At 50.8% G+C, this 283,612-nt stretch overlaps 5 protein-coding genes across 9 annotated transcripts; all 5 read left to right on the top strand.

The window, feature by feature from the left end:
- The first annotated feature begins 28,444 nt into the window (after nucleotides 1-28,444).
- Nucleotides 28,445-32,114, top strand: PRELP (proline and arginine rich end leucine rich repeat protein). Its single transcript, XM_047076420.1, has 2 exons — nucleotides 28,445-29,408; nucleotides 31,939-32,114. Exons 1-2 carry the CDS (start codon nucleotides 28,445-28,447, stop codon nucleotides 32,112-32,114), a joined length of 1,140 nt encoding a protein of 379 aa, XP_046932376.1.
- Nucleotides 32,115-37,435: 5,321 nt separating this feature from the next.
- On the top strand, nucleotides 37,436-45,074 carry OPTC (opticin). The gene is made up of 7 exons (XM_047076435.1): nucleotides 37,436-37,629; nucleotides 39,302-39,533; nucleotides 40,259-40,397; nucleotides 41,934-42,101; nucleotides 42,988-43,190; nucleotides 44,366-44,461; nucleotides 44,904-45,074. The coding sequence occupies exons 1-7, from the start codon at nucleotides 37,436-37,438 to the stop codon at nucleotides 45,072-45,074; spliced, it is 1,203 nt and encodes a 400-aa protein (XP_046932391.1).
- A 93,837-nt stretch (nucleotides 45,075-138,911) lies between these two features.
- On the top strand, nucleotides 138,912-237,941 carry ATP2B4 (ATPase plasma membrane Ca2+ transporting 4). 4 transcript variants are annotated; one of them, XM_047076656.1, is made up of 22 exons: nucleotides 138,912-139,322; nucleotides 185,425-186,085; nucleotides 197,699-197,896; nucleotides 198,511-198,768; nucleotides 199,471-199,596; nucleotides 200,289-200,414; nucleotides 201,531-201,566; nucleotides 203,146-203,307; nucleotides 206,572-206,786; nucleotides 207,119-207,361; nucleotides 207,895-208,136; nucleotides 211,788-212,019; nucleotides 212,954-213,133; nucleotides 213,974-214,061; nucleotides 215,826-215,932; nucleotides 219,715-219,906; nucleotides 220,360-220,573; nucleotides 221,398-221,609; nucleotides 222,612-222,719; nucleotides 224,878-225,054; nucleotides 228,319-228,426; nucleotides 233,253-237,941. In XM_047076656.1, exons 2-22 carry the CDS (start codon nucleotides 185,893-185,895, stop codon nucleotides 233,565-233,567), a joined length of 3,732 nt encoding a protein of 1,243 aa, XP_046932612.1. In that variant the 5' UTR covers nucleotides 138,912-139,322; nucleotides 185,425-185,892; the 3' UTR covers nucleotides 233,568-237,941. The 4 variants fall into 4 exon arrangements, with proteins under 4 accessions (XP_046932612.1, XP_046932609.1, XP_046932610.1 ...); XM_047076653.1 differs by lacking the exon at nucleotides 228,319-228,426; XM_047076654.1 differs by lacking the exon at nucleotides 228,319-228,426 and having other exon boundaries at nucleotides 138,912-140,224.
- Nucleotides 237,942-247,644: 9,703 nt separating this feature from the next.
- LAX1 (lymphocyte transmembrane adaptor 1) lies at nucleotides 247,645-256,467 on the top strand. Of its 2 annotated transcripts, none has more exons than XM_047076652.1 (6): nucleotides 247,645-247,847; nucleotides 248,082-248,253; nucleotides 250,908-251,017; nucleotides 251,436-251,546; nucleotides 252,118-252,203; nucleotides 254,490-256,467. In XM_047076652.1, the coding sequence occupies exons 2-6, from the start codon at nucleotides 248,159-248,161 to the stop codon at nucleotides 255,279-255,281; spliced, it is 1,194 nt and encodes a 397-aa protein (XP_046932608.1). In that variant the 5' UTR covers nucleotides 247,645-247,847; nucleotides 248,082-248,158; the 3' UTR covers nucleotides 255,282-256,467. The 2 variants fall into 2 exon arrangements, with proteins under 2 accessions (XP_046932608.1, XP_046932607.1); XM_047076651.1 differs by having other exon boundaries at nucleotides 248,076-248,253.
- Nucleotides 256,468-274,701: 18,234 nt separating this feature from the next.
- Nucleotides 274,702-281,266, top strand: ZBED6 (zinc finger BED-type containing 6). Its single transcript, XM_047076649.1, has 2 exons — nucleotides 274,702-279,805; nucleotides 281,219-281,266. Exon 1 carries the CDS (start codon nucleotides 275,627-275,629, stop codon nucleotides 278,567-278,569), a length of 2,943 nt encoding a protein of 980 aa, XP_046932605.1. The 5' UTR covers nucleotides 274,702-275,626; the 3' UTR covers nucleotides 278,570-279,805; nucleotides 281,219-281,266.
- The last annotated feature ends 2,346 nt before the right edge of the window (nucleotides 281,267-283,612 follow it).

The following is a 283,612-nucleotide window of genomic DNA, read 5'->3' as shown; positions in this document are numbered from 1 at the left end:
CATAGATTCCTTGTAATTCCTGGTAATTCCCCTTCTCTGGGACTCAGCCTGGACACTGAGTGAAGAAATGGGTGTAGGGCCAGCGTCTCCAAAGCTCATCAATGTCTGTGTTCTGTCCCCCTCCTCGAATGCCATACTTCTGAATTTTAGCAAGTGTCACTCTGGACAAGGAGAGGAGGAGAGTCCTCTCCCAAATCTTTTATCTTATTCCTATCATCTAGTCCAGGAGACAAAGCCAGGCGGAGAGTGATTTTGTTCGGCTGATACAACCCTGTCCTGAGGCGATGAACAGAGAAAGGCCTGACTTTGGAGGGGAAGGGCAGAAGAGAAGGAAACAATGTGAGAACATGAGTTACTATTTCCAAAAATTTTCCTGCCCAGCCTAAAGGCTTTTAATATGGTGCCCACATGTTCGCTATTTTCTGTGCTTGCCCCCAGTTTGGTTAATTTTATTCTTTAAAAGGAGACCCTCTGTTGAATCTGTAGCTAAACTTGCTTAAAGTTGCCTCCTTTGTCAGGACTTTTCCTGTAGCTATATTCACGGGTGCAAGTGGGGGGAGGGTGGGAGGACCCTGAGGTCAGCCTCGGTTCCCTCGTGTGTGGGATGCTTTACGGCAAAGCGGGTGCCACCAGTCAGCAAGTCCCTTTGTGCTAACCGGAATGGAATAAGGCATTTCTCAGAAACCCCTCCAGAAAAAAAAAGGGGGGGTGTCCCTGAATACTTACAGCTCTTGAGGGACCATGAGTGTGATCCCTGGTTCCCCAGCCTGCCAGGGCAGCTACCCCCTCATCCAGAGAACTGGGGCATCCCATCTGCAAGGACCCTACCAACATGACCTCACAAGCTGGTCCCACCTGAACTTGGAGTAGTGACAATGACATCTTTCACTCCCCACTCATTTTGCCCTTGCTCTTGTCCCTTATCTCCAAGGGGAGCATCCCTGGCTTTCCTAGTATGTTAGCAGTTGACCATCAGGGTTGCCTTTGCAGAGCGTGGTGTTCCGTAAAGGCGAGTCTCTCGTGTGTAGAAGTGACACCTGAGCCCAATTCTTCCCGCATTACTCCCCCCAACCCCCACTCACTGCCTCTGGGTCATCCGAGCTACTCCCAGGACTTCAGCCAGCACCAGGCTGCAAATGACTCTTGGAGTTTCCAGGAAATGCCGTCAATGTGATGTAGCTGGTCCTTCTACCCGAGGGGAGTTGCCCGCCCTCTTTGCCGGCAACCTTCAGGCAATACCTGCCTGCCCTGGGAAGCCTCCCCTGCCTGTCCCCGGCAGACCTGATCCGCCCGTGCTCAGCGGCCTTCTCCACTTCTACGTGACACCCATCACGCTGTAGGGCAGCCTCTTATACCTGTGCACCTTTAATCAAATACAGATGCTCCGGTTCTGCCTCCTCTCTGGTAAATCGGGGGGTTCTGAGCCTCACCCTGCATGGGGAACCACAATTGCAGGGCCTTTCTTTGTGTTCCTATTGCTTGGATGCACCAGACTATGAACTCCTTGAGAGCAGGACAGGGCACGCAGAGCAGTGCCCGTACCCAATAGCGTGAGCAAACACTGACGACATCCTAGAGGCTTTCCATGCACTAGCCCATTCAGTACCTCATAGTTTCCCCGTGAGATACTTTATTAATCCCGTTTATAGATGAGGACATAGTTAATGAATGAATGAATGAGTGAATCATACTTTCTAGAGAGCTGATTGGTTTAGAGAAATCTAAAGCAATGATTCATTGGTTTATTTATAAACCGTATTCATTTTATAAACATGACTTTTTCGGGGACGAGAAGTGTCTCACTCCGTTCTGATCATGTCTAGGGAGGGGAGGAGAGGATCCAGGAACAGATGTGATTATTTTCTGGAAAAGAGAACTACTCATGTGGTGGCAGACGAGGGCTTCCAGAAACCCACCCGTGAAGCCCCAGGACAGTCCAGCCTGAGCCAGCCTCCCCCCAAAGATGAGAGGGCTCGGCACAGGACAGACCCCGAGAGTGACAGCGTCGGAGTGAAGATGGCATTCTTGTTTCCCACCTCCTTCTTCTCACGGCCACTAGCCCCGAGACGCAGCCTCTAGATGGCACTTGCTCTCTTGGGCGGAAAGTGACCAGAGGACTAGTTTATATCATCAAGTTATTACAAAGAGGCAGGCCACTCACTATGCCCATTCATAGTTCCTGGCAAGCTGAACAAGGTCGTTGAGACTCCAGAATCCTGCCCCTTACCACAGAATGAATCGTGGGACACTCCCCGCCGGAGGTTTGTTAGGAAGGGCAAGAAGGATTCAGAAAACAGTGCAGAAAAGCCAGTGAGCAGGTCCCCAAGTCACGGCACAACCATGACACCTGCGTGGCCCCCATTGTCACCGGCTTCCCATTTTTCAATGTCCCTATCCTTCAGGGACCACGTCTTCCAGAAGCCTTCCTGGAAATGGCATATGGCTGTCCTCTTGCGCGTTCACGCACAACTCCACAGCAGGGATGTTTCTCGTGCCGATCCTTCTTTCTCCCCAGTTGGAGGCTATGGGCCTCCGCGTGCAAACCTCTCCCCGGGGGACCTCCGGGCATGCAAACTTCCCTGCAAGTGCTGCTACCCCACGATGCTCAAGAGACTCGGACAGCCTGTCTGATCCACTTCCAGACAGACTGAACAACTTGCCTTGCACTTCAATGTCGATTTTAGGGTCGTCTCAGCGCTATTTTCTAGAAAAAAAAGTACAGCAAGAGCTTAAGAGGGTCCTGAACGCTAGACCCCCGACTTCTTGGTTTCCAATCCCACTCTGCCACTCACTCAACGTAAATTCACAGGCAAGTTCCGTAACCTTGCTGTGCCTCAGGTTCCTCATCCGTGACGTGGCGACAACGGCACCTACGTCGTGGGGCTCGTGAGTGAGCGTGTGCAAAGTGCTTGCAACGGGGTCTTCCACACAGCAGGAGCTCATAATGTGATCGTCTCGTCAGTTAAACGGATGTGATTCCCCCCGAGTTTCGTGTGATTCTCACGACTGGAAAGCAGGTAATGATGCGTCCTCTTCGCAGAGGAGGAAACCAGGCACGAAGAAGTTCAATGACTGGCCTCAGGCAGCACAGCTGGTAAGTGACCACACGGTTCCTCAGAGCCAGGATTCTGAGCCCCACAGACGTGGTAGTTGGGAGCCGTGAACTCTGGCAGCGTCCCTACCGTTCCTGCCACCCCCCTCCTCTGGCATTCCTGTGGCTTCCCGGCATGTTCCTGAAGCCTCCCAGTTAACGGCCTTCCCACCCCAAACCCACCGTAGGCCCGGGGAATGGTGTCCCCCTCGCCACATTCCTGCCTTTCTGGTCACGGGCAGGGAGCCCTGCAGGAACCACACTGGGCTCCAGAGACAGTGCTGGTGGGCGCTGTGGGGCAGGCAGCCTCTCCCAGGACCCGGGCTGCGCAGGGTCCTATAGATGATCTCCTGGCAGCCACCTGTCAGGCGTGGCCAGCCCAGCTGCCCAGGACCTGGTACGGTGGAGCCTTGGGTGGCGGGGACGCCACAGACCCTACGACTCTGCCACCGAGACAGCCTGGCAGAGCAGATGTGCCGGGAAGGGGGCTGAGTAAGGGTCCTGGGACAGGCTGGGGACCTGCTCTGTCGGGAGCCAGATGTCATCGCAGTGGCAGATGATGTTGCGTAGAATATGCGGGTGGGACCCTCGGACGGGACCGGCCTGGACAGCGGCGTGCTGGAAGCCCCTTATGAAGTGCTTACGTGAATTGCTGTGAGGGGGCATGCGGGTCCCTTCGGAATGTTCTAGGCTTTGCAACCCCCACAGCCCATTCACAGATGCCGTCTCATAACCGCCTTCTGAGTGGGTATTGACACTATCTCCATTTACAGGTGAGGAACTAACACTCAGGGCCTCTGCCTCCAGTTCAGAGGTCTTATCACGAACCTCACCTTTGGACAGTCGTAAACCTAAGCCGGAGACCAGGCAGGTCCTGGACTCGTGAGTAAAGCAGGCAGGGAGCAGGGTGGGGACAGGATAGCGGGCGCTGCCCGCTGCCTGCTGATTATTGCCAGGTGGGAATGCAGCCTCAGGATTGCGAGATCTTTGGATTTTTCCAGAGAAGCTGAAAATCTGGATTTTTTAAATGTGAAATTTCCCCAGTTTTTCACGTCGGAAACTGATTTAATTTATCTTAGAATGTCTAGTGGGCTAAACAAAACACATTCTTGGGCTGGACTTGACTCAAGGCTGCCAGTTTGCCGACTTGGGCCCACACATTCGCCTCCAAGATGCCAGCGAAGCTGGGATTAGCCCCCACCCTCCCCATCTGAATTCAAACATTCAAGTGCCCCGGCGGCAGGGGGGGAGGGGGTCGTCACACATGAACATCAGATTTCATTTTGGAGGTTATGGATATAACTCGACAAAAACACTCATGTGAAGCTTATATTATTCTAATTTTTTTAACGTTTGTTTATTTTTGAGAGACAGAGAGAGACAAAGCAAGAGCGGGGGAGGGGCAGAGAGAGAGGGAGAGACACAGAATCCGAAGCAGGTTCCAGGCTCCGAGCTGTCACCACAGAGCCCAACGTGGGGCTTGAACCTCGCTCACGGACCTCGAGGTCATGACCCGAGCCAAAGCTGGGCACTTAACCGACCGGGCCACCCTGGTGCCCCGAAGCTTATACTATTCTAAGTGGAGAGACATAACGTGAAGATAAATTTGTAAAAAGTTGTAATGTGTTAATAATAACCGCTAAGGAGAAAGTTAGCAGGAAAGTTTTGTGCAGGAATTTCAGTTACAGATAGGGTGGCCAGAGATAGCCTCACTGAGGAGAGGAAAAGTGATAAAGACCTGAATGAGAGGAGAAGGGGGAATAGTGCACTCATCTGCAGGAGGAACATCCAGAAAGAAGAAACAGCAAGTACAAAGGTCCTGAGGCCCAAGGAGAGTACTGGAGTGGCAAAAAGGAAGGGGCAAGAGGGGCGGGAAAGGGGGTATATGGTAGAATTAGAGGTCAGAGAGGTAAGAAGGTAAGGGAGGAGGAAGCCAAAGTATGTGGGGTCTTGGGTTTTACTCTGAAGGAGATTGGAAACCATTGGGGGAACGGGATCATTCTTGCGGCTGTGTTGAGACTAGAATGAAAAGAAGCAAAGAATGAAGCCAAAAGAGCCTTCACGAGGCCATTGCGATAATCCGGGGGGAGGAAATGATGGTGGCTGGGGCCAGGGTGGCGACTGTGAAGGTTGGCAAGGAGTGACCCAATTCTGGACATACCTGATAGACAAATGCAATGGTGTGGCGGTAAAGGCTTACCAACCAGGTCTTTGGGGACGCGGCTAGTTCCCGTGGTGTAAATATTCCTGACACGGCTGGTTTTGAGCTACCCACAGGATGTCAACTGGCTCACAGGATTCCTAACAATTTTGCAATTGGCTCTTGCAAGCCGGTACAGGCCAGGGTCCACACACCACTGGGCAGAACTAACAGCACTTGCTGGTGGATTGGGCGGGAGGGGTAAGAGAAAGAGACACAGAGAACTCTAAAATTCAGGCAGTTGATAAAATGGAGTTGCCACTTGTTTAGATGGGGAGGAATCTGATGGGATCAGGCTTGGGGGAAACGTCAGAGGTCTCAGTAAGGACATTACAAGTCTGAGAAACCCATTATATCTTCTCGTTTGAAACCTCACAAGACATTATTGTTACCGTTTCATATAGTGAACGTTCATTTAGATTTACCCACATATTTGCCACTTTATTTGCCTTCATTTTTTCTCGCCTCTCAGACCTTCCATTCGGGCTCATTTTCCTTCTGTCCAAAGATCGGGATTTCCCATAGTGAGAATCAGCTCGGAGCAAATGCCCTGTTTTGTTTTTTACTTTATCATCTGAAAGCATCTGTATTTCACCCTCATTCTTGAAATGTATTTGAAATGAAATTCTTGAAAAAAAAGAATTTTAGTGGGGCAGCTATTTTATTTCAGGATACCGAAACAATTTTTTTTTCAAATGGGTATTAATTTTTGAAGGAGAGAGAGTGTGAGTGGGGGAGGGACAGAGAGAGAGAGGGAGACACAGAATCAGAAGCAGGCTCCAGGCTCCGAGCTGTCAGCACAGAGCCCAATGCAGGGCTCGAACTCATGAGCCGTGAGATTATGACCTGAGCTGAAGTCAGAAGCTTAACCAACTGAGCCACCCAGGCACCCCTGAAGCAAATTTTTAAGATAATATGTGTTTCATGTTTTTCTTGTGTTTTGATCTACTAAAGTTCCACGATGATATATGTCTGGTTGTGGATGTCTGTTGATCATGCTGGAGATTCATTTGCTTTCTTGAATTTGTGATTTGTTGTTGTGTTTCACCAATTCTGGAGCGTTGTCCGCTCTTATTCATTTACTTTACTGTCTTTTTTTTTTTTTTTTTTTAATTTTTTTTTTTTTTTAATTTTTTTTTCAACGTTTATTTATTTTTGGGACAGAGAGAGAGACAGAGCATGAACGGGGGAGGGGCAGAGAGAGAGGGAGACACAGAATCGGAAACAGGCTCCAGGCTCTGAGCCATCAGCCCAGAGCCCGACGCGGGGCTCGAACTCACGGACCGCGAGATCGTGACCTGGCTGAAGTCGGACGCTTAACCGACTGCGCCACCCAGGCGCCCCTACTTTACTGTCTTTGAGACAACTTCTCTCTCTTTTGTTTCTGGGACTCCGATTACACGTATGTTGGTTCCTCTCCCTCCGTCCCTCTACAGATGTTAACTTTTCCTGAATAGTCTCCATCTTTTTATTCCTCTGGGCTAAATTTTGTTTAATTTTTCTATCTTCTAGTTTATTAGTTCTCTCCAATTGCATCCTTTGGGCTTTCATTCATAATAATGAATAATAATAAATTCATTATTTATATAAATTCATTTTATTTAAATTCATTATATTTATATTCGTTATAATATTCATTATATGTATATATTTATATTCATATAAATTCACTATAAATTCATTATTGTGAATTTATTATTTCTGGAAGTTTGATCTGGTCTTTTCCCAGATAGAAGTTTTGTAGTTTCTTATTAACTACAAGTACACTCAAGCACATCTTTTATTTATCTAAACATTGTAATCATACTTGTTCTATAATCTGTGTCTGATAAATATAAAAACTGACATTTTTGCCGTTTGGTTTCTCTTGTCTGTTGTATCTGTCCTTTCTTCCTTATGGTGCCCATTCTCTGGTATATTTGATTATTTTGTGTTTGCTGTTCATAATACTTGAAAAATGATTTGTTGAGATAGATGGAGGGGATAAGAGTGCCTTCCTCCAGAAAAGCGTTATTGTTTCGTTTTGGTTTTTTGCTTTGGGCAGGCACTTGTGGGTGTTTTTGAGGTTCTCTGAACCAGACATTGATAGGAACTCAGTGAAATTTTTGCCAAGCTAGTTTAACCTTGGTTTATCTTCCCCCTCAGGGTGTGGTCCTTTGGGGTCCTTGCTTATGGAGGAGAATATCTTCCTGGCTTCTTCAAGACCCACACTGTGATTTGCATCCCCCTGGCCCTTGCAGGTATCAAGACAAAAGTTCAAATGTACTGGGATCAGCAACACCCTCGGGCCAAACCTTTACTTTCTGTCTCTGGCTTTTCCATTTTTCCTCTTCAGTTTGGCCTGGTTGTGCATTCTCCATTACTTACTTTCTTGTACGCTCTTGTTTTTTAAGGGGAAAAATTTAATATCTGGCTTATCAGTTTTGCTTTTTTTCAGTGGTAGGGTTGCTTCAAATAATTTAGCCTACCATCACTGGAGATTGGAAATCCCACTGGATGGTTGGGGCGTAGTGGTGACACGATGGAGTTTTTCAGGGTAATGGAAACATTTTACATCTGTTGGGGTGAAAGTTACCCCAATGAGTATGTACATTTGCCAAAGGTCATCCAACTGCACGCTTAACCTGGGTACATTTTACTCTATGCAAACTGTAACTTAAAAAAGAAAGTTGGTTTAAAAGTAAGAAAAAATACCTCTTGTTCTTGATGAAGAATGGATTATAGAGTAGCAAGAGGCCCTGTACAGGACCCTTAAGAGAAAGTCTAGGCACCGTTCACCATCCCAGCCATCTGTGAGTCTAGAGTCTGATTATAGGTGGAGAGTGAAATTCCCCCATTTATAAATGCAGTGCTAATGAGCGTGTATGGCTGTTAAGATGGGTCAGTAGGTAGCACATGGGGTTGGGTTATTTACCAAAATAAATCCAGAGCTGAGTGGGAATGGGTCTGGAGGAACTGAGGAGCTTGAGATGGGCGGGATGAACCCAGAGATGCCTCTTGGAGAAGGCAGCCTTGTCTTACAAGAAGAGAAGGGCCCAGAACGCCTTATCCCTACCTCCCTTATGGGCAGACCTTCGCGGAAGGGAGGGTAGGTAGAGAGACACAGAAGCGAAGATGGTGGAGTGTTCTGGGACGTGAGCGTCAAGGCCTGGAGAACACGGTGGGCCTTCCTGTGCTTCTGACAGTGCTTCCTCAGGTGCAGAGAGGTGTGTGAAGGCACCGAGGCAGGAGACCTCCAAGTAGTAGACCCAGCAGGAGCCTGGGACAGAGCTATCCTTCCAGGTCTGTCCGTCCCCATCTGCTTGGTTTCCCAGCAAGTTTTGGGGAATCCTGGGGGCCCCTGCCCATGGGGTGATGAAGAAATGTAAGACACAGATCTACCGGTGCTAGCTGTGTGGCTTTTGACAAGTTATTTAATCCGAGCCTTGGTTTGCCTATGTTTGAAATGGGGATAAAAATTTAAATGAGGCAATATATCAAGGTTCTCAACATTCGCCTGGCACAGAGTAGCCATTTAACACATGAAAATTATGATGATTATGATTAATGAGACGAGACTAACACAAGGCAAACAAATGAGAGACTAATTTAGGATGCGATATAATTAAGGATATTTTTAAGTGGTATAGACCAGACAGCCTTCAGGCTTGGAAGCAAGTAGGGGCAAGAAATAGGTTTAAAGAAATTGTAGTTAATTCATCATTCATGCCTATGTATTGGGCAGCTCCTATGTATCCTTTCTCTCCAAAGCACTACCTATGACATGGTGATTTGAGATATTTTTACGTTTATTTTTTCGTTCTGTCGACATAGGACTGAAAATAATTGTACAGATTTAGGTTTTACACTGTGATCCTTTTTTTTTTTTTTTTTAAGTAGGCTCCACACCCAACATGGGGCTTGAACTCGTGGCCCAGAGGTCAAGACTGGCATGCTCTGTAGGCCATGCCAGCCAGGCGCCCCTATGCTGTGATCGTTTTAAAGGTGTTTTATTTTCTGTTTCTCCCACTAGACTAGCCCTGCAGGAGGGCAGGGGCCAAGTCTGCTTTGGCATCTTCAGAGCCTAACATGGTGCCAGGCACCCGGTAGGTGCCCAGTAAGCCTCCGTGAACGGATGCCAGGCCCGTGCAGGGCGCTGGGACACACTGTGAGCCTCACACAGCTGTGAGTCGAAAGGGGAAGCCTGACTGATTTCACTTAAATAATCCCTCTGAAGGCAGCGTCAAGATCTTTCTGAGAGCAGAAGGTATCAGGCGAGAGGCCTCAGGTGGTGAGATGACAGGGCTGGCACCGGAGCCCTGACAGGGAGGCAGCAGGGGGACCAGATGATGGGCTTGGGACTCACGGCAATGGCGGGCTAGGTGGCCAGAGAAAGGGCCCAGCGCTGGGCTTAGATAGAGGACAGCGTGGCACCCGAAGGGTGGGGGAAGACCCCAGGAGGGACGCTGAGAAGTGAGCAGCTAAGCTTGGAGACCCTGGCCTTCACTGGAGCCCCCTGGCCCTCATTGCTGGGGGCGGGGGAAGGGACCTCGCTCTGGCGCGGCCCAGGGCCTGGGGGGCAGTGGGCACCGGAGCTGAGCTGAAGCCGGGCAGTCCTGGCGGGCCTGCAGGGTGCGGAGGCTGTTGGGCCCGATGGGAGGGGAGGAGAGCACTGCCGGAGAGCCGCGGCCCATGACTTAATCCCGCGGCAATGTGGCCACTAATGAATTTCATACCCCTCCCGAGCTCTCCCCGAGTGGGAAGAGAGAGGAGGAGGCCAGGAGCAAAGCAGCAGCAGCAGCGGAGGAGGAGAGGAGACCGGAAGCACAGGTGAAGGGGGCCAACGGGGCAGAGAAGGCAGGAGACACGGTCGGGAGGAAAAGGGTCTCCAGGCCACGGAGTCAGAGTGTGACAGCCTCATGGGCCAGCTCGCCCACATCACACCCGCCCCGCCTCAGCCCTGCCACGAGCGAGATCCTGGAGGCCCCGTCTCCAGGACAGACAGGAGGGAGCAGTGGCCGCCTGCCGGAGAGCTACTGAGTTCAGAAGGGCCTAAGGACGAGTAACGCTAATGCTAGAGCGGGGCCAATGACAACGCCGCCGGTTACCCGGCACCTGTCTCCAAGGAGCCCAAAGCTCCGCAAATCCAAGTTCCGCTTTAGGCAGGAGGGGGCCTCCCTGTTTCCCAATAAGGTTCTACATACAAGAAAGGAGCCTGAAATCAGGCAAGGTCGGCGAAAGGAAGAATTTCCCAAGAACATTTCAGGCTGAAGTGCCAGGCCACCGAAGACTGGGGGAAGGGAAGCGCGGTGGGGCGAACGGCCTTCCTTCCTGGGGGTCTCTGGGGAAAGCGGAGCCACCACTGTCCTGCTGTCTTCCCCAGCCCCCACAGCACTTTGCCAAGCCCACAGCCTCTCGTTGAGCCCTGGCCCACGGAGCAGACAGATGGGGCTGCCAACCACCTTCCAAAACATGTTTTGCCTTTTTGCCTTCGTTCTGTGGCTTGGCTCAGCTGGGCCCGAAAATTCCCCACACCTGAGGTGGGCCAAGATGGGCCGCTCCATGGCTAACATCACTGTTTCCAGCCCGAAAGCCCTGCTCTGTCCTCAGAACCGCCTTATGGGATGGGACAGCGGGTCTGGGGCCTTCAGATTAGCAAAGAGCAACTTCCAGGGCCGCGTGGCGGGGGGCGAGGTGCGGGGGTGGGGGGGCATCACAGGAGGCCACGACTCGGAGCCTGGGTTGGGGGTGGGGGTTCTTGCTGCACAATCCCTTGTCCCATTCCCAGAATGCCTCCCAGAAAAGGGCATCCAGGACGGTTGTCTAAGACCTGGCCGGGGTGGCCACATGAGCTCACTGCAGAGGTGACTGGATCGATGGGGCAACAGCTGTGCCCAGTAAATGACTTCCCAGCTCCCAGCCTTCAGGCTGGAGCTCCCTTGGCTCAATCCTCTGTTGATGGATGCCAAGGCCAGCGTAAACACACGAAGGAAACACAGTGTCTCTTGGCGAAGACACTTCATAACAATGCTCTGGATCCTTCCATAATACTGTTTTCTGAGCCACGGCCATAAAAAAGTATCCTTTACTGTGTATCTTTGGGGTCAGACAGCCGTTATGGGTCTTGATGTACCTTGGTATCCTGTCTGTCTATGTGTGTATTGCCCGTTTTAGACTGTGAGTCAGCTGTCAGAGTAGAAGAGAGCAAGTCTCCTCGCTTGCCCCATGGAGCCCTTTGAATGGACCCCAAGGCCCCCTGCCACCCTCGCAGGGCACCGACTGCGGGGAGGGAGAACAAAGAGGTAGCCAAGCATAGCTGCTCTTAGCTCTTTCCCACGCCATCACCCGAGAAAATCCCTTCTCACACTGCTTTCGGAAGTGCCAGTCTGATGGGGGAGACGCGGCCTCTGTCTGGGGACGCGGTCAAGCTGATAGCCTAAGGGCCGAGCAACGCCACAGGAAGAGTGGACATAGGAGACCCAAGAACAAACCACAGGCAGATGAATGTGGGTGGAAGGCAGGGTGAGTGTAGGAGCGGAGGGCCTGCTCAGGGGGCCCCTTTCCTTGGCGAAGGGATGCTTACTTGCACACAAGCTGGGTGGCGGCTTCACTCTCTGGAGAATCAAGCCAGGGCACAGGCAAGACAGCTACACAGGGGCAGGGCTCCCCCTCCTTTCTGCTTCAGCCTACTGCTATGTGTCACCAGCCCCAGGAGGCTACAGAAACCCGGGGCAGTGGGTGGGATTTCATTTGCACATGGCTTGAGACATCCTCCGGGAGCACTTCTGACCCAGCAGGCTGAGAAAGCAGGAAGCTGGGGGCCGGAGAACATTCTGGCCTCCATCTTTGCCTCTGGCTGGGTCCTTTCCCTTCACAGGGCCCGGAGTCAGGAGGCTCAGGGACTCAGAAGGGAGCCGGGGTTGGGCAGCCTTGTGGCTCAGCCCCTGAATAAGGCTGTGATTTGCCTCTGAATAAGGCCAGGGCTGTGCATCAAAGGTGGAAGGAGGGGGCCCAGGGGGCCAGGAGGGAGATGGGACACGCTCCTCGAGCCGCAGGCCAACCAGTCATTTTTCTCAGACTTTGCAAAACAGAATAAAGGAGACATAAGAAGAAAGAAGGCTGAGGCTTGTGCGGCAATGGAAGAGGTGGGCGAGCGTCCGTGTCACCTGCTAGAGAAGAGATGGGAGTTCTGTTATTTCAGTAAAAACCACAGACCAGGCCTCCAGAGACCAGGGTTCTTGACACCAGGAATGGTGTGGGCAGAAACTGAGTCATATCATGTTTTATTAACTAATACCCCCCCCCACACACACACACACATACACACACACACACTGCGGATTACCATTCATTCTGTGAGTACTGTCAGTATAGTGTAGACAGCAAGGACCTTGGAGCCAGGCTGCCTGGGTTCAAATCCTGGCTTCAACATTTAGTGACTGTATAATATTCTGTAAAGGGATGATAGTACCCATTCCTGGGGTGGTTATGTGGATTTCACAAGCCAATGCAAAGTGCATGCCTGGTGCATAGTAAGTTCTTGGTAAACGTTAGCTGTTCTGATCCTTATATATCTGTCAGATCCTTTGCCAGGATCTGGTTTTCTTTTCTTTTTTTTTTTTTTAATTTTTTTTAATGTTTATTTTTGACAGAGACAGACAGAATGCAGGTGGGTTAGAGGCAGAGAGAGGGAGACACAGACTCCGAAGCGGGCTCCAGGCTCCGAGCCGTCAGCACAGAGCCCGACGCGGGGCTCCAACTCACGAGCCGTGAGATCACGACCTGAGCCGAAGTCGGATGCTCAACCGACTGAGCCACCCAGGCGCCCCATCAGGATCTAGTTTTCTGCCTTGGAGACCCTCAGTCCCACAGAGGGGGTAGACAGGGAAGTGAGCGGTAACTGCAGGAACAGAGTAAGCACAGTACCAGAGCTGTGGCCTGGGGGAGCACTGGTGGGAGCATTCTGCCTGTAGGGATCAGGGAGAGTGCCATATAGAAGGCAGTATATGATTTGGGCCTTGCAGGGTGAATAGGAGTTCCCCAAATGGAGACTAAGGGAAGAAGGACATCTGAAGCCAGGCTGAGCAAAGGCCTAGAGATGCAAAAACCAGGAAAACCTGATCTCACCAATCTGGTTCTCAGGTGCTAGAAGAACTATGGAAGGAAATGAAAATGGCAAGAAAGCGGGATCAGACGACGGGGGCCCCAAGTGTCATGCTAAAACGTTCGAATTCCATCCTGTAAACAGGCGACAGACACTGCAGACGCCTAAGCAAGGGAATTGCATGATCAGGTCTGTGTTTTGGGAAATAACACGCCTCGTGGGTCCCGGAAAATAGATTAGGAAGTCAGAAGGCTGCAGAAACACGCAGGAGGGGTTTGCAATGACTCAGCAAACACAGAGGAGGAGAAAGTATTCTTAGTGCTTCCAGGCGCACTGCCGGATCACACTGGGGCCGGGGCACAGGACACTGGAGACCAGCCGCGTGTCAGAACGCTACCAGGTCCTGGGGCTCCAAGAAGGGATCCGGTCAGGCACAGGTGCCTGGGGAGCTGGTAAACCAGGCAGAGAGGAGAAGAGAGGAGGGCGGGGAAGTGGTGCAGGTCCTGGGAAGGACACATATTAGGGGACAGCTGCAGCACATGGACAGAGTGGTCATCCCTACACACGGTGGGAGAGGAAAGCACTGTCAGGAGAGGATTCTAGAAGGTGGAACACCTGGGGAAAGGGGTGGTTTCTAGACAGAAGGAGAGGTGAGCAAGGAGGTGTAGATATGCAATAGCTTGGCGTATTCCGGGCGCTGTGACACAGCCTCAGAGTTTGAGAAATGGGGCTGGGGAAGTAAGCAGAGGTCAGAGCATGGAGACGGGGCTGCATCCTGTGTGCCTGTAACTGTCGGCCAAGGGCGTGGGCCTCGATCACTCATGGTGACAGCCTTTAAAAATACAGATCGGCCTGAATCAGAGGCTGGGGCCTTTAGGCATTTTTAAGAGTCCTCAGGTGACTCTGACATGCACTATGGGGGTCCGAACCGTGGCTGTGGAGACAGGGAGCCACTGACGGGTGAGCTGGTGAGCTCTGTGCTTAGCAGGAGCCAGGAGGGAGGGGCAAGGCAGGGAGACCCGGAAGGAGACTCCAGTAGTGGTCCAGGCACATGGCAGGAAAAGTGGGGGGTGGGCGTAAAAGCTATTAAAGAGGGGCACCTGCGGGGCTCAGTCGGTTAAGCATTTGACTCTTGATTTCAAGAGGTCTCATGGTTGGTGGGATTGAGCCCCCCGTCGGGCTCTGCTCTGAGAACGTGGAGCCTGCATGGGATTCTCTCTCTCTCTCCCTCTCTCTCTCTCTCTTTCTCTGCCTCTCCCCTGCTTGTACACACTCTCTCCCTCTCAAAATAAATAAACTTTAAAAACAAAAGCCATTAAGGAAATAGACTTGATCTTGGGGAGCCCATATGGAGGGTAAGAAAGACAGGAATTGAGACTGTTTCAGAAAGGAGAAACTGAGTCCTAGATCAGTGGCTCTCAACAGTTTCAAGTGTGAGGATTTCTTTTCGACATCAAAAACAAAAACAAAAATATCTGAGGATAGTTAAACTTCTATGAATAGAAAACACTTAATGACACCAAGCTGCATAGATCTGGAGATGATTTGTTTAATATTTATTTATTTTTGAGAGACAGACAGAGCACAAGTGGGGGAGGGTCAGAGAGAAAGGGAGACACAGAATCCAAAGCAGGCTCCAGGCTCTGAGCTGTCAGCGCAGAGCCTGACGCGGGGCTCGAACTCATGAACCGTGAGATCATGACCTGAGCCGAAGTCAGACATTTAACTGACTGAGCCACCCAGGTGCCCCGGATCTGGGGATGATTTGAAAGGATTTGCATTTTTATCTTTCACAACAGCACAAATGTACACACACAAGAATGTTGGAGGCAGAGCAACCTGGGTTCAAATCCTTCCTCTGCCATTACTAGACGTGTGACCTTGGGCACTGTAGCACCTCAGTCTCTCACCTGTAAAATGGGCATGACAGCAGTACCTGACTCATGGAGCCGAATGCGGACCAGAGTTGTACGTATAAAAGAACGCCCGGCACCTGTAAGCCTCCACAAGCTTTAGATATTACTTTCACTATTATTCAGTTTATTTTTTAAGGCTTATTTATTTTTGAGAGAGAGAGCGCCAGCAGGGGAGGGGCAGAAAGAGAGGGAGAGAGAGGATCCAAAGCAGGCTCCGTGCCATTTCAGAGAGCCCGATGTGGGGCTAGAACCCACAAACCACAAGATCAAGCTGGTCGCTTAACCAACTGAGCCACCCAGGTGCCCTGCTGTTATTCAGTTTAAGGATGATGCTTGGTGCCCACGTGGATGTGAGGACCCCCGAGGTCATATATGGTGGCTGCCTTGCTCCTGCCCTCCTAGATCTCGTGACACGAGGCATAACTGACCATGCAGGTCCGTAGGCTGGTCATTGTCACATGGCTGCAGCACGGCCGTGCCCACGTGAGGCAGTGTCATTAACAGTCTGTGACATGGAGCAGGGTTGCACTAGCGACTTCTCAGATTATACCCGGGAGCTGAAAGTCAGATCCAGGTGCTGAGACTTGTGAAAAGCAATGTTTACAACATAAAATTAAGTTGGACCAGAGTTCCAGGATGGTGCGATCGCAGGACAAAAGAGGCATCCCGGAATCTGGGCGACGTCACCTTGGAAGGCAGAACGCGGTCACCACTCCCTTGAGCCTGGCTCCTCCAGCACCCGAGGAGCTCCAGAAGCAACGCTGACCGAGCGTCCCCAGGTCAGCGTGTGCTGTCACACCAGCTGACTGTGTACCGGGACTGCTCAGCTGGCCCACAAGCCGACAACCATGGACAGGATCGTGGACATCGAGTGGAAAGGGATTTCAGGGTCCACCTGTCTCAGTACGCTCACCACGTGGCCGACAGACAATCCGTTTCTTCCTTCCCTGTCTTTGCACCCCACCCCCCCTTCCCTCTGGTTAAAACAAGGAGACCAGCTCTGTGCTCCCTGCCTCAGGGCACCCAGGAGACGGAAGCAGCCTACAAGGGTCACTGGCTTCATTTTCCACAAGCCTGCGCCCTTGGGGTCTTCTGAGCATAGATATAGTGTCTTGCCTAGAAGTAAGGGGGGCAAGGAAGCTTCCTCCCCCAGAGAAGAAATGGCCCCCGGTCGGGGCCAGGTGGGGGGAGAATGTGGGGCTCTGTGGAGTGTAAGGCCCTGGTAGAGAGCCAGGCACCAGCACGTCTCCAGGAGGAGATGGCAGTCCCGGAGAAGCTTTGCGTCCTCTCCGTACACAGCCTCAGAAGGTGGCAGAGGGCTGCCCGCCCGGGGGGCCTCGGTGATGAAGAACGTGCATCCCGGGTGGAACGTCGGCAGGGAACCGTGGGCACGCCCCACCCGGACACCCTCCCACCCAGGCCCTGGCGCCCCACAAGCTCACCCCAGCTGCTGTATATTCCCAGGGGGAGGGCTACGACAAAGGACCGAGAGTTTTCCACCGGGCCACTGAAATGAGCGCCCAGATTCAGAAGTAAGGTCCCAGTGTAGAAGGAAGTTAAATCACAGGATCGTTTCGCCGCTGAGTCGATGTACTGCCATGGATACCTGTCCCAGAGAAGCCGAGAACACAGAGGCTCGGAGAGGACCAACGAGTAGCTCCAGGCCACCCAGGCCACACGGAGAGGAGGCAGAGCCAGGAGGGGACCCAAGCTTGTAAGGCTCCAGGCTCAGCACTGCCTACCTTACACATGGGGCAGGAGGACCCAACAGCTATCAGGAAGGACTGGTCAGAAAGATACGGGCCAGAGAGAAAGAGAGAGAGAGCCGTGTGCCCCACTATGGAGTGATCATCAAAATACACCACTAAGGAAAAATAAAATGCACGCTTGCTTGTACTTTCTGCCTGTGTGCGCGTTAAATAAACCCGGCAAGACCCAAGAAACTGGTACGCTGATTGTCTCTTGGAGGAGACTGGACGACGGGGAGACAGGCAGGGGAAGAAGCCTGGTCCTTGTTCACCCTCGTGTATCTTTTGGATTTCGAATCAAGAGACTGTATTACCCATTCATGTTCAAAAACAAACATTTTTTTTTTTTTTTTAAAGCGAGTGACAGAGAATCTCCTTGTTCAACCCTCTTAAATGTGATGAGACAGACTCCTACTGAGCACCCGGCGTGGGCCAAGCCCCTGGTGGGGGCTGTGGGTTTATGCCGTGATACACGGGATGCTGCCTCCAACCGCCAGGAGCCCACTTACCCCAGGCAACCCCGGCCCCCCAGGCTGGGTTGGGGGGGGCGGGGTAAGTGGCCACAGGACGCCCACAGCTTCTCCCTGTGGCGCACTTGCCCAGACCCCCAGCCACCCTACGCCGTGAGCCGCGGTTGGCGAGGCGTGAGGGTCCGTCCCAGGGCCAGCCTCTGTGCGCCCGGTGACCACGGGGCGGTCTGAGCCAAAGCTCCTCCAGGCCACACTGCTCCTTCCTGGCAGGGGTTGGGGCAGGGCAGTGGGAAGGTGGGGAGCCTGAGCGGCCTCCCTTCTGTATTTCTATGGAAAGGATCATACACAGTCATGCCCTTTCTCCCTGGGCTGCGAGCGTTCCCTGTGCGGGTCAAATAAGCAGTGAGCCTCCGAGATAGAGTTTCAACCCGGGTGGGAAGAGTGAGAGGGACCTGGTGTAGTCCACCACATGGGAGAGCTGCCTCCCTCCCCTGCCTCTCCCCCTGCATTTTCTGCCCCACATCATCCCCCAGCCCCATCCTAGGAGGAAGCAAGCAGGAGCCAGTGTCTCCGGACTTTCCACCGCTCTCCCCAGCATTGACCTCACGTTGTCCTTAACACACCGGGGGGAAGCTGCACCAACCGGGGTCCCCCAGGACTCCGGGACAGGAAGCTCTTTCTGGAGGAGCCACATCTTTCTAGAGGCGTCTCAGGGTCTGGCCATACAAAGCCAGTGAACCACAACATGCTCTCCCAGCTGATGTTTCCAATGAGCCCCGAGTTATCCTGGGTGTGGCCTGGGCAGGACGTGGGTTATTGCCTTAGACGAAGATATGTTCAAGACCTGCTCTCCAAGGAGCTAGAGTAGCGGAACTGAGATGTTAGCCCAGGGTCCTGACCCCAGATCTCAGGCTCTCTTCACACTCGCTGGAGGAGAACGCTCAGTACAACCTTAGTACAACCTCACATTTCCAAAGGATGAACTGAGGCCAGAGAGGGAGAGAGACATCTCTGAGGTCACACAGCGAATGAGAGGCAAAGCCTGTTCTCGAGAACCTAGCCCCCTGTCTGCCGCTGTGGAGGCGGATATGTCCTCCGTCAAGGGGAGGAGAAAGGCAGGTTGGTTGAGGTGACCCTTCTCCCTTATAGCATCCCTGATTTGTCCCAACTCACCTCATTTCTCAGTCGCTGCCCCTAGACCACTGCTTGTGGACGCAAAGGTCTTGGAGAGCAGGCACGTAAGTAACTGAACGGGGCCATCGAGCCCGTCCACTCTAAGACGAGATAGCACAAAGCGTGCTGATTATGTTGCACGGGGAAGTGCTTTCTCTCCCTAAAAGCTTCAAATCCAGTTTTAAAAAAATATTACTGCTTAAAAGCCTTCCAGTGAGGGGGGCACGTGGGTGGTTCAGTCAGCTCAGTATCGGACTGCAGCTCAGGTCACGATCTCTCAGTTTATGGGTTCGGGCCCCACGTCGGGCTCTGTGCTGACAGCTCAGAGCCTGGAGCCTGCTTCCGATTCTGTGTCTCACTTTCTCTCTCTGCCCGTCCCCTGCTCACACTCTGTCTGTCTGTCTCGCAAAAATAAACTTTTTTTAAAAATTAAAAAAATCATTTTCCAGTGGGGTTTGGGGGAGGGGGGAACACGGAGGGAACAAGGTGGGCCGCGAGTTGGTGAGTGTTGAAGCTGGGTGCTGGGCCTATCGGGTTATTAATACTATTCTGCGTAAATGTGTATAGGTTGTAACTTTGCCACAAGAAACAGGTTTTTGCCAAGAGAAATGCAAGAAACACGTTGGGTCCTCAAGCCACGTTAGATCCACAGGCCACCCGTGAGCAAACTCTAGGCACTCCTGAATATCCTCCTGGCCGTCTGTATGCTTCACCCCAATTCTCTCTGCTGAGCCCAGGATAAGGCAGACGAAGAAGGGAGTGGGGGAGACGCACGGGCTTGTCACGGCTTGGGGTTGCTCACCATCAGGGAGCAAAGACTCTGGGATTGGATGGACCCCCATGAAAAATGGATACAAGTCACAACCCTGCCTCATATCCTGTCTAAGCCCTCCTCCCACCCCCCTGCCCATCCTTCCTGTGCCTCATGTGTCTTGCTCATCTTTCTGGAACTCGACGTACCACCCGCCACAAGCAAGGGAAACGAGCAAGTCTAGGGTCTGCGGCGCTCAGCCTGCAGGAGGGGACATACGCCACCTGGGTGAAAAATAAAAAGGCACACGTGGCCTGGCACGTCCAGGGTTAAGGTGAACCTAGAGTTCTGCTGGCTTCCGGCAACACCTCCCCAGCAGGGCATGGAAGGCACAAGGTTTAGGGTGGAAAGGGGGTGGGGAAAGAAGGAGTGGGTTTCGTTTCCCTCCTCCACGGCTTAGGCTGACCACCAGGCACCGTAATCTCGCTCCTAAACGCGAACATCTTCCCAGTTTATCAAGTGCCCTCACATCCGTGATTTCATTTAATCCTCCCAACCCCGTGAGGCAGGTATTATCCCCACTGCACAGATGAGGAAACTGAGGCTCCACGTGAAACTGAGGGACTTGCCTGCCATAGCACAGCTCGCGAGTGGCAAGTGCCCAGGGCTGCTGATCCTAATGTCAGCGTTCCTCCCTCTACCCCCCCGATGGGAGGTGGGTGGAGGGAGTTCCTTGTCACTAGGCACCACGGCTGTCTCTACTGTGATAGAAAAAGTAAACCAGGAGCAAGGGACCGTGACTTTAGGTCTTACGTCAAATCTTACTTCTGCCCGCCTTTACTGTGTGACCCCAGGCCGGACTTCGCCCTCTCTGGTCCTCAGAGCATCCCTCCAGCAGCCAAACCGAGGCCATCTTCCTGCCAGCTCACTGTACGGCAAGACCCCACTCCCTTCGCAACCCTCCTAGAGAAGGTGGGAAAGGGCAGGATGACCGCTGCTCGGGAAACACCCCACGCCCCTCACTGGTTCGGGAATTTAACACCGGGGGAGCAACGGGCAGCAGAGGCAGGGCGATTGTTCGGAGGAGGCATGAAACAGGCTGGGGCTGGACCCAGCTATGCAGCTGTGGCCTGTACAGAGGTTGCTTTTCATGCCTGTTTCCTCTGTTCATTTGGCTTGTTTTCCAAACATGGGTCAAACAATCTCCCCCCCAGAAGCAGCAGCAACAGAAGGAAATGTTATTAAAAACGAGTCCGTTAGTGGGCATGGTGTGTGGATGAAGTCTTTGGGAGTTTTGGCTGCCAAATAAAGACTTTATTGTTGTCATTCCTCCTTTCCCAAGCTCCCTCCCTCCCTCCCTCCTTCCTCCTCCCTCCCTCCCCTCCCTCCTCCTTCTCCTCCCTCCCTGCAATCTGCCCATCCCTCCCCCTAACCTAACCTCCCCACCCCACTAGGATCTGGTAGAAGCAAAGTCAGGCAAACACAAGCGGGCAGGCACCACCGGGAGATCAGAACTTCTAGCTGGCTCTCTGCTGCCACAGCTCCACCGAAGGGTGGGGGAGGAAGAGGGGGAGCCTTGCCTGGGGAATAAACCCACAGCTCAGAGGAGAGGCAGGTGTGTGCAGGTAAGCCCAGTGGGGAGATGCGGGGGGGAAAGACCCCTTCCTCCAGCAGGGTTCCTCCTGCTCTGTCCAGCTGATGTTACTGATCTGGTCTCTACGTCCTCCTTGCCTCCTTCCTTCCTCCCACCTTTTTGCCTTTCAAATGAGCTCCAGTTAGCCTTCCCCATTTCTTCTGCGCCCTCCTCCACTACCTTCTCTCCCTCATTCCGTGCCTACGTATTTGCCTGATGCAAAAGTCACACCTTCTGGGCGCCGATGTTTGCCGTCGCACAGGGAGTTAGGCTGCACACAGTGTTCCTACACCTCAGGTGTTTCTATGGAAACCCAACTCTAGAACCCATTTCTTTGCACCTTTCGCATACTGTCACGGGCCATCACGGGCGCACACACGTCCCAGGGAGAACGCGCTTTCCCTGCACACTCACGTCAATACACACACAATATGAAGGTGTCCTGTCCGTCCCCTCTCTGACTGCATCCGACGTGCAGGGCTAAACCACATAGTGACTGGGTGCCAGCACACACACACACACACACACACACACACACACACACTGTCTCTGTCTCTCTCGGTCTCTCTGTCTTGTCTCTCACCCTCTCACATGCCTCCCCCGCTGTAAGAGCAAAGAGAAAGTGGGTCTCCCACTGAGATAGCAGAGCCAAAAGAAAATCATGTGTCCTGAGTGAGGCCGAGCAGGGAGGAGATGAACCAGGGCAGGCGCTGGAAGGGTTGCTTCGTTCTTTAGAAATTAATTGGGTAGGAGGGAGAAAAAAAAGTGCCTTTCCAACTTGCACAGTGTCTTCCCAGTAGCTCTGAATTTCCCTCTCTGGTCCAAACCACTTGGCTTTTGGAAAGAAAGGGAAGAGAGCAGCCCAGCTTCTAAGCCTTGGAGGTCCTACTTCCCAGCTCTGGGGACAGTTCATTGATTTTTTTTTTCCCCCTGTGGGCAGCCAGAGAAGATTTCTCTTTAAAGCAATTTCAAAATCATCCCAGGTTGGCGAGGGGTCCTTGTGGCAGAGGGCAAAAAGACGGTAATTCCTCCATCAGTCAGGGAGGGGGAGGTTGAAGTGGATAATTGAATGGGTCTCATTTCCTAGTAGGTTGGACCCCCTCCTCCACAACTCCCCCCACCTTATGCCTCTACAAAAGCAGAGAGAGTGCTGTCCCAGGACAGGTAGCGGTGGGCAGATCAGGGTTGCCAAATGTGGTCGATCTTCAAAATTACCTGTGGGGGAGGGGGAGCCTACTAAAAATATAGACCTATGGGATGGAACCCAGGAATCTACTGTTGTTTAATACTCGAGGGGATCCTGATGGTCAGGTAGGGTTTGAGCACCTGAATGAGGGGCCTGAGAGAGACCCATGCCTGGGCAGTGTTAGCTGGGCAGAAGGGCTGTGCGGTTTCCTGGACAAGGACCGCCGGTGGAGGACCTCCAGGGTGTCCTGAATGGGCCACCCTCTTCCGAGGAGTGGGAACATGCACCTGAAGGGACAGGGAAGATCTGCTGTGGGCCTCTTCCTTGCAAGCAGCGGCAACCATATCATAGGGAACCTTCCAGAAAGAGAGTTCCCCCCAAAATAGCTCCAAAGAGCTTATGTGTCCTCTCACTTGCTAATCTGCTTGAGCACTGCACTGGGCCCTTCCCCATCCCTTCTAGATCCCCTCTCCTCCTGCCCAACAGCTGTCTGTTCCGACGTGCTCAGAGGATGGGCTGAACACCAAGCTCTGCACTCCCCCTTCACCTCCCCGGTGGGCAGCCCCACTTATGGGGCATGTGAAGGAAGCACATCAAGGCTGGAAGAGGCCAAAAAAAGCCAGGTGCAAGAGGTTGGGAGGGGAAGTCATGGATCATAGGGGGCTCCAGGGCCTGCTGAAGAAGTGAGTCTGTGCCTAACCTGGCCAGCATCCCTTCACCTGCTCTGGAAAGACTTCAGGTGGGGTTAGTGAATTGGAAAGACAAAGTGGACCTTCCCCCGGGCGGCTGGGGAGCTTCTACGGTCTCCAAATAGTTGGTTCTAAGGCCCAAGTGTGGTCTCACAGACCCCAAGGGAGGAGGTTGCTGGGTGTCTAAGAGCTGGGGGAAAGCCACCAGCCAGTACCCACCTGGGAGAATCCCTACCTTTGGGTAGAGGGCAGGGTTGCCCTCTGGCCAAGTTAAAGAGACCCCATTGCTTTGAAAACATGTCAACAACAGCTTAACATTCACTGAGCACTCACTTTAAACACATTTACTTATTTAACCCTCAAAGCAATCTGCTAAGAAGGGGTTAATGTGCCCACGTTACAGATGAGGACACTGGAGGTTGGTTGAGGTGGGAGGTTTGCCCACGGTACCCAGCTGAGCGACCGAAGAGTTGCAGGGTCGAGACCCAGATCTAGATAGAAGTGCTGAAGGCGTCAGACAGATTCTTCTAGGCTTTCTTCCGGGGGTGGAGATACCGGGAGAGGGAGGCAGAACGAAGGATACGGGGAGGCGACAGGCTGTCCGAGGAGGACTGCCATCCCGTCCCATTTTGTCCTTAGTCCCTTGGAATGGAAAACTTGCTCTTCTGGACTAGTGGCCTCAGACCAAAAAAACTTCATTCTGTTTACACTTTGCCTTGTGGTAGACGCTGGGGAGACAGATGGTCTCTCCATAATAGTGTTATATTTATTTTTAGTATTTGTTGATCTGTGGTTCATTTTAAAGTCGCTTATCACACTTGTTTCTGACAACAGCTGAGTGAGGAATAGAGGGATAGGGAAGATTTGTTATCCCCATTTCACAGGTAAGGAAACTGAGGCTGAGGACAGGGCCGCGTAACTAAGTAGCAGAAGATGGGCTGAGAATTCACAAATCTCCCTCCCCAGCGCCCCAGTCAGGCTCCCCTGTATTCTGATTCACCCCCAGCTGCATCAATAGTGTATTGAATTCATCATGCCTCCTTTCCTTACCTGACGACCGCACAAGTCCACACAGCCCTACTTGGAGGCCTTAAAAGGGGTACAGGCAGCCTGAGGCTGTCTCACTCTTCTGTTGACAAATGATCACCTGATTCTCTTGACTTCGTCCTTCTGGGCTTCGGAAAGAGAAAAGGGGAGCAGGATAGCTTTCAAATGTCTGAGTTTAGAACGGAAAGAAGGAAGCGAAGAAAGAGGGTCATCCCAATGGGCACAGCCCTGGGGCAGGGGGCACCCCATTCTCCACGGCAGGGATGCTGGCTGGGTTAAGCCATGGAGGCTTAGGGGTGACCAGCTAGGCAGGAAATCTGACAAGAAAAAAAACTACCAATGAGTACAGTTGACCCTTAGAAAAACTCAAGGTTAGGGGTGCCAGTCTCTCCCCCGCCGCTGCACAGTTGAAAATAGGCATATAACTTTTGATTCCCCCAAAACTTAACTACTGATAGCCTACTGTTGACCAGGAGCTTCACCGATAACATCAACCAACAGTGGATACACACATGCTTTGTATGCTGTATGTATTATATGCTGCATTCCGACGATGAAGTAAGCTAGAGAAAAGACCATGTTGTTTTAAAACATCAGAAGGAAGAGAAAATACATTTACAGGGCTGTACATATATATATTGAAAAACATCTGCGCATCAGCAGACCCGCGCAATCCAAACCCGTGTTGCTCAAGGGTCGACCGTAGCGTGGAGTAAACCTTCTTCTGTCAGGCCAACCTGACTTCCAGGCCGACCCCAATCCCACACTCTCCATGCAAAGCCAACTACCCTTAAACTTGCTCTTACTGACTTGGCAAACTCAACGCGAACCTCAACCCAGCCCTGCCCTGCATCTCAACATTAGTCCTGGGTTTCAAGCCTTAAATGAATGAATTCAGGAGCTAGGTAGGGATGGGGGCTATCTCACTTTAAAAATCAGAGTTTCCCTAGAGAACCTGCTCTTTTATAAACAAACAGATGAATACGTGAAACCCCTGCCACTTGTAGAGATTTTAGTGTTCTACGACATGCCTGTGTGTGTGTGATTTCATTTCATCCCCACACACATGAGGGGCCTTGGGGCCTGGGGAGGAGGGTCCGAGCCAGGAGTCAAGCCCAGATCTCCAATACTTGGAACTGAAATTCCAAATGAGAACTCTCGTAGGAAATGTTCTTAACTGGAGAGAGTGAATGTTGGGCTGGGCTTTGCCCCCGTGAAGCAGCAGGTCTCTGAGAGCCCGTGCCCAGAACAGCGAGAGGTTAGTGCTTGTAGCTGGTTAACAGGCGCCCATTGACTAAGCAGTGAACACAGCCCAGCAGAACGCTGCGAAACGCCCAGAATGCTGGGGCGGTGTGCTTGCAAAAGCATACGAAATTTAAAAATCACACACACTTATGACCCACCCTAAGGGAGTTTTTGATTGGACAGAAGGCTCTGGAAGGCAGGAACATAAGAAAGTGTGACTTCGGGCTTTGTTGGGGGTTGGGGGGGCGGGTTATGACTCCCTTGGAGTCTAGGGACCTCCACCCTGTCACACAGATTCTGCTTTGGGGGACGTAGGACATCACTGTGTATTGCTGGGGCAATGGCTGAGCCGTCGGGACCTCCCCCTCTGGACAGTTAGGCTCCAGCAGGAAGAGGCGTTGCCTAAAGAGAAAAGCCTTAGAAATGAGCTCTGTTTTCTCAAGAAAGAAGCATGGGCGCGCGCACACACACACACACACACACACACACACACACACAGAGTGGTTGAGCCGTGAGGCTAAGAGAAGGGTTGCTGAACAGATCCATCCAGTGTTTCTCCACGGAACAGGCACAGAGAACTTTTCCTCTAAAACCTCCTAATGGCTCTGAGAAGAGCGATCTTTGCTGGAAGCTCTGGACCAGCTTTATTTGCGTGACTCGGGGCCCAGTACCTGGCAGACGCTTTGGGTGACAAGGGCAAGGAGGGGAAATAGGGAGCCCCACGCAGCCAGTGCTGGGAAGCCTTTTGCTCATTTCCAGCTTCCAGGTAATTGGAAAATGAAGACGTGTCAAAACAAAAAGGGTCACGAAATTGGGGGCTTTAAAAAATGTTTGTTTTTAGCATACGGACCCTTGAACCACCCCCTTGAAATGCATATGACTGTGCTATTTTCAAGAAAAGCACAGGGCTAGTAAACTGTTAATTCATAAATCATCAGTCAGTAAGGGGTACGGGTCCCGGCAGCAAGACTCAAGTTCAGTTTACAATGAATGTCTTCTCTTTCCAGTCCTTTGGGGACTGTTGGACCCTCAGCTGGAGCTAACGTCAAGAATCTAACTGTGGGGTTCTCTGTGGTAAGAGGCCCGGGGAAATGGCCCCCGTGGACCCCCTTGGAGGAGCCTGCCTGGGGGGAGACCCCTCTGGACGGAGGTGGAGGGCGACAGAGGCTGCAGGGCAATCTCTTGCCTCCTTCCTGCTCATCTGTCTTCCCTCCCTCCCTCATTCCCTTCCTGTCCTCCTTCCTTCCCCCTCCCTTTACCCCCCTCCCATTCTCAGTGTACTATGTAAGGACACGCACGCACGCACATGGCATGTGGACCATACACATAGGTGTATGGTGCAGAGAGGGGAGCGTGTGTGTGTGTGTGTGTGCGTGTGTGCATGAGAGAGAGAGCAGACTAGGTGTGTCCTGTGTGTGTGTGTGTGTGTGTGTGTGTGTGAAAGGTGAAGGGAGACACCCTCCACCCCTCAGGGTTGAACTCTGCCCTCTCTCCCTCTCTCCTATTTCTTGTCACCCTCGGTGCCTCCTGAGCACCTGGCCCAGGACGAAGCAGCTGGTGCCAGGCTTCTATCATCTTCCTTTGAGCAAAGCCAGCAAGACGCATGCAAGGGAGGAGTCTAAGCTGATGTGGGCTCAGAGGAAAGACAGCCAGAGGCCTGGAACAGATGCAGGGATCCCAGGGTCCAGATGCAGCTGGGGACACTTGCGGCCCGCTCTAGCTCAGAGGACCCCAGCCAGCCTGTCCCCCGTGCCCCAGACCCCAGGAGGGGAGGGACAGACCACCGCGTCGTGAGGAATCAGCAAGGAGGGCCTGGGGAAGCAGTGTGGGAACCGGGACCCTGGCTGCAGACCAGAGGGGAGTGTCCTACGGCTGATGGCCCTGTGGAGGGGAGGGAACAGGAAACCCCTCCCTGCCCCCTTCGCAGCCAGGGGAGGGGAGGAAGCCCGTGGGAGCTGCCACTTTCTGTCTGCAGCCCGGGTCTATTGCTTTTTCTCCAGCTTAATTCAACGCAAACCACGTGACTCCCTCTGAAGGGTCATCAGAGCCACTGGGAGCACAACCCCCAAATACCCTTCAGTGACCTACTCCGCTATGTCACAGAGGCTAGCGGGAAGTTCTTCTTCATATCCTGTCTCAAAACCACCAACTCCAGTGGATATGGGGGCAGCAGTATCACGTCCGAAGAAATGAAAGTGATTTCCCCACAGCTTTTGATCCCTTCCCTGTTTATTTTCATAGGAGCCTCCACATCTGGGGAGAAATTCTTGGTATGCCTCCTGCTGGCAAAGACCAGCGCTGAGCACAGGGGTAAGGAGCGAGCAGGGGCAGACACAAGATACAAGCGTGTCCACAGCACTTTCCTTCCTTTCCAGGACCTCCACGAGCCCTGCTCTGGAAGGCAGGAGACCTGGGTCTTTGTCCTGGGCTTGCTGTTAAACGGCTTCCTGCCCTTGCTTGGCAAGCCGCTTCTTCCCTCCAGTGCTTAATTTTTGTCAACAGTGGCGTCTGGGCTTGACTGGTGGATTTCAAACCATTTTTAGCAACGCAACTCTTCTTTCAAATACGCGCTTTGGCCAGTCCTCTATACATAACAGATTTGAAAACAAAGGGACTGCTCGGGTTGGCACGGGGGTGAGGTGGGGTGCCTCAGATCCGCCCACTCGGTCTCCCTCCCTTGGGGGTGCTCCACAGAAACAGAGGCACAGTTGGAACACCACTGGATTACGGGATCTCTAAGGACCCTTCCAGATGGAACACTTAGGACTCTATGTTTCCTAACATCCCTCTTACAGGAACGAGGATGATTTTCTCCTGCTGCAGATAGGGAGACCAAGTGCTAGAGAGGTTAGGGTTAGGGTTAAGGTTAGGGGTTAGGGGTAGGTTAGGGTTAAGGGCTTCTCCAGCAAGCCCCAGAGCTCCCGATTCACAGCCAACGTGCTTTCTGTAAGGATGGCTCACCCTTGCCAGAGCAGGTTTAACATACTGAGCAGCTAGGCCTCTGGGCCAGGGGTCTGGACCCTCAAGCCCTTGTTATTCTCCCATCTGCTGGATTCGGGCAAATGAAGAGTGCTTCTACAGGTCCCTCCCACACAGCCCCCCTGGCACCCACCCTGGCCAACTCTAGCCACCAACACAGGGCCCCTGTCTCTGGAGGCCCAGATGGCTAATGATCTCGTGTGTCTCCTCCCTGCAGGTACATCACCTGGATCATGAGGTCATCCCTCTGCTGGATCCTCCCACTTCTCCTCATCTTGGCCTCCGTGGCCCAAGGCCAGCTGACAAGACGCCCAAGACCTAGGCCCAGGCCCAGGCCCAGACCCAGGCCCACACCCGGCTTTGTTCAGCCCCATGAGCCATCAGAGCCTACAGACCTGCCCCCTCCCCTCCCACCAGGCCCTCCATCTATCTTCCCTGACTGCCCCCGGGAATGCTACTGCCCCTCTGACTTCCCTTCTGCCCTCTACTGTGACAGCCGCAACCTTCGGAAGGTCCCCGTCATCCCACCCCGCATCCATTACCTCTATCTCCAGAACAACTTCATAACTGAGCTCCCAGTGGAGTCCTTCCAGAACGCCACGGGCCTGAGGTGGATCAACCTGGATAACAACCGAATTCGCAAGATAGACCAGAAGGTACTGGAGAAACTACCCAGTCTGGTTTTCCTCTACATGGAGAAGAACCAGCTCGAAGAGGTGCCGTCAGCCCTGCCCCGGAACCTGGAACAGCTGAGGTTGAGCCAGAACCAGATCTCCAGAATCCCACCCGGCGTCTTCAGCAAGCTAGAGAGCCTGCTGCTCCTGGATCTCCAACACAACAAGCTGAGTGATGGCGTCTTCAAGCCCGACACCTTCCAGGGCCTCAAGAACCTCATGCAGCTCAACCTGGCCCACAACATCCTGAGAAAGATGCCACCCAAGGTCCCCGCGGCCATCCACCAGCTCTACCTGGACAGCAACAGGATCGAGACCATCCCTAATGGATACTTCAAGGGCTTCCCCAACCTCGCCTTCATTCGCCTGAACTACAACCGGCTGTCAGACAGAGGGCTGCCCAAGAACTCCTTCAACATCTCCAATCTGCTCGTGCTCCACCTGTCCCACAACAAGATCAGCAGCGTGCCCGCCATCAGCAACAATCTGGAGCACCTGTACCTCAACAACAACAGCATAGAGAGTGAGTGGGGGTGGGGCAGGGCCGCGGCCACGGCCACAGCCAGGGAAGGGGAGGTTCTTATTGCCTCAACCCTTTCTTGGGAGCACTGGGGGGAGGAGGTGGAGCCAAAAAGCACCCGACTTGGCACTGGACTTCAAATCTTGACCGTGTCACTTACTATCTGTATGACCTTGAAGACAGAGGTCAGCTCTACAGAAGTTTTCTCGTCTGTAAAGTGAGAATGGGAATAGTACCTTCTGTCACAAAGTCGATATGAGGATTTGGTAGGTTAACATCACGTGCCTAGAGTACCACGCTTGGAGGGTAACAGCTTGTCTTCCTCTGTCCCTTCTCGTTAGCCCCAGCTCCTCTGCCCTCCGGATCTACAGGTGGTAGGGTTGACACGGAATAGAGTCATGGACATTCTCGTGAAAGCGGAACGGTGACATTTAAATGCCTGCCCTGAAATGTCCTGGGCCTGTCTGCCGCAGAAGCTGGGATAGCAAGACTGACACGAGGTTTAGAAGAATCTCTTGAAGATGTACACAGACTGGCAGCCGCATACTCAGGATAGGCAGCTGGCAAAAAAAAAAAAAAAAAAAAGTGACAGCCAGAGAAACATGTCAGTGTGAAGGCTCTTTCTGAATCTATCCGGAAGGCTGGACTATTTAGTCATATAAGATAGTACATTTCAGGCAGAATTTGCCTCAGCTGCACTTCTAGGATCCTGGGCTTTGGATAAAAATCACAGCCCAGAAGAAGAGGCTGGAAGTCCCAGTTTTGCTTCGATCAAAAATGTCAGGTCTGAGTAGAGCCATCAACAGAAAGCTTTAAGAACAAGGGAGAATCCCATCTGGTCCTTGAATAAAACCAGGATACATCCATACCAGGAACGCAGCAGCTATAGGATGAAGGGGACCGAGGGAAAAAGGACGTAGCCCCGAAATCATATCAGCAATCCTTAGTTTCCGAGCCAAAGAATGAGAGGGAGATCGTTGAATTTCGACAATCTTGAAACAAATGAATGGGAGACCAGTCTCATCCACTCATCTGGAATAATTACAGAAAGTGGGGGAGGGCTTTCTTTTTTAAGTTTATTTATTTTGAGAGAGAAAGAGACTGAACACAAGTGGGGGAGAGGCAGAGCGAGGGGGAGAGAGAGAATCCCAGGCAGGCTCATGAACCACGAGGTCACGGCCTGAGTCGAAGTCTGCCGCTCACCCGACTGAGCCACCCAGGTACCGCTAGGGGAGGGCTTTTTCAAAGGTTGCAAAAAAACAAATTCAGGAAAGGGGGAAACTCTAATTTTATCCTGCAGGTAGTAAGCTGATGGCATGCATTACCCCCAGAAAGCTAGATGGGTCGGGAAAACAGGCAGAAAGAATACTTCAATAAAGGGCTCATAGGTTTCGATCGGGTTATGGAAGAGCAGGTGGCTAGCAGATAACCAGCCTTTTGAGGCTGAAGTCCGAAAAATCACACCCCCTCCACAGGTACCCCTTACCCCCAGCCTGTCTCCCGTGTCGCTGACAGACAGAATGGGTGGAGTGAGCCCTGGGTCAGTGTGATAACCACGTTCTCAACAATGATCTTAATGCTGCCACCTGCCCCGTCCTTTCCAGTGTGCAAAATGCCTTCACCGGCATCCTCTCATCGGAGGTGAGGGGCAGGTACCACTGTCCCCATTTTGCGGATTTGAACGAAATGTCAGGGTGGTAAGGTGACAGGCCAAAGTCACAGCGGTCATAGGAAGAAAACCCACCTCTGTCGGGGCTCTTTCTGCTACTCTGATGAGGAATTGAGAGGAAGAAGGAAACCAACATCAGCAACAATGGTGCTGACCCCACAGATGATGATGAAAGAGGCAAGGTTTAGGGAGATTAAGAAATTCATTTGGAAGGTGACATATCTGATGTCATCTGAGCAGAGGTGGAATCTCGTTTTCCACTGGAAAGCCGACCACAGCGTGGCCACTGCTTACCTGCCCAGCTTATCGCCCTGGCGCATCTCATCGTGCTATTTACTACTCCCGGATGTCGGATGTCGCTGTGAGCTTTGCGGCCTCTGCAACTCTATCAGAATAGGTCACTCTATCAGAACACCATCCCCCAGGTCTCCACCTGCTGTGGTCCCACCCACGTGTGAAGGTCCAGCTCGCAGTTTACTTCCTCCAGGACTCTGCAGAGTGAATTTCCACTAACGGTGGTTGATCGATTCTGACTTAGTTCGTTCTGCAAATGAATAGAGTAAACCCATGCACCCAAGGTCACGGCTCCCCAAGGTCAGCCAATCCCAGAGAAGAGAACTCAATTTCTTTTTTATGTATTTTATTTTATTCTTTTTATTTTTGAGAGTGGGGGGAGAGGGTGGAGAGGGAGGGGCGGGGAGAGATGGACAGATCTGAAGCAGACTCCCCACGCTGACAGTGGCCAGCCCGGGTTCTTATCCTCAGCTGTCCTTCCCCTCTTCCTTGCTCGTGTTTGCCTCCAGCCCCGTGTGTCCCGACCCCCCACCCACCTCGCTGGCTGACCTCTCCCTTCTTCCTCCACAGAGATCAATGGGACCCAGATTTGCCCCAACAATCTAGTCGCCTTCCATGACTTCTCCTCGGATCTGGAGAACGTGCCACACCTGCGCTACCTGAGGCTGGACGGGAACCACCTGAAGCCACCCATCCCACTGGACCTCATGATGTGCTTCCGCCTGCTGCAATCCGTGGTCATTTAGGCCTTACGCTGCCCCTGGGTCTCCTCTGAGCGCACTTGAATGCTAGTGGCCCACGTGCCGGTGCCCACCATTCGTTTTCTCTTTGTTTCTTGCTCCCAGCTTTGCCTTTCTCGTCCCACCTTCCTGAGGCAGGGCCTAGCCAACACACGCCGCTGCACCCGCGGCTTCTAGAGCAAGACGTCTAAGGGCTAGATGGGGTTCACCCCGCTCACAGACACCCACAGCACACCCAAACCTCTAGCCCCAGGAGCTAAAGACTTCACATCCTCTTCTGTCCTCCTCCTCCCTGTCACTGCTGGGTAAGTCCGGGCCACGGACTGACGTCGGAACTTGGTCCTGGCCAAAGCAAGCCGAAGACGGTCGGGAGGAGCCCAGAGGTGAGGTTCGGCAAGTCCTGCTGGAGACGCCGCCATGATGGACAGCTCCGGCCCCAGAAGGCCCCTTAGCCAAGGATCCCGCCTTCTAACACTGCCACCCCACCTCCCTGCCCACTGGCACCACACACATCGTGCTGGCTCTTTACCGCCTGTGTTCTCCAGCAAGGACATGCAAGGGAATGGCCGAAGGAGGGCAGAGGGTCGGGGTTCCTGCAAGGATCCACATCTAGCAGTCTCTTCACAGGGATAGCTGGGGCTCTCCTCAGCACACACCCTTCTGGCCGGGCCTCGCTCTTTCCAGAGGAAGGACAGGGAGGAACAGCCCAGGAAAGTAGCTTTAAGAACTAGGTATCGGCCAGCGGGCGAGGGGAGGGAGTCAAGAGCCCTGGGGTTGGGCCCTTGTGGGTGCAGATGGTCCCACAGCCCCTTGCCCGTCTAGACAAGAGGCTAGGCCTCGGGCAACACAGTGTCCACAGGGAAGGGTGCAGAGCCACTAGCCCTGCCCCGCCATCTGTTCTCGATCAGTGTGGACGGCCCAAGCCTCTCCAAAGCCCGGAAGCAGTTCACGAGAAAGTGTTCTGGGAGAGGCGGAGCACCTGGAAATCTCCCAGAAGCCTCCTCCACAAGTTCAAATTGGCTTCCCCCTCTAAGGCAGACGCATCAGTGACACCTGGTGGCTGGTACAGGTCACAGCTGGCTCCCGTCTTCCCCCTCGCCTCTCTCTGGGGTGGTTTCACCAAGTCAAGGAGCCGGCCTCAGGTTCCAACTTGAAGAGCCAGGGGGGAAGTGCACAGTCTCCCTCTCCTCTGGGATGCAAAGGGCGCGAAGGTACAGAGGCCTTGAGGCCAGGGGCTGATTCCTATCGTGGGTGAGCACAAGTGGGAACCTTCAGGAACGCAGGTGAGGATATGACCCGTTCCTGTTTGCTGTCTGACCTTGCCGGCCCCTTCTGCCCTCAGTCCCCACATCTGCGCGCCGAGGCCTCTCCAGCATTCATGCTCTAGTCTGCAGCTCCACTCTTTAAACCATGCTCTAATTATCTAATATTATCCCTTTCCCTTGCAGTAATTTATTCCCTACCTGGACTGTCTCTCCCCTCACAGTTCCCCACCCTCCCTGCCCGGGCCAAGTGAGGGGCTTGACAGGCCTCCAAGCAGAGCCTGGGCCCCATAGGACCTGCTCCCATCCCCTGTCCCTTCCGCCCTCCAGGGGACGCGGCCCCTCTACAGCTCCCTAGTGTATATGTTGGTGGAGGTGAATGTTCTAGAAATAAATAAGACACCGTGCCCACCCTCGTCAGGTGGAGAAAAGTTCCAGAGATGTTTCAGAAATTGGATCAAGCCGGGTCCTTAACTTCAAGAAATTCCCATTGTACTTGATCTCGTCTTTCTCTCTTGCTCATTTACGGAAAACGGGGCCCATTTCATCATAGCCTCCCCCCGCCGTGCCCCCCACCCCTGCTGTGCTCCCATGTAACTGCCTCATTCTTCCTAGCTGCAGCTGGTTTCTCCGAGGCTCCTGCTTAAAGTCAGTATATCACCGTGGCTATAAGCAAGCTCGTGCTAAGCCTGGATAAGCCCCCCTTCTGCACCTTCACACCTTGCAAACCTCAGCCCCTCACATGGGGCCCTCAGGGGGAGCACAGCTCCTGTGGTTCCCCTGAGGGCAGGGGTCCTTTCTGGTCCTGCAAACCTAAACTGTTTGGCTCCAGCAGCAACACAATCAGCATCATCCCATCGGCCCGTCTAGATTGTCTGCTTCCTCCGTTGCTCCCTGCGGCTGTAAGCCAGAAGGGATTTCCCTAGGATTTGAGGAAGCCCCTCCTCCACACACAAGTTCATTCTTTCAGTGCCATTGACATCTACGCGTCCAGGTGTGTAAGTAGGTGTGTAGGTTACTCTACATAGATCTGTTCTTTCTTCAAAACCATGTTAACTTTGTGAAACAACTTCTACATCCCAACACGCTTCACAGCAGAGGAAATAAAGTGATATGAAAAATATCCTGCTTGAACTTGACAGTGTGAACAAGTCAAGAGCGCCTTGGAGCTATCTTGCCACCCTTCTCCTCCCACCGCCCACCTCTTACCTGCTCTAAGGAGATGATGGGTGGAGAAAGGATCTGATTCCTAAGAAACTCTGAGAAAACCATTCCAACGCCTTTTCTCGGCAAATTTCTCCCAAACTCACAACGGTCAGAAAAAACTATTCCTAAAGTCAGATCGGCAGTCTGAGAGTTACATTTGAAGCCCAAAGGCTTGGATTCTTTCAACCCGCAGATATCAAATTGTTGGGGGTCTCCCACAGGCTCATTACTGAGCCAGATACCGAAAGACACAAAACAGTCACCGTTCCTGACCAAGGAAAACTTCCCGTTTAGTTGCGGAGATGTAGTTAACAAACACGGAAGAGTGGCAAAGCTATATCAAGGGCCGAGAAGAGAGATTCTACAGGCCACGCAGAAGGGCAAGAACCGGGTGCCCAGAAATCTGCCTTCAGATAGAAGGTCGATTTCAGAAGTGGGTTCGGGATCCTCCCGGCCTACACCATTTTCTTTAGGCCGAAAACTGCCAGATACTGCCTCACCCCTTAATACCTGCTTTAGTTCAATGGACATCGACTATGTGCAAGGTTCCCAGCTCAGAATTAAGGGTAGGCCATATCCTTGTCCATGCCCTTGAGGAATTCTTAGCTTGGTAAAGGGGGAAATCCTTGGAGTAATTCCATGTCCTAAGTGTTCGTAGCAAGGCAGAGTACAAAGAGCATGGTGGGGAGGGCCTCTACCCCTGTGGAGGGACGCCAGAAGGACTCCTATCTTTTGAGCTGGATCTTAAGGGATGAATCAGATTTTGCGTGGTGGGGGAAAGGGCGGGGGGGGGGGGGAATCACATAACCAGGAGAGAAAGGCCAAAAGGTAGGAAGGCATGGAGTATATAAAACCTGCAGTGTGTGTGCGTGTGTGTGTGTGCACGCCCGAGAAAGGAAGAGGAATGTGTTTAGGGTCACAGAGTGGCCTGCCTCAGTAGGGAATATATACACGTTGTCCAAAAAAGCAGGAGGGTTCCTGAAATTTCCACCCCCGCCCATGCAAGGGGCAGCAACGGGGTCAACTGGCCAGACTCCTGTCCCCACTGCCTGCCACCTCCTTTCCATCAGCATGCCTTGTGCTTCTCCTAATGAGACATGGGGATTAGAAGGGCCTCTGCACCGCCCTCCCCGTGTGCCACAACCGCATGATGGTGAGCGGGCTCCCACAGATCACACACATGCACGGAAACTAGAGCGTGTGGAGGGAGAGCTTGTAAAAGCGGGAGGAGAAGCTGGGACGGGGTCTAGGATGGGACTCCTGAGTCCGAAGGGGGCTCTTTGCCGGGATGTGGGGGAGCCTGCGCATGCGCCCTAGGAGACTGGCTCAGGCTGCGGGCCTCGTCGCCTCCTCCTCCAGGTTGGCAGAGCGTGTGGGAGGAACAGTCGCGGGCCAGAGCCGTCACGGAGAAAGTGGGGAGGGAGAGTGGGAGCAGGCGGCAAGGGGAATGAATGAACATTCGCATTTGCCTTGCTTGCAGGGAATTAATGGCGTGGGATGGGGGGGGGGTGGGGGCAGAGCCCAGCCTGACTGGGGTCTGGGGTGGGGGAGGGTTAGTCTCCGCCTGCAAAGCTGTGGAGAGAGAGTGGGGGAGGACAGCATGCCAAATGTGCCATCTGCTTCCTGGGCACCCTGCTGGCTCCAGGGCTATCTCTCCCTCCACCAGCAGAGCCCCCGTTGGTGACTCTCTCCAGATGGTGGGCTACCAGGGCCACAGGAACATGCGTATCTTCGGTGACCGGGTCCTCGGGCTGGGGGATGCCTCCTCCACACCAGCTGGTGCCCGGGAACATTGCAGGCCAAGCACTGGCCCTTGGGCCAGGCTCTTCGATCTGCCCCTTCACCTGGTATGCCAGGGCAGAGATGCGTCCTGCCAAGGCCATCTGTTCTGAGGGCATCGAGGCACATGATCTCAGAACTGGGGTGGGGGATGGGGGATGAGGTGAAAAGAGGCAGGGTCATATGAACAAACGACAACTCTCTGGCCCGAGAGTCAGAAATCTAAGCCCTGGTCCTGGCTCGGTGTGACCTTGGGTAAGTCACTGCACCCAGCTGGACCTCGGTTTCTTATCTGTTGGGTAAGTGGTTTGGACTAGATGATCGTCGGGGAGCTTCACAGCCAGGAGTCAGTATGTGGTCGGTGGGAGGGAGTAGGGAGCAAGGGGCAGCAGGCAAGCAGCTTGCCCGCCCCCAGGCAAGCACGCAGGCTGGCAGAATACGGGGGAACCCTTTAGCCTGAGGCACCAAGGAAAAGAGCATCTCTCCTGATACATACATCTTTGGTGGGGGGTGGGGGGTGGGGGGAGAGGATTCTTCTCGGCCCCCTGAGGACCCCACACAATGCCTCCTGGTGTTCAGGATCAGGAATTCCTTTCTAGGGTCCACCCTCAGTGGACTGAGAGAATTCCTTGTGTCCTCCTTGCCGTCATCATCGTCATCATCACTGGAGAACTTGAAGCCGGGTCTTCAAATCCTGCCCCAACCCCGTTCACCTTCTCTTTGAACTGCCTCCCTCTGGTGACTTTTGGGCAGTTATGGCCCCATGTTGGGGCCCCAGGTGGTGGGTGGTGGTGGGGTCAGAGTGCCTTAACTCAGCCTCTTTGAATCTTCGGGTTCCATCTGGAAAAAAGCAAGAAAGTCAAGCCCCATCCCTCTGAATGCTCCCCCCACCTGCTGTTTGTTCCCTTAGGGAGTCGGAACTGCCAGCCCCCTCAGAGCGGCCTGGAAAGGAGAAAAGCAGCAGACAGAGAAAGAGGAGAGAAGAGAGTGGGAGGTGGGGGGGGGCGGTACATGTGGAGGTGGCAGTGGAGGAGGTAGAGGGAGAGAGAGAAATTCCCAGCCACCGAGCAAAGGAATAGGATGGGGGACCCGCTGAGCAAAGAGAAGGGGGAACAGCTGGACACCAGCAAGAAGAGAAGTCTGATTGGCCACACGCTGGCCTCAGCCAGCGCCCCGCTGTCTACCCTGGCCCACTGCAGACGACCTTTCCAGCAGAGTCCCTACTTCTCCGGAGGCTGTGAGGCTCTGTTCCTTCGGAAACAGCATTGTGTGGGGTAAGGTTCAAGGTCTGAGGTGAGATTGGTATGCAAATGAGGGGCTGTGGTGCAGGCTGGGAGGGACTGGGTGGGGGGGGCACGGGGATGGAGGGAGTCGCAGCCTCTGGGCAAGAGAAGCTGGAAGGGGCTGCTGGGCGCTGGGGTTCGGGGGGCAAAAGCTCTGATGAAAAAATCATTCTTGCCACTGCAGAGGGCTTACCCTGGGCCCAGCTGAAATGCACAAAGGAGACGAACGTGCTAGACATTTCTGCAGCTGCACTATCAGAAACACGCCGGCTCCCTCACACCCGCACCACACACATTCCTTGACCCGTCTGTGCCTCTGTGCAGGAACTCGCGCAGACGTTTCTGCTTACGTGCTCATCACGCACGCACGTGATCACTGGTGCACACACGCAGACATCTAGGGAACTCTCTAGATGTGTACATGCTCCCCCAGCTACGTGCAAAGAACACTTTCTGTTCCTGTGATCATTTGTTTCTAAAAAGCTGTATTGAGGGGTGCCCCCGGGGAGGCTCAGTCAGTTGAGCTTCCGACTTCGACTTCGGCTCAGGTCATGATCTCACAGTTCTTGAGGTCGAGCTCACTGCTGTCAGCGGGGAGCCTGCTTCGGGTCCCCTGGCCCCCTTTCTCTCTGCTCCGCCACCACTTATGTTCTCTCTCTTTCTCTCCAAACAAGTAAACGTTTTTTTTTTTTTTAAAGCTGCATTAAAAAAAAAAAAAGCTGCATTTAGGAAGTATATTTTATAACTAACGTTCTTCTTACATTATATGTCAGTTTTTATTTATTTATTTATTTTTAATTTTTTTTTTTAACGCTTTATTTATTTTTGAGACAGAGAGAGACAGAGCATGAACGGGGGAGGGTCAGAGAGAGAGGGAGACACAGAATCTGAAACAGGCTCCAGGCTCTGAGCTGTCAGCACAGAGCCTGACGCGGGGCTCGAACTCACGGACTGCGAGATCATGACCTGAGCCGAAGTCGGCTGCTTAACCGACTGAGCCACCCAGGCGCCCCTATATGTCAGTTTTTAAAAGCATGAACTCTGAGCGTGCTAGGTGTGCCTTAGTTATTTCTGCACCTCCAGAGAGGAGTCCAGTGCCCGGAACGTAACAGACACCCCATAAATGTTTGTTGAGCAAATGTGTGATGGATGCATAATCTTTTAAAAAGCCGCAAGGCTCCTTGATGATGAGATTTCTCTAAACCTAGCTTGGTGACTAATGATGGTACTCTGTGCGTGTGGCCGTTAGGAGATTTGTATAAATGCACGAGTGTATGCCTAATTAGTAGGGAGGTGTGCAGACAGGGAGCCTTGCATGAGATGAGTAAACGAGCCTGTGCCAGGCGTCTACACGTGCCTGTGTGAGCGAAACTCAGCGTGTGTGAGAGCCCCCTGGCACTGAAGTTGGGTGGCGATGGGAGGGGCTGGCAGGAGAAGCCCCCTAGACAGAGCCCCAGCCGTTAGGGGGCTTGCACACGCAATAGATGCACTGAGTGTATAACGACATGGAGTCGGCAAGTGTGGGGGTGGGAAGTGAGTCGTTCCCACAAAGCCCGAGAGAACCCTGCCTCTTCGACGGCTGCCCCTCCTCCTGCCCGTCCCCCAGGACTGGGCTCCGACGTGATTTAACCTCCTCCTCATTTCTGCTGCCACTTCCTCCCAGGGTCCCCATGAAGCTCCTGGCTTTCCTGAGCCTGCTGGCCCTGGTGCTGCTAGAAGCAGGGACAGCTTCTCCCCCAAAGGGGAGGAAGAGGAGAGACCCGACGAATGAGGAAGGAGATGCTTACGCGGTCCTGAATCTGGGGAACTACGTCCCTGACCTGGACAACTACGATGAGGTCATTGACCTGAGCGACTATGAAGGGCTCATGGACTATGGGGACCAGCTCCCTGAGGTAAGGAGCACACAGCAGACCAACTGTGTTCCCTGTAGGAACTGGGTGTCAGGGGCCTGGCCCCTCTCCAGGTGCCCACAGTGCAGGCATCTCAAGCCTCCACGTCTTTCTCCAGGAGGTGGAAATTCTTGTCCCTCCATAGGAACTTATCACGTAGATAATGCTAAGAAAGAGGACAGCAAAAGTTCAATTTCCTTGTCGGCTTCTAGTAAACTTGACGGGATCCCCCATAGAAGTCACACATCTGTAGCCTGCCGTCACATAAGACCATAAGCCGTGTCTCACTGGGTGGGAGTCAGCGATGTCTTCATATTCTCGCTAGAAAAAGAAGCTCCAAACCCCATCTGCTCTGTCTTCTAGTCTGAAGTTCTTTCTCAGCACTTCCTGGCCTTTGCAGGGGCTGATCTGCAGCCCGCACCCGTTGGCTGCATGAGCTCAGTGCTGAGCAAGAGGAAGCATGGCGGCCTGGGCGATCCAGAGACATGGATTCCAGCTCTGGACAGCTTGGCCACCAGCCGCCTCCTTGATCCCTGGTGCTCTCCTCTCTGGGCCCATTTCCTCCTCCATGTGAGGAAGATACTGGACCAGATGCTCTTTAAGAAGTTCCCTTCCTCCCTCCCCCTTTTCTCCACAGTGACTCTTTGTAAGTTTCAAATTGGTCACTGAGGTCCCCAGAGTCCAAAGCCAATAACTGGCCTACTGTGGTCTACGTGCTATGTCTCCAGGTCAAAGCAGGATCCAGCCTGTATCCTCCAACCAGGATCGGTTCCACTCAGAGCACGGTGAATCCAAGGACACTCTCGTCCAAGCCCACCATGACCAAGCCTACTATGCTGGGCCTCCCAGGCTCCCCAAGCAGCCACGGTGAGTTCACGGTCACAGGTCTCAGTACGCATAGGTCATGGGCCATGTAGCCATGACCCAGCCCTGGGGCTACTACAGTAAAGTGCGGTTGGGGTAGGGAGGGAAGTGTCGGGAGCTAACCTTTACTTGTAAGGGAGAGTTAAAAGCTAACCTTTACTGTAACCTTTACTGTAAGCTGTCCCTACTGCTTTTTTGCTGGGTAGGAGGCCAAAAAGAAAAAAAAAAAAAAAAAAGCAAAAGAAAAAGAAAAAGAAAAAAGAAAAGCAAGAACTCCACTCTTCCTAGCAAAGCCACCCTACCTTAATTAACAGCATCACTAGGGGAGCGGGTTGAGTGGTAATTAGATTAGAGACAATTAAAAGCCTGTAGAGGAGAATAAATAACTTTGTGGCTGTCACTTGGCATGGGGGCAGATGAAGCAGTCATACTGCTTTTCGGCTCTAAATTCCCCCTTAGCAGCTCTCTTCCCCTCCCTGATGCCCTCCTGGAGACTGGGACACCGGCACGTCTGACAATAAGGGGTTGGCACTCTTTGGGGATCAAACTGACGCAGAGGAGGGATGCAGTTAATTCCTGACTTGCTTGTCCCTGGTTCCTGTTCTCCTGAGATATTTGCCTTGGATGGATCTAGCGTATCCGGGCATCCGTAGGAACCCATGACCTCTCGGAGCTGTAGAACCCCGGGCTTAAAAAGACCATAAAAGGCCTCGGCTTGATCTGCCATTCAAGGCCTTGGGCTAAGGAGGGCCCTGAGGTCCTCTCTGCTCCACCCATAGTGGTCACTGCCTGCAAAGAAAAGCTGCCTCTTAATCTTGGGGCTGTGTCCCTGCTAACAGATTTCGCCCTTGAGTTGGATGAGCGGTGGTCTCCCGTAATCTCTTGTAGTGGCAAGTAACAGAAACTACCTGCACCAGTCAGTTGTATGAGCCAGCAAAGCCGTCCCAACTTTTCAAAGCCAGTTTGGGCTTGAAGGCCTGACTTATGTCCAATGACCACCGGTCATGGCATGAGAACAGGAGAGAGCTATTTCCTGGGATGCTGACACCATAAGAACGGGAAATGAATCCTAGGCAAGCACTGTCCACTCCGTCGTGGCTTCATTCTGCTTCTCGGAGCCAGACGGAACGTGTCTAACTCCTCGCCCACAAGGCAGATGGCAGGACCAGCAACCATTAGCCATTTCGCCTAGTTCTGCCTTTAGTTTATCTTCATTGTGCCTTTGGGGACCAGAGAGGAGCCCCTATGGAAAAAAGACCAATGGATGTCCTAGAAACCCCCACACAGGCCCGGGAAAACCTGCATCGGATTGGGGCCTGATAAGAGGACCAGTGGGCCGAGACTGGGTGACAACTGGGTGAGGATCTGCTCCTCTTGGGTTGGGGGCTGAGGGCCGGGTCGGGGGCAGCCCACGGCACTGCCTCAGCGCATTGCGACATTGAGTTCTAGCCGTGGCTCAGACACTCCCTGGGGCAAGGGCCACTGGTCCCGGAAGCTGAAGGCAGTCCGAGAAGGGTCTCCCTGTGTTCTGCCTTGCAGCTGAACCAGGCCTGCCTACCTGTCTGGTATGCGTGTGCCTTGGTTCCTCCGTGTACTGTGACGATGCTGACCTGGAGAGCATCCCGCCTCTCCCCAAGACAACCACTTACCTGTACGCCCGCTTCAACCGCATCAGCCGGATCCGAGCTGGAGACTTCAAAGGGCTGAGTATGTAATGCTCTGGCACAAGAGGAGGGCAGGACTGGCGGAGGGAAGCCCACAGGCCCTCCGCCTGGGCACCAGCCACACGAGCTGTCACACAGTGTCCCACCTGTGTTAGCCTTTCCCTGTTAGTTTTCAGTCTCCCCAGCTACCAAATGGAAATAGCCCCAAGTCTCCCTGATTCCTTTCCTTGAAGATGTTGGATAACAGAAGTGACCCGCCCACCTTTGTTCCCTCCAAAGCTCTGGAAAGCGGGGAAGGGGAAGATAGGATCAGGCCTCCATTTTCAGGATTCCCAGCCACTACAGCTCTGTGCCCTCCTGGCCTCTGGACAAGACCAGGCTTACATCGACTCTCCACAGCACTGACGCCATTTATCCATTTTTTGTTTGTCGTGTTTTCCTTATGCCTTATACCTATTCCTATTCCTATTCCTATTCCTAACATTCCCAAGGCATGTTATTCCTATGCCTTATACCCTGCCTCAGATAGGAAACCTGGGCTCAAATCCAGATGCTACCACTAAATCCCATAGCCTTCCGGGCCATGGCGTCCTTTTGCGTCAACTAATGGTGAAGAGTGGGGGTGGGATGGGTCTAAGGATTGGTGGGCCTATTGGGTCTTGCCCTACAAAGGTTTCTACCAAACCCATATCCATGGGCAGCCACCACACAGGACAGAACTCCATGAGAAAGTATGGCCGAATCTGAGGGCTTTCCCAGGGGGCCCTGGTTTATCATGTCATTTCTTCTGGCTTGGACCTCACACGGGTGGAGAACTGGCCGGCATTGCCTATCTTTAAAAGGATGGGGCAGGGTACAGGTAGGTCCAGCAAGGGCCAGGAAGGATAGCGCGTCTCGTGACTTTCTGTATTCTCCCCCATACCCCATAGCAAAACTGAAGAAGATCGACCTTTCCAGCAATTCCATCTCCTCCATTGATGATGATGCCCTCCGCCTGCTGCCTGCCCTGCGGGACCTGATCCTCCCAGAGAACCAGCTGGCGGCTCTGCCCGTGCTGCCCGCTGGCATCGAGGTCCTGGACGTCCGCCTGAACCGGCTCCAGAGCTCCGGAATACAGCCCGAAGCCTTCAGGGTGAGCCAGGGCCTAAAGTCCTCCATTTACCACTTGCCACGCATGCCCACAACCACACACACACACACACACACACACACACACACCCTTGCCCTCATGGGATGTCCCTTCTCCAACACTATCCTGGGTATGAAAATCAAACCCCATTTTCTTCATCTGTTCCCATTTATTAAACTTTTTTTTTTTTTTTTTTTGGTTTCAAGAAACTGATTCTGACTCCAGAGGAGGGTGTCTTACGACACGCCATCCCAAGAACTTCCAGGAAAAGGAAATGCAGGCCTCATGGGCTTGTTACTGGAAATGGGGGAGGGGGGTTGGCACCAGCAATGAGAGTCAGCAGCTCTCCCTCCGCCTCTTCCGGCACATGGCCTCTCGGCACGTCTGTCCCATTCACCTCTCGGCACCCGCAGCACCTACGCCCCTAAAACCTAGGCTGTGCTGTGACTTGCGATCGTGCTGGCTCCAACCCTAACCCTACCTAAAATTTGGAAAAAAGTGGGCTTTGGAAAAAAGCCCACTACTAACTGATTTTCTCTGACCAAGTGCTTGCGAGAGCATCCATCCATCTGATGGATCTCTGGCTGGCCACTCGTGCTGGAAAGGGCTAAACCCGAGGCACAAACGTGGCCCCTGCGACTGCTCCCTCAACAGGGCTCTGAGAGCTCCAGGAGTGGTGCCAGGGAGGCCGCGAGGAGGGGCTCACGCCCAGCTCTGCCACACGCACCCGCTCAGCCTGCCTCACGTGTGCTTGCGGCTCTCACTCTGCCGCGCCAGACGTTTCCAGAACATTCTCTTCACAGCCACTCCAGGACCAGATTTGGAGACTTCTCATTTGGGAAAAGTTGAGGCTGAACTGGGATGGCCCCTTGTCCTCCCTCCCACCCCGTCCGCGCCCCCTCTCCCCCGCCTACCCCTCGCTGCTCCTCATTACCAGCTCCGGCAGGCTCCCCCAGCTGCCAGACCTCAATGACAGCAGCTCTCCTGCTGCCCCTCGTGAGAGTTAGTGCCTGTGAGCTCCCGAGAGACTGGGCATCCCGTGCAGCACCCAGGCCCGAGCCTGACACGTGGCTGAGGCTGAGGAGGCCCTCAGTGAACACTAGGGCCCCGCTGGGCGCCTGTCACTGCCAGGTCCCACGACCCCTGCCAGCCTCCCATGCCCTCTGCCTCCTCCCCAGGGGCTAGAGAAGCTGCAGTTCCTCTACCTGGCTGACAACTTGCTGGACTCCATCCCCGGGCCCCTGCCCCCCAGCCTGCGCTCACTGCACCTGCAGGTAAGCAGCCTCCCCAAGATCAAGAGCATTGCAGAGAGCCCAGGGGCATCCTGAGAATGCGGTGGGGTCTCCTTCCCAGGGAGCTTACTGGAGGCTTGGAGCCGAGGTCTCGCCCAGGCCATCGCCCACAGCCTCGGCGCGACTGCCTTCCTTTCCTTCCAAAGATGCTTCCTGTCCCTCAGCATCCTTCACCCCACTTCACCGGCGGCTGGTTCCTTCCTCTGTCTCCTCCTCCTCCTCCTCCCTCTCTGCTCTCCATATCCATCCTCCACGGGCCTTCTCTCCTCACCCCTTGCTGCGTGGCCTCGGCCTCATGTGCCTCGGTTTCTCCACTCCCAAGAGGGGAGCTGGTGGGGAGAGCGGATTGATCCGTGCCTTCGGCGCTGCCTGGGGGCAGACTCTCCAGGGGGAGGTTTGGCAGCTGTCAATGTGTTCTTTCCAGAATAACATGATAGAGACCATGCAGAAAGACGCCTTCTGTGACACTGAGGAGCACAAACACAGCCGGAGGAGGCTGGAAGACATCCGCCTAGACGGCAATCCCATCAACCTGGGCTTCTTCCCCAGCGCCTACTTCTGCCTGCCTCGCCTCCCCACCGGCCGCTGCTGCTGACTCACCGCTCCCCGTGCGGCGGGAAGGGTGCGGGCCTCGCCTCCACGCGGTGGTCTGTCATCCAGGCCGGAATCGGCCCCCTGATCCGGTTGCAAAACTCACCCCCCCGCCCCCTGCCCCCACGGGCTGCACATGCGCACGCACACACACACACACATGCACGCACACATAGATACACAGACACACATACAACAGATACACAGACACACACACATACACACAGACATGTAGACGTGCACGCGGAAACACAGACATACACACAGACACACGTGCACACACGCGGGCACAGGCACACAGACACGCACACAGACACACACGCGAAAGCGTCCCGCAGTAGCCAAATTTGCATTTTCTCATTCTCTTTCCTTGGCACCTTATGGCTCCTGACTCAGAAAATAGCAGCGTCTGGAGCAAAGCTCACTCCCATATTCGCCATCCGTCCTACCCACACAGAATGCCGGGAAGTCATGTACGAGGAAGAGGAGGAGGAGGAGAAAAAGAAGGGGGAAGTGGGAGAAGCAATGGCATGCGGGAGCCAGCTCTTACTACGAGGCTTACAGAACCAATTATTACACTTCCCAGACTTTTGTAAGCCAGTGGCTGAACAGGGCTTTTATTCAGGATTACATTATAAGCTCGCATTTAGATATATGATGTTGAAAGCACATGTAATAAATACTCAAACTCATGACTTCCCAATTATTTTACTAGTAACCAATAAGTTCTTGAACTTACTCGCATCCGTGATGTAGTATACAGTGACGGGCCCCTCAGTGCTTGTTTCTCCCGACAACACTTTCAAGTGACATCACATTGGTAGTTTGAAATCGGCCATGGTGAGAGAAGTTCTACCATGGAAATCAGTAAATGCTACACATCGGGATTCTCTGAGAGAGAGAGAGAGAGAGAGAGAGAGATGGTTGTTAAACATTTGCCAGCTCACCACTGAGGACAGAATAGCTATTTCGCCCACCAGAGTAGGGTGGGGTTTCTATGAGGCTTTCTTTATTTTCTTGCTCTTCCTAGGCCAAGGGCTTCCTGTTAGATTTGGAGGGAGACATTCATAAGGATGGAGACTAGGGGCGCCTGGGTGGCTCAGTCAGTGGAGCGTCCGACGTCGGCTCGGGTCATGATCTCGCGGTTCGTGAGTTCGAGCCCCGCGTCGGGCTCTGTGCTGGCGGCTCAGAACCTGGAGCCTCTTTGGATTCTGTGTCTCCCTCTCTCTCTCTGCCCCTCCCCTCCTCATGCTCTGTCTCTCTTTGTCTCAAAAATAAATAAAACATTAAAAAATTTTTTAATAAAAAAAAAATACGGATGGAGACTGACAAGAATCTTCACCCGGATGCCCTCCTTGTAACACTTACCTGTTCCTGGCACACTGGGGACCCTCTGAGCCAGGCTCAGCCGGGGCGGTTCAATCCTTCCCGTGCTCGCTTCCGTGTTTAACCACCAGAGGGCAGCCTTGCGCAAGGATAAATAAATAAATAACTAGCAATTACTCACCTGCAGCCTTGGGTTCTGGGCAAGGTCTGCTGTGATGGGAGATGGGAAGAAGGCCAACTATGATCTAGCTGACTTGTTCCTTGAATTATGAAGACAGGAGAGATGTCGCCCTTCTCCTTATAAGGAGGTGTTGGGCAAGAGGGACGTAATAGATGGGCGCTTGGCAGCAGGGGTTGACTGAAGGATAAAAGGGGGTCGAGGCAGGCAATTGACTCCTTCATCCAGCAAGGATTTTATCGAGCACCTACCTGCCCGGTGCCAGGCACTGTGTTACATGCTGGTGATCTGATGATGTGCAACACACGTACTCCTTTTCCTCCTGAAGCTTAGAGTCTGGCACCGAAGATACATGCTAAACGGTCACACAGCCACACTGTGCAACTCCTGACACACGTGATAAGAGGATTCTGCAGAATGCTATGAGAGCTTACAGGAGGGAGACCCAGTCTGAGGCCCGAAGACCTTTAAGAAACAACATCTAAGCTGAAACTAGACCAAGGAGCGGGAGTTAGCCGGGCACTCAGTTGCCACGGCAATCACTCGAGGTGGCGGTGGGGGGACGGTCCCCGAGTCCGGCTGGGCAGGTATGTGTCTGTGGCCTACGTGGAAGGGAACCCGCTCAAAGTTCTCCAAGTTCTTTGGGTCCTCAGGACAGTCCCGTACACAGACAAGTCAGGGGTTATTAGTCACATTCTTCAGACGAAGAAATCAAGAACTCCAGAAGATAAAGTGCTTACTGGAGCTCACGTGGCTAGTTGAGGCCTGAACCGAGACTCGATACATTTCACGGGCTGCAAATGGAGCGGGAAGTGGTTGTTTTTTTTTTAAACGTATATTTTTTATTGTATTTTTGACAGAGAGAGAGAGAGAGCAAGAGTGGGGGAAGGGGCAGAGAGAGAGAGAGGGAGACACAGAGTCCAAAGCAGTCTCCAGGCTCAGAGCTGTCAGCCCAGAGCCCGACGCGGGGCTCGAACTCGTGAACCACAAGATCACGGCCCGAGCCGAAGTCGGAGGCTTAACGGGCAGAGCCACCCAGGCGCCCCTTGGAGTGGGAAGTCTTAAAGGCGAGAGGGTGCCCTCGTGCTTCCTGTGCTGCCGGCTCCCACTCTCCTAGAGATCCAGGGATTCTGGCACAACTGAGGCTGGGAAAACAGCCAATCGCTCCCTGCCTTTCAAAACGGTAGAGAACAGCGGAATTTCAGAACAGTGAAGTCTGGCTCTTCCTCTTCCGTCTTCTCAGGAGCTCGTTACAGTGGGAGGCCTCTCTCTCTCTCATCCATCAGTTCTATCCTCTTCCATGTCCTTCTCTGTTTGGTTACAACAAGGCCTAGGTATACCACACCTGAAAGCTTCAAGACCCCAACTGCAAGAAACCCTGTGTGGAAAAAAAAACACCAAAAAAAAAAAAAAAAAAACCAAACCAAAGAGAACTTTCCAGAACTGGGGCCCCTCTGTGCTAGAAGCCACATCATACCCACATGCCCCAAGGTTAATCTGTGCTGAGTACAGAAAGTCATCTGACCCCCGCTCTGTGGCAGAGAAGGGGCCCAGTAGTCCCCGCACTCTGGAATTGGCCAGATGCTGTAATAGAAGCTATTAGGCACATCACTGAACCCCAGCAACAACCCTAGAGAGTAGGGATGTTTATCTCCACACTGGGGACAGGGCAACAGGCGGTGGCCCAAATGAACAGAGCAGCACGTGGCAGGGCCGGGATTCAAAACCGCGTCCCTCCCGACACGGGGTCCCAAGTCCCGCTCTTGTACCTCCCTTCGGTGCAGGCACCTCTCTCCAGGCCAAAGGAGGCGGCGGCTCCCGAGGGTTTCTTTCCTGAGGCCGTGTTACTACCCTGGGCAGGAAGGATCTCCCCAGGGACCTGCTGCCTGTGCAGCTGTCCCCCAGCTCATCTCCCATTTTGGGCAAGGGAAGCCCAAGGAATAGGAAGAATGCCCTTGTTGGCCGCCCCCCTGAAGAAATTCTAAACGGTGCATCTGTCCCCAGGCCTCTCTGGAATCCGGAGAGGGGATGGGCAGGGAGAGAAATCCAAGCCGGCTCCCAGCAGCTGTTACATCTTAACAAGAAGGAGCTGGGGCTCTGGCTTCTCAGGGACCCACAGGCGTTAGGGTCAGGCTCCCGGCAGGGGGGCAGAGAGCACCTCTTTATGCAGAGTGAGGCCGAGGCACGTTGACTGCCGGACCCACTGCTGATGAGCAGTCCGAGGTTGGCTTCCAATCCACGTCTTCCAAGAGCAGGACTTTCCAAGCCTCAACTCATCCGGGTCGTTAGTGGCCGTCGGCACCGGTGCTCAACCTTGGCCACCTTGGTGAGGGCCCTTGCTCTCGGGTGGCTCCTCGGTGGCCATCCAGCCAGCACTGTAGGAAGAAGCCCCGCCCCCCCCCCCACAGTCTTCAGACTTCTGTCCTGCCCTGTCCTGTGAGGAGGCGGGGGGTGGGGGGGGGCAGGCAGGGAACCCCAGCAGTGGGAGTTTGCCGTGACCGCCCCTCCCCTTGCCCGCCCTCAGATCCACGGCAAGGTCAGGGCCAGAGGGGACTGGTGGGGACCGGAGGGCGCCAGGAAGGGCTTCCTCCCCTGACCCCGCCTGGACTTGCTTCCTCCTGCCTTTTCCTTTAGTCCCCTCTGGGAATCATAATCTCTTATGCTTCCGCTGTGAATTTGCACTCTACGGAGCTCTTTCATATATGGGATCTCATTTACAGTCCCACCAACTCTGTGAGGAAGGTATTATTATCCCTGGTTTCCAGATAGAATATGGGAGGCTGAGTGATTTAAGAGAAAGATGACTCAACATATAGAAAAAACAAGACCAGGGGCGCCTGGCTGGCTCAGACCAAAGAGCACGCGACTGTTAATCTCGGGGTCGCGAGTTCGAGCGCCACGGAGGGTGCAGAGATTACTTAACTACATAAGACTTGAAAAAAGAAAAGGAAAAGGAAAAGCAAGACTGAGGGTGAGGAGGAAGGATCGCCATCATTTCTTGGGAATCCCGGTAGGAGAAACGCGAAATCTCATCCCCAGTTGCAGGAGCAAAGGATTGGTCCCCTCGCTCAGCAGCCCCCAAGGGCTCCTTGAAAAGCAGGAACCGGGAGAGCATCGCCCAGGCTGAAAACATGGGAGTCGCTCACAGAGCCTGAGTCCTGAGCCCGCCTCAAGGCAGTCCGGCCGGAATCCTGATGCAGCACATGAGGTAAGGGGGTGGCGGTGGCTTCTGAGGATCTGAGCTCAGGGAAGCCCTAAGGCTCAAGGACACACTGCCCCCCATCTCTGCCCCCACCCCGCAGGCGCGTGGGCGGCCCAGCACCCACATGCCCGTGTCTGCGTGTCTGCGCCCTTGTTGCTTCTGGCCAGAAGGAGGGAGGCAGACAGACGGGAGGTGGACCGGGCTGTGCCCCGCCCCCTCTGCCGTCTGGAACTCTCTCATCCCCTCCTTCCTCCCTCCGCCCCTCCCCTCTCCCCACGCTCCACGCCAGCTCAGGTTTGCCCCTCCTCTCTCTCAAGGTTGTCTCTCCAGCTGGCCCGGCTGCACCTTCTCCAGCAGCCACTGTCTCTCTCCCTCCCTCCGTTGCTGCCAGCCTGAACCAGGGTCTCCCTATGGAGGGAGGACGTGGCTTTTCCCCCCACCCCTCCCGTGTCTCCCTCCTCTTCCAGGGGTGACACAGCCGCCAAGGGACCACCTTCTTCCTGCTGCACTAAAATAAACTCTCCAAACTCAGGCCTCCTTGTCTTTAGACCACCCTGTGCACCCCTCCCCGACTTGGCCAACCCTGCGGCCCTGGTCACCCATGAACACCTCCCGCCCGCCCCCCCCGCCCCCGCAAACACCCCCCCCAAGCATGCACCCAGAACACTCTCCCCCTCCTCTCCTCCCCCTGCAAGCCCTCTGTCTCCTTTCCCTTTGTCCCCTTCTGTGTCCCAGGCACCAGAGCAAATAGCTTCTAGTGTTCTCCTGGCCTGGCGGTCCCAGCCCTGCCTTCCAGAATCCTTGCCTTTGCTGTATGTCTAACACACAGTTCATACACAGGAGGAAGGGCAGTGTTTCCCGCTGCAGCCACCTGCAAAGGGACCGTGGTACAAGGGAGTGAGCACTAGAATGAGAGTCCACAGCCCCAGGCCCTGACTAGCTGTGTGACGTGTGGTGGGTCACACCAGCACCCCACTCTGTCCCTGGGTGCTCCCTGGGAAATCCCTGGGCCCCAGCCCCCTTGCTCAAAGCATAGCCAAGCCCGAGGGGTTTCATATGTACCCGCAGCCCCATCCCCTTCCTAGTCCAAGAACAAAGACCAGACCCTTCCCTGCTGTTGGCTGCAGCACTGACCAGCACCGACGAGGAGATACCAATGGTGAATGAGAAGAAAGGGAAGCAAGGACAGAAAACAGGCAGCACAGGACATGTCCCGTCTCCCAAGTTCTGATCCGAAGTCAATTGCACTCTGACCCTAAAAGCTGACTTAGCTGTAAGCCCTCCCGAGCCCCTCCTCTGGTCCCTGCAGACGAGGGAACAATCCAGACTCTCCCGCTCGGGCCCAGGAACCTTTGACAGGGACACCTGTCCTGACCCATCTTGACACAAGATGCTACGGGCCTTGAGCCACACGTTGTATGTAATCAGCATCCCCCCACCAAAGGATCGCCAACATGCCTGCTCAGGAGGGGCACTGTCTCCCCCAGAAGGGCCCCTGCATCCCAGGACAGGCTCCTGGGGCCTGGCACCTCTTTGGGGGAATCTAAGGAGTCCCCAGGAGACTGTGTCCTGGGAGACAGGTGGGAAGGTACGTTTGAACCTTAGAAACAAGCAATGGCAGGCGACTCTTTGGCCTTTGGAGGAGTGCTATAGGGTGGGGTGGGGGCAGTGAGGAGTGGGGTGGGCAGAGGAGAGGTGGGACTCCTGGCAGTGGCTCTGGGTAGTCCTGAAAAATACCAGGCCAGAAAGACGCAAACAGCCCCCAAGCTGGGAATATTCTGCAGAGTAGGAAGGTATTAAGCAGTTACTCAGATGTTTCAAGCTAAGGCACCCTGCAGAGGAAGAAAAAAACAATGTAGTCTTCTGGGATTCAAGTCTTTCAGAGCATCCCTGTACTTGGTTAAAATCAGCTTGGCGACGTAGATGCTGCTCCTTTCGAACAAGGTGGTCTGAAAATCAGGTCTTTCTTAAAGTCAGTGTATCAAGCATCATCCCTGCAGAGATTCTGGAAGGTAGAGAAAGAGGAGAAAGTGAGAAAAATCCAATATTCCACAGGCCCCGAGATTCCCCAGCATCCTTTGGTCCAAGCCCCTGTGTCCAGGCAGGACTTTACCTGGTGCAGAAGGCCATCTCCTCTGGTTTTAAGGAACGGCCAGAGGTCCGGGAAAAGCAAGCTAGCCCGCCCCCGTCAGCAGGAAACTGTGCGAGCCCTCTGCCTTACCACATCCAGTCCCCATAGTGCGGCCATGAGGTGGGCCCTGCCCATTTTATAGAAGAGCTCAGAGGCGTTAAGTTCCTTGTTCAAGGTCACACAAGTAGGGCAGAATGGAAATGACTGCAAAGCCCTCGGCCCTCCTGGATCGGTGCTGGGGGTCTAGCACAGCTGCTAAAACACCATCACCTCACACTTCCTCCGGGAGCCTTGCACATACAACACACGTAATAAACACATGCTGGGCGCGCTCCGGGGCCGCAGGGGAGGCAGACCTGCTATAGAAATAAGGCTGTAAATGGCTCATTTTCTGCCCCTTCCCTCTCCTAGCCCACCCCCCCCCCCAGATGGGGGCCCAGGCACACCTGGATTTCTCCTCCGAGCCTTTCCAATGCAGATCTTCTCACACCCCCTCCCTTCCTATCTATTGTCTCAGAGCCCGGCTTCTTGGCTCCGGAGCTCCTGTTCACTGATTTCTTTCCGCTCCTTCCACCCCGAGTACAATAGGCTCCTTCCCTTATTGGTAAACAGAATCCCAACTAGCCCCAGGGGGGGTGTGTCCAGGGGGGGCGCTGAGCTCCCCTTGAGCTTTGGTCTCATCCCAGTGCAGATAGGAACCCCGGGAGAGGCGGCCTGCCCCTCTCTTCCTCTCTGCCCAACCCCCCCCCCCCCCACATTCTTGCACACCGCAGCTTTGGAAGACTAGGGCGACTGCCTCTGCCCTTTCTGGAGCTCAGGAACCATTCATTCATCGTGTGCCTGGAATCCCGGAAGAGGGAAAGCGTTTGTTTGTTTGTTTGTTTGTTTGTTTTGAGCCACTGTCAAGCCAATTCCCACCACTCCATTCCCAGGGCGAGGTCTGGTGGGTGGGTGTCTGTTGCTTCCTGAGTACCGTCTAGGACCGTCTAGGACAGCCTGCGAAGAAGCAGTAATAAATACGGCAGAGACGCCACGCTGGAGAAAGGGGACACGCCCCACTGGGGAAGCCAGCAGCCGCGACTCCTCCATCACCCAGGCTGATGCAGATCCCCTAGCTCTCCATCGGGTCTCACATGGAGCCCGAGACTCAGTCTTCTGGGCAGGGTGGCGGAGGAACCCCGGAGGCCCACCAGCGATATTTACATAGATCCAGGCCCTGCCTCAGTGTTGGCCGTCTCCCGTGCCCTCCGTTGACTCTTGGAACAACAACCCTTTATTAAACGCCAAGCACCAGGGACATTATGATAAAGACAGACAAGGTCCCTGTTCTCAGTGGGGGAGACAGGCAGTAATGGAATAAACATACAGGAACAGATAAACAATATAATTCAGACAAAGACAGATGCTAGAAGGCAACAGAATGAAGGTGATGTGGCAGAGACTAATGGTAGAGACCAGGGACATTAGAAAAGGTAGTCAAGGGGCGCCTGGGTGGCTCAGTGAAGCATCAGACTTTGGCCCAGGTCATGATCTCACAGTTCATGGGTTCGAGCCCCACATTGGGCTCTGCGCTGACGGTGGGGAGCCTGCTTAGGATTCTCTCTCTCCCCCAACTCTCTCTCTGCCCCTCCCTCACTTGCTCTCTCTCTCTCTCTCTCTCTCAAATAATAAATTTAAAAAAGAAAGAAAATGTAGTCAAGGAGGGCCTCTCAGAGGTGGTGACGGTTGAGCCCCGGCCTTCATGACCAGCAGGCAGCTGCAGCACAAGAAGCGAGGGAACCACCGGGCTCTGCACGGAAAGAAGCAAGCAGGGCAAATGGATCCACAGGGGAGGCCCGAGGGGAGCAGCCAGTACCGGGTGGTGGGAGGGGTGGGAGGTAGCGCCGTTCTGAGCATGAAGGTCCCGCGGGATTTCACCCGGGGTGCCATGGGTCCTTCTGCAAGGAGCTCAAACCCCCCTACCCCCCTTGTGTCCCTGTTCGAGATGCTAAAAGCACAGGGAAGGAAAGAAACAAAGTGTGATTCACCAGCTGGAAGGTGACAGTGATCAGAGCCAGTGTAACCTTTTAAGGGGGAAGAACCCGGTAGCTTGGAGAGGGTGATGAGTGGAAATGGGGAAGTGAAGGGGAGGAAGAAGGGAGACAGGAGCTGGGGGAGGAGTGACAGCAGGAAAGCCCTCAGGGCCGGGGCTTAAGGAGCAGGGACCGAGCAGCTCCCAGAGGGCAGCGGTAAGGTCAGGTCACCTAAGCGCTGGGAGCACCCAGGATACTGGAGCACAGGTGAGAAGGGTCCCCGCAGGAAGCTTCCCCTGCTGTGTGGCCTCAGGCAAGGCACTTCTCTGTTCCTCTTCTCTGGGCCATGACAGGGTTGGTTTAGATGATCCCCAAGGTACAGTCTGGGACTCTGAGATGCCGCGTGTCCTTTTGTTTTCTTGACAAAGACATGAGAAGATAGGGCTTAAAGATGAGGCCAGCTACTGAGTCTCAGGGCCCCCCCCCATGACACTCTGGGAACAGCTGCCCCCCACTGGGGGGGGGGTGCTGCTCTGCTCCCCTTGGTGCAGACGGGGCACAGTTCCGGGGGCAGGCCCACTCGCTCGCGACATCTGCACACTGCCCAGACCCACCACCTCCCAGGAATGGCCCCTCCCTCGGGGACAGGAACTCCCGGAAGCTTCTTGGCATCTTTTGATGCCAAGACTGGGTGGGATGCAGCCGCCCCGCCCCCTCCCTCCACGGCAAGGCAGAGAAAGGGCCCCAGTGACCATGTCAACGCCACCACCCACCCAAGGAAGGAGTCTGTGACTTGAGTGGGAGAAATGCCCCCTGGGGAGCAGAAGAGCCTTGTCCCCTTGTGAGAGGGCCTAGGGTGACCAGGGACCAGGGCAGAGCCAAGATTTCAGGCCCTCTGTCCTCCCCACCTTGGTGCTTCGGGGCCAGCCTCCAAAGCCTGGCCAGCCCTGTCCTTCCTGGCCCCTTCCCTCTAGCTGGCTGCAGCAGCCTGGGGACAGCTCCTTTAATACACTGCCTGCTTTCTCATGCACAATAAATGCTTCCCCACAGAACCTGCTGAGATTTCCACCACATTAGTAATCAGTGCACAGAACAAGAGCTTTCTCTTCCTCTCCTCCCCCGCTCCTGTCTCTCTCCTCCCTTCTCTGTTTCTCTCCCTTACCCTTTACTTTGCCTGCCTCCTCCCCACCCAGCACAGCCACTGCCGCCTCCTGGGAAGCTGAGAAGGTCTATCATCAAATCAGGCTTTGGCCTAAGGAAAACAGGTTTATTTTCCTCACTGTGAGAAGGTGCCTGCCGACGGGACAGCTAGGGAAAGGGTGCATTGTATATTCAAAGCATTATTACCTCCGTGGCTGAATCGGGCCCTATTTCCTCATTTCCCTCCAACGCTGCTCCTCTGCCCTGCCTGCACCGCCCCTCTCCCCACCCACCCCCTCCCCGCTCCATCTTCTTGCCCCTTACTGGTGAGCCTTTGCCCGCGGGGCCCGCCCACGCCCAATCAGTCCTCATTCTACTCCTTCAGTAATTCAGAGTCATTTCTTTCAGGTGCCGGGGGACCTCAGGCACCAGGAAGAGAAGGCCTGGTGCAGGGGTGCGTGGGTACCCAAACAAATCATCAAAATACAGAGTGGTAATGGCTGCAGAGGTGATGCACAGAGCCGAGGCAGGAGCCACTCACGGTGCCCCAGGGCGACAGAGAGCAAGGAAGGCGCTCTGAAGGCAGGGTGGTCCAGAAGGTGCTGGAGGCGAGACCTGTGGCTGAGTGGGGGTGCTCACGGGATGAAGGGCAGGCGGGCGACACGTCCTGCAGGCCCATGGCTGGCTCTAGCTCGGCACAACCGGTGGGCTGGGCATGTGGTGCTGGGCAAGGCTGGAGCGGGGAGGGGTGGGGCGTGCAGGGCCGAGCAGGGGCGGGGGATCTGAAGGGCTGGGGTCGGTATTTGGGAAGTCCTGTGCGAGGTGGTTTTGAAGGAGATGAGCCTGGGGTCTAGGACGGGGAGCCGGCCTGAGGGTGTGAATTCAGAGCCCTGCGATAGACTGCGGATGTGGGGCTCTGGGCAGAGGGGCGAACTGGACCCAGGAGTGGCTATGGGACAGACTCCCGATCACCCCTGGCCAGGGACCGGCCCGGGGACGGCCCGGTGGGCGCTCAAGCAGAAGAGACACCAGAGAGGCAGCAACAGCAGAGGCGAACCACCCAGAAGGGAAGGAGAGGGGTCAGGCCTCCCGTGGAGCCAGTGTGGGCACCGCACAGCCCAAGTGCTCTGCGAGCAGTCTGGGCTCGCACCGCCTCTCCCCTCATCCCCTGGGTCCTCCTTCCGCCACCCATCAGCAGTCACAGTGCCGCCTGCACGCTGAGCATCGCTTGGCAGTCCAGGCCTCTAGGCAGGCTCCGGCGGATGGAAAATGCACGACCCTACTGCTCAGAGAGCTAACGGGAGAGGTGGGCACAAAATCCCCATTCATTAAAAAAAGCAACCAAGTAATATGAACAAGGAATGCACCTACTTGTCAAATTAGTTCACGCTAAAGGGACGCCAGAGAGAAGGGGCCGACTCGGGGAAGAAAGGCAGGGACCCCCTCTCTGGCTGTAGAGCCCTGGGACTGAGTGGGATGTGCCATCCATAATTCATAATGGATCAATCCCGCAGGGCCCGGCGCGCTGACCCCTCGGAAACCCCTCTCTTCTCTGACAGCTAATTCCATCTCCTTGGAGGCCTAGGGCAGGAAGGTTTCTCTGCGAGATGCACTCGGGGCCCTGCAGCCGGGATGAGAGATGAGCAGGCAAGGGCCGCTCAGGGCATCCAGGGCAGTGGGGCCGAGCAGAGAGAAATACGACAGCAGAGCAACTCAGACACAAGAGAGGTTCCCCCAGGGGCTGGATGGGGGCAGTGGGGAACTGGCTCCTTCTCTCAGCCATCTCCCCTGGCCTGTCTCTCCAACCAGGTCCTAAGTTCTGTGACACAGGTGACACAGACTGGGGACAGCTGAGAGGGCAAGGTGAGCCATCAAGGGTCCAAAAGATCATCGCTTCCCTCTTTTCCAGGACATCGATTTGGAAAGCCTTGGGGTGCTTTGAGGAGTGGCTTACCCAGCGGCTGAGCCCTGTTCCCTGTGCCAGTGCCCCAGAAACGGGCCCAACCCCCAGCTCTCCTGGCATGGATTCAGGCTCCGTTCCACCTCACTCCTTTAGGCGTAAAAGACACCGGGGCCAGCAGCTAGCAGAGGGAGAGACGCATCTCCTGGAAGTCGATCCGATCAGAACTCCATTCTATGGTCCCAGGTAGAGTAGAGCTGCAGTGATCTCTCTGGAAGTTGAGCTGCCAGGCAGGCTGGGTGGTCCATAGGGGTGATGGGTAAGGCCTCCCCAACTCTTCCCCCAGGCCTCGCATGCCATTTGTTCAGGCCTCCGGGCTGCAAGGTATCCCATCCATGCACGCACAGGCCAGCAAGGATGCCAGCGGGTTACCACTGCCCCCCCCCAACCCCACCACTCGGCATCAGCTCTGCTGGGGGGGAGGGGGAACAAAGAAACAGTCATGGGAGCCACCCTTGCCGGCAGCAGGTAGATGCGGGGCCCTGGGGGAGGAGGGCCTGGGGCTGGAGGCAGCTGGTCCTGTTGGGATCGCCTGGCCAGCAGACGGAAGAGGCCTACCTTACTGGCTGGGTAGCGGAGCTCTCTTTTCTGAAGGTGAAGGGGAGGGTCACAGAACATCTCTCAACCCCCTGTGGCTCCCTTACTCCCAGGCGTGAGGGTTATGTTGACGAACCAAACACGTACCCCCTTCTAGAGAGTTTGCAGCCTGAAGTGGCTAGTTAGTAACGTTAACTAGTAACGTTAGTAATGTTAGCAATGCTAACTGCGTGAGCACAGACGCTCAGGAGGGCTCGGGCAGTGGTCAGCCAGCGGAAGACTCCCTGGAAGAGGCAGCGCCTCCTCCTCGCTCACGCAGGAAGCCGGCTCTCGTGGGCCTGGCAGGGACGGCCTTGCTGTCAGAGTGCGGGGCACATTTGTAGAAAGAGTGTGTTGACAGTGTTTCTGAAGTTGTGCAAAGCAGGAAGCCCTCCTCCTGGGTGGGCTTGCCTTGGCTGTTCCCTCTCTCCCTTCCTTCTCCCTCCCCTCATCTTCTCTCCGACTCCTCCCCTCTCTGCGGGCTCCCCTCTCTATTCAGGCAGGCCTCTGTTCTTCCCCTCCGGGACCCTCCCCGAGGACTCTCGTACCCGGGACATCAGGTGAAACCTGCTGGCCAACCAGCACCATCTGCTTTCCCGGCCCACCCCTTTCTTGGCGTCCTGGAACATCAAGCAGCATGCATTTCTCAGAAAGTTCCAGAAGCTCCCCGTGCCCAACAGTCTCCATCGCTCCCTCCACCGCATCCCCCTGCTCTGTGCCCTGTGCCCGGAAGACTGGCTGCTGAGGCACCACCAGCCAGGCTCCCTGGACCTCCAGCCCCCCTGCGGGGTCAGCTGCTGGACACCTGCTGTGGGGGGACAAGGCTGAGGGTCCTAATCCCTCCGCTTTCCACACTCCCCGCCAGGCCCGAGGATCATCGTGGCTCTTCTCCGCGTCCCTTCAGGGGATTTTGATCCACACACCCCCTCGCCCTGCCTGGTTATAGACACCAGCTCCTTCCCACCACACCCCAACTCATACACAGTAGGCCCCGCTCTCCTCACCAGCAGGAGGAAAGAGGGAGAAAAGTTACGCCTAGACCACATATAGTCCCCGGGACAAGGCTCCGTCTGGGTAACTCGTGGAGGGGAACCTGGGCTCGAATCGTTGCTCTGCCCCAAGGTAAGCTACCCTTCTCGTGTTTCCTTTCTTTCGTCTGTAAAATGGGGACACCGCTCCCTCTCAGGGTTCTTAACGAGGATTAAGTTAATATACGCACACACCGTGCTTGCCGTTATCTGGCGCGCGGGACTCAACGAACAGAAGCCATTGTTCATTGTGCCGTAAGAGAAATATGACGTGCTCTAACCTCTCCCTCTGGGACCCCCCCCTCTAGAACCCAGCCAGCAGTCGTGGTGCCCAAGGGGCTGCTCTGGGGCCTCTGCGAGACCACAGGACAGTTCTTGAACGGGGTGGGGGGGCCAGATCCCCCTCCCCTGAAAGGCTGCTTTTGCAGGACGCCCCAACCTCCCCCCTGGTGCCACTAGAATAGCCTAGGAGCAGCAGGTGTGTGGAAGGGGAGGGAAAATTCACAAAGGCCCTTTGTGCTGGAATCCCAAGCATCCAGCGCAGGGACCGAGAGCAGCCTGCCTCTCTGATGCGTTTCCAAGTTCCACGGGAGAAGCTCATAAAATGCTCATTATCACAGCAAGATCACAGGGCTGGCTCCTTTCATTTCTGTGGTATCAGCTTGCTCCGACTCACGCGCCAAGTCTCAGGGCGCATCAGGAGCCACCGGGGCTGGGTGGCTCCAGAAACGTCGTTTCTTAGGAGCAGGAACTGAGGCCTGCTCAGGTAACGCAGGTGAGGCCGAGGTGACGGCACTCCGGCCACTATCAGCCCCCCACCCCTCGCCCCGGCTGCTGAGTGACTCCCAGGCCTGGCACGTCCCCGTCCCGACCGGATGCCAGAAGGACATAAATTAACTCGGAAGAGGAAAGGGGACTGGAGAGGTAGGACGGACTCAGGCACCGTGTACCAGATGCCAGGCGAGGGGCTTATTTGATCCATACCCTTGACCAGATCTAAGGCGCAGAAGGCTGATGTGCTTTGCCGCATGACCCACAGCTGATCCGCGGGATTCCAGCCCTGCCCCTCTGCTCGCCCAGCTGCGTCCTCCTCGGGAAGAATGCACCGTCACCACGAGCATAGAGGGGGTTCGGGCAGGGGAACGATGGAGGTCGCCGGACAAGAGCAGCGCGAAGCTCGGTGGGCCGGTCCGGCTGGTGGCGTTTGGGCCTGCACGGCAGAGGCCTGGAGCCGCACCCTGCGGGGAAAGGAGGGTGTCGGGGCCAACCAGCACCCCAGGCCCCTCGAGTGGGGAGCTGGGTCTAGGGTGCGTGTGCAGTGTTCTGAGAGATGGGGCGGGGGGTGGGCAGAGAAAGAGGCACAGACCAATCAAAACAGTAATAACAAGAATAACAGGGCGGGCCCCAGCGCCGAAGAGACCCAGCCTCGGCGGCTGCAAGGCCACAGCCGCCCCCAGTGGAGCAGGGGCCCTGGACGTGGGCCATCCTGTCCGAGGCACAGAAGTCACCTGCAGCGGGAGGTCAGAGATAGCAGCGTGGGCCTGCCAGTGCACCAGGCTCTGAGGCAACTCTCAGAGGAGACGAGGGGGGCGGGGGCAGGGAGACAAGGAGGAAAGCAGGAGCTCAGAGAGGGACCCCTCTGGTGGGGTGGAGGGGCACGGCTTGGAGACATTTATGTTCCCTCCTCCATCCCGCCTTCTCAGAAAGTAGGGAGGCCCCCGTGTCAAAAGAGCACCAAAGCATAGCCGTGTGCCAGGACAAATCCCCGCTACGGGGTTTCTGTGACATTTCCAGTTCCAGCATTCAGCAACACTGTGCCTGGGACATGGCCTAGTCCTGGCCCCTCAGGCACAAGCCAGCGGTTGGGCAGGCCCCCAGAAGGACCCAGAATTCGCCAGCGCCAGCCACAAAGGCCTGCAATCATTTTTAACCGTTAACACCTAATTCACTTAACATTTTCACTTGAACTGAAAAATGGTCACATTATACATTCATTTGTTTGTCGGTGTATGAAATCCGTTTTCATATTGTTTAATATTTTTGACTTATCGAATTGTCACTTGACATTTATTGGCCCCTCTCCCCTTCTGCATTTGCTTCAAGAGCTTCACGTGGCCGTGGTTTGCACAGAGGCAGCCGGGAGACAGGATGGCATCCTGAGCGGTGGGGGAGCGATAGGTGTCAGCCAGCAGCAGGACCCTGGGACCGTGAGAGGCCCCCAGGCGGTAAGGGACAAGGGCTTCAGCCACAGGACACCAGTGCAGAAGGGGGCTTGGAGGGCACACCAGGAGCCAGAGCTGAAGCCCAGGGTGGGGGGGCCCACGAGCTCTTTTCGGCAACCCAGGGCTGTTGCCCAACCCCAGAGCCCAGGCCAGCGGCCCGCACACAGGACAGGTTCCGTTCCCCTGGGCTCAAGTGTGTGGTGAGTCTGAAGCTCGTCAAAGATCTTCGGTGCCTGCCCAGATCAGGGTGGGGATGAGCAGAACTGACATCCACCAAGATCTAGAAGATTCTACGACCACCAATCTGTGAAAGAATGTTTTTTTTTTTTCCACCTACAAAGTTGAAGACCTGAGGCCAAGCCCAGCTTTGCCCCTTCTAGCAGAGTGACCTTGGGCAAGTCACTTTGACACTCTGAGCTTCAGTTTCCTCTGTACAATGGGTTTAGTAACGTGCCATTGGGAAGGGTGATGTGAAGATTAAAGAAAATAACAGGGGCAAAGCTCCTAATACCATGCCTAACGCATAGTAGGACTTCAACCAATGTGCGTTCTCTCACCCTCACCCCTAACCCCAGACACCGGGCCAGGGTGTCATGACCACTCCCACCTCTCCACGATCACTGCTCCTTACTGGCTCTGCAGTCGCCCGAGCTCCATTCAGCCCACCCCTCTGCACCTGCTGGGAGGGATGCGAATGAGCAAGTTGGATGGTCAAGAAGGGATGCAGGGAAGAGAAGGCCCATGCGTCAGGGGAGGAGACCGTCCATCCGGCAGAGCCAGCGCCAGCCACGCCCCAGCTGGCAAACACTGCCGATCGGCCTCTGCGGAGAGAAGCCCAGGGTGGGGCCGCTGCCCTTTCCAACCCCCCGTTTCGCTGCCACCAGGCTGAAGCTGGATGTTTCTGAGTTAAGTGCTCTGCATGACTCTGGAACCCTAGGGACCTCGCCTGCCTTGGCTGAAAAGGTCCCGGTGCCTAGTTCCACACCTGTCCTGGGGTCCTCGGAGACTTGTGTTGCCAGCAATAGCTGCACATCTCCGATTAAAATGCTGCAGCGGGGGGAATCAGTAACCATTGGCAGCTGAGCCTCTAATAAGTATAATCATCACCATTAAGGGAAAGAGTGGGGGAGTGAGCGGGGCTGGTAATATAGTGATTATATTAATCTCGATCCGCGTCCATCTGCTCTTGGCATGCCCTCCCCTGGAGCCCGCCACGAGGGGCAGGGACTGCCAGCCAAAACGGGCAGCCTGGCTTCACTCTGCTCCCGGCCTCTGCAGGCTCCGCAGCCCCCAGCACCCCCTTCTTCCACTGATCTGGATGAAAGTTTCCTGCCCGGCTGGGAGGAAGCCAAGGGAATCTCTGGGGAGGCTGGGGGGGGGTGGGGGTGGGGGTGGATGGTGGCAGGGAGGAGGGTTGGGAAGAAGGAGAGGGAAAGACAAAGGATACAGGGAGAAGGGCGGGGCAACGGACAGGTCTGAGTCTGGGGCTTGGTGTTTGGGCTTTAAGAATTTCTTTCTCTGTGAGCTCTGTGGAGCCAGTAACTTACTGAACCTCATTTCATAGAAACACACGTAGTGCTTGCCACCTGCCGAGCATTGCTTTGAGCATTTGGCACATATAAATTCAGTTCATCCTCCTAATAAGCCACAAGGTAGATGTTATTCTTAGCCCCCTCTTGCAGATGCGGAAACTGAGTCACCGCTGGTTAAGGAATCGGCCCGAGCTGACCAAATGCTAAGTGGCAGATCAAGGACTCGAACTGGACCCCACGGTACTCTCTGCACTTAAACCCCTTTCCTGTGTGGCTTCTGCCGCCCCCTGTGCCTCGCACGCGTCATTGGCTGTCTGGAGCAGTAAGGTCCCCGGGATCCTATTTCCACGTGCTCTCCCCGTCCCTCCTAACTATGACCTTTAGCACTACCCACCCCCTCTTTTATCGTATCTCGCCCCCGACTCCAGAGTCTGGGGATGTTCTAAAATGTTTTTCTAGCAAGCATCGGTGAGCCGGAGGCCCTGGCCTGTGGGAGAGCACCCTCCCATCCCTCCTCCTGCATTCTGGCTAGGTCATGAATGCTGGCCACGCCCTCCTCATGGCTTTGGGTCCATGACACTAACCCTGAAGTCCCCCAGAGTGTTTCTCTTTGGATTTACGTGCCTAGCCAACCCATGTGTCTCACCTACTCTCAAAAGCCTAAACCTAAGTGAGCCGGAAGCTGCCATCTTCAACAAGAGGAGTTTTCTTGGGGATGGGACATCACAGAGAGGTTCACTGCAAATGGCCTGGCCCACCTTACCTACCTGAGACCTAGCTGCCTAGCTGGCAGAGAAACCCAGCCCCAACCTGCAAAATCAAAGCACGCAAGACAGAGTTGATATTCTATCTCGGCTTCACTAAATTCTAGGTTCCCTCGAACTGCAACTCCGCCAGTTCAGATCAATATTGAGGAGCACGTGGGGTCAGGTCCAGCTCTGTCGTGCCTCACTGTGCGCCCCGTACCCAGCACAGTGCCCGGTGCATATGTATTTATTCCACGATACAAATGAATGAACGAATGTTCTCCTTGGTCTCATTCATTGGCTCCTATTCCAGACTCCAGACAAGTTCTATTTGGGTCTTAGAAAAGAGAATTTTTGATGTCTTTTTAGTGTTCTTCAATGCATTTTTTTAGGGCTTTTTTTTCAACGTTTATTTTTCCCTTTGAGAGAGCGTGAGAGAGAGCTGGAGGGGGCAGAGAGAGAGGGGGACAGAGGATCCGAAGCGGACTCCGTGCTGACGACAGAGAGCTCGATGTGGGGCTTGAACTCACGAATCGTGAGATCCTGACCGGAGCCAAAGGTGGGCACTCAACTGACTGAGCCATCCCGGTGCCCCCAATGCATTTTTTCATTGTGAGAAATAACATAAAATTTACTGTTATAACCATTTTTAAGTGTACTGTTCAGTGGCCTGGAGCACATTCACCGTGATGTGCGGCCATCATTGCCATCCGTCTCCGGAACTTCTCATCCTCCCAAACTGAAAGCCTGTCCCCATTAGCCAGCGGCTCCCCATTCCCTCCTCCCCCACAGCCCCTGCAGCCACCGCTCCACTTCCGGTCTCTCTGAATTTGGTGACTCTAGGTAGCCCATAGTTGCATAAGTTTGGGTAGATGGTTCTACCATACTTCACTTAATTGTTCTCTCGGGATTGATCAAATAGGTTATTTCCAATTTTCTTCTTAGCATCCGTAATGCAACAACAAATATATTTGTGCAACAAGCTTTTTTTTTTTAATGTGTAGTTAGGATTATTACCTTGGATTTGATTGTCAAAATCAAGAATTACTGGGGAAAACATAACTCAGACGTAGTTAGCGTTTTGATACATATTGTCAGTTATCTAACTTAAAGGAGCTTAGCAGTTTGTATATTACATCTAGCACGTGACACCAGCAATGCGTAAATGTGCCCGTTGCTCTGTATTCTTACTACCACTGGATTTTTCTTTAAACGCATTGCTAATTTGTTGGGCAAAAATCCATACGTCACTGTTAGACTAAAAATATGTTGTGGCAACTTGGGTTTAGTGGAATCAGGGCTGAACTTGGAGGCAGATCTATTTTTGGAAGGTGAGTATAAACCATAATGTACCCTGAACTGAAAGGAAAACAAGTAGCCGCTACTGTTTTTCAAGTATTTCAGCCTCAAGTGGGGCTGAAAGAATGAAAGAGCAAGGGAAGGAAAAGAGACCGGCACTGGTATACCGCTCCAGGAGCCAGGGGGTCAAAGTCTGTAAGACAGGCCCTCGATCTGCTCGCGACCGGATAGACTCGTTTTAAAAATCCATTTTACAGATGAGAAAACTGAGGATAAGAGCCGTTCAATAACTTGCAAGGTCATACAATTCACCGGTACTAGCACCATAGACTGCCAGCTACATGCTAGGCACTGTGTTAAGCACTTCATAGAGATCATTTCATTTACTCACTACCTCCCCAAATGTCCTAAAGCCGGTCCCATTTGGCCCTGATTTATGGACTTTTCAAGATCACGGGACGTGGGTGCATATTCGGGCAGTCTGACTCCCAGGCCTACCTGCACACCTCCATCATCTCTCACGGCCCCAGGTACCCCAATCCAGACAGCACCCTGCCCCCCTTTTTTGCTCTATGCTATTTCCTCTTCACGGAACACCCTTCCTTATCCCCCCAGCCTTTCCTGGCTTGGCTCACCCATTTATAACAGTCAGCTCAAAATCGGCCCTGGCCCCCAGCACCCACCCCCTGACCCCACACTGGGTTTAGGTGTCCCTCTTATGCGCCTTCGTGATGGACCCTCCATAGCACTCCGCACACATTATTGGATTGCTTAGGTGTCTGTCTCCCCGACCAGGGTCTTTAAGATCACAGGCTGTGTTTTCTATCTCCATATCCCTTCATCTTAGTTAACGCTGCTGCACACAGTAGGTCTCAACAAGTGTTTCGTGGATGAAGGTTTTGTCTGCCTTTCAGACTGTGACTTGGCCCATTCCTGAGGCCGAGGGATTTCTAGCAAAATGAGCGAGGCAGGGCCGGAGGAGCACACGGCTGGATTCTCCCCCCTGGGGTGACTCTGAAATCTCCTGGGCCAGTCACCATCTTTCCATTCTCCACTCCTTCACCTTGAGGCCCACAGACCAGCTCATAAAGAACTTTGGGGTGCTCGGGAGGGAGGTGCTACAGAAACAGAGCCTTCAGCCTGGCGGCAGGCGGGTAATTAGATTTCTCTGCTAACAAGCTCGTCCTGGAACAGCCTCCCCTCCAGACGGGTCCTCCGGGAATAGGGACCTGGCTGTTTTCTTGCTAGGTTGACGGAGCCAGCCGCTGACTGGAAGCGCTGGAGGCCCCAGGAGCTGCTGGAACACAGCAGGCAAGATGGCGGGGTCTGGGCTGGGGGAAGCTCTCCATGTCCCCTGGAGCCCGGGACTGACAGTTTCTCCAGGGAGGTCAGAGGAGCCCCCAGGGCCAAAGGCCACCAGGCAACAGGCGCCTGGATTCCAGCCTCCCCTCAGATGTGGGCCTGTCCTGCTGCCACACCCAGCGCTCTGGACGCTTAAGGAATCCCAGCAGAGCAAGCGCGCCCAAATCATACCCAAGTGACTCCCTGCTTGACGTCCTCGTCGTCATTATGGGAAAATCAGAACTCTTCGGGAGTTCCTTGCTCTTCATTTATCTGATATTTCATTTTCTGTGACACGGGGATGCGGGGGATAAAGCGAGCAGCCCAGTGGATCCCAGCAAAGTCAAGCACCTGAGAGGCTTAGTCTGCATTTCTTCCCTGGCCTGGGCTGGAGCCTTGCCCTCCCTTCTGGGAAGAGACATCCACACCGAGGGCCGCTGGGGGTGGGGGCGGCTGCCCTTTGCCCAGCACAGCCTCGTGGGCTGATGGCACACACTCATACTTTATGAGCCGTATCTCCCACTTCCTGGCATTCCATCTTCGCAGAGGAAATTTACCAAGAGGAGAGGGGAGGAGGGTCGGGAGGAGGGTGGGGTGGGAGTGGGGAGGACTGAGCTCTGCCTTGCAGGATTATTAGTCTCTCAGCACTACAGTGTTTAAAGATCAGGATGAAAAATTAAATAGTAAGAAACAAAACCAGCAAGGCAATTACTCTAAAGAAGCTTCCGTGAAAGAAAAGGGGGGAAAATCAATATCTAATTCAGACTTCATTGATTTGCAATTTGGGTCCCACACTCTGGCACTTGATTTGGTTCAGGGTTCTCAGTGAGAGACAAAGTGGTGTTGGTGGCAGTGGGTACGAAGGGCCTCAGGGAGAGGCTGTGCCGGGAGGCCCAGAACCAGGGGCCTTTCCCTTGAGTCGGCTCCCCCATTTACTCCCCTCACCACCTCCTTGAGGGCGTGGGGACACCCTGGCCGGGCATGAGATGGCAGCCTCCGAAAGCCAGGAAGGATGCAAAGAGAACGTATGCGGTCCATTCTCCTGCCTCTGAGTAGAGCGGTATCCAAATCCTCCCCCAAAGAGCTGCCTGCGTTTACAAACACTCCGCCACCGCCACCGCCACCGACATCACCGTCATCAAAAATGCCCTAATTTTTTGCACGTGCAAACTGAAACATCGTAATATCTGTCTTCTACTCCAGGATGCTTAAGGGAAAAAAATCAAAAAGACCAAAAAAGTCTTCAATGAGAATCCTCAAAACTACCCATGGTCTCTCCCTTTTCGGTCATCACACCTTCTAGCTACCTTAATCTGTGTAAAGTCTAGCCTAAATCCATACCCTTGCAGAGGAAGCAGGTGCCATTCTGTTTTGACGATGGCTGGCATGGAAACTGACCGCTCACCGGCCACCCCACCCCACCAAGGCCTGGAAACACACAAGGAGGCAGGGACTGGATGCCTCGGCGTCCCTCCTGACAAACTATCAGTCGGCCACTCAGCAGCCACTGTGGCACAGCTGTCCTGCTGAGCTGCTGGGGCGGGGGCAGGGGTGGGACAGGGATGGGAGAAAAATGGAGAAGTATGACACTTGGTCTTCTCTGCCCGTGCGCATTCTGGATGGAGACACACACCTGGAGCACCGAGGATCAGCGAGATCCAAATCAGCAGTAAATGGCAGACACCCCACTGGTGGGTTAGACAGTGAGCAAAAAAAAACCTAATTAATTAAAATCTCGGATACACAAAATTCTCCCCTGGCACTTCGGCACTTGGGTGACCATTTTCGGTGTTCTTTTATACCCATCCCCTCCATCGGTTCTTGTTCAGCAGTACTATGGCATGGTTAGGGCTGGAAATATTTGTCCCCAATCTACAGATGGAGACACTGAGGCTGGAGAAGCTGTGTAAATGAGCAGCATAGATTAGTCAGTGGCAGTGGAGGCACCAGGACCCAGGAGGCTCCCGACGCCACTGTTCTTCCAAAGGTCTCGCAGCCAGATAGGCACCTGCCACTGGGCACCATGTGTCTGAGCTGCGAACTGCTGGGCCATCTTCTCTGAGCCATCATCTCTTCTCTTAGCCAGCAGAAGATCCAGCCAACACCCCACTTTTCCACTGAACGGGAGCAAACTATGCCATCCTGAAATGTGCCACTTGGGCCCGTGGATTACCTTGATCTAAAGCCGATCAAGGCCCCAAAGACCCTGGAAGAGCTTTGACCTCTCCCTTGACTGCCTGAAAGAATCCAGATAGGGGGCCTGGCCCAGAAAGAGAGCTATTAGCAGATATAACTTTTTCTTTATCTGAAGGACCTGTCTGTAAAGGCAAATATCTCATTACCAAGCACCTGCACTTCTTATCATCCTCTGAATGACCCTCCTCCCCTTGGAAGTCCCAGTCTCCTGTCCCATTCCCTGGCTTAGCCCGGCATATGAGCCTCAACTCTTCTGGACTCTCATAACTTTGGGGGTCCCGTACGAATGAAATCAGATTTCTTTTTCTCCTGTTAATCTGTCTTATATCAATTTAACTATTAGACCAGCCCAAGAACCTAGAAGGGAGGAAGGGAACATTCTTCAGCCCCTACGCCGCCCTTCCCAGAACTTTTCTGGAAACTCCCAGAGGTCTTCTGCTTCTGAGCCCTTCCCTCCTGTGGTGACGGCTGAGATGGAGCATTTGTATGGGGGCAGATGGTGTGATGACAAGTCTGGAATCTGAAGACCTCGGGGACGTCCAGGCAGCTGTTCCACTGTGTTGCCCCAGGACTCCTTTTGGCCCCACCTCTGGTGTTTTGCTCACCTCCCGTTCCCAGCCTCTGGAACAGAGGCTGCCTCCTTTTCCGCTGAAAAGCTGCCACCACCCACGCATCCCTGGGGGTTCCCCTTTTCCCATGGGGTAGGATGCTGTCTCCTTAGTTCTTGTTTCCTTGCTGCCCCCAAATTATGCAGAGAGTGATTTCTCTTATTAGGATTGTACTGCTCATCTCTTATGGGAATAGGATGGGGCTGAAATTATCAAGCAAGGGAAAGTGGCAACGCTTCCCAAAACCTGTGGGCATTCAGGTAGTCTGGCCTCTCCTGTCTGAGGCTCTTTTCTAAGATAGTAAGAAAAGAAAGGGGCCCCACTTGCTTCTGTCCTCTGCTTGTACTTCCCCAGGTGGGCTACGTGACCTCCGCCACCAGCCGACCATCCCTACGTTAGCCCAAACCACCCTGATCCCTGTCCCCTGTAAGTCTCTCCTCTTGGCACTTGGGCCTGAAAAGACGGCTCAGGCAGAACAGTTCCTATCCCTCTGCGTGACACCTGGTCCTTTAGTTTCTGTTGTCACTAAACATTATTCTTTCTTAGCATTTCTGCATTAGCTTTGGGGCCTTGACCAAGACACCTCACCTCTCTGAGCCCCAGATCCTTCCTTGGTGAAATGGGGCCCCAAATACCTCCTTCCCAGTGTTGAGGTGATGGATAAGCATTTCATACATTGCAAAGGGCAATTCTCTGGTGAGCTGTTTGTTGTAACTATGGGGGGGAAAAAGATCGATGCTTCTTATTAATAGCTATAATTTACTGAGTGCCAACAAGGTGCTGCTTACTATATTTAGTGCCTTAAATACATTACTTTCAATAATCACAAACACAGGAAGGCACCGACCCCCTTTTATAAATGAGCTGTCCAAAACATTTAACTAAGTGATGAAGCTGAAATTTGAAAATAGGTGTGCCTGCTTACACAGTCTAGGTTTTCTCTCTACGGTGAGTTACCTTATAAACAAACCTGTCTGCCACACACAGGCTTCTGTGGCTGTATTTGTCACATTGCACTTGCAATTTGCTTGTCTCTGGGTTTCCCTCCTGGGAGACCATGAACTTGCAAAGTACTGACACTATACGTCTTGGTCATTTTGGACTATGCATCTTGGTCCTATCTCTGTGACTGTCATACAGTAGGCATTCACTGGGTGTTTAGCGATTGATTATATCATATGGCCATTCACCTCCTCTTGTGTCCTCCTCGGCATCTTCAGAGGCCTAGTAAGTGAATGGAAGAGCGGAGAGTTGAAGGTTAAGCAGCCAAGCCCTCTGCCACTCTCTGTCTAGGGACGTTTAAATCCAGGAGCTGTCCCTAGAAGGCTGCCTCTTCCCTAAGTTCTAAGAGCTCATGCATATTTACAAGGGGAGAAAATGCTGGGAAGAGATATTTATTTTGTTTATTAAACTGGCATCTCCGCAAATTTATAGCCGAAAATGAGTAAGTCTGTTTCCTCCTGTGCTTTCCTAGTCTGAAAGTTGAATGAGCCTTGTTGCCTCCTAGCCTGGGAGGGTGGGACAGCAAGGTCTGGGCCACCAGGGAGGCCGAAAATTAACACCCCTGAGGAGAGATGGACCCAGGCTTTCCAAAGATGGGGAGCGCAAAACACTATTTTAACAAAATATTCACACATGCTTGTTACTATCCCCGCCCCCAGTACGGAAGTTATCCCTTGTCAAAAATTACCCTGGCTCATACAAAACTTGAAAATAATGCAAAACATGACTGCTTTGTCCTCCCAATGTTAGACTGGACAGTTGTCTAACAGCCCCACCAAGATTTATTGAATTCTCTAGGAGGAACGAGTCTTTGCTTGACTTCTGTTGACTACGTTTTAGGGCCCAGATTCATTAACAGTCACTAACAGTACATGTCAGTGTGCAGATCCTTGTCTAACAGAGATGCAAATGGTTTCCTTTGGAAGGAAAGATAACTGCAGGGGCCACAGTTTTTTCCTCCGTAGGATACTAGCCAGCTGTGCATCTAATTTAATAAACGTTCAGTCTTCCTTTCCAAGCTATGTAAATCTTTTCATCTTAAGAACCAGCTTTAATGTCTCCTCCTTAATGAGCTAAACAGATCTTTGACACATATTCGTTCTATAGTTGCATGCAAGTAATGGTCTTCACTTTTCTGAAAAGTGTACTTTGACCCACTTCCACCCCCAAGCAGCACGAGCCAGAACACGCTCTGCTAAATTCACCACAGAGGAGACAGCAACGCGGAGTGTGGATCTCGAGACAGAACCTAGGAGGGGCTCAGCACTCATGCGCGGCCCCTTCTTCAGGTGGGTCACACCCTTGCTCCTCAGGGTAAGAGAGGGCTGGGATGAGACATCAGGAACGTCTCGATAGGGATTCCTTGAGCATCATCACTACCTACACAACTCCTAATCCAGCCTTCCCCCCTGGTATTGCCTGGGTGACTTGAGGTCCTGGGAACTCTAAATATGATCTGGCATCCTGAGGAATCAACCCAGCCCCGTCTCAGTGGTCTTTCATTTAGACCAGGGAGAAGGTTGCATGTCAGCCTTAATCAGAGAAGGAGAAGAAAATAATGTTAATTCTGGTTTTTTCATGGACCAGGTACAGGGTAGATGCTTTTGTATATTTCATATGTTGCAATCCTCATGACAATTCTGTCAGTGAGAACTTATTATCTACTAGATAAAATAAGATTGAGAGGCCAAGTGACTCGTTCAAGGCCACAGAGCTAATTAACATAGAGATGGGGTAAGAATTTAGGTGCCTGGCCCCAAAGCCTACGCTCTTAACACCATGCTGTCTCATCTGAGCAACTAATGCAACTCTAGGGGTCAGAGGTCTGTAGGTCTGGTTCCTATCCCCTGTGAGACCTCAAACAAAGTCTGAACCTGTTTCTCTTCCACGAGTGTCACCACCTCTGACCTCTCCTACCACTTCCATGGAGAATGGAAAACCATATATAGTCCCAGAAGCCCAACCAATTTCCATCGCTGTTTCTGTTGGAGTGACTTTTCTTCTTGCCCTGAAAGGTTCTCAGAGAGCTAGCTACAGTCGTAAGATAATTAGTGATTGGAGCAGATTGAACTTATGGTGGCCATTTAAGAAACCACAGACCAGGCTGTGTCACCTCTTTAGAAGCCAAGAGACCTTGTGTGATGACCCCCTGCGCTTCCTGCTCTTGGCAGACTGGTCCATACCTGGTGAGACCCTCTTGTAGGACACTCTATCCTCCACAGCCCAGTAAGTGTTACCACTCCCCAAATGAGAGCCTGCGAATCTTCCTCTATCCATGGAGATGATGTGTGCACAGGAGTGGTCTATCCTTTATCTCTTCCCTCAACTCCAGGCTAGCAGGGCCCAGAAACAGAGGCAGAGAGGGAGGACGAGTAGAGGGAAAAGGTTAACATTACCAACCCCCACCCCATCCCAGATAGCCCACCGATAGCAGGCCCAGCCAGGGAGGGGGGAGCTGCAACTTAAGGGAGAAGCTTTGACTATTATATCAATTTCTAAATTGGGACAGAGTTCGATAACATAACATGACCCAAAAGACTTATTACCCCAAAGTGATCAGAAAGTCATAAGAGTTTTTGTGCAGGAGCAAAGCAGGAAATTTCCCAGCTGAATGAATGTGAAAGGGGAGACAAAATAAAGTCACTTTGTGATTATAGCCCTTGGGTCCTGTGTATACTACATCCAGGTCCCACTTCATAGAGGCCAAATGTGATCTGAGCTCTACTTCTGGACCTTTGCCTTAATTGTTCTTTGCTGACCCTTGCCTTGATGGAGTTCTATCCTTCCATTCAAGCCAGTCTTTTCCACAGATGTTTGGCAACCGGTGGCTAGGACTTTTTCCCATCAGTCCCCCAAACCCATAGCACAGTCCCAGACCCAGAATAAGCCTGTTATGAGCTGAATTATGCACTCCCCAAATTCCTAGGTTGAAGTCCTAATCTATCATGTTTCAGAATGCAACCGTATTTGGAGATAGGATCTTTAAATAGGTAATTAAGTTACAATGAAGCCATTAGTGAGGGTCCTAATCCAATAAAACTGGTGTTCTTGTTTTGTTTGTTTCATTTTTTTTTTTTTTTAAAGACTGGTGTTATTCTAAGAAGAAGAAATCAGGACACAAACACATACAGGAAGGAGACCATGTGAGGACACAGGGAGAAGACGGCCACCTGTAAGCCAAGGAGGGAGGTCTCCAAAGAAACCAGGCCTGCAAACACCTTGACCTCAGACTTCTAGACTCCAGAACTCTCTGTTGTTTAAACCACCCAGTCTGTGGTACTTTGTTACGGCAGCCTTAGCGGACCAATATGTACCCCCACCATCAACACTCGCTGAATTGTTTTCGAATAATACAAATTTAAAATATCGTTTTTAATGTCTTCCTTACACTTCATTATACGGACGGTTCATGTTTTATTTAACCAGCTCCCATTGTTGAACTTTTGATTGCTTTCAAATGTTCTCTACTGTAAAGAATGCCTCTAGGAACACTACTGTTCAAAGAGCTTTTGGTGTTCTGTTGAGTTATTTCCTTAAGCATTAAATTTCCGTGAGCAGGATTACTTGTCAAAGACATGAACATGTTTATGGCTCTTAAGGACTGCACCAATTTGGAACAATATCAGCATTGAATGAGTGCACCCGTTTCCTGAAAGCCTTACCAGACTGGAATTTATCAACTTCAAGTCGCTGAATTCTGATCCAGGGATGCTGCTTTTTTTCCACCTCTTCACTCTAGCTGCTATACTTCAAGGGCCCTCCCATCACCGTCGCCAACACAATCTACCTGCCCAAGTTCTGGTCCATTTCTAAATCCTGATGAAAGTTCTCTTTCTCCAGGAAACCTGTCTTGGTTTATGTTGCATGGCTCTGATCTTTCCTATACTTTGCTTTTTCTCACGCACTAATCTCTTTGGACTCTCTGCCAGGTTGTTAGGTAATTGTGTGCAGAGGAGTGGGGGAGGAGAAGCCCTAAGAGGAACATTCTGGAATTCCTGTTGATAAGGGCATCTTAGGCTGAAATGTTGAGATAAGTGAAAGAAATGTGATCGGATTGTACCCAAGCTGGTCAAGCAAGTCACCGTGGCTGAGGGGTTTTCCAGCATGCTGGGGGAGGGGCCAGGGAAGGTGATGGGAGCAGGTGGTTCCAAATGACCAGTGTGAAGGGTGCCAATGAGGAGCGATGACAACTGGAGTCCTGCCAGGCAGGCAGGGATCAGATGGCAAAGGGTTTGGTACCATGTAATGAATTCAGAATTCTCTAGAAAGAAAGGAAGCACTGAAGGATTCAAAGCAGGTGAGTGAATTGACCAGATTTGGCTTTTGTATACCTAGCAGCCATGTGGGGGATGAGTTAGCAAGGGGAGACGCTAGAAGCAAGGAGATCTGTTAGAAGATCGTTTGTTTTGTATTCCTCCAATGGAGAGAGGCCCAGGGCCTGAACAAAGGGTCCTCAGTGTTACCATGTCTACTGGTTTGGTGTCTTCAATGTGTCTGGTGCATGGGACTCCTGAGGGAGAGAAGACTCCTGAGCCGTAGCTGTTCTGTCTTCCTTAAGTCTCTTTCAAGATTATAGCACCACGCTCAGCTCACCCAAACATTTATCAATTGTCTGGGTATAGAGAGTATGGGGGTGGGTGGGGAGCCACAGTTCTTCTATCTTCAGGAGATCCCATTCTGTATGAGAGATCTAGAAACCATAGAATACCTTCATTCTAAAGGATCTGAGAGATCATCTAGTCGAACCCCCTCATTTTACAAATGGGAAAATTGAAGCTCAGAAGAAGTGACCCAAGACTGGAAGCGAAATCTCCTGGCTCCTGGTCAACGACATGAGCCACTTCACAGCATTTGTCGTGGAGGGTGCATGGTCCCTGCTCTTAGGAAACTTCCAGGCAGGTATAGAAGGCCTCACGGGTAGCCGGTTGTGAGGGTGGGATGCTGGGAGCAGGCAGAGTGCAGACCCCAACACTCCGTTATGGGCAAACACGGGACAACTGTAGAGAGCATGCGGGTGAGGGGCGAGCAGTGATGGAACACCTAATGGGAGCCAGGCGCTAAAACTGTGGCCTTCACCCAATGTACACACGTCCCTCCCCACGCCATGTATGAGCTGATAAGATTCTCCATTCCCATGCAGAAGATGAAAAACTGCCGCTCAGGCTGATAAGAGTCAGAGAACCCTGCCTCAATCCAGGCGTGGCCGCCTCCCAAGGTGTACTGTCACCAAGTGGCCTCCACTGAAGAGACGCAGGGTTTGGGTCAATGGGATCGGGTTGTGATGGCAGAACGATCATGGGACTGACAAGGGCAGGCCTGGCTTTGTATCTCAGCTATATCGCTGCCATTCAGTAGCCATGGGATTTCAGGAAATTATTAAACCCTCCTCAGGCTCAATCTTCGGTAAAATGAAGTTAAATTGGCCCCCCACCTACCTTACAGGCTGAGAGTCTTAACCAAGGTAACATGTAAACTGTAAAGAAAGCTTTGTGTCAGTGAGAGGGAGACCAAGACTCAGTATCTTCTGAGGACTGACAGCCATAGCATTGGAAGGACAGGGGTACCATCACATTGTGGGGAGCCGAGGCTGAGGGCTCTGACATGGAGCCAGGGCCTGTGTTTCTGGGCTCCATTTTCCATGCTGTTAAATACCCTATAGCTAAAGCTTTTGTCAAATGACCAAACTCCATGGGAACATTTGCTACTCATGGTGTGTAATAAGCTTCTGAAGCCAGAGCTGTCTTCTCCATTGTACAGAGACGTCACCACTGCCTGTGTCTGGCTCAGCAATCTCGGAGCTCTCAAGAGGAAAGAAAGCCACCACACGTCTAACAGTGGACGGTTGGGAGTCCGGAAGTGGATTCTTACTCTGCCACTTGCTAGCCATATGATCTGGGACTCTTGAACCCTACTTGCCTCATTTGTAAAACGGTAGAACACTAGAAGTCCTCTCATTAGATGGCATTGAGACTAGTGGTAATTAAGTTATCTTAAGTGGTCAGCATAAGCAAGAAATCATAAAAAAACAATACATAGTTACTTTAAATGTTTATTTTAAGGACCGGTATAGGTCAATCTTTTTTTTTTTTTTAAGTTTATTTATTTTGACAGAGAGAGAGAGAGAGTCAGGGAGGGGCAGAGAGAGAGGGAAAGAGAGAATCTCAAGCAGGCTCCATACCACCAGCACAGAGCCCAGTGTGGGGCTCGATCTCATAGATGGTGAAATCATGACCTGAGCTGAAATCAAGAGTCAGCCACTTAACTGACTAAGCCACCCATACACAACCCCCCCCCCCACTCTTTTTTTGTACAGGCCAATCTTTTGATGTAAGACCAGGCCTTTGGGGTTTGCTGATTGGATTCCAAGATAATTTTCTTGCATGAACCATGCTAGCAATGCATAATCAGTGTTTACTTCAAAATGGGGCAAGAACTCAAAGACTCCTGGAAAGAAATATGACTATAAAATTCTTTGAGATGCTTATGACTTTATTTCTAAGATTTTACCATTGTCTCCCTCACACCTAATTTAATGGCAAGTTTTGAGGGACTCACTTTTACAAGAATTTCCAAAGTCTTCAACCCAGTTGTATTAGTCAAGGAAACACTATTGGCTCTAACAATCAAACCCAGAAATGTATAATGGTTCAAGAACAACAGAAGTTTATTTCTTATTCACATAAAGACCAAACAGTTGTTCCTAATTGGTGAATGACTCTCCTCCAAGCATGATTCAGGAATGCAAGCTCCTTCATTTTTGGCTCTGCAATCTTCAGCACGTGGCTTGTTTTGGGGATGACTCAAGTGAGAAGCAGGGAAGGGGTGATGAAGGCACACCTACTCCTTAACTACCTCTGCCTAGAAGAGATGAGTATCACCTGGCTCACGTTCCATTGGTGAGAGGTAGAAATATGGCCCCATCCAACGCAAAGGCATCTGGGAAATGCAGTCCAGCTTTTACAGGAATCAGAGGAGACAGGTTGGTAAGGGCTAGGCAACCTCTGCCATATCCACTATCACAGAAACAACTCCTTCTATCTTTGCACCCATATTCTGATTTTTTTGTCAATGCCAAGACTGAGAAACTCTGATTTATGTAATATGTGACTAAATGACATAATTACAATGATATGAAAATTACGAGCATCAGTAACAAAAACAATTTGGTAAGCACAGCTCTATTGATAAAGCAGAAGTGTAGAGCATTGTAGACAGTGGCCGGCCTTGAGCATTTTATGTTCCATGCTCATCACTCATTATGTTTTATGGAGGAAACAGAGAACAACAGTTAATTGGGTTAGCGAATTAATTTAGTGCAAGTCTACTAAGAGACTTTCTACTGTTCCTATTTCATAGGGTTGTTGGGAATATTAATGAGATAATCCATGTAAGATGCTTTATATCACCTTATACCAATAGCAAACCTTGGGGTGACTGATATTCTGGGCTGGATAATCCTTTGTCGTGGGGACCCGTCCTGTGCATTGTAGGCTGTTGAGCAGTATCCCTGGCCTCTACTCACAGGATGCCAGTAACAGCTTCCTGGTTGTGACAACTAAAAATGTCCCCATACGTGGGGGACATGTCCCCAAATGTCTCTTGCGGAGTAAAATCACCCATGAGTGTGACTGTCTGCTTTTTATGGTGCCGGGCACTTAGCAGTAACTGAATATGGTTTGGTTCCCTTCTCTTCTGGATCCCCCACGTCCACACCTTCCACCCAGGATTCCTCTGCGTCAGCAACAAGACAATGAGTCTGTTAGAGCAACAGCCCTCTTGACTCAAAAATGCGAAAGGAGGGTTAATACTATGCTGAATTCATGGGGCATTTTACCCAATTTCTGATTGCTCTTACAAGGGTACTAGAAAATAAGATTGCCCTCTGACCGTGAAAATAGTAAAACTCATACACAGTGAATGTGGGAATAAACTGAGATGGCTTCTGGAAAGTGTGACTCAAGAGTTTACAAACACCCTGGACTCTAATCAGCATAAACCGGGCGTAATTTCAGAAAAATAAAATTGTAATTTGTTGAGGGTAAACTTAATCAATTGTACCCGGTTCAAAGAAAGACGGTGTGACAGAAACAGGGAATGACCTGGTTTTGTTTTGGTTCTTTATTCTTATAAACTGCCAAAGGAAACATCCTGTACCCATCTATTACTTAGGATTGTACATGGGTAAGTATTTCTATAGTGTAAATTCCTAGAAATGGAATTATAATGCAACAGATATTACGTATTGCCTTCCCAAAACTCGGTATTTATTTACCTTTCCATTCCCACCAATGATATATGTAATCACTCATTTTTCAAAAGTGTTAATTATAAATCATTTTGCTTTTTAACTTTAGTGAATGTGATGAATAGAAAATAGTAAATCAGTCTTAGTTTCGTTTGCTGGTGAGATGAGTTTCCAAGTTGTTTGTGTGCTCTCTTTTTTTCTTTTAAGTAGGATTCACACCCAGCACAGATCCCAGTGAGGGATTTGAACTCACCATCCTGAGAACAAGACCTGAGCTGAGATCAAGGGTCAGGTGCTTGGGGCGCCTGGGTGCCTTAGTTGGTTAAACATACAACTCTTGATTTCTGCTCAGGTCATGATCTCAAGGTTCATGAGATGGAGCCCCACATCCGGCTCAGTGCTGACAATGTGGAGGCTGCTTGGGATTCTCTCTCTATCCCTCTCTCGCTGCCCCTCCCACACATGCTGTCTCTCTCTCTGTCTCAAAATAAATAAATAAACTTAAAAAAAATAAAAAGAGTTGGATGCTTAACTGACTGAGCCACGCAGGTACTCCTAAGTTGTTTGTATTCTTTCATAAATTATCTTTAAAAAAAATTTTTTTTACATTTATTTATTTTTGAGACAGAGAGAGACAGAGCATGAACGGGGGAGGGTCAGAGAGAGAGGGAGACACAGAATCTGAAACAGGCTCCAGGCTCTGAGCAGTCAGCACAGAGCCCGACGCGGGGCTCGAACTCACATACCGCGAGATCGTGACCTGAGCTGAAGTCGGACACTTAACCGACTGAGCCACCCAGGCACCCCAAAATTATCTTTTTAAATAATTAGACTTTTTCTTATTCATTACAGAAACTTTTTACATAGAATGGATGGTAACCTATTCTCTGCTTTACATGCTACAAATATTTTTTTTTCCAGTTTGCTTCTTGTCTTTTGATTTTGTTTATGATGTCCCAATAGAAGAATGCATTTTACAATGGAATGCATCATAACATTTGTTTATAGGGTATACAGTGGAAAGCTCTCTGGAGGGGCCCAAGTCCCCTACTTTTCAATTATATGCATTTCTAGTTATCGGGATCCCTCTCTTTTTCTAATCAAGGCACTAACTGGAGGCCCAGAAGGGGCATGGCAGAGAAGTCAACTGTTGCAATTTGGCAAAGTAAATTAATAATTTCTTGATATGGCCCCTAACAGCTCAGAACTCTTGATACTGGCACAACAGAAAGGGCATCCCATAAAGGGGGTGAGTACATAATTGCCCCACGTGCTTTCAGCTGGACAACCTAGACTGGAGTTTGTCCCTTTCTTGCTACACTCTGTGCATGACTGCAAGAAAGACCCAGCACGATCCATTAGTCCAGTGTTTGCAGCTGTGAAGTCCTCCAAAGCTTTGACCTCAGGGATCCAAACCACATCTAGGTTCCAAAACAGTAACAGTGACAGTACTCAAGGCCATTGGTCACCTGTCCTGGAAGGAAGGGATGTTCACACCCCCACTGCACTTCAGCATGAACCCATATCCCCCTCAATTCCACAGCCATTCTGTGTTTTCTTTGTCAGTCCATTGATTACAAACCCTCTTCCTTATACTACCTGATGTCTTAGTAAAGCAAAGATCTCCAGATGTGGCGCCATGAATGATACAAGTGTGCTTGTACCGTGGTCTAAGAGTATGCCATATGGGTATTAGTGTTTTCTATCTGCAGTAAAGTTCTAGAAGCACTGTAAAAATTCATTTGATTGTAAGAAGTAAAATTCACTCAGACTTAGCAAAAAAAAAAAAAAGAGGAATTTATTGAAAGACTATGGAGGAGTTTCATAAAACCAAGGAAACAAAACAGGAAACACAAGTGGGCCTCAGAGAGGATGGGAACTGGCAACTTCTCTCTTTCTCCCAGTCCTACTCCCTAATAGACCTTTTCTATTCCACTTGCTTATTACACCAAACACAGCTACCTCAGACCTCAACTTACATAACTTCTCACTTCCAGAAAGTTTAGCATCTCTGAGCCCCCTGTTTCAAAATCCTGAGGGAAGCAATCTAATTGACCTAGCATGAGTCAGGTGGCCGCTCTAGCCATGCCTGGTCCAAAAGGCAACGACGAGGGTCAGGGAGGTTCGTACGTCACCAGCTCCGCTTAGAGTGTTAAAAGAAGACACAAATGGTTAGGACAGGTGTGGGCAGAGCAGACCAACTGACCCATCTTTCTGCCATGAAAGTTTAGGAATCTGCCACATTGAGGCTGCTTCCTAAGCAGTTTTTTAAACCTCAGCCATCTTTTTTTTTTTTTTTTTAAAGTAGGCTTCAGACCAAGCATGGAGTCTAACGTGGGGCTTAAACACACAACCCTGAGACCAAGACCTTGAGATCAAGACCTGAGTCAAGATCAAGAGTCAGACCCTTTACCCACCAAGCCACGAAGCCATCCCTAAACTCCAGCCACCTTAATTGTGTCCATGAAGGGTAGAAAGGGGACAATGACAGCCTGAGAAACTCTCTGCTGGAGGGAAAGATTAATATTGAGTAGGTAGTGTCTTGATGGCACCAGTCCTGGGGTGCCCAACAGTTTGAGTATTTCCATTAGGGAGAATTTGTTGAAATTCCTTTTGATTTGTCCTGACTCTCTGGACCTCTTTTATCTATGGACTACAACCCTGACATTCATGGACAGGGTCAAGCATTTTTTGTGGGAGGAGTGGGAAATGCCTGGATCCCTTTCAAAGCAATTACTAGAATAAAGTTGTGGGAGTAACTACAGGACCTAAGGTCACCAGGAAAACGAGTGGGTACCACAGAGTAACTCATCTCTGAGAAAAGGTACTTCTAAAATGTAGATTCCTGGGCTGTAGATTCCAGATCTACCAAATGCACCAAATATATTTGCACTTTGACAAGCTCCCAGCATGAGACTGCTGTTCACTGAAGTTTGGGAACCTCTGCCCTAGAACCTGAAGCTAGGGCTCCTTGGAATGAGCCGGCTCCCTCATGCACTCAGGGTCTCGTACTCATTTGGGAACGTGGTGTTTCTTCCCAGAAACATGCGCACAGACATCTACACAGAAGAGGTGTGTTCTGGGGCTCCTGGGTGGCTCAGTCGGTTGAGCATCCGACTTTGGCTCAGGTCATGATCTCGCGGTTGGTGAATTCGAGCCCCGTGTCGGGTTCCCTGCTGTCAGCCTGTCAGCACAGAGCCTGCTTCAGATCCTCTGTCCCCCTCTATCTGTCCCTCCCCCACTGGCGCTCTCCCCAAAACAAATAAATATTAAGAAAAAAAAAGGTGTGTGTACTTTCAGGGGCTTCATGGATTCCCTGAAGCTCTTCTTCAAGCCTAGACTAAGACCCCTCCATTGGAGAACACAGGGACCCTGGAATGTCTTGAGGAAAGAGGAAGAGGATAAGAGAAGCAGTGGAGGAAAGCGGATCAGGGAGGAGAGCCAGTTATATAAATTCATTAAGATTCTGGAGTCAGGGGGCACCTGGGCGGCTCAATGAGTAGTCCAACTCTTGATTTTGGCTCAGGTCATAATCCCGGGGGCATGGGATCAAGATGCACTCAGAGGAGCCTACTTGGGATTCTCTCTCTTTTCTTTCTTTCTTTTTTTTTTTTTTTAGTTTATTTACTTATTTTGAGAGAGACAGAGACAGTGCGAGTGGGGAAGGTGCAGAGAGAGAGAGAACCCTAAGAGACTCCATGCTGCCAGCTCAGAGCTGGATGCGGGGCTCGAACCCACGAAGACGCGAGATCAAGACCTGAGCCGAAAACCAAGAGTTGGATGCTTGGCCAACTGAGCCACCCACGCACCCCGGGATTCTCCTTCCCTCTGTGGCTGGTGAGTGCATGCACACATTCTTTCTCCCTCTAAAAAAAAAAAAAAAAAATTGGAAGTTAAAATTAAAAAAGATACAAAGATTCCAGAGTCAGGAAGGTTTTAGTCCCAACCCTGGCTTGGACACTCACAAGCTGTGTGACATCAGTCAAGACTCAGTTTCTTCATCTGTCACATGGGAATAATAATATGTCCTAACAGGATCGCAAAGAATTTTAAGTGAGATAATGTATCTCAAGCACTTGGCATGATAAGTGACCCGTAGTTGATGATGAAGAAGTGATAGCTATCGAATCTGTAGGTCGGTAGGTCAGTAAGTGACCAGGTTATCCTTCTGAGGAATAAAGACCAACAACTGAGAAGTTCACAGCAGGAATACAGTCCTGGAGACAAGACAGCTAAGAGGAAGGTTTCTGCACTAGCATTTCCACTGGGGAGAGGCTTTTCTCACTATTGTTACAAAAATCAGCATGCAAATGTGATGAGCAAGGAAGCAACAAAGACAGTGGATAAGGAAACGCGATGAGAGCACAAAACCAGAGAACGAATACAGGAAAGAATCTAAGCCTTTAGAACTTTAGCTCCGAAAGAGGCCTCAGGAATCAGCTGACAAGCCCATTATTAACAGAACCTTCTGATCAGCCTTTTTTCCCACATCTCTTTACATTTTGCCAAAGATAATATTCACTTTGACGCTGCAAAGCCTTAGTTTGCTTTTTGTGTTCCTTCTCTCCATAATTGAATGTTAGGCCATCCTTTTGTTATAGGCAAATTGGGCTGACAAAAAGAGCATTATAAATCACGAAAATACAAACAAATTCTCCCAGCTCTGAAATTCTCCTTCTGCTTGAATGGTTGACATAAATAATTCAAGGAGGGGGGGGGGGCGGAATTCCTCGAGTGCAGGAGGGGACAGAGTTCTTTCTTCCATTGTCAGAAAGAACTGTCTTCCCGCACAGTATGGGGAGGGGGTGGTCCACCACTGTCTAGGGAAGGTGACGCACTCGCTGGAGCCTCCTTCCAGAGAGCTGGCCACTGGGCTGAAAGCCAACCGCTCTTTCCTGAAAGCCTTGGGTAGGTGGGGGTGGAGGTTGTGCCCCAGGTGCCCCGCCTCTGGTGTAACTTGAGAACTTTGAAAGCCAGACAACTAAATTCAAGGGCTTTAGAGAGCCTGGGTAATGGGCCTCCAAGGGCCAGAGCCCAGGCGGGAAGCTCGGTGACAGCAGATGTGGTGCCTGAGCCCTTGAACTTGAGTTCCTTGCTGACGACACCTTAAGGGCAAGCCTTGCGGGAACTCTTCCCTCTGCTTCCTTGCTGACGGAGCCGTCCTGGAACCAGGACAAGCCAGGTGAGCCAGGGCCATCTTGCGAGGGCCTCTTTAGAAAAGTCCAACGGGACTTGCCCCTACACCATTCTCATCCATCTGGAAGGGAATCGAAACAACCGCGGAGTCAAGGAAGCCAGCTTTTGAAGTCAGGCTGTTTCAGCAGCCACACTCTCCATCACGATCAAGGCTTCATTACTCTCCTCCCCAGGCGAAAGCACGAAGCCAACCATACCTTCCCCCACGAAGGCCCACTTGGGGGGTGGGGGAGGGCGGGGGGAGTCAACACTCTCCCAAGGCTTACAGTGAGCTGCTGAGAACAGTACCTGGGGTCAGTGACTTTCCTTTAAGAAATGAAACCCATCAGGGGCGCCTGGGTGGCTCAGTCAGTTGAGCATCTGACTTCGGCTCAGGTCATGCATGACCTTGTGGTTCATGGGTTCGAGCCCCGTGTCAGGCTCCGTGCTGACAGCTCAGACACAGCCTGGAGCCTGCTGCGGATTCTATGCCTCCCCCTCTCTGCCCCTCCCCTGTTCACACTTTGTCTCTCTGTCAAAAATAAAATAAAAACATTTAAAAAAATTTTTTTAAATGAAACCTGTCAAGTGTACATTATGCTACTGATCTCCAAGTGCGTGGCGTCACTTATTCATTTATTTCAAATATAATTGAGCTCCTACTCCGTGCCAGGGGCTGGGTTAAAAGCTTGGGGAGGCTAGATGAGTAAGACATGGCTCCCACTCACATCTTGGCAAGATAGACGCTCCCAGCTTACTCCAATACAACCAAGTATGAATTTGGTTTCATCTCTGGGGCAAAAAAGAGCCCAATGGTTCATAGAATCTAAGAAAGGATCAAAAATGAAAACATGGCAAGGGCTAGGAGGCCTCAAGAACAGCCGGAACCCGGAATTTGAACACGGTCACAACTGCCTCCCTTTCTCCTCTCTGCTTGCGCCCCATCATCCAACTCGTTCTCCCAATAAACACCAAGTCCTGGCCACCGGCAAGAAACTGCCCTGTCCCTGGGCTTAGTGTTTTCCAAACTCCAACACCCGAAAACATGTCATTCTTTCTTACTTTCTGTTTGAAAATTCCTGGGGAGCCACCTTGACTGATCCATTTTGTATCAGATGGTTCGTCTTAGGTGAATCATCAGGGAAGATAACACGCCCCCACCTAAAGAAGCCATTTACATGTCGGGGTTCGGGGCAGCAAAATAAAGGGGGAGGGGAGTGTCTTCAAACCAACCCGAAAACGTGTGACATCATTTTCGTCCCCGGCGCCCAAACATTGCATCAGACATATTTATGCTAAAAATAGCGCATTTATATTTATATCTGTATTTACAACAATTTGTATCAACAACCCTACTCCTGAGGCACTTCAGGGAAAAGGGAAGCAGGTCCGGCTGCTGGAAGTTTTGACAACAGTGGCTGTGTACTCAGTGGCACAAGAACGGTTAACGTTCCGGGTTAGGTTCGTTGGCCCTCGCCCGCACAAATTGGCTTGGGCTAACGCAAGCAACAACAAAGAGCGTACTGGAAGGCTGGGGGCAAGGCCGCCTCTTTGCACGACTCCAGAGAGAGCATGTGAATGGTGCCCCTGAGGTCGTGCACTGTCACTGCTCTGATTGCAGGGGAGCTTCCAGAAGGAAGAGGGAGACTTGGGCAACTTCACCCGAGAAGAGGACCTGGGGCCATCCCCACCCAGCGGCACAGTTTCCTACCTGGTCACGCTGGTGCAATTCCTCTCTCACCTCGAGAATGTACATTCGACGTGAGAGAGAGTGACGGCCTTTAAGGATAACCTTGAATTTGTTCTGATTAGTCGCGTAAACCCTGCCCAATATTCAGATTAGGAAGAACGCATGACTCAAGACCAGCCAGTCCTAACCGCCATCCATCTTGTCGCCTGGGACGCGCCACTGGGTGCCCAGGAGAGACGCTCAGGTCGGGCTTGGGTCCAGTGCCTAATCGGTGGGGAGAACAGAACTTAATCACATGGGACAGCAGTAAGCAGGTACTTCCCTGGAGGCCAAGCGAGGTGCCAGGAGCAGAAAAGGGCAGAAGGGATGCTCAGGGAGGCAAAACAAGCAGATGCCTGTTCCCCTGGCGTCTGGGTGTCCTGTCCATCCCGAAGAGCTGGCACGCCACCGTCCTCGCCCTCTGGTGCTGCCGACCGCGGGTGGGAAGGCTGGCCAGCCGCAGACCTGACCGATCGCGAAGCAGCCTCTCGGCCGGTTCTCCACAGCACTTGTCAGGACAACCAGGTCCACGGCGGTCAGGTGTGAGGGCGAAGAAAGAGATCTGTTACTAACAGTGCCCGAAACACTTTTGGAGGAATTTACCTTTTGAAAAATAAATTCGAGCAAATTCAAGACTAAACCCTCCATCACATCACTCTGACCCCCTCCCCCTCTCCCCTGCGTGTTGCAACGCTCAGCAGGCGGTGGCAGTGCCGCGGAGGGGGGGATGGGGGGGGATGGGTTAGAACTAGAACACAGACCACTGCAAACAGCGTGCTGCCATCCAGAAGCAACTGCCACTCCTCCACGTGAAGGCGCGGGCCGTGTTGCCTCCCCGTGAAGTCGGGGCGGGCAGGGCCGGCTCTGCTGGAGTTGGTTCGTAGGTGTGGGTCCTTCGTGCGTGCACCATCCAACACCCGGTATGTGGCCGAGACGAGGGAGGGTCTGGAGGACGGGTACATGGACTTGTCCCCAGCACCCTGGCCTTGCCTGGGTCGAGGATGGCAAAGAGAGAGGAGACAGGTCGGGGTGTTTAGAGAGTCAGGACAGGACGCTGCTCACTAAATCATTGGCTTGTGGTGATCAGATTCAATGCCACACAGGAAACACTCGGAACAGTGAGCGGAGTATCTCCGTAACTGTGGGTGGTGTCATTTGTAGACTTAAGATACAAGTTCAGCCGCTGTAACAAAAGTTATACTCACAGTGGCTTAACCAAGAGAGAGGTGTTGGGGCGCCTGGGTGGCCCGGTCGGTTGGGCGTCCAGCTGCGCCTCGGGTCATGGTCTCGCGGTTTGTGGGTTCGAGCCCCACGGCAGGCTCTGTGCCGACATGACAGCTCAGAGCCCGGAGCCTGCTTCGGATTCTGTGTCTCCCCCTCTCTCTGCCCCTCCCATACTCATGCTCTGTCTCTCTCTGTCTCTCAATAATAAACATCAAAAATTTTTTTTTTTTTTAGCCAAGAGAGAGGTGTATTTCTCTCGCCTTTCCCGTGAAGGCACCACCCAGAAGTGGCAGGCATCCCTTCCGTTCCCATCCCACTGGCTAGAACTTCATCACAAGGCTGAAGCTCGCCGCAAGGGAAGCTGGGAGATCTAGCCTTGCTGCCCCACTGAAATTCTGGAAGGAGGAACACGTATGTCTCGGGGCCCTCATCACGCCCTGCTATGCTACTCTGCTGTCTCCCCGCACACAGAGCCAGAACTTCCCAGAGTCCAAACCCCCCAGATCTCTCGAAGTAACCCAGCAATATGGGGAAGCTTGGGGCACTTGAACAGGGGACAGTGCTGGGCTGGGGGACACCACACTCTTCTTTCCTCAGCCTTTGCCCACTGAGCTTTTACATGCACCTGCTTTCCCTCCCACCCCACCTTCTGTGGTCCCTCAAGTCAGGAGACTCCTAGCCAGTCTCTTTGTTTCCATTCTCAGCCCGGGTTCCCTTCCAGGCCCCCCCATACCGCTGGAGAATCCCCAACTCAGAATGGGAGCTCAGACTTTCCTGAGTGGCGGTATATCACAACAGCCCCTTGGAAAGAGGGTGTCTCCTGCAGTTACTGGGACACGAACACTGGACTCCCAAGCACCCGGGCCCCCTCTCGGATCCAGGGCCCTCTTCCTCACGGCTGCACACACTTCTTCCTCTTCCTCCCTCAACCCGGGAGGAGGGGGCAGTGGGCTTGGCCTCAGCATCTGCTAAGAGACAACTGGCCCGACCTAGGACAAGTCCCTTCCCTTCTGGTGGGGCCCGGAGGGGACAACGACCCTTTTACCAGCACACATTTCCCTTCCACGGCCACTGCCCCAACCTCCTTGGCTTCTCAGCATCCTCTAGCAAACTCCCCCTGCCCCTGGTGGGACTTCCCACCTGCTCAAACGTACCTCCACCTTTCTGGAAGGGCCGGCCAGGCCAGGCAACCTCCCTGCCCGAGCCAAGCCTTCCTAATGACCCTCTGAAAGAGGAAAGCCAGCTAACAACCCCTGTTCTGCTTTGATGAGCTGACCCTGCTTTTTCCAGTCACAAGGGCGGTCTGAGGCCGATTTTTCCATCGGGGAGCAGGGCGGGAGTAAGGGCAAGGCGGGGGCGGGAGCAGGGGCGCGGGCTGCACGGCCAGTCTGCCTCCCGCCTTCTTTGGTTGGAATTAATGGGTGCCTTGAGCTAGAGCAGATGCGGCTGGTTCTGAGAGCTCGGGGAGAGGGGGAGGGAGAACACATTTCTTTTTAATGGGAAACAGATTTGAGAGGGGGGAAGAAATGAGAATTATAGAGGAATGAAACCCCAGAAATCCCAACGGAGCAGCTGGACACCTGCCCAGCGTGGCCTCCCACGACAGGCCTGCCCCGCACCCCTCCCAGGTCCCCTCCTGCCAGCCACAGGGTCGCACCTCCGTGTGCACAGCCCCGTCACTGGCTGTTTTTCGTTCCGTCCTCCCACTGGCCCTGCGAGGCTGGCTGATGGGAATCACTAGCCCACTGGGTCAGGGAGCCTCCTAACACTCTGAGAGATCAGGGGATGGCTCAAGGTCAGCAGCAGAAAGGAGGGGGAGCTGGGGGGGCAGGGGCTGAGAGGTACCTGCAGGGAGGATCTCACCAGGCACCCCCTTCCCCAGTCTGCCAGGGATTTGCATGGATTTGCTTAAGTTATGCAGCGGTACAGACTCCACCTATATTTAGATGTCATGAAATAACGTTCTCCTTTTTAAAACTGAGACGGGGGCTATTTTAAGGCAGCCAAAGGTTACCTATTCGTGGACCATATACATGCAAAGCTGTATGGAGAATTACGCAGTTTCACAAACAATCCTACAACCACATGGGAGCCCAGAGAAGAATCTTTTTTGTTTGCCACCGCTAGTGGAGAGAGCACCCCTGCCCACTTTTGAAGGTAAGACACTGGCCTCTCTCCCCCAAGCAATTAAACCCTGGGGCTGTCGTATTTGCTGTTGAAAGAAACGCTGGCTCCAACCTAGGGATCAAGGAACTCAACCATGGGAACAAACGCCAGTCGGGATTTGTCTGCAAGAAATGTAATGGCTTCTCTAGTCCATTGGCATCGGCTTTCGTGACGTTTGCAGGTGAGGGCCTACTGGGTGCCAGGGTCACAAACCCCTTGGCCTCAAAGTTCTCAAAGCAGATGCAGAAAGGGATTGTATCCCTGTAAAATGAAACTCGGGAAGTCAGAATGATGTACAGGCACGGTGGGAATACCAAGGAGGAACACTCGGCCCAGGGAGTGAGGTGGAAGTTCAGGGAAGATTCCAGAAGGAAATAAATAAATAAATAAATAAATAATAAAACACTGATCAGGGTCTGAAAGGATGACGGAGCAGTTGAGGGAGGGGGCTCCGAGGAGGGAGGGTGTGGTGACAGGGGTGCCGCTGGAGGGAACAGCGTCAGGATGGTCTCCAGTCAGGAGACCCAGGGGGTGGGGTTCGGGTAGCCTCCAGCTGAAGAGGGCCTCCGTGTCTGCTAAGGGTTTGCCTGTTATCCTTTGGGCAATGGCGGTTTTCAGGCAAAGAGTAATTTGATCACCTTGAACAAGAGTGTTCCTGGCAGTGCCCTGGGGCCGGCAGGCTGCAGGGAGGGAGGCCAGGGAGAAGGTTGAAGCAAACATCCAGCAAGGTGATGAAGGTCTGAACGAGGGTCCTGTCCGTAGAGGTAAGGAGGAGAGAGCAGGTCTGAGAAAGATCTCGAAGGTTAATCAGAAGCACCTGGTAAATGGGTAGATAAGGAGGGACAATAAGAATGATAAGAACGAGGAGAAAGGGACATGGTGGGGGCCAGACGGACTTTGTTCTCCCGGTTGGTTGGAGAGATCTGGAAGCCAGAGAGGATGATGCCGTCAGGGCGATGGGAGAAGGGCAGATTTTTTTTTTTTTTCTTAATGGCCAAATGAAGCTGTTAGATGACCCCTCGGGCTGAGGAGCCTCCCCCCGATTGGAGACTCTGTAAATCCAGCTGCTTTCAAGCTCCGGCCACATCCTGCAGCCTCTTGAGGATTTAATTCAATTCAACAAATGTTTATTGAACAGCTAGTCCTCATAAGGGAAAGGGGAAGAGATGAGATCTAACAATTATCGAGTACTTAAACTGTGTTAGCAGAGTGTTAAGTGCATTTACGTGTAATCTCATCTCCAGTCACCGTCCCCTCAGCCCTGAGAGTCAGGGTCCTTTACCTGCAGGGCCCCGAGAGGTCAAGTAATTGGTCCAAGTTTAGGTGGCAAGGAAGGGGTGGGGCCTGGATGCAAAGCCCAAAGTCGTGCTCGAGCTCTGAGACCCATTGTTCCTCAGTAAGTCCAGGAGGTTGCAGTGACTGATGCGCAAACTATTTTAAGCAAAAAAGGGAATTCACTGGCTTCTTTAACTAAAAAAGCACATGAGTCAGCTGGCTGCAGGCACAGTTAGATCCCAGAGCTCAAATGATGCTGTCAGCTCTGTCTTATTCGTGCTTATAAGTGAATAAATTCATCTCTCTCTCATTTATGTTCATCCCGGCTCATATATAAGGCGGCGTGACGGTTTGGGGCTCCCACAGGCTGAGTTCAAGTCCTGGCTCCGCCACCTAACTAGCTGGGTGACTTTAAACAAATTGCTTACCTTCTCCGGGCCCTTGCTTCCTCATCCTGTAAAACAGACAAAACAATAGGGACTGCCTCATAGGTTCTTGCGAAGAGTTAATGCGATTATCTCCACAACGCACTTGGGGTAGGTTCTGGCACAAAGTCAGCTCCCAATGCGCCAGCCTTTATTGTTTCTGTCTCTGCTTCTTTTGAGAAGGCCTCATTCTCTCTCGTTGCAGATAGTTTCCTCCATGTGACCCAGAAAGACGGCCACGGAAACCCCAATTTACAGCATCCTCTCGGTTCCCAGTCTCAGAGGAAGAAGGCTTGCTCTGTGTATGCATGTAGCAAATCTCAAGGCGGACTCCGACTGGTTCTGCTCGGGTCATGTGCCATCTCGGAGGCTGGAGATGGAGTATTTTCATTGGCCAGACTGTGTCTGACTGACTTTGCACCATGGGAGACACCATGCTTAACAGCCCCACTTGGGTCATCCAGAAGTAGAGGGAGGAAGAGTTCTTAAAAAGGTGGATGCTGCGGGGCGCCTGGGTGGCTCAGTTGGTTGAGCATCCAACTCTTGATTTCGGCTCGGGTCATGATCCTGGCTCATGATCCCAGGGTTGTGGGATCGAGCCCTCCGTCAGGATCCACACTGGGAGTGGAGCCTGCTTGGGATTCTCTCTCTCCCACTACCCCTCCCCTGCTCATTCTCTCTCTTACACACAAAATTTTAAAAATATTTTTAAAAATTTTTTTTTAACGTTTATTTATTTTTGAGACAGAGAGAGACAGAGCATGAACGGGGAAGGGTCAGAAAGAGGAAGACACAGAATCTGAAACAGGCTCCAGGCTCTGAGCGGTCAGCACAGAGCCCGACGCAGGGCTCGAACTCATGGACCGTGAGATCATGACTTGAGCCGAAGTCGGACGCTCAACCGACTGAGCCACCCAGGCACCCCTAAAAATATTTTTTTAATAAAAATAAATTAAAAGCAAAAAGATGGATGCTGTGAAGAAAAAATAATGTACGTCCGGTGTTCTGCTCTAATAACGTATGTCCAGTGTTCTGCTCTGAGTGCTATTGAAAAGGCGTGATGAGAAGATGGGTGGGCACAGCCTCCTTTCCGTGAGAACATATGACAAAGCAGGGAAGATGAGGCAAAGACACATACAACCCCACCAGAAGGCCGATGTTAAGGATTGAGTGCCGGTGTCCCCCCAAACTCATGTGTTGGGATCTTTACCCCCAATAGGATGATACTAGAAGGCGGGCATTTGGGAGGTGGGGCTACTCCCCACCTGGGGACTACTCCCTTATAAAAGAGGCACAAGAATGCTCCCTTTGCCCTTTCCGCCATGTGAGGTTATGGGTGGAACCCACCATCTATGAACCAGGAAGCAAGATCTCACCAGACACCAAATCGGCTGGCACCTTGATTTTGCACTCCCCACTCTGCAGGCCCATGAGAAATAAGTGTTTGTTGTTTAAGCCACCCAGGGAATGGAATTTTTTGTTACAGCGGCCTGAACGGACAGAGACAGCAGAGGATGACAAGTACCGTAAGAGAAGGACAACTGAGATTCCCTACAATTTTCAGGAAAGAAGAGATCATATCTTGCTGGGTGAATCAGCGCAAGTCTTACGAAGAGGGTAGCGACGGAGCTGAACTGTGTGAAGTATGGGTGGGATGTTGGTTCAGGGGGATGGTGCCCATTCAATGTGAATAATTATGTTGGGGAAGAAGACCACCTAATCTGACAGTGGAGGGTGTAGTAAAAAGCGTTCTTGAGAGGTAAGTCTGGAAAGCTGAGCTAGCAGGAGCACACAAAAAAGTGGGCCAAGGTCAAGAATCATTAGATCAGGGGGCTAGAAAAGAAACAGCTATACATAGATATTGAATTACTGAGATTGAGGGCAGGGTATGCACTCACGGTGTGAGTCAGATGCTGAGGTCACTTAGAAAGTCCGGAGTTATGAGCACCATCAGCCAGGGTGGGGAAAAGCCAGGATAAGCAGATGGCCAGATGGCAAAGATTTTTAAAGAGAAATCTTAATTCTTGATCACCAATACCCTCCAGAGACTTGTACGTGGCTCTTGTAAATTCTTGTTAATCCAAGGGAAGTTGACTTTCTATGGGTAATCTTATATCCATGATAGGTACGCAATCATTCGTTCATTGACTCATTCACTCATGCACTTAACATTTGTTGGGCATTGTTCTGGGCTCCAAGGACACACATGAGTAAGACTTGGTCCCCGACCTCAAGGAACTCACCATCTGGTGCAAGCTACTACTTTCTCATACTTGCCAGTTGCACACTGTATCCTGATGATCTGTTATGTAGTTGGCTCCCCACTGGACTGGGCATTCCAGTCAATAAATGTTTATTGACTGATTAATTGTATCTACCTTCAGTCTCCACTTGCACTGAGAGACTTTAATGAAATAATCTAATTTCAATTATGTACTGTTGTGTGCAGAGTCTGGAAGTTGTAAGAGGAAGCGAGGAGGAAGCTGAGCCCTCTTCATGACAGAAGCAGCCACTGCCCTCAGAAAGTGCCAAGAAAGACCTGGTTCTATCAGAGGAAAAATTGAATTTCATTTGGGGAAAAGGAGGGGAAGGATCATCTGAGATGGAGTTAACAATAGAAGGGGGTCCAGATGGCCCTGTGAAAGGGGCCAGCAGAGGGACTGAGGTGGGGGACAGGGAAGGGGGGGGGTAGACATTGGAGGGTGGTAATGACCTTGCAGGGAGCTTGGACACCGAGATCAAAGGGAGGAGTTTGAGCTTCAGGCAGATGACTGCAAGTTAGGAACAGGTAATGGGCGGGGGGGGGGGGGAGCGGAGGGAAAGAGCTGAGTGGAGAATTTTATTGTAACACGAATGGGAGAATAAAGACAACCAGGAGTTCTTTGACACCCTACCCATGAGGAAGCCGTGACTACATTGGCCAATGGAATACAGCCAAAGTGATGTTATATCAGTTCCAGGCCCAGCCTTTAAGGAGACTGGGGACTTCCTCCTAGGTCTCCTGGAGCCCCGAGCAGGCCTATCTTCAATCCTGATCACCTGTAGCTTGCCACCACTGAGATCCCAGCATCTCTCAGTTGAGCCCAAATAGGCTACCATAGACCCCAGTACTGGTGTCCTCCGCCACCAGCCCCATTTCCCAGAGCTGCAGACCTTTTCTGCCAGGGTAGCCTTCACTTCCAAAACGCCCCCCCCCCCCAGGAGCAATTCTCTTGCATCCTCATTGGGAACCCATCCAATCCTGCACTAGCCACAGATGTCCCATTTGACTTCTCTTAGGGTAGCCTGAATCCGCATTGTTTCCGTCCCCTACCACCTTAACCCCTCCTTGAACACATATTTCGAGACAGACCGTGGCAGGATCCCCAGATCAGTCCCGGTGCCCACTTCCGAGGTGACAAGGAGCTACAGGTTGGCCCTGTTTCCTCTGTCTTCTAACCTGGTGGCACAGGAGTGGTGCACTGCGTGAATTCCAGTTGTTCCCCAGTTACTACTGTATGCCTTTAACCTTCCTTTGACCCCTCGCTTCTCTTTCTCTGTTGGTTCATATCCTGGTTCTTCCCCCAGAGAGCCCTGATCCCTCTGCGGGACCCTAGTCTTCAGTGATGAATATTCTTGAAATGGGTAAAGCCAAACCACATGATGGAAAGCCGAAAGGGGAAGAACGGTGCCCCCCAGCCATGTGCCTGGCCCGGTCTTCCCCTCAGCCCCCATCTCCTCCAGCAGTTTTTCTCAGACAGGAGATGGAGGTAACACTCATCATTAACAGCTCATCATTTCCCTGAATGCAGACTAGGGCCAGGAGGGCACTAAACACCTCCCCCACATCGTACACTTGGGAGAACTGAGACTCAGAGGAGAAATTCACCCCGTCCAAGGTCGGAAAGCTGGTCACCTCCTAACTCCCAATCTGGTTCACTCAGAGCTGTGCTGTCTTCCCATGTCTGACAAAGTCACGCATTATATCAAAGGAAGCCCCATGGCGATATTTAGGAGGAAGAGTTTACAGGGGGTCAGATTCTGAACTTGGTTGAGCTGAATAAAGCACAGCTATGCTTACTCTCCAGAAGTTAACGTCCCAGTGGGAAAGGACGGTAATTCAATGTATTAAAAAAAAGGTTTTCTTAAGCACCAACTATGTACAAGATATATATTCTGTGAAGAACGTGAAAATTGGTGAAACATGGTCTCTGACCTCAAGAGCTTATGATCTAGCAGGAGAAGTAAGACATGCACACACGAATCCGAGATGCTTTTTGAGGCCCTGCTTCCGAGATGCTTTTTGAGGTGCCTGGGAAAGCCCACTTAACAACTCCAATAACTGCCATGGAGTGAACAGCGTGCTGTAGAGCACAGAACCAATTAACACACACGCGCTCCTATCACAGATCTTTTTTCAAGAATACGTGGAGACCTACATCAGCGTAGGAAAGGCGGGCTCGAAAGATAAAGACTTAATGCACTGGGGTGAGCGTCTACAGTGAAGGGCTAACAGCAATGAGGGAAAATAATAAAATAGAAGACAACACAGGCCTTCCACAGACCAATGACTTAAGGAATATGATTAGCTCTGGGGTGCCTGGGTGACTCAGTCGGTTAAGCATCCGACATCGGTTCAGGACATGATTTCACAGTCCATGAGTTCGAGCCCCGCGTCAGGCTCTGGGCTGACAGCTCGGAGCCTGGAGCCTGCTTCGGATTGTGTCTCCCTCTCTCTTCCCTTCCCCTGCTCATGCTCTGTCTCTCTCTCTCTCTCAAAAATAAACATTTAAAACATTAAAAAAAAAAAGAATATGACTAGTTCTGTGTTATCTAAGAGAAGAAGGGGTCCCTCTGTGTGGGGAGAAAGTTGAGCTCCAGCAGGAGGTGGACTTTGAATCGGTCAATTAACAACTCCACATTTCCAATGTCCACAAGTTTCTGATGTCGGGGACTCAGCCAGATCCCCTCTCCTGCTGCATGGGTGCCCAGGACAAGTCACTGGAAGCTTCTTCTCCATCAGCGAACCTACCCACTGCCCTGACCCAGTGACTCCTGCTTCCCACCCCCCCTCTTTTCACCCTCCCTCCCTGTTTTCATCTCACAGTCCCAGACTTCCTCAGCTTGGCCCTTAAATAAGGAGAAAAGGAGGCTGGACTGGGCGTTGCCTGTGAGTGCTTGCTGACGTTGAGACGAGACAACCTTGAGTTCAAATCCAAACTCCAGCAACTGTGTGACCTTGGGCAAATAACCTCTCTGAGCTTCATTTCTCCAGCCAATAAAGTATGCCTAACTACACTTACGGTGGTGTTGTAAGGATTCAACTAGCTAGTGCGTCAAACACAAAACAATAGCAGTTGGTTGGTTGGTGAAATTCATGGCCCTGGCAGGGATTTACAGCAGCCAGGGCCTGAACCCTCATTCCAGTTTAGACACTGATCTGTGATAGAGACCGGGCCCCTCACTCTTCACTTCCTCTCCCCGGAGCCCTGCTCCAGTCTCCTCGGTTTTCACCCACTCTTGGGCTCTCCTGAGTACCAGCTGTTCTTACCATGGGACCCCCAAGCACTATAGCCTCGGCGATCCTATAAAGTAAGACCGCGCTGAGAGTTGCCCACGCTGAGATTACAGTATTTCCTTCCCCTTGACGGCTGGCCGCCCTCATTCTCTGAAGACGGAAGTACAGTACTGCAGGGCTGGCCCCTTTTCTCCTTAAAAATGCCAAAGGGAGACGAATGAGCTGGGGGCTGGTGTCTAAATCTGACTTTCTTCTGCGGCACTACTTGATCGGGACTCCAAAGCCATTTGTCACGGTAATGATTGCTGATTCTAGAGCATCATGGTGACTGATGGCCGTGCCACCTAGAGCTTTCTCTTTACTAGAGAGCAGTCGTGCAGAGTGGTGGCAGGTGGGGGTGGCTGAGGGCTTTGAGATGAGAAGAGAGTCACTGCGCGACTTGTTACCAACCCTGGGGCGTGAGGGCAGAGACGGGTGCAAAATAATAGTCAGCTGAGATGGCTGGCAGAGAAAATTCAAAATCTGTGCGTTTCGGTGGGTTGTTTCATCTGAATGCCTCTGGCACATCCTCTCCAGGCAAAAACATCCCCCGCCAAAACAGGGAAAGACATGATAATAAATGTGACCTGAGCATCAGCAGAGCAGTAGATCAGGACGGGGTTGTTCTACATCACCCTCAAGGACAGAGCAAGAGGAAATATGGCCGAGAGGCTGCAAGGTAGATTAAGAAAGGCTTAAAAAAGATAGCTGTCCAGCTACCGAGAAGCAGTGCAGGAGGGACGTTATTTTCCAAGGAAACATCTGGAAATCCGCCCCTCTTTTCGATGAAGGAGAAACACCCCTGTCCGAGATGGGGAGGCGGGTTGATAGGTTTTGCTTTGTCAGTTTCTAGGAAGTTCAGGATAACAAGGAGGCGGGGGAGGTTGGGGAGGTTGGGTTAAGTTCTGATGTGTCCCCCGATCACCCGACCCGTGACTCAATGAGTGGGGTGGTGAACAAACCTGTGGAGGTCTGCTCGCCTGTTCTCAAGCTCTGGCATAAGGTTGGAGTTAAGGGCTGCTGTGGGCTCACCCAGAACCCCCGGCTGTGACTTTATTTGGAAACAAGGTCTTTGTAATTAGTTAAAGATCTCCAGATGAAATCATCCTGGATTTTAGGGTGGGCCCTATATCCAATGACTGATGACCAGATGAGAAAAGAAGACACACAGAGGAGAAAGCCATGGGAAGGCGGAAGCAGAGATTGGGGTGACACATCTATAAACTCAGGAATGCCAAAGAGTGCCGGCAGCCACCAGAAGCTAGGAGAGAGGCATGGAGCATTCTCCCTCAGAGCCTCCAGAAAGAACCTTGATTTCTGACTCTTGTCCTCCAGAACTATGAGGGAATAAATTTCTGTTTTTAAGCTCCAAGTTTGTGGTAAATTATTTCTTCAGCCCCAGGAAACCAATACAAGGGAGTTGGACTGAAGAATTCCAGAGGTGCCCCATGTGACCCAGAGTACCACCTAGTTTAATGGCCCTAACTTTAGCGTCTGTGGGGCCTCTCAGTGGAGCATCTTCAGAACTAAGAGCTTCTACTCTGTACCCCCCGCCATTCCTGCTCCCTCATTCCCCACCCAGGCACATACAAGCTCCAACTTGAACTGCCCTCTGCACCCACTCAGTGTCAGCCTCAGGCCAAGCCTGGGGATCGCCTGCCCCCTTCTGCACCATCACGTCTGCTCGCGTCTTCTGGCCTCAGTTTGTCTGGTCCTTCCCAGACTCCCTCCCTCAGAGGCTCGGTGTGAGAGGTGACCGGCCACGACAGATCCCTTGCCTGTCTGACCTCCAGAGCTTGCTCTTCGTTCTCAACCAGGGATGGCCGGTCGCAGAAAACACCCAGTGACCTCTCTGGCCTGGGAGAAGCAGGAAACCCCTAGGCAGATGGTTAAGGGAGGTCAAAACCAGTAGAAACTAAGATCCCAGCACTCAAATTAGGGACCTCAGAGAACCCCCAAATTAGGGACCTCAGAGAACCGTCCATGTGGAGAAGGCACTATTTTATCCATTGTCCCAGTTCCTCCCATAAAGATACCCGGGAAAGATTCCTTCCTTTAAATGGGGTGTCTGTGCATAGGCAATGTTTGGAAAGAACATTCTTAGAGTAGACAAAGGGCCCGATGCTGGCAACCCGTATGACTACACTACCACCTAGGAATAAGTGGATCCCCTGAATCATTCTCTCTCCCTCTCCCGTATTCTATTCCTTCTTGAAGGACACTTTGCCCTCCTCGTAAGCAGTTCTCAGCCACCCATTGGAGCATCTCACATTTATCACAGTCTCAAAGCTGCTTTGCCCCGCTTCTCAGAGCTGTGGGAGATTGGCTGTCCCAAGACTCGGTCTTCCCTCTTCTCCCGGGTGGGCTTCCAGCTCTGTTGCCTGCTAGGGCAGCCCCGTCCTCCTCTCTTCCCCCACGCTTGAGTCAGGTTGGGGAGACGGTGGGGGGAGGGAGCTGAGAGTGAAGGGGCAGCCAGCGGGGAAGGGCAGCAGGACCGTGTCCTGGAACCTTTGATTCCCTGGAGGCAGAAGGCTAAGCGAATCTTGACAAACACATGCTGGGAGGTGTGGGCCCTGGCAGGCATGCAGGGAGAAGGGAAAGACCAGACTCAGCGAAAGGATCATGGTCATGGCAACCATCTGTTTCACTGCAAATCTGCTTCATTGTCCCTGCCCACCCCCAAGTGTTTGTCAGACTGTGTGTCCCAGTGCTCGGTTTGGGATCGTGGCTACCAGACGCATGGCTGTCTTCCTCCCACCCACAGCTGCTCGGAGCCTGTGCCAGACTAGAACCCTGGCCTCCGTCGCTCCCGGTCCAGGACCTTCCTCCACTCCAGCTCCAGACTGACTCATCAGGGGAGACTGGGAGCGCATGGGACCGTAGGGCCCCTCGGCTCTCCTCCTGCCCTCCACCTGCTCCGTGTGCACATCCAACATCTTGACCAGGAAAGGCTGCTCCCTGAGCACAGGAAGGTCCCCTTCCCTGGGGTCCGGGCCGTGCCAAGGGCAGCCTGGGTGGCCACCACTGAAGTTCAATTGCAGGGCTAGGGCTGCATCGGCGCCGTTTGGTTTTGGAAGTGCGTGCAAAAATGTCTTCGGCGCCCGCACAGTCCTCAAGTAAAAGAATTCTAGCCCCCAAAACAAGGGACCGGGGATCAGGGAAGGGGCTCATCAGATCCGGAGGCCGACACTTCAGGACAGGCCAGAGGGTTGTCAGGGGATTGCTGCGCGTGGGTCTCACGGAGCCCTGGGGGGCTGGTTCTAGGGCGGAGGCCGGGAGCACATTCCCGAAGGAAGACAGTTTTACTAATTACTAATAAACGTCTTTTGTTCTTAACGAACAGACTCCACCTTCCGCCTCCGACTCGGTTCAGTCTCCGGCTTTCTAGGAATGGAGCAGTCCCGAGGCTCCACAGGTGGGGGGCCGGGGAGGCACCCACTCCTCGCTTCCCTGCAGTGCAGGGGAGAACCTGGGAGTCCGGGGTTCTGGTCGGTTTGGGGGGGAGGCGGGGTGGGGGTCCTTGCAGCTGCCAGGAAAAGAAGGTGAGGGAAGGGAACGCCGGCGGGAGGTAAGTCCCCCGTGCAGAAAAGGAGAAGCAGGGGTGCCAGATTCCTCCAGAGGGCAAGTTTCTGGAGCCTGGCTCTTGCTTCCCTCCTCCGAGGGGCACCTCTGTTCCCTCACTGCTGCCTGTGCTCCCTCCCGCTTTCCCAGGAGAACGCTGGGACCAGCTCAACATTTTATCCTGAGCTATTTTGAGGGGAGAAGAGGGGGGCTGGCTGGAGTTGGCGGTGGAGCCGAACGAACGACTCCCTTCTCTCTGGTTCCCACCGTCCCCTCCCCCACCCGTGTTTCCAGGTTGCCACGGAAACCGCGCAGCCTATCTGCGGCTTCTGTTTTGTTCCCGTCAAACCCGGGAAACTTTCTAAGGTCTATTCGGTGGGAGCACTGCCAGAGCCCGCGTCGGCGGGCAAGGAGAGGCCGCTCTGCCTTGCTGCCTCCTGCACGGATGCCCTCCCACACGTCGCACACAAACACACACACTCGCAGGCTCCCGCCGCCCACACACGCCTCAGCTCCAACCGCCCGGCCAACCCCAACCGAACGGGAGGAGAGAAGATGAAACACAAAATCGGGGGGGGGGGGGGGGACAACCCACCCTGCCTGCCCCCCCAGGAGAACCACTTGTGTCGCCATGCTCTTCTCCTGTGTCTCTGTGTCGCTGCCCCACCCCCCTCCCAGGGGTGCAGCCGACCCAATGCAACAGCTCCCTGTCCCCTTGGGCTTGGTCAGTGCAGAAACAGCTGACAAGTCAGGCTACCTGAGGGCCAGAGGGGGAGGAGGCACCCCAAGGGGACAAAGGGGAATGCAGGAATGACCCGGAAGCTCCACAGCAGCGTCAGAGGGGTGTGTGCCCTTGCGAAGGTCATTCCCATACTCGCTCAAAGTCACCTTCTGTGAAAGAGGACACAGGCGTCCGCCACTCCAGACGTTCCAGACGTGAACTGGGATACGGAGAGGGCGGAGGCCAGCCAATAAAACTTAGTAAAGGGAGGGGCGCCTGGGTGGCGCAGTCGGTGAAGCGTCCGACTTCAGCTCAGGTCACGATCTCGCGGTCCGTGAGTTCGAGCCCCGCGTCGGGCTCTGGGCTGACGGCTCGGAGCCTGGAGCCTGCTTCCCATTCTGTGTCTCCCTCTCTCTCTGCCCCTCCCCCGTTCATGCTGTGTCTCTCTCTGTCTCAAAAATAAATAAACGTTAAAAAAATTAAAAAACAAAAAAGAAGAAAAAAAAAACTCAGTAAAGGGCCACTGGCTGTGACGCTGACCATTCAGTACTGCTCAAATCCCAGAACTAAGAGGAAGCTCACTGTAAGAGAAGGAACTTGCCAGTGACTTGAGCTGTCCAGCCAAGGCACAGGTTGCTACCCTGAGTAGTGAGTCCTCCATTGCTGGAGGTATTCAGGCAGAGGCTGGGTGCTCACTGACTGTTGTAAAGGAGGCTCCTGCTTTGAGGGAGAGCTTAGGCCAAAGGACCTCTGGGGCTCTATTGGCAGGAAGATTCCCAAATCCATGGTTCAGAGTCTATGCATGCAACAGGCCCTCTCAGTGCGTGATGGCCCAGGGGCTGAGGGCAGAGGGGCGGACCCTTCCTTCCACGCTCTGCATTCACTGATGCAGCCGGCCTTCACCTGATCAGCCAGGTGGCCTGGTCATGACTTTTCCTGGAGGGCTTGAGTAGACACCTAAGGAAAACCCCAATTGTTCTGGGAACAGGAAGAGGAATTACAGAGGCTAGGACAACCACTTAGGGTACTGGTTGAAATGAAGGGTTGTGTCTCTTGAGAACCAGCTAAGAAAGTGGCTTTGTTTTCTCCGAGATCCAGGGACGGAGAGAAGCCGTGTCTCTGGCCGGGAGAGAAGAGGGTCATTGTCAGGAGAAGAAAGCAAAGTAGAGGCAATACCGTAAGCCCCCTGGGATCAGGGATACTGAAGTGTCTCACAACCCAGGCTACTGAGAACGGTGTAGCACCTGTGCCCCGCACAAGGGTACCCCACGGAGCAAGCAAAGTGGGGCTGAAATCAGTCACACTCTGCAAGCCAAGCAGTACATCCCGTAGGATAGGTGCTGCCTGGAGGAGGTGCCATTTTGCCAAATCTCCCCAAGTAGTGGCCCTGCTCTACTCCCAGCCCCACATTGATCTCCTGGGATCTTCCTACAGTACAAGTCTCACCATGACCTTCCCGGCTTAAACTTTTCAATAGTGTTCTATGAGGGGAAAGGCAGATTTCTTTGCCTGGTTGACAAGACCATGAACCCCTGCCCCTCCTCCAGGTTTGGTTAACCTGTTTTCTTTACATCCTACTGCACTCCAGCTACATCATCCCACCTAGCTTTCCCCAAACCCCTCTCTTCCAGCTTCCTCGACACTTTTCCCAGCACAGGCGAGGCAGGGAACTTGGTTGCTAACAAGAGAAACCAGCTCGCACTAGCTTCAGCAGATAAGGAATATTCTGAAAGTGAAATCCTGGCTCAAGAATGGATGGGCAGGTTGAAACAGTAGCTCCCCCCAGAGAGGAACCGAGGGAGGCTGGATGGCAGAGAAGGTCGGTGACAGGGGGCATCTGGTTGAGACGCCTGCCAGTTCTGCCCCTTCCCTGCCTATATCCCTCTGCCCCCAGCCTAGATATTTGCTGCTAAAACTCCAGACCAAGCCACCATTGCTGTGACTGATTGCCAACTGTCCCTGCCCTCCCTGTCACTCTCCGGAGTTTCGAAGTCCCAAAGACCCCAAAGGGGGCATCAGATTGGTTGGGCTCAAGTTCCAGGGCCCACGCTCCCTCTGCCCTCCCTCTGCCCTCCCCCTGCCCGTGCCTGTGCTTCAGGGAACACCTGGAGACCAAAAATCTGCCTCCTCAGCATGTGGTGTCGAATATGGAGTCCCATCTCCACTGAGACCCATGTGATGGGGCATCCCTCTGAAACAGGAAGGAGGTTCAGATCCTGGGCAATCACATACATGACAAAGCCCCACCCCCTTGTCCCACCTCATCTGCCCCATCAATTCCCATTCATTCCTCAAATGTCTCTTCTGTAAGCCCTTCCTCCTACCGAGGCAAGCTCGGGCGCTCCCTCTGTGTTCCCACAGCACCTGGTACTTCTCTTACCGTATTAAGATTTGTTTGCAGGTATGTCTTCCTGTCCAGACTGTGAGTTCCTTTGGATCTCACAGCAGGGCGCCCTCATCCGTGACCTCTCGTCTGTATCCTCTGTCCCCACTCTAGTGGGTAGCGTTCGTGGGAGCTCAGTAAGTGTATGAGCACATGACTGAATGAATATGTGTGTCCCTGAGGCTCCTCGCATTGTAAGAAGTTCAGCTTACCACACCTTAGAGGCCTGGCTGAGTGTGATGAAAAAAGTGGGGTCCTTACTACAGAGATGGGGTGCCGAGGAGAGCCCAGGAGCAAAGCTAGGTCCTTGTTAGAGGAATCAGAGAAAAAAGCCTATCGGCAGGTGAAGGTACGCCCTCCAAAAGAAACTCCAAAGAGTGGCCTGATGGGATACGCGTTCCACTGTACCCAGGTCTTAGTTGCTGTAAATCCGGAATCAGGTGGGTTGAGATGAAAATGCTTTACTGTCATAAGGCCCCATTGTGAAGGTAATTATATCAAGTCCTGTTGCAGACACCTGGGCCAGGAGTGGGCCGGAACTGCCCTGAATGGCCCCCACAGGGGAGAAGAGTGGGAGAGAAGCATCTGGAAAGGCAGTGAGAACTGTTGAAAATAGAAGGGAAGAAGCAGAAGAGAAGAAGAAGGAGCAAAGCCCAGGGACAGGGACAGGGACAGGGACAGAGAGCGGGGGGGGGGGGGCAGGGGGCTCCAGCCACGGGCGGGAATGTACGTACTGACCGTGGAATTGGAGGTATGTGCTTGGGTTTGCCGCAGGAGGCAGAGAGACGCAGCTAAGTCAGCAGTGAGTGGTTCCCTCAGTTAAGCAACCACTGATTAGTGCCTACTCTGCCCCAGGCACTGTGGTAAGGCACTAAGGACATAAAGGTATATAACTGGGCATAAAAAATATGTAGGGGTGCCTGGGTGGCTCCGGTCAAGCGCCGGACTTCAACTCAGGTCATGATCTCACAGTTCGTGGGTTCGAGCCCCGCGTCAGGCTCTGTGCTAACAGCCTGGAGTCTGCTTCTGATTCTGTGTCTCCCTCTCTCTCTGCCCCTTCCCCGCTCATTCCTCTCTCTCTCTCTCTCTCTCTCTCTCAGAAATAAATAAACATTAAAAAAAATTTTTTTTCAATGTGTAAACCTCTTACCTTCCAAGGTTTACAGAACAGTTAAGGAGGCAGACACAAAAACCGAGATTTTAAAAACCGTTTGGTAGACGTATAGAGGCATGTATGAGAAAGAATACAAGAACACATTAATGGGGCGCTTCTCCTAGCCTGGGGGCTGGGGGTGCCCACTGAGCTGGCTGGTGAAGGACGGGTTTGCCAAGGCAAGAAGGGAGAAAGTGGGTTCCTGCCAGGGAAACAACCTGAGCAAACACACGGGGACATGGGCCAATGTGGCAGGCCAGGACATGGAATGAGCTGGAGAGACAGGAGCCACGTGTCCCCAGCTGAGGAGCGGGGAACTGCAGGTGACTGGGAGCCACTGACAGGTTTTCTCGGGGCATGACACGGTAGGATACGCCTTTTAAGGTCGTCAACTTGACTGTAGTGTGAGAGAAGGATTTATCTGGAGGAAGACAGCAGTCCGGGAGACCCATTAGGAGTTGATTGGGGTTGTCAAGGTGAAAGATGGCAGGGCCATTACCTGAGGCGGATCACACAGAAGGAGGAGAACAGTTAGTGGGAGGGCAGGGAGACGATGGCGTGTTTGAGACAAGTGCATTTCGAGTATTTGTGAACCGTTGAAAGGCATGTGTGTGACACAGGCATTTGAATGTGAGCCTCTGAAACTAAAGGAAGAGACGGTGGCTGGAGACATAATTTGAGCCTCATCCCCAGGGAGATAATATTTTAGTCAGTGAGAGTGGATGGGCTCTCACAGAAAGAAAACACACGAAGCCACGCAGCGGGCCCAGGCCAAGGACAGAATTGTTGGGGAAGGAAGGAGAGGACAGCAGGGAGGGTCCGAAGCAGGAGACAGTCCAGGAGGTAAAGACTGAACGGTGGCCACTGGGACTTGCAAAATGGAGGTCGTGGATGCTGGTTTTTAAAAAAGGGAGGGATGTGGGGCAAGAAGTCAGCCAGTGGTGAGTCTGGGTAAAGATTACAGGGGAGCCCCTTTACCATGCTTGCAACTCGTCTATGCACTTGAAATTGCATCAAAATAAAGAGTTAGCAAAAAACAAGTGTTTTGCTTGAAAAGAACACAGGTACATTGGAAAGCATCAAACAATTCTAAAAGGCACCAAACAGAAAATGAAAATTCTGCCCTTTCTCTATCTGCCTCCAAATCCCACCCTCGGGGGTAACTGTACCATTGTTAATAGTCGGTGGTTTCCTTCCAGATTCATTTTATTTCTTTATCTGCTGTGATTGTCACCAAAATGGAATTGTATTGTGCGGCCTGTTTTGCGACTTAAAAATCATACTGCAGGCATTTAGTCGCGACAGAGGACAGATTTTCCCTTCACTCTTCAACGGTGTGCGGTATGCCGTCATGTACGAACATCCAGGATGAACTTTGAAATCGAAAAACTCAAAGCAAAGCACGGAGAATAAAATAACGTACACCCGTGTGCCCACTGCCCTTTTAAGATAAATGCTAACCATTTGAGATACATATTTCCGATTCTTTTTTTTTTTTTTCAGACTAGAGTAGGTTTGTTTGAATGGGATATGATTGAAAAACCCAGGGTGCCCGGAAGTTGCCGACGAATGCCAACCTGACCTCATCACATCTTTGCCTCAATGCTTCCAACGGCTCCCCACCGCCTCTAGGGTCAGTCTGAACTCCATCCCACATGGCGTTCCCAGGCGCTTGAACCCCAGGCCCCTCTCAGCTTGCACTGCCTCCCCACCCCCAGCTCAGCCACGGTTGGCTGTTCCAGTCCTGGCACTTTCCAAACAGGCATTTCATCCGCCCTTTCCTCGGACTCCTCTCTTTGGCCACGTTAACTCCCCACTCCACCTGCTACCCCACCATCAATCCACCCGGAGGCATCCCTGATGCCCCAGTGCCTGGCACACCGGACAATTCTCTTCAAATAGCCTTGTGGACTCCTGAATCTCTGGTGGCAAGCAACAGTTTAGGTGGCCCCACCCTGTTTCCAGAGGCCTCCAGAAATAAGGGTGTCTGGGACCACTCTGGATCTCCCGGGTCACTGCCTGCGAGAGCCCTGCCCCACTTTTCCCTGTGTCCTAACTGAGCTGAGCAGCCTCAGGCCTCTCCTGCCCATTCCCTAGCTCACCCGCCCACACTACCGGCCAGATCCCCTCTCCACAGAGTCAGCAGGGAGCACTCAGCAAAGCTCATTACTTAACGGTCAATGGCCCAGACTCCCATCTCCCCCATGAGCCCACAGAGGCTGTTGGAGCCCAGCCCCGATTCCTGTAAATGGAAAGCGATTTGCACTCATTCCCAAGATGAATCATTTTGTTTTAATCGCCCGTCCTTTTGCTGGCACTCCCACTGCCACGGCTGCCTGCTCTGCCTTTTGGCCGTCTATTGGCAGGGTGCCCTTCCAGTCTCCGCTAATCACCAAGATGAGAGGTGCAAGGAGGAAGAAGGAGAGGAAGCCCCCGGAAGGAACGGGGTGATGGGTAGGAGTGAGCCAGAGCTAATGAAAATAACATGATTGTCCTCTGGAACCCAAGCAAAGATCCCAAATGGGCAGAAAACAGCTCCCAACCTGTGGCCTTCGTGAGGGGGTTGCCCCAGAGACCAGATGGCTAATATGATGGAAGCTTCCAGTGCCCCCCGCCCCTAGGGTAAGCTTCCCAGCCTGGAGTTCTGAGCTGGGTCAGCTGGGTGACCTGGAAGACCATGGGGGAAGGGGTCTAATAATGAACAGGGAAATTCCAGGACCCATAACCAGTTCCCTGAATTTTGGTATGAAATGGGTGCCATGTTAGGAGAAGTGAGTCAACATTGATTTTCCTTCTCGGGCAGCATTTCCAGAAGACCACGCAGAATGCAGGCATGTTTTCTTTCCGTCTACAAGAAGGTTCATTCTTGATCTGTCAGGGAAAATCCAGCCTGTCATCAGCAAACGGGAATGCTCCTGCCCAGACTCTGGCCTCTGACCATGGTACTGGCACCCAGCCCCACGGGCTGTTCCGTGCCAAAGCGTAGGGTCCAGACTTCAGGCGTTCCCTCTGAATAAAGAAGAACCCAAAGTCACCAGAAGTCCAGGAGCGTGCTAGCTTCTCCCGGTTAAAAGAATGGACCTTTAACCTCACTCAGGTCCTGACCTGGCTGGAAAGGGGAGATGGGGGAGCCAGGAGAGGAATTCCTTATAAGGAAAGCTCGGAGATTGAATGACCAGGGTGGACCCTGATCTCCCTCCCAGCTTGCCAATCTGGAGACACCCAGGGGGCCTGCAGCAGAGGGATGACCTAGATGACTTCGGGGGAACTCTTCCTGCCCAAGGGTCCTGGGACTTCTAAAGTTTTAAAGCACTTCACAGCATGACATGGGCAAGGGGAGGAGGGAACCATGGTCATTCCAGAAGAGACGTCCTATAAAGCCTTTGTGGAATTCAGGGGAAACACTTGTTTGCAATAACTTAAAACTCCCACCAGGAGCACCTGGCTGGCTCAGTTGGTAGAGAGTACAACTCTTGATCTTGGAGTTGTAAGGTCGAGCCCCACTTTGGGTGTAGAGATTACTTAAAATAAAATCTTTTTATCAATCAATCAATCAATCAATCGATCTCCCACTGAAGAGGGCAGGCTTTCCTCGGTCCCTTTCTGCCTTCTTTCTCAAACCCCTGCCCCTTCACCTTACGCAGCACAATGCCTGCCCCCCACATCCCCTTCCTCCTGTGACCGCATCCTCTGTGATGCCAAGCCTCAAGGGAGCGCCTGTGTTTGGAGTTTGCCAAGAAGAGCTCTCTCCCCGACCCTGCTCTGCTACGCCGGAGGAAAGGACAGGCTGGTATTTCCACAGCAGGTTACTGAGTCTGCTGAGAAGCCAGAACCCCAGGGAAGCTATATGAGAACAGCCAGGACCTCCACCCGCTCCCCACACTGCCGCTGGGAGCAAGTCCAAGGGCAGAGAGATGTGGGCTTCCTTGAAAACGATGTCTCTCCCAGGGAAGAAAGGATAGCGGGCTCGCTCAGCAAATATTTTCTGAGTGCCTACTGTGTGCCAGGCACTGTTCCAGGCACAGCTTCGTACAAAACAGGCCAAGTCCCTGCTCCCACGAAGCTGATTATAGAAGGTCAGAACTGGCCCAGGCCTGAGGAGACAGCTCCTGGGCTCCCACTGAGACGAAAATGAAGCCTCCAGAGGAAAAGTGAGTGAGGAGTGAGTGGGGACTAGACCCCAGACCCCCAGCCTCCCAGTCAGCACCCAGGAGAGGAAAGACTGGGCACAGGCTGTGACCCCAGCTCCGCATCCTTCCCAGAGGGCCTGTCAAGAGCCAGGGTCCCTGTGTCCATTGGGGAAAATGAGAAGTGCTGAGTGCCCTAGGCCCCTCTCCTTCCCCCTTCCCTCTTCCGTGCCTCCCCCCTCCCTTCTCCCTGCTCCCCTCCTCCTTCTCCCAGCCTGCCCCATAAGCCTCCAACTGGCTTTTCTGCTCCCTTCCTGGCTTAGAGTCTTAGTCAATGCTGACCAACAGGTCCTGACAACCTGTTCCCTCAATGCTGCCCTAGGGGACAGAAAGTCACAGGGGCTACAGACCTGAGTTCCAATAGTCCCAGACAGAGGAAAAGTAAACAAACAGGGAGAAGTTGGGAGGCAAGGACTGCAGATGTCTGGGTTAAGTGCAAAGGAGATAATGTGTGTGAAAGCTTTAAGCAGAGAGAGCCTGATGTATGTCACCACTCAATAAATATTAATCTTCCTTCTTTCCTTCCTTCCTTCCTTCCTTCCCTGTCTCCACTGGACAATACCTCCAATTCAGATGCCTTATTAATCATTTATAACATCACCGATCGTAACAAGATTCATAAAAATTCATAGTGTAGGAGCATCGCTCGAGCCTTCTGGCTTCAGATTCAGAGAGCTACTACACATCTCGCCCTCCGCTAGGGAAGGGGGCAAACTCTCACCCCCATTTAGGCTTTTAATTCAGATTGTCCCACCCCTGAGGGTGTCCTTGAGAAACCCAGGTATCAGTGCAAGCGTCTCATCTATGCAGACGTGGCTGAGACGGCGACAGACAAGGTGACCGCGGCTAGGCCCCTGATTCTTGCTTTTCTCTGGCCGCAGTTCCAAGGGCCCCATGTGGCAGGCGTCAGACAAGATGCCAAGGATCTCTCCCTGTGCCTGTCCCGGGTCCTGGCATCTGATCTCAGGCCCGGCCTCCTCTCTGCCCCTTTTCTGCTCTTCATTTACTGCTAATGGATCTCTCCCACATGAATTCTTAGCACCCGCAGATGTATGCATTGATTTGGATGAAGCCTTTATGTATTGCCATCGATTTTAAAGATACCGACAACAGCAAGCTTAAACTCTAATGTGATCCAACAATAGCTCCAGCTCGCAGAACAAGACAGCCTCCCGGGGGGATTCCGAGCACTTAACAAGTTCTTTCTGGTGCAGGCAACTGTTGTCCCCATTCCCCGGGAAAGTAAGACCAAGGGCTGCCTTGGCTTGTTTTGGGAAGAAGGGTGTCAAGGAGACGGGGTGGGGGGGTGTGCTTCCTGGAGAGGGTGGGAGAGAAGAGTTAACATTTTGAAGAAATCAGTAGATTTCTTCCATTTTTGGAAACCACCCCCGGGGCCCCCAGTTTGGGCCCCAAGTGAAGGTGGACACATGAGAAGCAGTGGAAAGCGGATCCCCATGGGGTGCACTCAGGACTTGGCTCAGTGCCCCAGAAGACAGGGCCACAGTGCCTCTCCTGGGCTCCCTCTGTCCCTCCCCCACCACCCGTTTCCATCCTCATCAGCATCAATTTACTTCTCCCCTTCCCGGCCCTACTCCTAAAACCTTGAGGGATGTCACTGTCAGAAGCCGGAGACTGAGTGACCAAGGACACCTCAGTCCCCTTCCCCACCAGCCCTCCCTGACCTGTTCTGCCGGATCTTTCAGTTTCTACCTTGGAGAGGCCCCATCCCTCCTTCCACGCCAGCCCTGCTGTTTGTAACCCACCTGACCCTTTGTCCCCACCAGCTGCTCTGGTGGCCACAGCTGCCTTCTGATCTCAAATGGCAGTGACCCGTCCATCCCTAGGCTCAGTGGCCTCCCTGCAGTAGCCCCTGCAAGTCACCGCGTGGCCCCTTCGACAGCATTCTCTACCTGCCCCTGCCCCTCCGCCTCACTCCCCTTCTCCTTTTCTTCTATCGGTCCATCTCCTTTTACAGTGTTTGGAAACCTGTTTTCAGCCAGACCAGTGCTTCTGTTCTGTATGCATGTAGCCCCTTGTCTGACCTGTCTCCCCACACAGCCAGACTGAATTATTCATTAGCAGGAGCCAGCCAGGGAACTGACTGCATAAAACCACCGATGAGGGCTTGGTGAGCTATTTAAGTATCTTATCGATGCGTTGAGCTATTTTCCTAACTTGCTAATAACATCCTACCAAATAGGAGTGGGGGGGGGGCAAGCTGACGATTGGAGACAAAAGGGCTGTGTGTCGAGCCAGGACTTTCTTACTCCCCGGTTGTATGTTTGGCTAAACTTCTGGGTTTCTCAGGGGCTCCCTACCCTGACGGAGAAAAAAGGGTGACTTTGTCCTCCGGTTTCCCAGACATCATAGGAAGACATGTAGATCTTCTTCATAAAGTGCTTTAGAGGTTTCTTGGGAGGTTTTTTTTTTTTGTTTTTTTTTTTGTTTTTTTTTTAATTTTTTTTTTTTTCAACGTTTATTTATTTTTGGGACAGAGAGAGACAGAGCATGAACGGGGGAGGGGCAGAGAGAGAGGGAGACACAGAATCGGAAACAGGCTCCAGGCTCTGAGCCATCAGCCCAGAGCCCGACGCGGGGCTCGAACTCACGGACTGCGAGATCGTGACCTGGCTGAAGTCGGACGCTTAACCGACTGCGCCACCCAGGCGCCCCTCTTGGGAGGTTTTTGAAGGAAAAGCTATGCTTTATGTTCTCTCCTCACCTTCCTGCCAACCCCGGGGACTCCAGGCAGGAGGCAAGTTTCCTAAGCATCAAAACCAGATGAAGCCCCTGGACAGAAGGCAGGTTATAGGGAAAAGGTAAGTAGTCCTTAGGGAGCTCCATTCTGAAGACTTATGGTCTCTGCCGTCAGGCAATTTCTGGTCTGGGAGCACAGAAAGGCACCGGGAAACAAAACAAAATAATAATGACACACAGCCCCCTAAACGGCAAGTAAAATATAGTTACACTTCTTCTGTGGACCATGCATAGGACAGGGAGGGGGCAAAAGCAAGGAATGGGAACAGATGTGAGCACACAGCCCCGAGCTCCCCCCGCCCCCCCCCCCCGCCAGCCTGCTCCTGGGCACCGACCCCCAGCCTGTTGGCTCTATGGGTAAGAATCCACAAATCACCCCCTGGGCCACAGCTCTCCTCTCCCAAGAGAACAGATGGGGAAACTCAGGAGGACAGCTTCAGACCTCCGGTCTCTGCCTTCGGAGACTGCTGCCTGCAGAGAACCAAAGGCTCCCTGAGGGCAAAGGGCCAGAAGCTTGCTTAGACTACTCTTCTCATCCAGGGCAACCAAAGCCTCCTCTGACTTCAGAGTGGGCTGCTGGGCTGCTGGTGCTTGCTACGGGGCTAGCCCACCCACTCCCTCCCTGAGCCAAAGTGCTTGCCCACCCAGCCCGGGCTGCAGCGGTAGGAGGAGGGGCAGAAGGCAAAGGGAGGGATGGAGGGAGACCCAGAGAAGAATGGGGAGGAAGGGGGAAGGTGCAAACCTGGGGATCCCGGCCTGGCTGCTGAGCTCCTCTGGAAAGAGCAAATTCAAGAGAGAGCCAGGGAGATTTCAGATGTAAGGAGTTCCTTGGCCCGCTCCAAGGTCCCAGATCCCATCCCGTGCTCAGCTGGAGGGCTGGCCTTGAAATAGAAAGCCTGGGCATAACCAAAAAGGGTTGTTAATAAAAACAGTAGGGGGGTGGCCCTGGGACAGACACATACATGTGTATAGACCCACACATGCCCACCCATTGACACAGATTTGCCAAAGCACATCTTTTGCAGGTATGAAGACACATATACTCTCATAAAAGCAGGGACGCGCACTTTCAGGTCCTGACGTACCCTCCCGCCTCCCCTCTTCCCCCCTCCTCCCCTCCCCCCCCCCCCAGCATCCCGCCACATACTAGACAGTCATGGGAGATCAAACACCTTCCACCCCACTCCACTTGTCCCTGCCTCCTGCAAGGTGGGCTTCTTCCAGAAAGCAGCCAGCCATGGGAAAGTAACTGACTGCACCTGCCACAGCCTGACAGCCTGACATCCCTGGATTTCACCCAGCTGCTCAGGGGAGACATGTCTTTCCCCGGCCCCTTCCCAACAGGTCTCATTTCTTCACGATGGTTCTTGGCTGTGGCCTGTCGAACTAAATCCTCAGTCCCTGAGTACAACACAACCCGGGTACCCCGACCCACCCTCTGAAAGGATCCAGGCCACTGTTCTCTCTCTGGATGTCCTCCCAGCACCTTCTCTCGGGTTCTGTCCCATACCTGCCTCCTCCAAGAAGTCATCTCAGATTCCACCTGTTCTGTTCTAAATGTCATGGCTCCTAAGCACCCCGGAAGAAAACCGCTTTCTATCTATTGCTTGTTGTCTGTGCTTGTGTTAGGTCTGACTCAGGTGAGTGCTGTCTCCCCCATGAGATGGGGATGTCCTGATCCTCACAACAGTGTCCCCACCCTCCAGGGTCCTGCCGAATCCTGTCCTGGGAGCAGACTCAGGAGAGGGCGTCCGCTGTCTGGGCAGCACGATATTCGAGACCTCTGCTGCTGGTGTGCAGAAGACCCCGATGGATTTGGCTCCAAGAGTTAAAAGCTTTGCCCAGAAATGACTGTAATTCTCTGTGGAGAGCAGCTCCCCAGCTGGTTTCTGAGGCGGGAGATGCTTCTCACTCATTTCCATGAATTCCCTGAGGAAAGTCATCCTACGCCGTGGAACAGAGGAGCATGGAACAGAGCCAGCAAGGTGAGCAGTGCTAGCAGAACAGGGAGCAGGGAGGAGGGCCACACACTCCGAGGGCCTGAGGACAGGCGTCAGAAAGGAGAAAGGGGGGAGGACGAGAAAGCGTGGAGTGGAAGACAGCAGAAAATGTTGCGGAAAAGGTAAGAGAAGAGAAACAGAAAAAGGGAAAAATGAGGAATGACCAAAAAAAAAAAAAAAAAAAAAAAAGAGCTATGACAGAATGAGAAACTAGATGGCCCAGAAACACATACCAAGACCGGGACGAAACTATAAGAACATCTCCCTCCACCTGGAGCTTCAGGAAGCGTTCTCGGGAAGTTCAAGTGTCCGAGCAGGGGGGCTGGGGACTTCAGCACCCGTGATAGGTCAGTAGCATTCTGTTGGACCAGTTAGCCTTGTAACACCCCTAGGGGGTAAGCACTATTGTTAATGACTTTTTACAGATCAGGGAACCCCAGATTAGAGTGGTGAAGTGACATCCCCCGGGTCACACAGCTGAGACGCGTCAGGGCTAAGATTCAAGTCCAAGTTTGACTCCAAAGCTCGTGCGCTTTGCAGCAGGCTTCCTCAGTTTTCTCCAGCTGTGAAGGCGCGCTCACCTAGGCTGACTTCTTCCCCAGCAAGACAACGAGCATTAATTAAGTGCTTGCTGTGTGCCCAGCAGCATCGTAGAGGAGGTCCCTGCCCCCACAGAGTTTACAGTGCGGCTGGGATTACCAGAGTTCCTCTGATGTTTGATGGCTTCGTCTTGAATCTCCAGGCCAATAGGGTCCTCCTACAGTGGAAATAGCTGTCCCTTTGCTTCGGAGTCATGCCCAAGTCACTGACAGGGACAGAGGGGATCTCAAACTCTTTCTCGGTCACCTGATCCGGATCCACCAGATAGGGACATTTTCTCATGGAAGTTCTTAATCTGCTCTGTCCCTAGTCCTTCATGAGGGCATTGTCTCGGGACGATGGGAATAAACTAGGAAAAGAGGGTGGTCAGAAGGTCGTCTGGTGGCTGTGCCTTCTCTCCCAAAGGCCCACTTTCCCCAAAAGGCCACAGACATCCCTTGCCTTGCTGGCTGGTCACACCGTGGGGCCAGTGGAGCGGGGGTAGGAACCAGCATGACCCAGAGGAGTCTGAGGGGCACTGAAGGAACCTACAGGGGCCGCTGCCCAGAGCCCCCTGCAGAGGCTCTCCGTCCTCACACACAGAAGGAACACCTTCCCCTGAGCTGGGGGAAGGGCACCTAGCACTACGTTGTGCTGTGGTCTTGGGAACTCCTTTAGCCTTCGAACATGACCAGTTTCCAGGGGATTACTGAGGTCTTGCCTCGAGGCTGGCGGAAGGATTCCATGAGCTCTCCAGGTCACGAAACAAACTGCCTTATGAACCGTTCAGACATTCAGAAAACATAAAGAACAGGATCACAAATGCACATCGTAGCTGCTCTTGGCCTCCATAAATAAACCGCTGTGTTGGGGCGCCTGGGTGGCGCAGTCGGTTGAGCGTCCGACTTCAGCCAGGTCACGATCTCGCGGTCCGGGAGTTCGAGCCCCGCGTCGGGCTCTGGGCCGACGGCTCGGAGCCTGGAGCCCGTTTCCGATTCTGTGTCTCCCTCTCTCTCTGCCCCTCCCCCGTTCATGCTCTGTCTCTCTCTGTCCCAAAAATAAGTAAAAAAACGTTGAAAAAAAAATTAAAAAATAAATAAATAAATAAATAAATAAAATACCACTGCCTCACTCTCCTCTTCCTCCCTAAGACGACCATTCTCTGGGATTTGGTGTTTACCACCCTCCAGAGTATTCTTCACCCTAGGACCTCTGCCTCTTCCATGAGGAACAGGCCAAAGAGGTCCTTCGGTCAGTCTTTGGCGTCAGGACTCCACTCACCCAGGGCTGCCTGCTAGGGATGCCCCTCCCACCCCACTTCTCTCTCTCTCTCTCTCCCCCCCTTTCTGGATGGCCAAGCAGACAATCAATATTTATGTGAATCCACCAGGCTTACTGGACAGGGAGGGCCAGCAGACAGAGACCGGGTCCCCATCCCCAACATGGGCAGGCCGTAACCCAGACACAAAGCAGGTGACCCAGGAGCCTGGCACTCAGGCTGGGCCAGGGGCTGGCCAGTTCCTGCGTCTGATGTGCGCTCCCTGTGTCGTGGGGGGGGCGTCTCCTCCCGCCCCTGCCTGAGCTTTGTGCCTGTTTGCCCTGGCCGTAGGCAGGACGAAGTCCCCGGCTGAGACCACGGAGAGAATAATAAAAGGTTTATAGCCCCTACCGTGCAGGAAGCAACACAGCTGCCTGGCTGGGGGAGTTTGGGGAGAGAACCCCCGGCACCCCCAGGGCACCAGCCTACCCACCAGCAGCGCTCATCACATGCACATCACAGTCCCAAAGGGACACCTGCTCTCCCGCATTCTGCACGGGCCACCTGCACCCCTCTCAGCGGGCCTCTTGGTTCTTGTCCCACTGGCTGGGCCCCGTCCTCCTCAGGAAGCCTCCCTGGCCCTGAGCGCGGACCCCCCCCCCCCCCCGCCCCGCCACATTCCTTCAGTTCTTACACAATCAACTGGCACAATCTCCTCTTGTGAAAAGAGAGCCTTGTGAGCTATGAATGGTCTTCCCTGCCCCACTATGAGCTTCTAGAGAGCAGGGGCCATGGCTGACCCATCCTGGGCATCTTTCACATGTTCGCAAGTGGCTCCGTGAGTGTTTGTTGAATGACTCAATGAGCTCTACCACCGCATCCGCCTGAGGGTTTCTCGAGGGTGGGGCCACCCATGTCTTATCTTTTCTCAGAATCTCCCAGTAGAAATACTCAAAGGGGCACCCGTTCCTGTTGATGAGTGACTAGAGGAAAGCCCCAGAAAAGTCTCTGCGGCCAACCCACTCAGCCTCCCTTCCCCCCACCGCTCACCGGCCCACCCAGAGGCCCCTTCCAGGCAGCAGGAGCAGCACCAACCAGTCTCCTCAAGCTCTGAACCCCCTGGCTGATCCTGTTTGGGCTTGATGGGCCTGATCTGAGGGTTTGTCCACTCACTTGCCGGGCTCCCCAAGTGTTTGCATCCCAACCATCCTAAGACAATGAAAGCATGCTCCGTGTGCCTTTCCTGCGTCCACACTAACACAGCTGCAGCTCCATTCTACAGATGAGGAAACTGAGGCTGAGGACACAGGCCTTCTGACTCGAGTCCCCCACGTGGCCCTGACCCCCCCTCTGGCTCTCTCTCCTTCCCACGCTGGATGCCACAAAACACAGCCTCCAGGAAAGGCGTCGATGCCTTTAGGCTGGATAGAGAGGTCTCTGAGGATAATCCAAAGCTCTCTGCAAGAAAGAAAATGGAGAGAGCCTTCGCGTCTGTGCAGACCCAGTGCTGCTCTCTGGGTTTCAGGCCAGCCAGAGATTTGGGTGGGGCCTGCAGGTCCCTGATGGAGGTCAAGTATGCGCCATGCTTCCTCCCAGCCGCCAGCAACTGGGACGACAGCAGATTGCCAAGCAGCACGGACACACTCAGGGGTGATCTGAGAGGCCTTCTCAGCAAGGCATCCTCACTCTTGACCAGACACCCAGACACGAGAAGCACCCAGCATCCTTCTCTTGGTGACCACGGTGGTCACAGCTGCCACAGCCTGAGCATATAGCTCAGACGGACACTCTATCTCACCGTGTGACTTCTTTAGAAGAGCCTGGGAGGAAGGAGAATCCCTATTTCCACTGGAGTGGGCTGGGACTCAACGATAAGTAACTTGTGGGAAGACTTGTAGCTACTAAGTGTCAGCCTGCAGATCGAAATGTAAGTCCTTCTAAAGCCGATACCCCGCAGCCCCTTCACGACCTGCTTCCGGTGAATTGCCACCTGTCCACCCATTAAGACTGCACCTCACTGGGGCGCCTGGGGAGCGGGGGGGGGGGGGGTGGGGAGCTCAGCCAGTTAAGCATCCAACTCTTGGTTTTGGCTCAGGTCACAATCTCAGGTTCCTGAGTTTGGGCTTAGGACACGATCTCACGTTTCTTGAGTTCAAGCCCCGTGTCGGGCTCTGCGTTGGCAGCGTGGAGCCTGCTTGGGATTCTCTCTCTCTCTCTCTCTCTCTCTCTCTCTCTCTCTCAAAATAAATAAAGCAACTTAAAGAAAAGAAAAAAGACTGCTTGCCTAGATCAGGACGTTTTTTAAAAATATAGTTGACACACAATGTCACATTAGTTTCATCCAACAGGTTTATACCAGAACACTTATTTTTCATTTTACTCCTTTATTTTGAATGGGTCGTGCCTTCAAAAAGCCCCAATCTCACACACGACAAAAGCGTATTCGATGAAGTCTTCCTCCCATTCTCGCTCTTGATAAGCTGCAGTTATTCTTCCCAGAAATAACCCCCGTTGTCTGGAATATTCTTTCCCCTATCTTTTTCAAAAAAACGACAGGATCTTACACACATTGCCCCGTGCTTGCCTTTTTTTCTGAACACTGTGTTCTGGGAAGTATTCCATATCCATACATCAAGCGTTCGTCATTTCTCTTGAAGACTGCACAGAGTATTGTATGGTCTACCCATCCATGTAACCAGTCCCCCGTGATGGGCATTTGGGTTGTTTCCGATCTTTTGCTGTGTAAAAAGGTTGTTGCTGCCAGAAACTGCGTAGGTAATGTCACTGTGCCCATTTGCAAGGACACCTGTGGGATAAATTCGTAGAGGTGAAGTCGCCGAGGAAGGAAGGGTCTGGAATTCAACGTTAGCAGCGGGAAGCAGAATAGATTGGTGAACAGTATATGGATACCCTTCACCCTGGCTCTGTCACTTACCGGCCGTGTGACTTCCAGCAAGGATAACGGAACCTCACTACCCCCTTGGTTTTCCAGTCTGTTAAAGTGTTGGCTTCCTTGCAGGGTAGCTGTGAGGGTTCAAGTGAAAGAGACAATGTAAGCAAGACGCCCGGCACAAAGCCTGGCTCATGGAGGTACCGAGGAGACAGAGCAATGACCATTTCCCCTGCTCCCCGGGCCTGGGAAGGAACTTCCCGCACTGACCGGCCCTCTTGCCCTCCCCATTCCTCTCCTGTCCCATGCACTGTGCTCCCAGTGACTCCTTACACCATCTGCCCGACACCCCGGTTCTTCGTGGAGTTCACTGTGTCTCTTGCCCACCAGGTAATAGGCTTCTAGAAAACACAGACCCTCTTAATCACTTCTGAAACACCCTCAGGCTTGGTAGAGGCTTGGTAAAGGTTTGCTGAATTGAAATCAGCTCTGGAATGTATCCCTCACAGCTCAAACTTCCCCAATCTGGGTACTTCAGCAGAGAGAGACAAGGGTCACCTGCAGCCAGCACGCTGAAGAGGCGGCCGGCCTCCGTCGCAGGCTCACAGAGACTGGGTAATCGGGAAAGGTTTCTGTGCCATATTTAAAATCCCCAGCCTCTGCACCCCCATCTCCCACAAACCACCCACACACCCAGAGCCTGGTATAAAGCATTCAGATATTCTACCTCTGGGGAAGGGGGTGAAGAATACTCCCTGGCCCCTGTTCAGCCCCTCCCTCATGTGTCCCCGGTTTGGACTGCGCACAATCAGGGAGATGATCATCGCTAGGGACCGTTGCCCAGAGAGCGTAGGGAGGTGGGAGGAAATCATTTTGATTTCTCTCTGGGAGCAGAAATGCTTTTTTAATTGCTGTCAAAGGCAGCTCCTCGGGAATGTATTATTGATAGCGATTGAAATGAAAGCAGCAATCTCTGCTTTGCTGGGGAGGTGGCCCTCCCTCCCCCACTCCACCTTCCCCTGCCAGACTTGGGGCCCGAGGCGCCCACCCCTCTCCCCACTCCCCACTCCCCAAATCTCTCCTCTCACCTGCCTTTCCTTCTTTTGGTTCTTTTCCTGTGCCCCTGCCTGGCTTCTGCTCCTTAGGAGGGCTCCTCTCTGGCCTGCTGCCTGTAGCTCTTGTCACTGTCACTTTCTGCCTCTTCCATTAATGCCTGTCCCTCTGGCTGTCCATCACCCCCTCTTACTTTTCCTTAGCTAGCCGCCCCCCCCCCTTCTAAATTCCCACCCTGTATTCTCTCTCCAACCAAGAGAGGGTGGCATTTCCTGACCGCCCCCACCCCTTCCTGGGACAGGGCGCTCTTTATCCCATCTTCCTCTTGTACCCAGACTTCTACCCGTTTCCCGAATCCCCCCAGCCTGCAATTCTTGGTTCGTGCCAGTTGGTCGGGTGAGTTTCCATCTGTGTGGGGGCCAGCACCAGCAGAGCCCAGAGGAGCTGTCCCTGAGGACTCTGGGTCCCCCAAGCTCCTTCCTGCACGCAGGCAGTCAGCTCACTTGCCATCGGAGGGCTTCACCTCTCTCCTCTGACTGGAAGCTGCCCGGTGGGGGGGGGGGGGCTCCCGTGTGGGCTGGGCGGAGGCCTCCTGTGCCTTTAAGAAAGCACAAGCCTCCGGGCACCGCCAGCTCCTCCCCCACCCCTTCCCCAGTGGGGGAGGGGAGCCAAGCTGGATATACCTGCAGTGCCCCCTCCAGACAGCTCATAAATAATGGCTGATCTTCCCGCGGGGGACAGGAACTGTTCCGCTCTCGTGGAGCCTGGGAGAAGGGTGACAAGGCTCGTTTATCTATCTCCTCCTGTGCTCTCCTGCTGGCGCGAGCACGCGCCTCTTGCCTCTTTCCCCCTCTTCCCTTACCCCTTTCTGCCTCCCAGAATCTGTGAGAAGGGACTGGCATGAGGAAGAGGGGCGAGTTTGTTGCCTGCTTCCCCTGAGGCTTTCAATATGCCTGCCCCACACCACCGCCCCCAAATGTTTACTGAGCAGCTACTAAGCGCTGCATACTTAGAGCAGCAAATCCTGCCCACCCTTCCCCCCCCACACACACACATACCCCAAATCCACCTTTTGCCCCAGGGAGCCAGGGGCCCTGATCAGAGCCTCACTCCACATCCCAAGGGGTCAGAGCGATAGACTCCAAAGGACTTGATGGGAAAGCAAACCTAGTTGCATCTGATGTGAGCATGGTTTTGGACTTTAGACCAAAGTGCAGTGAGTTTCCCAAACCTCTCTGATAGCCCCCCAGTTCCTGCCTCCGCAACCCTGTGCTGGGGCTTCAGCACCCCCACCGCCACCCCCCCCCCACCCCCCACTCACACTGCCAGCCTGGTCTGGTTCTGCTCGGCTGGGTCAGACCCTCCTGATTGGGTTCCAAGTCAGCGCTTCAACCTGCCTGTTACCCCCACGGCCAAGGCCAGGCGGGTGTTGGGAGCCGGGAAGCAGATTTCTCCCCAGAGTCTCTGAGGCTGCACCCTCTCGCTCAACTGTGCTGGAAACCCACTCAGAGGGCACCAGCCACCTCCATTACCAGGAAGTGCTCCCCCCACCCACCCAAGGCCACCGGCACACCCGAGGGACCCTAAGCTGCCTGAAGTGCTGCCCTGGGGTTCAGCTAATGGCAGGCCTGGCTCCGGATGAGGATGTGGGGAAGCGGCAGGCAGGGATGCAGAGAGGCGGCTGCCTCTGTTCTAATCGCTGCAGCAGGTAAGCAGTCCCCCAGGGTTGGTTGGGGTATGTGGGCCGGGCGCCAGCCTGGAGCCCCCTGTGTGTCACCCTGTGCACCACCACCCCCAAACCACCCCCCACGCTCACGCCTTTCACCCAAACAGAGCTGGGGAGGTCTCCATCTCCTTCCCTGCAACTCCTGCATGCGCCTCTTCCTCCCCACCTCTTCAACTTCTGTTCCACCTTCCCTTCTCTTTCTTTGTCTCTCCCTAAGTGATCGCTGCCTCCTTTCTTTCTCCCTCCACCCTTCCCTTCCCATTCTCCTCCATGCTCTCTCCCTCCCTCTCCTGAGTCCCTCCCCACCCCGCAAACCCACCCCACCTTCCCTCCTACCACTATATTTAGCTCAGAGCCAGGGGGTTGGAAAGGCACACTGGGCTGGCAGCTAGTCTTGAAGGGTCTGTCAGTGTTTCCATGAAGAGGCCCAGCTGGGATGAGTTTATAACTGAGCTGTTTCTTTTTCCAGCATCAGGCCCCCGGGGGGGGGGGGGGGGGGGGGCGGGGCAGGGAATGGAGGCAGGGAGGGAACCTCCAAGTACTGGGGTGCTCTCCCCAGAGGTGGGCCAGCTCATCAAGGGAGAAAGGAAGTGCAGATTCATTTACAGAGTGGATCTGTGCTCAGGCTCCAGCACAGGTTAGGATTCTGTCCTAGGTTAGGACCTTGGGGAGACTGAGGACAGAGCCCTTCCTAACAAAAGGTGGACCAAAGAGTTGTTCTCCTAATGTGACCTGAGGAACCTTATTTTTTTTTAATGTTTATTTATTTTTGAGAGAGAGAGAGAGAGAGAGAGAGAGAACACAAGCAGAGGGAGGACAGAGAGAGGAGACACAGCAGGCTCTAGGCTCTGAGCTGTCAGCACAGTGCCCAACGCAGGGCTCAAACCCATCAACTGTGAGATCATGACCTGAGCCGAAGTTGGACACTTAACCGACTGAGCCACCCAGGTGCCCCGATCTGAGGAACTTTAAAAGACACCTTTCCCCACAGTATGACACCAGCGTGCTATGGACTCTGAAATCCCCCCACTACAGCCATTTCTTTTCTGTGACACCAACACATTTAGAAGATCTGTAAAAATCCTATCGATATCTGAGGGACACTTTCCCGCTAACTACGTGGTTTGAACACACCCCTGCTTTTGATCCTCACAATTACAAGATCAGGAGAGAGAGCTAATACGGTGACATAGGACATAGCTTGCTTGAGGACGCCCAGTTTAGTATGCGCTAAAGCTTGGACTTGAACACAGGTCTGTCATCTCTAACTGTTGTGTTCTCTCTGCTGCAGTGAGTGCCCGCCCCCCACAGGCTATCAACCACCAGGAAGCACAACCAGAAGGTCAGAGCCCCCTCTCCCCGCCCCCCTGCAGCGGGATCAGAGACCTGGATACAATTCGGTTCTACCACTCAATGCTGAGCCCCCTTGGATAGTTCCCTTCACTCGTGTGAGTCCCACAGACGACTCACGTGAGAAACGAAGGAGATCATGTTCTAAATGCTTGGCACATATTAGGCATTCAAGAAGGCAGATGGTATCCCTGGTAGGTTAACGTAGGGCGTGGATCCCCAAAGGCAGAAGACATGGGACAGCCACATTTCAAGGGGGAGCATAACAGGGTCCACCAGGTGTGGAGTATAGCGGGGTAGGTGAGCGGCGGCCTGGTTCTCATACAGCAGGTGCACAAGGGCAGCAGAGTGGAGGCGGCTTAAATGCCAACTGCTGTCTCGTCCCTGGTGTGGCCCAAAAACCTGCGGCGTATAAACAACATTCACGTCCATCTGTTCATTTGCTCCTAAGGGTGGGAGGATGGCTTGGAAGGATGGACAGGGTCACAATTATAATCCCCATTTTACAGGTGTGGAAACTAAGATCTAGAAAGGGGAAATAATCTGCTCAAGATCACAGCGAATTATTTCACCCACTCCTTCATCAGATATCTAGTGAGTGCCTACGATCTACAGATGCTGTGTTATACCTTGGGCAGACCCAGAACACAGGGTGGGAATACCCAGTCCTCTGAGTTCTCTATGCCAAGACCCCCCTGTGGCCTGCGGGCCAGACTTACTGGTTCAAGTGGTGAGAAGTGGTGGACCAAGAAACAGCCTGATGTGGACCATCTCCAGCCCTTTGGCCTTACCTCTCACCAGCTTCACGGGGCTCCCGCTGCCATGTTTCTCTGAAAGGTGGGCAAAGAAGAAGCAGAGTAAAGGGAACCCAAGTCAGTAGACTTCTTGGTCTCTTGGGCCCTTCTAGGTTCTTTACTTTTCTAAACCCAACCACAAAAGCCGTATCTACCCCCCTGTGGGAGGATGGCTGTTCCCCCGGGCTTGGGACCCAGGAGTCCTGACTCTTCATCCAGAGCAGGGCTTGAGAGACTTCAAGCCAACCAGGGGACAGGTGGGAAGAGACATTCCATTCCATCCATTCCTCAACCCTCTGGGACAAAGGAAGTTACTTCCCAGCTTCTTAAGCTACACCTATGGTTTCCTCTTGGGCTGGGATGGCCATTTGTAATGAGATCATGGGATGGCCATCAATGGCCATCAATGAGATAATGATGCGTTAAAGGGCAGGGGAGGAGAGAGTTGTCAACGGGACCATGGGATAGGGAGGGTGTTACCTGAGTAGATGCGCAGTTCCCCCATCCGGGCATCCACGCAAACACTCTCTCACTCCGCACTACAAGACAGCTGTTGACATTCATTTCCTGTTCCTCTTGCTTCTTTCCTCACAAGATGCGTGGGTGGGAAGCAAGGAGACTTTCCAGAAGTCACCCCTTCCCTCCATCTCCCTCTAGGAAGAACCACACTCACTCCTCAGGCGGAGAAACCGATTCCCGCAAGTAGCTCACGCCTGGAGTGAACAGTCTTTAATGTCGAGAAGCTTTTACTATGTTTAATCCGAAGGCCCCGCGGCATCAGCTAAGCTGTGTCTGCCACCCTCCCCCCCCCTCCACTGACCCCTTTCTCTCTCCTCTTTGCTGTTCTGTTTTCCATTTGCTTCCTTATTCCCATGGCTCCTGGGAAGAGGCGAGGACTTGGAGTCCGAAAACCTCATTCTGAATCCCAGCTCTGTCGCTCACAGAGGTTGAACGGGCACCGCCTTAGATTCTTCGAGCCTCAGTTTCTCCATCTGCAAAGGGAACATAATAATACCCAGTTGCCGTGAGGGTCAAATGCAATCATGGGCCGGAAGCTGTTTTGTGAACGGTAAACTACCATGCTTGAGGGAAGGCTGGTCATTAATTCCCCTTGTTTCTCGGGCACCAAAGAGAGGAGAGCTGGGGCAAGCGACGGGACTCCAGGTCAAAGACGGAGACTGCGCATCTGAACGCCAGCCCTGCCCTCTGGCTCTCCAGGCCACCGTGGGAAAGCCGTGGGGCCTCTGAGCCTTGGTTTCCCCATCAGTAAGGAAAGAGTCATTAGGCGCATCTCCTTCCTCCAGCTGAGGAGAGGAGTTTGCTCGTAAATGACGGTTGCTCACTCTCTCTTTTAGAGACGCTGTGAGCTCACCACCGCCAATTACGGTTTATTGAGCACACATGACTCCGTCTTCCGCGCTGGATAAACAGACCTTTCAAAGGCGTAGGCCTTGCCCAGGAAGGGCTCCCAACCAGCCCTGCCGGGGGGCAGAGCAAGGCATCATCTCTGTGCTCCTCTGCTCCCGGATGAACTCACCTGAGCAGAAGCGACACCTGGGTGTCACCCGTGGCACCGGCCACCAACAGCCAGCGGGACCCCAAATGAGCAGAGAGAAGGAAGGGTGTCCTCCTCACATCTGGGACGACTCGGCCGCCAGGAGCTCGGTGTCCCTTGCAACTGTCCCTCATTTCGGCTCCTGCCACCCCCCTGGAGGGGCTTCAGGGTGGTACTGTTGAAGTAACCTCCAAACTCGTCCCCACAGCTCTGGCCTTGCCTCTCTCCCCCCCAAGCCCACCCGCTGCTGTCAGATGAATCTTCGAAAACCCTCCTTTAGCATCTCAGTTTCCTGCTTGGCACCGTCGGTCATTCCCCGGCGTCTAATGTATACAGTTCAAGGGCGACGCAGTGTGACACAAGGGTTAAAACCACTTCGGGATCAAGAGAAGCCTGGCTCTGCCCTCGATGGGTAGGTTGCTCCAACCTCTGTCTATCTCCTCAAGGGCAAAATGAGGCCAAGAGCACTGCTGTTCTGCTGTGATAAAACCTTACAATGTGTGGAGGCACCGTGCCCTAGGTCAGAGAAGTTATTCGGTACAGGGGCGCCTGGGGGGCTCGGTCAGTTACGTGTCTGACTCGCTTTCGGCTCAGGTCATGATCTCACTCGCTTTCGGCTCAGGTCATGATCTCACAGTTCGTGGGATTGAGTTTGGGATTTTTCTCCCTCCCTCTCTCTCTCTCTGTCCCTCCCCTGCTCACACGCTCGCTCTCTCTCTCTCTCAAAACAAATAAAGAAACTTAAAATAAAAAAAGAAGGGGCACCTGGGTGGCTCAGTCCGGAGTCCTGAGACTCCGGCTCAGGTCACGATCTCGCGGTCCGTGCGTTCAAGCCCCGCGTCGGGCTCTGTGCGGACAGCTCGGAGCCTGGAGCCTGCTTCGGATTCTGTGTCTCCCTCTCTCGCTGCCCCTAACCCACTCGCATTCTGTCTCTGTCTCTCTCAAAAAGAAATAAATATTTTTAAAAATTAAAAAAAAAAGTTATTCAGTCTACGTTAGCCTCCTTCAGCTTTCCTTGCTATGGCTTCCCTCCACATCTTCCCCGGCAAGCGACACAGCGTGCTCCTACCTGCACACTCACCCTGGGGATTCTGGGAGACTGACACTGACAACCAAGGCGTCATATTCTTAAGGGCTAGGAGGACTGGAGAAGAAGGTAAAGGGCTTTGGGATGATTATCAGGTTGCTGACATACCAGGCTTAAGGCTTCAAATGGAAAGATGCAAGTCTACCCCAAGTACTGTGAGCGTCGGAGGCTCCAGGCAGGCAGGAAACTCACCCTGAGATAAGAACACTGGTCCTTGATATATAAGAAAGACTCCTCGGATAACCGAGCATGTCATTTAAATGGCCTTGGCACAGCTCCTGGGGAACCCGGTCCAAATTCTTTCAAAGAAGACTATAATAATAATAATAATAAAACAGCACCATTGGCCGCAGAGCTCCAGCCCGGCAGCCAGGAGCCCGAGGAGCACAGGGACAAGGGGCCAGTGGGCACAGCACAAGCACAAGCAGCAGCGTGAAGATGACTTCATTTACCGAGTTATCAAAAACCACAATGTCTGCCAAGCAAGAGTGTGAGTCACCAGGACCCACAGGAAAGAGGGCCCAGTGACAGTGTGGGGTGGGGTGGGCACCAAGTATTTCGAATCCTGGCCCAGTTCTGAGACCTTACACTCTCTGAGGCTCAGTTTCTTTATCTTCAAAAATGGGGATGATCTAAACGCTGACTGCATCGCCTTGTTTGGGAATTAAATGAGTTCATCTGTGTAGAGGGGTTTAGCAATACACATGACTTATTTTGATAGCCGAGTTCTTGATTTACCCAAAGTTGGCGGGGGGGAGGGAAGGGCCCCGTTCTTTCTTCGTCTTCCACTGCCCCTGGCAAGAGCCCTTGGCTTCGATTAGACTGACCTCAACTCTGACACTCTTTGGAGGGGAGATCCCCCAAAGCTCTGGCCTTCCTGCCTCGGTTTCGGCCATCCCCTGGGAGGCCAGATGACCGAGTCCAGACTTTCGAAAGAGTCAGGGCCTGCATCAACCCTGACACCACAGCCTTCCATAACTCTTCCTGTGGCTATGACAAAGCTAGGCACACACCTAACACTAATGCTGTTTTGAATGAGTGAATGAGCTGAGCTTAGAGCATCAGGTTGCTGAGATCAGTGTGTGGGGTTCAAGCTATCAGTGGCTCTCAGAGTCCAGGCCACCCTTGCTGCTCTGTGCTGCTGGTCAATCAGGGATGGATGAGTGAGTGTGCATGGGCCTCCCACCACGCAGCCGGAACAAAGGCATGTGCCCTGCAGAGGGGTCCAGAGCCTTTCCCCCGTTCACCTTACTGCATTCTGCGATAGTGATCTAGTTCAGAGTGACGGGGGCCACGTAGGAAAAGAAACAACCAGATAGAACCAGACTGAGACGGCAACAGAGGTGCTGCTGTAGGGGGTAGGCTGGGGAAAACTTCAGACAGGCTACGAATACAGTCCAAGCGAACACGTTTCCCTGTGCTAACATGAAAGGAGTTGGTGCCGGGGATCTAATCAGCTTAATAGGGCATAGCAGACAGACAGCCAATTGTCTGGAGCCTATGAGAAGTGGTGGCCACTGGGAGAACAGTTCGAATGCAGAAGGAGCCCAGCCAAGGGGGCATCCAGCCTTGGGGAGGCACTGTGGACTGGGCCAGAACGAAGCGAAAGACTGAAAAAGCACTGGTCCCCTGTCGGATTGGAAGGGGCTCTAAGAGGGGACACAGGAGCCTGGCAGGCGGGGCTGCCTCATTAATCCTAGGTTGGAACATTCTTCAGCTTGCCTCCCTCAGGCGTTTGCTAGTTGGGATAGGATGTTCTTCCTCTCATCTAAGCACAGAATCTCCACATGAAGAAGAGGAGGCCAGAGGGGAAGAATACTGTGGAGGTAATTAATACAAGTCCTGCTTCTCCCAGTGGTAATTCAAAAACTGGGGCTGGCCAGAAGCCAAGATGGGTGCAGGTGCCAGGGAAGAGAGGGAGGGAGCAAACAGGAGTGACTGGCACATTGTCCTCTTGGCTTCATGCATTATAGCAATATCTTACCTGACAGGTAGAGAAATCTGTGACCTAAGATGTGGCCTTGAGATTTGATGACAACACCGGCTGAAGTCCCTTTGCGCTTGTGGGTAAAATCTCCCCCCGCTGATTCTCTGAACGGGAGGAGCCTTGGATTGAAAAGGAGGGGAGCAAGGCCTCCAGGTGTCCCAGGGTCTCGAGGCAAGGAAGATAGTTGTTCGGTCTTGGGAACGAGAAGGTACAGGGTGGACAACTTCTCAGGAGGATGTACGATTGTCTACTGACCAACTGCCACTCCCCTACCTAACCCTGGTAACCTAACATCCTTAGGGCTGTTCCTGGGATTCAATGCAGGCTGGGGTCACCTCAAAAGGAGGGCTCCTAAGGCACGCTGCTTTGCCTCTGAATCCCCATGGCCTTGCCTGTCCTATCAGGACAATACTGCCTGAAGGCTTGGCCTTCCTCCATCATTGACACATTCCACCATGCTTTTCCTGACGAAATCAGGTTAAACCAAACTCCAGGGACAACTCAGAAGGGGCAAGGAAGTAAAAAATGGTCAGTGTATAACAGGAGAGGTGGGGAGGAGGAGAAATTCACTCTTGTTCCCTGGGACTAGTGGAAAGAAACAATATACATATTTTAATGAGTATGGGTCTCAAGTCCAAAATTAGTCAGGATTTTTTTTTTCATTGCAATGAAAAGAAACACAACTGTCCCCGGCTTGAGCTAAATCTGTGAATATATCAGGCTGGCTTCATACAGAGCTCTCAGCGTGGTCAAGACCGATTTCTTTCCAACTTATAGTTAGACTTTCATCTACATTGGCTCCACTTTCCGGCAGACAGTGGCAAGGTGGTCCCAGGAACCCCAGGTGTTAACCTTACTAGCTTTCATTCTACTGGAAGGAATTTTGACCAAAGTCCCAGATTTGAGTCTTACTGCCCAGTTCGGGTTTACATCCCCACTCCTAGAGTCAGGTGTGGGATCATCTGCTCCCACACTACAAGATCGGAGGGTGGAGGGGCAGTAGTTTTTCAAATAAAAGTCAAAGTGCTGTTACCAGAAGCAGACAAAGCAAAAAATATCCACCTCCGACCCCATCTTGGATCCGTGAGTTAAGCTTCCTGATAGGAGGACAGCAAATTAACCACGTAAATATGCGGCAGGGTTAGGGGAAGCATTTAAGCAGGTACGTGACATGAGGAATTTCTACCATACTGCCATAATCCCCCAAGAGCTAAAGGCAGTCTTATCCACCTTTGTCCTCAGTCTCAAAATACAGTCTTAAAACATGAGGTCAGACCATTTGACTTGAACTGCCTCCAAGGCATTTAGGAAAACGGAGTTCAAGAAAAGTGAAGAATGTTTAGCAAAAATGTCATTTTTCCTTGGTGTCTACAAGAGGCAGAAACGACTCGGAAAATCCCAGTTTCCCTAAGTCAGGGAAGCTGTTTAGTTAGCTCACAGGTTGAGTCCATCCTCTGTATTAAGAGAGGGAAAGTGGACATAGGGAGTAGGGATGGAAAAAAGGGGGAGGTCCAGGAGCCATGAACTCTAGGTTTTGGAAGAGAAAATACAGGCTCTAGAGTGAGGAAACTAGGTTTGAAACCTAGTAGTGCTATTTTCTAGCTATGTGACCTTGGGTAGGTTACTAAGCCTCTCTGACCTTCTGTTTCCTCTTCTATAAAATGAGGATAATGATACTAATCCCTCCAATTGTCATAGCTCAAATACAACAGCATAACTAAAACCTTTATCATAGTATCTGGAACTTCAGAAAGTATACTATCAACGATAAGTAGAGACTCCACCCAAGATTTCCTATTTCAAAGGTGTTTTTTTTTTTAAGATTTTGACGTTTGTTTTGCCTCAGGCAGCCTCAGAAACAGATGAGGGAAGAGGCTGAGTTCTTAGAGGGAGAGACATTGACCCTACTCTTCACTTTCTTGCTTAGTACCTTAGTATCTCCCAATGGCATCAGAGACCCACGGCGTTGTCCCCAGGCTTGGTTAAACCCAGGATTAGCTCAGGTCAGGCAGATGGCATGTCGTTCCTTCTTAAAAACCTCCAGGTAATGGATTTCTTGGCTTCCTTGTCTCTGGAACTCCACTAGGTAGGATGTTCTTCCTTGTGACGAACTCCAAAACCTCCAGCATCAACCACAGTTTACATCTACTCATGAAGTCGTTCAACTGTTGATTCGTTCTTGCTCTCATAATTATTGGGCACCTGTTATGCCAGGTACCATGCTAGCTACCGGAAATACAAAATTGAGTAGGATGCTCTTGCCCTCAAAGGGCCTGGAGTCTAGAAGGAAGGAGCACGTCCATGGAGAGTCATTGTAGTACACAGTAAGCACCTTAACAGAGGTCAGCTCTGAACACTTGGGAAACCCCAAGGGGCATCTAACCTGGGTTTGGGAGAGGGAACTCAGGGAAGGCTCCTTGGAGGAGGTGACACTCGAGCTGAGTCTCAAGGGACTGCTGAGCAAACAGATCGGAGCAACAGTTATTTTGCAACCATTGTTTCTCAGCCTTTATCACATAAGAAGCCAAACGTTGGTTATTGTTGAGCTGATTGTCACATGGAGAGGATATCGCATCGACCGCACGGGGGTAATTACCCAGCAGAAGTTATGGTCCGATGCCTGTGATTCCAGGGTGATGACAGATTGGGCACTAAGACCTCTTGTGGTGAACGATGTCCTACAGTCCTGAAAGCGGGATGCACTACAGAGGTTGAGGCAGACTCCACCTTCAGTGGAAAGTGTGGGCATGGAAGCCGGGTCCTCACAGAGATGGGGAGGGGCGGCTTGCTGGGGTGGAGCGTGGAATCACCTTTTTCTCCTGATCCAGAATCAGCTACGGTGTGGACGGTAACAAAGGCCATCTTGCCTAGAACACGGAAGGGAAGAACCAGATGACCTCTAGAGGTCCCTTCTTATCAGGGGAGAGGATCCTTTGAGAATCTGGCTATTTCTAACTTACCCCAAGGATCTTGGCTCAAGGTGCTGCTGTTCTCCTTCCCCTCCAATTAACCAGCCAGATTTTACACCACAATAGGAAAGGCATCCGGGCTCCCGGGCTGAAGATGTGGGGAGCCCGCAGAAGCCTGCAGAGGTTGACCACTTTGCAAAAGGCCACTCAGCAAACCATAAAGAGAACGCTGGCGGGGCACCTGGGTGGCTCAGTCGGTTAAGCGTCCGACATCGGCTCAGGTCACAAACTCGCGGTCTGTGAGTTCAAGCCCCGCGTCGGGCTCTGTGCTGACAGCTCAGAGCCTGGAACCTGCTTCGGGGTCTGTGTCTCCCTCTCTCTCTGCCCCTCCCCCTCTGGCGCTCTGTCTCTGAAAAATAAATAAATATTAAACTTACAAAAAAAAAAAAAAAGAATGCTGGCCACTAGCATCGGTCAGAGAAGCTACACTCCTCCATTCAACGCAAAAAGCAACAGCTTTTCTTGCCTACACACTTTCGCCCCGCCCCAAACACCAAATCCCAGAAAAAAACTGAGAAGATAAATGAAGCCAGATTGCAACAACCAGTTGAAACAATCCCTCTTAACCTCCCCTTGGCTATTGCGGGTCCCCTTCCCCCATCATCCACACCCTGAGTTCCAGTCAAGGAAGGTGCCTCTAAGGTAGAACCCCTGGCCGCAGCTGTCAGTGTGGAGCGAGGCGCTGGGGGAGACTCAGCAAAAGTCCCCAAGTGTCCCACATCTCAGTTACTGTCCTCTTTCTGCTTCTGGTGGGTGCCTGTCAGAATTTTTGATAAGAAGGGCTCCGGTTAGACCTTCTGAAGAATCTGCTGCTCCTTACAGATAAAAGCAGGAGTGTGTAACCGAAGAAGGCAGCAGCCTTCCCAGGGGGATTTTAAAGAAGAGAGTTCTCTACCTGTTGAGTCATACGCCACTCTGCTTTGAGACAGACAGAGTGACTTCCCCGGAGCAGAGGGCGCCAACTTCTCCAGAGGGAAGGGTTCTCAGGACCCGTCCCTTCACATTTGGGTCTGCCCCTCCATTCCCCCCCCCCCCCGCTCTCCTCTCTTCACCCCTTCCTACTTCCCAGGTTAAATACAGAAAATAATTATCCCCTTCTCTCCTCCTTCTTCCTCTGCTAAGAGCCTTTGCAGGGGGCGGGGACGGTTCTGCCATCCTCAGTTCCTGCCTTCTGGAAGCTGTTAAACTGAGAAGGACACACAGAGGAGCCAGACATTTAAAATCTCTCCTCCCTGCTCCTGCCTCTGGGTTGGGCCTGGATACCGCCCCCTCTCTTTGTCTTTTCTTTCTTTTCAAGTAGCACGGAGGGGTGAGGCAGAGGCAGAGTGAAGGGAGCTGGCCCCTGGCTTTGTGACTTACTGGTCATCAGGCCTTTCTGGGCGTCATTTCCCACGAAATCAGTGTAAGGACACCGGCCTCTTAGGGTGGCCAGAGTAAAAGGAGATAATGCAAGAGAAGTGGCTTACCCATTGTTTGGCACATAATAGAGATCAATAAATGGTAGTTGAATGAATGACTGAAAGGTAAGTGCCCAACTCAAGCACTTGCCCTGGCCCCAGTGGGAAGCCTCGGTTCTAGGAGTCTCGAACATGGGGGTGGGGGGGGGGGGGCGGCTAAGGAGCTGCTTAAATAATGGGAGAGACTGAAAATGCTAGATGCCAGGGGAAAGGGCCCTCACCTGTGCCACAAAGCAAATTCCACTCTAGGTTTCTGTAAGGGCCCACCTCCCGCAGTCTTCGCTGGGTGAGAAGGTGAGGGAAGGGGAATTTCTGGAATCCAGAATCCAGTCTCAGCTTGAGAATAAACCAGAAGGGCTAGAATTCAATTCCTGGAATGGAGGCAGATGCCACTGATGTCTCTTCTTCCCCGCAGCCCCTCCCAGCAAGGCTGCTCCCACAGGTCTCCCCAACCCCCTCCCGGTCTATGGATCCTGCAGCCTGAGGAATCGGCCTGAGTTTCCGTAGGGTGAGAAAGCCCATCAGCTCAAAGTAGGGGAGAAGAGCCCTGGGCCAGCCACCAGAGGACCTCTGTTCTGTTCCTTCCAAATGAATTGTGTGATCCCTTGCCGGACACTAATTTGCTGTACATGGAAACAAATGAGAGACACAGATTTCGTTAGAAAGACAAATCACGAACCAAACTTGAGTTTCAAAAAAAACAACAACAAAAACCTGGTTACTGAGTTCAAGGCGAAATTAAAACCAAACCCCTGCAGCTTCCGAACCAACTGAACCAGAACAGAACTGGAACCACGTATCATCAAAGGCCCTGCATTCAAAAGATGCTCCTGGACCTCACCTCCGTGGACTCTGGCTTTCCCACATCGGATTCTGCACTCGTTCATTTCCCAGGAGCATATGGTCCAACAGACAGGTTCTCCCTCTGCAAACACACTCCGACTGCCCAGCTCGAGTGCCTTCCCCGTCATCAACACTGCTCTGCCCGAGATCGCAGAGTAAAATGGAGCTCTTAGCACCCCCACCAAACCTCGTTATTGCCAGAATCAGAGCACGAAACCGTCAACACAACAAAACACCAAAACCCCAACCAACAAAAGTCGAGCCACAAAGACCTCTGTGGTGCCAGAGATCTGCGATCGTCTGAGTCCAGCTCCTCTAAGCCAGCAGAGAAAGAGGGCTGTGATTTAATTCTGCATCACCCCCTTGCAGATTCAGACACCCCGCTTTCTCATGAGCTCAGCAAAGGCTGTCCCATCCAGTCCTCTCCCCAGGAATTGCAGGAAGTGGGAAAAATGAAATTGCTGCTTGTCAAGAGTAGATGACCACCCACACCCAGCAAGGGGGTGAGCTGGGAGCCAGGCCTCCCGTGGAGGACCCAGCAAGGTTCCTGCAGTGGAAAAATGGGCCGGCTTGCTACTGAGACAGCTGCTGAGATTTGCTCCTCTCTCATAAAAATACAGCTGGAACTGTCCATCCTTTGTCTCCCTCGGACCCTCCCAGCTGAAGTCACCATTGCCTTCCAGGGGCAGAGTCCTCCCTATCTGGTTCCAGAAGCAACCCTCACCACAGACCTGAGAGTTAGCTGTTTGATTACACTGTGTTGGGAGATGAACCTTGGCTGTCTTCGTACCTAGCTGCAGCCTCCTTTTATCTCCTGTCATCTTGGCCCAGGCCGATACTATGGCCTTCTGTCTTGATATATCTGCCTGGCCCTCTTACTCCCAGTCCCTAAAGGGGCACCTTTGTCCCCAAGCCTTTAGGCCCAACCTGGAGCTTCATTAGTTTCCCAAGCTCTGTCTTCCCGGATCCCGTTTCCTCCCCTTGCCCTGGGTTATGTATGACAAGGACTAAGGGCATGGGACAGATACTGCCTGCCTTCAGCTATCACCAGTCTCCTCTACAGGGGAGTGGGAAGAGAGACACTGAGAAGAATCTCAAAGTCCAGCTGGAGCTCCACCAACTGTAAGAAGCTATCCCCCAAAGGCTCCCAGCCCATCTTCAGCTTCTCCACTAGACTTTCTATGGATTTTTCACCTAGATCCAACTTTTAGACATGATCACACAGTGTTTTGTTGTTATCTATTTTATGTGTTTCCACAACTCGATCAGATGCTTCTAGAACACAGGGACAGTGTCATATAGAACTACGTTATATGAAACTGCCCAGAATTGCCCTGGGCATGGACCATCCCTGCCTGCCACCTAGGTTTCCAATCTACCTTCCACACTGTTGCCACAGCGAGCAGGCCCGATGCAGACCTGGAGAGGCCACTCAGGGCCCTCAGGAGTCCAGCCCCAGCCGGTCTCGCCAGCCTTCACTCCATTCTTCCTACCTCCGTGCCCTTGCTCACGCCATTACCCTCATGGCTTCACCCCTCCCATCTGTCCAAAACAGATTACAGCTTACTCTTCAAGGTTCTTCAGGTACCTCCAAATACTGTCTCCTTTCTAGAGCCTTCTCACATTCCTGTCGGAAATAGTCACTCCCTGGAGTTTCCACGGAAGTGTGGTAGCCTCCCCCACCAACCCCATCCACAGTTGCCCTCCCCACGATCTCAGCTACCCACAATCAACCACACTCTGGAAGCAGATGATCCTTCTTCTGATGTACCGTAAGGTCAATAGCAGCCTGGACACCATGTCACGGGGCCTACGTCAATCATCTCACTTCATCTCATCACATAGACATTTTATCATCTCATATCAACACAAGAAGAGTAAATATAGTACATTAAGATATTTTGAGAAAGAGGGGCACCTGGGTGGTTCAGGTCGGTTAAGTGTCCGGCTTCAGTTCAGGCCATGACCTCAGGGTTCATGAGTTAGAGCCCCACATCGGGCTCTGTGCTGACAGCTCGGAGCCTGGAGCTTGCTGAGGCCTTGTGTCTCCCTCTCTCATGGTCCCTCCCCCACTGGTGCTCTGTCTCTCTCTCTCTCTCTCTCTCTCAAAAGTAAATAAACATAAAAAATTTCTATTTTATTTTATTTTATTCATGTATTTCTTTTTAAAATATAATTTATTGTCAAGTTGGCTAACATACGGTGTATACAGTGCGCTCTTGGTTTTGAGGGTAGATTCCCATGGTTCATCGCTTACATACAATGCCCAGTGCTCATCCCAACAAAAAAAAAATTTCTTTAAAGATATTTTGAGAGAAGGAGAGACCATGTTTATATCACTTTTATTACAGTATATCGTTATAATTGTTCTGATTTGTTATCAGTTATTGCTGTTAATCTCTTACTGTGCCTAACATATAAATTAAACTTTATCATGGGTATATATGTAGGTACATATAGGAAAAAACATAAAGTATACAGGGTTCAGTACTATCCACGATTTCAGGCATCCACTAAGGGTCTTGGAACATATCCCCCGTGTATAAGGGGGGACTACTGTATTTTCATACTTCACTTTTTATTTTTTATTTTTTTAGATATTTTTTTAAGTTTTTATTTATTTATTTTTGGGAGAGAGAGAGAGAAAGCATGAGCAGGGGAGGAGCAGGAAGAGAGGAGGACAGAGGATCTAAAGCAGGCTCTGTGTGGACAGCAGAGAACCCCTGACCTGAGCCGAAGGCAGATACTTAAACCGACTGAGCCACCCAGGGGTTCCCGCAACTTCGCTTTTTAATAAGTACTACCTAGCACATAGTAAGCACTCAACAAATATGTTTCAAAGAATATAACACCTTCTATTGTGGTTACTTATGCTATGAATATATCTTTTTCCTCCACTAAACAATAAGCTTTATTATCTCTGTATATCTTGTCTGGACCCAATAGATGTTGAAGCAATAGACATACTGAGTTGAATAGTACATATTCAGTAATGAATAGAATGAATAAATAAAATTCACTGAAATGAGTGTACCTAAATGGTAGATACCAGCTCAAAAGGTTTCTTTTTTTTTTTTAATTTTTTTTTTCAACGTTTATTTATTTTTGGGACAGAGAGAGACAGAGCATGAACAGGGGAGGGGCAGAGAGAGAGGGAGACACAGAATCGGAAACAGGCTCCAGGCTCTGAGCCATCAGCCCAGAGCCTGATGCGGGGCTCGAACTCACGGACCGCGAGATCGTGACCTGGCTGAAGTCGGACGCTTAACCGACTGCGCCACCCAGGCGCCCCATCAGCTCAAAAGGTTTCTATATAACTTTCCTTCCGTTATATATATATATTATACACATATATATGTATTATATATATGTGTATAATATATATTATACATGTATGTGTATATGTATATATTATATATTATAATATAATATATTATAATATTTTATATATAATTTTTTTTTAACAGAGAGAGAGGGAGAGCATGTGTGCAAGTGCGGGAGGGGCACAGAAGACAGAAAGGGAGAGAATCCTAAGCAGGTTCCACACCCAGCATAGAGCCACACTCGGGGCTTGATCTTACAACCGTGAGATCATGACCTGAGCCGAAATCAAGAGTCAGACACTTAACCGACTGAGCCACCCCGGTGCCCCTACGTTACTTTCTATATTAATACAAGGGACAAAAACCCAATTCAGTGTAGCTTATGCATGCGTAAATGAGTCATGTAACTAACTCATTTGTAGGAACAGGGAGGGCACAGTAGGATATGAGATCCAGTTGACTCAGATGCTGCCAGGCCTCTCTTCACCTTTCCTCTTGGCCTCTCTCCCCACGTAAGCTTTATTCTTTCCCACTGGCAACCTTCTTCCATGTGCAGGAAACATGGCCGCTGATGATTCCAGAGCCTCACTCCTCACGATGCACACCGCTGGAGGGAATCAAGACTTGTCCTCTCTGTGGTCTTAGGTTCAAGAACCTCAGGAAAGGATGTAGCTGGCTCAGTTTGGGTCAAGTAGTGGTGGGACCTCTAATAAAATGACAGTTCCCATGTCAACAGTGAGGAGAAAGAGCGTCTTAAAGAAGCGGGTCTGGGTGCGGGGAGGATGGTTGCTGTTCTAGACAGCAGATGCCTCCAGAAAGGAGAGATGCAGCTTGCATTCCAGGGAGGTGAGGGCAAACAGCAAGGGTGATTTGGGGACCTCAAGATGGAAGCTCGCAAGAGGCCAGAGGAGCATATTATGTTCAGCACCTAAGGGAGAGACAAGGTCGACTGCATTTTCTTCAAGTGAGAGGAGGAGTGGGGACAGGGTCCACAGTGATGGCCTCCCGGCCACACCCGGCCTGCTCTGCGGACGCCATGGCCTAGCTGAGGAAAGCCAGGCTGGAACTAATGAAGCAGAGAACGTGTAAGGTCAAGGGGGCAGTGTGGATAAGAAGAAAAAGGGGCTATTCAGAGGCTAGGGCAGCTAGCCATACACAACAGCCCAATCAGGAACTTCTGGTGTTGGAGGCAGTGCCCTCCCTCTTGCCATGGTAGGGAGAAGGGGCACAACTCCAGTGTCGTAGACCTCAAGCCTGCTGCTGGAAGAAACAAGGCACCGAGGCTTCTTGGTTTCCAGAAAATACAGGTTTCGGTGGCTGGCTCAGCTGTAGACACCAGGCTGCAGCTGCCCTAGAGCCACCTTGACCTACCCTCTCACATCCTTGTCTCCCGCCTACACAAGGGCTGAGGGGTTGGAATAGGGTGGAAGGTTCCTCTTCTCTTATCCCACAGCCCCCACCTGGGCAGGGGGAGCACTAGGCTCTGAGAGAAGGGAGGATCTACCTAAAAGCTATCATGGAAGCCATGTTCCCGGTCTGCCCATGAATCCCAGCCAGCCAGAGGTGGGACACACCTAAGATCCTCTTTGGTGGCACCTCCCCAACAGGGCCTGTCTCCCTGGGACCCAGGGAGTTTGAAGAAAGGATCTTGCCTTTCAAATACTAACTGGCTACGAACTGGCAGCATGTTCCAGCCCCCACTTGCCAGGCGGCCAAAGTAGACTTCTCCTTTAATGGGACCACACATCTGGCCTAAATTGTTACTCCCCCAAGACAAGTTTACTGAACAGTTAGGCAATGCTTCCACGCACAGCCACTGCAGAGAAGCTTAAAATATATTTTAATACATTTAAAGCACCATCCTGGAGACCGGCTTTCTCATGATAAAGATGCGACTGACCGACACTCATTGGGCTTTAAAATGTCAAGTTATTGCAATCCAGCAGGGAGCCTGACAAGGCATTAAATCTGAAGCTGTGTTCGGCTGATTCCTTTCCTCCCATTTCCCATGCCTTCCCCCCAAAATTGATCTGGGCTCCTGAAGCCGACATTTTGGTAGGACTTTCTGAACCGTAACAAGGTATGGTCTCTATCCCTGCTTCTTCCATGGAAATGCCCTGGGGAGTGGGGTGGGAGGGCCCAGAGAAGTTGGGAGGGGGGCAGGGAGTGAGAGAGGACACATCTCACCCTTGGTGTCCTCTAAGTGCCAAGGAGGGTGAAACTTGGAAAAGAAGTCCACGGATGGTTTCCATTAGAAGGTGACCCTAAAGTCCCCTCCAGACCCCTGCAACGTTCCACCAGCTGGGCTGGAGAGGAGAGGCACGGGACAGGCAGGGGATTATCTTAGACCTGGTTCCCAAGATAGATGGTGATGGCATGGTGGCAGGCAGTCTCCCGCACCACATTCGGGAGCTCTAAGTGCTGAGCCCAGCGCAACAAGTCTAAAAATATGTCCTTCCTTTGATCTGCTTAACTTTCCCAAGGTCAGAAATAGGATGCAGATGGGTTACTGAGAAACAGTAGGATAGGAAAATAAAGAGGGGGGAGCAGGGGGAAGGACCCAAATGTTAGGAAATTGGGGAGGATGGTAAAGGCCAGGAGGAAAGTAAACCCTAGGAGTGTAATTCACAAGTCGGTTTCTGCATGTGCAAACGGTTCTTCATCCTGGGGCAGGGAGGACAGGATGCAAAGCAGGACAGGTGCAGCCTGAGGGGCTGGTTAGGATCTAAGAGCCTTCTTCCCCAACCCCTGAAGCTCTGGTAGGTCACCTTCTTCACTACACAGTGTACAACTCAAACCTGTGAAGTGTATGTCAACCTGCCCTCCACAAGCATATGAATACAAATGACGGGTGTGCTGAGGTAGGTGTGGGAATATATCAGTCAATACAGATGTGTTCTGTGAGCCAGTTGATGGTGCATGTTTGTACTTGAAAGCCACAAGCAAAATCCAGGCGAGAGCTAGGGGTGGCACTCTTGCACAATGTTGGTGGGGGTGTGGCTGTGGAGGTGTGATTAACAGTTTCTAGGCTGTATATAAGTGCGCGTGGATGTCTGCGTGTGTGCAAATTAAAATGGAAATGTGTGTCGGAGCATGATACAAGAGCGGGAAGGCCCGTGGGCTTTGAAGTCAGTCTGACTTGGCTTTGCATCCTGGCTCTGTCATTAATCAGGTGTGTAACCTTGGTCCAGCCACTGAGCCTCAATTTCCTCAACTCTGAAATGAGGACAATAAGTACCTTCCAAGATGGCCAGGAGTATTGGAAACAATGCCATGTGCTTTAGCCCACACATAGCAGGGCTGAAAAGAGGACAGCTGTTATCATGCACTGTGGATGGGCCTCTGGTCGGCACAGAGGCAAGAGGGAGCAGAATATGACCCAGGATTGTGTGTGCGAAGTCTGGGTGAGGAGATGTGTGCTAAGATTTATGGGTAAGCAAAGCTGTGTACCTGTGTGCATCCAAAGCGATTCCTTCTCCTCCAGGGAGCCCCCTTTTCTGCAAGGGTTCCGAGCGGGGGGGGGGGGGGGCGGTGGCACAATTTCCGCAGACACCTTGGGCTTCTGGGTTCTGGGTCTGAGTGAGTTAAGAGGTTGAGAGGCCCGGTAGGAGCTGCAGGAAGCCAACCGCCAGCAGAGGCTTCCTTTTTTCCCTCCACCCAGCAACGGTTGAATACCGCCACCCACATCCACTTCCCACCTCCAACCCCCCACCCTTACTTTCCTTCCCACAAGTGACATCAAGGGCGGGGTGGAAACCTGAGAGAGGATTTCTCCCCTCCATTTCGCCATTCCCCCTTAAGACAAACCAGGAAGCAGCTGCGGCTCCAAATCGGGCCACCTTAACAGTAGAGTAATGGTCTGGCCTCCAGCCAAGCCCCACCTCCGTTCCAGCTCTCGCTCCTCCCCCTTCTCCTCCCGCACTGCTCCGGGAGAGCTGGTGAGCCCGAGTCTGGCCCGAGTTGGCTGGAGCTGTTGCCATGACAAGCATTTTCTTAAGAAAGCTCTGCTGTTGAGACCGTCCAAAGCTGGGGGTTGAGGAGGGGAGCACGAACTTCCTGGGAAACGATCCCTCCGAAGAGAGCTAGGCCGGAGACACCCGTCCAGCTCCCCTGCACCCATTTTCTTCCAGGAACCTGAGAGGTCCTTCCCTTTGGGAGGGCTGGGGGAGGAGACCCAGCCCACTCCCCGGCCGTAGCTGGAAAGGCAAGAGAGCAAAGCCAGCATCTCTAGCGTGGTTGCCACACTGGGGAGACCGGTGGGTGGTCACCCCCACCCCACCCTGTCCATGGAAACCCGGAGGGAGAGTCCCGCTTGGAGAAGCCTGGATCTTTGCTAGAAAGAGAGGTAGGCTTGCAGAGAATGAATTGAGTCGCGATTTGCAAACTTTGTTTCTTTCTTTGCTCTCAATGGCTTCTAAAAACTCCCTGAATTTCCTCTTCCTAGCATGTTTCTTGCGACTGGGTTTGGAGAGTGTGTGTGTATGTGTGTGTGTGCGCGCGCGCGCGCGCGCGCGCACAGATTTGTCAAATACTGTGTTTCCTAGATTCCGTTCTGAGAAACCATATAATCAAACAAGTGATTTCTTTCTCTTTTCCTAGTTTTTGTCATTCCTGGGCTGTGGGGGTAAGGAAATGGAGGGGCTGTCTTTTTCACACCCAAACTGAGCTTTTGGAAAAAGCATTTATTTTCCCCCATCCGTTCCTGCCCTCCCCCTCCCCCTTGGCTTGGGAATGAGACGCAGAATGGAAAACTGTTGCAAAAATATTTTCCGCGTCTGTTCCCTTTCTCCGAAGCCCCAAAGAGAGATGGAAAGAAAGAAAGAAAGAAAGAAAGAAAGAAAGAAAGAAAGAAAGAAAGAAAGAACCGAGTAAGAAATCTTCAACAGGAAGGAGGGGCTGCCGTGGGGACCGGCCGAGGGGCTCACTGGGGGGTGGGCGGAGGTCCGAGAAGGAGGGGAATGGGGAAGGGGAGTGCACAAATTAAATTTCTTTAGCTTTGTAGAGAAACCTCAGCAGTTTCTCTGCCGCTTGCAAAACATCCTCAGACTTTCACGTCTATAATTAGCTGTGGAAAAAGCTGGGAGTTCCCTCGCCCCGCTGTTGTTGAGTGTGTGCCGAGCGTCAAGAACCAACTGTATGAGTGTCTCTGAGGGCACCGCCCCACACATCTCGGGTCCCGGAGGAGAGGAAAGAGCAGGGGGTGAAGTTGGAAAGTTTGCAGATCCAAGGCCGGTGCCTGTGGGGCCGGTGAGCGTTGGGCGGCTGGGGGTTGGTCACCGGCGTCCTTGGGAGGGTCCCTGAGCGTCCTGGGCCACTGCGCCCTTGCAGAAGAGCTGGAAATGAAGGCTGGGCTGGTCGCTCCTGCTCTCCTGAAACCCGCTCGCTCCCTCGCATACTTGGCTGGCTCTTGGGGTGGAGGAGGCCGGCTGGCACCCTCCCCAAGGCGAGGCCCGCCTCACCACTCCCCCAGGTCTGCGAAGGACCCACCGCTCCTCTCCAGCAGCGGGGGCGGGAGAGGGGAACGCGGGAGTGGCCTGCGCATCCTGGGAGCGAGTGGGCACTCGGCTGGCCAGAGGCGCCTCCCCCGGGCATTCCTTCCGGACTTACAACAACTTGCAGACGCGGTGTCGGCGCCGGCTGGCCTGGTAGGGGGGATGTCAGATGGAGAAATCGCGGGCACGCAACTGACGCGGCGGGGGAGGGGAAGTGAATCCCAGGCTACAGCGCCATCTCCTCCTCTGGGTGGGGTGTCTGGCAGGAGGCTGCAGATGCTCTCCCTCCTGGAGCTCCTCCTCAGAGATGCCCCTTCTCGACCTTCCTATACCGAGCCCCGCTTCAGCCCTCTCAGCGCCGGGCCCTCTTTCTCTGGAAGAAAGGGAAGAGAGGGTCATCCAAGGCAGGGACAGGCCGTGGAGAGGGGCCTAGGGGTCCGGACGGACTGGCTGGGAGAAGGTGGAGGAGGAGGAGGACAGGAGGCGGTGGTGGCTCCGATGGCTTAGTGAGCCTGGTTCCCTGTTGGCTAGGGGTGGTGGCATGGGGGGCGGGCTCCGGCAGGTGGGTCCTGGACCCCACAGATCAGTGGGGTCAGTCTGGGGTGGGGAGGGAGAGGAAGCACCTGCCCTCTGCCCCAGCTGGTTTGGTTGGAGGGGTGGTAAAGGTGGGAGCTTAGAAACTGGGAAGAAGGAAGCAAAGGACTCTTGGAGGAGAGATTAAGTGGGGGCCCAGGAAACAACAGGAATCAATTTTCATTTTGAGGCGTTGGATGATTGATCTGACTGCACCCCAAGGGCACCCTTGTCTTCTGATCCAGAAGGGAATGAGGCCTTCCCCAGGGGCCGAGGACCCAAGACAAGATCCATGCCCTTGTTCTGTAGGCAAGGGGGGGCGGAGGAGGGGAGTCCTTTTTTTTTTTTTTTTCCTCCTGCTGGGGAGCCCTATCCTCCCTGCCACCATCTTGCCGAGGTACAACCTCGAAATCACCAACGCCCCCCCCCCCCCGCGCGCGCGCCCTTCCATGGTGGGGGCCGATAATCCCACCCTCCCAGCAGTTGGCCTTCCTATTTGCAGTTTTCTGACTAGGGGCAGATTCTGGTGGGCTCGGGGAGGGCTTCTCGCTGAGGAGCAGGTCCCTATTTAGCGCACACCGAGGCGCCTGCCTCCCCCTCCCCCCACCCGCTGTGGCCTTGAGTCGCGGGGCGGGGGCGGCGGGGGGCACCTTCTCTCCCTTCCCGCCTTGGCCGCACCAAACCCGCGGCCCCGGGGCCCGAAGCTGCCGACGGCCCCGCCCCGTCGCGGCCCCTCCCGCAGCTCGGCCCCGCCCCCTCGGCTCCGCGCTCCTGCGAGTACTTTGCGCGGGAGGCGCTCCGAGCCGCCGCCGAGCTCAGGTTTGCTGCCTCCCGGCCTCCCCGAGCCTCCGTCCCCTCCCCGTCCGGCTGCCTCCTCCGCGTCCCTGGCCGGATTCAAGGGCAAGTCGACGGAGGCACGGGCTTAGCCCCGGGGCTCCCAGCACCTAGCGCGGTGCCTGGCACGTTCTAAGGTGCTTGGGCAATGTTTGGTGAAAGAAGGAAGTGACATTTGGGGAGATCCTGGGACCGATTGCCTAGCTTGCCCTGTGGGCTTCAGTTCCCCGCCGCACGATGGAAACCCCGCACCCACTATAATGGTGGGAGGGCGTGGCTGAGTCAGATTTGTCCGATTTCTGTGATCTTGGGTGTCTGAAGAGAAGTCAAAATGGGAACGCCCAGTTAGTTTGCCGGAGGTATGAAAGCGGTGAGGAGGAGGGTGTGGAGGTCCCTGAGCCATGATAACTGGAGAGCCTCACTCTTCCCCAGCATCGTTGGCTGGAGGGTCTTCAGAGGAAGAGGGGCACTGGGGGCTGCTTGGCTCTGACTCAGCTGCCCCTTGTCGGCAACTCAACCCTCCACGGGAAACTGCCACCCTTTAGCTTCTCCCTGGAATCCTCATGGACCCTTTTTCTCTTTTTTGCCTGTGTTCTCTGTCTTGGACCCAGCACCCAAAGACATGGATAAGCCCTGCCCTTGTGGGGCCTTCCAGATCCAGGAAGCTTTGGAGGGAGGAAAGGAAGATGTTCGTTCTGGCTCCCCAGGACCTAAGAGTCGTGTTTGGCTTAGGTTGACCCAGGTGTTCGGTTTGACCTTGAAGAAAAATGCTCTACCCTGGGCCTCACTGCCTTCGTGGAGGAATTCTTCCAGCCCTTTGATGTCTTTCCCCCAGCCTAGCCCTCAGACAGTACTCTTCCCAGCCCGGTTCCCTGCGCCTCGGACTTGCGTTCATTCCTATCATCCGCAAATGGTACTCGGTCAGACGGGGTGATATCCTTTCCCCACTCGTTTCCCCTTTCTGTAGAGTGGGTCATAGAAATGAAGCAGGCCCTCGGGCTGGAGTCCCCAAGGCTTGTGTGGAATGTTTGGTGCTTCCTCTTCCAACATCCCTTTGTCTCCTCTTTCCTCTTTCCCTTGTATGAGCCAGTCTTGTTCCACTGACTTATTTCCTCTGCACATATTAAAAGAGAAATGACAGGGACTTTTGAATTCTGCCTCCACCTGAAGCCAGTTCTCTGTGTTCAGCCCACAGGAATGTGGGTTGAAGAGGGAAACCAGGCAGGATCAAGTTAGGACCAGAGCCAAGGGCTCCCCAGGAGCAACACAGGAGGGGTTCGAACCAATTTGTGTTGGGGAGTGGCGGGTGGGATGGTGCAGAGGCCAAAGGAGAGAAAAGGGAGGTGAGGACTTAGGCGACCAAAGGCCAAGGATCCCTCCTTTCTTCTCCACTCTAGCTCCTCTCTGGCTGAAGTTTTCAGCCCCATCACTTCTCTGTGCTCTGGTTTCCCAAGTACAGAAATCTCTGGGACCATTCACATATGGGGCACCTGGGTGGCTCAGTCAGTTAAACGTCCTACTTCCGCTCAAGTCATGATCTCACTGTTAGTGGGTTCGAGGCCCGCGTCCGGCTCTGTGTTGACAGCTCGGAGCCTTGGAGCCTGCTTTGGATTCTGTGTCTCCCTCGCTCTCCACCCCTCCCCCACTCACATTCTCTCTCTCTCTCTCTCTCTCTCTCTCTCTCTCAAAAAATAAATAAACACACACACACACACACAAAAGAAATCTCTGGGACCGTTCAGAATGATGAACTGGAATGGAATCAGTGAGACCCCTTTGCTCTTGCCTTTCTGCCAGGTCACTAGGACCAGAGGATATTGAGGCAGTGTGTTTACTGGTAGGACCAAGGACTCTCAGACTCAGGGAAACTCTCAGCTCAGAACACCTCTAGCAAGATCCACCCAGGTTGCAAAATCAGTGCTCAAAGTGCAAACCGGTACAACTCCTACAGAGGGCAAGCTAGCACTATCTAACAAAACAACATATGCATTTACCCAGCCATCCTACTTCTAGGAATTTATCCAGAAAGTGCACATTCACAGATACAAAAAGACATATGCACAAGGTGATTCTTTAAGGCATATTTGCAGCAGGAAAGGAAATCACTGGAAACCACCCAATGCCCATCTTTAACAGACTGGCTGAATGAACAGGAGTACGGCCACACAGTGGAGTACTATGTAGCCAAAAAAAAGAGTAGGAGCCCTGTGAACTTGCATGCTGTGATTTCTAGGATATATATATTTTTAAATATTTACTTATTTATTTTAAGAGAGAGAGGCAGAGAGAATCCCAAGCAGGCCCCACGCTGTCAGCACAGAACCTGACACGGGGCTTGAGCCCACAAACCGCGAGATCATGACCTGAGTGGAAATCAGGAGTCGGACACTTAACTGACTGAGCCGCTCAGGCATCCCTGTAGGATATGTTGTTAAATGCAAAATGCAAGATGCAAAAGAGTGCGTGTATAGAGCATGGCACTTTTGTTGAGAAAACAGGAGAAATCAGAATACTTTCTGCAAACACACACACACACACACACACACACACAGGATAAACCAGAAATTAATATAAATGGTTCCCTGTAGGGTGAATAGGAACAGGATAGAGAAGATAGAGATGGGAATGTAACTTTACTAATGCTACTATTTTAGACAGTTTTGACTTCTGAACCAGGTAAATAGTTTTCCTGGTTACATAGATCCAAAAGAAAGAAAAAAGCAAACCCTAAAGCCAACCACAACAGAAACAATGAACCTGAGTATCAATTTGATTCCTCTACAAAGAAAATAATTAATTCGAGTAATCTTTTTGTTTAATGCCTTGACTCTTAGTGGAATGTATATTCTCAGGATAAAAAGCACTACCAAAAAAAAATCTTGAACTTTACTCTCTAATTGTGTTATTGGTCATGGGGTTGGCATCATAAATTGGAAACGGTTTTTTGTTTGCTGTAGGATAGATCAGATGAGTATATCGACATCTCTGGAAGTCAGGGTTTTGATCTGGAAGAAGAGAGTCAAAAATACGGAATGGGGGAAGGTGAGGCAGAACCCTGTGATTTTTTATGTATCTCCTAGGTCTGTTCACTGGAAGGGTCTAGAAGTACTGCTACCCGGTAGCACAGAAGACACCTCACGCCCAGATGTTTATTTCTAAATACCACTTGCCCCTAAGAGGAAGCAGTGCTCCATGGAGAAATGGCTGATTCTAAATCTGGGACTGAGAAAGTACACCCGAATCATGTTATGCCAGAAAGCTAGCATGTGCTCATGGCCAAAAGACTCAGGAGTTGGCTTCAAGGGGCTCCCACAGGGCAATTTTGGGACACACTGAACGTTGAAAAGAATAACAGTAATAGATTATAAGACGCTGAATAAAAGATGTCCATTCTGACAGCGAAAGTGGAGCAGGGAGGGAACACTCTTCACACAGGGATGCCAGCTAATGAAAGGTGGAGGCAATAACTTTAAGTGTACTAGTTTGCAGCCCCTCATATAGTCACTGGTTCAGGCTGGGCTTGCTAATGAATGACACAAATCAGTAGATGAAAGGTTGATCTCAATGTATCACCTGGTGGATTACTTACTCCTTGCAAAAAGAAAAACCTGTCTTTGCAACGGGGACATCCGGCACTGACCGTCTTAACCAAGCGACCAAACATCAGCAGTAGTGGGACCACCTGGCGTGAGTTCTTCCTGATGTGCTCTACGTGCAGCCACATCAGCGATAGTCTCGCCAAACATGTGTCTGTGGAGCCTGATGACGAGGAGACCAAAGCCAAATCTAGAATGTGAGCGATTCCACAGGACAACTGATTGAGACTTCAAAAAAGTGAAGGTCATTAAAAGAAGCCCTGAAATGATATGCTTGGGGAGAAGGGCAGGAAGACAGAAACCAGTCTAGATGTAAAGAAGCCAAAGAAACATCATAGCCAGGGGCGCCTGGGGGGCTCAGTCGGTTAAGCGTCCGACTTCGGCTCAGGTCACGATCTCGCGTTTCCTGGGTTCGGGGCCCCGCGTCGGGCTCTGCGCCGACAGCTCGGAGCCTGGAGCCCGCTTCAGATTCTGTGTCTCCCTCTCTTTCTCTCTGCCCTCCCCTGCTTGCACTCTATCTCTCAAAAATAATAACATTAAAAAAAAAACATAATAGCCAATTGCAATATGTAAACTTTAACTGGACCTTGGGTTAAAAAAAAAAAAAAAAAGACTGTAAGAGACATCCTGGGACAATTGGACAACTTTTAATACAGATATGAGCTGATATATAATTATTGTTAATTGTGGAATATGTCATAGCAGTAATGATAATGGTTTTATAGGAGCATATCCTCGTGCTTAGAGATTATGCAAAAGTATTTAGGGGCAAAGGGGTTTGCAAGTGACTCGGCTCCTCCAGCCCCACACAGCACATGGAGGGACCTTCTTGATGACGTAGTTGCCCCTGGGAGGCTTCCTTCTCTCCCTGCTGCTGTCAGCATTGGGCTTTCCCTTTCCTGGTGGGGGCAGCTGGGGCACAATGGGTGGGCCAGCTGGACCAGGGGCAACAGGTGGGAGCAGGACTTTCCTCACCAGGCCACGGGCCAGCTGAGGAAGCCTAAGAGCTGCAGGCTTCCAGAATCACCCACCTACTTTTCGAGGGGATGCCCCGGGCTGTGAGAGGAGGAATCCACCAATCGCCCTGAGGCTGTTTCTGACCAAGCTTTCGCATCCCTTCTGAATTCTGTAATTCGGTGATTCTGAAAGAACTCGGCAGTGCCTGCCCCAAGCCTTCATGCTTGGGCTAAGCAAGGCCTTCTGGGCCCCCCTTCTTGGCAAGGACCGTGTACCAGCTGCACTGTCAGTGACCCAGATCACCATACTCTCCACCCCCGCCTTTCCAGCCTGGTCCCAGCTCTGGAGAGAGATCAGGTTTCCAGGACTGCCATTCTCTCTCTCTCTCTCTCTCTCTCTCTGTCTCTCTCTGTCTCTCTCTTTCCCCTCCCTGGAAACCCTGGCATGACTCAGGGCTCTTTTCACGCAGGAGGGGGCTATTGATCCCTTCGTCAATTCCCCTTCTGTCTTGCTAGGGAGCCTGTAAGAGCGCGAGACAGGAAGTTGAAAGGGGGCAGACAGGGCAGAGTTTGTTCTCATGGGCTGCCACGCCTGCCAGAAGAGCATGGGACTGGGAGTCAGAAAACTGGTGACCTGGACTCTTGCCTACTGTGTGGCCTTGACTAAGGTGGTGATGTCTCTGGGCCTTTGTCTCCCCCACTGTAAAATGAAGCCAAGCTTGGACAAAGGCATTTCCGATTCAAGACTCCTTTCCCACAAAGGGGTAAAATTCTCAATGCTCAAACCAAACTCTTTACCTTAGAGTCTAGCACAAGGTAGTAGCCTGTGGCCAACTTCCATCCCTCTATCCAGGATGACCAGAGGTGGGGAGTCATAAAGGAGCCTGTCCTGTAGACAACCACTTTTAAGGTTTCGGAGTAGGACGGGTCCTCAGATTCCCCACCTTACCTGCCTTGGATGTTCACTTAAGAAGTTCTTGCTCAGTATCTCCCGAGGCTAAGATTCTGCTATGTCCTAGGCCAGAAACTGAGAAAGACTGGCTAGAGAGAGATACAGAGGTCCAAGCCTTCGGGGAGTTTACCATCTCCTAGAGAACATGATTTTCCCGGGGTGATTAGATTGCACCACGAGCCATACGAAATTGCCAATATGCAACCACTTTTGACCTACAGAGGGCATTTCACATGGTTCGGCCTCGTATTAATATTAGGAAATACTGGAAATCAGTGACTACAGTCAGCGCCGTGGGATAGAGAGACGAGGTCTTCATCCGAACCACGGGTTGGGGTTGGAGAAATGTGGCCAGCTGCTGGGCCAGCCTGTCCTCCCTCTCCATCCAGACTTTTGGCCTTGGAGGTAGACACATTGGCCAAACCCTTGTCCAGACTCTGGGTGAGTTTCCAGCACTAGCATTTCTGGTAACTGGCCAGGTCAGCTGCCCCTGGGGAGAGAGGAGAGTGCTGTCCATCCGTAGTGCCCTATTCCTGTGCCCTGACTGCCCTGCCTCATATTTTAGGAGCTGAGGATGGAGGGTTGTCAGAAAGGAGGAATTCGGGAATATCCACTCTACTCTTCCCCCCCATCTGGGGGCAGACTAGAGCAGGATCGCACACAGGAAGCCTCATCTGGCACAGGGACACATGACCTGGTGATGCTGGGGTCTGAAGGATGTGAGTAGGAATGTGGAGGCCAGAACTTGGCAGGGCTCACCTGGAATTGTTCTTGGAGGAGGTGATTGCCAAACGGGATCTGAAGGAGGAGAGAGGCCAGGTGGAGGAGAGCTTGGGGGAGGGGAGGCGGGTTGGGACGAAGAGCTGAGATGCTGCATCCGGCGGACGGCAGAGGACACTGAGCGTCCTGGAGAGTCAGATGCTCTGGCAGGTGAGGGAGGCCGTCTGCTGCCCCCCACTGGAATGGCTCCGGCCTGTGTCTGAGCCGGCACCCGTGTGGCAGCAGGATGGCGTCTGGCCTCAGCAGCAGCCTGCTGCCTGCCTGCTCTCCTGGTGCTTGTGGACCATTAGGATGCTTTTTTGATGTTGCCTGCCTGCCGTCTGCACCACAGCCTTCTTCGTGGGATGCACTCAGATGACATCTGTTAGCATCGCTAGGACAGACACAGCTGGCATCCACACTTCCAGGGGCTTTCTGACCTTGGTGCAGGGGAGGTCAGTTACCAGGCTTTGGCTGGGGGGCGGGGTGGCTGTTCGCGCTATTGAGCCAGAGCATTTGAGATGGACAGAGTTGGAAGAATGGTCCCACGTATCCTCTTTGGCAAGTGAGAAACCTGAAACCCGGAGACTTACGTGCCCAAGGACGCCAGGCGAGTTTGATAGTTTGATGCTGAGCCAGCGTTAGACCCCACTTCTCCCCACTCCAAGTCCGTGGCTGAGCCTCTGACCCCATCCGTGCAGCACTCGTGACCCAGCTCAACACCCAACCTCCCCACTGCCCAGTCTCTCTGCCCAAGTAACAGGCAGAAGCACCCCAGCCGCTCCAGGGATGACGTGTGGTGTGGTGAGGTCGTGTGATAGAAGCACTTTGGAAGATGCCGGAAACCATAAAAGTGCTGTGCCATGATTGTAACTGCTGCTACCCTTCTTACCAATCTGGGTCATTAGCAGTGAGGAAAATGCAAAGGAGGAGCGCTCCTGCACCGCCCTGATCGCCGTGTAGCTCCTAAAGGAGCTGGGTCTCTTCTCCTGGTACTTTCCGCAGCTCCTCCCAGAGAGTGGGCCTGGAGCTGGGAGAAGCTGGGTGATTGAGAGCGGAAGCAGAAGTCCTGGAAAGGGGTGGGCAGAACCTTCCTCCTGCCTGGGTGTCCCCGGCCCTGCCCTTTCACACAGGGTGTGACTTCTCCGAAAGGTCGGAGGAAGTTTGAAGGGGAAGCGCGCTGCCCTGTACATCTTCCTCCACCTTCCTCTGGGCCGGGTTGGCTGCCGAGCTCTGATTTGGGAGCGAAGAGGCAGCATGGTGGGGCCGCTGTAATGTGACAGCACAGGCTGGTTTTATTGCCGATGTTATTGCCGGAGCCAATCTGTCATTCATTTGCTTGTTCGCGTATTCGTTTGTTCATCCAACAAACATGAAGTGAGCACAAACCGTATGCCGGGCACTGTGTGAGGATCTGGGGAGAAGTCATGTCTCCAGGATGCAGAGTGGCTAAGAATCACTCCTTTCAGCTCAAAGACAAGTGTCCTGAGCCTGGGGGCCCACGGCAAGCCCTGAATGGCACAGTGTCCCAGAGAACTTGAATCTGTGTCCTTGGAGAACAGGGAAAGGTAACTCCTGACTTTAGAGACATAAGGCCTAGACTCCATACACAATTGAGCTGAGAGGGGCCTTGGGGACCATTGTAGGGCAGCACCGTGTTACCAATGGCCCTGTGGCCAGATGGTGAAGGACATGCCCTTGTCCTTTGCCAGAAGAAGCCTTCTCCTGGGCCAAGGCCTGATGCTGCAGCTGGGCAGTCATCTAGCCTGTATATCCGGTCCTTAGGCTGGCATCCCCGTGTTGTCTGACTTTGCAGTCCTCTGTTTACATCCTAGAGCCTCTGAGCCTGATGGGGCAGAGCTGTCCCATTGCTGGGATGCCCAGAAAGGATCTGAATGAGACCCTGGAATGAAAAAGCAAACTTTCCAGAGAAACTGTCCAATTTCTCCTCCCATGCTTCTTCTCATTTCAGCCCCTCCACCCTACTTTCCAGAGGTAGCCTGCTGTCTCAGGATAGAAAAGTGGATTTAGAGTTGGGTGGCACATAGGACACAGATCTCTGTTGACCTTCAACTTTCCCGTCCATAACCTGTATATGTTGTCACCTTTCCTGATCTACCCGATGGAGTGTTTTGATGGGCAAACGAAATAGGGTAGGGAGAGCATTGCATCAACACTAAAGTGCTAGGGCTACAGAAGTGCTAGGTAAGTGTAAGGCTTCTCATTCTAGGGCTTCTGCTCGTCCCCCACTGCTCACTTCTGTTCCTTCTCTCTGCTGCCCAGCCCCTTGACCCCACTACAGAGCCCATCCTTCTCTGTTCTCTCACTGCCCACTCCAGAGGCTGCTCTTCCCACATCCCCCCTCCTTGCCTAGATCAAGACCCAACACAACGCATCTTAAATAATAATGACAACAGTAGAAGTGATCGTCTGACCTACCATCCATCATGTGCTACATACTAAACTTGGATGATCGCATTTAATATTTCCAGCAGGCAATAAAGTCAACAGCGTCTTCATTTTACAGCTTAATGAAGACATTCGTATAACATAAGGCTGAGGTCCAACCCTAGGCTAGAACATCTATAGATTTCTTCTCTCCATTGCCAAGTGACGGACTGACAAGAACACGGAGAGATTCGACAGCCTTTATTGAATGTCAACTAAATGCCAGCTGCTTTCACATTATGTCACAACAACCACCTTCTGAGACAGGTGCAGGATTCGTCTTCGACATCATCTGGTTGCAGGAGCAGAAACCCACTCAAAGCAGCAAAAAAGAGTGAAAGGGGGCCTTACTAGAAGTTGACAGAGAAATATCACAAAACTTGGTGGGGGCAAGTGTGGCCCCTGGGTGGACCGTGCTTTCTCTCTGGGGCTGCACGCATTCCCTTCTCTGCTCCCGTGTCCGTGTGCTCAGCACCCATCGTGGTTAACCTGAGCAGTGGGTTCAGCCTCCAAATCCATATGACCTTCCCTCTTAGCTCTCCAAGTAGATTAACCCAGTCTCTCAGTCCAAAGAGATATCAAGAGATACAGATTCCAGCTTAGGTCCTGTGTGTCAACCCTTGCTCCAATTACCTGTGACCTGCTGGAGGGAAGCGGGGGAACTAATCAAACATGATGACCCAGGCCTCGCCCTTCCACAGGGGCTACGGGTAGGAGCAGATGTTTCTAGAGGGGACATTCCTTGACCTCAGGTGGTGGGTTCAAACCCAACTATGCTCGTCACCAAACCAAACTGTCCGCAGGACATTGTGGAGATGATGCCCTGCTTTCAAACTCTGCGAGTTTTCCCAGAATCTGTGGGTTCAGGTGGGCCTGGAAAAATAAGATTGCCATTTGTGAACTCTGTGACGTGCCAGGCATTGAATGTACATTATTTTTAATCCTTACAGCGTTACTGCAACATGTTATTGTCCCGATTTTACAGATAAGAAAGCTAACACCCAGTGAGTTAAGTGGCTTGCTCCCAGGTCATCATCCAGAGATCATCCAGGCTTGGACCATCCAGGGTTGGGCTAATCTTTGACCCAGGCCTGTCCGACACCAAGACTCATGCCTTCTCTATAATGCAACCCTTACCAAGAAAAAGAACTGTTTTACTTTGATTCAGCTGGAAAAGTAGACTCTAAGAGGGCAAGGTTCTTCATCTCTTTGTTCTCTGATGTTTCTCAAGCAGCTAGAGTAGTACCTGGCCCGTGGTAAGTTCTCAGTAAAAAATTGTTGAGTGAATTTTACCTTGGTATCTTCTATACTCCTGGGCTCCCCATGTTTAGAGGGGGGAAAAAGGGCACATTCTAATCCTTGGGGAGTTGTCCACTGAAACACACTGGGGTGACCAACTGAGTGTGCCTCTGATCTCCACTCAACTCTCATAGTCCGCTTCGATGGGGGACATTAGGAACAGTCCCTCAATGTAGAGGAGTCCAAAGGAAAGTATGGCCCTTGACCCATCTGTGTTTCCTGTCTGGTACATCTGACCTAAGATGTTTGGTCCAGTGAGGGGAGGAGGAGATTTCCCTGACACTGGAAAATCTGTTTCCTGGGACTAGGAAATGGAATGCCAAGGTGCTCCATCGCTAGAGAAAAGAATGCTAATTTCTGTTGGGTTTTCAGCCCCAGGGGTTAGAGTTTACCAAATCCTGGATCTCTTCCCATGCCTTTCTTGGTAGCTATGCCCTGTGTCCTCAGTCATCCGGTCAGCATTCACAAGCCCAGCAGTATGGTATTCTATAAGAGTGAGGATTTAGGGGAGTCCGGTGGAAATGGATATAAGTCTGCCTGGGCAACCGTGTGACCGTGGACAAATTATTTGACTTTCTGGACTCAATTTGCTCAAGTTGTACGCCCCTGACACATAGTAGGCGTTCGCTGAATTTAAATTTTTCCTCTTTTCCATTCCTTCATGTCTCTTTCGTCTCCGTGGATGCCGCCATGAGCCTGCCTACCTGCTCCCTGCTAACCCTTGGGCTCAGTACATTTATAAAAGGATCAGAGCCCATTATCCTCCAGTAACTGAAAGGCCCGGAGGCCCCAACCTCCCGCAACTCTCCACCAAGGGGCCCCCAGGGGCCAACTGTGGGTTCCATCATTTCCTGTGACCGGTTACCCTCTGGATGCCAGTTCCCAGATTGTGCTTCCTATGTGTGCAACAAGAGTCCTAGAAAAGAAGGCAGAATGGCAGCGACCATGTTACCTTGTTTGCTCCTGCCCTGTAGTCCTCCCCCCGGAAGTAGGTGCTATGAGAGCCAACGCTGGGAAGTCTCTTGTTGATGGAGGGGGGCAGACTAGGCCACGATACTCTCTTTGCTTGTAGAAGCTGTGACCCGAGGATGCCATTACTCTTCGGTCACCCAGGTCAGCTGCCCACTGCCATTAGAATTGAGCAGGCCCCTTGATAAACAGGCAGGAGAGTCCCAGTCTGGGAGCTCCTCCTCTCTCCCCAGCACACGCCCACACAGAAACTTTAGCTGGGATGACATAGCCGCTTGGCCAAGGTAATGCATAAAGAACACACCTTCCCTGAGCCGGAAGGGGCTTGGCACTGAGTGCCTGGGTTGAGTCCTGGTCCTTGCTCCTGCTGCTGCCTATGGAACCCATAAGGGCTCCAGGCCCTCTGGGAATGGGGGGACCTTCTCCAGTCCCCTCCCAGTTTCTCGAGGATGGCATCTGGTAAGAGGAGTGCTTTCAGAGGAAGTGAAGATGTGAATATTAGCTAAAAGTCAATGCGAGCAGGCCTATGACAGCATGGTTGCCAGGCTCCCATCAGTTGGCTGGTTCTGTTCAGCGTCAGCCAAGCCCACTCACAGCCTGGGAGCTACTCAGAAAGAGGGGTGCTGCCTTAGTCATCTCTGAACACCCAGTGTTTAGCACAGCCCTTGGTTCATGGAATGATCATCACTAAGTGTTGGATGGATGGATGAATAACTGAATAAACAAATAGAAATTTTTCATCAGACTCGAGTTGAGATCATAGCCAAGTTTACTCTCTTCCTTCCCGGGGTCGCCATCTCTGTTCAACACTTCATCATCTCGTGCCTGAATACTTGCAAAGGCCTCCTTGTGACGAACAATTCTAGATTAGAAGTTGGGAGACCTGGGATTGGAACCATCAGGCCGCTCTCTTGCTTTTGGGAAATCACTGAACCTTTCCGGGCTTTGATTCGTTCGTGTGTCACATGAGCAGTTTGACCTAAAGGCACTTCAGGGACATTTCAACTCTCCAATTCTCTGTCTCTTCCTACCAAACAGCCCTACAGATTAATTGTGATTGGTTACGAAAATTTTAAAAATCAGGAGATTTCAAGTAGAAATCCACGTTGCTTGCTTTGTCTCAAAAGTCAGAAGCGCTGACGACACTGGCCAACCTACTCCTCATGGCAACACTTAGCAGGAGCTGAGGAACTCCTGCCCCATTCAGACAAGTGTTTGCCAGTTTCCTTAACCACCACCACCACCCCCCCATCACCTCAGCCTGGTTTGCTTATTTTTGTGCCTGCCTGGTCCCTTAGGCATTTGAATTTGCAAACCTAGAGTAGGAAAAATAAAGCTTCTCAGTGCGGAGGCAAGGGCACCCAGGATGGGGTGACAGCCCCAAGAAGCAGCTCGTGCTTAGCTGGGTTCAGGTGGCAGAGACTGGGGGTGGGAGCTTCCTGGGAAGCTGGGTGACTGGCGTGTGAAAAGAAACAGTAGCCAGTGCCCCAGGAGACTCTGCTTGCCCCACCCCAGAATTGTTGAGCCCAGCTGTTCCCCACTCCATTACCTCTCTCCCCCTCAGACCCAGGACCCATGCCAGGAGGATAACACTGTATAACTCTATGTAACTATATGGCCATGGCTCGGAGGTGGGAGGAGGGCCGGGGCTCCATTTTAAACTCTTGACAATGGTGCTAATTCCCATTACACTCCTTTCTGCTGTCCAGCCTCCCTTAGTATCTTTGGCACAAAGCGGGGCAGGGCGCATGAGGCAGTCGGGGATGGCCAATCTATTTGGATGGGTGGAGTGAACATTCTCGCTTGTCTCCTGCACCATTGCTGTGAACAGCTGCACCTCAGAGCTCCCCGGGACTCGCCCCGTCCGTGGTCCCGAACCCAAAGTCCCATGTCTGACCGGGAGCGAACTTGTGGCCCACGTGGAGTCAGGGCCATGTCCCAACTCCTTAGTCATCCTGCCCGAGCCCCAGGCAGCCCTGCCTCTCTGTTACCTTCTGCAGGGAGAACATCCCCTGCTTCCTCACTCACGGAATCTTTTCTTCAGACTTTCTAGTTTGTATGCTTTTCTTCAGCTCGTTACCTTTAGTTTGATCAGTTATTCTGCGGTCTGATCTAGTCTTGTGTGTGTGTGTGTGTGTGTGTGTTGTTCTAAAAAAACATCTCTACTTCCTTTCCCCAGCCATGAATTACTCATCATTCCTCATTTGACACCTTTCCCTTTTCATACAGACACGACATACCTAAACTCTGGTTTACATGACGATTATGTTGTCCCAGTCATTTGCAGTGAGACTGTATGTTCTGGAAGGCTTTTGTGGTTTTCCCAATGTCCTTTAATTCAAATGGTGGATTTTGAGCAAAGTGGTTTTTTAATATTTTTACAGACCCCCCCCTTTCCCGATTATAAAAGGAATGCATAAAAATCTGTAACTTTTACTGAGCATTTACTATGTCGGGCACCACACCAAATGCTGAAATCGCATGACCTCCTTCCCTCCTCAGGACAACTCTGTGAGCAAAGTGTCATTCCTATTCTCCTTTTCCAGAGAAGAAACTGAGGCTCAGAGAGATAAAATAGTTTATCTGAGGTCTCACAGCTACAAAGTGGGGGATGTGGAATTGAAACCATGCCTCTGAGATTCTAGAGACCTGAGCTCTGTACTGCTTCCACACAAGATCATTCTAGAAAGTTTGGAAAATTCAGAAAAGCATAAATGAGAAAATAAGATGTCTGTAAGTCCAGAGATAGCCGTTAACATTTTGATATATTCTCTGTATTCTTTTATATATGTAGGTAAGTATATACCCTTTTTAAAGCTGGGGACACATTAAATATTCAAGTTTTTTTAAAGATTTTCTTTTTAAGACTTCATTTTTTAATTATTTTTTAATGTTTATTTATTTTTGAGAGAGAGAAAGAGACTCAGAGCATGAGCAGGAGAGGTTCAAGAGAGAGACACACACAGAATCTGAAGCAGGCTCCAGGCTCTAAGCTATCAGCACAGAGCCTGATGTGGGGCTCGAACTCACAAACAGTGAGATCAGACCTGAGGCGAAGTCGGACGCTTAACCAACTGAGCCACCCAGGTGCCCCATTTAAGATTTCATTTTTGAGTAATCTCTACATCCAACGTGGGGCTCGAACCCACAACCCTAAGATCAAGAGTCACATGCTCCACTGACTGAGCCAGCCAGCCACCCTTAAATATTGTGGTTTTGATTCTAATTTTTTCCTACCCAACCCTGACCGTATTGTGACCATTTTCCTACGTTATAAGGAACTGACCACAACTCAGTCTCAAATATGGTCCAGGGAATCCAATAATAGCAGGCAACGAGAAGCAAAAGGTCGGTGTGATTTTAGAAGAGAAAGAAAGATACGAATGCCTGAGGCCTTTTCCTTGAAAGTGGACAGCCACTCTGGAGCCAGCCTGGGTGGGGCGCAGAGGTCTGAACCTGGGATGAAGAGATCAGAGAGAGGGCAGAAAGCTTGCAACTCTTGAATTGCCTTTGAGAAGTTCCCTCCCTCCCTCTGTGTGTCTGGATCCCACGTGGAGGTGCGGGCCAACTTGTGTTTGAAGTGAGAGTTACAAATGCAAGGTGGCTTTTACAGCAGGCTCAGCTGAGGGCCAGGCATTCTGGAGGAAGATATTGAACACCCTAATTCAAGCCCCCTATAAACCTGAGTGGAATTACTCCCCAATGGCCGAGAGGCTGGCTCCGCCTGCTGGGTTGATGCTCTCATACTGGCCTCTGGTTGGAAAGAACTGTGAGGCTTTCCTGCCTTTGTTCTCTTAAATGTGTGTGTAAAAGAGGCTGGGTAGATTTTATCTGTGGCTATATATATATAGATATATATATCTATCCATAGATATATATATCTATCCATAGATATATAGATATATATATATATCCATAGATATATAGATATATATATCCATAGATATATATATATTTTTTTTTAAAGAAACTTTTTGGTTAATCATCCAAGAATAGAGAGCAGCGAGGAGCACAGAGGAAGGAGGTAAGAAGAACAGAAGGCTGCCACCAGCCTTAAGATAATTAGCAAATGCAGGGCTGGGGGCAAAGACAGCATCTAGTGTATATGGCAGGACAGAGTGACGCTTGCGGTAGGTGACTCCTCTTTGGAATGACAGCCTGGATTGTCAGCCTTTTTTAAAGGTTGCACCAGCTGCCTATTATGAATTCAAGAGTGACCGAGTCCTGGCGGTCTCCATGACAGATACAGTCTTAGCCAAAGAATATTGGCATGTGTTCAGTGCAGGCTCCAGGGCTGAGGTATGAAGGCTTGGGTTCATCCATGTGCCCGTACCACCTCACTGTGTGACTCTGGGGAAGGCTCCCACCACTGTGCCCCTAGTCTGTCCCCTGGCATACAGGGAGATATCTATCCACGCACCTTTCTCCCTCCTAGGCCATCTTAGGAAGATAGATGAGAAAAATGGAGGGAGATGCTTTGGGTTTCCATGATGAATGTAGAGGGATCTTCATTCTTACATTGGTTCCTCCAGAATCTTCTGCAGCAACACAGGAAGAGAACAGGGTGCTACCATGACACATGTCACTTAACTGCTAAACTTGAGCCTTTTCATTCTACTTAATGTGTCAGATAATACAGCCCTGAATGCCTCATAGGGTTATTACAAGAATCACATGGGATAATGGATGTGGAAGTGCTTTGTACACCATAGAGTGCCTACAAGTATGTGGGTTACAATTTATGAAGATTCTTGAATGAGGAAGCCCCTCCTCATTCGCCTGACTCCTCTGAGGTCGGGAAGGCTGTTTCTCCAGCTCATATAAAATTTGAGCCCTCTTTCTTGGGTGCAGTGGATTCTTGCTATGCTGTAGATGGAGGGTGGGTCCCAGCAAGTATGAAGGAGTCTCTCAACGTAGGTGAAAAATCTGGGGCTCTCAAGGGATTTAAAAGAGTCCCTTAGCTGAGGGGCCACCTGGGTGGCTCAGTCGGTTGAGTATCAGACTATTGGTTTCGGTTCAGGTCATGATCTCACAGCTTGTGAATTCGAGCTCCTAGTCAGGCTCTGTGCTGGCATTGTGGGGCCTCTTGGGATTCTCTCTCTCTCTCTCTCTCTCTCTCTCCCCCTCCCTCCCCCAAAATAAACTTAAAAAAAAAAAAACTTTTTTAAAGAGCCCCTTAGCTGAATTTCACTCTTGACCATGCCACCAGCCAACAGTGTGACCTTGAACAAGCCCCTTAACCTCTGAGCAGCAGTTTCCTCATTTGTTGTTGGTTTCTAATCACAAAGGACCGTTATGATAATCTAAGGGGAGAGTATGGAATCTATATACAAGTGTTTGAGAAGTTGAAAGCACTATCCACGTGTGAAAGCACACTGTTAGAGCTCAGAGGTGTTCCTGAGGATGCGGAGATAAGCCAGTATTCCATTAAGACTAGAAGTCCTAGAATCCTGCTATTACGTCAGTACTGGAAGGAGCCATAACTCGAGCCCCTCAATTATACTGACCAGAAGAAGTGAAGCCAAGGAAAGCCTGTGGTTCCCGCAAGTACCCTGACCAGGTCAGGCTCTACTCTAGGGCCCAGGCTCCCCACATGGTCAGTGGGGCACCCTCCAGTTTGCCTCTCCCTCATCCTACCACCGAGGAGTGAGGACTGAGACTATTCACTCTGTATATACTGTAATATCCTGTGTTAGAGCATCTGGGATTTACCTCTGCCTTCCCTTCAAGCGGGATGTGAACAGTGCCTTTCATGCTAACGTCCCAGAATCACCCCAGTTTTTGTCCCTGCCCTCGGACATCATGCACGTCTTGATAGACAACATTTAGGACGCCTGCCTGCAGGGCAAAGTGTGGAGCTGGTCCTGTTCTGGCGGGCCCGTGGCAGCTCAGGAACAGGGCTCTCCCAGAGAAACCGTGCCGAGTCGTCGCCTGAGCCACTGAAACCACAGGGCGTTGCTCTTGGGGTGTTAGGGAGGCCAAGGGAAGGGAAGGGCGGGGTGAGAACTGGCCGGCTCCCCCGCCGCGTCCTGAGGCTGGAAGGTGGAGATTCCTCCCCAGGGTGTGGCGCGAGGGAGGACGTGGGTCCCCGAGGGAGGGAGTGGGGCTGCCCGGCCTGCGGTGAGTCACTGCCCCCCCTGTGAGCAATCGCTAGCTGGCCGGGGCGGAGCCGCCCGCCTTCTTGGGGGGGCTTTGGTGCAGAGTCAGACTTGGAAAGGGTGGAGGCGTCAGTTACCCCAGCTGCTCCCGGGGCCGGGGCCGGGCTGGGAGCCGCGCCGGAGCGGAGCTGGCCGACACGTCGGAACCCGCAGGCCCAGGGAGAGGGCGAGCGCGGGGCCCGGTGGCCGGGCTAGCGGAAGGGGAGGCCGCCGCGCGCACGGGCTGCAGGGCCGCCACCCTGGGCACGCAGGTGCCGGGCTCCTCCTGCCCGCCTACCGGGCCCGAGGTCACCGCGTGGGGGGCAGACCGGGACGCCGTGCCGGGAGGAGGCTCGGCGGCTCTTCCCCCTTCCGAGCCTTGGGCCCAGAGCCCCCTGTCCCGCTGGGGTTGGCTCCAGCTTTAGGACCCAGGAAGTCTCAGCCGGAAGGGGTTTGCGCTCTTCCCTAGCTGTTTCACTTTGCATCCAAGAGGAGACGGGGCACATGGGCCTGAGCCCCCAGTTGCTAATTCCCTGAGTCTCCCTCCCTTATGAAATGATGTCTCTCCGGGCGCCTGGGTGGCTCAGTGGGTTGAGCGACCGACTTGGGCTCAGGTCATGATCTCACAGCTCGTGAGTTGGAGCCCCGTGTTGGGCTCTGTGCTGACAGCTCAGAGCCTGGAGCCTGCTTCGGATTCTGTATCTCCCTCTCTCTCTGCCCCTAACCCACTCGCATTCTGTCTTTGTCTCTTTCAAAAATAAATAAACATTAAGAACAATTTTTTTTTTAAATGATGCCTCTCTTCCACCTCTAGCCACCACCAAAGCAGGACACCAGGTCACTGCCAGCCTTCTCCCTCCCACTGTCCTTCCGTGCGGCTTCTCACTTCCGGCTCTCTGGTCCCTACAGGAATATCAGCCCCTGTGCCCTGTTTCCCTTTTCTCCCACCCCCACCTGCACCCACAACCCCAGAATCAGAATTTCTAAGTTGACTGATACTGGCCTGTTAGGATAATATGGTCAAATGCAGTATACTGACTGTGTTGTTCAATGACCATTTTAGAAATTGACATATAGAAGTTCTCATCTAAAACAGGCTGTTTGTAGATCCATGACTATCTTTGATCTTGCAGATTAAAAGATGTTGCTGGCAGAAAGAGTGGAAACCTATTTTTCTTTTCCCCTCATCTCCAGCTTTCTTTATTTCTCAGATGCACAAAATTGAATGAATCAAAACCCATAGTTCATGATCCATTTTCTTCACTGGTTAATGCATGTCTCTCTTCACTACTTCTTTATATAGGTTATTTACTAATAACCTAACAAAGACACCTAAAACCACCACCCAAGCCAAAAATAAGATCACTACCATAATTTGCATCCACCTATGTGCCCTTTCGATCCCATGCCCTCGCCTCCTCACCCAGTCCAACCACTATCCTGAATTTTGTGCTCATCATACTCTTGATAAATTTATGTGCACCTACGCAAATATATTACTTAGTTTTGCTTTATATTCTTTATTAAAAATATATACTATGTAGGGTCTGTTGGGGCTTGTTTATTTTCACTCAAAATTAGGATACTAAGACTTATCCCTGTCGGGTGTGGCTGTAGTTTATTCATTTTCACTGCTACATAATATTCTATTGATGAAGTTCTCACCCTGTTCCACCATTATGAATGGTACTGCCGCAAACATTCCTATTCATGTCCCCTGGTGTGTATGTGCAAATCTCTCCTGGGTATAGATCTCAGAAGGGAATTGCTAGGTCTCGGTATATGAGTATTCAACCTTACAAGATAATGACAGGCTGTTTCCCAATATATTTGTAGTAGTTTTGCCCCTACCAGTGAGGTGTAAGAGATACTGTTGTTCCATGTCCTCTTAAGTACTGGGTATCCTCAGATTTTTCAATTTTGGCAACTGAGTGTAAATATAGTATCTCTTAATGGTCTTGATTTGCATTTCCCCGATCACCAGTGAAGCTCAGCAATGGAAATAACACTGCATAGATCAGACCTACAAAAATTGCATATATAGGAGTTATTATATAAAATCATACTGGGGTGCCTGGGTGGCTCAGTCGGTTAAGCGTCCGACTTCAGCTCAGGTCACCATCTCGCGGTCCGCGAGTTCGAGTCCCGCGTCGGGCTCTGGGCTGATGGCTCAGAGCCTGGAGCCTGCTTCCGATTCTGTGTCTCCCTCTCTCTCTGCCCCTCCCCCGTTCATGCTGTGTCTCTCTCTGTCTCAAAAATAAATAAACGTTAAAAAAATTATATATGTATGTATACATATATACATATATATATCTTAATATGTTATAAGAAATAAGAGGGTATTGAAAGAATGATGGACAAGAAACTCAATTCAGCAGATACCCAAATGGGACTCCCAGAAATGAAAAAATATAGTAAAGGAAATTTAGATTTCAATGAATAGTTTAAAAAAGACTATATCACAGCTGAAGATAATATTAGTGAACCGGAAGGGATTTCTTTTTTTTTTTTTTTAATTTTTTTTACTGTTTATTTACTTTTGAAGAAGAGAGAGATAGCGCGTGGGCGGGAGAGGGGCAGAGAGAGAGGGAGGCACAGAATCCGAAGCAGGCTCCAGGCTCGGAGCTGTCAGCACAGAGCCCGACGTTGGGCTCGAACTCACAGACTGCGAGATCATGACCCGAGCCGAAGTAGGACGCTCCACCGACTGAGCCACCCAGGCACCCCAGAAGATATTTCTGAAGAAATTACATAGATGATGAAAAAGACGATGGAAGATGTGGAAAAGGTGTAGAGGCAGGAAAATAGAGCAGGGGTTGGCAAATTTTTTCTTCAAAGGGCCAGAGAGTAAATTATTCTTTACAAAAACGGGCAGCAGGCCAGATGTGGCTCATGTGTTATAGTCCACCCATCCCCGGAGCAGACTAAAAAAGATCCCAGTATACATTTAATTAATGTTTCAGGAGGAGATAATAGAGAAAATAGGAATGTGACAATATTTGAAGAAGCAATGGTCAATAATTGACACAATACCATCGTTATATTTATGATACCTAATGAATCCCAAGAGCGGTAAATAAAATTGACCCTTAGATACATCAAAATGAAACTACGGGGGGCGCCTGGGTGGCGCAGTCGGTTAAGCGTCCGACTTCAGCCAGGTCACGATCTCGCGGTCCGTGAGTTCGAGCCCCGCGTCGGGCTCTGGGCTGATGGCTCAGAGCCTGGAGCCTGTTTCCGATTCTGTGTCTCCCTCTCTCTCTGCCCCTCCCCCGTTCATGCTCTGTCTCTCTCTGTCCCAAAAATAAATAAACGTTGAAAAAAAATTTTTTTTAAATAAAAAAAAAAAAAAATGAAACTGCGGAACACCAAGGATAAACTCCTTTAGAGTAAACCCAGAAGGTAAATTCCTTTTCAGGGCCTGACATTTAGACCAACAACTGATTTCTCAACCTCAACATAAAAGCCAGAAGACAGTGGAGTAATATCTCCAAAGCACTGAGAAAAGAAGTGCTAACACAGAATTTTAGCATCAGTGACAATCTTCCAAGTATGTCTTGCAAAAGCCTTTGCAGACAAACAAAAACGTGTTACTACCAATAGGCCCTTCACTAAAGTGACTTCTGAAGAAAATAGTTCAGAAAGAAGAAAAATTACCTAAAAGGCAGTCTAAAATTCAGGAAGGATACTGAAACACTAGGAATAATGTAACTTCAAAGTAAAATTTCTAGGCTTACACTGAAAAACTAGGAATAATATAAATTCAAACTAGGGAAGATAATGGGAAGAAAGAAAAGGAAACGTAAATGAAGACAATGGAAAATGTGGCCATTACAATTTTTTTTGTTGTTTGAGTTGTAATCTGGATAGAAAAAAGAATGACTATCGCCATTTATTGAGTGGCTACCCTGGAATCAGTTTGATTTGTTAACATTTTTAATTTCATGTAATATGGGTAAGAGTGCCAGGCAAAAAGAAGGCGTAAAAATTGTAGTTTCTGTTATCACTGTATCTTTGTGCTCAGAACAAGGTCTGGAACTCAGTAGGCACTCATTTACTGAAGAATGAATGAAATGGGAGTGAGTATTGATTCTATTTAAAGATGAGTCAACTGAGGTTCTGAGAAACAGCATGGTAAAAGGAAAAGCATCAACATGAGTATGAAATTCGCCTTTCTTACTTAGGAAATTTCTGGTAGTGAACATATTGATGGCCCTCAGTCGTCTTCTCTGTAAAAATAAGTCATGGAGTCCTTGACGCAAAATAATGCCCATTAAATGCTAGGTGCTCACTTAAATGGTAGATTTGGAATGTGACCACAGCTACTTTCCCCTCTACCATATAGTAGATTTTTTTCTCTCTTCTCTAACGCAAAAGTATCATGTAATAGCTGAGAATATGAGCTTTGGAATCAGGCAGGCCTGTGTTCATGGCCCAGCTTGAGCGCTAGTTAACTGTAGGACTCTGGGCCTCAGTTTCTTCAACTGTTGAGAGGGGATAATAGGAGCTATCACAAAAGGAGTTGTAAGACAGAGAATGCGTGCCAACCATTGTGCTGGAGATGACAAATTAGAGCCCAATTTAATGTAAGAGGGAGTAAGAGCTAATGAGTTGGCTCCAAGGGACGAGTAGGAAGAGAATGGCCTCTAACACCGGGCAAAAGATTAGTCCAAATGACCTTAAGTCCCTTCCAACCATAAGGTGTTAATTTCTGCCTTATGCAGAAGCCAGGGAAATACCGTACCATTTCCACAGTCACCTTCTGACCAGTGAGCAGGCCCTAGTGGCCCCACACCCAACAGGTGAAACGGGCTGATAGATAGCGTGACATAATAACCACAATAATTGTGTTTGAGGGCTCACTATGAGGCAGCACGGTGCGTCTTTATGTGGATCATTCACTTACTCAAAATCTGGCCACCATTTTACACCAGGTTACTATTATTATCCCCCGTGTATCACTGCCACAACCGAAGAACAGAGACACGAACTAACTTTCTCAAGGTCAAACAGGTAGTGATGGTGGATCTGGGATTTGGGTCGGCCTGCTCACAGAGCCTGGGCTCTTGATCGCTGCACTGTACTCTAAGAGACAACAAGCCCTCATGTCCGGAAAGCACCCTCAAGGCAATATTGTGGAAGAAGTGTAGCCTTTGCCAAACTCTGATTCTAGCTCCGCTTTATTATGTGGCCCTAGAGAAGGTACTTAGCCAGCTTTCTTCTCTGTAAAATGGGGGCCGTATTACCCACCTCCCAAGTTTGTCGGGAGGATCAAATGAGATAATATAGGAGGTCCTCGAAAAGACCGGAGATCCTGTATTTCCACTGCGAGTCAGGAAGGCCTTCGCTGTACCAGCTCTAAGCCGATGCCTGTGTGCTCTGAGCCAGTGATGGGGTGACCTTGGGAGAGTGAGTAGGTGAAAGCTGACATTTTCCCTTCTGCTTGGAAAAAGAACTGGTCCATGGCCCTGAACACCCTTCCACCACCACCCGTACCCACCCCCCCGACACACATACACACAGAGCCTCGTCTATTTCCCCTCCCCTCGGCCTTGCCCCTCCGCCTTGCCAGGCCACCTGTTCAGTGATGTGATGTTGTTCCAGGCCCTCCGTGGGCTGCCAGCCCTGGACGTGTCAGAGGCCGCTGTCTGGACTAACTGACCGCTGTGCCACTAGGCCCCCACCTCCATTACCAAGGTGGGGCTGAGCTCCTGATGGCAGCAGCAACTGGGCTCCACGGTCCTGAGCCTCCCTCCGCTCTTGCCTTCTGCCTGTCTCACCTGTCTGCACCAGCACTGTGCCATTGGCTTTCCTGTCTTCCTTAAAAAACAAACAAACAGGGGTGCCTGGGTGGCTCCGTCGGTTAAGCGTCCGACTTCGGCTCAGGTCATGACCTCACGGTTCGTGGGTTCAAACCCCGCGTCGGGCTCTGGGCTGACAGCTCAGAGCCTGGAGCCTGTTTCGGATTCTGTGTCTCCGTCTCTCTCTGCCCCTCCCTCACTTGCACTCTGTCTCTCTCTGTCTCAAAAATAAATAGAAAACATTAAAAAAACAAAAAAAACAAAAACAAAAAAAAAACCCAAAACAAACAAAAACTGCTGTAAAATAGAACACAAATTTAACCTTGTAACCAATTTGGAGTGTACCATTCAGTGGCGTTAAGTACGCGCACACTGTTGTGCAGCTGTCACCACCATCCATCTCCAGACTTTGTCATCATCCCAGACAGAAACTCTGTATCCGGTAAACAATAGCACCCCACCTTCTTCCCCCGGCCCCTGGCCCCCTCTGCTCTACTTCCTGCCTCTGAATTTGGGCCTAGAGTAGACACTTCATCTAAGCAGAATCATACAGTATTTGTCCTTTCGGGTCTGGCTTCTGTCACTGAGCGTAATATCCTCAGGGTCCAGGAATGTTGTGGCAGGTATCAGAATTTCGTTCCTCTTTAAGGCTGAATAATGGTCCCTTGTATGGATAGACCACATTTTGTTCATCCATCCATCCATCTGTTGGCAGATGCTCTCTTTAATCAAACTCCCTTGGGTCTATCATAATTTGCAGTAATATGGAGAGAACAGTCTCTTTCCTGGCAGCGGGAAGCTGAGGGGGGTCAGTGTCCCAGGCGGTGGGGGAGGGTGCAGCCCAGGGTGCTGTTTTTTTTTTTTAATTTTTTTTAACTTTTTTTTTGTTTTAATTTATTTTTGAGACAGGGAGAGACAGAGCATTAACAGGGGAGGGTCAGAGAGAGGGAGACACAGAATCTGAAACAGGCTCCAGGCTCTCAGCTGTCAGCACAGAGCCCGACGCGGGCTCGAACTCACGGACTGCGAGATCATGACCTGAGCCGAAGTCGGCCGCTTAACCGACGGAGCCACCCAGGCGCCCCCCAGGGTGCTGTCTGTAAACTCTGCTGTGGAGCCTCTTCTGAGGTTTCGCCCTTCTAGAGGTCTCTCTTCTCGACAGATACTTGACGTGAGCAACAAACCCCGGAACCTAGATGTGCTGGTTGGAAAGGAGAGCAGGGATTATCTGGGGCCACAACCTTGCCTTATCCTGCGGACCCAGCCTGCTGTGGCCCCAGGCGTGCTCCGTTGCCAGTACTGGAGACAAAGGGGCTGGGGGCTCTGGAACAGCTTTTGTTTAACGTGCATATGTTTTTGAGGTTTTTGTTTTTGTTTTGTGGATTTCTTTCATCCATCTCTGTCATTTCTGGTCTTCTGCTTGGCTCGGTGCACTTGGGGATTTCTGTGTGCTCTGTGCTAGGAGTCGGGGGCTTCTTCTTTTTTTTTTTTTTTTAACATTTATTTATTTTTTTGAAAGAGAGAGACAGAGTGCAAGTGGGGGAGGGGCTGAGAGAGAGGGAGACACAGAATCCGAAGCAGGCTCCAGGCTCTGAGCTGTCAGCACAGAGCCCGACGCGGGGCTCGAACTCACGGACCGTGAGATCATGACTTGAGCCGAAGTCGGACACTTAACCGACGGAGCCACCCAGGCGCCCCTGGGGGCTTCTTGATACAGGCATGTCTGTCTTTATTTAGCCTTCTCTGGGAGTTTCCCTCAGGAAAGGCCCCCTTCCTTCCTTTCCCTGAATCTTCCTCGCCCTTTTCTGTTCTGCTTCCTCTGTTTCTCTCCCTCCTACACCCCTTCAGTGCACCAGCAGCTGCGCTGTCTCTGTCTGGACCACAATCTGTACCCTCAAGGTGTCCACAGGCTAAGAGGGTGACACATACTGACATCACACCTACCCTCAGCGTGTCTCACAGGTACCTCTGGGAGGAAGTGGGAGAGCCTATATTAATCCTCTGAGGTCATCAGGACAGGAATCCCCCAGCTCCAGAGTCCTGGGTGGGGCCTAACAATGATCGGACTGTTTTATATGGGCTCCTCTCTTGGTCCCTTTTCCTGTCTCGCCACCTGCCTTATAGGACCTGGTAGCATGTGGTGCGCTAATGTTGGCATTGAGGGTGGGCAGGGGGGTGGGCCTCAGCCTCTTGCTGGCTCTTCCTGCGGTTGCCTGGCCTTCACTGAGTCATGTACCTTTCAGACCATGTTTTATAAGATTGGTAGAAGGAGTATTATCATCAGCCCTGTCTACCTTAAAAGCCCGTCCCTAAGATCACACATCAGAGTGCTTTGAAATGGTGAGGCATTGCCCGGATGTGAGTTCTCACCACAATGTTCTTTGATTCTCATGAGCTTTACTGCCTTTCTGCTCAGTCGTGGTATCAGCAAGGAACCTCGGGCAGGCCGTTCCCCAGATACAGCTTGGAAACGTTGGAGATTCTAGAGAAGTCCGTGAATGGGGAGCACCACTGTCTTCCTGGTACATAGAGCCAGGGCCCAGGGCTAGGAAGCATGGGAACAAGGTGGCTGGAGGCACTGGGGGCCTCTGACAGAGAAGCAGCCTTGTCACTTTGTTTTCATTGTTCAGTAGCTTCTTTTTTTTTTAAGTGTTTATTATTTTTGTGAGAGAAGGAGACAGAGCACAAGCGGGGAAGGGGCAGAGAGAGAGAGGGAGACACGGAATCCCAAGCAGCTTCCAGGATCTGAGCTGTCAGCACAGAGCCCGATGCAAGGCTCGAACTCATGAGCTGTGAGCTCATGACCTGAGCCGAAGTCGGACGCTTAACAGACTGAGCCACCCAGGCGCCCCTGTTCGATAGTAAGGCAATTCATCTTCATCCAAGAGCGGTGGGCCTTTGTACTGTAAAGAAGTGATGATCCTCTCAACTTCTGTCTGAGGTAGGCTATTCTCATTATCTCTACTTTTCAGATGAGGATACGAAGGCCCAGGAAGAATGGATTTGGAGGAAGGGTGTGCTGAGGCAGAGGCAAGCCTGGGGCTGCTTGGGAAGAGCTGTCACGGGAGAGCCTGTGGGCTGAGAGGGGCAGGAGCCTGGCTGACTCAGGGCTCGAACTCACGAACCGTGAGATCATGACTTGAGCCGAAGTCGGACACTTAACCGACGGAGCCACCCAGGCGCCCCAGGCAGAGCTCCAGGAGGGACGGGGCCCATGAGGCTGGCTGCCGTGGTGCCCTTGAGCCCTTCTGGTCAAACTGGATTCCCTTCTGGGTTTCTTAGATATTTCTTAGGGCCTAGTGACCCGGGGCCATGTGCCAGGCTGACAGCTAAGTGCCCATAAGCCACCTTTATGAAGATGTTCGACACATGCCCCCTTCGGATGAATACGGCCCGTGGGCGCATGACCTACCCAGCAAAACTTAGGGTGTTTCATGTCCCAACCACCTTTTCACTTGATACCCATGTTTAGGGGCAGCTCTGGAAAGCCTCGAGAAAGCTCCCCTCCCCTCGTGGTGTGGGCCGAGCCCAGCAGGGAAAGGCCAGGCTGTGAGGGAGCTCTCCCTGGCGGCAGCTGGCAAGCCGGCCTGCAGGGCGGATCCTGGCCGTGTGGGATACACACAGGCGAACAGGTAAAGGAGGTATTTCCACCCTTCATTGGGCACCGAATACGGATTTCTTTGTATCGTGTGCCTCTCCCTGTACCCTGCTTTTCCGCCAAGCTGCATAGCCGTTTCGTCCCAGGGCCCAGCCCCGTGTTTGACTCAGACGTGCTTCACTGTAAAATGAAGGGGTTTGTATTATATTGTCCCTCAAGTTCCCTTCACGACTGTGATTCTGGAATTCTGTGAGATGTCTGATACAGTTGGTAGGAAAAGCGGAGGGTCTCCTCCCCGAAAAGGCCGGGAAATTGGCTAGTGCGGTTGCCAGGGATGATGAAATTGGGATTGGGTCCGGCCCGCCTCCCAGCTTGTGATCAGTCAGGACCTGGCCCCGCGTGGCTCTGAGAAGGTAGCAGGGCGTACGTGGGACTTACCTACAGAGGTGCAGTCATCGCCGCTTCTGGGTGTAGCAGAGTCCTGCGTGGCTCTGTCTCCTTTCCGTCTCTCCAGCGTGAGCCAAGCTGGCACCAGCTCTGGAGGAGGCATCCAAGGGGGTTCTCACACGATGCAGAGAGCTGCCCATGAGTCTGAAAGGGAATTCCTTGGCCAGGTGGCCCTGTTCAGCAGACAGCTCCTGCTAGGAGGACGTGGCAGGATTTTGGCACTTGGCAGTCCTCTGCCCCATCTGGCTACTTTGGAAAGAGTCCTGACCCGGGGGCCTGGGAAGGTGGTGCGCTAATGTTGGCATTGAGGGTGGGCAGGGGGGTGGGCCTCAGTCCTGGGGAGCAGCCCCTCTACATATCACTGCGGGGGCCTAGTCCTCTCCCTGCCCTCCTTGCAAGCAAAACTCAGAGTCTTTGGAAGTCTTCGTCCTTCCCAAAGCAGCTCAACTTCTGCTGTGTTCTCCCTGCCTCCTACAGTTGGGTTGGCTGGGCATTTTATCTTCCTATTTCCTTCCTAGGTTTGGCTCACCGCCTGAGCAGTGTCTTATCATCCTATTAGTGGGGCCTTCCACCCTAGTTTCCCCGGGAAGAATGGGGACCGTCAAGACTGTCCATTGTCGGGGCGCCTGGGTGGCTCAGTCAGTTGAGCGTCTGACTGCGGCTCAGGTCATGATCTCACTGTTCGTGGGTTCGAGCCCCGCATCGGGCTCCGTGCCGACAGCTCAGAGCCTGGAGCCTGTTTCGGATTCCGTGTCTCCCTCTCTCTCTGCCCCACCCTCCCTCGCTCGCGCCGTCTCTCTCTGTCTCAAAAATAAATAAACATTAAAAAAAATTTAGAAAAAAAAAAAAAAAGACTGTCCATTGTCTTTCCCCTAGAACCTTTCTGTAACCGTCTCTGCGTGTTTTACTGTATGCCCCTCCTGCCTTGGCCCTTGAAACTATTCCCATGGGGAGAAAAAGGCCATTCGCCCTCCTACCCCTCTGTAGAGCCAACCCTCTGTTTGTTCTCATGGAAACCATGGCAACCTGGCCAAGGGGCCACTTCTTCAGTCTTGGAAGTTCATGTCCCAAAGCCTTGCACTCACACCTGTGAGCCCTCTGGCTCTCTTTTTTCCAAAGGGGGGCAAGAGCCTCCGATTTTTCAGATCTGCTAAGAGGAGAAAGTTTCAAACCAACCAAGCCCTAGGTGATCGTTGCACAAGCAGGTTAGGGTCCGGAGTGCGAAAAAAGGCAACATTAGCTGGGAACCCTGAAGAGTGTTCTGGGGTGTGGTCGACACTTCTTTTCCTTCTGCTCTTTTCTTCTCCCCCCCCCCCCCACCCCCCACACGTACTCAGTCACTCAGAAGACGAACGTCGGAGGCGGTTATCTGTGAGCTGCCACCAACTGCTGTTTTTTTCTTTTTCTTCTCCTCAACATGTTTGGCCTTCTCGCTCTGGTGCTACCTTTTAAAGCCCAAATCGGGAATCCAGGGAGCCACAGTGATGAACTGCAGGAGCCCGGTAGGAGAATTCCACAGCCTTAGACGGCAAAGTTTCCAGGCCTCACTGCCCTGGGACTTCCCCCCTCGGAGGAGTTCTCTTTCTGGCCCTGCCTGTTGGAGGAGGTGGGGGGAGGGAGGGCCTGGCCGTATGTCCTCAGCTTCTCTTTTGACTTGGCTGCCTGCAGAGGGAGGGTTCAGTGGCTGAGACCCTGAAGGGAGAGCATGGACCCCTCCCTCCAACCCTCCGACCGAAAAGGATTGTTCTCTGGTGATGGAGAGCTTACAGATTTGGAACAGCTGGCCAGGGTGTGTGAGCCTTGGTGGGGGGGGGGGGGGGGCAAGGGGACTTTTGCAGAAGCAAGTGTTGGGCAAATAGTGTGAGACTGCCTGCAGAGGTCTGGCTCTGCCGGGCCTGGGTCCCTCTGTGAATCCTCGAATCCTCGCACGGTGGCGGGGCAGAAGGCAGCCATGTGGCCAAGAAGCTGGTCTCCAGCCTCTACTCCCTACCCACGTTCTCTAGGCTCAGAGTGGAGGCGAGGTGGGATAGTGGAGTATCTTGCAGCTTGTGGTTGGGTCGGACTAGCTTACTGTGTTCAGTTCTGGACTTTTCCGTTTCTGTGGACACTTTGAAAGGAGCCAGAGTCAGACTGTAGTCCTGGGTGCCTTTCAGTCTGTCCAGGCTCCCAGCCCCGTCCTCCATCGGGCCGCTCCCTTATTCGTGCCACATTGGGAACTTGGCTGAGCGTACTAAATCCCGACTCTAGCTTTTAGTCCATGGAATAGTCTCCTATCCTTTCTCTTCCCCCATCTCGTTAGAGCTCCTCACTTCTGGGGCCTTGGTGTTAGCCATTTGCCTATACCTCAGGCACAGTTAGATGCTACATATTTGGCTTGGCCCAGGCAAGCTCCAGAAGGCTGTGCGAGGGGGCAGGTAGACTCACAGAGTTCATCCTGTGTGCCCTCGGTCCATCATCTGTGACCCCAGTGACATGGATTGGCGCTGTGTTGGTGCTCACCGTGACAGCCCCGGAAGTGCCCAACCTGCTTCTCAGCACATCTGTACCTGCCCCTACTTGAGCCAGTGGGCGCTGGACAGGGCTGATGGGTTCCAGAAACTACTACATAAAGAGAATGGAACTCCATCCAATCAGGCTGTTGCTAAAGTTGTGAAAAAGAGAAGGAGAGGGATTTTGAGATTGAGACAGATAGATGAGGGGGGCGGTGCTAGGGGGGGTGATAGAGAAGGAGAGAGAGAAGGAAGGAGGGAGACAGGGAGACAGGGAGAGATGGGGAAAGTGATATACACAGATAGAAAAAAAAAATAAAGTGAGAACCTTGGAAATGAGGTATAGGGAAGAAAATGAGATGGAAAGAGTTTGGAACGAGGTATTTTTCCTATGATTTCTGGCAGCACGGTGCCTCAGATAGAATCCAGAAAGAAGCCTTTTTTGTCACTTCCTCCAGGCCTCCCCCCTACCACCGTCACCATATTCTCCCAGACTTTTCCTTGGAGGTACTGCAGTGGTGTTTAAAATGCTGTGTGTGGGAGTTTGGAATCGAATGGGTGTTGGGAGAACTGAAATTCTTTGTGTTTACCTTTGCCTCCTCCCTAGAGAGTGGGGGACCCCTGCAATGATGGCTGGTCTCCCTCTACCTGCACCAGAAGAGCCCTGGGATGGTGTCCTGGAGAACAAGTGAGATGTGCCAATCTGTTCGGTCTACCAGGGCCCCAGGAGGGAGGAGGGGGAGATGAGACAAATGGTGAAGGAGTGGTTCTTGGGACTTATAGGTAGCTGGTTCTCTCTGGAGATTGGGTCCCCTTCTGGGAATCCCGTGCTTCTCCTTCCCTTGGAAATGGAAGCACACTGGAACAGAGAAGGGTGATTCATTCATCAAGTCCAGTCCACATGTTAGGTTAGGCACTAGGGCAGGGGTTGGGATAGAGAGATGAGACAACCTTTCTGCTCACTTAGAGGAAGAATACGCCGTACCCTCCCCTCTCTCTCCTCTTCCAGCTACAGTGACCAGCTGAGGCTGAATCACCTCTTCGCCTGCCCTTTGTCTCTTTCAACAATGGGCCCTGTGTCCATCACCACGGATCTGAGCTCTCTTGAACAGATGTTCTTTCCAGTCCATGACTTTTGGGAAGCTTCCTCTACCTTGGGGGTGTCTGCTTCTCTTTGTCTTTCTGCGTATTCCTAAGTAATGGCCACTCTGCTTGAATTAATACCCTGAGACTTAGGAACAGAGACGCTAACGTCTGGGACACCAGCCTTCCCCCCAGCCTACTGTCAACCGTCCAGGGTAGTGCCCCATACTGGACCCTTTCCTCACCTCCTCCCTCCTCCCTTTGTACCCTACAGGAACAATGGGATGCTGATGACACTTGCTTTGACAGGCTTAGCAACCATGACTACTCTGCTCTTTTGACCCCAAGGTATTGCCAGGACTGATTTCCGTCCCAGGTTCTGATTTTCCCAGCCAGACTTTGTCGGCTAACCCGGGCTGTCAGTTAGGCCTTCGACCTCTCCTGGGGCAGCCGAGGATGCTTCCCTGGTGGAAAAGCTGCAGCTGCCGCCTTCTGCCCTCTCTCCTCCTCATGGGGTTGTTTTCCTCAATACCCTTTCAGAGCTATGGTGGCAGCTGGAAACATTCAGTTATAATCTGAGATGGAAGAAATGGGAACAGTTCGTGGGATTTGCTCTTAGCACTGCCCCAACTTCACTTTTATCTGATTCACACGCCCATCAGCGGGAAGGTTTTTTTTTCCCTCCTCCTAAGGATATACCAAATCCGAAAGGAGCTGGAATAAGGTGGAAAAAGAGGGCTGATAAAATTCTGCAGCATCGTTTGTATTCCAATCAGCTGTTTCTGGAAGGTGACTCTCTTACTTAGATGCTATTTAGTAATTGTCAACCTATTGCTTATTTATCAAAATTGGTACACATTTTGTGTGTGTGTGTGTGTGTGTGTGTGTGTGTGTGCGTGAGAGAGAGAGAGAGAGAGAGAGAGGGGGGGAGATTACCACATGGGCTAGTTCCTTCCACTCTCTTGCCCTTCTTGAGATGCCTATGACCCACAGCCCATTTCGTTGTTCTTTTTTGTTACTTTATTTGGGGTTGGACGAGTGGAGAAGGCAGGGGGCAATAGTGCCCCATCTAGGGGCTCATCTCTGGTCACTCCCTACCTCTTCTGCCAAAAACCTTTCTTCCCCATGTGCCTGGCGCCTTGAAGACATGGGTGTCCAAGGAGGAATCAATCTGACTCCTAATCACCCTTCAGCATCTGAGCCTTCATTGCCAACTCCTTGGTTGCCAGCTCGGGGTCCTCGCCACGTTGACTACAACTCTAAATCTTGTGCAGGATAGCCCTTCACCCCAGAGCTCCCTGAAGGGTGAGAATTGGATGAAAGTTCTCTGTGTAAGTGGGGAAACACGGGTCCCCTTCAGAGGTACCTCTAGAGGCCATTCCCTGCAGACCTGCAGCCTGGGGGACGCCGTGGGGCTGGGCTCTCTTCCCGTGACTCCTGGTGGACTCTCCCGTGTCCTTGCCCTGATGACATTGGTGGCCAATGGGGGCCGATGGCGGGGGCGGGGGCCGAGGGGGATGTGAGGAACGTTGCTGGCTGGAGCCTGCCTTTGAAAGGAAGCTAGAAGATGAAGTGGCTTTGCCTCCGCTTAATAATGTAAGTGGTACAGAGGTGAGGGACACCGAGTTTGGCCTTTCTCCTTGCGGGGCTGGGGTGCTGCACACCTGTATGAGTAAGAAGCCACACATTCCCTTCTTGAAAGGAATGGGCCATATCCCCCACTTCAGGTTTCCCTTTCCTGGCTCAAGTCCCAAGCAAGCTCTGTTTTACAGCTGCACACTCTTTTTGTTCCTGAGAAAGTTACAGTGGCTCTTTTTGTTGTTTTTTTTTTTTTTTTTTTTTTTTTAAGCCATACTAGGGGGTTGGGAAAGGAAAGCTTGAAAAGTAAAATAATAAAAAACAGACCACTCTGCCGTTACAGGCACATAAATAGCTTCACTGTAGCCAGGCTGCACCCTCGTTTCGCCATAGCAACCTGGAGCGGGTGTTTATAGCAGCCTGTCACCCCGACTGGAAAACAGCTGCTGCCCCCGCCCCCCCGCCAGCCGCACCCCAGAGCAGCGGGAAGGTGCCCCCGAGGGGGTGCGGGGGGTGGCGGGGGAAGGCAGCCTGGGGTCCGGATGGGCCAGTGGCGGGAACACTGGGGGAGCCCAACGCGAGGGGTGGGTGTCCTTGATTCCCAAGCTTCCCGTCACCTGCGGGCGGCCCCCTCTGTCTCTCACCTGGGGTCAGTCATAGGAAACAGGAGCGCAGAGGGCGCTTAGCTCCAGCTGGACCCAGGAGAGGCCTGGGTGTCCTCTGAAGCTGACGAGGTGGCTTGTTTCAACTTACTGAATAAACCTTGGCTCCTGTGGCAAGTTCCAGGGAGTCCTCTCAAGTCCGTTTTCTCAAGGACTGACAGGAGAGGGGCTTCCCTGGGGAAGATCACGGGTGTCTGGGAAAGGGGGTGCCCTGAGATGCATGGAAGCAGCGATCGGCACCCTGGGAGAGGGAAAGGCAGGAAGGGATGTGTGATGTGACTCTCCTGTGCCTCCCCTGTCAGCCTAGGTCGGAGAGCACCTTCCGGACCGGGCCCCTATTCGAGGCCCCCAAAGTGCATTAATCTGGGGTTGTGAGAGGGGTTCCTGATGTTCCTCGCAGAGATGCCTCGTAACCTGTGCGGTGTCCTCTGTGTGGGCCCCAGACCCGCAGCCGCGGCACCCTTGTTAGGGAGCGTGTTAGATATGCACATTCCCAGGCCTGCCCTCCCCACTCCGGAATCAGAAACTCTGGCCGCAGCAGCAGCAGGGCCCAGCCATAGGTTGTCATCAGGCCTCCCGGGGCTCCTGATGCCCACTTGAGTTTGAGAACCACTGCTCCAGACCGGGCCGCGAGCGCAGAGGAGAATGGCCAGTTCGCTTTCTACGGCCGGGGGCTGCCGTGGTGGCCGCTGTGTGTGCAGTTTGTGGACAAGGACGGACAAAGCCGGGCGAATGGGACGACATGTTATCAGGGAGTGCCCCGGCCCTCTTTCCTGATGCACGTCATCTTCTCAGCGTGGGGTCCTTGCCTGGGACTTCCAGGAAACAGCTGGGCTGGGAGAAGGGCTGGGGGTGGAGGGCATTCTCTGTGCTCTGTCCAGGGGACGCTGTCATGGAGCGGAGGGAGGAGATGGGACGGTCTTCCAGGCACGATGTCCAGCCTACTCTGACTAGGGTCACACAGGAATGTTATGGGGGACAGAGCAGCTCGGTGACACTCCCTTCTGGTGGCTGAGCTGTGGCCTTCTCAGGCCGAGGCCAGGGCCTTCCCCCCTCCCCTCTGGGGGCCCCCGCCAGAACCTGAGGCCTAGGAGCTAGCTACGAGGTCCTGCTCCAGCAGCCAAGGGAGACTGACCCTCCTCTCCCTCTCCACCAGCCTGGCATGACTCTGCTGAAATTCGTTTCTAAAAATAACCCAAGATCCAATCCAGCTGCTAAAAAGCCCCTTTGTTCCTTTGGAACCAAAATGTGGAAAAACCACGGAAAGCAGCCCCAAGAAAGGCAATGTGTGTTGTCCGAGAGAATATACATACTGGACATTTGCGTGTGACCGGCCAAGGTCTGCGTCCTGTCCCAGTTCTGAAGAGCTGCTCCCTGCTTAGGAGTGAGAAGCAGACACCCTCGCTGCCCCATATCCTGAGCATTTCCCATGAGCAAGTGGGAGGGCCTGGGGGAGGCTGCCAGCTCCCCTTCCATTAAACAACAGGCCTTCTTCCGCGCGGCACCGTCACTCCCGCCTGCAATCGGCTCTCATCGTCCTTAGTCGACTGAAGGGAATGGTCAGTGTTGTTTCGTCCTCCACATTGTTTTGAGCTCTGGCTTGCTGCGAACACTCCCCCACAGCCCTTGGGTCTCAGGAGGCCACAGAGGTGACCTGGGCCAGTATGACTCAGATTATGTGGAAGCGGGTACATTCCCCATGGCTCCGAGCCTGAGGGACTGCCCTTTTTCATCCTGATCTATTGATGCTATTTTAGGAGAATACCGGAGGGGTGACATTGCCCTCTCAGGCACAGTCTGCTTTAGTGTCCCGACCCAGGCCATGAAGCCTCCTGTCTCCATCTTGATGGTTCCTGGAGTCTCTGACGTGAGCTGACTCTCAACAAGCCAAATGATTAGGAACAGGCTACCAACCGTGGGTCAATTCTTGGTATTGCTGTGTAGAGAAGTTTGTACTGTCGATGGGCCCCGCCTTTTCCTGCGCCCTGAAGGCATCAGGCCCAAACCGATAAGTTTGGTCACCGTTGCCTTAGTGTATCTTAGACAGTATAGCCCCTCGAGGACTGCACGGTCTCAGGATCACCGTGTGTTTTGGATTTATTTGTTGGGGTGTCAGATGCAAAGTATGGAGCTGACCATACCATTGGTTCATGGCTCATTTTATCACTGGTCCATGAGGGGCCCTTTGTGTGTTCACCGTTACCCCATATTCCACCTCTATCCCTGTCCTCACCCATTTCAATGGACTAATATGTATCTTTTGTTTAAATATGTCCCTTAAAGGGGCGCCTGGGTGGCTCAGTCAGTTAAGCATCTGACTTTGGCTCAGGTCATGATCTCACGTGAGATATAAGCCCTAAATCAGGTGAGCTCGAGCCTCGCTTCGGGCTCTGCATTGACAGTGCAGAAGCTGCAGGGGATTCTCTCTCTCCCTCTCTCTGCCCCTCACTCACTCGTGCTCTCTCCCTCTCTCTCTCTCAAAAAGAGACTTAATAAAAAAAGACTTTGCAAACTCTTCATCAAAAAATAAATAAATATGTCCCTTAAAATATAGAGCATTGCTTTAGATGATGTGTTTTCAATTTGTGTAAAAACTATTAAAGGATTTTCCCCACCCCCCCCAACACTGTTTCTAAGATCACAAGTGTCCTTGTGTGTATGTCTGATCTGTGCCTCACTGTTGGATTATATCCCCTGTTGTCTAGCACACATATTTTGCCTGTCCATCATTGGGACAGGGAATCCCAGGTTGCCTACCACTTCCTGTCACCACAGTAATGTCCCTGTGAACATCTTCACTCATGCCGCCTCCTGAACCTGTATGATTATTTCTTTGGGAGATGCACCCACTAGTACATGACTAGGCCCAGGGTATACATAGACTTAGTTGGTTTGTTTGTTTTTTTAATGAAGTCCCGAGTTTCATTTATTTATTTTTTAAGGTTATTTACTTATTTTGAGGGAGCACGCATGCGCACACATGCGAGAGAGAGAGAGAGAGAGAGAGCAGGGGAGGGGCAGAAAGAGAGGAAGAGAGAGAGAGAGTCCCAAGCAGGCTCTGCACTGTCAGCGTGTAGCCCCACACGGAGCCCAAACTCACAAACCATGAGATCCTGACCTGAGCTGAAATCAAGGGTCAGATACTTAACCAACTGAGCCACCCAGGCACGCTGCATAGACTTAGTTTTGACTTAGAAGTACCAGGCGACTGTGGAAAAGAAGGAAGAATTCTGGATTCCTGAGGCTTAGGGGTCAAAGGTGACATATTTTCTCCAGAAAGATCCTTTGATGCTAGCACTGCGTTTCTGCTACTGAAATGAAGACTCCTCAGCGTGGCCAACTTGGGGAGGAAAAGAGCGGGCACGAGAGCCTCATGTGTCCCTGCTTCCTCACCGGGAAGTGATGCTGTCTCTTCAGAAAGGGCGTAGCCTCTAGAACCCTGGTCCTAGGAGCCGGCTGAGAATTAGCATCAGGTTCCAGGACCTCGACCAGGACCACGGGTCACATTTTGCCATCCTGTGGTCAGTGCGGAGGCCTGGTTTTGGTGCCCCAGCCCTCACTTGGCTTCCTGGCATGGGCACGGCTATTGGGTGACGGTGACAGGTAGTAACCCCCACCACCTGAACTTTAGCCAACGTACTTTCTTCCCACATGCCTACAAAGGGCCTCAGTAGACGGAAGGAGGGTGTGTGCCCAGGTCTGCTTCTGCAAGCCAGGAGGCACTGGAGAAGCAATAGGGCAGGGCAGGCATGGCGGGGGGCGGGGAGGAAGAGCCTGGCACCATGATAGGCATGGCTGCCAGACCCAAGAGGCAAGAACTGGCAAGAGTGAGCTAGGATCTGGGTCATGGAAATAAGGGACCTGTAATGAGGAGGGAGCAGAGAGGTTTAGACCTTCAGAGGTCTGTGTGGGGTTTAGACCTTCAGAGAGAAGGGCCAGCCAAGGATGTTTCACACCAGCCAGGCAGCCTGCCATGTTCAAGTGCTTGCCAGCTTCCTTGACAGGGCATGGCCCTCTTAGAAGCATGGGAAATGCCTGAGAGAAGTCAAACCTCAGAAACTGTGGGTGATGGCACAGGAAGTGCCCCTGCCGGAGACAGCAGAGAAGAGAATGTCGAGCAGGACCTCTCGGTCTCAAGTCACTACTGAGGAGGTGTTCCCCTGACCTTTAGGAGCCTTTAGGGCTCATGGACAAGGGACAGAAAGGTTCACGTGGACCTTTTCATCAGGCTTTAGGAAGTAAAGCCACGGTTGGTTTTTTGGGTTTTTTTGGTTTTTCCATTTTATAACAGCAATGTCCTTGTACTTGAGACAAGGTGGCTTGGATTCAACTAGAGCACAAGCCCTAGCTCTCTGAATCTTGATCTCCCTGCTATAAAATGGTGGTGCCCTCCCCGTGGGACTGTTGGTGAGGATTCAGGGAGACAATATACGTAGCGATGACCAGCCGGTACGTATCGGCCGCCACCTAGGCACTAAATATCGTACGTGTGTGATGTCTCTCTCATTTCCCCACGGAGTGCCTCCTAAGGTACCTGGCAAACCTTCTTTCCCTCCCTTCCAACCCCTCTCCCTCACTCCATCCCTCCCCTTGCAGATAGGGAGAAAAATAGAGCCTCACTTGGGAGAGGGAGCCTCCGGATCAGAGAGAAGGGCACAGGTCTGGGGAGAAGAGGCGACTGGAGCAGGTTTCGTATCTCAGTTTGGTGCTTCCTGAGGAGGACCGGCCTGTCCCTCCACCCCCCTCGAAGTCTTCCCTCTTTCACGCCTTATGTCCTGCGTGGCAGTGACACTGACACTCCAACCACAGCATCTCTGAGTACTCCCGTCTCGCTCCCGAGCAGAGGCTCTCAGCCTGGTGAAGAGGTCAACCCAGGGTAGAGCAGGGAACCAGAGGCGGCTCTACGAGGCAGCCCTCGCTTGCAGCCCGGAGGCCAGAGCTGAGCGTAGCCCTTATTATTCTAGGCAGGTCCGGCTGCAGTGCTGAGCCAGCCTGGTTCCCTGGGCCCTGGCCCCTCCTGTTCCCTTTCTCCTGTTTCCATTCATACTTTATTTCCCATGCATCGTGCCAGATTCAATAGGAGCCTCTGGCAGGGAAGAGTCAGGGTGTGGGCTCACTTTCAGGTCCTCAAAAGACCCTACTCTATCCCTACACGGGAGCTGCCCTTTCTCCTCGTAGCCTGGGGATGTATCGCTTCTTTAGCGCCCGGGAAGGTTTCCAAGAGTAAGGGATTCCGTGGACAAAATTGGAGGAAACAGAATGTCTGACTGTTGTTTATGGTTTGGTGGCTTAGGGCATGAGGTCCTTGTCCCTGGCAGCTGCCTGTTTCAGAACTTCCTAGCAAGTCTCGCCGCAGACTGAGTTATCTGGAAGCGTGGGGTGGTTTGTTTGTTTCTCAGGTAGGTACGGGAGCAGGAGAAGGTCTGTTTCAGCCCCTGTGATGTGATGTAGCTGTGATGCGATGTGGTCGATTCTGAAGGAGAAAGAGCTGGTGAAGAGTCAACATTTCCTCTAGGTGGAAACGGTTATTTTCTCCACTCCAGAGATGCCTGCATTTCTGATGTTTGTCAGAAAATAAGGAGCCCGGGAGGCTCAGTCAGTTGAGCAATTGACTTGATTATGGCTCCGGTCAGGATCCCAGGGTCGTGGGATCAAGCCCCAAGTCTGGCTCCGCACTCAGCATGGAGCCTGCTTGAGATTGTCCCTCTCCCTCTCTCTCCACTCCTCCCCTGTTCATGCATGCTCTCTCTCTCTCTCTGTAAAATAAAAGATGAAAAGGGGTGCCTGGATGGCTCAGTCAGTTGAGCAATTGACTCTTGATTTCAGCTCAGGTCATGATCTCATGGGTCTTGAGCTCGAGCCCCATGTAAGGCTCTGCATTGCCAGTGCAGAGCCTGCTTCGGATTCTCTCTCTCTCTCTCTCTCTCTCTCTGTCTCTGTCTCTCTCTCTCTGCCCCTCCCCCGCTTGCTCTCCCTGTCTCTCTCTCAAAATAAATAAATAAACTTTTTTTTTTTAATTTTTTCAACGTTTATTTATTTTTGGGACAGAGAGAGACAGAGCATGAACGGGGGAGGGGCAGAGAGAGAGGGAGACACAGAATCGGAAACAGGCTCCAGGCTCCGAGCCATCAGCCCAGAGCCTGACGCGGGGCTCGAACTCACGGACCGTGAGATCGTGACCTGGCTGAAGTCGGACGCTTAACCAGCTGCACCACCCAGGCGCCCCAATAAATAAACTTTTAAAAAGGGGCACCTGGGTGGCTCAGTCGGTTAAGCGTCTGACTTTGGCTCAGGTCACGATCTCGCGGTCCGTGAGTTCGAGCCCCTCGTCGTGCTCTGTGCTGACGGCTCGGAGCCTGGAGCCTGCTTCAGATTCTGTGTCTCCCTCTCTCTCTTACCCCTCCCCTGTTTGCGCTCTGTCTCTCTCTCTCAAAAATAAGTAAACATTAAAAATTTTTAAATAAGTAAATGAAATTAAATATAAAAAAGAAGAAGAAGGAGGAGGAGGAGGAGGAGGAGAAGGAGGAAGAAAATGAGGAGGTCCAGACTCGAGGGAGGGAGTAAGGTATAACAAAAGGAGGGCCAGATGGTCAAGGGTGCTGACTTGCCAAAGACTAAATCACTTTTTTTCTTGTCGGACCTCAGTGGCTTCATCTGTAAAGGGGGGGGGGGGGGGTCAAAGCTGTCGTACGTAGAATTGATCAAAGACAATGTTTTCACCGTCATTACAAATTGTACAAAGGATGTTACAAGACTTTGGGCCGAAGAACATTGAAATGATTCAATGATCATGTACAATAATAGGATGTCTTGCCCCTGTAGGTAGTGTTTGCTTTTCCGTCCTATCGTCCTCTAAGCTGGCAAAATGCTAGAAACTGGGAGTGAGCACATACCTTACCCAGAATGCCCCAGGGCTGCGTGACTAATCCTGACCTGACAAGAGGTGGTACCTCCCAGGCGTCTGAGCGTTGCATCTGAGGCTGAGGCTGTGGCCGAGGGGGTGTGAGAGCACTTACAGATTATTCTTTGCCAGTTGCCTAATAAGGGTAGGGGCCAGGCAGACTCAGCAGCTGTGGAACGCTCACATTCTGAGAGCTCAGAGAGGCGTATGGGTGCCTGCTAGGCCTCCGAATTCCGGAAGAACGTCCTTAGAGATCCCACCTTAAGCTGGGGGCCCCAGCTGACAACGGCCCCCTTGACTCTGTGTCAACGGCTTAGTGCGTGACCTCCTCTGTAAGCGTCTCTAGAGCAACCCGAAGCAGACAGACCTCGTTCTCTGCCACATGCCCCACGTGCTCTAATCTCAAGTGACCTTTTCTCACTGGTCGCCTCCGTGAGTGAAAAATTTCTCCCCTTTCATACCTCGAGGAGAGGTTCAAAGTAAGGAACTCTGACTCAGACCGTCCCTTCTTCTTTTCTAGAAATCGAAGGCTGCATAGCCTAGTGGTGTTGCCAGTGGTTATAACGTAGCTAATGGTTATTGCTAATGGAGCTGCCTTGGAATTTTCCATTCTTTCTGAGGGTCGGGCATTCCCTTTGGCAAGGAGAGATGGAGGGGGACGTGGAGCTTATTGTCCTTCTGCTTAAAGGGCTAGATACCAAAAGTTCATTAAGATCAAATTAAGCCTTCTCCCATCACTTGAGAGTGGACATACTGGGCACTGGTCATCTTTCATCTAAGATTTCCAAGCACTAGGGGCTCAGTCAGTTAAGTGTCCGACTTCGGCTCAGGTCATGATCTCGCAGTCTGTGAGTTCGAGCCCCGTGTTGGGCTCTGTGCCGACAGCTCAGAGCCTGGAGTCTGTTTTGGATTCTGTGTCTCCCTCTCTCTCTCTCTCTCTGCCCCTCCCCTGCTCTCACTCTGTCTCTCTCTCTCTCTCTCTCTCAAAAATAAACATTAAAAAAAAAAAAAAGATTTCCAGCACTATTTCTATCTCTTATTCTAGTCCTTTGTCACTTTCTTGAGATGGTGTGAAGAGGTAGGGCTGATTTTTTTCCCCCAGGTGAAGGTGGGAGGAACTGAGCCCTAAGAAGGCCAGGTGACATGCCCCAAGGGTGCCTGGGAAGATGGTAAATCTGGTTCTGAATCTGCTACCAGTTAATTCAACAACAACAACCACGACAACAAAGTGAGCTGAATGCCGATGTGTGCAGGCACCCTTATGGCACTGGGGATAAAGCCGTGAACGCGACAAGTGCAAAGCTTAGCCTTCATGGGACAGACACTATAGTGGGTCGAGATAGGAAAAGTAAAGTCTGATTTCCAGTTTAGCACTCTGTCAGCACTGTTGTCAACATCCTCTTGAAAGGTTAAGGAGCTCTACTTAAGGGTCAAGATGGGCTCCTTACTGCTCTAGCCCTTCCCACTGCTTCCAGGCTTCGACGAGAAGCTGAACTGGAGGGAAATTCTGTCGTACCGCCTATCATTGGGCCAGTCTGAATGAAGGGAGTTTGACACGCTGCCTCAGGTTCTCTCCAGACCTCTGTTCCCCAGGCTACTCTGATGACATCTAAAAAAGAAAAAAAGGAGGGGGCTCCTGGGGGGCTCAGTCGGTTAAGTGTCCAACTCTTGGTTTCGGCTCAGGTCACGATCTCACGGTTTCGGGAGTTCGAGCCCCGCATCGGGATCTGTGCTGACAGCATGGAGCCTGCTTGGGATTCTCTCTCTCCCTCTCTCTCTCTGCCTCTCCCTCCTCTCTCTCTCTCTCTCTCTCTCTCTCTCTCAAATAAATAAATAAACTTTAAAAAAATTCTTTAAAAGAGAAAAAGCAAAAGGCAGTGTGATGTTTGAAAAACAATAGCAACAATAAAGCAAAGCCCTGCTTGCTTAGCCCTCTGTAGGTCAGAGTAGCTCTAAAAATCTCTGATAAAAGGAGGAGGCAGAGTGAACACTGGGGGAGGGAGGAGTACCCAACTCCATCCCAGGGGACCCGCCGGGAACAGGATTGGTAGGAAACTTTGGCCACACGTGATTTGGGGAAAAGTAACCGGTAAAAGAGCCCAGCCCTTTTCTGATGGTTCTTGTGCCTCTTTGCTCGCCTTCTACAAGTGAGGATGTCATCTATGTATTAGAGAGGGGCTGTCCCGAGATCCTTGCCACTCCCTGGTAACAACTCAAGTCACTGGGGACTGTTTAACCAGGGCTGGGCCCCCATGTTCTGGTGCTGCGTTCAAAAGAGCCGCTTCACATTTAAATGGCTGCTGTGTGACGATGGGTGCCCCACGACACGCAGGAGCTGCTCTCTAAAGCTAAGAACAGGGCCGGGGCGGGGGGCAGGGGGAGCCTGGCCACCTTCAGCCCTATAGATCCTCACCTGCACGTAGCTCCGCCCTTCCTCCCACTCAGAGGGGGCGCACATGCCTTTCTGAGGGGAGAAATGCTGATCTGAGACCCTCCGATGCTGACTCACACGCGGGCTAACCCTGCTTTCCTGCTGACCTTGCCATGGCCCTGGGCTCTATCTGAACTGATAGCTGCCTTATCCCCGCCACCCCGAGTAACACTGAAACCATACGCTGCAAACCTCCTTCTCAGAGGTCCTTCTGTCCCGTTTACGTAGAAAGGCTGCACCCTGGGGGCGCCTGGGTGGCTCAGTCGGCTGAGCGTCCGACTTTGGCTCAGGTCATGATCTCATAGTTTGTGAGTTCGAGCCCCACATCGGGCTCTGTGCTGACAGCTTGGAGCCTGGAGCCTGCTTCAGATTCTGTGTCTTTCTCTCTCTCTGCCCATCCCTCACTAGTACTCTGTCTCTGTCTCTCTCTCTCAAAAATAAATAAAAGCATTACAAATTAAAAAAAAAAAAAAAGAAGGGGCGCCTGGGTGGCGCAGTCGGTTGGGCGTCCGACTTCAGCCAGGTCACGATCTCGCGGTCCGTGAGTTCGAGCCCCGCGTCGGGCTCTGGGCTGATGGCTCAGAGCCTGGAGCCTGCTTCCGATTCTGTGTCTCCCTCTCTCTCTGCGCCTCCCCCGTTCATGCTCTGTCTCTCTCTGTCCCAAAAATAAATAAACGTTGAAAAAAAAAAATTAAAAAAAAAAAATTAAAAAAAAAAAAGAAAAGAAAGAAAGAAAGGCTGCACCCTGGATTGCCAACTGCCAGAGCATTTTACTCTCCCCTTTCGGAGACGGTGAAAGCTTTTTGGAGGGATGGGGCTTATTAGCTCCAAGACCTGAATGTAGTCCCCAACCTGCTCACAGCTGCAGCGGGCTGGAGGCTGAGTATTCGGAGGGGCCCCGGAGCATCTGGGCATCTTCTATCAGGTTGCCCTCCTGGTTTGTCAATGTGGGTGTTGGGTACAGGGCGCAGGGTTCAGGGGCGCGGGGGGCAGACTGGCAGGCCACCCTCCAGGCCACTCTGGTCTGGACTCCTCTTCTGACCTCTTCTCCCCAGTTAGAGTTAAGATCAGACTAAAGGAGTTCATAGTGGGGCCCTCATATGGATAGACGTGGAGAGCGTGAGAGCCATTAGGGGTTACAAACCTTTTATTTCCAAGTTCCTGAAGTCGCCAGATTGTCACTTGGCTTGAGAATGGCGTGATGTGAAGACTGGGGTATATCGGAAATTACTCCTCTCCGTGGGGGTGTACAGGCTGCTGGGGCCTCCTAGGGAGAGGCGGGCCCTTCCTGAGTCTGATCCCTCAGCTCAGGCCTCGGCGATCGGTTCAGCTCAGGCACCCGCTGTCATCTAAGCCCTAAAATGAGTACCTCTTGCCTCGCAGGTGCTGGATCCTCATGGCTGCTCTAATTGTTTTTGTCTGTCTTCGAATCTTTATTCCAGAGATCCAGTTGTCAGCGGTATCCAGGGAGCCCTCCTCTTCCTCCTCCTTCTCCTGCCGCCTCTCTACCACCGCAGTTGCCGGTTGTTGCTAAGGTAGCCTCCATGGTAACACGCACATCCTGTTTATACCTCCATCTGGGCAAGCTGGTCTAAGCTAGGAACCTACCTACCCTGGACAACGGCTTCCATTACCACCTGGGGACACCAATCGTCGTGACACGTGGTCCGGCTTCCACTCGGCTCCCCCATCCCCTTCCTCCCCTCGCTGCCGAGCTTCATACACAAAAAAGGATCTGGGCTAGAGGCTGCTACCCTGAAGCTCACTGCACAAGATACAGCCCAACTATTTCCTACCCAGGCTCCCAGAGAAGCAAGAAGTAAGAAGTGAGGCAGAAGGGCAGGAGTTCCTGACCAGTTGAAGGGAAGCCACATTTTCTCTGGTCGAGGGGCTTGGTAACAGCAGGCAGAATGACGAACCCAACAGAACGTACCTTGCCGGCCAACTCGATGGTTGAGAGCCACGAGCGGGAGTTTGGCTGCACAGTAATGGACCTGCGGAAGCTCATGGAGCTACGTTCGACCGACGCAATCAACCAGATCAACGTCCACTACGGGGGTGTAACGAATCTCTGCAGTAGACTGAAAACCAACCCCGTGGAAGGTAAAAACCACACCAGGGGTGGGGAATCAGAGGAAGGTGGCTAGTGTTCAAAACTATGGTTTCCCGGCTTCTCGAGAGGGCAGTAAGAGACCTCACTGGTGTATCTGGGTCGTTTGAGAAAAACATGGCCTCTGAAAGGAGGTGAGACCACGGAGAGCCATCTCTTTCCCAGCGACGGTGTTCGCTGACGGTCGGACTTTCTTCCTTTTTCTGTGTCAGTGTACAGAAAGGAGAGGATTTGGCTCTGCTTTACAAGTGTCTGTGTTAGAGACGCTTTTATCAGTAAGTGATCAAGTCTCTTATTCAATATCAGTCTTTGATTACAGAAGAACTTAAATACAATTCTGCCCCACACCGATCTCACAGTGTAACTGGGGAGAACGGGCACAAAAAAAGTGACCCAGTGCATCCGCCCAACGTGGCATCTGTCTATCGTGTACAGTTAGAAATAGGGGGGCAAATCACAGGGTAGTACCTACCGTATCTTTGGATTATTCACTTTGCTTCGTGTCAGGGAATTATTGATGACTTTTTTCAACCCTGCCTGGCACACTTTAATATAGTTCTTCTTAATGTGCTTTTAAAAGAGAACGGAAAACCTGGCTTCGTGCTTGCCTGGCTCACTTCAGTTGCCCAATAAGCCATGGTAATGTAAAATTTTGCCTCATCAGAATGGAGACAGAATCAAAGGAACCTTCCTTTGTCACTTATGCATGGTTACAGCATCTGTGTTACAGGGTCTTACTTGGCCCCGTCAGTGAGGCAGGACATGGCTGAGTAGCATTAGGTAAATCAGAAATCTTGTCCTTCAGAGCGCCTGGGTGGCTCAGTCGGTTGAGCATCCGACTGTTGAGCATCTGACTTTGGCCCAGGTCGTGATCTCGCGGTTCCTGAGTTTGAGCCCCGTGTTGGGCTCTGTGCTAACAGCTTGGAGCCTGGAGCCTGCTTCGGATTCTGCGTCTCCCACCCTCTCTGCCCCTCCCCCACTCGCAGTCTGTCTCTGTCTCTGTCTCTGTCTCTCTCTCAAAAATAAAAATAAATATTAAAAAAATATTAAGAAAAAAAAAAGATCTTGTCCTTCAGATGCCTTTAGCCTCTTGAAGTAGACTATTTCTAGCCTTCCTTGGAACCTACATCATATTTTTTGCCAAGTCTAAGAAGTTTTGACCCCCAGCCAGTGCTGTAAGTTTGGACTTGGACTCGGACAAGAGTCCAAGTCTCTCTTCCAGACTCTTTAGGATTGAGAGAGAGCAAGAGCGAACGAGCGAGAGATTTTTATCTAGGTATCTGTACATTAACATGTCTTGTTTTCTTCGCAATCTGAGGGAGCTTCCTTCCGTGTTCTCTTGACTGCTAGAATCCAGTTTCCTACCTCTCATGAGTTCAAACACTAGCTCCCCCATTTAGTGAGTATCATTGAACAGTTTACTTAACCGCCCTGAGTCTCTTCCTTCTTGAAAACGATGTTAATACCTAGCCCATTCAGTTATCGGGATTAAAATATTGGGATTCCACGTACATATCATGTGCATCCAGCGCTCAAGCTTAGGATGGGTATTCAGTTAATGAGCTGTCTCAGATTAAAATGGAGCCCACATGGGGCGCCTGGGTGGCACAGTCGGTTAAGCGTCCGACTTCAGCCAGGTCACGATCTCGCGGTCCGTGAGTTCGAGCCCCACGTCGGGCTCTGGGCTGATGCTCAGAGCCTGGAGTCTGTTTCCGATTCTGTGTCTCCCTCTCTCTCTGCCCCTCCCCCGTTCATGCTCTGTCTCTCTGTCCCAAAACTAAATAAACGTTGAAAAAAAAAAAATTAAAAAAAAAAAAAAAATGGAGCCCACATGTCTGAAGGTATCTGCCAGAGTATGAGTGCCCGTGGAGTGCGATGTATTATTTCCTCTGGAGAGGTTCCTGCTTGTATGACTGCAACCAATGGCCACGGCGTCCTTTCACCTCTGGGTGTCAAAGAGATCTAGTTCAGGTGGCAGGGCTTGGTCGCTCTCCCACGGCTCAGTCTTTGCCCTCTGGCTAGAATCTAATGACTGCCCTTTGGGCACGGCTTCTTGTCAGCTAGATTTCTTTATTCTGCCACTTTTGTAGTCGTGTTGACCTTAAACAGAGGCTATTCGCATTCTATTTTCACTGAGCAATGCAGGCGTTTAGAGAGACCCATCAGAATGCAGGCAGGATCTTCCTTTTTCCCCTTCCTATACGACTCTTGATGGCTTGGGCCAGTCGTTTCTCTCACAAAGCAAAGCTCAGGAGTCCAAATCAGTTGGAACCTGGGACGCTCCTGATAGAAGGATCCAGACTCTCCTCCCAGTTTTCCTAATCCATTTCTCATAGCTGCTGCTGTCTCCTCCCTGATTCCCAGACAGCTTCCATTCCCAAAGGCCATCATATATGCTGCTTTAATCTCACCATCAGACAGCAAATGTTGTCGATGTAACTAATGCCCTTAGATTCCTCCCCACTCCTAGTTTCAGACCTGTGGTGGAAAGCCATGGCTTCTGATGGCAGGTGCCGCTGCTGCTGCGGGCCCCGGCCGTGCCCCAACGCCAGTCCCCCTACCAGTGGGGCGGCCGTCTGCCGCCATTCTCCTGCTTCCTTAGATCACAAGTCTGTATCCTGATTTGTTTCCGTGTAAGACTTAATCATAGGGCCGGTCCTGGAGCTGGGGAGGCAGGGAGTCCGAAAGCAACTTTTCCATGAGTAATGTTTATTCCCCCGTGCCAACAATGACCTCCTCGCATGTGCGAGGAATACGAGCATAGAAAAGGAGGCACAGAGGAGCTGTGACACAGAAGTCTCTCCCCAGACAAAGGCGATGCTGAGCTGTTTCGTGCAGCAGGGCCGAGAAAAGAACTTCACTCTCCAGGTGCCTCAAAGAGCTGATGCTGTAAAAAGCCAGCCTGGTCACAGGAGACCGCACTGAGGTGCCTAACAACCTACTGTAGTCCTGTCCCCTGTGGGAGGCCCCTGCAGACTAAGAAAAAAGAGGAGTGCCAGGGTGGCTCAGTCGGTTAAGCGTCCGACTTCGGCTCAGGTCGTGATCTCACGGTTCGTGGGTTCAAGCCCCGCATCGGGCTCTGTGCTGACAGCTCAGAGCCTGGAGGCTGCTTCGGATTCTGTGTCTCCCTCTCTGCCCCTCCCCCACTTGCACTCAGCATCTCTCTCTCTCTCTCTCTCTCTCTCTCTCTCTCTCAAAAATCAATAAACATTAAAAAAAAAAGAATAAAGAAATTCACCTGGTGCTTGAATTCTGGTAGTTGGTAACCTGGTGAAGTAAGGCTGGGGAAATTGGTTCCTAGGGTATGACCCTTCCTTTTTATTATCTGTTGGGTTGATAGCATCACCTATATAGATCTGACAGATTTTTTTTTTTTTTTTAAACCATAGCTTTAAGAGGCCTTATGGAACTGGGAGTTTATAATATTTATGACACAAGCATCGTTTTATTATACTGGATTTACACAATTCTAGAGGCAGGTGGGATTTAATTTTATTCATCCCCCTCCCCTCCTTCCAGGTCCAAAGGCTTAAATGCCTCCCCTAGGTTCTTACGACTGGGTAGAACAGAATAGACTATTCTTAGGCTAGAGCGGGAACACAGAGAGTCTCAGAAGCACAGGTAATTCAAAACTTTGCTCTATATTTCAATGCCTGATAAAATGTCTAATTGTGATCCAGTGCTAATATTAACCGTGGCTTCTGCCCCGTCAGTGGGCGTGGCTAGTTGGGAGCATGGACCGCTGTACCTCTGATTGCCTGGGGAAGCTGAGGCCTGGCCGTGCTCGATGGCAGCTGCTAGCACTCGCCGAATGTTCCTGACGGAAAATGGCGGCGTCTTCGCCCTGCATAGTTACTGGACAGCCACTAAGTTTGGGAAACTGAGATTCTTTGGGGAGTAAGAGGGGAAAGAATCTGTTTTAAGACAGTCCCGCCTGAATTACCATCCTGGTTCATTAACGGCAACGTTTAGGGTAATATTTCCTGCCATGTTAAGATCTCTGGGGTTTAACTGTGTTCCTGTCCCCAAGCCTTCTGAGGTCAGTGGCGTGTCCCACCAAGCATTGTCCATTTTCCACGAGCTGGGACACGCTAGGATGGGCTCTTCCTCCCTGTGCAGACTGAAATTTCCAGTAGCATTTTCTTTGTTTGCTTTTTTTATTTGAGAGGGAGAGCAAGTTGGAGAGAGGGGCAGAGAGAGAGAGAGAGAGAGAGAGAGAATCTTAAGCAGACTCCGCAGTCAACACAGAGCCCCATGCGGGGCTTGATCTCACGACCCTGGGATCATGACCTGAGCCGAAATCAAAAGTCGGACACTCAACCGACTGAGCCACCCAGGCGCCCTTCCAGTAGCATTTTCAATCTGGAAAAAAAGCTGAGCACATGATAAATAATACATGCTTACCCACAACTCTACTATATTACTATTAATGCTTCTAACACTAGTATTATTTACATAGGAAGAGATGCAAGAAATAGAAGTGGATGAAGTCATATAAAAAGTTCTAGTGCTTCTCCCACGCTCCAGCAGATGGTTGTGTGCCCCCTACTTAGAGGCCGCTGCTTTAGAGAATGTTAGCGTAGGGGTGGGGAGGGGTACAGAACCAGGGGAGTGGATATGAGATGCAACGGACGTAAGAGGAAGATGGTAACTGGCCTCTTTGATATCTTCCTCCCTGTCTTTAGGGCGGATCGCGTGTTTTCGGAGCACCTGCTTCTAGGGCACCTGAGTGGCCCAATCGGCTAATTGGCCGACTCTTGGTGTCAGCTCAAGTCATGGTCTCACGGTTTGCGAGTTCGAGCCCCGTGTTGGGCTCTGCACTGACAGTGCAGGGCCTGCTGGGGATTCTCTCTCTCCCTCTCTCTCTGCCCCTCCCCTGCTCTCTCTGACTCCCCCCTCAAAATAAAGAAACTAAAAAAAAAAAAAAAAAAAAAAAAAAAAGACTACCTGTTCTTAGGAGCTCGTCAATTCCAGAAGAGAATCATAGCCGAGCCACCTCTCTTTCCTCTGGCCCTCTGCCCCACAGCCATCACCTTCAACTCTTGTCCAGACACTCAACCGACTGGCTACCAAAAAGGCCAGATAAGTGATCCTGAAAGCAATGCACGTGGGCATGGCTGCAGAGGCTGGCAGTCTGGCCCTCTCTGCCCATCGTGCTTCGGGCAGATCTATTAGCGCTACTTTAAGATGTGAGAGAGACTCAAGCCAGAAGAACATCTTGGAGGGAAGGGAAGAGAAGGTGGGCAGGCCAGCGAAACAGCCAGAAAGCAGCTATGCTGTGATGTGAGAAGCAGAGGCAAGTCTAGTAACTTCTTCAAAGAAATACTGAGTACTTTACGGAGGGGTGGGAAAGGTTTCCACCAAACCCCAGGGGAAGCAGTCTCAACAGCTGGAATGAGGAAAATAGGTGATTGAGAAAGAGAGTGAAAGCGCCCTCCCTCGGAGCCTCCCCCCCCCCTCCACCCCCTGCAGGGGATTCCATGTTGCATCCTGGGAGTCCCCTGTGTGATTTGTGCGCCCAGGGCTGAGTGAGGCCAACAGTGCGTGACAGCTTTGGACCTTCCCTCCCCAGCCCAACCCCAGGCTCTGTGAATTCTTTTCGGTTCAGCCCCTCCTTGCCCAGAGCCGGGCTTCTGGGATGGCTGGCATAATGCTGCCAGGCAGGGGACAGGGCAGTCTTGATGGGGAGAGGGGATGAGTCTTCCTGAGCCTGAGAACCACCCCCTCCCCCCACTGCTTTGCCCCCCCTTCCAGGCCGGGAACCCTTTGTGCCGCACTCCTTTCGCAGCTCAGCAGAAAAGCTTGCAAGTTCTGTTTCGTTCTGGACCTTCTTGTTGCCTTGCATGGAACATCAGCTAGGGGCGGTGGGGGAGAGAGATAGCACTCCCTCCTGGGCCGAGGCAGATGTCGCATCCACCCTTGGAAGTAGGGCTTTCACTCTTTTTATTTAGCTCTGACGTGTGAGCACCGGGGAGCGTGACACTGGAGGGAAGCACACGCGTGCGGTGTGGGAGCAGGTGGCCGAGCAGAGGGCTGCGGAGGGCAGACCAGGGAGCTTTCTTGCTCTGCGCCAGCTTTGGGGTGTTCAGAAAAGGCGTGGAGAGGAGGGCCAGACGAAGGGAGACACTCCCTGCCGACGCTGCGAGGCTGTGTGCACTGAGCATCAGGAAGGGGCCATTCTTCCCCAAGTCCGGCATCCTCTTGCGGTGACCCTGAGGAGATGGCTTTCTCTCTAGGGGCTGGAGGTCCAGCAGCCAGAGAGCACATCTCCGAGCTGTGGGTGTGCTAGGCTAGAGATGCTGAGGTCGTGGCATTTGCCGAAAGCCTGCGGTCCCTGTGCTGATGTCGAGCTCCCCCTCCCCTCAGCCCCCCCAAAGCAAGGTTTTTAAGGTAGGACTTGAAAGGTATTCTGCTGCCTGTTCTCCTGTACCAAAGAGGGCTGCCTTCCACCCCACCCAGGGCAACCTGTCCCTGGTACTATGTGTGTGGGAGATGAGTCTGCTTCTCTTTGGCAAGGTGTCATAACTCAGCCAGCTGGGAAGTCCCTCGTGATGTCTGACCCAGCCCCACCCTTTCTGGGGCTGAGCTGGTTCTCGTGAGGGGTGCCGCTGCCGACAGCGCTTGGCGTCCCAGGGAGGCTGGCCCTGGCCCTTCCCTGCTGGAGCCAGGCCACTGAGGGCCGGGCTGCCGCCTCTCCTCCCAAGCCCTGGTTCCCCGCACAGACCCACAGCAGACACAGATTTTCCACTGCTGCGTATTCCGTCTCCTGCCAGCCTGGGCAGGGGCCGTGAAACTCCCCAGCACGGGGTAGGGTCGATGACTTCAGAGCCTGACATTCTTTGTCGCCTCTCCCAGCTCATGTGTTCAGTCTGGTTCTTAGAGCCAAAAGCACTCCTGATTTGGGTGGGGCTTTCTCTCTCCCATGTTCTTGGGGACAAAGATTCCTCTCTCTCTCTCTCTCTCTCTCTTTTTTTTTTTTTTTTGATGTATTTCTAAGGGAAATCCTTTTCCTGTGTTTCCAGCATTCTCTCCCTGCCAAGCTTCTCTCCAGGAAGCTGCGTATTTGAGAAGCCACTGCAGAGATCAGGGTCTAATACCCTGTCCTCGGCTAGACAAGGACTTATGCGAAGTTACCTCTGTGGAGAGCAGGGCCCGAGAGCCTCTGGGGGCAGGAAGAATGGAATGAAAAGCCCAAAATTGGGGATTGGCTGAGCTCCCAGGCCCGCAGGCTTTCCCGTGCCCTGCCACAAGTCGGAGTGAGGATTCCCAAGGCTACTCTGCTAACAGTCCCCACGGGCCCCTCCCTGCCTCAGGGCACACTGGGAACTGGGACGGCCACTTGACTTCTTAAGATAGCTACTGCAACAGCTTAGGGTGCCTTAAGGTGGAGCAGAGAGATGAGAGAGAACGGCAAACAGGAAGTTCGTGTGTGACTTGGAGGCCATCGAGGCAAGAGCAAGGCCTGACCTTTCTGTTTTCCGTAATGTGTGTCGTTTGGTTTGCTTGGATCCAAAAAAGGCCATAATGAACCTTGTGTCGAGTGCGAGATTCATAGGTTGGACTCTGATAGACCCGGTGGCACCATCCCTGAGGACAGGAAGGAGACACTAACTCGGCCCGGTTGTAAACCGTGGGATCAGGGCTGAATGGCGTAGAGGCGCAGAGGAAAGCGGCACGCGGGCCACCGGCCATGGGACCCAGGGGGTGCCGGGTGGTTTCCAGGAGGCGGGAGCTTCGGGGCCCAAACCTGGGAAGTCCCGGTCCAAGCGGGACCAGTTAGTCACCCTGGAACGAAGCCGCTTCCACGCCCCAGCCCCCTCTGCGTGTAGGTGGGCGTGCAGCTGCTTCCTGGGGAGTGGAATAGACTGTGTCGCATACGAGCCCGAGTAGTTACATAACCTCGCCAGGCCTCAGTCTGCTGATATGTAAAATGGGGTTAACAGTAACTGTCTCATAGGGGTTTGCAGCGTCTGAACGAGAAGGCACCAATGTGCCTGGTGAAGCATCTGGCACCTAGTAATCACTTAAACGTTAGCAACCTGATTTATTACTCATCCATTCAGTTCATTCAGCACATTTGTATGCGTACAATGCCGGGCACTGTTGTAGACCTAAGGAACAAAGACAAAGTTCCCGCCCTCGTGGAGGGGGGGGGGGGGTGGCCGGACATAATGAACACATCATATAACATATTAGGGGAGAAGACCTGTGGAAGGAAACAGTGACACAGCATAAGGGGATCGAGAGTGCTGGAGCGGAGAAGCCATATTATTAAATCAGTGAGGTCAGGGTCGGTGTACAAACACCGGAAAGAGGTAAGAGAATGAGCTAGTGAACAGCAAGCTGAGCCAAGGAGGAGCTACTGCAGGGCCCTGAAATAGAAGCTTCTCGAACGCGTTCAGGGCATGGCAGGAAGGCTCGCTGGGCAAGGAGCAAATAGTAGGAGTTGAGGGGTGGGAGGCCGGGGGCTCTTGAGGGGCCTTACGGGCCATCATAAAGGCCCCGGTGCCCGCTTTCACTCCAAGTAACAGCCACCAGTAGGTGAGTGCCAGGGGTTGGGTTTGAAAAAGATCGTTCTGGCTACTGTGTTGGGAGGAGACGGGGCACAGGACAGCAGGGGTGGGAGCAAGGTTACCAGTTAGAGGACAGTCGTCATCACCCAGGCAAGAGAGGGTGCCAGCTCACACCAGGACGGTGGCAGTGGAAAGTGAGAAGGGAATAGACCTTGGGTATATTTTGAAGATAAAGCTGCCAGGATGTGCTGGCTGAATGGATAGAGCACGAGAGAGAAAGAGGGAGGTCACAGGGTATTAATCTGAGAACAGAGAGGGCAGGATGACCTCAGATGGGTGCTTTCAGCTAGATTGTTGTTGCTGCTGTGGCTTTGGCCTCCGTTGGGGTCTTGGGATGTCCCTTAAGATGACCTCTAGTATCTGATATCTGGTTTGCCCTCACAGTCATCTACTCACCTTGGTAAGGGGGCAATGGCATCTCCTCGCTGCTTCCTTGAGAAACGTCCCCGGGGAGACGAACAAATGATCAGAACTCCTGTTTCCCTCGAGCAAACCTGGCCCTCCAGTAGAGCGGTCCCAAACTGGCACAGCCTCGCTCTCTCAGGTCCTCGGGGAGAAAGAACCGGCCAGGACCCGCCGACTGCTCCGCCTCTGCCTGCCTGGGGGTCACGATGCCCTGCCCAGAAACACTCCTTTCCCAGGCCCTTGCTTCCCCTTCCCACTGGGAACCCGACTTTGCAGTGCGGTGGAGGCAGGGAGCCTCTGGGAAGCAGCCCAACTTGCTTCTAGTGCTTTGGCCAAACCCACTCCCCCACAGAGTTGGCTACGCCACTCGGCCAGAGGCCAGGGTGGCAAATCTGGGCACTGGGAGGCAGGAGGCCCTGGATTAGAATATGGGCACCGCTTCCCTGACCGGCTCCCCGTTTCCCTCTCAGACTGAGCACTGGCAGGTGAGAGTGGTCTCTATTCCCCAACTCCAACAGTGTGGAAGCCAGTTCACCACCACCGCCCCCCGACCCCGCACGCGCGCGCACACACACACACACACACACACTTTTCCTCCACTCAGGGTCCTTCGTCTACCCTCCCAGACAGGGGAGTATCTTGAATACCCCTCCTGATGGTTTTTGTCTTCTGGATGCAGAAATGGAGGCCATCTCAGACCCTACAAGCAACACCCCTTCTGGTTTCCCCTTTCCCAAGTCTCTTTCTGTCCGAGTACCTTCCCAAGGTCTGACCCAAATCTCTCCTCTTGCCACTTAAGATACCACTCTTGGGTCCTGTTGAGCGGAGACGGACAGTAGAGGTCTGCCTTCACGCCACGCCCCCCTCCCCACCGGGGGAATAGCCCTTCCTGTTGACCAAAGTGTGAAGCAGCCCTCTGGCATCAGCATCTCCAATTCTCCTTGCAGCTTCCTGTCCCCTGCTCTCCCTCGTGAGGCTTCATGGAGTGTCCCTGCCCTCTGATTCTAACTCTCCTCTGCTAGGACTTTCTTTTCCCCAGACAAAGCTCGCCCCACCCTGCCTGTGGGTGGGAACCCATGGAACAGTGCAGCTCCAGATGCCAAGCCCAGGGCTTATCTGCTGCTCTGGGTAAACAACTTGAGAAATGCCACCTGGCATCCGTTGAAGTTTTAGGATTTCCCTCCTTCCCCTACAGTATAACCCCCTCCTGGGGCCCAGCAGAGGAGCCTATATATAAGGCCTGGGGGCCCCTGGGTGGCTCAGTCTGTTAAGCGTCCGACTTCGGCTCAGGTCACGATCTCACAGTTCATGAGTTCAGGCCCCGCGTCGGGCTCTGTGCTGACAGCTCGGAGCCTGGAGCCTGCTCCGGATTCTGTGTCTCCCACTCTCGCTCTGCCCTTCCTCCCCCACTCTCTCTCTCTTTCAAAAATAAATAGACAGGGGCGCCTGGGTGGCGCAGTCGGTTAAGCGTCCGACTTCAGCCAGGTCACGATCTCGCGGTCCGTGAGTTCGAGCCCCGCGTCAGGCTTTGGGCTGATGGCTTAGAGCCTGGAGCCTGTTTCCGATTCTGTGTCTCCCTCTCTCTCTGCCCCTCCCCCGTTCATGCTCTGTCTCTCTCTGTCCCAAAAATAAATAAACGTTGAAAAAAAAAAATTAAAAAAAAAAAAATAAATAGACATAAAAAAAAAAAAAAGTCCTGAAATAAAGGCGGCACTGAGAATAGGGAATAATTCTGCCTATCCCTTTTCTCTCTGGAACATGTCTGGAATATGGGTGCACACTCATGCAGGTTTATAAGCATATGTGCTAGAGGGGAGCGTGCTGGTAATCAAGGACTGCATACCGTCTGACTTTCCCTCTTCACTTTTGTGTTCTCTTTTCAATCAATGTGAATAATAGTGCTTCTCTTAATACCTAATACTTAGTCTAAGTAGTACTTCTCTAAGTCCACAGTACTTACTAGAATGGTAGCACCTCTTAGCGGTGTGTGTCTGTGTCTGTGGGGGAGGTGACACAATGGGGGAACATGTGCCTCAAGGGGATGGCCACAGTTGGGAGTCCGAAAGCCTCTCCTGTTCTCCTAAAGCCCCTGGAACTTCCAAACGGGACAACTGGTCCGGCTGTCTCCTAGCTTCCTAGCGTGACCTTGAGCAGAGAGCTTATTCTTCCGGGCCTTTGTGTGTGAGGCAGTGGATGGAAGCTAACTCTGTTGTAGAATCATCACCAGTAGTTACATGTTAATGTGAGAGGAAAGTTCTGTCAGCCCCAGGGACCGTTTGAATGTCTGTGTTCTCAGAGCTGGAGCCTACAGCATCCTTGGGAGGAGGCGGTGAGGTGTTAGATCTAGGTTAGCTTACCCTGGGGACAGAGCAGCAGCCAGTGGCCGCCTGTGACCACCTTGTCCCAGTTTGCCCATTTTGAGACTGAAGGTACCACACACACACACACACACACCCTCCCCCCCACGTCCTGGGCAAAGTGGGGAGATTGGTCACCTTGGCTGGATCTCATACTTGGGCAGAACAGGAAGCGGAGGGTCTTTATTTCGGTCTTTCAACTTCCTTCTTCTGTCCTTCATTTCTTCCCCTTTTTGCTCACCTGCTCATCCTACTCGTATCTCCTTCCCAGGTCTGTCTGGGAACCCTGCGGACCTGGAGAAACGTAAGCACGTGTTCGGACAGAACTTTATCCCCCCCAAAAAGCCCAAGACCTTCTTAGAACTAGTGTGGGAAGCCCTCCAAGATGTCACACTCATCATCCTGGAGATTGCAGCCATCATCTCCCTCGTCCTGTCCTTCTATCGGCCCCCCGGTGAAGAAAATGAACGTGAGTGTCCACAGCAGCCCAGCGCAGCTCTGATCGGCATTCTTTCCAGCACCTCCAATAAGCACTGGTCTTAGCAGTTGGCAGGGTGTAGCTTAAAAGTTCGGGGGGGGGGGGGGTGGGCAGGGCTCTCCAAAGAAAACCAGCAAGTAGCTAGTAAGCTGTTCTTCCAACCCATCCTGATTCCAGGGTCTCCCTCCCCTTCTCCTATCAAATCCTCATGCAGAATATCAGGAGTCCTCTACCCTCACCCAACCAACAAAACCTGCTTCTCCCAGTGCCCCCCGCCAGCTATTTGGCATCATGGGAAATAGCAACGACCTGGAGCCTGACCACGTTAGGAATCATAAGTTCTGCACATGCGACTGGCCAGTCATTGACAATGACAGGTTTCGTGCTATCTAGCACGCAAATAATTCTATTGGCAACGAGACGGTGCCCAATCGTGCCATCCTCCAGTACCCTCAGAGGATGGCTCTACTACCCAAGGGTTTTATTTTCTATTATTCTCCTTCCCTGACTTGCCGTTCTGGGGATTGTGGAGACACTACTTCCGTTTTGAATGTTAACAAAAGGCCCCCAGCTGACCCTTCCACTCTCTCCTTTCCCTGGGCTAGAGTGTGGTCTACCCGTAAGTAGCCCGGAAGATGAAGGAGAGGCAGAAGCCGGCTGGATTGAGGGGGCAGCCATCCTGTTCTCCGTGATCATCGTGGTGCTGGTGACTGCCTTCAATGATTGGAGCAAAGAGAAGCAATTCCGGGGGCTGCAGAACCGCATCGAAAAGGAACAGAAATTCTCCGTGATCCGAAATGGTCACATCATCCAGCTCCCCGTGGCTGAGATCGTGGTGGGTGACATCGCCCAAATCAAATACGGTGAGAACTCGAGCTTCTTGTACCTGTGGCACCCTCCCTATCTGAGGACTAGGTCCTTTGGCATAGGGGGCTGGGAATCACCGAAGACCCAAAAAGATAAGACCGCAATCGTGTTAGCTTCTAGGTCAGGGGAAGGAGGTTGTGGAGAAGGATCTAAAGAAAGAAGAAACTCTCCCCCAAAAGTGTCAGACTTGTACCCTGTGTGTCTTAGGGTTAAAAATCCATAATGTTGGGGCGCCTGGGTGGCGCAGTTGGTTAAGCGTCCGATTTCAGCCAGGTCACGATCTCGCGGTCCGTGAGTTCGAGCCCCGCGTCAGGCTCTGGGCTGATGGCTCAGAGCCTGGAGCCTGTTTCCGATTCTGTGTCTCCCTCTCTCTCTGCCCCTCCCCCGTTCATGCTCTGTCTCTCTCTGTCCCAAAAATAAATAAACGTTGAAAAAAAAAAATTAAAAAAAAAAAAGAAAAAAAGAAAAAAAAAATCCATAATGTTGAGGCCATGAGAAGTAACCGTTAGTTCATAAGGAGTTGACAGGTTGTCAGAGATGAAGTCATCTTTCAGAGGCTCTCCAGGTACCCCCCTGGGCCATTGCCCTATGGGCAGGGCCCGTGGAAGCAGCCCTGAAATGGGGTTGGATGGTTCCTACCCTCTGCCAAGCTCTTTCCTCCCCTCTTTCCCTGTTGCCCTTTCCCCTGTGTGCACTAGGTGACCTACTGCCCGCAGATGGGATACTGATCCAGGGGAATGATCTCAAGATTGACGAGAGCTCTCTGACTGGGGAATCAGACCATGTCAAGAAGTCTGTGGAAAGGGACCCAATGCTGCTCTCAGGTATGGCCTCTGGCTGCTTCGGCCCCCATTCTACTTCCCATTCTACCTCCCCCAGCCAGCCAGGCTACGGAGACCTGCTCCAGGCCTCGCTCTCTCTTCTGGCCCTACCCCCTCTCCTTCCCCTAGCTTCATCTGGGGCAGCAGCATATCGGTGGGTTGCATACAGGGTTATCGGGCAACCTAAAAGAGGTTCTCTACAGCAAGTGCTCTAGGAGCCTTGGTAGGGCGCTGCTGGTGGGGGTGGGGGTGGGGGAAGGAGTCTTACCCTAAAGCAGTTAGACGCACTTTTCTCCTTACCCCCCAATCTGCTTGGTCTATTTGATTTGATTTGATTATTATTTTTTAACTGTACATTTATTTATTGAAAAGAATCCATGTGCAGTTGAAACCCGTGTTGTTCACGGGTCAACCATATTAGCTAAAGCTGGGAGCAACAGTACTTGGGTGAGTAAAGATAACCAGCGTTCTAGAACAGTGATTCTCAACCTTGGCTACCCGTTGGAATCAGCTGGAGTGCTCGGTCTATTTTAAATGGGCCCAGCTCTTGACCGTTTCCCACTATCTGCCGAGCGGATCATTATCCGTGGGGAAGGAAGGAAGAGGGACTGTTGTTTTCTAAGTTTGCGCTCCACACCAAAGCCTGGCTAGGGATAAAAAACAACACTCCTCCCACCTTCTCCTTTCTCACATAGGGACCCATGTCATGGAAGGTTCTGGCCGGATGGTAGTGACGGCTGTGGGTATCAACTCTCAGACTGGAATCATCTTTACCCTTTTGGGAGCCAGCGAGGGAGAAGAGGAAGAGAAGAAGAAAAAAGGTAAGGGGCATTTGAGATGACATTCTGTTCCCACCCGTGCCCGTGGACAAAGCGGGAGGCAAGAGAACAGACCCGGATGGAACATCTGCGTGGAAGAAGCTGCTGGATGAAGAGCACAGATATCTGAACGTCTTGCCGGGATAAAGATGTCAAGCCTGGCTCCCCAGGGTGCTCTGATGAAAACCAAGTCAGGTCACCTCTGAGGCTCAACTCCCATGTCTGTTAATGGATGTGCAGGGGCAAGATGTAAAGCTTGCCCCAAGGGAGCTGGCTAGGTGCTCCGGCTCCAGATGCCCTCCGTGCAACCCCCCAACCCTTCTTCCACAAACGTGGGGGATTAAATGACCCGTCAAGGCTGAGGGTAAACTGCCAAAACCGTGGGCTGTCAGGGGGAGAGAGACACAGCTAGGAGAGGGGGAACAGAGAGGTAATGTCTCCCCCCAGAGTTAGTCCTGTCTCTGCCATTCACGTGCTCCTGAAGGGAGGAAACACAGAGGGTGAATGAAGAAGGGATACTGAAAAGAAATCTTCCCCTTTCCCTAGGCATTCCTTCTTTCCTTGGAGGAGGGAAGGATTTCTGTCCCTTGGCTAGAGGACCATCTCAGGCTGTTTCGTGGAGGGCGGGTCATCAAAAGGAAATGAAACACGTTCCCCCAGGAGCTAGACTAGTGGTTTTTGCAGCTACCTGCAAATGAGTAAGGAGGAAGCTTGCCTGGTGCCGGTGAATTGACACGGAGACCCCTTTCAGAGCCTTCGCCATTAGGCAGAAACAGTTCCAGCCTCTCACTTTCTAACCCCCACCCCATTTCTCCCAGCGATGTGACTCAGGCCGGGAGCAGCCTCCCAGCAGCGGCCGGGCTCCGGGAGAACGCAGCTCAGGTGTGGGTGTGCACTCACCTGCACGAGTGGCTGGTCTGCACCCCCAGGATTCAGGAGAGCCCCTCGTGAGCATGGATGTGAGCAGAGACGTGAACTTCCTTTATAGTCCCTTCCCTGCCGCTCAGCCCCTTTGCTGTCGCCCTTTTGGGCTCTGAGCAGGACCAACAGATTGGATATCTGATCTCTTAATAGTCGCTTTGGGTCTCCACCCCACTTTTTTCTTTCTTGTTCAAACAGGTAAAAAACAAGGAGTCCCTGAAAATCGCAACAAAGGTAACCTCGCCACCCACTCATTTACCATCTCTACCTGCCCACACTCAAATCAGACCTTTCCAGGCCATCTGCCTTCTCCCTTTGTCCTCTCCATAAATCTGTTATCTGCTGCTGTGGCCTGGATGCCTCATCCTGAGGAAGGTGCAGAGATTTGGGGGCGGTCTCAGGGGGGGGGGGGGTCCCAATCCCAATCCAAAATGGGACAACAGCACCCTCTGCTGTTGTCTCATGGAATCTCCTGTCAAGGTTTCTCTTGGGGAGCGTGTGGGATGGATCAGCTCTTCTCTGGGCGCTGAACGCATTGCTTCATTGCCCTCGGCCAGATTTAAACACCAAAGGTCATCGGTTTCCGGGCTGGAAGACTTCAGGGTCCTCACGGTGGAGGGAGATGGGGTGGGCAGTCCCTGCACCCTCCTCTTGCTAGCTGCCTCATCGGTGTCCTCTTCTGGTCTGGTCTTCTCTTCTAGTCTTCTCGGGGGTGCTTGGACAGAGCCCTTTCTCTGTACCTCTCCCCACCTCTTTCTTTGTTCTCCCCTCAGTCTGTTTTCTTCCTCCCGATCTGGTGTGTGTTTCCTTTTTGGTGGCTGTGTCTACATCCCGTCTCTGTCTTGTTTGTGAGTCTGACAACAGAGACAGTATCTCAGGAAGGGCATCCTAAGCAAAAGGGCTGAGCTCCAACGGGGGTGAAGCTGGAGGGGTGCTGGGACCCAGCGAGAATGGCTCTCTTGAGACAGCCACTAGTGATTATTTTGCTCTTTGGACCCGTGTCATAGGAGTCTTCAGGAATAAAGTCATCCCATCGGAGAACCAGGGCTCCACAGAAATAATTCTTTAATTTTAGGTCTCTTTAACTCTTCTTTCGAAAGCAAAATGGGTTTATATGTCTGTCTTTATCCCTCTCATTCCAGAGGGTCCCTCATACCAGCTTCTTCCCTCTCCCCCCCAAAAGACTTACCCCTGTACCTCCCCACTCTGTGCCTCCCCACCTTCGTCAGACAGGGGAGAAAGGGCATTTCCTTCCGCTGTCATTCGACTGATATGAGGAGGAACTGGAAAACATCTTGTATTGGGGGGGGTCTGTGTTTCTCCCCTGACGGTCTATAGGAAGAGAGAGAGGAACCATTTAACAGAGCAGACCGGGAGGGCCCTTACGCTCTAGAAACGTCTTCTAGCCTTCCCCATCGGCCCCTTCCTGCAGTGAAGATTCACCATTCTGAGCACTGAATTCCAGGAGGGATGGTTGTTGGTAATAGCGCTTAGCGGCATGACTAATCCTCTTGCTGGAATAAGCCTGGCTTGGGGCTCTGAGGTGGTGCCAGGAAGCTGCCACTGAAGAGGAAACCCGTACCCCGAAAGCACTCCCGTTTCGTCTCCAGTTGTCAGAATATCATTCCAAGGCCCCAGTGGAGGGTGCAAGGCAAGTGCCCCGTCTGGCACGGGGTGAGAGTGGTCAGAATCGACATCGGGGGTCCGAGGTGGATTCCAGGAAGGAGACAGAGGAGTTGGGGTTCTCACGTGCTTGCCACTCGCTGCCGTCACCTTGCGCGCTCACCTGTCCTCTCTGTTGTGCGCACCCTAGCAAAAACTCAGGATGGGGTGGCCCTGGAAATCCAGCCACTCAACAGCCAGGAGGGGACCGACAACGAGGAGAAGGAGAAGAAGGCGGCCAAGCTGCCCAAAAAGGAGAAGTCGGTGCTGCAGGGCAAGCTGACGCGCTTGGCTGTTCAGATCGGGAAAGCTGGTGAGTAGGGCGGCGGCTTCTTGTTGTTCGTTAGTGCTGTTCCGGATCCTGGCCTCCCTGTCTCCCTTCTGTACCAACCGGGCCGGCAGAAAGAAGCCGAAACTTCCAAGGGGCTCGTGCAGCCCAGGGAGTAGGCCCCCTCTCCCTGCCACCCTCCGGCCACTCCCTGGGCCTTTTCAGGGAGAAGCGTGTCCCAGCGTGCAAGGGTTAAAGGCCCCGTGGTCTCTTGCCGCCAAGTGGGAAATAAAGAACTTCTGTCACACAGGGGAGATTTACTTCAGGGAGAGAGAAGACTCGTAACCACCCACCTGTTTCGTGTATTGACTTATAAATTCCTCAAGGGCAGAGAAGGCTCCTGTTTCCTGGAGGCAGTTCCCGAGTGTGGTCCTAGCATCTGGCCAGGCACAGGACAGTAAATTCAGAGTAAGGACTGGAAGAAAAAGGAAGCCTGTGGTTGGGAGAGGCTCTTTCCAGACTGCCTCTACATTCTCCCTCTACCTTCTGTTGGGGGTTAAGGGGTGGGGGGGGAGGGGCGGGGCTGGAGGAGGAAACAGAAGGAATATTGCGCCTTCAGTGGGCAGAGCCCTCCAGGTACGGTCTCGTCCCACTGTTTAATTATCTCCTGGCCCCACCCCTCTCTTTAGCACAATCAGAGGCTAGACCAGTACATTCTGTGTGGACAATTCACCCGGAACCTGGTTAAAGCGCAGATTCTGAGTCAGGAGGTCGGGGCCTGAGAGTCTGCATCTCTGACAAGCCCCCAGGCGATGCCAGTGCCGCCGATGGGCTGACCACACACTGGGGAGCCAGAAGCTTTGCGGAGCCATTAACCCTGTGTGGTTGTTCCCGCTTACATCGACTGACAATCAAATACAGTTAAACATTCAGTTCCTCGGTCACATCAGCCTGAGTTCAGTTGGTCAATGTCCACACTCAGGTCGTGGCTACCTTATGGGACAGCGCACGCGGCGAACGTTTGAAGCATCGCAGAGAGTTCTGCTGGACCGCATTAGTCTAGCCCTATCCTTTCAGTTCTAGTACCCGGCTGATTTTGACCGCTGTGACATCTCTCGCGTATAAACTGTACACGGATGAGATGAGTTGCGGGTGTGGAATCACGTTCCTGAGCCTGGCGCATGGGTGTGAAACATTAAACAGACCCCGCCTAACCCCTTCTATTGTCCTCCGGATCCCTGCCCTGCTCTATAGGGAGTGCGAGCTACCTGGTGGGCCGGCCACCGGGTCTCCTCTCTTGTTTTAGTTTACGTATCAAGCTAGGCCGGGAGTCGGGCGAGGCAATGTGTCACCCTGGGAGGGAGCACTTCCTTAAATTTTGGACCCTACGCACCCAGTTTGCCTCACATCGGCCCTGACCCTGCTGAAGCAAAGCTCAAAAGAATACGCTTTCATTGGTATAATCACCTCTAGCCTTGCTCTGATTCTCTTGAGTCATTAGGCCCTCAGGAAGAGCAAAGACCCAAACTAGACTGGGGTTTGAAACAAAGCTCTTCCCAGATATTTTGCCACAGAGAGGTGCAGGGTGCCCAGATAGTGATTCCCTCAGCCTTCAGAGTGGCCAGACAGCACCCGGGCCAGGTGCTTTCTGACCTTGAAAAGATTCTTCCATTTACATCAGTGTTGTAGGATGACCAGCTGTCCCCGTTGGCTTGGGACTGTCTTGATTTTAGCTCTGAAAGTCCCACATCCCAGGGAACTGCACAGCCTCAGACAAACCAGAATAGTTGGTCCCCCAGCCAGTGTCCATTCCAGAAAACTCTCTGTGGGGAAGGGGGTGAGGGGATAGGTGAAATAGGTGATGGGGATTAAAGAGTACACTTATCATGAATGAATGAAATAAATAAATAAATAAATAAATAAATAAATAAATAAATAAAATTTAAAAAATTTAAAGATCATAATTTTGTTTTGATCTTCTTTAAAAAAAAAAAACCTCTCTGTGCCTTGATATCCCCATGAAAGGGGATGATCATAGTAACTTACCTCACAGGGGTTTCGTGAGGATTAAATGGGTCTGTATACGTGAGGTGCTTACCTGGCCTATAGCAAGCACTATAGAAATATTTGCTTGTTGTAAACATACAAATTATTGTCATCTCCTATCTATGCCGTGTCAAGAGAAAGGTCAGGAAACACTGTTCTGAAAGTTAGTCATGCAGGTGACCTTAGGGACATCGCTGTGAACGAGTCGTGAATTGATAGGGGAGAAACCCAAATTGATAAACGACTAGGAAGTAGGCAGATACAGTCACTACGTTATGAATTGTGAAAAGAGGGTAGGTCTGAGATAGAATCATAAAATGCTGGGTTCTTGTTTTTAGGGTTTTTTTGTTTTTTGAGAGAGGGAGAGAGAGAAAACACATGTGAACGCACACGGGAGGGGCAGAGAAAGAGGGAGAGAATCGTAAGCAGGACCTTCACTCAGCGCAGAGCCCGATGTGGGGCTCGATCCCATGACCCTGGGATTATGACCTGAGCCAAAATCAAGAGTCAAACACTCAACTGACTGAGCCACCCAGGCACCCCAATAAAATGCTGTTTTAGAAAACTAGACCTGCAACTATGTGGATGGAACTGGAGGGTATTATGCTAAGTGAAATTAGTCCGAGAAAGACAAAGGTCATATGACTTCACTCATATGAGGACTTAAAGAGACAAAACAGATGAACATAAGGGAAGGGAAACAAAAATAATATAAAAACGGGGGAGGAGGGGACAAAATGGAAGAGACTCATAAATATGGAGAACAAACTGAGGGTTCCTGGAGGGGTTGTGGGAGGGGGGATGGGCTAAATGGGTGAGGGGCCCTAAGGAATCTACCCGGGAAATCAGTGCTGCACTATCTGCTAACTAATTTGGATGTAAATTTTAAAAAATATAAATATAAATAAAAAACATAAAGTGTTAGATGACCTTGCCCAAAAGAAAAAAGAAAACTAGACCACCTCCTTGTTTATGAATGAGGAAACAGGCCCAGAGAGGGACAAAACCTGGCACAAAGCCACGAGTCCGGTTAGCGCAGGGCCGAGACTAGAGCCTGTGTCTGTGGGAGACAAAACCAGCGTCTTTTTCCCTGCACGGTGATGTGTAAGCAACAGAGAATGGATAGGGGATCTGGGTACGACTCCCTAGAGGGAGTGGTTCTAAACCCTGGTAGCAAAGCCTCTAACTTCTGCCAGCCCACCTCTGGCTAGGGCCCCGGGAAGGCCCTGGAGCCTGGGTTCATGTGACTTGTTTCCCGGACAGGCCTCATCATGTCTGCCATCACGGTTCTCATCCTGATCCTGTACTTTGTGATTGACAACTTCGTGATCCACCGCAGAGCGTGGCTGCCCGAGTGCACTCCCATCTACATCCAGTACTTTGTCAAGTTCTTCATCATCGGCATCACTGTGCTGGTGGTGGCTGTGCCAGAGGGGCTGCCGCTGGCTGTCACCATTTCCCTGGCCTACTCCGTGAAGGTGAGACGGGAACGAGGCTGGCTCTTCTTTCAGGACACAGATGGGAAGGGAGGGCGCCGTGTAGCCTGGGGCGAAAGGCCGGGCCATCTCCCCAGACCCTGCGTGGCACCTCGCAGGGGCAGAGGCCGCTGGCACTGCTCACAGGTGAAAGACCCTCTTGATCAGCCGCATCAGTGTTTCGGGAAGCCAGTGGAATCTAAGGAGGATTCGCCACAATGGTATCCTGCGTTTTTGTGCCAACAAGAGGAGGAGAGGTGGAGACATGTTGGCTGAAACATGGCCTTTGACCTGTATTCGGTCCCCTCTCAAGTCTGCTCTCATCTCCTTTGTAGAAAATGATGAAAGACAACAACCTGGTGCGGCACCTGGATGCTTGTGAGACAATGGGCAACGCCACAGCCATTTGCTCTGATAAGACCGGCACGTTGACCATGAACCGCATGACCGTGGTACAGGCTTATATTGGAGACACCCATTACCATCAGATCCCGAGCCCTGATGTCCTCCTGCCCAAGGTCCTGGACCTTATTGTCAACGGCATTTCTATCAACAGTGCCTATACCTCCAAGATTCTGGTAAGCTCTCCCTTTGCCTGGACGCTTCGAACGGGGTGGTCGGAAGGGACCGTCAATCTTCTCTGGACAGAGCAATTTTCTCTTGTTTGTTCTGCCTGAATTGCCATCCCCCACCACGTTTCCTACTCCTCACTGAACGTGTTTGGCGTGACTAGGGAATGATCCATGGGAGGAGAGCAGAGGTGGGGAGGCAGGTAGAAATCTACGGCCATGAAGCGCCCACCAGGCACCATCTGAGGGCGGAATCTCTGGAAGAGACCTCGTGCTGGTAGCGGAATTGGGCTCACCAGGAGGAAAGTACATATTGTCCAGAAACTCAGAGAGGGGGTTAGAATGAGACCCGCACAGGTTGAGATTCCAGCACCACCCCCAGGGTAAACGGAGCCCCGGATGGCCCAGCGACCACAGTCGCCCCTGCCCACTGCCCGCTTACCCTTGGGAAGAAAACGCATGAAAGTTTTGTCCTTTCCTTCCTCAGCTCTCTCCCTAGTCGAGGCCCGTTACTCAAATGCCACGTATGATTTTTCTCTCAGCCTCCGGAGAAGGAGGGAGGTCTGCCGCGGCAGGTGGGCAGCAAGACCGAATGCGCTCTGCTGGGCTTTGTCACAGACCTGAAGCAGGATTACCATGCGGTGCGCAATGAGGTGCCCGAGGAGAAGCTCTACAAGGTGTACACCTTCAACTCGGTGCGCAAATCCATGAGCACGGTCATCGAGAAGCCCAGCGGGGGCTACCGCATGTACAGCAAGGGCGCCTCGGAGATCATCTTGCGCAAGTGAGCACTTCCTTCCCCCGCTTCTCCTTCCCTGCGAAATCCTCCCCCCCAGCAAGGTCCGGGCAGCCCGCGCCCGTGCTGAGCCCCGCCGAATGATATGTGAGCCCCGCTTCGGGGCGGTGACCGCAGAACCAATATCTGAGCGCTTGCTCGGGGCCACGCAGTTTTCACGTGCCTTCGGGTGGCCTGTTCCATTTAATCTTCACAGCTCAGTGCAGCAGATACTGTTGTTATCCCCCCTTTGCGGATGAGAAAACAGAGGTCCCGGGAGGTGAAGTAACTTGCTCAAGGTGATGCAGCTAAGAGTGGCGCAGCCAGGATTCGGACCGCAATGATCCAAGCTCTCGTTTGCTAGCCTGAAAACAGAATAATGCCCATGGGGTTCCTATGATTAAATGGTTCAATGTAACTTCGGCCTACGTCAGAGACGTTGTGAGTTCGAATCTAGATCGCCACAACAGAGTGAGGCAAATGAATCTTTTTTTTTTTCCAATATATGAAATTTATTGTCAAATTGGTTTCCATACAACACCCAGTGCTCATCCCAAATGAATCTTTTTGATTCCCCAGTGCATATACAGCTCATGCTTACACTAGACTGGAGTCTATTGAGGGTGCCATAGCATGATGTATATATATATAAAAAAAAAAAAATAACATACTTTATTTTATAAATACTTTATTGCTAAAAAAAAATGCTAACCATCATCTGAGCTTTAGTGATCATAATCTTTTTTTTAAATTTTTTTTCATGTTTATTGATTTATTTCGAGACAGAGAGAGTGTGTGTGCACGCATGCATGAGTTAGGGAGGGGCAGAGAGAGAGGGAGAGAAAGAATCCCGAGCGGGCTCTGCACAGAGCCTGACGCAGGACTCAATCCCATGAACCGTGAGCTCATGACCTGAGCCGAAATTAAGAGTCAGATGCTTAACTGACTGAGCCACCCAGGCGCCCCTAGTGATCATAATGTTTTTGCTGGTGGAGGCTCTTTCCTCGATGTTGATGACTGCTGACTGATCAGGGCGGTGGATGCTGAAGGTTGGGTGGCTGTGGCAGTTTCTTAAAATAAGACAGTGAAGTGTGCCGCATAGATTGGCTCTTTTCATGAACAATTTCTCTATAGCATGAGATGCTATAGAGATGCTATTTGATAGCATTTTACCCACAGTAAAACTTCTTTCAGAATTAGAGTTACTTCCCCTCAAACCCTGCCACTGCTTTATCAACTAAGCTTATGTACTATTCTGAATCCTTTATTGTCATTCAACGATCTTCACGGCATCTTCATCAAGAGTAGGTTCCATCTCAAGAAATTTTCTTTGCTCATCCGCTAGAAGCAACTCCTCATCTGTCCGTGTTTGATCGCGAGATCATAGTCATTCAGTCCCATCTTCAGGCTCCACTGCTCCTTCCAGTTCTCTTGCTATTTCCACCACATCTGCAATGAATTCCTCCCCTAAAGTCTCGAACCCTGAGGGTCAAAGTCATCCATGAGGGTTGGAATCAATTGCTTCCAAACTGCTGTTCATGTTGATATGCAGGCCTCTTCCCATAAATCATGAATGTTCTTAATGGCATTTGGAAGGAGGTTTCCATTTACTTTGCCCAGATCCACCAGAGGAATCTCTATCGATAACCTTACAAAATGTGTTTCTTAAATAATAAGCCTTGAAAGTCGAAATTACTCCTTGATTCATGGGCTGCAGAATGGATGTTGTGTTAGCAGGCATGAAAACAACATTAATCTCGTTGGACATCTCCATCAGAGTTCCTGAGTGACCAGGTGTATTGTCAATGAGCAGTCATATTTTCAAAGGAGTCTTTTTCTGGGCAGCAGCTCTCAGCGGTGGACTTAAAATATTCAGTAAGCCTTGTTATAAACAGATGTGCTGCCATCCAAGCTTTGTTGTTCCGTTTAGAGAGCACAGACAGAGTAGATTTAGCATAATTCTTCAGGGCCCTGGGATTTTCAGAATGGTAAGTGAGCATTAGCTTCAATGTAAATTCACCATCTGCATTAGCCACTAACGAGCAAGTAAGGCTGTCCTTTGAAACTTTGGAACCCAGGCACTGACTTCTCTCTAGCTGTGAAAGTCCTGGATGGCATCTTCTTACAGTATGAGGCTGTTGCGTCTACACGGAAAAGCTGCTGTTCAGTGTAGCCACCTTCGTTAATCATCTGAGCTAGTCCTTCTGGAGAACTCGCTGCATGTGGCTGTCTAGTTTTCCCAACACCGTTATTCTACATCAGCACTTCCGTTTTTATATTATGGAGATCTCCGCTTTCCTTAGACCTCATGACCCAACCTCTGCTATCTTCAGACTTTTCTTCTGCAGCTTTTTCACCTCTCTTAGCCTTGATAAAATTTAAGACAGTTAGGGCCTTGCTCTGGATTCGGCTTTGGTTTATGGGGCCGTTGTGGCTGGTTTCGTCTTCTATCCAGACCATTCAAACTTGCTTCATATCAGCAACAAGGCTGTTTCACGCGCCTACCACTTGGGTTTCACGGAAACAGTCCTTTTCGTTTCTTCTAAGAACCTTTCCTTTGCATTCACAGCTTGGCTATTTGGCACAAGAGGCCTAACATTCAGCCTCTCTCGGCTTTCCACATGCCTTCCTCATCAAGCTTAATCATTTCTAGGTTCTGATTTAAAGTGAGAGATGTGCACCTCTCCCTTTCACTTGAGCACTTAGAGGCCACTGTAGAGTTATTAGTGGCCTAATTTCAATATTGTTGTCTCTCAGGGGATAGGGAGAGAGACGGGGAAAGAGCTGGGCAGTGGAATCAGAACACACACAACATTATCGATTAAATTTGCTGTCTTACATGCGCGCGACTCTTGATGTCCCAAAACAATTACAATAGTAACATCAAAGCTCACTGGTCACAGATCACCATAGCAAATATAATAATAACGAAAAAGTTTAAAGTATTGTGAAACTTACCAAAACGTAACTCAGAGACAGGAAGTGGACAAATGCCGTTAGAAAATTGGTGCCAACAGACTTGCTGGATGCAGGGTTGCTACAAACCTTCAGTTTGTAAAAAACAAAACAAAACAAAACAAAACGAGGCATGCCTATACAGAAAATGCCTGGCACACAGCAGTACTAGAAATGGTGCCTCTATGTTCCGTTTTCCTTCTCGCGCTCAGTTCTGATTATAGAAAGTTGCATAAGTTAATCAATGTGGCTAGGCTCTTCGCAGGTCATTAAAGTTTAGGCGTAGGCATAGGGCCAGTAGCTGAATTAACCAGTGCTTCTAGTTGGCTGCTAATTAGCCACTTTCCTTCAATGAGCACATTCCCGTGGAACACGCCCCATGCACTGAGTACTATTCTAGGTCACGGGAATTAAAACTGTCTCTCCACCTTTGAGAAGTTCAAAAGAGCAGGTGATCCCCAAAAGACTTCACATATGAGTAGGGACAGATGGTAGGGGGGAACGGCACCTTCTGCTTACGTGGACCTTATCCACCTACACACCTCCCCACCTTGGAAAAAGGGACTCAGCTGGGGGAGAGGGATGAGAGATTTCTGGCCTCAGAACAGTGTCTGGCTTCAGAGCAGTTGCCAGAATGTCTGCAGGTGACCGTAGAGACATACTGGGTGAGACGGGGTGCTGCTTCCTGACCGTGTGCCTCCCCAGGTGCAATCGAATCCTGGACAAGAAAGGGGAAGTGGTGCCGTTCAAGAACAAGGACCGAGATGAGATAGTGCGCACTGTCATCGAGCCCATGGCCTGTGAGGGCCTCCGAACTATCTGCATAGCTTACCGGGATTTCAATGACGGAGAGCCCCCGTGGGACAACGAGAGTGAGATCCTCACCGAACTGACCTGCGTCGCGGTGGTGGGCATTGAGGACCCCGTGCGCCCAGAGGTGAGGCTTTGGCTTGGCCAAAGGGTAAGAAAACATGAATGGAAGTCTTCCAACAGCCCCTGGCACGTGTGCAAGCTGAGCACGGTCTAACGGGAAGCCACCCAGGAGTCACAGGAACTGGGGTACTGGTTCCATTTCTAGCTGTGACCCCAGGCGTGTTACGTAACAGCTTCTCACTTGCAGGGATGGATGTTCCCAGGCTTCCAGCTTCACAAAACTGCTTTAGAGTGCTGAACTGCTAGAAGGTGCCATTCTGATGGTTAATGCCGTCTGAGGGGTGAGAAGTATAGGTTTCATTGAGCTTATGATTTGATACCTAGAACAGCCAGGAGGCTGAGTTAACTGGGACACCATCCCCGCCTCCAGCCGCCTTCTTTCAAGCAACACATTCTTGTTGAGTGCCCCTAGGGTAGCTGAACACTATTCTAGACGCTAAGGCATCGGAAAAAGTCTCTGCTGAAAAGAAATTCAGACAGATGGACTGTTAGTTGTCAAGGCCCCCAGGCAGGAGAGGGCAGTGTGCATTGGGGAAACTGCAAAGAACTGATATGGTTGGAGTATGGACCAGGGGGGTGGAGAATGGCAAAAAACGTCTGCTAGGGAGGAAGACAGTGGCCAGATCTCAAAGGGCTGTGTATATGCCCTGCTAAGGAGTCTAGATCTCAGGGAGAGTAGGCTTTCACACCCAGCTCCTGAAGCAAATTTCCTCTTCAACTCAAGTTACACTAAAAGGCAAATTCAAATGTAGTACCGTGGGTAGGACAGAAGTGAGGTGACACCGGACAATATAAAAATGACCGGACGTAGCCAGTGCCCCGTGGCACTGCTCCTGGGGTACCTGTCTCCTGTGTACAGTGAAGGGACCCTGAACGGGGACAGCCTAGCAGGCCTCACCACCCCACCTCCTCCTTTCCCCTTGCCTTACTCTCCATAGGTCCCAGATGCTATCGCCAAATGCAAACAAGCTGGCATCACTGTCAGAATGGTGACCGGTGACAACATCAACACAGCCCGGGCCATCGCCACCAAATGTGGCATTGTCACACCTGGGGATGACTTCTTGTGCTTAGAAGGCAAAGAGTTCAACCGACTTATCCGCAACGAGAAGGGCGAGGTGGGTCGCGGGCGGGAAGCCTGGGTCTCGTGTGGCGCAGCTGGGACGCGCGGGAGAAAGCAGCTGGCTTTTGTTGTGGTGGTCGTGTGTTTGTTTTTGTTTGGTTTTTGTTTTTTTGGAAGATCTAATCGGCTTTATTAAATGGTTTCATGAATCGGGCAGCAGCCCATAGAGGAGGGAGGGGAAGCTGTGAGGAGTTGTACCGCCAAGTGGGTGGTTTTTAAACTAAAATCTATTCATAGCGAGACGTTCCTTCTACCAAAGCTGCTCAGGGGGTAAAACTGCGAGTTTCCTTTCTCCTCGTCATCTTCATTCATAAGCTAACTTTTGAGACAGCCTCACTAACTTTTCGCGTCTTCCCGATTTTTTTCAGTTAAGGAGTGATTTTGTACTGATTTCCCTCCATCCTCACTCTCCTGTGTCACCACCCTGTGACTAATGCTGGCACAGGTTTGTAAGAGGATGTGGTCTGGGTGTGAAGCAGACCAGAGCTTCCTGGTCTACATAGAAACCACACCTAAGACCTTAGAAGCACTTTAGCCCCTGGAGCCGACAGCTAACCCCTGCCCACCTCCTGTCAAGGCTCCAAGAAATAGGGGATTGGCTCCCCAGTAGGGAACTGGGAGGAAAAAAGAGACACGCGGAGCCTGAATGGTCACCATCAACGAATCTGCCCTTGGAGACTCAGCTGGATTTTCATGTCCCGTGGAGGCCATGATAGCAGCCGCCATGGGCCATGGAATGCCAGCTCCCCCAGAATCTCAGAGCGTGGGGAGAAGTAAGCTTCTTCTGGATGACTATTCTGGGCTTGCCTGACCTGGTGTGGTCTCACGTTGGCAGGTGGAGCAAGAGAAGCTGGACAAGATCTGGCCGAAGCTTCGAGTCTTGGCGCGATCGTCCCCCACTGACAAGCACACCCTGGTAAAAGGTAAGCTTGGCTGCTGGCCAGGTACCTGGGGCAGAAGACGGCAGTCTGGGGCAGGGCAGACGAGGACCGTTGGCCAAAGCAACTCTCCTGTCCTGAACAGGAAGGTTCCAGGAGAGCTGTCCGGCTCGTGGGGGGAACAGACAGCTTAGCCAACATCTGTAGTCAACCCATATAATAAAGTGGTTTTTAAACATCATATCTTGGGGCACCTGGGTGGTTCAGTCGGTTAAGCGTCCGACTTCGGCTCCGGTCACGATCTCACGGTTCGTGGGTTCGAGCCCTGCGTTGGGCTCTGTGCTGACAGCTCAGAGCCTGGAGCCTCCTGCTTCGGGTTCTGTGTCTCCCTCTCTCTCTCTGCCCCTCCCTCACGGTGCTCTGTCTGTCTCTCACAGGTGAATAAATGTTAAAAAAAATTTTTTTAATAAATAAATAAATAAAATAGACATCATATCTTATTCAACCAGGGCAGGTTAAATGATTCCCATTTTGCACATAAGGAAGTTCGAGGCTGGGAAGACGAGTAGCTTACCCAAATTGGCCAACTGGTAAATGTAAGTGGTACAGTTCAACCCCCAGGTCTCTGTCCTTAATTCAACCGGTGGCTTCTCCACCAAACACCAGCTGCCTTACGGCCCTTGGGCTGCCACAGGCTACCTGATAAAGACAGACTCGTAGGTCAAGGTGCCACCTGTGAAACAATTCACAGCCCTGGGGTGATGCTGTAGAACCTCCAGCATAGAGAAGAAAGAAGGAAAGAACAAAGTAGAAAGGGAGATGGTCACACACACACACACACACACACACACACACACACTCACACTTGGGCACCAGCCTGGACGCCAGAGAAAAGGCATCCAGGTATCATGTATGTGCATGTAGATGTGTGCACGTGTGTGCATGCTGGTGTCCAACTCTGACCTCCCGATCTTTCTCCTGCCTTCTCCTTGGTCGGAAGAAGCCAGCCTCCTGGGAAGTATCATTTTCTGCTTTAACTCTTCCCCCCCCCCCCATTGTTTTGCTTCCTCTTCCTGCTCAGGGAGCACATGGCCCTCGCTGGCTGAGATGGAATGGAAGGATGGCTGGGCTTCCCCAGCTGGCTTCAGGACCCTGCAAGGCGTTTCCTCTCTCTGGGTTTCAGTTTTCTCCTCTGGAGGATGATGGGAGTGGCGTAGATGATCTGGATCCTCTCCAGCCTTCTGAGTCTATACCACCTGTGGCTTCAGGCTGGCCGTCACTGTGCCCTTTGCTCCTCCCTCTTCAAAGCGCTAGGCCTCCTGGCCTTGGAGGCTGAGACACTGCTCTCCTCCGACCACCAGAGGGCAGGAGTGCACCGTCTGCTCTCGTTGCCAGAGTGGCTGCCCAAGACGGGATCAGTCCACCTCACCTGGTCTTCACCCCTTCCTGTGGTTGTTTTCAGCTAGTAGCTGCACTTCTATTTGTAAATTACCTGTGTTTACATGCCTGCTGCCACATCGAAGGCTGGACAAGGTGCTCCTCTAGCCTTTCCTTACCTCAGATGCCTGCACAGAACAAGGCAAAGCAGTAGCAGCTTCTCAGGAACTGACAGATCTGTCAGGGCTCAGAAGGATGGTTACACTTTCAACATGCTATCAAGTGAGCTTGTAACCCACAAAATAAAAAAGAAAGGAAAGAAAGGGAGGTGGTAGCAGGGGCCAGGGAGGAAAACCCCAAAAGCACCTTCGAGGGGAGCAGAGGACTGAGATGGCCCATGTGGACTCACCGCGGTGTGTCTGTTTCTCCCAGGCATCATCGACAGCACTGTTGGGGAACAGCGACAGGTGGTGGCTGTCACTGGCGATGGCACGAATGATGGGCCGGCCCTGAAGAAAGCAGATGTTGGCTTTGCCATGGTAAGCAGCTCAGTACACCGTCTCTCTGCCTGCAAGCTGCCTTCTCCATCAGGAAGCCAGGACAGGCTTCTTGTAGCCTGCCGCTTCCTGTCCCTCCACGTCCCACGCCGCGCTCTTTTTTCTGACTCTGTCTCTCCTAACGACCCAGCCAGTGAGAGTATGTGTAGTGGGAGAGCCATCAAGTGTGAAGACTAGACGACACAGGCAGGGAAACCACGACGTGTCAAGCACGTATTCCTTCGCCAGCACTGTTCATCACTCTGCTTTGCGCTCGTGAGGCCAAGCGCATCAGAAGCACTTGGAGAGTTTATTTAAAATCGCATATTCCAAGGTTCCACATTTGGATATCTTGATTCAGTAGCACATGGGTGGGTCCCAGAAATGTTTGGCTTTTCCTAGCAGGCACACTGGTTCATTCTGACATTCCAGCAAATGTAGAAACCCCCGGATTGCAAATGTCATTCTCACACTCAAGTAGCTTATGATTGTAAGCCTCCCATATGTATTGCACTATTGGTGATTTTTTTAAGCCATGGAACGATATTCAAGAATAATCTGTGTTTGGGGTGCTCTCTTTAAAAGCAACCAAAAGGGGCACCCGGGTGGCTCAGTCGGTTAAGCATCCGACTTCGGCTCAGGTCATGATCTCACGGTTCGTGGGTTCGAGCCCCGCGTCGGGCTCTGTGCTGACAGCTCAGGGCCTGGAGCCTGCTTCGGATTCTGTGTCTCCCTCTCTCTGTGCCCCTCCCCTGTTTACTCTCTCTCTCTCTCTGTCTCTCTCTCTCTCTCAAAAATAAGCATTAAAAAAAAAACCACTTATTTTTTTAATACCATTATGAACTCATGGACTTAAGTATACTTGATGTGTTTTGATCCATTGCCCTTGTTGTTATTTTGACATTCACATTGACCCATCATTAGCCTCATGAATATTGCTGGGTCTTTAGATACAACGGCAATTGTCTTTAATACCTTACTTGGTTTCTGGCAGGATAAAAGGTTCCAGAATCATCATGCATATTTCTCGTCCTGCCTGGAATCATCCATTTCTCAAAGGAGTCCTGCTTTTTGGTGAGAAATGGTATTTAGAGAACACAGTCTACATGTCAGGGTGTTCCTGACTACTGAGTAATTCTTTGTTTCTAGATCTTTTCAATGGGCAAAGCGAGGAAATACATCTTTTATGCCTCTTTTTTTTGTTTTTGTGTTTCTTTGTTTTAAAGTAAAATACTTCATGAATCCATATTGGTATTTCCAAAGCAAATTTAGAATTATAGAACTCTAACTTGCTAATTTTATTTAACTTCCTTGATTTTCTATTTATATCTCTTAAGCTGAAAATTCCGATCCTAATGTCATTAACATAATCATAATTTGCTTTACCCTAAAATATAGGTGATAGTCTCAAAAGAGCAATAATAATACAATTACTCTACTACAAACAGTTCAAGATCTTTCTTACAGTTCTTTTTTTTATCCTGGAGGTATATTCTACCAGGTTCCGCCATCAAGGGACTATGTCTTTCAAACTGTCGTTTGGAACTTTTTTTTAAATTTTTTTTTAATGTTTATCTATTTTTGAGAGACAGAGAGAGACAGAGTGTGAGCGGGGGAGGGGCAGAGAGAGAGAGAAAGACACAGAATCTGAAGAGGCTCCAGGCTCTGAGCTGTCACCACAGAAGCATGTGTTGCTTTGCCTTTTGGAAATTGCTTTTTAAACTTAATTTCGTTTTATAACTCATATAAAGTAGTTCTCAGGTCTCCGTCTCAGGTCAAATATACAAAACAAGGTCTACACCAAGAAATCCAGCTTCTGGGGGCTCCTGGGTGGCTCAGTCGGTTAAGCGGCCGACTTCCGATCTCGAGGTCCGTGAGTTCGAGCCCCGCGTCGGGCTCTGTGCTGACAGCTAGAGCCTGGAGCCTGTTTCGGATTCTGTGTCTCCCTCTCTCTGACCCTCCCCCGTTCATGCTCTGTCTCTCTCTGTCTCAAAAATAAATAAATGTTAAAAAAAATTTTTTTTAAATAAAAAAAAATTAAAAAAAAAAAAGAAATCCAGCTTCTGCTCACCTCCACCCCGTTTCCTCCCCTCTTAACCCTAAGTAACTTACTTCTCTTGTTTTTGGTGTATCCTTTGTTTGCTCCTTTAAAACATAATCAAACACGTAATATGTTTGTATCCCATTCTCTTAGCTGAGTGATATTATCTATACTACTATCTATGCTTATCTATTTACACACCATACACTCTTTCTTTCGCATTGCTTTTTCACTTCATGTAACCTGGAGATTATTCCATAGTAGTAAGTACATAGAGTCCTCCTTCCTTTTTCTCCCCCTTTTTACAGCGCATGTTATGGCATTGTGTGGATTTAGTAGAGAACTTTTTGATGGGGAAACTGACTGGTATAGTCTATGACAGGTATTTGTTTATTGCAATCCGAAAGGGAATATATTATTACCTGGTAAAGAGAACAAAATCATCTACTACTAGAAGCCCAGTTAATGAATACACTCCTCTATGGATTGTAGGATTTGCAAGACTTGGGATAGAAGTATAGGCTGGTGGTGTTAGGGATGGTTTTGCAAAGCAAGTAGGGCTTAATTGCAAGGACCGTTGACAACCGATGAGATTTAAATGGATGAGGAAGGAGGATGTTCCAGGTTTAAGGAAATGGTGTAAGTAGAAGTCTATATTCAAGAAGTGAATAAGAGATTCAGAGAACTGTGAATAAACCAGTGGGTTTCGAGCAGAAAGATTAGATAGGAGTAGGCTGGAGAATGAATCCATCCGAGTTCACCTGTTGAGGGCTTTGACTGTCAGTCTAGAAGAGTTACTGTTTCTAAAAGCACAGCTTTCAACCATTGATAATGTCTCTTCAGAAACCTTTAGTGGTTCCCCAGGAAGAGAATTTTGAACAAGGATAGGACATCTGAACTGTGCTGCCAGACTACTCCTCCTGGAAAAAAAAGTAAGGTGACTTAGAGGTGGGGGGTGGGGGGAGGGACAAGGACTTGAGTGAGATACTAGCAGCGGCAAAAGAAGTATAAGGACTTAGGGGCACCTGGCTGGCTCAGTCAGTGGAGCTTGCGACTCTTAATCTCAGTGTTGTGAGTTCGAGCCCCACGTTGAGGGTAGAGATGACCTAAAAATAAAATCTTTAAAAAAAAAAAAAAGTGGGGCGCCTGGGTGGCGCAGTCGGTTAAGCGTCCGACTTCAGCCAGGTCACGATCTCGCGGTCCGTGAGTTCGAGCCCCGCGTCTGGCTCTGGGCTGATGGCTCAGAGCCTGGAGCCTGTTTCCGATTCTGTGTCTCCCTCTCTCTCTGCCCCTCCCCCGTTCATGCTCTGTCTCTCTCTGTCCCAAAAATAAATAAACGTTGAAAAAAAAAAAAAGAAAGAAAGAAATGTATGAATTTGGAGGTAAAATAGATAGGATGTGTTCCCTATCCTTTCCTTCATTTCTAAGGTGGGGGAGTAGGAGAGAAGGGAGAAAGGAATATCAAAAGATAACTGTCATTTCCAGCCTGGGTTCAGGAGTAACACGGTGGCATCAGACCCCAGCCCTGTTTTCTGTGGACTGACAACGTCACATTTTCCCTTGATCTTTGGAAGCGAGAACTCAAAATACGCCGGCTTGGTTTTTAGCAAGGCAAGTGCGCCCTCTGGCGTTTCTGCCTGGTCCAGAAGCTTCTTGGAGGTCACGAACTGCAGCCCTGGTCCAGAACGTAGATAAGCTCTGCTTTAGCCAGTTTCTCACTGTTCTCCTTCCCTTTCTTACTCAGGGTATCGCAGGCACGGATGTGGCAAAGGAGGCATCAGACATCATCCTAACAGACGACAACTTCACCAGCATTGTGAAGGCAGTGATGTGGGGGCGAAACGTCTATGACAGCATCTCCAAGTTTCTGCAGTTCCAGCTCACTGTCAACGTGGTGGCCGTGATTGTGGCCTTCACCGGAGCCTGTATCACTCAGGTGAAAGGAGCGGAGTGCGGGGTGGGCGAGATGGGAGAGGTGAGGCCGGAGCTAGGGAACGCAGGAGGTGGGGTACTATCTACTAAGGATTAAGGACAAGAGTTTCCCCGGTGGTGTTGGGGCAGAAGTTAGCTCTGCTGAGTCTCCATCTGCCCGTGTGGAAGGATGGTAACTCATCTACCATTAATTAACACATCCTTGTCAGCCGCTGTGATGGGTACTCCTATGTGTTATCTCTCTTCTTCAAAAGCAATCTTGGAAAGTGGGTGAGGAAACCAAGGCTCAAAGAGGTTAAGTAACTTTCTCAAGGTCACTCAGCTAAGAAATGGCCAGATCCAAAGTCTGGGTGGATAGTGGGAGCTAGGCCATTGCAGGGGCAAAGGTGAGGCTGAGGAGGGAGGTAGGGGGTGTTTTCCAAGGAAAGCTAAAAGGACTGGTTCTTCTTCCCACCAGGATTCCCCACTGAAAGCCGTGCAGATGTTGTGGGTTAACCTAATCATGGACACTTTTGCCTCCTTGGCCCTGGCCACCGAGCCTCCTACGGAGTCTCTGTTGAAGCGTCGCCCCTATGGCCGCAATAAGCCTCTGATCTCACGTACTATGATGAAGAACATCTTGGGCCACGCAGTCTATCAGCTCACTGTCATCTTTTTCCTTGTCTTTGCCGGTGAGCCGAGGGTGAGGCTGGGGCTGGGGGAAGGGTCGGAGGGCTAAATGGAGATGGGGGCAGAGAATGGCCTGGGGAAAGAAGGTAACAATGGTGCACACTGAGCACAAGACTGGGAGTGATAACAGCTGCGTTTACTGAGTGTGTCCTCTCTTCCCTCTACCTGGCACATTATGCTATTTGATGTACCCCTCTCAAGAATTTCACAAGGGTGGGGGTGCTCGGGGGGCTCAGTCGGTTGAGCGTCTGACTTCGGCTCAGGTCATGATCTCGCGGTGTGTGAGTTCGAGCCCCGCGTCGGGCTCTGCGCTGACAGCTCGGAGCCTGGAGCCCGCTTCAGGCTCTGTGTCCCATCTTCTCTCTGCCCCTCCCCTGCTCGTGCTCTGTCTCTCTCTGTCTCTCAATAATAAATAAATGTTAAAAAAAAATTAAAAAAAAGAAAAAGAATTTCACAAGGGTGGCTTCTATAGCTTTTTTTTTTTTTTTTTATAGATTATAAAAACCGAAGCTCAGGTCACATAATGAATAAATAATGGTACTAAGGTCAAACCTGTGTCTGCCCTGACCCTGGTCCACAGTTTTACCACCACGCTGCACTACAAGAAGTCGAAATCAATGGAGCAAACTGAGAAAGAGGGTCAGATGCGTTGAGATGAGAACTAACACTTAGAAGTATTTGATAACTAGTGTAGCTCAGATACTAACCTATTAGAACGGACACCGGCCGTCAGCAAGCAGTTTGGCCATGCCAGCGTGTTCTGACTCAACCTGAGCCCTCGTGGAGCTCATACTTCACCCACTAATGCTTCCTTCTTCCCCACTAGGTGAGAAATTCTTTGACATCGATAGCGGGAGGAAGGCGCCTCTACATTCCCCACCCAGCCAACACTACACCATTATTTTCAACACCTTTGTGCTGATGCAGCTCTTCAACGAAATCAACTCCCGCAAGATCCACGGAGAGAGGAATGTCTTTGCAGGCATCTTCCGCAACCTCATCTTCTGCTGTGTGGTCTTGGGCACGTTCATCAGCCAGGTGAGCCTCCAGCTGGAGTTGGGGTAGGAGGTCTGGGATGGCAAAGGCCAGAAGCTGGGAACAGGATTCCCTAGGTACGAAGGAGAAGACATGAGGGAATGATGGGCACTCGGGCTGTAGATTGAACACTTTCGGATTCCCAGGTGGCTTCCATTTGCACATGGTCTAGAACCGGAGCCTGCTGGGTCAGGTGCTCCAGGGCAAGGCAACGTGTTGGTAGCCAATCAAATAAGACTTGTGGGATCCTTTGCTTATCTTTCTAAAACACAGAAATTTCACAAAGTGACCAAAGAGAGGGCCACTCTCCTAGGTCCTTTCCATGCCTCCTGCCAGCACGTGTGAAAGGTGCAAATACGTGCTGTACGGGGTCTCCCCTTGTCCCTGCCCCTTTGTTCACGAGGGGCTCGTGGCAGAAAATGCTGTGCAATTCACAGAGAAAGAGAAGTACGTGGTTCACATGCAGTTGACAATAAGCCTGACTTAGGCTCCTCTTGTAGAACTGGGGTCAAGGGCACAGTTGCCCTGGTGGTAAAAGGATTGGGTTCCTTCCTCCTTGCCCTAGTCAGAGGTAGAGTAAAACATCTGCAGATACAGGAGACTATGAGCTGGCCCTATGACAAAGGGCTCCTGAGTCTCTCCCAGCAGGTATCTCCCTTATTTGCCCCCCTCCTCGATTCCCCCTCTCCATCCCTTTGCCTTCTCTTTGTCACCCACCAGCTTTAGTCACAAGAAGCCTCCAGCCCCCCTGGATCGCCAGCTCGTCCCTTAATAATAGTCATAGTAACGATATCTGCCCCTCCATCAGGGTCTCTATAAAGACTGTGTCTCTCTTCCCTTCTCCCCTTCTGGTTTCCTTCCTTCTCCTTCTCCAACAAGCCGATCAGGGCTTGCACCACAGGGATCATGGGGCAGGGGTTGATGTGGCCATGATGGCCTTGGCTGGACAGCTAGCTACCTGTTACCCATCAACCTGATGGTAGGCTGCCTCTTTCTCGGTTCTAGATTCTCATTGTGGAATTCGGGGGTAAACCCTTCAGTTGCACGAAGCTCACCCTGTCTCAGTGGTTTTGGTGCCTCTTCATTGGCATCGGAGAACTGCTGTGGGGCCAGGTGAGTACCGGCAGGGTCGCTGTGTGGGTCCGCACAGCCGACGACGCCCCTTCCTCTAGAGGAGATGGAACACGCACCGCGGGGACTCCCAGATCGTCCCCGTCATCTTCTCCTTCCCACCCCTCCCTACCCACAGCTTTCAAGATCTTCCCATCTTACAGGATCCCAGAGGGGACTGATCAGTGCCCACCCCTTCAGAGGCTTCGGATCTCTTCTCTAACCATACCTAGAGACAGGCACGTCCCTTAGCTTCTCTGAGATGGGAGTGGAAATTGTCAATGGGATTTTGCTAAGAAGAAAAAAAAAAAAATTGAGGGTCTTAGAAGCAGAAGAGTTTACCAAGCAGAAGTCTTTATTCTGATGAAGCCACAGTCTGGCTGTGAGCTGTTGTGCTGACAGTTTTTGTCTGGTTGTTGTTGTTGTTGTTGTTGTTGTTGTTTATTTTTGAGAGAGACAGGGTGTGAGTGGGGGAGGAGCAGAGAGAAAGAGGGAGACACCGAATCTGAAACAGGCTCCAGCTCTGAGCTGTCAGCACAGAGCCCGACACGGGGCTTGAACCCACGAACTGTTGAGATCATGACCTGAGCCAAAGTCGGACGCTTAACTGACTGAGCCACCCAGGCGCCCCACTGTGCGGACATAGTTAAGGGCTCCCCAGCATCCTGTTTTTCACCCCGACCTCATCTGGGTTGCATGCCTGACCCTCATCTAAGACATATCCAGACTCGCAAGGTCTCTAGAGAAGCAGATCACACAGTTCAGAGCATAGATTCTGGTACCGGCCACCCGGGTTTGAATCCCCATCTCCCTTCTACAAACTGAATCACTTCGAGCAAGTGTCTTACCCACTCTGTGCCTCAGTTTCCTCAACTTAAGATAATAGGATCATTGTTCATTGTTGTTGATCAGCCAATGACTTACAACAATGTCCAGGACCCATAAGTACCCAGTAAGAGTGAGCTGCTAATATCATAACAATGTCATCACGTCTGGTTAAGTTTTGTTCCTTCCCTATGACCACCGTGTGCATCCCCATCTCTGACCCGGGCTAAGCTCTGCTTTGTAGACCCCCACTCTCTACTGACTGGCATCTGGCCCCCTGGGTGGCTTTGCTCTAAGTGGCCCCAGAGATCCTTCCCTGGGACCGCAGGCCTTCCCCCATAAACCTGCTAGTTGCTTCTTTCGTATCCCCGAGGTGCCTCCCTGATTAATTGCTATCCCAGTTCCTAACACAAGTCCTTCCGCCCCGTCTGTCTGCCGGTGTTTATTGATCAGGGGGTCCCTTTTATACTTGGGTGAAGCCCGCTTGTTTCACTGACTATCTGAAACTCCCGTCTGCGTCTGGTCTCACGTGTGGCCACATAACCTTGGTGCCGGATAATGGCCTCCCTTCTGTACCACGGAGCTCCTTCCAGTCATCCAAAAGTTACACTTTGACCTTCTTCCTATTTCAAAATACTTGACTCTGCATCGGAACGCTCATACAGTCCCCGTCTCCTCCGAACCCTGTCTGCTCCTCGTCTGTCTGTGGAAGAGAAGTGATCGAGCTTCCTGTGTGGTTTATTTTGAATTGCAAGCCCAACCCACTGCCCCATGTCTTCTGGTAATACTCCTCTGTCCCTCCCTCCTTGGCCTGTCCCACCCACTCCCTCATCCCAAGCCCAAGAAAACCTCTAGTAGCCTTTCACCCCCGTGTCATACACAGGAATTACTTTGCCCGTGGTAACTAGAAGAGGGTCATTCCCTTCCTGCACTCTTCTCTTCGCCCATACACATGCAGTGTGACCGTCCTGTCCCCAGACTTGTCTTCCCCCTGGTCTGGTCTCTGTCCCTTCCTACTCTGTATCACGCATTACAGTTCTACTTCCCTTAAAAGATCCATGGCAAAATGGAAAGGAAGAACTGAGACAGAAGGAGAATGAAGTCTACAACTAACCAGGCAGCTGGCTGGTCAGATACTAGAATGGAAGTTCTCCTTTGTATGTCCACAAATACAGAAGGCCTTCGTGATGGTCCACCAGTTGGTAGGCACCGCCTACCTCCCCACCATGGGTGATAGGGTGAAGACTGACCTACCCGGGGGCCTGACCGTGCAAGCTGAGTGACAGCTCTCCCGCCCTGATTCTGGTGTCTCCCCTTTTGCTGCACCTGTTCTCAGATAATCTCCTCGATACCTACGCAATCCCTGAAGTTCCTGAAGGAGGCCGGGCATGGCACCACGAAAGAGGAGATCACCAAGGACGCGGAGGGGCTGGATGAGATTGACCACGCGGAGATGGAGCTGCGCCGAGGCCAGATCCTCTGGTTCCGGGGCCTGAACCGCATCCAGACTCAGGTACTCTTCCTAGTGGCCTGTCCTCCCTCCGGGAGAAGAAATGTCTCCAGGTTGGGAGGTGTTGGGAGGGCAGCAGCTGTTCTTGGTGGCCGACATCTCTTCCCTCCCTAAGGCTCACTGCTGCTGGACAGCCCGGGCTCCCTTGCTTCAGGACAGATCGGGCAGCAGCTGCTGCGGGGGCTCCATAGTCAGAGGGCCTAGAGCACGGGACACCAACTGGTAGCATAGTCCTTTAGCTTCAGGTTGGCTCTAAACCCCACTTTGCCACCCTCCCATTGGGCCGGCAAGCTTCCCGTGTAAGGTCTCTTGCAAGCACCAGACCTCACTTCAAGGTGGGAGACGTTCAGAGTCCTTCCCCACCCTTGAGGAGGAAGGAGTTAGACAATAGCTCTCAGCCAGCACCTCCAGCATACGCTGCACACACATCCTCGAGCTGCTGTTAGGATAATGTAGCTGTTCTCCAGAGGGATCCTGGAGAACAAAGAAACAAAGAGAACAAAGAAACTCATCCTCTTCCCCACTCAAACTCATCCTCTTCCCCACTCAAACTTTAAGGCCATGGTGGGGAATCTGGTGGCTAAGTGTGTATAAATGACAACAGTCTTTCACTGCCGAAGCATCTTTTGCAGGATTCAGACTTGCTTCCCAAGAAGGAAGAAGCTATAATTTCCCCAAACCTTTTCCCTTCTCGAAATTTGTAAAATGGCCTCGATGCTGCTTGAGCCCCCCGCCTATGAAGCCCTACAGCAACTTTTTGTTCCCTCCCTTTCCACGAAGCAACTGTAACCCACCTTCTCCTGGGTGGGCGAGCTGGTCTAGGCCCGTCATCCTATCTCTCGCCCTGTCCTTGCTCCATATGCCTCTATTGTCCTAGTCCTGAGATTTCCCACCCCCAGAGAGCAGGCCTGTTCCTCTCTGCTGGTTGGCTGGAGAGCCCAGAAACAAGTTCACTCTCTAAAATTAGCCTTGCAGATGGTTTAGAAAGTTCCCTAGTCAAGCCCACCTCCTTAGTGCATAGGGAAGAGAGATCAAATGAACCTTCACAACTGAATATGCTGGGAACCTGTCTCCCACAGACGAGACAATGATGGAGATGGGAAGGAAGGGAAGGAAGGGCTAGGGAAACATGGGGGCTCCTCCTCCCAGAGAGGGAAATTCCCACGGGACCTGCCAAAACCGAGCCCCCCCCCCCGCCCCCGCCCTTCCAGGCCACTGGCTCCTGTCTCTAAGGTCCGGTGCTTTCCTTCAGGTCTGCTCCTTTCAAAATAACCTGTCTGCTTTTCTCTCCTTCAGGGTCACTGCCTCCTCCTATGTGATTTTTTTTTTCTTAGCCAGGATTCCCTCGTTCCAGCGTCTCCTGGCCCCTTGCCAGACTTCTGTCCTGGGGGGCTGAGAATCATGGATCTTCCTTCCCCTCCACTACCGATTTCCATTCCCTCAACTCTATACCTCTCGGTTCCCAGCCTGCATAGCTTTTAGGAAACTGCCTGTCCCTGTGGGGGCCTGAGGCAGCTGGGCCAGAATGGCATGAAAGCCTAGGCAGCAAAGGCAACCCTCGAAGATGCCACCATGACCAAATCCCTGCCATTGGCGGTGTGCACCTGACCCCATAAGCAAATGGGCCTGGCTGTGCTCACCTGAGTCACAGACACCTGACGCTGTCTCCTGGCATCAGCCGGTCGGCCTCAGCAGGGCTCTAGCGAAACCCCTGCCATCTGATTGTTGGTCCTCATTGTCATTCTCATTGGCACACGTGGGGGATGACAGGTGTTGCCCAGCTGTTGTCCCATCCTGGTCCCTTTAGTTTAGGGAGACCCAAAAGCACTAGAGAGCCGAAGCTTGGGAAACTTAAGGGCTAGACTCTTGGGAAGATAACCCTGGGATCCACTTTCACTGTGGAGGTTGGGACTTTGTAACACTAACAGGCACTAAGGAAGGAGTGTGCACCGTAGCTCTGTCCTCCCCACGTGCAAACCCTTTCCTACCACGGGATTGGGCTCCTCAGTCCCCTGGAACTAAAAACTATATAACGTGATGAAGGGATGATAGTTTAGCTCAAACTTTGGTCTGAATCCAGAAACGCACCCTAAACATTTCACGGCTTCTCGGGAAGCTTTAAAAATAAGAAGAACGGTCGGACTCATAAGGTGCCTGCCCTCCCACCTTCCCACCTGGGGAAATGAAGTCACATAAATGGAACCAGCCCTCGGTGTTAAGCCTGTGGGCATTTTTGAGATGATTCAACCAGATCCTGAAGGAGAAAGGAATTCTTTTTGATTTGTTCCTTGTCACCTCGGGGTCAGGGGTAAGGACGGGAGGTCTGCCCCAGGCCCCAGACCAAGACCGTTGCTGGAAACCAAATGGCATGAATTCACCTCTGTCTCTGAGAAGTAGCACACAGAACACCAGAGGCCACTTGTGTGGGTTAGACTTGTAGCCACTAACCACCACCGGCCAGCTTCCTCCCCCTCCCTGGATCTGGCTACTGAGTCATTGTCAGACATCTGTCAGACATTTATCTCCAGTGTGTGACCGCAGCTAGTAACATTCTCACTCGAGAGCCTGGCTGCTGGATTCCTCAGCTCCCTTCTCAGGGGCTCTGTCCGTTTCAGCCCCGGGAGAGGGTGTCCCAGAGAAGAAACCCAGAAGCAGGTGAGCCCAGCCGTCGTGGCCTGGGAGGCTTTCCACCCCGGCCACCTGTGTGTGGGCTACTCCATGCCTATGTTTTTGCTTTAAACACAGGAGTTAGATTCCTGCAGAACCTGCAAAAACAGGTCGTCGATCTCATTGATTCAGAGGTTCCAGAGCCTCAAAATTCAGTAATCTATACTTTGCCTCGTGTCTTAAATTCCATGCCTTATTTTTTCAGAGGACAGGTCAGCACAGTGAATAAGCTGTCACTATCCGCCAGGAGTCATGGGGTGGAGAAGTACCTTTACATTTTAGATACATTTGGACACCCACACACCTAAAATGTCCTTCATAGGCTGAAAGGGAAGAGAAGACTGGATTCTGGCTGGGTGTTTGGACTCCACGGCAAATTGTTCCTTAAATGAAGTGTAATATGCAAATAACGGTTTTCCCCCTTCTCCTCACTCTTGCTTTGTGTCTGAGGGAATGTCGCTCTTTTCCCCGGCTCCTGTCCCCCTTTCCCAGCACTTTCCACCCCCCTTCCCTGACCCTCCAGGACCCCCGCCCCCTGCCTCTTTCTTCACCCCTCTCTGACTGTGGAGCAAAGCTGTCTCACTCTCTGATTCTTTGCAGATCGACGTAATTAACACATTCCAGACGGGAGCCTCTTTTAAGGGAGTCCTAAAGCGACAGACCATGGGTCAACACCTTGATGTAAAACATGTTCCTAGCTCATCCTATGTAACAGTTGCGCCAGTCAGATCTCCCCCCACCACTTCTGTTCCTGCTGCTGTTCCACCTCCTACTCTGGGCAGTGAGTGACAGTCTATTATGATGCATGATTTGCTAAAATGACCACAAGAGAGCACGTGGCATCCACTTTAACCAACTGTGGCATCCACTTTAACCAACCGTGGTTATCTTTTCCTTTTGGTTTTTCCCTTTGATCTTTGACTTAAGGGAAGAAAAATGGGACAGAAATCCCACTCCCAAACCAGGCTGTGTGCCCCTTTATTTATTTACTTTTTTTTAGTGTTGAAAAACTATTAAACCATAGCCATTTTAAAGGCAATAATCCTGTTTTCTGATTGTTCCTCTGCATTGCTCGTTTCTTCCTGGAGTTTTGTGTTGGTTTGTTTTGCTTTACTTTAGTTTTTTGTTTGTTTGTTCTGCCTTGTTTGGATATGTTGTTCCTCACCTCTCCTCCTGCTCCTTGGAATCTAAACCTTATCTCCTAAGGTTAGATGTGAGCTTAGGCCAATGAAAACCCTGCACTCGCCTCATTTGGGGGCAAGTTTCAGATCTCCTGAAAATGAGTATGAAGAGAGCTACATTCCCATGGGGTTTTCTTACCAGTAGATCTGTCATAATTGAGCCAGTGTTGAAGTCGGTCCCTTAGGCTACCTCTCTGTCGTGAGCTGGTCATACTGGCATAGAGTAGCTGAGTGTGAAGAAAAGAAGGTGTTCAGTTCACATGCACAGGGCTAAGTGTCCCTAAGGTTTCACTTTTCAGGGACTTTAAACCAAACTTTTCAGGGACTTTAAACCAATTGAATTCACATGTGGGCAGGAGAAATGTATAGGCAAAGGTCAACATAACATGTTTTTCTTCACTCCAACTTTTTTTTTTTTTTTTTAAGGAATCTCTGAAGAGCAGCTTTTGCTTTGTTTTGTTTTTGTTTGCTTTTCCTTTCCTCTAGTTTGACTGTGTCGGCCGTAGCCAGCCCTCCGCATTTTATTGTGCGTATAAGGTTTTAGGAACCCCTTTCGCAGCCAGACTGTCAATTGGAATGCTGCCAGTGTTTAACCTAAGATCTGGTGTTCCCTTCGGTAGATTACTGGATTCTTGCTAATGCTTTTGCCTTCCTGTTCCTGGTCACTTTACCTTCCCCCAATGGGACACAGAGAGGTGAGAGAAGGCTCTTTGCTGATAGTGCAAGGTACTTGGTGGGGAAGGAGTCTCTGTGTATGAAGTTTATTGTGAGCTTCAGATAGTTGAGTGTTTTATTTATCTCTTTCTCCCCCACTTCCAACCTCCCCCCCCACCCCAAACCCTGGGACAGGGAGGTAAAGAAAGAACAGTTGCATTGTCTATGGTTCACGTGGTTGTGACCTGTGCAGGTTGACCAGACTTAGATTATTTGTTGTCTTTTCAACCAACTCTAAGGGTTCTGGGGTGACATATAGGAGGTGGGGTTTTCTACAGATACGTATTTCTATAGATACATATTTCCTAGGTCCCAAAGCAGTCAAAGAACAAAATAAGTCCTACCCTTCTCTCTCTGGTCCTTCCACATTCCTCTCTTATTTCCTTTTTTCATCTAGTTTTTCCCTGTCCTTCTAACTAGCATCTGTTCTTTTTTAATTATGCCCTTCTTTTAGGAAGGGTTAGTGGCAGATGTCGCTGTGATGTGAAGGTAGAAAGAGACTAAGCAGAAGACAGAGCCCGTTGGGCTCTTAGGGAGTTGCCGGTAGAAGGTGTGGTCCACACCCTCAAAGACAGAAAATCAGTCAGGAGACACAGCCACACCTGCTCTTTCTCCAGCTGTGCCTTCTTACTTGGCCGTCCTAGAAGAAATAGTCACGCATTTGAAGACCCCCTTCCCCATTCCAGATCTCAAAGTGAATTCAGTTATTTATCTAACTTTCTGTAGATAAATCTTTAAGATTTCCCTCTATAGGAAAGCCCTACTCCCTTCTCTTCCCCTGGTTTCTGAAAAGGGAACAGAAAACTGTAGAATATAGCTGAAGAAATGGAGTCTTCATCTGCCCCTTCATAGAGCTCCAGAGAGTGGCCCTTAGCCCTTATACCTAATGGAAAGTCCAGCCTGGTTGGGACTCCTAAGACATGAGAAAGAGTTACGCTTCAATCCGTGACTCCACCCATAGGACAGGGGCCACAGAGGTGTCATTTCCCAGCGGTTTCGAGAGATGAAAACTGGGGAAGGAAGGGCTGATTGGCCGAGGGGAGAGTGTCAATGGCTTTCACAGGACCCTCTTCACCAACTATGTCTTGTTCCCCGTACACGGCTCACGCACCAGACATCAAGAAAGGAGGATCCCACCTCTGCTTGGGGTGGATTGGTGATGATGTATCTATGTGATTGTGTTACATACTCTCTGAGGCCAGTGCTGGAGCCGAGGAGCATTCTGGCACCCTTCTCCCTTCTCTCTGCCGCCAGGCCACTAGATGGTGCCACCTAGCTCCCTGACCCCTAGCTCTTTATGCAGGATGCTGGTTTCCCTTTAGATTCTAGAAGCCCTGCAGTCTAGCCGGATGACTGTTCCTTGCTCCCCCAAAGAAGAAATCATCCCGATTTTTCCATCTACCCATTCCAATTCACTTTTATTTCCCTTACTGTTTACCTGTAACAATGTTATTGATCACCCCAACAGGTGAGAGGAAAAGCCAGAAAACAGGGCTCCAGACCCTGACTCCAACCCCCGTTTTTAAAAATCTGTTTTCTGTATTGGACTTCACACAGAGTTGTTTTCATTAAGTGTTCAGTGGCTTAAAAAAAAAAAATAGAAGCAGGAAGTTTGAAAATCACTGATATTGAAGAGAAGCAACTGGTGGTATAAAGGTACCTGTTCTTCAGCAGCACTTGTTAAACACTTTGAAATCTCAAGAGCAGGTGGAAAGCGTGGGCCATGCCATCACTCCTACAGGGGGGTGACATGGCTTTGAACCCGCCTCTTGAGCCTCTGTTCCGTCCGATCTGACCTAGATCTGGAGCAAAGAGCAACATGACAGGTAAAATTCACCCGTCAGATGGTCACTAAAAGTCCTAGCAGGGTGGAAAAGTAGGTCCTTACTTTCCGTTCAGCGTGGTGAACGTGTGCCCAGGTTCCTTGCTTCTTCTTGGCGGAAGCGTTGAGCTGATCCGACCCAGTGGCAGAGAGTCCTTTGCCTTCTAAGCTCTGAGCACCCTCAGTCCCGGGTGGGTCCTGCCGTGCTGTTGTGGGGTGGAGGAAAGCCTCGGCTGGCAAAGAAAGACACAACGTTAGTGGATCCTCCTGGCGCATTCGTCTTAAAGGTTCTGTACAATGACCGAAAGCACGGCCTGACTCTTTGTGTCTCTGCTGCGTGCACATTCTTGCCTCTTCTCCAGGGACACATTCTCTGCTGCGACAGCAGAGGGGTGGAAGAGGTGCCTTCCGCCCACATTCATCATTCCTCGCCCTGCCCCTCCCCCACACAGCAGTTTCTCCCGCATTGCCCCCATTTCTTTTCTGATGAAACAATTTTTGGACGAGACTAGAATCAGCCACCTCCCAACAACTAAAACTGCCCTACCACCACCGTCTCTTCCCCCCCAGCCTCTCCCTCCAACCTCTCGGGATCCAACCTCCTGCCCCTACCCCAATTCTACTAACCCAGGTTCTAAACCATACTTGCGAGAGGCCTACGGTTCAGAAAAGCAGGCCGCCAAAAGAGCTAGTGCCTGTGGACAAGGCGCAAGGTGGTCATGGGAATCAGTTGTTTATTTTTCTCTCTTCTCTAAGTTGACTGAATCCCTTCCCTTTTTGTGCGGTGGAAAAAAAGACCTTGACCCTTCTAGGACAGTGCCCGTTAAAACTACAAATTGTCTGTAGCACGGCCTCCCGGGTTGGGTGCCTTCTCTCCTGGTGCCATCCTCTCCCTTCTCCGCCTAAGATCGTGCTCCTCTTCCAACTTACAAACAGCTGGACAGAGCCACAAGGTCCGGCACAGGTGCTGTGCATCAGAGACACGACACGCATTTGAATCATGCAGGCCACCTCTTCTGTCAGTAGTCAGAAGGAAGGCATCTTCTGATACCTGTATTTCCTCCCCATCTGCCAGGGGAGGGCCTGAACGGTGGAGTTCTGCTTTCTTTGGGGGAAGGGGACATGGTTGAGGTGGCAGGATATAAGTGTATGCATGTTCCCTGACAGAGCAACTATTAAGCTGGAGAGTCTCAATTTCTTGCATGCTGCCAACACAAACGAAGATTGTTTTGTCTGCCTTGCTGCACGGTATCCATGGTCACTTATCACCCAAAGTATATCCTGTATGTGTTTGGCTCTTTAAGGGGTTTAAGCAGATAACTAAACGTCGGTGTGTGATTTTTCCGTTCCACATTCGCAAAATGTTTGGCCTCAACACAGAAAGCCACGTGTCTGAATCATCTTTTAAGTTTGGCTATTAATTTGCACCTAGTTCCAATGCCCTTGCCTTCCATCCAGAAGAACTAATGAATCTTTGTTTTCTGTTTCGTTTGAAGAATGGATTGTTTGGGAACGCTAACTTTGCTTTGGGTTCTCTACCTTTTTTTTTTCTTTCTTTCTTTCTTTCTTTCTTTTTTTTTTTAATGCAGCTTTTGAAATATTCAGTTGTTTGCCATTACTCACCCCACCCCAACCCCGTGCTTGGAAGTTGATGTTCCTGGTGTTCCGTGATTTCTTATGTGTTTGATTTTGATTGTTGAGCAGTAGTGTCTTGTAGTTTGGGTTTTGTTTCTCTCCTCCAACCACCAGTTCTTTGTTCTACTGGCCAATTCTCACCTTCGTGTTTTCTCGTCCTCCTTTTCCTTCTCCTGGTATAGATCAAAGTGGTCAAAGCGTTCCATAGTTCCCTCCACGAAAGCATTCAGAAACCCAAGAACCAAAACTCCATCCACAACTTCATGACCCACCCTGAATTCGCCATAGATGAGGAGGTGCCACGAACACCACTCCTGGATGAGCATGAGGAGGAAGATCTCGAACAGGCTCCTAAGGCTGGGACTAGGGTGCTCCTGTTGGATGGTGAGGTCACCCCATATGCCAACAAGAACAACAATGCGGTGGACTGCAGCCAAGTGCACATCGTTGCCTCCCATGCGGACAGCCCTCTACACAGCCTGGAGACATCAGTTTGAACTTCATTCTTTGGCTCCCGTCCCCGCTTTCCCCATTTCCTTTCTCATCTGTCCCATCTCTAAGGTGACGATGGGACTTTTCACTGTCATGTCAGCTGCTCCCAAGTATGTGTGAACCCCCACCTGACCATGAAGAGGCAAGAGTACAGACCAACAAGGATTTCAGCTTGAACTTGAGTTGGGGTTTGTAGCAGGACCCAGTCAAACCCCAGGCAGGTAATGAATGGTAGAATCTACCCCTTGGGTGTATCAGTTGTCATGTGTAAAGAAATGATGACAATCCTCTTGGCATCTACCCCAACCCAGACTCTTCCCGGTATGTATACATATGTCATCAACTCCTGACTTCTGGATTTTACCCTATGAGTCTGTGCCATTTATAAGCGAGGTTGAGGGTTCAGAGAGATAAAATATCCCCAAACGAGATGTGTTGAGATAGGAATGGAATGTATAGAATCATCTTATAGAGTGGTTGTTTTTAAAATGACTTTCCCATTTTCAAACCTTACACCTAAAGCCCTCTAGCTCTTTCTGCCCTTCTAGTCAAACCTCCCCAAGGTTCTTTTGGTCTTTTGTGACCATTGTCTTCCTTACTTTCACTCTTTCTTTTTTTTTCCCCCTTTTTTTTCTTTTTCTTTTTCTTTTCTCTTTTCTTTTTTCTTTTTCTTTTTTCTTTCTTTTCTCTTTCTTTCTTTTTTTTTTTTTTTTTTTTTTGGTCATGATGATTGAGAAATTGGAAAGGACATGGCTGAATTGAGTCAACTTTGGCCATTCTCCCTTCTGGCCCCAGGGGAACCCTTGGCTTAGTCTCAGAGGAAGAAAGGTTTCTCTGCTAATAAGATCCTTTTGAAGCAATTGAGAGCTGCTAAGAATGTGTTTCTGTTGTTGTCAGGTTACCTTCCACTTCTAAACTGCCATCTTGTCAGGTGTGTATCATTTCTAAGTGCCAGGGAGCTCAGCCTTGACCATGAAGCTTTCATATGTTTGGTATGCAATTTTTACCATAAGCCTGATTGTTCTCCTATTCCCAAAGTGGTAGCAGAGGAATTAATTGAGACCGGCCCTGCCTCCTAAGTGGACTTGGATATTGAGGACCAACAGCTGGCAGTTCTAGGACAAGACAGACCATCAAAGCCAACTCTTGTGCAATCCTCCTTGGGTTGACCACTACCGCTTTCAAGGCCTTCTGCCAAGGCTCTTCTAGGACAGGACCTGATTGTTGCGGAAGTGAGTACTGAGAAGCCTTGGGAGAGGCCAAAGGGCCATCCTAACGGGATCAGAGAAACCCTTCGTCCGAGAAAACCAGACACTCTGAGGTTAGGTGCCCAAGTACCAGCTTTGACATACCCTTCATCTTTCTTGTTCTGCTCTTTCGTGGCCCCTAACTCGTCTGGTCTCTGAACAGGTCCCAACCTTCCTCAAATATTCTGCTTTTGAAAATACACATCCCAAGTGGACTCCAGTGACATTTTGCTGACTTGGAGGAGCAAAAGACCCACCCTGAAATTCTCTCCTCCCTCTCTCCCTTTCTCCCACATGACCCACTCAAGGCCCTCCCCAGAATGTGCTCGACTGTAAAGCCCTGTGCCTTCTCTCCCAACACTGCCCAAAGCATCCCCTTCTTCCCTGCCTCTCAGGAGTTGGGGACTCTGCCAGGAGATTTTTTTTTTTTAAGTGTTCCTTAATGGGACAAGGTGGAGCCACGTTTGCAGGAGCTTCATTTTTATCCCTGCTGATGTAGACATCAGCTCCTCTGTGCAGGGATTATTAGCTCCTGTCTACCGGTTCCCATTAAATAAATGAGGCCTGTCCCCCTCTTTCAAGAGTGATGGGAGTAGGGAGTAGGGCTCGAGGCTCTTATGAACTGCCAAATGTCCACTTGTGATGGTAAGGTGGCCTGAACCTATGCTCTCTGGCCTTCTCTTCTAGACCCCTCCTCCCTTACCCCTTCCATCTGAGCTGTCCGAGGTAGAAAGAGCAAGGACACAATACCCCCTACCCATCCCCATTCCTACGCAACCCACCAAATTTGATTTGGGTTTTATAAGGGTCACGTGCTTCAGCAATCTTTTCTCTGTCTTAAATACTCCTGTGGGGACAAAACAGCTCACCCAAGGTGTTAGGTGTGCACATACATATTTATTAAGTACATTGGAAGATTTAGTTCTGTCAAGTCTTTTATTACCTCAGATCAGTTTGAAAAACAAGCCAATAACAAACTTTGGAGGCTATTTTACCATTCCTGCTCCCAAAAGACTCTCATGGTGCCTGACAGGTTACTCTTGAGAGCTTGTGTCTACTTGTTTAAGCTCAATGGTTTTTGTGTGTATTCTAGTTTCCGTGGTAGGAGAGAAAAAAAATAGAGAAATATTATGCAAAAAATATAGTTTTCTTTAGATCAGAAACTGATATTTTTGAGTCAGCCATATGTATTTTGTTTAAAGGATTCGAAATTAAGTGCTGTCATGTTACCCTGTGGAAGGAGCATATAACCAGCTGTTTGACATGACAGGTGACTTAGTATATTTGTAATTGGTTTGAAAACCAATGCACCGTACTTCCTTTCTCCAAACAGCCATCTTTATACTTAGGGAAAAAAAAATTTGTTGGGTTCTAGACTTTTTTAATATAAATTTTGTTGATATGGAATTGAGTAAGTTTAAGTGTTTATGTGCATATGTTTTTTATATAAGTTTTTTTCTATTCAGTTTTAGTGATCCAACTGGCAGTGAGTCAATATGGCACAAGTTACTAAAGCTTTCCCCCAATATGGTGCTTTAGATCTGAAAAGGGTCTGATGGGGAGAAGGGGAAATTACTATCCTAGATGAACCTAGAAAAATGGGCAGTAGACTGTGCATGGGAAGGAAAGCATCCAGCATGAAGGGATAGCCAGCAGAAAACGAGGGTATGTCCCCCATGGAGATGGGTGCCAGGCTTTTTAGCGACTGGTGAATTAAGATCAGGGGCCTTGGTTGGATTTTGTTTCTTGATGGGTAGCTGGCAGAGTGGTACCCACAACACGAATATCTCTCGGGCTGCAAGGATGCTCTGATTTGGGGGTTGCATTTTTTATGGTTCTTTCACCTCCTGTTGTCCCAGGAGTTTTTCCTTAATGAGTCTTTGTGCAAGGATCTGATTTGGGACTTCCCCTCCCCTAGAAATGTTGTGTGCAATATATTAGACGGGGGATAGATTTCTAAGTGGAAAAAACAAAGGCTGGTTCTAACCCCGGGTGGTAATCTTGGGGCTAGGTCCTTCCCGTAGGTGCCCTCAGAAGTGACTCCCCCATCCCTAAAGGTGTTAGACCACCGAGCAATCCTTCTGACGCTTGTGGGTTCTTTAGGGTCTAGGTTTCTTCTTCCACTTGAACGTCAGAGGGGAGAGTTTGCACCGTTATATCTGAGCGTTGACCTCGCTGCCGAAAACCCGGGGGGGGTGTGGCAAGCTCGCATGTGTCCTGCAACCTCTAAATGCCTCACCTTCTTTCTTTCCTGCTTTCTTTTGCCTAACGATTGAAGCAGCCTGGGATACCATCACAAAGTGCACACTTCCTCACTTTCCGTATCTAGGGACCACCCGCTGCAGCGGTGGGGATGAGGCACTTGTAAATGCCTGCTATTCTGAAGCCATTCCAGCCTTTTCCTCAGAATAGACCAGACGCCCTTCCATTTAGCTCAGTGCCAGTGCTCTGCCTTCCCAGCCCTGCTGTTAGGCCTGCTGTCCCCTTTCCTCTTGACGAGGAGAGACGGAGGGAAGTGAGCTCCCCGTGACCGAACTGGCCTTTGGTTCAGATTTGCTCCCCATATGTATATATGCCATATGTGAATATGCCATATATATGTGCCAACAAATCTATCTACGTTGTTCTTTTCCGATCAGCACGCAGATAGGAACTTTGAGTTTCTTCGTCTCTTTTTTTCTGTTCTTCTTTTTTTCAGTAATTAGTATAACAAGCACTGGTATTTTTGTATAAAAAAGAAAACCAAACAAAACAAAAGATTGACTAGTGTGGTCTGCATGCCATCAACAAACATGGCGACAGCCAAGCAGCAGTGTGCGCCCCAGTGTGTGTTACCATAATTCGCAGTTCAGCCGAACAGTGCACCCGATCTGTATTTGCGTTCCGATATTATTGAAGCTCTCTGTACAACGTTTTGCATGTATTTATATGGTTCTTAAAGGAAAAAAAAATGCCATAAACCGGCAAATCTGAAATTCAAATATGCTGTCCACTGAGACGGGAAGAAGAGGAGTTTTAAAAGACGGGGGAGAAAAAGGGATATATATATTTTTTTTGGAACCAATAAAGCTTGTTGCTGATGAGAATCAGTACTGCCGTGCACTGAAAATAAAAACCCATGCCCACCTGTAACTGCGCTGTCCTCAATGTGTCTCCGCTGGGGGGTCGTGTCACGGGGGGTCCGTGGGAAGGGGAACCTGCCACCGTCACATCAGGAACCCCATCCGTGCAAGCCCGGAGCTCAGCTTGTCACTGGACCCTGACATGCTTCTCTGCTAGCACGTCCCTCTGGTGACTCGTGGCCCCGCTTGCCAGGCCCCTGCGCCGAAGGTACGAGCTTTGCTCCCCTTGCTTCAGGCAGAATCCACGGTTGGTGGCGCTGCAAAGCTAGAGCTTTTGAGAAAGGAGATTTGGAAGGATTAAGAGTCCGATGTGGCAGTCCTTTCTTTTTTTCTTTGCCTTTATCCTTTTTTTTTTTTTTTTTTTTTTAAATGAAATGCCCTTTGGAAAAATTCATTCCCCTGATATTAGCACTTTTTTACCTACCTTGCCTCTGGGGTTCTCCAGTCCCTCCCTTCCCAAGGTTTCTGTTCTGTTCTGCTAATTGTCCCGTTCCGTTCGGTGAGTCTCTAGCATGACTGATTAGGCCCCACGTTTGGGCCAAAACAGCTCCCTGGCAGCTCACTTGGGCTCTGAGCTTCAGTATTTCAGAACTCCTAACTCCCTGCGCCTTTCATCCAGGCGCCCAATCAAGTTCCACAGCTCTCTCTGGAAACATCAAAGAGAGGAAAGGACTTTGTCGGCTCCCCAGGGTCCTTTAGGGAAAGTATGATAGGGAAGGACAGCCTAAACTCTCCTGGCTGTTTGAACAGGCTGCTTCTGAAAGGAGGAGCCAGCCCTGAATGAAGCCGACTTCCGTAATGAGAAGTCTTGTCCCTACTTCTCTGCCTGTCCCCGGTTGCCCTCCATAGGCACAGGCGCCCTGCCTGTTTCGGGTCTTTAAAACGGGCTAGGGGAGGGGCGCCTGGGTGGCGCAGTCGGTTAAGCGGTTAAGCGTCCGACTTCAGCCAGGTCACGATCTCGCGGTCCGTGAGTTCGAGCCCCGCGTCAGGCTCTGGGCTGATGGCTCAGAGCCTGGAGCCTGTTTCCGATTCTGTGTCTCCCTCTCTCTCTGCCCCTCCCCCGTTCATGCTCTGTCTCTCTCTGTCCCAAAAATAAATAAACGTTGATAAAACGGGCTAGGGGAGGAAAAAAAAAAACGAGTAATAACTAACAGGGGGCTAGGCCTTGTCTGATAACAGAAATCATTCGCAAAACAACCCAGTTTCTTTTTTTCCCATTACAGATTCCCTCCCCGTTCATTACCTTTGCTAGAAAGGGATGCAAAACACACAGACATGTACACACACACCTTGAGTCCTTTCTAAGGCTCGGCCCTGTGTCTCCCCTCACTCTCACCTTGTCTCGGCTGGACCTGAGATCTGTGCCTCTGCTGTGCCAAACTGGGTCTTTCTCATTTTCACCTCCTAACCCCAGCGTGTGGTAAGGCCTGGAGAGGCATGAGCTTCAAAGCAGCTCTCTGGCAGAGACGAACAACCCTGAGGTATTGTTTTAATAGAGAATAAAACCAGCTCAGCTCCTTGGGCCTGAGTTACTATACAAAAGAAAAAGAGTATGCTCTTTTCTTCCATTTTTTCCCCCGCCCCCAGTTCTAGAAAAACACAATTTCTCTGCCTTTATATATGGTTTACGGCCTTATATGTGGTATATGGTCTTTAATAATGGTTTGCGAGCCTTTCTCAGCCACCATATGCTCTCCCTGTGGTCCCTGGCTTTGTTGGAAGCTCTCCACCAAGACTCACTGGTCCCCTCCCGGGTACACACACATAGCTGGGCAACCCCCTGACTTGATCTGTGGCAAATCCAAAGATCAGTCATTGGGGACCAGCGAACTCGTTACCAGCCCCTGACCTGGCTCCATTAGGGCATGGCCTTCATGTTACTGCAAGCATGAAGGAAGGTGGAAATGGCACGTCCTTTACCGGCAGATAAATCTGGAAACCCGGATGTAAACAAAACACGTCAACATATTCCTATGTTTGCGGTGCCATTTCTGTTCATTTGTCGCCAACATGAACCTAAGCCATGAGCTTAGCCATGCACCTAAGCCATGAGCATAACAACCTGCTAGGCCCTTGGACTGTAATACTTTTAGCCGTGAAAGGGAGTGGCTTCTGCGTCCTGGGCCTGCCCGTATGCTGACGTGGGATTAATCCTTGTCCTCAGAAGACACACACATAGAAGGGAGTGGCCTCTTCGGAACGGCCTGCCTCTGCCATCTCGTCAGAGGCTGGTGTCAAAACCAGAAGGCCGCTGGACACCTCCAATGAGAATTTAAGTGGTCCGCATATTGGAAAAGCCAAATCGCCATCAGAAGCTTGGCTTCTGCTCACACAGTCTGAACAAGGGGAGCCCCTTGAACCGTCTGAGTAGTCGGAGCCTTCATACTCAGACGCAGGTGTATCCATCTCTGCTCTTGGACAGACCTGGTCCCTGAGTTCAGGGTCAGCCAACATTTGGTTTCTCTGATGTCCCCTGTAATAGAGGCCGTCCTCCGTTACATGGACCATCCTCCAGACACGGCACATTCGTTGGGTGATAGTTTTTCTTGCGTGCTGGACCCAGGAACACTACCGTGAACGACGGATCTGTGTCTTAGAACTCGAGAGCCTCATGGCTGGGCCCGATTGAAAGCAAATACACATGAAAACTGACTTGAAAGAGGAAGTGAGGCCGAGGAAGGCAGGGCTGGGGACCCACAGTGGCCTTCAGCACCTGTGACAGGGAGAACAAATACACCTGTGGTCATCCAAAGCCCTTCGTCTGCGTCAAGAATCCCCACGTCTTCCTGCCGAACCTTTGAACTGAAACTGCTGCTCTTCAGGTAGGAGAGAGAAGGGGTTTGAATCTTGTCTGCTCGCCCTTTGGCGCCCCACACTCCGCTGCTTGAGGGGCTTGATTCTCCACCTCGACAAGGGGACAGTTGAGCTACATCAATGATTTCCAGGTTACCCTTTGAAGATCCGAAAGGGATTCCTCAGAGATAATTCAGAGCCCACAGGTGTTCAACACAAGTAGCCTTTTTTTTTTTTTTAAGGTATTTGGCTTCTAGGTCAGTGGTAGTTTTAAAAAATTGCCCTTAGGGCGCCTGGGTGGCGCAGTCGGTTAAGCGTCCGACTTCGGCCAGGTCACGATCTCGCGGTCCGGGAGTTCGAGCCCCGCGTCGGGCTCTGGGCTGATGGCTCGGAGCCTGGAGCCTGTTTCCGATTCTGTGTCTCCCTCTCTCTCTGCCCCTCCCCCGTTCATGCTCTGTCTCTCTCTGTCCCAAAAATAAATAAACGTTGAAAAAAAAATTTTTTTTTTAAATTGCCCAAAGGTGGGGGGGGAGGGCACCTGGGTTAAGCGCCTGACTCCAGCTCAGGTCATGGTCTCGCGGTCCATGAGTTCAAGCCCCGCGTCAGGCTCTGTGCTGACAGCTCGGAGCCTGGAGCCTGCTTCGGATTCTGTGTCTCCCTCTCTCTCTCTGCACCCCCCCCCATGGTCTGTCTCACTCTGTCTCTCACAAATAAATAAATGTTAAAAAAAATTGCCCCAAGTGTACTGTGGACCAGTCCTCTCTGAGGCCCGCCACTAGCACACTGAAATGATCCAAACACGGGGGACGCGAGTTTTGTGTGATTAAATACACCAGCAAGCCTAATTTGCATCCTGTCTTGATTGGCTCCCGTTACAGTTACCAACATCAACACACATGCATTAGAGTAAAACTTACTGATTGTGGTCCATCCTGCTGAGATTGTGACCTCGCTGATTCACCCTTGGAATTTGTTGTGGAAAGAGCAGTAGTCTGGGGATGCAGAGATCTAACCCAGCGGAATGGCATAAAGTTACAAGCTGTCTCTTTGAAGCCACGGTGGCGAGGGCCGGCCGGGGAATGGGAAGGCCTAGGATATAACCCTGACTCCGCTACTAATTTGTTGCGTGACCTGAGGGTCTCCTCAACTCCGACACTCTTTCCATGTTCAGTCCAGTGTCAAAAATGGCTATTAATAGCCATTGGAGAAGGCCTAAGAGGCATTTGTCTTTCATTGCTTGATCTCCCCTGGAATGTAGCATTATCGTGCGTGCATTGGACGTTGGTGCATACCGGGACGTGCACGGGCAGGCTTCACCCGGGGCTCAGCCACTTATGCCGACAACAAAGACAAATTGCTCCACAGCCCTTAAAGTACAGGAAATCTGTTTCTTTTCTTAATTAAATAAAGCCTAGCACCAAACTAGCTGAGATCAGCAAGAGGCCTGTCATTTTTTTAATGGTCTCGTCTCCTCCCCAGCCTTGGACGCTGGTCCGCTCATTCATTCAACAAGCACACACTGTGCCAGGCACCGTTGTAGGCACCGGGGATACGACAGGGAAGGAAACAAAGTCCCTGCTCTCTGAATTTTGTCTCACAGAGGGGAGACAAAGAAGCAAATGCATAGCACGTCACATGGTGACAAGGACCAGGGAGAAGGGTGAAGTGTAAGGGAAATGGGGAGCGCATGGGGCATGAGGGTTGCCCTTCTGTGGAGTGGACGTTTGTGAAGATGTGAAGGCAGTCAGAGAGTGAGTTAGGGCGATACGAGGAGGAAAGAGATTCCTGGCAAAGGGCCCAGCAAGTGCAAAGGCCCTGACGCAGGAGATCGTGATGTGTTTGAGGACACACAAGGAAGGCAAGAGTTAGAACTGAGTGGCTGAGGGGGAGTGGAGGAGAGAAGTGCAGGCAGGAGCTGGGAGCCGGGCAGAGCCTGGAGGCCATCCTAAGGTTGGCGTCCAGGAAGTGGGAAACCATCGGAAGGTTTGAACTGAGGACGGCAATGATGATCTTACAGTTCAAGGGGATCACGCCAGCTGTCGTGAGGCTGCAGTCTAGAACAAGGCAGATCTGGCCAGCTCGCGTGCCACCGGCGGGCCCAGCCTCATACTGAGGCACACGGGTAAATCCCCGCCCTCCGTCCCGCTGTCGTCCTAGGACACACAGAAGAGTGAAAAGAAAAGGCTTGTTCAAAAACAATTGAGACCTATCGTTTGCCACCCTAGTTCATTCGCGCCCTGGTTAGTGAAGTGATCGAAATGACATTCTCCTCCCTCACGCAAGGAGGGAACAAAGGAGACCATCTTGACTTGTGCCCTCCCTGTCCCAGCCTCCCACTCCTGTCGCCGCGCCGGCTGCCTGGTCCCCGGGGCGGGCCTCCTCTGAGCCCTGCTGAGGAGTTGCCTCCTTCCTGCCCAGGGCCCCGGGGGGTCAGAACCTCTCTGTGTGGGCTGCCTAGGGCTGAGGGGAGACTTGGGGTGGTCAGCAGACATTTGCTCATCAGAGATAACACCTCACAGTTATCTCTGCTTCGTGGCTCTGCAGCCGCTAGGGCTCCAGGGGAGGCTACCAAACACGGAACTCCAGAGGGACCAAGAAGGCAGACGTCTGCCCGCCAGACTTAAGGAGAGTGCTCTCTTGCCCATCACCAAGCCACCTCTTCCAGGAAGGCCTAGCCTCACTGGGGGACAACCCTCTTGCTTCCAAATTCTCCTCTCTCTCCTCAAGGGCCTTGGGCAGAGCGGGGGGCGGGGGAGCAGAGAACTCTTTCCATACTTTCTAAATCTATTTATCCTAGCCCTGCTCTCTCTCAAGTTTAACTTAAAAGGAAAGTATTTGCTGCCTTTGTTCTGGGTTTCAGACTTGCCTGGACTGGAGAAGGCCTCCAGCGCAGAAACAAGCGAACAGGAGCGGGGGGGGGGGGGGGGGGGGTGGTTAAGGCACCCCAGCGGCACCCTGCTGTGGTGTGGTTGCTGCAGCCCCCAAACCTTCCCACACAAAGCCTGGCTGGAATTGTCTTTCACACAGGGCAACGTGGGCTTGTGTGTGTTTGTTTGGTTTTGTTTGGGGCCCAGAAATACAAAAGCTACTGTGGGGCGCCTGGGTGGCTCAGTTGGTCGAGCGCCCCACTTTGGCTCAGGTCATGATCTCACAGTTCGTGAGTTCAAGCCCTGCCTGGGGCTCTCTGCAGCCAGCATGGGGCCAGCTTCAAATCCTGTCTCTGGCTCTCTGCCCCTCCCCCCACCCCGGCTCAAAAAATAAACATTAAAAAAAGAAGAAGAGGAAAAAGAAATACAAACGCCACTGTTAACCCCTTCCTAGGGCAAAGGAGACCCAACACGGGAGCTGGGTCCCCCTTCCTACAAGGGGCAGCGAGGACAGTGAAGGGCTTGCCTCTTTCTTTTGGCTGGATGAGCACACGGCGGGAGAAAATGCTGGACACCGATTTCTTTCCCAATATCTCACCCCGTTACACACTTAGGTCATAAAGTCACAGCAACAGTAAGCACCTGAGAGAACTTCTCAGAGGACCCCTCGCATTCTGATGATGGTCAGGCACCGTGCCAAATGCCAGAGATGCAATAAATAAAACAAAGTCCCTGCCCTGAAGGGGTTCAAAGGCTCCTCGAGGAGACAGACATTTGAACAACTAATCCCAACAATCGAGGGCCGGTGCCATGGGAACGCAGAAGAGCAAACCCAGGTCCAGAAGGGGAAGTCTTCACAGAGGTGGTGACAAGACATATTGTTTTAAAAAATAACTCTAGGGGCGCCTGGGTGGCGCAGTCGGTTAGGCGTCCGACTTCAGCCAGGTCATGATCTCGCGGTCCGTGAGTTCGAGCCCCGCGTCAGGCTCTGGGCTGATGGCTCAGAGCCTGGAGCCTGTTTCCGATGCTGTGTCTCCCTCTCTCTCTCTGCCCCTCCCCCGTTCATGCTCTGTCTCTCTCTGTCCCAAAAATAAATAAACGTTGAAAAAAAAAATTAAAAAAAATAAAAATAAAAATAAAAAATAACTCTATTTCTTTATAAAAATGACACTTGCTTTATATAATAATGCAAGCGATAAAATCCCGAGAAGGAAGTAACAAAACGCCTCAAGGCCCACAACCCAGAAATAACCAGTAGAAAACTCCTCAAATGGATTTTATTGGAATTTTACGAGACAGAGAGGAGTCTGTCCGTCACAGTGGAGGAACCAGCGCAAGGGCCAAGGACGGGGAAGTGACCAGAGCCAGGGCTGCGTGGAGTGCAGAGTGCCCGCACAGGGGTGCCAGCTGAGGCTGAGCGCGGTGTGCTAAGTGTCTAGAGCCACGTGGCGGGAGACCTCCCATAAATATGCGTGGCACCCGGGGGGGCTCAGTCGGCTGAGCACCTGACTCTTGGCTTCAGCTCAGGTCATGATCGCGTGGTTTCGTGGGTTTGAGCCCCACGTTGGGCTCTGTGCCGGCAGCATGAAGCCTGCTTGGGATTCTCTCTCTCCGGTGCTCGCTGCTCCTCTCCCACACGTGCTGTCTCTCTCTCTCTCTCTCTCTCTCTCTCTCTCTCAAAATAAATAAATAAAATTTTAAAAATATTTAAAAAAAAAAAAGGAAAGTGACACACGGCAGGCAGGCAGGCTAAACATCAAGAGAGGGAGAGAGAAAGACCAAAGGGGGCAGTCCACTGAAGTATAAAGAAATGAGTCGAATGCATAATGAGATAAGCATACAATAGTGGCCCCCGTTTAATGAGCTCCTACATAGGCCAAGTCCTAAGCTTGGTTCGTGGTTAGCCCGATTCATTTTCACAACAGCATTACCTAAGTAGTATTACACTGTCAATTTACACCCAAGGAAACACCCAGAAAGATTAGAGGACCTGCCCAAGATCACCCAAGTAGGTCATTTAGGATCTGAACTTGAACTGATACTCTTAACGCAGTGCTTCTGTCTTGCCTGAGGACTCTGAAAGGTTTCGGGTATTAGCAAGATCCGCTGAGTTAGCACAGAGCCTCTCCCCATCAACGGGTTTTGCTCACTTGGATGCGTAAGTTCTGTCTGTTTAAAACCAATCTCAATACTTTAGAATCCTGTGTCACATTCAACCCCGAACGAAATCTTGGAAAGCCGTTAGAGGGAAACACCAGACCAATCAGATTTAAAACATATACCCTATTTCCCAGGAGTGAGTCGTTTCCTTCCATTATTGTGATGAATAATTTCACACACCTATGTTGTGTTCTCATTTGTTGGTTTGATTGGTTGTTGCACGACGGGGAGGGAAAGGAGAACAGGGCGACAGGGCGCAGCTGGGTCTGAAAACCTGGAGCTTGTCTGCAGAGCCTCCTTTCAGAAGGCTGTTTCCCTCAAGCTGGGGCGGGGGGAGGAGAGAGTCAGGAGACCCGGAGGGAAAATCAGTCTGACTCAAGCATTCTGGGTAGATAAGAGAACCAAGGTCTTAAGATGATCACGCAAGAGAATTTCTGTAAAAAAAAAAAAAAAAATTTTTTTTTAAAGTAGCTGTTCTGAGGTTTGGTTCCATTGGCCCTTCTCTTGGACCGCCTTCCAAGTTCCCAGTTTGCACACAGCCTTCTGGTACCAGAGGCTCAGGACAGGCCTGGGGAGCCTAGCTTCTCTCTTCCACCAGTCCCGGCCACCAGGGCCATGGAGCAATGGATCTTCTCCTGAGGAGTCCTAGCTCTACGCAGACCCCATCTGAAGGACAAGCAGACAGACACCCAGCTTCCGGTTCTCGAACCAGCGGCCTCTGAACCACCTCTGCTTCCTACCGGGTAAGGCTGCGTGGAGGGAGGGCAGCGGGCACCTGGAAGGGCAGAGCTCTGGGGACGGCCGGCCAGGACCCACCAGCGGCCCCCCTGCCCTGAGGGCCTTGTGAGAGCCTGGACGCGCAAAGTGGGGGAGAGCAGCCCCGGGAGGCCATGGGCCTCAGGGTCCCCTGGGAAGAGGCAGAAGAGACATGGTGCTGAGGCACTGTTTTCCGTGCTATCCCTCTGGGAGTCCATTGCCTTGTGGAAAGCCAAGTCAGAGGCCCTTCTTTCTTTGCTTTTTTTTTTTTTTTAACGTTAAATTATTTTTGAGAGACAGAACGTGAGTGGGGCAGGGGGAGGGCAGAGAGAGAGGGAGACACAGAATCTGAAGCAGGCTCCAGGCTCTGAGCTGTCGGCACAGAGCCTGATGTGGGGCTCGAACTCACAGACTACGCCCGGAGCATGACCTGAGCTGAAGTCGCATGCTTAACGGACTGAGCCACCCAGGCGCCCCTCAGAAGCCCTTCTTCACATCCTCATAAGAGTCTTAATGGCCCCTTCTTTTTTGGACTCTCCCGAGATGCAAAGAGAGTTTTAGGAGATGGAAAAAGGAAAGAGGAGAAGGGAGCTAGAAACACATATTGAACAGTTGTGTAAGTTTGGGACACTTTGGGTAGACACGGGGTATGGGGTCTCTGGCCTCTGAGATAGCCACACAACAAGCAGGACTGTGACAGATCTCCAGAAGAGTCCTGTGAGGGAGACAGCCAGCCGACAGGGGCCACGGAGGGCAGGGCTTCAGGAGGGAATGGCCTCCAGGGGCCCTGCTGACCCAGCATTGGCTTCATCCTTAGGGTAATACCCAGAGAGTCTCAGAACGTGAAACACAGACCAGCTTTGTCAAAATCACTCAGAGAAGTGTCTATGAAAATAGCCTGCCTCCCTGCCTCAGAACCCAAAGGAACAGTCATGAATCTCCCTCCACCTTGTCCCATCTTTAGCCACACTCCCCACAGACCACAGCGCACCCGGCCAACCCAGGGAACAGGGGGTGAAGACATGGTTTCTGCTATCTTATTGTAACTGAGCAGCGTTTCCTGCGCCCCAAGCTTCATTAGCACATTGGTGGTGTCATTTCCTGTGACGACTCTCTGTTTCCATTCTGGCAAAATGTTTGCTCTTTTCTGTCTGCTTTGAGGGTTGGGGGAGGATGGGCTTCTCACAGAGCCTCTCTCTCGGGCCTCTTGGCAGTTCCCCCCTCCTTGCCCCTCATACTTCCACCAGAAGGCAGAGAGCGTAGCGTCTCCCTGACCCACGTCGCTTGGGGGACACCATACCCGGCTGAGCTCTCGCCTCCGGCACTGTAACCACATCCAGGTAGAAGCGAACCTGTTGTTTTTGTATTTGGGGTCAACGCAGCCTGACAGTTGCAAGGTAGATGCAAGGTAGAAAGTTGGCGGGGGGAAAGAAAGTTCTAGAAAGATTGGAAAACATGGGGATGGGGAGGGTGTCCATCGTTCTTACCTACTTAAAAAAGTGGTCGTGATGATATGTAAAACACAAACCAATTTTGCCTTTTCTCCTGGGGGTCGACAACTTGGGAAGATCCAGGAGAAGTGGCAACATGCACTAGCTGATGAGAATTAAGAGAAGGCTTAGAAGGAGAAGCTGAAGCCAGAGAGGTTCCCATGGCAATGGATATGATCACCCCAACCCTTTCAGAAATCAGAGGGGGGACCTCGGAGGCCAGGACTCTGCAGGAAACTGGTGGCAGCTTGGACAGGTGAGTGACTCCACCCTCCCCAGATTTAGACAGACATCCCTGGTGGACCCTGGGGGGGTGGTGGGGCTCTACCCCAGCAGTGCTCCTAGCCCTCACAGCCAGGCTCAGGTCCACTGAGACCACCAAACTCCAGGCTTAGAGAAGTTTTCTCAGGGCTGCTGGGAGGAAAGGAGTTGATGTTGACGAGAAAAAAGGAGTCACAGGGGGTAGCTGTGATAACATAGGATTTCCCTAGAGCTCGCTGCCTGGCCTAGTTGGATTTCTGACCTCCCAGAGACCCGGTCCATGGCTGTCCCCAATCTTTCCTGTCTCAGGTCCCAACCACCAGTACCCCCACCACAAAAAACACACAAAAAACTAGGCCCTCCCATAATGGAAACAAAAGGCCTACTTTTTTCAATGATGTGTTTTTAGGCCCTAAAAACTTTCCATGAATGGAAAATGCAACCATAGATGTGATAAAGCTATATCTTTAGCATATAAAATCTCACAGAACTAATCGTGGATATAAATTTTACTGCTAAAACTTTCAGTATCATACTAACAATAAAAAAAAAACCATCAGCAGTTGAAGCTTTAGCAACACTGGTGGGTATAAATCTCAGTGCTGTGATAACAAATACATTTTTTTAATGTTTACTTTTATTTTTGAGAGCGAGAGAGAGACAGAGTGTGAATGGGGGAGGGGCAGAGAGAGAGAGACAGACAGACAGACAGAATCTGAAGCAGCCTCCAGGCTCCAAGCTGTGGGGCTCTAACTCACGAATCACGAGATCATGACCTGAGCTGAAGTCAGAGGCTTAACCAACTGAGCCACCCAGGCGCCCCAAAAATGATAAATTTAAAATCGCTGTCATTCAGGGAAATAAATGTTATTACCATGACAAACAAATATATGTCACCTGCAGGTGAATAGGAGCATTGATGGGGAATGAATTCATAAAGTTGTCAGAACTCGGAATCCCCCCAGAAATCATCACTTCTATATTCCTTCGTGTTTATTAATTTACGCACTCATTCAACAAATATTCATCATGCCCTTAGTAAGTATCAGGCACTGTTCCAGGCACCAGATAAACAGGACAGACAAGTCCATGGCCTCCTGGAACTTACAGTCAAGTGGAAAAGTCAGATCTTAACAGATAAACAAATCGATATATAATATAATGCCAGTCAGCCTTAAGTCTGAAAAACGAGAGCAGAGTTAAGGGGACCGAGAGTAATAGAGTGTGGACTGGGAGGGCCTGTCTGAACAGGTGACATTTCAGAAGAGACCTGAGTGAAATGATGGACCGAGCTACGCAGACACCTGGGAGAGGGCCCTGTAGGTCGGAGGCAGGACTACGCTTTGCACGGACGAGGAAGAGCCTCGAATCCTAGCTGTCAAAGTCAGATGGAAAGTGGTAGGAAACGAGGTCAGAAGACAGACAGAGGCCAGCACATAAAGTGCCAGGACGTCTTCACTGGGTAGGGACTGTGGCTGTCTTCCCAAGTGTGATGGGAAATTATGCAGGTCACAAGAATATGGGGGACGTGACCTGGTTTACTGTCAGGAGGACCACACTGGCTCGTGCGTGAAGATAATTATATGCCGGGGTCAAGAGGGAAAGCCAGGCGTCGCATGCGGGAGGGTGCTGCAAACCTCCACATGGACCGAGCGTTGGCAGTGGAGGAGCAAAAGGTGACTGGGTTTGGGAAAGATGCCCAGGATGGAGCAGACGGAATCTGCTGCTTGACCGGAAGTGAGGTGTGAATGAAAAGGAGCGCTCAAGGACGGCTCCAAGGTTTCCGACTGAGCCACTAGATGATGGGAGACACCACAGGAGAAGCAGGCTTATGAGAGAAGAACAGGCATTCTGTTTGAGGCCTATTTGGCTGGAGACGTCCACTGGGGAGCCTGGCGGAAATGTCCAGTGTAAATTGGGTAAACAAGCCTAGGCCTCAGGAGGACAAAACCCTTCCCTGGTAGCTGATCGGGTTTCTGATATTTGGAGGTAGCAGGTCCCCTGGCGATTCCCGCCATAACCTCTGTTGGCTGTTGTTACAGTGGCAGCAGCCCCAGTCCTGTCAGGGAATCGCCAGCAGCACAAACCGGCTCCTGCCTTTGCACCGGTTACACCCCACGAAACAGCAAATGTTGCTTGGCGGCCAGCTCCACACGTTGGTGCGTGGGGGTGGCTCATGTGCCTGCAGGCTGGACTCCGGCACAGAGAGCTCCCTCACTGTGCGTGGGGTAACCCCTCTTCCACACAAGACAGGAAGCCCAGGAGTAGGGGATAAGGGGAGGTAAGGGCAGAGGAGCATGATTTTGCAAACTTGGAGGATAATGTGGTGCGGTAGAAAGAGCACGATCGTTGGGTCCAAACAGACCTCAACTCGCATTCTATCCCTGCCCCTTCCTACCCGTGGGATCTCTGATACATTACTCTGCCTTTCTGAGTCTAGAATCCGGCATTCAGAAGGGACAGTTCCCTTCTCCTGTGTCCAGTGTCCCTCTGTCCACAGAGAAGACCCTCTCTTCAGCCAAACAGCCTACCCACCTCCGCTTTCCGGCACTCAGCTCCCATTCCAAGTCCTCGGGCTCCAATCCCTGTTGAAAGCACCTTCTCCAACCTCCTCAGCCTCCTATAGCTGGCCCTTGGTTTTCCTCACAGACATAAAGACCACAGCAGTGCCATCTTTTCTGGGTTTGCGGGCTTCCTCGCCATCCTCCTGACCACCATGATTTTCTACGGCCTGTGGAACTGGAATAAATTGAAGAAGCGTGAGTCCCTTGTTCGCCCAAAGTTGAGACCTCCCCCCACCAGGGTCAATAATCTAGCCTGGCGTTTAAAGCCCAGTTTATTCTCCAGGGATAAACTATCACACTGGGGAATCCTCTGTTCTTCTCTGACACATTGGTCCTTGTCTCACTCGAGAGTCTACGCTGTGTCTCCATTTTGAAAGCCGTTGCCCTGGGACTTTTGTGTCCCAACCCTCGCCCCCGGCCCCCCGTTTCTTCCTCCTGCTTCTGTCTACCAAGTCTTCTAGCTCAAATGGAATTGGGCAACTGTGAAAATGTATATTTTATGATACATAGTGAGGGTGGAGAATATTTTCAGGGAACACCTCATCCCCAAAGGTCCCCACGTTCTGTGCCACTGGCCTCTGCCACGATCTCCGTCTCTGTCATTGCCTTGCAGGACAAGTTCCTTACTTCCGAGTTACCGTCATGCCCTTACTGACTCTGTCTCGACCCAGACAAGGAGCCAAAAATATTTATGACTCCTTGCCCCAGAGGCAAGAAGACCTGGGTAGGTTTTTCTTTCTAATCCATGGACTGCAGACGTTACTGACCTTCTATGCCCAGAATGCACCTCTCACCACCCAGAGGCAGCTTTCTTTAAACTTTCAGACGTTGTGCCCTTCAGGGAGCATGGAAGAGGAGGAGATAGGAGGAAACACTGGGGGCCTAGAAAGCTCTAAAAAGGGAGTTAGGGGGCTCTAAAAAGGTTGGGGGGTTGTTTCACCTTGATGTGAGGTTAGCAAAGGACAGGTGAGTGTGTCTAGGGATGGGGAAGACAGACAGAGGAGAACATGGCCTCCAGCATTACAGGCAGGGAAGGTTCGCCCCAGGAGCCAACTTCCCAGCCTCCTCAGCCCCTGTGCTAGTTAGTGTCCTCCTGTCCTCTGCTAGAAGCTGAGGGCAGTTCCCGGGCTCAGAGCACATCATGCCCGCAGCTCCGACCCTCTCACCACAGAACATCAGGCCCCAACTACCAGACGCCATACAAACCCACTTCACCCACGATGCAGGGACTGCTCAGGCCGGAGCGCTCAGGGCACCGGCCAGCCATCCTCAGGGTTTGTCCTCTGTCCTTTCAGGGAGACGTCAGTCAAGGAGTAACCGTATTTTCAGTACCGAGAGCCTCCTCTCCAGACATTCTGAGAGCCCTCCTTCTGAGCATGTGGTAAGAGTCAAGGGAAAGGACAAGTCCCTTGGGAGAAGGGATGGGTCTCTGGCAGAAGAACTGGGGGAAAGGAGTTCAGGTCACAGAGCAAACCACATGTCCTTTGGCAGTCACCCTGTGACCCTATTAATACGTTGGGAAGACTAGCCTGAGGACCTCCCTACTGCCCAGGGAGAGAAATGAGGAAAGATAGGCACAAGTGTTTGTGATGTTAAGCAAGGCACCAGGGCACATATATTCAAGGACATGGTGTTAGAACTGAAATGGATTGTTTTCACCAAGACAGGTAACCCTTTATCCAAAGGAGTCCTGTCCCCTTCCAAGTGATCACCTCAGGAGGGCACACAAGCATTCCAACAAGGCTGTCGGTGCTCAAAACACCCTAAAAACCCTGCCGTGGTAATAACTTCTGGGGCCTGTGCCAAACTATTTCAATTATCCTCCGGGGCAGGTATATTTGTAGGTCACTGAGCCCCGTAGCTGGCGTCAAAAGTGTTTGATCAAACGTGGGATTTTTTTTTTTATTTTTCTTTTAATGTTTATTTATTTTTGAGAGAGAGAGACAGAGTGCATGTCGGGGAGGGGCAGAGAGAGAGGGAGACACAGAATCCGAAGCAGGCTCCAGGCTCTGAGCTGTCAGCACAGAGCCCGACGCGGGGCTCGAACTCACGGAGTGTGAGATCATGACCTGAGTTGAAGTTGGACGCTTAACGGACTGAGCCACCCAGGCGCCCCAAATGTGGGATCGTTTTTGAGGTGACCAGGGGAGTAGTATAACGAGTACCGATAAGTCCACATGTCCTGTGATCAGGCTCGGAAGGCAGCCCCCAGGGAGGACTCCCAACACTGTGGCACCCGACACGGTAAAGGGAGGACTTTGAAACTCAGGGGGCTCATTTCCATAGATAAGTCTTTGTTTGCTTGTCGAAGAAATCGGTTTGTGATGGTCTCAAGTGAACACAGTCCCGCTGCTGCTGACCCCCTGCTCTCCAGCCTACCCAAAACCCAAAGATTTAGGGTTCGAATACCATGCGACCATCTTCCCGCCGTCCTCCCCTATACCCCATCCTTGGGCTCTGCTCCCACCTCTAAGACTTCCTGGGGGAGCAAGCCTGCATGGCTGATGAAGGGCAAGAAAGAGGAAACTCCACTGCCAAAGTGAGTTCCAGCCCTTGGGGGTGGGGGCGAGGCAGGGTGGGGAATCCTGAGGGGATTTTGCATTCAGAGTGCCACACCCAAGTAAGGCCACAACGTGTCTGGCTTGGGCTCTGTAGTGTGTGAAGAACATTTTGAACCAATTGCCAACAGGTAAAAATCTAAAAGGTTTCGCATGCAAGTCTGGAGGCTTTTCTTGAAAAGTCAGAAGCTCTGGAAATTTCAGACCGGCATCCCTAAATGGCCAGAATCATCTGAGCCTTTATGTCAGCCGCCCCTTTCATAATAAGGGCAAGCATTTGTTAGTGTTTTTGACGTGGCAGGAGCTATTCCAAACACTTGGCACATGGTCATACACTTACTCCTCACAAACACCTGTATTACATAGGTATTATGATTATCCTCATTTCCCATGCTGGAAAGTAAGGCCACCGAGAGATTAAGTAACTTGCCCAAACTCAGCACAGAGTAGGGAGGCTGGGATTTGCACCCTGGGTTGGGGGCTGAGTCGCTACTTTTAGCTACATTGTCTCTCAGTGGGTTCTGAGGCAGCAGGCTGTGTCCAGTTTATCACACTCCCCCCCCCCCCACACACACACACTCCCCGGTGAACACTCATACTGTGGCCAAAAACTAGTAGCAATTTACACATCTACACTGTTGCAAAACTTACACTTACACTGTGTTGTTACACGTACCCGGTTGCTCTCCACTTCTCTCATACCTGCCTAGCATCTAAAGCCTTGCAGGCCGGGGGGCGCCTGCGTGGCTCAGCCGGTTGAGCGTCCGATTTCGGCACCCGTCACGATCTCTCGGTCTGTGAGTTCGAGCCCCGCGTCGGGCTCTGTGCTGACAGCTCGGACCCTGGAGCCTGCTTCGGATTCTGTGTGTATCTCTCTCTCTGCCCCTCCCCTGCTCATGCTCTGTCTCTCTCTGTGTCAAGAATAAATGAACATTAAAAAAAAAAAATTAAAGCCTTGCAGTCGATTTAGAGATTTAGAGATTTTTCCCCCAAGGGGAAGAAACAACTACAAGAACTATCAGACAGTGGTACTGGCTGGGGAAGTAGAAAGGCTTTGCCCATATTTCCGCTTCCATATCCTATCACTACCCTTCTCTTCTTGTTCATAGCCCTCCCAAGCAGGCAATGTCCTCTGGGTGCACAGAGACCGTTATCCTGCCAACGGCTATGCAGTGGGCATCTATGACAATGCCACAGGGCTCCAGATGCGTGGGGACCTCACTCCCTCAGCACACTATGTCAATGTCACAGCAGCCAGAGACTGCCTGAGCATTTCTTCAGAGGATTCCAGAGATTACATCAATGTCCCCACGGCGGAACAGATTGCTGAGACTCTTCTGGCTTCTGCCAACGCCACCCCCACGAACAGTTTTGCCCCCCCAAATGCTCGGAAGCTGGAGCTTACTGAGGAGAGAGGGCAGGGCTGTGGGAATGCCAGTGACCACACCAGTTTTTGGTCTCCAAGGTCTGAGAGTGATGATCCGCTCAGCGATGAGGAAAGTTCTTCTGAGACCTCAAATGACTATGTCAACATGGCAGGGTTGAATCTGGAGGCCATCCGCGGGAAGCAGCCCTGGATGGTTTCTCAGTGCTACAGAGATTATGAAAATGTCCCATCGGCACATGCCAGTGGAAACCAGCAGCAGGCGGAGGAAGAAGTGACATCCTCAAACACAGACCATGTCGAAGGCAGGACAGATGGTCCAGGGACCCACGTCCAATTTGTCATGCAGTCAGGGAGGTTCCTGGCTCTGGGGGATTATGTGACCTATCCGCCATCTGCACAGGAGACTAGTCAGATGAAACATGGAGAAGAGATGCCAAATGAGGCCTCGGATGACTACGAGAATGTGTCAGCTGCCAACTTCGGAGACGTGGACCCCAAGGGGCCAGACGCATAGCTCCTTCCTGAAGAATTAGGCCCCAGGCACCCAGCTGGAGAGCTATGGGGTGCCAGATCCACAGCCACCACAGGGTCTAGTAACGACCCTTGAACATCCTTGTATTTCAGTGGGTTCGCTCAGGTAGAGTAGTACAAAGAGGCCGAGATACACAGGAGTTAAGGAAGTCACAAAAGCCAAGGTCTGGGAAAGCCAGAAAGGAATTCTTCTGAAGCAGGGTGCTGTTATCTCTCATACCAACCTAAGAATGTTTGCTGAAACTGCCTTATAGGATGGTTAGCAGATTAAAAATGCGATAGTACTTTAGTGCACAGTGGAAGCGTGAAGTAGCCTAAAAGCGTTACCTTCACAAATACCAGCAGGTTGCAAAGCAAGAATGCAGATTCGTCTGTAATCCAGGCAGAGGCCAAAAAGAAGGGACAAGTCAGAGTTGGGGTGGGGCAGCAGCTGCCACTTGAAAAAGAGTGTGGACAACCAAATGCTAGAGAAAGATGTGGAACACCGGGAATTGTCATTCATTGCAAAGTATAGTATCCACTTTGGAAAGCTATTGGATAGTTTCTTAAAAGCACGCATGTATTTATACAACCCAGCCATTCCACCACTAGGCGTTTACCCAAGAGAACTGAAAATTTGTGTTCATGCAAAAGCCCATACGTGACTATTTATAGCAGCTCTATTCATAATGCCAAAACTAGAAATAACTCAGATGCCCTTCAACAGGTAAATGGAAAAACGAACTGTGGTATATCCACACAACGAGGTTGTCTATACTCAACAGGAAAAAGGAATGAACTATTGGTTCATGTGACAACAAGGACAAATCGTAAGTGCATTTGGCTAAGTGAAAGATGCTAGACCTAAAAATCTACATATTGTATGATTCCATTTCTATGGCCTTCTGGAAAAGGCAAAACTATATGGAAGGAAAACAGGTCAGTAGTTGTCAGGTTTGGGGAAAGGAGAGAAGTTTACTATAAAGGAATTTTTAGGGTAATGGGGCTATTCTGTATTGGTACTGTGGTGATGGATACGTGACTCTATAAATTTGTCAAAACACAAAAAAAAATATACAGATCAACGAGTGACTTTTATTGTATGTAATTTTTTTTTAATTAACCATGCTGTCAGGGGAAGCCATGATGGAATGCAGATTAAGACAAATAAAACCTAACTGTCTCACGAATGTATGATATAGCCTCACTGAAGGTGGGGCCGAGGGGGAAGGAGCTGACTAATTAACTTTGGAAAATAATGTTTTCACTTGAAACTGTAAGATAAGGACACACACACACAAAAACCTGTACATAACACTGTACTCTAGTTGGTAAATTTGTATCTCAGAGGAGGACAGGTTAGCAATTCGGAAACTCTTTACATGTATACTAAGTTTGAACAAATAAGTAAATATAGATAAGGAGAAGCAGATTTCTTACTATCAGAAAAAGAGGTGACAAGTACAAGAGGCTACAATAAACTCTGTGGTGTTGATGAACTAGCGTTGGAGGCATAGTTTGAACTCTTGTTTACTTTGATATAGGTATGAATAGATACAGAAATAAATATAGATATGTATAGAAATAGGCTAGTATACATATATTTCTCAGCTCTGTCCACTGGGACATCTAGAAGCAATGGCACCCTGGAAGCAATGGACACACTGAGCACTCAGGTCTTGGTTTCTAAATATCATTCTCAATAAAAGGAAACAGAGCTCCTTGGAAAAATGGCTAGTTCTAGAGCTGCGACTGGGAAAACACATGGGGAGCTTGACCTTCTTGTAGATGAAAGAAAGAAAGAAAGAAAAGAAAGGAAAGAAAAAAAGAAAGGAAAGAAAAAAAGAAAGGAAAGGAAAGGAAGGAAGGAAGGAAGAAAAAGAAAGAAGGGGGGAAGAAAAGACAAGATGAAGGCATGTCAAAAGGAGTCAACTAAAAGAATTCCCGGGGCAAAGCTAGAACAGTTTCAACAATGAAAACAAGTAATTATGATACAAATCTATAACTCAACAAAATATTCTTGAGTCCATACCAATAAATGAATAAAATGGAAGAAAGGAATAAACTGTCTTTCCAGATGAATTCTGAATAATAAGTATAGGAGAAATGAGGGGAAAAAAAAATCACTATCGAGACACCACAGAGCTGTATGTTGACAATGCTGGAATTAAAAGATAATAAAAAAAAAAAAGATACCACAGAATAATTGCTGTGAGCAAGTCCTAATGAATGCTAAAATTAGTGGATGACACTTTTTTTTTTTACTTTATTAATGTTTTTCAACTTTTGAGAGGGAAACGGAGACAGAGTACAAGTGGGGGAGGGGCAGAGAGAGAGAGGGAGACACAGAATCTGAAACAGGCTCCAGGCTCTGAGCTGTCAGCACAGAGCCGGACGAGGGGCTCGAACTCACAAGCCATGAGATCATGACCTGAGCTGAAGTCAAACACTTAACCAACTGAGCCACTCAGGCACCCCTAGTAGATGACACGTTTTTTTTTAATTTTTTTTTTAACGTTTATTTATTTTTGAGACAGAGAGACAGAGCATGAACAGGGGAGGGGCAGAGAGAGAGGGAGACACAGAATCCGAAACAGGCTCCAGGCTCTGAGCTGTCAGCACAGAGCCCGACGCGGGGCTCGAACTCACGGACTGTGAGATCATGACCTGAGCCGAAGTCGGACGCTTAACCGACTGAGCCACTCAGGCGCCCCTAGATGACACTTTAAAGAGAAGTAAGACAGTTGCGTAGCTTCAGAGATCTCCTCCCAAATATCTATACATTACTGTAATGACTTTAACACATGTCCACAAATTATTCAATACTCACCCTGGAACTTAATTCCCCTCCCCTTTAGTGAGGGCTGGATTTAGTGACTCTTTTCTTAAATATAGAAGGGGCGGGGGAGTAAATTTAGAGTGGAGACACTCAACAGACATCACCTGAACCATGTGATCAAGGTTAACTTACCAGTAATAAGTCATGCTGTTATATGATCAAGGACAAGGGTACTTCACCTCTGTAGTATTCTTCCCTCAAATCCACAAAATACCATTCTTATAATGAGAAAAAAAATCAGAAAACCCAGATTGCATGACATTCTACAAATACCTGAGCAGAACTCTTTTTTTTTTAAGTTTATTTATTTTGAGAGTGTGTGTGTGTGTGTGTGTGTGCAAGCAGGGGAGGAACAGAGAGAGAGGGAGAGAGAAGATCCCAAGCAAGCTCCACACTGTCAGTGCAGAGCCCGACAGAGGGCTCGAACTGTCACAGAACCGTGACCTGAGTTGAAATCAAGAGCTGGATGCTTAACCAACTGAGCCACCCAGGTAGTCCCCTGACTGGGACTCTTAAAAGTATTACAAGTCATTAAAAACAAGGAAAGACTAAGAAACTGTTGCAGATTGGAGGGTGTTAAAGAGATATGTTGAGTAGATACAAAATGGTACCTCATATTGGATCCTGGTAGAAGAAAAGGACATTAGTGGGGAAAAATGATTACATTCGAAAAATCCATATTTTAGTTAATAGTATTACATTAATGTTAGTTTCTTTCCAACGTTTATTTATTTTTGGGACAGAGAGAGACAGAGCATGAACGGGGGAGGGGCAGAGAGAGAGGGAGACACAGAATCGGAAACAGGCTCCAGGCTCTGAGCCATCAGCCCAGAGCCCGACGCGGGGCTTGAACTCACGGACCGCGAGATCGTGACCTGAAGTCGGACGCTTAACCGACTGCGCCACCCAGGCGCCCCACATTAATGTTAGTTTCTTAGTTTTGATCATTGTACCATGGCTATGTAAGATGTTAACATTAGGGGAAGCTGGGTGAAGGGTATACAGAAATTCTTTGTACTATTTTTGCAGCTCTTCTGTAAATTATTTCAAAATAAAAAAAATAATTAAAAAATTTTTTAATGTTTATTTTATTTTTGGGAGACAGAGAGACAAAGCGCAAGCAGGAGAGGGGGAGAGAGAGAGAGGGAGACACAGAATCGGAAGCAGGATCCAGGCTCCGAGCTGTCAGCACAGAGCCCGATGTGGGGCTCGAACCCACAAACCCTGAGATCATGACCTGAGCCAAAGCCAGACACTTAACCGACTGAGCCACCCAGGTGCCCCTAAAAAAATAATTTTAAAGCATGAATAAAGCTGGGAGCGAAGACATCTAGTCTCATCCCATTTAAATAAATACGCCTTCGTTCCTTCTTCTGCAAAACGGATATGACATTAAAGCGTAAGCTAGTGTCATTGTTCTGGGTATTTTTTTTTTCTGCATTGTTTTGTTGACGTATATGATCAGTCTCCCTATTAATCTGTATCGTTTTGCCTGCAGGAAAATATATTGGAGTCCTTTGTATTCACTGTGGATCTCAGCACACTGCCCAAGATAAAAGCAAGTTATTGATGATTGATGATGTGGTTTCAGTGCTTGTACTCATACCATAAAATGTTGAGGGAGGTTTTTTCTGTTGTTCAGAAATCCGCGCGAAAGCCTCAAGCTTGGTATAAAACACCTCACATTCTGAATTTAGCGTACTCTGGGCTGTCAGGGGTCAGCCTACCCCTCTCAGGGCTTACTGAGAGCAGGAAAATTAGTCCTACCAAGTGCCACTCTCCACCACGCCTTGTTCCTGCTCCATGGTCAAGGAGTAACACGTTGGAGGCTGGCCTTTGAGGAGTATGAGGTTCAGGAAGAGAGGTTCTTTCCTCCTTCACTGTCCCCATCCCTGGGTGAGTGGTAACCACCTCTTTCTGCACAGTGCCTCATACCCTAGGAGAAGGAGGAAGAAGGGAGTGGTGTCAGAACTGAGAGAGAGAGGGCTGTGAAGCCGCTAACCCCCCACCGTTGGGCCTGGCAACCCTGAATGTCGCCAGGGAAAGATGACTGGGCCTGCGCCACTCAACAGGGTGCCAGGTAAAGGGCCTCTGGGATGCATCTGTCGGGTGTAGACCATCTGAAGATGGCCTCACAAGCACTTGAATGGGTGCTGTAGACGGAACATTCATGCGCCCCCCAAATTCATATGTTGAAACCCCAATGTGATGGTATTAGGAGGTGGGGCCTTTGGGAGATGATTAGATCGTAAGGGTGGAGCCCTCAGGAATGGGACTAGTAGTCTTATAAAAAAAGAACCCAGAGAGCTCCTCTGTCCCTTCTGCCACATGAGGACACATGGAGATGAAGGCCATCTGTGAACCGAGAAGCAGGCCTCACTGGACACGAAATCTGATGGTACCTTGATCTTGGACTTCCTCACCTCCAGAACTGTGAGAAATTGTTGTTTAAGCCACCCAGTCTATGGTATTTTTTGTTAGAGCCTGAACAGACTCAGACAGTGGGATCAAGGCAGATTGTTCCAGGATCTAATTCTCCCATACCTGGGGATGGTATTGTGGGCAGAATTCTGCAAGGTGTCCAGATTCACCCCACAAGTGCCGAGTGTTTAAATTCCTGCCACCCAGGAGACACCACGTCTGGTATTGACGGCCAGCCAGGGCTAGCCAGGGAAGCAATGACAAGCACAGAGAGGATGGCAACGTGGTCAGGTAAGAAGATGTGAGTGTCCAAGGTGAAAATGAAGGTTCGAGCAGATCTTAAATACCAGCATGAGAGAATTCTGGCAACCAGAAAGAGAATGAAAAACTAAGAGATCAAAATGAGAATTTGTAAAGAGAGGTACCACTGAGTATGAAAGGGCGGGGGGGGGGGGGTTCAACCAACCACAGTCAGGGGACAGGCCCTGGAAAAAATAAAGCCAACTCATGTCTATACCTCAATAAGCCAGTTACACTTACAGACATTCTCCCAAATTGGGAAAATGAGGAATAAATTGTAGACTGTCCCATACCGAAGAGTAACATTTCTGTTTTTCTTGTTCTGAGAATTTTTACAAATGAGTGAATGAAAGACTGTTTATTACATTACAATTCTTTCTTTCCCTGTATAGTTTTATTTTCTCATATTAGTTGCCAGGAAATTTTGCGTTAAGCTGAACGCCCAAACTGCGGTAACCATCTCATCTCATGAGCCTGACAATGCTAAGTATGAGGGAAATTTTTTCAAGATCAGGATGAGGAAGTAGATATCAAGATAACTAATCATCATGATTCCCGAGTTAGTTAAATACAGTAAATTAATCATTCACGTTTGTATTATGTTGATTGCAACCTCGCTCGGAACACTGTTTAGTATGAAATAGAGAGGTCGCTAAGTCCCCTTCCCTCTTTATGATTCACCCTTTAATGGTGAGCAGAAGACAGGATTTTGCTGTCCCTCTGTCATGCCCCCTCCCTGAGCACTCCCTTAGTGTCTTGGTGCTTTATCATCACTTCTGGTTTCCCTGTGGGCTGAGGGCCTATACTGACTTGGAAATACTTCCAGAAACTCTAACTCTTAAACCGTTTGGGAAGCTGGTATTACAGAAAGAAGGCACAAATGACCTATCATATCCTTTTTTACTTCCATTATCTTTATATTAACTTTAACCACTTATGCTGAAAATGACATAGCAAGAGAGGGGAAAATAAGGTAATCCATAGGGCTTTTTTTTCCTTCGGTCTTTCCCTTCCTCATCAATAAGTTAAAGGCAGAAAGTATTGGTAGAATGTGGTGAGTCAAGAAATGAAATTAACTATTCAGACTCTTAGCCTCTTGTCTCCCTCTTCTAAGGATCCTTGTGATTATATCGGGCCCTCTCAGATCATCTGGGATAATCTCCCCATCTCAAAATCTTTGACTTACACCATAAAGTTCTTTTTATTAAGGTAACATAGTCACAGGTTCCAGGAATTAAGACATGAACATCTTTGGGAGGGGAGCATTATTTTGTCCACCACAACCACATAACAGATGAATATCTCTGGTGAGACATGAACCTGAAAATATCTGAAGCCATGTTATAAGATTCAAAGATATGTGCACACACATGCACACACATATACACATCTAAGTTTCAAAAGATGAGAGAGTAAGAAGAAGGCTGTTGGGCCTGTACATTTGCTGATTTCTTGATAAACTGATTTAGATCATACCCCAGATGTGGTATTAATTTACGGGAGGTGCCTCCTTTCCTGGAAGTCACAGTAAACATCAAAGCAGAAGGCAGACCTAGGGCCACCAGTGCCCTGGGAGATACCAAGCAGACAATCAGAGGAGGTCTCCAGTTGGCTAAACTTATACAAGGTTCCTAGGTAACTTGCACTCAGATGCCGAGACTCTGACAGAAGCTCAGCTTTGTCTCAGGTGTCCTGGAGAACTCTGAGTCTCTATAAGAGAGGAAATCCATTCTTTCTTTTCTTTTCTTTTTTTTTTTTTTTGAGTAATTTATTTTTTAATTTACATCCGAGTTAGTTAGCATATAGTGCAACAATGATTTCAGGAGTAGATTCCTTAGTGCCTGTTACCCATTTGGCCCATCCCCCCTCCCTCAACCCCTCCAGCAACCCTCAGTTTGTTCTCCATATTTCTGAGTCTCTTCTGTTTTGTCTCCCTCCCTGTTTTTATATTATTTTTGTTTCCCTTCCCTTATGTTCATCTGTTTTGTCTGTTAAAGTCCTCAGATGAGTGAAGTCATACAGTATTTGTCTTTCTGTGACTAATTTCACTTAGCATAATATCCTCTAGTTGCATGCATGTAGTTGCAAATGGCAAGATTTCATTCTTTTTGATTGCCGAGTAATACTCCATTGTATCTATATACCACATCTTCTTTATCCGTTCATCCATCGATGGACATTTGGGCTCTTTCCATACTTTGGCTATTGTTGATAGTGCTGCTATAAACATGGGGGTGCATGTGCCCCTTCCAAACAGCACACCTTTATGAGAGGAAATGCATTCTTGATAATCCCAGATCAAGACATAATTCTTCAAGGGTATTCTAATTTTGCAGAATCTTACATGAAAAGAATGTGTGTTCAGCTGCCATTGAATGGAATGCTCTGAATACGCCAGTTAGGTCAAGTTGATGGACAGTGTGTTTCAGGTCATCTATATCTTACTGATTTTCCTTCTGCTGGTTCAAGCAATTACTCAGACAAGAGTGCTGTCGTGTTCAAATATAAATGTTGACTTACCCTTTCAGTTGTACTCATTTTGTCTTCATGTATCTTGAAGTTCTCTTGTCAGTTGCATGTACATTTAGGATTGTTATGTCTTCTTGGTGAATTGACTTCCGTTGTTACATAATGACCCTCTTTATCACTGATAATATTCTTTGTGCTGAAGTTTACTTTATCTGACATTAAATAGCCACTACCCCTTCCTTCCTTCTTTTCTTCCACTTAAAAAAGTTAAACCCTTTTTATTTTGAAATAATTTACAACTTTCCGAAAAGCTCCAAAAATAAGGCGCCAATTCCCCACATACACTCCTCCAAACACTCCCTAATGTTAACACCTTACATAAATAAATGATAGGATGATGGAAACGGAGCAACTAACATTGGTACAGTGTTATTAACCAACTTATACACGTTACTGGGATTTCATCAGCTTGTACCAATGTCTTTTCTCTGTTCCAGGATCCATCCCAGGACCCCATAGAACATGTAATTCTACAACTTCTTCACCTCCTCCAGTCAGTGGCAGTGTCTCCTTTTTGCCTGTCTTTTCTGACCTACTATTTCTTCTAACATTTTTCTGCATCAGTCTGTCTCTTCTCTTCTTTGGAACTCCAACGCCATACACATTAGAACATTTTTTTTTAAGATGTTATTAATTTTTCTTTTCTTTTAGAATTTTTTTTTAGAGAGAGAGTGCAAGTGGCGGGTGGGGTGGTGGGCACCTGGGTGGCTCAGCTAATTAAGCATCCAACTCTTGATTTCGGCTCAGGTCATGATCCCAGGCTCATGGGATCAAGCCCCATGCGGGGCTCTGCACTGAACCTGGATTCTGCTTAGGATTCTCTCTCTTCTTCTATCCCCTGTTTTCTGTGTCTTAAGGCCAATTAAGTTGCACGGTCTTTGTGCCTGGGACCACCCGGACCACCAAGCAATTCACTAGGCACTCAGTTTCTTTTCCTGGCTTTTCATCTCTCCGACTTTCAGATGTTGGCACCCCAGGGCTGGGACCTGCATCTTTTTCCTCTGCTCCTTTTTGGTACGTTCTCTGTACAACGGCTTTTATTTTTAATTTTTAAATGCTTATTTATCTATTTTTTAATGTTTATTTATTTTTGGAAGACAGAGAAACAGAGTGAGAGTGGAGGAGGGGCAGAGAGAGAGAGGGAGACAGAGAATCCGAAGCAGGCTCCAGGCTCCGAACTGTCAGCACAGAGCCCAATGTGGGGCTCGAACTCGTGGACCTGACCTGAGCTCGAACATGCGGATCATGACCTGAGCCGAAGTTGGACATTTAATCGACTGAATCACCCAGGTGCCCCTATTTATTTATTTTTTTGAGAGAGAGACTGAGTGAGCAGGGAAGGGGCAGAGAGAGAGGGAGAGAGAGAATTCCAAGCAGGCTCCACACTCTGTGTGGGTCTCGACCCCATGAACCGTGAGATCATGACATGAGTTGAAACTAAGAGTCAGACGCCTAACCGACTGAGCCACCCAGGTGCCCCTGTACAGCAGCTTTTAAAGCAGAAATCACATCACTCTCCTGCTTATAACCCTTAAGTGGCTTCCTTCGGCAACTAGAATAAAACCCAAACCCAGATGTCTTTTTGTAGTCTAAAAGGTGCCACGTGCCCTGGCCCTGTCTCCATCCTCCTTTCTCACCGTTCTCCCATGTGCCCTGGGAGAAAGACCAGGAGAGTCTGCTGTCACAGAAGCCATGTGGAGAGAGTGTTTCCAAGAAGGACTGGTCACTGCAGCCAGTGAGGCTGAGAGGCTGAGTGAGAAGGGACATACACACGGTCTCTGGATTTGCCCACGTGGGGGAGGTAGTGACTTCACTTGCTCCATTAGCAAAGTGGGTTGTTCTGGGGAGTACGGATTATGGAGAGACTGTATCCAAGACATCATTAGTCTGAATGTAAATAACTCTACTTTGGTAGTGATATTCTATTATTAAAATACAAGTTTTCTGATTCATTAGGATTGAGAATTTGCATTCCTAACAACATTCCAGGGATCGCCGAGCCTCAAGCTGTTGTACAAACAGGAAGTTAACAGTCTTTTCCAGGAATTACCTTCTGCTCTTTTTTTTTTTTTTTTTTTTTTTTTTGAGAATCCCCATGGTGCCTGTGTGTCCACGAATAGCCTGGTCACTGCTCGCTACTTCAGTGCCCTGGTGAAAAGGAGACCAGAATACCCTTTGAGCTAGGCTCTGCAATTCCTGGTCCCTGATAGCTCCTTGGAGATGCCACTCTGACCAAGTCACCCGTGCCTGCTGGCCTCTGCCCAGCTGTGGGCAGCCAAGCACCTGCTGCCGCTGCTAATAATGGAACCACAGATCCACCACTCAGGAGAACTAGAACTCTGTTAATGTCACTGGTGTCAGTTTCTTGGCTTAAATCCCAGGAGTCCTGAAGGAATAAAACTCCAGTTTTCTGACTCCTGCAGGCCTTACTGTAGGCATCTGTAGGTTTCCCTGGACAGTAAACTCTGGTGCCATGGGAAGGAACATGCTCTGTCTCCTGTAAACCCAGTCAAAGCCATCCCACTGCAGAGCTTCCCGGCTTTCCGAGGTGTGAGCTCACTCAGTTCACACACATACACTACTCTAGGGTCACCTCCCTCTACCTCCAGCTGAAATCACTCTCAGGGCACACAATATACACTCTTAAAGAGGCTATCCCAGGGGCGCCTGGGTGGCTCAGTCGGTTAAGCGTCCGACTTCAGCTCAGGTCAGGATCTCACATTTCATGAGTTTAAGCGCCGTGTCAGGCTCTGTGCTGACAGCTCAGAGCCTGGAGCCTGCTTCGGATTCTGTGTCTCCCCCTCTCTCTGCCCCTCCCCTGCTCGTGCTCTCACTCTCTCTCAAAAAATGAATAAACATTAAAAAATTAAAAAAAAAAAAAAGAGGCTGTCCCATAGGGTGTTGAGTTGAGTCTGGGTCACTGGCCCCAAATCCATTTTCCCTCATAGGGATTTTTTTTCTTGAGAAACTGACCCTCCTTTCCTGAAGTCTGACTTCGGCCGGGCCTTCCCCACCCATCAGTCATGTCTTTGTAGCCTTAAATCTCGGGGGGGGGGGGGTCAATGTTCCTGGTCCCTCTCTTTTGTGAGATGGGTTAGTTTCTGTATAAATTTGTGGCTGCTGAAAGGCACAAGGGATTGCACCACAATTCACTGATGACAGCAAAGAAGCCCCCAGAGCAAACAGACACAGCGGAGGCAGGGCACAAAGTCCACCTAGAACATTCATCCTTCCCCCCAACCCAGTTTCCCCCCAGGTTTCCCCGCCCATCCCAGGGCCACAACCTTGATCTCCGCTCTCATTTCTTCACACCTGGATTGTGCCCAACACTTGACTACCTAATCTCTGTCCCTCCAGCATCTCTCTCCCCAAGTCCATTTTGTCCTGCCCTTCCCTTACACAAGAAACAACCCATCCCTATTTGTCCTCATCCAAACTCCTCTCCCTGACCTTCAAACTCTGCTCCCTTAACTCTCCAGTCTTAGCATGTGTTCCCCCAAACTCATCCAAACACATATCAAATGCCTTCACGCACTGCAACTATAAGCTCTTCTTTTGATTTTTTAAATGTTTATTTATTCTTGAGAGACAGACAGAGAGACAGAGCACAAGCAGGGGAGGAGCAGAGAGAAAGGGAGACACAGAATCCAAAGAAGGCTCCAGGCTCTGAGCGGTCAGCACAAAGCTAGACTTGTGTCTCTAACTCATGAGCTGTGAGATCATGACCTGAGCCGAAGTCAGAAGCTCAACTGACTGAGCCACCCAGGCACCCTTAATCTTTTTTTTTTTTTTTTAATGTTTATTTATTTATTTTGAGAGAGAGTGGGAGAGCACACACAGGCGCACCTGCAGGGGAGGGACAGAAAGAGAGGGAGAGAGAGAATCCCAAGGAGGCTCAGCTCTAAAAGCCCGGAGCCTGTCTTGGGCTCTATCTCAAGAACCTCGAGATCATGACCTGAGCTGAAATCAAGAGTCGGACGCTTAACTGACTGAGCCACCTAGGCACCCTGTAAATTTTAATCTTAATATACAGGTTTGGAATTGTTCTGATTCACAGATAAGTCCAAATTAAGGGACATGTTTAAAATGTGTTCTAGGGGCACCTGGGTGGCTCAGTCGGTTAAGCGTCTGACTTCGGCTCAGGTCAGGATCTCACGGTTCGTGGGTTCGAGCTCCCCATCGGGCTCTGTGATGACAGCTCAGAGCCTGGAGCCTGTTTCAGATTCTGGGTCTCCCTCTCTCTCTGCCCCTCCCCCACTTGCACTCTGTCTCAAAAATAAATAAACAAAAACAAAAAAAATGTGTTTTAAAGATCTTATAATATAGAGACATCATGTATTTGTGAACATGGAAGAAAAGCTAAGAGGAGTGACCAGTATAGTTTCAATTATACCCTATGTATCAGGCTCTGTCCTACATAAAACAATAGTTAGGCAGTTCATCAGGGAATGCAAGAAAGCCATTACTTGTACAGTCTCTCTTCATTTTGCATAATACTGTATATCTACAAAGAATCAGTATTAATTCATTCATCACAGTGATGGACAAGCTTGAAAAGCATTATGGCTTCCAGTCAGTGTAGGACAATACAAGTAAACTCTGCCTCCTCTCATGAGATGGATTATATTACCTATTCACATTATATGCATTGAAAAAAATGTGTAGATTAGTTCGTAAACACAGTATAAAATTCGAACACTAAAAGCCAGCGAAAAGTAAGTTTCTTCCCATACCTGTTCCCTTGACCCTCCCCAAAGCAATTACTCTTCTTTTTTTTGTTGTTGTTTATTTTTGAGAGAGAAAGAGAAAGTGTGTGTGTGTGAGCAGGGGAGGGGCGGGGGGCACAGAGGATCCAAAGCAGGTTCTGCACTGCCAGTACAGAGCCCAATTCAGGGCTCGAACTCACGAACCGTGAGATCATGAGCTGAGCCAAAGTTGGATGTTTAACCGACTGAGCCACCCAGACGCCCCAGAAGCAGCTACTCTTAGAAACCCTTCCAAAGGCCATTCTATATATACAAATGATAACATTAAATAATGTTCTTTTGCATGCCTATGCACATTAATACACAGTATAAAGTACATAGTATAAAGCACATCATTGTTCGTCATGACAGCATAGAACTGCATTATAGAGCTGTACTACTCTAAATTTAGCCATTATCACATTTATAGGTAGGTGAAGTCATATCCATGTACATATGTCATTTTCACGTGTAAGTACAAGTATGGGATAAACTTCTAGATGTAGAATTGCTGGGTCAAAGTATAGAGGTGTCTTTTTTGAAGCTAGTTTTTATAACAAAAGTAACATATGTACATATATATATATATGTATATATATATACAAAATTCTAACTAGTACCATTTTGTCTCTCCCTCTCGCTGACCCTCCACAACATCAGGGCAGAGCCAGATGCTGGGCTTGAACTCACGATCTATGAGATCAAGAATCAGATGCTTAACTGTGCCAGCCAGGTGCCCCTAGTGTTTATTATTGAGAGAGACAGACAGAGCACGAGTGGGGGAGGGGCAGTGAGACAGGAAGACACAGAATCTGAAGGAGGCTCCAGGCTCCCAGCTGTCAGCGCAGAGACAGAACTCACAAGCTGCAAGATCATGACCTGAGCCAAAGTCGGATGCGTAACCGACTGAGCCACCCAGGGGCCCCATAATTTTATTTGTTTATTTTAAGTGATCTCTTCACCCAACATGGGGCATGAACTTGCAACCCTGAGATCAAGAGTCGCACGGTCTTCTGACTGAGCCAGTCCGCTGCCCCTATACTTGCATTTTAGAAGAGAATTCTGTGGTTGTTTAGAAGGGAGACATAAGAGGGCAAGATGGGAAGGCAGTAAAACCAACGAAGAGGTGTGGCAGTGATCTGGAAAAGAAGCAACAAGCGATAAAAGCCTCAACTAAGCAGAGGCAGTGGGAACGGAAAAGAAAAATGCAGATTCGAGAGACAGCAGGAGGTAAAGCCAATAGGATTGCTGAGTATTTGGATATGGGAGGTGAGGAAAAGGGAAGAGTCCTCGTTAACTCCCAGATTCCTGAGCTCAGTAACTGGGTGGATGGCGGGTGATGCCATCTGCTAAGAGAAAGACCTCCGGAAGAAGAAGAGACGTTGGAGAGGTGATGATTTCGTTTTGGTACGCTGAATTTCAAGGGACTCAGGACCATCCAAATGAAGAGTCCTGTAGGCAGCTGGACAGAGATCTGGGTCAGAGATATAGATCTGAGAGTCGCAACATAGAACTAATTCCTAGTTGAAACCAAGGAAACGGAGGGATAACCCAGAGAGAATGCAGAGTGAGAAAAGATGAGGGCACAGGACTGAATCCCAGGGAACATCAATGATTAAGTGAGGGATAGAGAAAGAGGGAAATGCGACAAAACTAGACCACAGGCAGCCAGAGAATTTGGAAGGAAACCAATAGAATTTTGTCCTTTAAACCATGGGAGGGGGAGTTTAAAGAGAGAAAATTGGCGAACGAAGGTCAAATGATTGTATAATGATTTGGAGTTGGACAGATGTGGGTGTGGTTAGTATTGCCACATACCAGCAATGACCCCTTGGACTCATCAGTCGAACTTTATAAATGTTTGTAAAAAAAAAAAAAAAAAAAAAAAGGTTAATAATATTACTTAACTGGGGCTCCTTGGTGGCTCAATTAAGCGTCCAACTTCAGCTCAGGTCATGATCTCATGGTTTGTGAGCTGAAGCCCTGCATTGGGCTCTGTGCTCACAGTGTGGAGCCTGCTTAGGATTCTCTTTCTCTCCCTCTTTCTCTCTCTGCCCCTCCCCCACTTGCTCACTCTCTCTCAAAAGAAACAAACTTAAAAAAAAATAGTATTACTTAAGTAATAGTGATGAGATAATAACAGTAATCCCACAGAGTTATTTTGAGTATTAAATTGGATGATGTATATAAAACCATTAGCATAGTGCCTGGCAAATAATAATGACAACAATAATAATAGTCTACTAATAATATAAGTTGGTTGCAAAGAAGAAGAAGGAAAAGAAGCACTGAAAAAGTCATTCAATTTAAGACGAATGAACCCACTGCAGTAATTTCAGAGAAGCCGTGAGGATATAAATCTAAATGAAATACATTGAAGAGTGTATGTGAGGTGAAAAAGTAGCCAAGGAACTTGGCAATAAAGATAAGGTGAGAAATTAGGTGTGCCAGAGGAAAATAAGGAATTGAGCATAAGACTTCCTCACCACCCTTTCTTTTCTTTTTCCTTTCCTTTCCTTTCCTTTCCTTTCCTTTCCTTTTCTTTAAATAGAAGGGAGAGTCTTATATGTTACTAGGCTTTGGAGAACAACTATGGAGAGACAGGTTTAAAATACAAGAGACCGAGTATCACCACTATTACAGCCTTTCTGACACAATTTTGCAAACTTCCTACCTTTCTACAAACTTTCTACCTTTTTGTTCCTGTTCCAAAGCCTTCAAGGAATCCCTACTACGTAGGCAATAGTATTCAAATACCTTCCCAACATTCAGTGTCTTCTAGAATCTTGCTCCAACCTACTTTTGCGGGGTTTTCTCTTTCTATAACCTGGAGACTCCTCCAGCTGATTTTCTCTCCTCCCCCCTTGAGGGGTTTTCCCTTGTCTTCACTTACCTCTCACCTCTGGCCTCTTTTCCACTCACTCAAGTCTCACTCCCTCCAGAAAGCATTTCCTGAGAGACCGCACTTTTCAGTGGCCACCTCTGCCTTTCTAACCCTCCTAGAACGAAAGTAGAAGGTGCAGACCAGCCCACAAAGTGGTTGTTTGTTGTTGTTTCATTGGAATTAGCTTCCAAATTGACAAATCAGAAATTTGCGCATAACACCCTAAATTTCTAGTTTCTCTTAAAAAATCAGAAGATGTGGTGACACTGTGTCTGCATCCCCTCCTGGCAAGAATGGGCGGGAGCTCAGTGGTAAGAGCTGGCCCTATTGCTAAGGCGTGCATTCTCAAGTTTTATCCTTACAGCCACTCGCCATACTCATATACACATGCGCCTGGCTCATGTATTTACGCTTGTAACCCCAAGTCTGAACCACGGTTGGACACTTGGGGTGCACTACCTGGTATTTACCTTTATATTTATCATGTCTTCCAGGAAAGTTCCACATTGGCCTTTCCACATCTTGGGCCCATTTGGGATGCCCCACAATGCCTAGCACAGCAACTTAAACTTAGGAGTGCGTTTGGTGTAAGGTAAATGAGGATGGTGATAATAATGAGAAGTAGTCTGTCTTTTCTTAAATGATCCATCACCCAATAGCCCTATTACCCACGATGCGGACTCATCTGGCATTATGACCCAAAGCCATAGGGCCTGAGGTCCCATCTTGATGTAAGTAGCATGTAGATTGCGGAGAAGAGACAAGGTTTGAAATGTATGGAGTTAGAAGCTAGTCTGTGGAAAATTCAGTCATCATGTGTAAAATTGGAAGGGAAAAATTCAGTCATCACTAATACCTACAGTAGCAGGCGTCCAAGATGGACCCCGGTGATGTCTGCCTCCCATTATTCATACCCTGCTGAAACTTACTGCAAAACAGCTTTACAGAGGCATTGGGAACTGTTAAAAAGAAGCCAGGCCTCTAGGCACTGACAACCATTAAAAAATATTCAAGATACATTGTAAAGTGGGGGGGAGAAAAGCAAACTGCAAAACAATATGCATAGCGTTGGCTTGTTCATATCTCAAAAATACTGTTTCACTCATTCTAAAACATATATCCTTTCAGCTGTTCATAGCTCTGATCAGTGGCCGGTCAGAGTTTAATTGGCAGGTTTTTTTGTCTTAGAGTTCCGTAAAATAAGATGTGTCTTGGGGCGCCTGGGTGTCTCAGTCGGTTAAGCGTCCGACTTCGGCTCAGGTCACGATCTCGCGGTCTGTGAGTTCGAGCCCCGCTTCGGGCTCTGTGCTGACTGCTCAGAGCCTGAAGCCTGTTTCAGATTCTGTGTCTCCCCCTCTCTCTGACCCTCCCCCGTTCATGCTCTGTCTCTCTCTGTCTCAAAAATAAATAAACGTTAAAAAAAAAAAAAAAGATGTGTCTTACAATCAAGGATCCCTTAGATTTGATGAAATATGATATAACTATATACAGTATACCAATCAGACCAGGACTGGAGCTTGTAAAGCCCTAGCCTGAAAAACCCTTCAGCTGTGTGGCAGGCCTTCTGCTAAGTTGAAAAACCCTAGGTGTTGTGGCACAGACAGGAATTGGTTACCAGGCACCTGCTTGGCAGGCCTGGTTGACATGGCAATCAGAGTATTGTCATGTAAGGCAGGGATGGGACTGGGATTCTAATGTGCCTTCTCACTATGAAAGGAGATTAAAAGCCCAAGAGTGAGGAGCCCCGGGACTGCTCTGACCTGGACTGGCTGAGGCTCCCACACCAAGCTGGTAGCTGGCAGAACAAGCCTAAGAGGAAATAAAAGGTGCCTGCAGTCCCAACCGCTTTACTGTCAAACGCGCGCTTTCTTAGTAGCAGCACTGTATCCTTTACCCAAGTTTGGTAAAATGTTGCCATCGAAGGAAGTTCTGTTGAGCCACCAACCCAGAGGGGATCTTGGGCTCCTACTGTATCAAGAGTAATGGATTTAGATATATTTGCACACAAAAGCGTTAGAATATATGCTAAATTAGTGAGAGATGACTTTGCAGGAATGAAATTAATGTTGAGTTAAACGTTCTACAGTTCTGTTATTTAAAAATTTTAAAAACGACTCATATGTATTTCTTTTATAATCAGACAAAAAAAGGTAAACACATTCAAATTGGAAAGTAAAGGATAATGTTAATAATGAAGTGGCCAGATGTTTTTTCCCTTTCCATACTCCAACCGTCATGAACTTTGTAATGAGCATGAATTATTTTTTTCAATATAAAAACATAAAGAAACCCATCCAAACTCAATTTCACCTCTTCAAACAAAAATAAATGCACAGATGCTCCCACGCTGCGTGGGGCAAGTAGTTTATTTCTAAATTAAAACTATACACGGTTGAGGCGGTTTATTCATGAAGCAAATTCTTTGGTAAGAATATACTGAGGGCCTACTGTCTATAGAAATGGGTCTCGCGGCTTTCGCGCTTATTACCTCACTGAATTAAAAATGAAAAGAAAAACTTTTTTTTTTAAACCAAAGACGGTTTCAAGAAACCCGTAAGTTCCTGAAACGCGTTCCTCGCCAGGGAAGTTACCCCGCGTCCTAGCGCCTCCCCTCTCACGTGACCCTGCGACTCGGGGAAGCCATCTTAAGCCTCGCCTCACAGAGGAAACTACATCTCCCAGAATGCTTTCTCTTTGCGTCGTGCTGGCACTTTTACTGGCCGGGTCCTAGAGCTGAGCCTGTAGCCAGGCGCCATCTTTGACGCTGGCAGTCTTGGATTTCTGCTGGTGTTGCTGCTGTGAGGACGGCGGGCGGTAGCGGCTAAGAAAGAAGAAAGACGTGGCAGCAAGCGGGAGTCGGGGACAGTGTCGGCGGTTCGGTAAAGTTTCTGTTCTCTGGTAACTAGACCCGTTTTTTGATTCCCGGTGGCTCGGGGCAGGGGAGGTGGGGGAGAGGGCGAGGGGAGTGGCCGCGGCCTCCCCTCGCCCCCGGGTTGCGGCCTAGCCCGGGAAGTCAGAGCGGGTCCTTTGGCCCCGCCGTAACGACCCCCCCCCCTTCCCCCACCTCCGGCCCGCCGCCCTCGCCGGGGCGAGCTGGGAGCCTCGGGCTCCCGCTCAGTTCCCGTCCACCCCACCCCCACCCGCTGCACCCCACCCCCACGGCGCCTGCTCCTTTCCCAACAACCTTTCTCCCCTCCCCCACATCCGGTGTTGGCGAAACCGTAGGAGCCCGCCGCAGCCCCGGAAAGCCGGCTTGTTCCCGACTCCCGAAGAGAGAACTGACACTAGATCGCTTTCTTCGCGACAACAGTTTCCCCAGTTTAGCGGTCCCCCACTGCCTAAATCAAACTGAGTGCCAGGAGCTGAATTTACCTACTCTCATTCCTCTCCAGGGTCCCACTACTTGGGAGACACTCTCAAACTCCACATACAGAAAGCCACCGACCTTAATCCGGTATCCTACACCCCTTCCTTACCTTAATTAACTCCCACCCCAGCCCTCCGCATCGGAGTCAAGAACAACAGGGACACTTCCGTTCTCCTTGTAGGATTGATGAAACCGTAATGAAGAACACCCCCTAAGCTCCCATAATCGGTGCGGATTCCTATGGGGAAGGCCCATGTTGTTGACATCTTGCAGGCCTTGGTTCTGGACCTTGAGAAGGAGGCTGTGGAACTAGTGATAGCGATGCTTTTTAGGGTAAATGTATGTAGGTATTGGGGGAAGGGGAGGGATCAACCGAAAAGCAATGAAAGTGGTTTACAGCTCAGATTTCAGTTCTTGCTGCTCCCATAGAGTTCAACTCGTGAGTTATTCCTTTACAGGCATTAAAGCTTCCCCAGTCTAAAAATGTGGCAGAACGAAATTTGGATTAACTCTTGATACAAACAGTAAATTGAAAATGCAGCTTGTGAACCTTACAAATTTGTACTCCCAAATCCCTTTTTTTAGCCACCCGCATTTTTAAAAATTGAATTATTGTTATTTAGAGCTGAAAGGGCTCAATTAGCGTATGCTGTTAATGACCAGTATGTGGAGTTTGCTTTATATTTCCCGGATTTGACTTTTTGGGTTGTATTGTCAAATCACAGTCCTAAATGATGAATGTTGAATGATGCACTATGTTTTTGTTTAAGTGAGGTTTCCTGAAATTAAATAATTTCAGAACTAAGGGAAATTGATGTTGCAACCATGACGCATCCTAAAAATACACATTTTAAAAGCTGAAGGCATTTCAAGCAGAGATAGTTCTTGATGAACCAGAGAGAACATGGACCTGGGATTTGGAAGACCTGGCTTCTAGCTGCTACTAACTCTATGACTCTGGGAAGGTGGCCCTCAGTTCCTTTTTTCTGTAACACGAAGAGATTGGACTGTTTGAATTCAGATTCAGAACTCAGAAGCTGGAAGGGATCATAAAGCCCTATAAGAAAGAGTTTGGGAATGTTCTCCATTGCTGTCACTTTTCTTCCAAAAATAACCTGGCTTGGAAGTCATTGTTCCAAAGGGAATTTGATTCCCCATAGAAATTGGAGACAAGGTAATGCGATTAGAGAGGAACAGCTGTATTTCTGCTTGAGTGATAAACCCACTAAGAGATTCTGGTACGAATTTTGGAGACATAAAGAGAATGAGTGTATGTACCTTAAGCGCACCAGTTTCCTCGCTCTCTCCTGGCCGAAGATGCAGCACTTTTAGCGGTGCTGGGATTCTGGGATGTGTTCCTATTAATTCTAACACAGATGAAGATGATGTGGTAGAGGGGAAGATGGTGGCCGAAGGAATGGATAAAGAGGCAAAATTGCCTGCTAAAAAGAAAAGGAAGAAGGGTTTACGGATTAAGGGGAAAAGGCGAAGAAAAAAACTGCTCCTTGCAAAAAAGTTTAGTAAGGATTTGGCATCTGGGAGGCCTGTTGCGGATGCGCCTGCTTTATTAGCTTCCAGTGCCCATGAGCAGGATGAAGAAAGTCTTTTCGAGAGCAATATAGAGAAACAGATCTACCTACCCAGCACCAGAGCCAAGACCTCCATCGTGTGGCACTTCTTTCACGTTGACCCCCAGTATACCTGGCGAGCTATTTGTAACCTCTGTGAAAAAAGTGTCAGCAGGGGTAAACCAGGCAGCCATCTGGGGACATCTACTCTACAACGACATCTGCAGGCAAGGCATTCACCTCACTGGACCAGGGCCAACAAATTTGGAGTCACTAGTGGGGAGGAGGATTTTCCTTTGGATGTGCCTTTATCTCCCTCTTCTGCTGGAAGCAGTGGAAGCTTTGAATATATCTCTACTGATCCATTAGATGAAAACAGAATGGGTAAGAAACGTGATAAATCGGTATCTGATGCCCTGAGGGCAGAAAGAGGGAGATTTCTCATCAAAAGTAACATTGTCAAGCATGCCTTAATTCCCGGGACAAGAGCCAAGACATCTGCGGTTTGGAATTTTTTTTATACTGATCCTCAGCACATCTCAAGAGCTGTGTGTAATATATGTAAACGGAGCGTGAGCCGGGGTAGGCCAGGTTCTCACTTGGGAACTTCAACGCTTCAACGACACTTGCAGGCCACACATCCCATCCATTGGGCCGTTGCCAACAAAGACAGTGGTGCGGTTGGGAATGGATTAGATGAGACTGAGACTGAGAGAAATGATCTCTTAAACGATCCTCTGCATGGAGAGAAGTCTACAGGCAGCCACAGTTTAACAGCCGAGGACCTTAGTGACTCTGATTCAGACGAACCTCCTGTATTAGAGGTGGAAAATAGTAGAAGATCTGAGAGTCCTAATCCTGTTGCAGAGCAAGACACTCTGACCCATGCACAGGAGAGAGAGACAACATATTCCGAAAATTCAGTCTCAAGTCAAATAAGTCAGGCAATTATTCAGATGATTGTGGAGGATATGCATCCTTACAACTACTTCTCAACCCCAGCCTTTCAGAGGTTCATGCAGATTGTGGCCCCCGACTATAGATTACCATCTGAGACTTACTTTTTCACGAAGGCTGTACCTCAATTGTATGATTGGGTCAGAGAAAAAATTTTCTTAACTTTGGAGAATGTTCAAAGCCAAAAGATCCACTTGACTGTGGACATCTGGACCCACGACCCATCCACGGACTATTTCATTGTGACTGTACACTGGGTCTCTTTGGAAACTGCACCTTCTAGTAATGGCAGGACCCCCAATTTTAGAAAGTGGGCAGTACTTTGTGTGACAGGTTTGGCCAAAGACTGTTTGATAACCAACATTTTACAAGAACTAAATGACCAGATTGGTCTGTGGCTTTCTCCTAATTTCCTCATTCCTAGCTTCATTGTTTCTGACAATTCTTCTAATGTGGTACATGCAATCAAAGATGGTGGTTTTACCCATGTGCCGTGCTTCCTGCATTGTTTAAATATTGTCATTCAGGACTTCTTCTGTGAGCACAAAAGCATTGAGAATATGTTAGTAGCTGCTAGGAAAACCTGTCATCATTTTAGTCATTCAGTCAAAGCCCGTCAGATACTGCAAGAGTTCCAAAACGATCACCAACTCCCGTGGAAGAATTTGAAGCAGGATGAAACTGGCCATTGGATTTCTACCTTTTATATGTTAAAATGGCTCTTGGAGCATTGCTATTCAGTTCACCATAGCCTTGGCAGAGCCAGTGGAGTTGTGCTCACCTCCCTTCAGTGGACTCTAATGACTTACGTTTGCGATATTCTGAAACCATTTGAGGAGGCCACCCAGAAAGTGAGTGTCAGGACCACAGGATTGAATCAGGTGCTACCCCTAATCCATCATCTACTTCTTTCTCTGCAGAAACTCAGAGAAGATTTTCAAATAAGAGGTATTACTCAGGCACTCAATCTGGTGGACAGTTTATCTCTGAAACTTGAAACTGATTCCCTCCTGAGCGCCATGCTCAAATCCAAGCCTTGTATCTTGGCTGCTTTGTTAGACCCTTGCTTTAAAAACAGTTTGGAAGACTTTTTCCCTCAAGGTGCTGATTTAGAAACTTACAAGCAGATCCTTGCAGAAGAAGTTTGCAACTATATGGAATCTTCAGAGGTCTGCCATATTGCGACTTCAGATGCTTCTGGTCCCTCAGGCATCGTAGGAGCTGATTCGTTTACCTCATCTATAAGAGAAGGCACCTCCAGTTCAGGGTCTTTTGATAGCTCAGCTGCAGATAATGTTGCCATTGGAAGCAAAAGCTTCATGTTTCCTTCTGCCATAGCAGTAGTGGATGAATACTTCAAAGAGAAGTATTCAGAGATCTCAGGAGGTGGTGACCCTTTGATTTACTGGCAGAGGAAGGTGAGCATATGGCCAGCTTTGACCCAAGTTGCCATTCAGTATCTAAGCTGCCCCATGTGTAGTTGGCAATCTGAATGTATCTTTACTGCAAATAGCCAGTTTCATCCAAAACAGATCATGAGCCTGGACTTTGACAATATAGAACAGCTGATGTTTTTGAAAATGAACTTGAAAAATGTTAACTATGATTATTCTACATTGGTTCTGAGCTGGGATCCTGGGAATGAAGTTATTCAAAGCAATGAAAAAGAAATATTACCTTAATTTCTTTTTCCTTTTTCCATTTGAAATGGGCAACTTGTTGCTATGTTACTGTATCCTAATTGCTATAGTTGTTAAACATAGTTACACTAATTATTCTTAATACACACATCTGGGGAAACCTGAAAACACAAAGAGTGCTGAAAATTCCTCAGAGGTAATGTTGACAAAGTGAAGATTAAAAATTTCACAGTAGTAACTCAATATAGCTGTCACTTGAAATTTTGTTTATACCAATTAAGAGAGAAAAGGTATTTTTTAACTTAAAAAATATAGTGCAGCATTGAAAGGCTTTAGGCTATTTCTGGCTGGTAGATTGAATTGTAATTGGTTTTAAGTAAAAAAAAATTTCTCCCATCATGGGAAATTTGATTTCTCTGAAACCAATGAAATTGAAGGGAAAACATACTAAGCTGGTATTCCTCCCCGTCTCTCCCATTTTTCTGTTCCTTTAAAAACCCTCATCCATACTTACAAGTTGGCAAAAACAAAACCCACGAAATTTGGAAATTTCTAATTGCCTCCTCATACTGGTCAGCTTTACAATTTCAACTTACTGAGTGTGATAGAGTTACCCTTTATATTTAGGGATTGGATCTAAGTAAAAGGGGAACATTAGAAAACAATTGGGAAAAATTACTAAAATTACTTTCAGTCTTTGAGTTGCCTTTTTTAAGCTTTATAAAATAGTGGGAAGACAATAAAATAAAGATTGTATGGGTACTTTTTACACATACGGGCAAATGACATAATAGGTTTACAGAAATTGAGAAAGATTGAATGGGAATTGGAATAAAAGCTCCAGGAGGATACTTTTGACAAATGCAGTGTCCGTGTCCCAAAGAATGTTTCTCATTGTAAGTGATCTTAAGTGTCTTAAAATATATATGCTGAATGATCCATAATACTGTATTCTTAACTGTGAGATTGGTTTTTGGCTTTGAATCTTAGCTAAACATAAGCATTCAGTATTTTCAGGTGTTAGGAATCACTGCCTCACTGGTAAAATAAGAGAATTGATCTCAGTGACCTTTAATGTCCCTTTCCACTCTCAAAGTATGTTTCTGTGGTTGAGTGGGAGGCCAGAGAATGATGACTTTTAGTGAAAGTCTATTACAAGTTTCAGACTGAATAACTAATGTAAGATCCCAATTTTTCCTTTTTTTCATTTTAGATTTGGGGATATTCCCTGCCCAAAAATTTCCTGGAAAATTGACTAGTATTAAGTGTGAGTAAAAGGTGTCCACTTTTTTTTAAGTTTTGATTTTAGTTTTGTCTTGGATAGTATTTGGCAAGATTTAGCCTAGAAACTATGTAGTAGTTATTACATGAGAATCAAAATTGCTTTGTTACGGGGCTGGTTTCAAAATTTAGAACTCATTTCTCTGTATCAAAATTGTTCTTTTTTTGTTTTTGGGGTTTTTTTGTTTTTTTTGTTTTTGTTTTTGTTTTTTTTTTTAAATTCTTAAATGGTAAATGTACCATTGTGCAATGAAATTTCAACTCCCAAAGTTTACCCTTTTACTAACTGGAGTAAATGAATAATTACAAAGTCTTTAGTTGTAGCCATCATTTGTAAAAAAAAAAAAAAAAAAAAAAAAGAAAAGAAAAAAAAATGAAACCGGGCTGCATAAGCAAGCCTTTGCAGGGCCAATATTGAATGTCATGCCAGTGACACTGGTGTTGCTGTAAAAGAAGAAAAAAAAAATCTTCCCGTGGATAGAAGCTTTCTGTATTTTGACAGTCCCAGTTCAGGATGGCTATAATGCTGCTCTGCCTTCTACAGCTTGCTGCACCACTCTGTAGTTACTCGATAACTATACGTTTCTATCTTTTTTGGTTAAACACTCCCTGAAGATGATAAAGCTGATTATGATGTACATACATCCGTATTAGTATTATACACATTGATACATGTGTAAGGATCTCCTTTCATGTTTACTCTGTGGGCTGGGCGAAATTTAGTGTAACATATTGGTACACATCATGATACTTTGGTATAAGAGTAAGTTCACTATTTTTATAATGAACCCAAATCTGAAGGCTTTTATAGTGTATTTTAAAAGGGAAAACTTACCCAAATGTTTTATTTCTACACATTTGTGTATATGTGTGTGTGTGTGTATAAGCCAGTTAGTATGTATGTATATGTATATTATATACATAAAACACTATATTTTTTCATACAAGTATGCTTTTATTATACAGATAATAAAGATGGGGGAAGGTTTCTGTTTTTTTCTTAATAGGTGAAGAAATCTTGAAGACCAGAAATTGGATCTTATTGAATTTTGGTGTTCTTTTTCTTTTTTCTTTTTCTTCTTTCTTTTTAAATTATATTGTTCGGCTATGGAAGATGGATTTTTTTTTTTCCCAATAATCTTTTGAATCTCAAGTTCATCTTTAAATGAACTCTCTTTTTGTTGGTTTTTTGTTTTTGTTTTTGTTTTTGAGGAGATAACTAACCCTAGCTGTCTCCAGTCTGACAAAGGTTATTCAAATGGACTTAATCTCCCAGTAGTTGGGAGATGTTTTAAAAACACCTCCTGTGTTTGAATTGTGGCTGAGAGGTTTCCTTGGCAATGTGAGGAGGAAAATTCTTTCTGCCTCATTATTATTAATTCATGGATTGAGTGTTGGTTCGACCTACAGGCGTAATAGATTGGAACTCAGTGAAGACACAGAGGTTCCTGTTGAGAGCAAGCAGCTAATGTAAGTGTGGGAATGGGGTTTTTCTTATTAAGGGAGTGAACATTTTTGTAATTTAAGGCATAATTTTCCTGGGTCAGTAAGAAATTAAAAAGCCATTGTCAAGCCATTTTTTTCTTGTAATTATTTACAAGCTTTTGGTTTGGGGATGGAAAAACTCCCCCCCCCTCCTTTTTTGATAATACATGCACATTATTAAAAAAGTAAAAACAATATACCACCTAATAGTAAGAGGTGATTCCATGTCCTCTTAAAAAAGCACTATCAGGGGCGCCTGGGTGGCTCTGTCGGTTAAGCGTCCAGCTTCGGCCTGTGTCTCCCATCTCGCCGTTCCAAGTTCGAGCCCCGCTGTGGGCTCTGTGCTGATGGCTCAGCTTGGGGCCTGTTTCAGATTCTGTATCTCCCTCTCTGCCCCTTCCCCACGCATGCATTGTTTCTCAAAAATAAAATAAACATTACATTTTGTTTTTGTTTTTGTTTTTAATAAAGCACTATCAAAGGGTGCCTGGGTGGCTCAGTCAGTTAAGCATTGGACTCTTGATTTCAGCTCAGGTCATGATCTCATGGTGAGATCAAGCCCTTCATCTGGCTCTGCACTGGGTATGGAGCCTGCTTGAGATTCTCTCTCTCTCTCCCCCTCCCCTTCCCCAGCTTGTGCGAGTGCTTTCTCTCTCTCTCAAAAACACCATCTGTAGTTTATCATGACATAGTTCCATGTCCCTGCACGTAGATCTGCCTCATCTGTTTTTTTAATGACGTGATAGTGTTCTTTTATATGTAAGTGCTGTAGTTTAATATCTCTCACTGATAGACATTTGGGGCTTTGCCATTAAAAAAAATAATAACCGTCCATCCAATTAATGGCCCTGTACACACATGTGTGTAAACTCTTTCCCTAAAAACAGTTTTCAGATGTGAATTAATACAATTCTCTAAAGAGGGTGTACTAGTTTACGTGAATAAAGATGTTTTTTGAATTTGTAAAAGTTCTTTTTTTTTTTTTTTTAATGTTTATTTATTTTTGAGACAGAGACAGAGCATGAACAGGGGAGGGTCAGAGAGAGAAGGAGGCACAGAATCTGAAACAGGCTCTGAGCTGTCAGCACAGAGCCCGATGCGGGGCTCGAACTCACGGAGTGTGAGATCATGACCTGAACCAAAGTCGGCCGCCCAACCGTCTGAGCCACCCAGGCGCCCCTAAAAGTTCTTGATATATCCTTTTAACTATGGTGATGCTAGGAAAGGTTCCCCCCCACCCCTACTCCCGGCCCAACCTGAGCCTATTAAAAACATATCACTCATTTAGGGGCACCTGGCGGCTGGTTAACCGTCTGACTTCAGTTCAGGTCATGATCTCGTGGTCTGTGAGTTCGAGCCCCACACTGGGCTCTATGCTGATAGTGTAGAGCCTGCTTCAGATCCTCTGTCTCCTCTCTCTGCCCTGCCCTTGCTCGCTTGGACTGGACTTCTTTCTCTTTCAAAAGTAAATAAACATTTTTTTTAAAAATACCATGCATTTATTTTCCAGTGCTTGGTTATATTTTTTATATTAATAATGTAATCTAGAACTACCCAAATGATCCAGCGATCACACTACTAGATATTTACCCAGAGAACACAAAAATAGTAGTTGAAAGGGACACATGCACCCTAATGTTCATTGCAGCATTATCTGCAATAGCCAAATTATGGAAACAGCCCAAGTGTCCATTGATTGATGAATGGATAAAGAAGATGTGGTAAATGTACACAATGGAATATTATTCAACCATAAGAAAGAATGAAATCTTGGCCATTTGCAACAACATGGATGGAGCTAGAGAGTATTATGCTAGGGAAAATTAGAGAAAGACAAATACCACGTGATTTTACTCGTGGAATTTAAGAAACAAAACAAAGGTGGGAAGAGAGACAAATCAAGAAACCGACTCTTAACTATAGAGAACAAACTGATGGGTGGGGGAATGGATGAAATAGGTGATGGGAATTAAGGAGTGCACTTGGGATGAGCACTGGGTGACGTATGGAAGTGTTGAATCACTTTTGTATACATGAAACACTGTTCATTGACTAATTGGAACTTAAATAGGAACTTCAAAACCAAAAATGTAATCTAGGGATTATACTAATGTGGCATTGCCTCTCCGTCCCATAAACAGGGCAGCTGTCCTTTTTGCCGAGCACAGTTATCAATTTAGAATCTTTATTAGTATAGAGCTTTAATTAGCGAGCTAAAGCCTCTTTGCTCTCTTTGCTTTTATTACCCTGGAACCTTTTTGTATAAAGCAGAAGGTTTTTTTGCTGTTGTTTTTTTTTTCAAATGGGAGGCCAAAGTTT

This window comes from Lynx rufus, unplaced genomic scaffold (genome assembly GCF_022079265.1).
Source record: "Lynx rufus isolate CCGP_SWC_20201006 ecotype Redwood Valley unplaced genomic scaffold, mLynRuf1.p SCAF_15, whole genome shotgun sequence".
NCBI classification, from domain to species: domain Eukaryota; kingdom Metazoa; phylum Chordata; class Mammalia; order Carnivora; family Felidae; genus Lynx; species Lynx rufus.
This window is presented reverse-complemented; position numbering and strand designations above follow the sequence as displayed.

Coding starts and splice junctions, on each gene's coding strand:
- PRELP (XM_047076420.1), top strand. CDS start 28,445: ATGAGGTCATCCCTCTGCTGGATCCTCCCACTTCTCCTCATCTTGGCC. Junction 29,409..31,938: donor CAACAACAACAGCATAGAGA/GTGAGTGGGGGT, acceptor CTTCCTCCACAG/AGATCAATGGGACCCAGATT.
- OPTC (XM_047076435.1), top strand. CDS start 37,436: ATGGGGGACCCGCTGAGCAAAGAGAAGGGGGAACAGCTGGACACCAGC. Junction 43,191..44,365: donor TACAGCCCGAAGCCTTCAGG/GTGAGCCAGGGC, acceptor CCTCCTCCCCAG/GGGCTAGAGAAGCTGCAGTT. Junction 44,462..44,903: donor TGCGCTCACTGCACCTGCAG/GTAAGCAGCCTC, acceptor TGTTCTTTCCAG/AATAACATGATAGAGACCAT.
- ATP2B4 (XM_047076656.1), top strand. CDS start 185,893: ATGACGAACCCAACAGAACGTACCTTGCCGGCCAACTCGATGGTTGAG. Junction 207,362..207,894: donor CCTATACCTCCAAGATTCTG/GTAAGCTCTCCC, acceptor TTTTTCTCTCAG/CCTCCGGAGAAGGAGGGAGG. Junction 215,933..219,714: donor CAGATGTTGGCTTTGCCATG/GTAAGCAGCTCA, acceptor TTTCTTACTCAG/GGTATCGCAGGCACGGATGT.
- LAX1 (XM_047076652.1), top strand. CDS start 248,159: ATGGCAATGGATATGATCACCCCAACCCTTTCAGAAATCAGAGGGGGG. Junction 248,254..250,907: donor ACTGGTGGCAGCTTGGACAG/GTGAGTGACTCC, acceptor TTTTCCTCACAG/ACATAAAGACCACAGCAGTG. Junction 252,204..254,489: donor GCCCTCCTTCTGAGCATGTG/GTAAGAGTCAAG, acceptor TCTTGTTCATAG/CCCTCCCAAGCAGGCAATGT.
- ZBED6 (XM_047076649.1), top strand. CDS start 275,627: ATGAGTGTATGTACCTTAAGCGCACCAGTTTCCTCGCTCTCTCCTGGC.